Source organism: Sphaeramia orbicularis, chromosome 22 (assembly GCF_902148855.1).
Source record: "Sphaeramia orbicularis chromosome 22, fSphaOr1.1, whole genome shotgun sequence".
Lineage (NCBI taxonomy): Eukaryota > Metazoa > Chordata > Actinopteri > Kurtiformes > Apogonidae > Sphaeramia > Sphaeramia orbicularis.
In genome coordinates, this window is record NC_043978.1 from 30,304,978 (window position 1) to 30,521,185 (window position 216,208).

The 216,208-nt window shown below is 36.6% G+C and overlaps 2 protein-coding genes across 6 annotated transcripts; both read right to left on the reverse strand.

Annotated features, from left to right (window-relative positions):
* Positions 1–9,361: 9,361 nt before the first annotated feature.
* fermt2 (FERM domain containing kindlin 2) lies at positions 9,362–136,641 on the reverse strand. 4 transcript variants are annotated; one of them, XM_030127171.1, is made up of 17 exons: positions 136,498–136,641; positions 130,703–130,860; positions 86,788–87,021; positions 60,242–60,370; positions 52,177–52,209; positions 48,349–48,574; positions 48,055–48,157; positions 47,136–47,243; positions 38,659–38,793; positions 34,787–34,836; positions 32,637–32,761; positions 32,383–32,489; positions 30,862–31,080; positions 23,538–23,558; positions 15,151–15,275; positions 14,892–15,033; positions 9,362–13,026 (listed from the first exon to the last, which is right to left on the reverse strand). In XM_030127171.1, exons 2-17 carry the CDS (start codon positions 130,857–130,859, stop codon positions 12,853–12,855), a joined length of 2,088 nt encoding a protein of 695 aa, XP_029983031.1. In that variant the 5' UTR covers position 130,860; positions 136,498–136,641; the 3' UTR covers positions 9,362–12,852. The 4 variants fall into 4 exon arrangements, with proteins under 4 accessions (XP_029983031.1, XP_029983034.1, XP_029983032.1 ...); XM_030127174.1 differs by lacking the exon at positions 52,177–52,209; XM_030127172.1 differs by lacking the exon at positions 23,538–23,558.
* Positions 136,642–159,530: 22,889 nt separating this feature from the next.
* On the reverse strand, positions 159,531–195,380 carry ddhd1a (DDHD domain containing 1a). Of its 2 annotated transcripts, XM_030126382.1 has the most exons (14): positions 194,036–195,380; positions 189,915–190,091; positions 185,001–185,102; positions 179,998–180,126; positions 177,493–177,640; positions 171,110–171,219; positions 168,983–169,089; positions 168,640–168,902; positions 167,346–167,421; positions 166,308–166,457; positions 166,070–166,134; positions 165,804–165,976; positions 163,367–163,564; positions 159,531–160,679 (listed from the first exon to the last, which is right to left on the reverse strand). In XM_030126382.1, exons 1-14 carry the CDS (start codon positions 194,850–194,852, stop codon positions 160,492–160,494), a joined length of 2,703 nt encoding a protein of 900 aa, XP_029982242.1. In that variant the 5' UTR covers positions 194,853–195,380; the 3' UTR covers positions 159,531–160,491. The 2 variants fall into 2 exon arrangements, with proteins under 2 accessions (XP_029982242.1, XP_029982244.1); XM_030126384.1 differs by lacking the exon at positions 185,001–185,102.
* Between the last annotated feature and the right edge of the window lie 20,828 nt (positions 195,381–216,208).

Sequence of the window (216,208 nt, forward strand, 5' to 3'; positions counted from 1 at the left end):
CTGGTTAATAAAAGTCTTAACAAAATGTGGTATTTATGACCTGTCCCTGTGCAGTTCTGTGTTCTATTGTTACACTGTTGACTATGAAGCCTGCAAAAGAAGGAGGGGAGGGCTGGTGACTGTTTATTAAAAAGTCAAAAGAATCTATTTTGGGTCTATTTTGCTACCTTCTCCTCCTGTTCTTTTCTCTCTTTCCTTTTCTTACAGACGCTTTTATGTATGAAAGTCATAACTGCTGGCTTGGCTTGCAGATCTGCTCAGTCATGACACAGTTTGCATCTAAACTGCACTGCAATGTGGCGTCACCTGATCAACTAGACTGTTGATAACTTCAGTATGTAGTACTGTGCAAAAGTCCTGAGCCAAAATTAGGTTTGTTCGTTTAGTAAATTTCTAATGGACACATATATGCTTTTCATATATGTGTTAAGATCCAATGTGGGTAAATTTGAAGCGTTTACAGCAGTAAAAATTAAAGTTTCAGGGTAAAATTTGCTTCTACAAACCAAAGTGGAAATATTTAGTGTATTTACTGTTACCTCGGTAACTCATGCCAAGTACCCTTCCCATTTACAGCCTGATCACAGTCAAGGTGTACAAGTATATTTGCATCAGTTATTAATCAGTATTACAAAAAGATACCCCCAAAACCATTCCCAAAATGTTTCTTTGGCCATTTTATTACTAGATCACGCAATCCTCCAAATTTGAAGAAAATTGGATAAAAACTGATAAAATGGCGACCCAATGAGCGTGAAAACATGCACAATTTTATTGTTATACGAGAGCAAAATTATTGTACATAGTGTTTTGTAACACAATAAATAATTACTACTCAACTCCTGTGTCTTTTTTTTTTTAAACAAAATACACACATCACATTGCTTTTCATTTATTGATCATTTTTGTTGAACAGCTGTTTGATTATCAATTCTTATTTTCAGTATTAAGACAATCAACCATTTTTTAAAATGAAAACCTTTCTTTTACAGCCCTTTAATTGTAATAATAGAATGGGAACCTGTTATTTAAGTATTATTATGACTAAATATGCACAACTAGACAGATTTTGGTATGCTCCCTGGCTGCAGAAAATTTGGGAACAATGTGTCAAATGGATGTTTATGTCGAACCGCATGTTTTCAACGGAGTGTTGTTCACCAAAATTCATGTAGTGTCCATACACCAATATACCTCCATCAATAGTATCGCATATATGCCTGATAGATATATTGTTGTAACTTGTTCACAAAAGTTTATTTCCTCCTGTACCAGGAAGACATAGTTACAGATCTAACAGAGATGCGACCATGTGGTAAGCCAGATTTCCATTCTGATCTTGTAGAGTCCGTACACCATATCAAAATATGTGGGTCTAATTTTCATTGTTTCTGTCAATATATGGAATTTTTCATCACGCATGCTTTGGACACGACATCTATGCAATGATTGTCCTGAGTGCTGAAACATTTGTATATCTTTGTAGGCATTAAGTATGGAGGCTATTAGGCTGGAGTGTCTGTACACTGAATAATTTCTGATTTGACAGGGGTACAAGCCTGTGAAATTTTTAGTACACACCATAATACAAAAAAATTTTGGACTTCAGACAAACAAAACGGTCTGTCTGATTTTTTGATAGAGCATTATTATTTTTTATCTATATGTACACCCTTTCTGGTACCCTTGATTGTGATCAGGCCGTTTAGCATGTCTTAGTGTGATAATATTCATATTTATTGCATTAATTTTCTGACGTTTTATACCAGGTTTCATTCAATATTTCAAATGTTTATAAGTGTTTATGCCACTTCTCGTCATGGGGTCAGGGGTCACAGTAAAGTCAGTTTTTTTGTTTCTTTTAAGACTGTGGACACATTTCTTGTAATTTTTTTGTTGTTGTTGTTGTATCTGACAACAACAGAATGAGAAATAAATGAATAGACACATTATCTGCTGTCCTTAACCCATAAACACCCAAACATCCACAAGAAACCAAAAGTATCCACTGATCGAACCTGTTTAATATAATAATTGGTGTAAAATACAGTTTGTCATCTTTTCATGGTCATCAGATATGACCCATTTGGATGTTCAGAGGCTCCGTAGTTACCGTGGAAACACCGTCATCTTCAACAACATTGATTCACCAGTAAAACTATGGAGTTGGATCAATGACAGTGGACGGAGACACTTGTTTTTGCATTCAGTCATTGATACCTTTGCTGAAAAAGTAACTTTTTCTTCAGTTTTCTGTTTAAATATGATAACCTTTGAATTTACTCTGAGTTTTCATGAACATTTAAATTAAGTATAGGAAATTAAATATAGGGAAATACATGATTTAACGTTAAAAATGCAAAATACAGATAATGTTATAATAAATGATGATAAATCACTACAGTAAAGGTTAAATAGAGAGAAAAATTAATTTGGGAACTGCCACAACAGTACCACTGGGTCTTTAAGGGTTAAAGGTGGGCTGAGACTGTATTTATGACCCAAACAGTGTACATTGGTTTCTTCGGACTGGGGGATCTTGGATTCTTTGAGTCATAAAGGACCATATTTGGACCCGTAGAGCCCTGATACTAAACACTAAAGGCTGGGAAGGGATGATAAAACACAGGGCTGGTATTTCCTGTGAATGTGTTGTAATTTATGGTATTCATAGAGGTCGTCTGTCATCTTTATCTTGGTGAATGGCTGTAATTTGTACAAAATTCCACTGTAAATGAACCACCCTATTTGAGTAAACGCAGCAGTTCTGAGATAACGTCAACACCTATGTGACTTTGTGGGATTTGCAACACTTTTTGTTTCCACCACACATTTTTTCAGCCTATTTCCTGTTTGTGGACTATGAGGGCTGGGTGGTAAAAATAAATAAAAGTTTTAAAAGTTTTTCGAGTGGAAATTCAGTAGGCTTGTATCACGATGTAGCATCTCTATCGACTGAAAGAGCTAACTTAAATCTCTCAAATGAATAGATGGATGACAACTACAGTAGGGATATATTTGATCTTTCAACAGTTATATTAGTGCTGTCAAACAATTAAAATTTGTAATCGGATTAATCATGATTAAATATCATTCATTTTTAATCGATATTAATTGCGTTTCAATTTGCATGAGCAAATGTCAAGAAAAACAGTATAAAAAAACAAAAAAACAAACCATCTGCGTTTCTAGTGAGTCAGTCTCACTCACTGCTCTGTGTTTTACTCCCATTACACAGGTGGCGGGGGTGCACTGAGTATGCTCAGATGTCTATGGAAAGAACAAGGTCTATTCTATCAGCACCTTTTTTTTTTTTTTAATTATTTTTATTACAAGCAAGCAAAATAAATCATATTCAGAGCTCTCATCACAAACACGTTAGGGGTTAAAGGGTTAAGAAACAGCTAGAACTGCATGCTGGAGCTAGTTGCTTAAGTATGTTAACTTAAAGGGGTCATATTTTGCTAAACCCACTTTTATTAGTCTTTGGTACATTCATTTGTGTATTTGGACCCTAATAGTTCATAAAGTTTGAATTGAACCCTCCAGGTGCTGCAAAGCTATCTTTATATTCATTTGGGCAAAAATTGAGTGGTTTTCTACAACCTATTTTAATTCCTGCGTAGTTTGTTAGGTCTATAACTAGTAACGTCACAACATTTGCACATATAAGGTCAAGACTTCTGATAAACATTTCTCTGAGTACGACATAATTGTTTGTCAGCAGCAGCGGTTGTAGTCCATACTGAAAATATGTCCAAACTTCAAGCAGAGAACCTAAAATATTCAGTTATTAGTTGTATTAATGAACACAAGTGGCTGAACAGGACAGAAAGCACAGCCAACAACCTGGAGGGGGCGGGTTCATGTGCATTTAAAGGGCCAGCGCTCAAAATGACCTTTCTGGTGTCATTACTCAGAAATAGGGTTGAAGATGGACCTGTGGAGTTGAATTAATGAAGAATTCAGACCCAAGCATAGCATTTACAGTTTATGTAGACCACGGGGAAATGTTTCAAAATGCATAATTCCATTAAAAAAAAACAAAATATCACTCCTTTAAGTTGAAGTCTTTGCAATACAATATGTTAAGAGCTTGGACACAATATCAAAACTGGTATTTTAAACTCTACCAGTGATTAAAATATGTCCCAAGTTTTTAACTAATCAGATTATCCCTTTAAACACATGAAGATATCATATATAATATATGCCATACCATACCATACCATACCAACTTTATTTATAAAGCACTTTAAGAACTTTACAGCTGGCCAAAGGGCCGTACACAAAACATAAAACAAGGGATTAAATAAGTAAATAAGTAAAAACAGTGACAACACAAGGTGCAAAGCAGGCTAAGAACAACAAAATACAACCATCATAAAAACAGACAAATTAAAATCAATAAATACAGAAAAAAAAAAATCATATATATATATATATATATATATATAAATACACATCTAAAAAAGAAACATGTCACTCTTTGATTAAAAGCCAATGAGAAAAAGTGCATTTTTAGACATGATTCAAATACAGGCAGAGACTGAGCCTGTCTAACATCTAAGGGCAACTGGTTCCACAGCTTTAGGGCAACAACAGAAAAGGCATGGTCCCCACAAAGCCTCTTTTTTTGGTACTATAACATATCCACCTGAGACCCAGGAAAGTTTGGCTTTTCTTTACATAAAATAATTGCCTTTATTTTGAAACGGCACAATGCAACAGTTTTTTCAGATACATTTTTCTAAATTTTCATGGAATGTCCTTTGCAGTGGACAGTGATTTTTTTTTTTTTTTTTTTTTTTTTTCCCCAATAAAGCTGTGAAACTCTTGTTCTCTACAGAGGACAAAAATGCATTGCTGGTTCTCAGGAGGATATTAGAATAATAACCTACAGACCTTTACCCAAGCAGAAAACACACAGGTGTAGCTGGTACTGCCTCAGTTTCAGTCTGGATGCTGGTTCATTGGAATGGACTTGAACACAGTCATAGTTAATGATATCAGCAACACCTGTGTTTGCCTGGTTTTACAAGCCAAAATGTCAGCAGTGAAAAATGTCTGTTTTCTTCTGATTGTGATTAAACCTTTCATGCACATGGAGCGGAGAATGAACAGCCAGAATGAAAAGAACTTGGACTAATGTGTTCAGCTGCAGTCTGTGTGTATGACTGCCCAGGTCTGGAGTTAATCTGGTCTAATGTCATCTCACACCAGCTGAACATTTGCTTCCACTCACCTGTGTTTGTACCTGTGATCCTCATTCAACCTGAGTGTGGACTGTGTGCGTCCCTTCTCCACGCATCACTGTGGACATCAGGTGGTGGGAGCTTCTGTCCAGCTCAAAGGGCCAATAACAGCCCATGATCACAGCTGCTCAGCAGGTGACGGGCAGACGTGGACAGAGTTACTGCAGAGGAACGGGAAAAAAAGAGTGGAAATAGACAGACTGTCTGCAGGCGTCTCTGATCTAATCTCCTCCACAATCTGCCACCCTGTTTCTGCTGGGATGCCAGGTTGGGATGTCAGATTTAGACAAAGGTTAAGTATGGAAAGAACCAAACCTGAGATTTCAGAGGGAAGACAGGAAGTAGATGGTTCAGCACTGCCATCTGGTGGACACACATGAACATTACACACAGTCTGTGGTTCCAATACATAAGTATAACCCACTGAAGCAGTGGTTCCCAACCTGTTTTGGCTGGTGACCCCATTTTAACCCTTTCATGCATAGTAGTCACCACAGTGGACAGCTATTCAACAGCTGTTCTCTTGTATATTCATGGATTTTGTTGTTCTTTTCGCTGTTTTTTTTTTTTTTTTTTACACATATCTTTATTAAAGTTTTAAGACACTACATATGTTTTCTGACATGAATTGGTAACATTATGTAGATCTCACCTGAGCATAAACCCCCAGAATCACAAGCCCTCCCCATAGTTTTCACACAATTTATCAATAAATACATGTTACTGTGCGTCAAAAATTAAATGTGTGGTGTCCAGCTGAGTGGACATTTTTGCAACTTCAAAAAAACCAAAAATAGGTTCATAAGAATTTTTTTTTCATTATTATTGTTTTTATGTATTTTTGAAAATTTTAAATTATTTGTATTTATTTATTTATTTTTAATTTATTTTTCAGAAGAAAATTTTCAATTGCATTATTTTTTTTTCATGCCTAAAGAGGAATAAAAACACTCAGGAAAAAATTTTGAATAAGGTTCTCATAATTCATGCATGAAAGGGTTGACATCATAAATTTCTGGCGACCCCAGACATGCAAAACAGAGACATTATTCTTGCTAAAATTAATTTGTTTTTGATTTTATTCTTCTGTATGACAGTTTTAATTGTACAGCTGTTTTATGTCTTTAATCTGCTCTTGTATTTTCTTGTAATACCTTGCAAATAAACATTAATTTTAGACGACATTTAATCTATATAATGTATATTATTATGGACGGAGGCAGAAAAGCCAGGTGTAGATTACTGCACAAAGTGAGAATTTGATTTTCCTTGGTCAGGATATGTACAGTCAGTCCAGCTTGGATTTACAAGGCTGACAATTAATACTGAACAAACAAGAACTCAAACTATGAATTATGAAAGAGCTGCAGCATCTGAAACTGACCACAATGAACATTTGACAGATAAACAGTACCACAGTGCTTCAGTTTCAGCTTCACAGTTTGTCTTTTATGGATTGGGATTGTCTCTGTCAACTCACCATATATTTTTTATTAGTAAGTTTATTTTTATTTTTATCAATTACTAGAAATTCCAGGTGACCTCACATGTGGTCCCGACCCCAAGGTTGAAAAACACTGCACTAAATTAATGCAAAAAATAATAATAATAGAAAAAGCAACTAATTCTTCAAATACACTGGTTTACTTCAGTTCTTCTGTTATTTATTGAACCATAAAATAACTTTTGAGAACTGAATGCGTCATGCATATTTTACAAATATAAAACAGACTTCATTTTCTGCAGCACTGCTCTGTTTACTTTTAGAAAAGGGGTGTTTGGTAGTGACATTATATTAAGTTACAAACTTTGAACACATTTATATCAAAATAATGGTATGTATGTACTCAACTCAAGACTTTCAAGCAAAATTCCAAAAATATTAAGTTGGGGCCAAATCGGTCTCAGCACATGGATGATACTGAAACTGTTGGAAAAAATATATTTGTTAAATTTCATTTTCAAATAAATAAATAAAAATAAAATAAAATAAAATATATATAGAAATAAATTCAGTATAAGTTGACATTTAGAGGGTGATGGCTCATGGCAGTTATTTCTAATTGAAACTATGACGTTAAATCATACCGATTATGATCGTATGTGTAGTTGTGCCAAAAGTTTTGGCAGGGACTCCAATTTTATTATTGCAAGCTTTGTTGCTTCAGGTTTTTTTTTTTTTGTTTTTTTTTGTTTTGTTAGATTTTTTTCCAACACTGAACAACAATTAAAAGCATTTTCTAAGTTTCAAAGACTTTTTTTTTGGCAAATGCATCACATTTCTGTAGAACCAATTTATGTCAGTGTCAAAACCTTTGGCTGTAACTGTACATTTTGCTGACTGCTTGAATATTATTTGAGGGTTTACTAGAATAGGATCTAAAATAAACATCTCAAACATCTGACTGAAATAGTTTATAATGTGTTTTTTGTTTTGTTTTGTTTTGTTTTGTTTTAAATAGTAACATGCATCTGTTTAGTAGAATGTCTCATTTATCTGTATCTAAACCAAAATGTAACATATGTAATTTATATATTCTGTACGTCCCACAGTCTGGGTTCGAATCCTACCCAAAATGCTTTGCTACCTGTTATAACCATCCCTGGTCTCCTCTGTTTGCTGTCTCTCATTACCCCCCCCCCCCCCAAAAAAAAAAAAAAGAGGAGGCAAGGGGTACTGTTTTTGGTTTAGTTTGTTTGTTTACACTAGCAGCAAAACTACTGGTTGAATTCATACTAAACTGGGTTTATAGATTGCCACTGACCCAGAATAGATGTGGTTACATTTTGGGAAAAGTAGGTCAAAGTTCAAATTTTTTGAATTTTTAAAAAAAATTTTCTTCTCCCATTTACTAATAATGGGTGAAATGTACGGTCTATAAAATCATCAATTTTGTTTCAATTTCCTTGAAACTTGGCACATGTATAGAGGCAGTTGATATGGTGATATTAGTACACACATAGACATGATGACATCAGCTGGATTGATGCCAAAATAAGCTACAATATGTGTGAGGGGCGGAGTCTGTTGTGTCTGGCACCACTTGTTTCTTTTTGAAATCAATCTAATAAACCAGGGGTGTCAAACTCATTTTCTTTCAGGGGCCACATTCAGCCCAATTTGATTTCCAGTGGGCCAGACCAGTAAAATAATAGCATAATAGTCTATAAAGAATGACAACTCCATTTTTTTCAGTGCAAAAAATAACATTAAATGATGAAACTATTTCTATCCAAAACAAATAATATGTGAACAACCTGAAAAAAAAGAAATTTATGAAGAAAAATAAGCACAATTTTATCAATATTATGCCTCAACTTATGATTCATACATGTGCATGACATATCAGATCTACCAAGGCACACAATAGGCAGAATAATGTTAAAATTGCACCTATTTTTCTTTAGACATTTCAGGTTGTTCATATTTGTTCAGGTTATTGACATTTCATTGTTAAAGGATATCAGCATTTAATGTTCTTTGCAATAAGTTAAAGAGAAAAAATTTATGTTGCCATTATTTAGAAGCATAATGTCATATTTTTTTCACATTAAACCAAGAAGAAAATTTGGAGTCATTATTTCTAGGTTATTATGCTATTATTTTCAAGTTTGATAATATCTTCAGAGTTATTGTTGCATTTTGCACTTTGCAAATTTATCCCCCGGGCTGGATTGAACCCTTTGGCGGGCCGGTTTTGGCCTCCGTGCCGCATGTTTAACATCTGTGTAATAAACCATAAAACTGCTGTTATTTGTGCTCAGTGGTTTACCCTGACCTCTGAAATAAGGCCAAAAAACCTCACACCAGTTTAAATAAAAATTACTTTTATTTTTTTAAAATAAATGCATTTTTTTACAGTCAGAAAACAGGCCAGCAGGACATGCACTGCTGCTCCTGACACTGGAGGCAAACAAAAACGACATCAGAGAAAAAAAAAAAAAAACCCACAGAAGCTCACTATGGGCTTGGTTTTCTTTTACCTCAGTTCATTTTTGCGTTATTTGTCTCAAACTCCAGGGTCTTAATAACATGGGTCTCCTTCATTTGGACATTATTAAATGGCACACTGTGATAAAACCTGGCAAGTAAGTGAGATATTTTTAAAAGGCGCTTAGCAAATTAAATTTGCGGCAAAAACGCATATTAAGTATCAATGACGGTTGAAAATTAAGGCTAAAAATGTAACTGAGGGCCACATATCACAGAGGGGAAAGCAGGAAACAATGCAAAAAAAGAAAAAAAGCGCACAAGGAAAAGGCATATATTTGTATTTTAGAAAAAAAAATGTATTCAACAAACATCAAACCCTATAAACCTGGAGTTTGAGACTAGTGTTATCTTCATATATATTCATATATAATTTCATCTGAAAACTCAATAAGACCACAACATAAGCAGACACAATCCTGAATACTACACATGTTGACAGATGGCTTCCCCTCTCTTTTCTAAAAGGACACAGACAGAAAAGAAATACAAACCCTCAAAAAGCAGAAAAAAAACTGTACAATTCTATAAAACCTGTGTTTTTACATTAGTTACAAAAAATAATACTTCGTTTACTGATCCTTCATACTGAGGACTGAAGAAAAAAAAAACAAAAACATTTGCATATTCATTCTTCAAACTGTGACCTTTGCTGGTGTGTAATGATAAAATTGATAATTATAATAATACTATGTGGTGTGAGGAACAGAATAGCAATAAACTAAAAGGTGGAAGCCAATACAGTCAAGTATTGCTCCTGTTAATGTAGTGTACATGCACCGAGACGTCAGGGTGGATGATGCTCTGAAGTTCATTTAAGACCACGGAAAAGCCACAAACTGGCAAATTCCAGATATTAATGCATTCCGATATATTGTATTTTTTTTTTTAATTTCCAGGTCAGAAAATGAAAAGCCCTTGGAAACAGGCCAAACATTCATAGATAACAGCCACGCCCACTTCAGATTGACACATGAAGGTTCAATATGTTTGAGTGTTGAGTTGACATCAGCCAACTACGTTTCAACAGGACTTCAGTTTTGTTTTCAGCAAAAATCCACCACGAATACTTCACTACAGGGTTTTTTTATCCGAATGTGTCGCAATTTTTACCATATTTTCAAAAAAAACCTGCAACGAAGTGTGATTTTATGTGTGTTTTTCTCAATTTAATAGCTCCCTTTGTAGGCAAACAGTAGCTAATGTATAATGTGGATGCATGTTGTTTTTTTTTACCCAAAATTTGATACAACTCAAAAAAAAAAAACATTGTTGAAAGATGAGGAAATTTTGGTGCATCTATAAAAAGTGAATTAAATAAGTTAAATAAAAATACATTTAGTGAATAATCATGTGTCTGCATGTAGGCTTCACTTTAGAGTCTGCAGCCAAATATGAATTTATGCACTTAAATTCACTTTATCTTTGATAGATTTTCTAAAAATTTGATTAAAATATGCAACACATTTGGAGTGAAACTGACTCAGTTCCAAATACAACATGTACAATACAATACAACCTTTTTTCTTTTAATTTGCATTTAAATTTTTGCACAAAAACCCTGATTCAAGTCAAACATACCAAGCAAATAATTGTGTGTTTGGAAGCAGGGACTAATTTATGCATAGAACTTCACTTTTTCTTTTGTACATTTTGTAATATTTTTGTTAAAATATGCAATACATTTGGATGAAAACCCAGCTATTGTAAAAGCTCCAGAAAGTTTTTTGCAGAAAACCTGACCCCAGTCATCTAGTACTAAATTTAAGAACTGTTTTCAGCACAATATGAGGTTACTTTCCATCCAAATGTTTTTTATTTGCATATTTTTAGTGCACATAAAACTGTGTGGAAATAATTGTGTGTTTGTAGGGGACAATTTATGCACTTATCACTTTTACCTTAGCAGATTTAAAAAAAAAATCTGGTTAAAATAAGCAACGCATTTGGGTGGAAACCCTGTTATTGCAGAGCTCCTGAGTGTTTTTTTGCAGAAAATCTGACCTGTCATCTAGTACTACAGGTAATGACTGTTTTCAGCACAATATGAGGTTCCTTTCCATCCAAATGTTTTGTATTTGCATATTTTTGGTGCACGTAAAACTCTAATTGTGTGTTTTTTGTGTGTAGGGGCCAATTTATGCACTTATCAGTTATTCTTTTGTATATATTTGGAAAATTTGGTTAAAATAAACAACACATTTGGGTAGAAACCCTGCTATTGTAGAGCTCCTGAGAGTTTTTTTGCAGAAAATCTGACCCCAGTCATCTAGTACTAAAGTTAATAACTGTTTTCAGCACAAAATGAGGTTCCTTTCCATCCAAATGTTTTTTATTTGCATATTTGTGGTGTACATAAAACTCTAAATGTGTGTTTTTTGTGTGTAGGGGCCAATTTATGCACTTATCAGTTATTCTTTTACAGAGTTTTGGAAAATTTGGTTAAAATAAGCAACGCATTTGGATGGTAACTCCAAAATTTTTGCAAAAAAAAAAAAACAAAAAACAGTCTGAGTACTGTTACAATATTTAGCATAAATAAACAACTTCCAACACACAATCACATGCTAACGCAACATATTGAACCTTGATGTGATACCATGAGATCAATAGGTTCACCACACCCACTGACTTGAGTTTATTAACATGAACACACAAACTGACTTGTTAAAAAGGATATTTCTTCATTACGGACATGTAGGCGAGTCAGAAACCAGATTTGTCAAACCCACAGGACACTGGTGCCAGTGTTCTGAACTGTAGTGTTTTCAGAGTCAGACACAGCAGTCTTAAATACAAAGCAGTCTCTCATCATCACATCTGACAAAAACAACACAAAGAGAATTCAGTGAAGAGACTCGACACGCTACCTACGACGGTGGACAAGATCTGACGACACACACCAAAAAAAAGCACAAAAGGACATTCAACAACAGCTTATTCATAAACAGGACTGCGTAGCGTCGAAGTGCTTACATGTGACTTCAGCGACCCCTTCGTGGAGCGTAAAAGACGGACGTGGCGCTGCGTTCAAAGGCCGCTGGGGCATCTACAATTCAGTTTGATGAATATTTAAATAGTACTGCAGGTATGTGTGGCACTTCAATGACAATATTGATGAGTCCAGTTGTAGAAGACAGAGTCAGAGAAAGAAAGAGCGAAGAAAAAGAGAAGATTCTTTGGGATTCGACTGCTGTTCGGTTGGTTTTATTAAGGGCGGTCATGGACGTAAGTTGATGGCCGTCAGTCCAGGAGGAGAGGAGGCAGGTCCTGGTTCTAGTTCTGGTTTGTGTAAGGTGTCTGAGTTCATCTGGACTGCATCCACTACAATATTAGTGTTTAACAAATGTCAGCATCAATGCAAAAAAAACAAAACAAAACAAAACAAAAGAGAGGATATAAGAACGGTGTGAGCCATGGCAGAGGTGGTGCTGAGCCGAGCTTTTCAGCACAAATGCTTAAAAAGACTGAGAGAGATTAGAATAAAATAAACCCATATGCTGTGGTTCCCCTCCCCCTCCCCGTTTCCATCTCCATCATCCCCCTCCCCTCCTGGCCCCTGGCGCGCTGATGGTAGACCCCCGGTGGTCCAGGTAGAGGACCAGCTCAGACCCAGCCGCTGGTCAGCTTATAGAACATCTCCTCGTCTAGTGACTCGTTCTGGTCCTTGGCGCGCGTGGACAGGAAAATGTAGCCCCCGATGAACTCGTGGACCACCTTACAGTCCACCTCGGCGCACACGAAAGACAAACTGGGCTCGTCTGCGAACTCCACGGTCACCTGATAAACACAGCAGAGGACGGGAGGAGATGATGTCAAGAATCTAATGGTGATTCTTATAAGGTTCTGTAGACTGATAATGATGTACGACGCATGAGTCTGTTTATGCAGGTGTTATTAAACTTTATCAAGATGATTGGGGCAAAAAAAAGCCATAACTCAAAAATGGATGTGTGAAGATCCCACAACACTTCTGGACTGGACAACAGTTGGGAAAGAAATTTATGACATGAAAAGGCTGACCTTCTCATTCCGACTCACTGCTGATAAATGTAAAAAACATTGGAGAAAGTGGAATGTGCATGTTAATCTAAGAAATCCTTGAACCTGTATAATCTTATACTTACATATGCTTATTTTCACCTCTTTCTTTTTGCCTAATTTGTCCTGAACCTGTCTGTATTTTATTTGTCTAAAGATTAAACCTAGATGCTCTAATTGTTGTGGTCTGTCTTTTGGTTTTTTGTTTATTTTGTCTATCGTAAATATGGAGATAAAAATAAAGTATATATATATATATATATATATATATATATATATATATATATATTAAAAAAAACCTTTATCAAGATTAAACTAAAACTAAAATAAGTTTAAAAAAAAAACCCAGTATCATTACTGTGAGGAAGAGAACAGACGAAAATTAAAAAAAGAGATAAAAACGATGAATACCTCCACATAAACTAAAATAAAATAGAATTTCAGGCTTTGAACCAATATTTGATGTCTCATAATACCTGAAAAACAACCCCCCCCCCCCCCAAAAAAAAACAAACAAAAAAAACCCCCTCAAATAATCTCAAGTAATTACAACCAGCCAATTCCTCAAAACAAAAACCAAACTACAAGACTGTAGAAGAATAAAAACTAAGGACATTTTCAAAACTTTAATAATGTATGTGCATTTTAATGTATCATATTTGTTTATTTTACACTAGTTCTGCCTCTTTTGAATGAATGTGCTTAACTGGAGACTGAAAAGTTCTGGTGTATTTAGATTATATAACAATAACATGAATTCTATTCTTTTTCATAAGTTGATTTGGAGCAAATATCACATCGAGGCTGTGTTGTATTTCCAGAAGGTGGTGCTGTAGGCTACTCGTAGCTCTACTAAACAGAATAGAAGAAGCAGAGCATTGTTGTGGTGTTTACAGAGATGATTCTAGCTGCAGAAGGATGGAGCTCCACTTACATACAAACATCACCCTATAGCTAACACTAAGTGGAGGTCATGTGTTGTGAATGGAAGTGGAGGTGTGGACTTCTACTCTCCAGCTTCTGGTGCTAGATCCTCTCACTCTAACATGGTTGTGATTTCTTTAACAGATGAGACAGAGGAATTATTCAGTCTCCTCACCAGTCCACATGAACTGTTTTATTAGACACATTTTCAGATTATCTGTGGTGATGCAGCCAACAGCTGATCAGCCACTTGACTTTAATGTTTACTACATTAGAGTTTATTTGAGAATGTTATATTTATTTCCTCTATGACAATTTACTCAGCAAAAGCCACCTCAAGCAAGTGAACAATGTTTTTGGAGTTTTTTTTTTTTGTTTTTTTTTTTATTGGAACCTATTTCCATGAACATTTTCCAATGCAAAACTTCATATGTGCATTAAATGTATTAGTGAAAATGCACCAAATCAATGCTTAGACCTCTTCAACTCAGCCTATAACGTGACCTTCTGATAATAAAACACAGACTAGTTTATAAGGATGAAAGAAAAATGGAAGAGTGGAAATGCAGCTAATGCACACTTTCATTTGACACTTAATGGAAATGTACGACTACAAGAAGCAAAGACAGTAGACTATTCTAAGTATGAAACTGAATGTTGTTGTATAAAGGTTTTCTCACCATCTTGATCTCCCAGTTGACGTTCCACTGCTTCATGTTGCTGAAGCGCCAGGTTTTGATGGCGTCCCCGGTGCTGGCGTCCATCCGGATCAATCTGTTGTAAGTGATGCCGATCAGCTCCTCCCTCTTCCCGCCCTGAAACCTGCACAGAACCAGAACGATGCCCGGACAGGATGTGAGTCAGTGTCGGCACACAGCAGCGACACAGACGGAGAAGGTGAAGCATCGCTTTACCCTCGGTCACCGTGATGGGACTTACTTGGCGAGGAAGTGAGTGATTCCAAACTCGGGCAGGGACTGCCACGCCTGAATGAAGCGCATTTTGGCCTCAATGAGACTCATCTGGGCCACGTTCTGGTGGGCTTCGAGAATCCGAGCTGAAATCTGATAAACACACACAGGCGCTTTATAGATCCGTGGACTGAATCAGCATTTAGTATTTAGCATTTCAGTTACTGTGTTTACATGCATAAGAATATTCTGCTATTATTCTGAAGATGACAATATTCAGAATTTTATACAAGTCACATAAACGGCAGGTCCTGTTCACAGCTGCAGGTAAAACTGAATATACAGGACTGTGCAAAAGTCTCAGGCTAATACTAGGTTTGTAGGTTCAGTAAAGTTCTAATGACCGCACATATGCATTTTTCAGTCTCTGAAGATCCAATCTGATATGGGTGCTTCTATGAAACTGGGTTCATTTTGGTATCTGGCACTTTGAAAGCTTTTTAGACCCAATAATAAAAGACAAATTTAGACATAATTCCCCTCTGGATGAACCTAATGATGACCTCAAATAAATGCAATAAAAAAAAAAATACTCTTCCTCTGAGCCATCCCAAAATTAATGAATTTTTTTTAAAAATATTGGGGCCAAAAACAGGACCAAAATTGGGACATGAAAAGCTCCCTAGGTGTCAGTGCATTTGATCTGGAAAACATGGCATGAAATGGTCTTATAAAGTGCTAAAAATAAAGACACTGTGTTAAATTTGTCGATCCTAGTGGTTTTTCTAATCCAGACATGCAGGTTTTTCATGAATCTCAGTCTCATTTCAGGTTTTGTGTGTAACCCATCGTGTCCACTCACGTTACATGCAGAATCTGCCCATTTAAACACATATGAATCGTGAGTGATTTTGCAACAGCGGTCATTTTTGTGAAACACTCTGCCTTGCATAATTAGTTCAATTCCCAAAATGTACCTGTGAGAAAATAAAGAGATATTAAAAAAGAGTAGCGCATAATTTTCGTGTCCTTTTGGCCATGTTACATACAGATTTTTGTATTAAATATAATGTAAAATAATATAAAAATGTCTTTTATCTGAAAAATAGTTTCTCTTTTATCTCAGTACATATTTTGTTTTTAAATAGACCTAACGTGCTTCCAAACTTGCTTCATAACATTAGTCTACATTTGGTTTGAAATTTTAGCCCCCTGTCCTGTTTTTAGGGACCAGTTTCATAGAAGCGCCCATATACAGTCGCGGAAAAAATTATTAGACCACCCCTTATTTTTTTCAATTTCTTATTAATTTTAATGCCTGGTACAACTAAAGGTACATTTATTTGGACAAATATAATGATAACAACAAAAATAGCTCATAACAGTTTAATTTCAGAGCTGATATCTATCCATTTCCCATGTTTTCTTGATAATAACCAAAATCACTTCAGTTCTTACATCAATATCTATGAAATTGTACTGACAAAAACAGTACTTTTAGGCATTCCATGTTTTCTTTTCTGTCTGTTTTAGTCACATGATACACACAGGAGTTAGTACTTGATTGCATAACCATTGTTTTTGATGAGTTTTGATGGTCTAATAATTTTTTCCGTGACTGTATCGTACAGTAAAAACAAAAGTTGCAGTAATAAAACATATAAACTAATGTAGTAGTATTTAATGTGACCTTTAACCCTTCTGTTCAAACACTATGAGATTTATCGCATTAATTTTCTAATGTTTTATACCAGGTTTCATTCAGCACATGTCAGATGTTTCTAACAGTGTGTGCTGCTTTTTGTCATGGGGTCAGAGGTTACATTAAATATTGACTTTAACCTTTAGAGCCCAATTAGTTCAGTTATTTGTGTTTTTTTAAGGCTGTGCACATATTCCCTGTATGTTACTGCTGTATCGGAAAAAATGAGAATGAGAAATAAATATGTATGCTCATTACAACCCTGTAAAAATAACAAAATTAAAGGTGGTCTCAGACTTTTGCACAATAACGTATATTAGTAGATTATAGAGCTGGGTGATATGAACGTATTATCAGGATAGATGTCAAACAAAAATTAAAAGATGATTTCAGATCCTGAGTGAAAAGTGAAGATGAAAGGAATGAAACAATGCAAAAGATGCAACAGGACAAAAACAACAAAATGAAACTATGAAAACGTTATAAATAGGGATGCAAATTATCGATTAATCCATTAATCATTAGTTGGTTGACCATAGCGATCGATTAATGATTAATTAATAAGCGGCGATTTTCCTGAGAACCTGAATTTCTTTTTCAATAAGGTTAAGAATAAAAGCTAAATATTGTTTATGTACTTCATGAAAAAAACATGTCATATTCCTTAATGATTGATTTATTGAACCATTGGATACAGTCAGTGTTTCCTGTGGAGTTCATCTGTTGGTGTGGCGGTCTGTAATGGGGGGGGGTGCACGCGCCTGTGTTTCGTCAGTGGGGTGGGAGGGTTACTCGGCTGCATGCGTGTTTGTTGGTAACCGTGTGCCTGCGTGCATCTCTTTCCGTCCTACTTACAATACTACAGGGGTATGAGGTGGTGCAGTCCGTGCCCCCGCAGAAGTGAAAATGAAATTTTTCACTCATTTTTCTTTTCCCCACCTCCTGAAGCTTCACAAACCTGTGTCCCAGATCAGGAGCCAGGAGGATGTTTTCAACTTCTGTCTCACTGACCGTGGACTAGACCAGCCTCCAGGGAAAACGCTCCGATACCGACCCCACATTTGTGCCTGTATTTATTCGGGGGTGCACCGCTCCCACAAACAGACCAGCTGGTCTGTGTTTGGCTCCACCATGTCCATAAAGCCATTCTAACACGTCGGAAATGGGCAATTAACCGGCAATTAATAATTTAATCGAGCAAATTGTTATCAACAATTAATCAACTATCGATTAATTAACATCCTTAGTCATAAAACATCCAATAACATAAGAGACAAAACAACATGAAGCTGACATGACAAGACAAACAATAAACAATAAATGCAACAAAAACAGAAAAACAGAAAAAATGAAAATCAACAACAAAAAAAAGTAAATCACATCAAGAACGAACGACACAAAAATGCATCTGTAGTCTGATTTTTATGATTTTACACTAATTTTGTTAAATTTACTTATTTTGGAAGATGAAAACATTAACTAACTAACATGGTAAAGAAAAACAAACAAAAAAAAAGACGAAAAGAAACATTTATCACAATAAATAATTACGTTTTCTTTTATTGTCCATTTCAACAGCTTAGTAGGAATATTGTCTTTCAGAATAAACCAAGAATATTCGGTGCATGTAAACAAAGTCACTGACACATTCCTCCAAGTAAACAAGTGGATCCCATCACCACACTGAAACCAAACGCTGTACCACACACACACACACACACACACACACACTCAATGCAGGAACAAACTGAGGCTAACTCCTTAAAGCCGAGGAGGCAGACAGAGTAGGCCGGTAACCAGAGCTGTCACAACAAAGCCTCATTTACACCGCTACGACAAAGACACACAGACACACACCGGTTCCCTGAGGACACACACTGACGTTAATGAGCCCAGGGAAGCTGCAAACAGCGTCTGAACCTTCTGAACCTTTACCGCGATGGGCACCGGAGGTATCTTTGCCATCTTTGTCAGAACACCCACCGCCGGCTGTTTTCGGAAGCAACGTATGCAAAGGCTCTTTTTCAAAACACAGGCGGAAACTTCCCTGAAATAAGTAATCCATCAGCGCTTCACCTCCAACCACACTGTTAGAAGAAGTAAACTTTACACTTTACATTAACCCTTTCATGCATGAATTATGAGAACCTTAGTCAAGATTTTTTTTTTTCTTGAGTGTTTTTATTCTTCTTTAGGCATGGAAAAAAAAACAATGTGATTGACATTTTTTATGAACTATTTTCACGGACTTACAAAAATATCCACTCAGATGGACACCATGCGTTTCATTTTTGAAGCAAACAAACATGCATTTACTGATATACTGTGTGAAAACTATGAAATAAAAACATTTTTACACTGCAAATATCTTACAAATTTTTTTTCTCACTTCTAATCAGAATATCTTATCACACTTAAAATAAGACATAATCACCAAGAGTAACTTTTCGGTGAGATATAAGAACTGATTTTTAGATAATACATCTTGAAAATCTTATTTCAAGAAATCTTACCAAGATAATTTTCACTTGTTCCATTGGGAATTTTTTTTTGCTTAATTCCAGATTTTATTTAATTTTTTTTTTTTTTGCTTAATTCCAGATTTTTTTTTTTTTTTTTCTTAATTCAAGCAAAAAATCTGCCAATAGAACAAGTGAAAATTATCTTGGTAAGATTTCTTGAAATAAGATTTTCCAAGATCTATTGTCTCAAAATCAGTTCTTATATCTCACCAAAAAGTTAGTCCTCAGGTGATTATGTCTTATTTTAAGTGTGACGAGATATTTTGACTAGAAATGAGAAAAATACACTTGGTAAGATATTGATTTTTGTAGTGTAATGCTGCTAATCTGATGTTTTCTCACATTTTAACATACTATAATACAAATTATTACTCACTCAGATAATATGCAAAAAAAAATAAAAAATAAAAAAAATTTGTAAAAAAAAACAAAACAAAAAACCTGTTAATTACAGTCTAATAACGATTAGCTATCAAAAAAAAAAAAAAAATTGTAAAAAAACAAAACAAAAAACAAAAACAAAACCCTGTTAATTACAGTCTAATAACGATTAGCAATTGATTTACACTCAAACATGTTACTGCAGATCAGGTTTATCAAGTACAGGGAAGTTTCGGTAATGGTATGAATTGCAATTTATGGGATGGTACATATACATCCACTGTGTTAGGTGATATGCAAGTAAAACAACAAAATCCATGAATCTACAAGAGAACAGCTGTAGAATAGCTGTCCACTGCAGTGACCAGTATGCATGAAAGGGTTAAGGTACACATATTAACCCACTTCCTAGTATACATATTAGCAGCATATTGGCCATTTAGACATTTATTACGACTTATTCGGACACTTAATACACACATATTAACCCTTAAAGACACAGAACTAACTTTTCTCTACATTTAACCTTTCCTAAATTAATTATCACCATTTGTTGTAATATTATCCTCTACATTTGGCATTTTTTCAGTGAAAATCAGGTATTTTCCTTTATCTATTTACTTTGCAGATCGTGTAGACCAGGGGTGTCAAACATACGGTCCCCAGACCAAAACCAGTGTAAAAATGAAACTGAGGACATTAATATCCGAGGGTTTCAAACTGGTTTTACACCAGGAGCTGAATACAGACTATTGTGATGTCAAATAAATAATACCATAATAACCTAGAAATAATGACCACCCCAGCTGAATGATTTTCTTGGTTTACTGTGGAAAAAGTACAATTATTTTATGAAAATATCTATTATTTAGAAACTATCCTTTCATAATAAAACGTGAATATAAAAAACCTGGAATGTCTGAAGAAAAATAAGTGCAATTTTAACAATATTCTGCCTGTTATTAGTTTGTTTTGTGATCTATAAGTAGTGTTAATAATAAGCGGAGACATCATATTGTTGAAATTGCACTTATTTTTCTTAATAAATTTCAGGTTGTACATGGTTGATCAGATTGTTCATATTTTCATAATGTAATTTTACTTTTTTCACACTGAAACAAAGAGAAAATCTGATTATTATTTATAGGTTATTATGCCTTGGAGTATTTTACTGGGTATTTTACTGAATTAACTAAAATGAGTTTGACAGCTGGTATAGAACATAAACAATTGCAGCAAATATGAAGGAAAAGTCACATTTTTAACAAACTATTTCATTAAATCAATGTGAAAACAAGCATCTACAACCACTGTCATTTGTCAAACTACTTTACTAGAGAAAATACTCCAAGTGGGGAAAAAAAAGGCCAAATGGGTCATATCTGATATCACCGAAAAACTGAGAAATTATATTTTACTTTAGGGTCAAAACACAGTAATGTCCCGTCAGAGAGTGGACTTTAATTGGTTGCCATTCCAACATTTATTTCAATATAAAGTAGCTCCTTGTTTTGGATAATCCCTTATGGTCCAACTAAAGCAAAAATGAATTTAAAAGTAAAAATGTGGGTCATTTAGCTGCACTAATCTGTCAAATTGTCTCTAAAATGTCTGGTCAGAGAGATTTCAAATACCGTGTTTTGACCCTTTAATTGTTTACATGTACTGATAAGATAAGTGATTGAAAAGTTATTAATTTTTTAAAATCAGTAGATGTTTTTGGTCGCTGCTAACGGTTTAGGTCTTTAAGGGTTAACATTTATATATAATGACATCATTACAGGAGGTTATTAAGGGAGAGCTGTTAGTTATTTAGAACATATGATCATGCAGAATAAGGCATTAATAAGTGCTTTAGAATGCTAATAAAGAGCTAATATGCTACCAATATGTATGATATTGAGCATGTACTTAAAGGTTTATGTTTGTACCTTGATACTGTAGAAAGTCTTATTGTTTTTAATCAGGGGCTGAAGTTACACGTTAAGTTACGATGGTCTAATAATGGTTTCCCACGATTGTAGATTCAACAGTACTCTGGTTTTTCAGAATTCGTCAAACAGAAACTTTGGGAAACTCCAAACTTGTTTTAATTTGGAAACTCCCTGGTTGTGCTGTAATGTTAATATCCAAGAAACAATGATGGGTTTTTCATCTTCTTTGATTCAGTGCACTACTGTCACATAACATGGATTATTTCTGAAACTCAGAAGACATCTACAGTATAAGTGGGCGAAGAGTGTTACAGCGTGCATTACGACTCAGTTTTAGGATTCACACTGGTACATGCTAAGGTTATAATAGTTTTGGATTTTTCATTGTAGTTTAGTTTTATTTAGTTTTGACTTTTTTTCTCTAATACAGTTAGTTTTAATTAGTTTTTAGAGCAAGGTTGCTGTTTTTTATTAGTTTTATTTATTTATTTTTTTTTCTGAATGCTTAGTTTTAGTTTTTTCATATCTTTTATCTTCCTCACTGTCAAATTTAAATAAATCCCATACAGGACTCGGCTGCTTTCTCCCAACTTTAGTCTCCATGTTTCCAGGTAGAGTAGGGATGAGAAGACGAGTCTAAACTACAAATGACGAGAAGTGATGGACAGAAAAGTGTCGTCAGCTAAAATTGCTCTAGCAAAATAAATTGATTTCATATCAATCCGACATTGAAAAAGACAAAAACGAAGGGAATTTTATCTATAATTTTTATACGTTCTATTTAGCTTTGTAAGCATTCAATACAGTTTCAGTTAGTTACCATTTTGTCTTTTAATTATAGTTTTTATTTATTTCAGTTAACAAAAATGTTTTTCAGTTCTAGTTTTTGTCATATCGTTAGTTTTCGATAATAACCTTGGTGCATGCATGAGTGATCGAATCCCAATTCACCCTTTTAGGTATACATTACAAAAATCCACTTCTACTACACATCTACTAACTAGGTGTGTAAGAAAAAAATTGGTTCTGCAATATATTGCGATATTTCATTTCACACTATGGCATCGATATTAAAAAGTACTGTATTGATATTTTTAGGTTTGTTTTTTTGTTTTTCTTTTTTGTCGATATTTTATTTATTATTATTTAACACTGTTTTATTAAATAATGTTAGTTCCTTTGTTGGGATTGTACAAAAATAAAGTTCTGATGTTAGTTCTGAACTAATAGAATACAAACATTTGAACAGGATCTTAAACTGTAATGTCTGTAAAACATAATTTCAGTTTGAACACAGGAACATTTTGTGATATAGCATTAGATTCTGTTGTGATCAAATAAAAATGTGTTTAGTATTTGTACATATTTCTGGTGTAATTCAGTTCTTCCAGGAAATAATCTTTTTAAAAAAATGAAACAAATGAAAAATTGCCCTTTTAACAGAATCATGATATATCGTGATATATCGTATCGTGATCCTAGTATTGTGATTTGTATCGTATCACCAGATTTTTGCCAATACACAGCCCTACTTGTAACTGAATCATAAAAATCCATGATTTGACATCAGATCTGAACAGATGTAAGACAATACAGAGGAAAACAGTTTATGATGGATTACTTATTTACAGCAAGTTTCTAGTCTTTGCTTTTCACACTGTTAAGACAAACTGAATATAAGACTATGAGTCACTTCTTCCACAAACTACAAGGAGGATTCACTCTATTCTACGGTGTCTATCAAACACTAGGACAGGTTATACTGCTATTTACAGTTAGGTGAGACGACCCAGACATGAGAAGTGTTCAGAGTTTGCAACAATCATGCAGATATCTACAGTTTGACAGCACCCATGGGACACACAGCGTAACTTACCAAATCTCTGATATAGCCTGGCTGAAGAGGGGAGAGGAAGGAGGAGATGCAAACAAGGACAGAAAAGAAAGATAACAAAGAGAACAAGCAAATAAGATCAATTTTGGAGAAAGAAAGATCAAAATTAAAGCAGGAGGTTGAACTTGTAATAAATTAAATCAAAGGTGGCTGAATGGTGCAGGATGGAGGAAGTTCAGCAGCAGCAGTGGTGGTCAGATATGTTGTAATTTAGCCATTCGTCCACCAGATGGTGGTATATGCCAAGCACAACAAGCCTGGAGGTCATACTAGTGCCACATGTCCAAGCCCCAGGAGGTTTTTATAGCTCCTTGAAGGTTTGTTGTCTCTGATGTAAATGCTCACATTTGGACACAGACTGTACTCTTCTGAATTCCTGTGTGTAAACCCTCTGGGAAACTCAACAAGGAAGTCTCCTCGGACCGTTCTGGCAACAGGAAGTCCAGTTTGAGGGGCTGGGGAAGGGTCGCAGCTGACTGAAAGCAAACAGGCTTTTCCCAGAGAGTTTTCCCGCGCAGCATTCCCAGGCACGGCTCATTTCCTGACGTCCCACACCCACTACATGAACATGACGTGTGTGAATGAGCACATACACATACTGTATGTTCCTGTTTGATGCTGTGCCTGGGGATACGCACCTATGGAACTGGGTGTGTGACACAGACTGGAGCTGGACACACACACACACACACACACACACTGAGCTAATACTTATTAAAAAGTCCTGCCCTCGATAAAATCAGCTTCAACCATTTTGTTTGTTTACTGTACAAAAAGCTGTTAAACGTATAAAAAGATGTATTTCTGTTATTGGGGTTAACTTATGGAATAGCATAAATATAAATGTAAAAGATGTGCAATTCATCACTGGTTTTCAAAACGCTGGTTTGGAAAGATATATTAGAGGTATACAAGCAGGAATGATTTTTTCTGTTTTGACTGGTGGCCAAAAAGGGATTTAGATTTGAATGTATTTCTTTCTTTCTTTGTTTAAGGATGCCCAAATCCTCCCCCCTTCCAAAGCAGAGACTATTCTACCTGGGGTCCCTTCCCAATATAAAAATATTACAACTTATACATTTACAAAACACATAATAATAATAATAATAATAATAATAATAATAATAATGTATGTGAGGAATATAAAAGCTTTTAACTTCTACTTAAGCCTATTCAGTCGCAACATATTTCAGTCGGTTGACTATTTAACCTTTTGTTAAGTAATTTGTCACCATTTATTGTAATGTTATTCTCTGGATTTTGCATTTTTTCAGTTAATATCAGGTATTTTCCTATATTTAATTTTACCGATCATGTAGATGTTCATAAAAGCTCCGAGTGAAGTCAAAGATTATTAAATGAAATCAGACAAAAATGAAAAAAAAACTTGACTTTTTCAACTAAATTTATCACTAACTGAACATAAACCAAGTGTATCCATCCACTATTATTTATTAAACTCTATAGGTTTTACTGGTGAATCAATGTTGTAGAAGATGATGGTGTTTCCAAGGTAACTATACGGAGCCTCTGAACGTCCAAATGGGTCATAATCTGATGACCATGAAAAAATGACAAACTGCATTTTACATCAATCATTTACATGTACTGATAGAATTAATGGATCAACAGGTATTAAACATTTTAAATCAGTAGATGATTTTAGTTTCCAGTAGTTGTTTGGGTGTTTATGGGTTAAATTAGTCATTGTTTGTATTTGCTGTATTATGGATGATGACTGAATAAACATAAACCTGAAATCAGTCTTTGAGTCCTGAATCCTTCTAATATCTGAAAAAACTGCAATGCTACAACCAGATAAAAACGTGTTAATTCCTAAAAATTTAAAATAACAAATAAATAATACCCACTATAAACCTGAAAACCTCAATAAAAATAAAAGATAATTAAAACTGTAAAAGCCTGGTTTCTCCACAGCGCCTCAGGATAACCACCGTTAACAGTGTGTGCTCTAAACACTGGAAAACACACATCATGTGACCTGACCACTATACACACCACCTCAGCTGAACAGGGACAGAACCAGAGGCTCAGTTAAATGTTATTGACCCTAACTGAATTTAAAGGATTTCCTGAGTGGCCTAAAAAGGGCGACAAACACGAGGAAAGAGAAGTGAAACTGTTCTGCTCCTTGTGTAATTCAGGCTTAATTCAACCTTTCAGCAGAGTGTGTGGGACTCCAGTTTCAGACCACAGCAGTGACACCCAGAGATTAACCAGATACAGAATTTCATGTAAACACATGAAACGCTGCTTCAGCCGAACCGCAGCATACTCTATATGTGTTTCATACGCAGCATTAGACAGATGAAGAACGCTGATTTCTTTAACTGGTCCATTAAATGAATCTGCTACATGTGCTGAGTCACATGTTAGTAGACGCAGTTCCAACTTTATGGCTAAATATGGAAAATAAACAGGACCACTGGCACTTTGTGGAGCTTCTCCTATGTTGTTAACTGTTTATACCACAGGTGTCAAACATGCGGCCCGGGGTCCAAGTCCAGTTTGCCAAACGGTCCAATCCGGCCCGCGGGAGGAATTTGTGAAATGCAAAAATTACACTGAAGATATTAACAATCAGTGGTGTCAAAATCATTTTAATTCAGGCTCCACATACAGACACATACAGTCCAATTAGATTTCAATTTTGTCAGACCAGTAAAATACTATCATGATAACCTATAAATAATGACAACTCCAAATTTTCCCTTTATTTTTTTGGTGTAAAGAAGTAAAATTACATGAAAATGTTTACATTACCAAACTATACTTTTACAAAAAATGTGAATAACCCGAACAAATATGAACAAACATAAATGTCTTAAGAAAAGTAAATGCAATTTGACCAATATTCTGCCTGTTACTAAAGGTTTTGTGCGATTGTAATGCACATGTGTAAATGATAAAAAGAGGCAGAATATTGTTAAAATCGCACTTGTTTTTCTTAAGACAATATAAGTTGTTCATGTTATTCAGATTTTTAAGGAAACTTTGGAGATGTAAACCTGATCATAATATAATTTTACTTTTTTCACTGTTATTATTTTACTGGTCTGGCCCACTTGAGATCTAATTGGGCTGAATGTGGAACTGAACTAAAATGAGTTTGACACCCCTGGTTTATACTGACTGCAGAGTAGTGTTGTACAGTAACTAAGTAATAATACTGCACTACTGTACTCATGTATGTTTTGGGAGAATTTGTACTTTACTATCATTAAGTAGTAATTAAGTATATACAAGGTTCCTACAGATTTCTACAAGTTAAATTCAAGACCTTTTTAAGACCTTTTTAAGACTACTTAAAACAAAATTTAATGACCATTTCACAGCTATACTGGCAAAAATTCATGACTCCTAGAATTTAGGAAAACTTGTGTCCGCCAGGTTGAGAATAATCTTTTCTCCAACCAGGCATTACTACATTTGTACTTCCTCAGAGTTGCTGTCCCTTAAAGTTCCCAAAGTCAGCTTTCTCGGCTGATGGCTGCATGCGTGTTAGGTTGAATGTTCTGTGATTGTTTCTCACCACAGGCTGCAAAGTTAGTGATAATTGATTCCTAATTTCAATATAAATTGTCAGGTTGGAACGGATGGAACTGAGTCGACTAATGTTACCTTCTTTACAGCTTGGACACATTTACAGACAATACAGCCAACAAGTTTACGGCAACATAACTAAAGACCGACCATAACAAATGTAATACCACTTAAAGATTCTTTAAGGTACTACACGCAGATTTGCAAATTCAAGACTTTTAAGACTTTTAAGACCCCGTGGGAACCTTGTATATAAAGTATTTTTTATTTTGTTTATTTTTACTTCACTACATTTCCTAACTCAACTGCATACTTCTACTCCAACTATTTTTTAATGCACAGTATCTTTACAAAAAATAAAAAATAAAGGAAAGTTGGCGTTTTCACCACTAAGATTACTGGTGACTGCAACAAAGTCAGAAAGCTGATTTGTCATTGGGCCTAACTGCGTAATGAACAAATGCAAACGATGGTCCCTTCAACCTGTTCTTGATCTGATGAATTGAGTGAGAGCTGAATGAAGCTCTGCCATAAACAGGTTGGTTTTATATCAGTGGTTTAGACTTTGGATTCCTTGTTTACAAAGTGTAATGTAGGCTCCATGTTTTGAGGTGCCACGTAAGTATCATAGTTTTCTTTCTGTTTTTTTTCTGGACATTTCTAATCCCAGCAGTAGTCTACTCCTGTTTAGGTTTTGAAACCTTGTGTTTGAAGTGTGTGACGTAGGCATCATTTTCAATATTTTAACTTTTATTTTACCATATTTTAAAATCCTGGATAAACTTTATAATTTTCTTTGGTTGGTATTAACATTTACTTGCACTTGGGCTTTCATCACTTAAGTCCATTTAATTACAGATTACTTGATATACTTAAATACAGTAAATACTAGATACTTAAAGACTTTAATTTGAGTAGTATTTCAGCTGGTGACTTGAACTTCTACTAAAGTAATATTTTGGTAGAGTACCTGTACTTCTACACTAGTGTGACTTTCCAGTACTTTATACAACACTGCTATGGAGACTTTTCTGCACAAATCGGAGACAGAATTCACTTAATAAATCTCAGTTTTTCATCAATCTTTAGATGGTTTTGATATCACTGTTACAGTCAGTTCTGCTAATTCTTCCAACTGATCCCTGATATGATTTCTTTGTCATAAGTTAAAAAACAAATGGCAGCATAATAGAAAAAACATGCCATTTATAGACTTTAAGCCTGTGTTCTGTAGAGAAATGTTTCAGCACATTAATGCTGTTTAATCATTTTTACAGAGAAAACATCTGGCATCTTTCTAAACACAGGATACTGAGGCCATGTTTTTTTTTTGTTTTTTTTTCCTGCCATGACTCCTCATTTCCAGCAGCACAGATGCATCCTTTTTGTCTGAAAATTGGTGATAAAAACATCCAATAATCTCACAGGCATGATTCGCATAGACTGGTGTATTTACAATCAGTTCTGGACTCCCGTCCTTAGTCGTGTGGCTCATATTCTCAGTGTGGCTTGTCTTTAATTAGTTTATCTTCTCTCAGGTGTTTTCAAGGACCCTAAAAAGCCCTCTATAAATAAATATATTATCACTAGTCTTCTTCTCTATCTACTTCCAGTCATATGCGAGGCTTTAACTGAGTCATCACTTACTGTACCAACATCCCTCCTACCCCCTAGCAACATTCCACTTCTCTGCTACAACTTAAACAAAACCAGACTCACAGAGTAGGCTTTGGGGAAGTATCCCCCTCCCCTCTCCATCGCCACCGACTCTGGCAGCGTGTACTCAGCTGTTCTCGTGTACACACACACACAGCCTGTTGCTTACATGCAAATCAGCTGGACACAATGGAGAATTTTCCTAACGCTTACAAGAATTTTGCTGATTAAACATAACACCCGGTTCTCAGATATTATTTGACAGTGGCCTGCTACTGTTACTCAGCTGTGTAAAGTCACTGTGATATATTAACATGTCTCACCTATGCCACCGCAGAGCTTTCGCCTACAAGAACAAAAGCCCGAGTGGCGAGGTCAAGTACATGTTAAAGTCTGAGATGAAGGAGTCTACTGCGAACATGCCGGGTGGTTTGGACGTCTGCTGTCCTGGTTTCCCCTCGGATGAAAGGAGGGGTAGAGGAAAAGGGGGGAAGGAGAAGGCGGAGCAGATGAATGAGGGGGAGGAGAGGCAGAGAGAGGCTACATTCCAATGGAAGACAAGCCTGATGCCAGGAGGCGCCCATCGAACACACAACAACTGGCAAAAACTAACTTATAAAAGCAGGGAGTCATACCCTGATCTCCTTATCCAGTGGCCTGTTGCACCAGTTACCTGTAAGTTCTGTTAAACACACAGTATGTATCATTTCTGAGTCAGGGTGCTTGCACATTATCCAAATAAAACTTCCATAATTCCAAAACTGCAGTTCTTTTCCCCCCAAGACCTTGATTTTATGTGCTTTTATACTTGCGTGCCTGCTTTTTTGGTTGAGATTGCACCTGTTGTGTGTAGTAGAAAAGTTCATTTTAATAAACGTATGAACGAATGGATGAATGCACAATTCGCAGTAAATTATGGTTTACTGACAGATAAGTTTTTAAAACATATGAAAATCACAAAAGTGCATGGATATCACACAAACAAGTTTCACTAGAATTATTCCAGTACCAACCGGTTAGTGAAATCATATCAAGTCTTTTATATGTTTTCCTCATGTATTTCTTATCTTACAAGATAATAATGATAATAATAATAATAATGGATTAGATTTATATAGTGCTTTTCTATGAATGAGAAAAGGTCATGTGTCTCTGAGCATACTCTAAAATTCAACTATAAGAGAAACTTTTTTGCCATACTTTATTAAGACTTTCACACAAAATCCCAGACTTTTCAAGGTCTGGAAAGCAGCGTTTCAAAATTCCATACTTTTTAACCCTTTCAAGACCTGCACAAGCACCCTGATGAATGAACAGAAGTCTAGCGTTCCCATGTTTAGAGTCATGGACCTGTTTCTGTGCCGAGTAACATACAAACCCACGTCATAATATGTTTATTCTAAGTGGAGAGTAGTATTCTTTCTTTTTTTTTTTTTTAAACCATGCTCTTCTTCTGAACCTTGACCTAAAAATATGCTATAATAAATTTGGGAAGAGTCTGTAAATAGTGTAGAAATTAGGAGAATTCGTCATACATTTTTGTTGGTCTGGGTTCTGGAAAAACAACAAACTTCAGTTTTGGCCTTTGTTGATGCTCACAATCAGTAAAATCTGTATTTTATTCACTGTAACAGTCCTTTTAGTTGGCCTCCTGTCAGCAGTACCATTATCCTCTTGTGCTGTTTCTAACTATAAAATGCTTGCAGACACTACTTACTGGTGTCTAATGTCAGATAGTCAAGTTACCAGCTTTGCTAACAATATAGCACAGTGTAATGCTATATAGATGTTGGAGATTTAACAATGTAACCTATCACAGAGAACGTTATCCCACCTTTAACATGATAAGCCGTGCCAACCGCTATTTTATAGAGGACTTTACACCTACCAAGAACCAAGTGGAAAATTTAACTCGGAACTTATGTAGATGTTGGAATTACTTCAGCTGGTGCAACTCTAATAGCCATGTTTGAACTTACACATACCTGGTGCAACCCAGACCTGGTTTCTACTCACTTTACCTCCATATGTTTCTATGAATAGACTACATGGAGTGGCTGCATGTTTCCAGGCCTACACGTCTTACCTGCTTGTTCTTGTATTTCTTCAAATAGCGAGGGGACACCAGGCATTCTGGGTTGATATCGGTGGTGATGGGCTCGATGAACTGAGGGTCAGGGTTCATGTGCTGCATCTTCAGGAAAGACAGGATGTTCTGCACCTCCAGGTTGTACGAGCTGTCGGCCATGGTCTTCCCTTTGGAGGCCAGGCGACAGGCAGCCATCCAATGGGCATACTGCTTCTCCTGGACGAGGAAATCCAACACAGATCATTAGAATAGAAGAGAGGAGATCTTAACTGTCACTGTTAGCATCAGTTTAGCAGATCTGTTCTGTTCAGCAGCAGATTCTACAAGTGCAATAAGATAGACTGTATATAAAAACTAACACTTGAAATTAACCTGAAAATAGAAACTGAAAAATACTGAAAACATACCACAGAGTAGATGAAATATATGCAAAACATACATTATATATACAAAGATTTTAACCCATAAAGACCCAGTGCTACTTTTATGGCAGTTCCTAAATTATTTAACCTTTCCAAAGTGATTTATGACCATTTATTACCTCCGCCAAGGAGGATATGTTTTTGCCAGGGTTTGTTTATTTGTTTGTTTGTCTGTCTGTCTGTCTGTCTGTCTGTCTGTCTGTCTGTCTGTCTGTCTGTCTGTCTGTCCGTTAGTGTGCAACATAACTCAAAAAGTTATAGACAGATTTTGATGAAATTTTCAGGGTTTGTTGGAAATGGGATAAGGAAGAAATTATTAAAGTTTGGTGGTGATCAGGGGTGGGGGGGCCCAAGGGGGGGGGCGCAGACCACAAAATTTCATCAAAATCTGTCCATAACTTTTTGAGTTATGTTGCACACTAATGGACAGACAAATAGACAGACAGACAGACAGACAAACAAACAAACAAACAAACAAACAAACCCTGGCAAAAACATAACCTCCTTGGCATGGGGGGGCCCACGGGGGGGGCCACTGATCAGCCTTGGCGGAGGTCTGCGCTCTCCGAGTGCTTCTAGTTATAATATTATCTTCTGTATTTTCCTTTTTTTTCCAGTGAAAATTCGGTATTTTTACCTCCACCAAGGAGGTTATGTTTTCATCTGGGTTTGTCTGTAAGGATAGATAACTCAAGAAGATATAGAAGGATTTTGATGAAAATTTCAGGAAATGCTGATACTGGCACAAGGAACAAATGATTACGTTTTGATGGTGAATGGGGGGGAGGGGGGGGCTAATCTGCCTTGGCGGACGTCTGCTAATATTTAATTTACTGATCATGTTCATAAAAGCTCAGATTACAGTTTAGCGTTATTATATAAGAAATGGAGAAAAAAAAAGCAAAAAAAAGTGACTTTTCCAACAAATATATCAATAACTGGGTCTTTATGGTATTTACAATGACGAATATATACAAGGTAAAATAAAAGCAAGATGCATAAGTCAATATAAAAACAAACAAACTGGAAATGCACTGTTTGTTCAATGTGTTGACTGGATTATTTATCAGAAATGACGTAAAAACTTCAGTCTTACCGTGTCACATCGGAGCCAGATCTCATTCATACCATCAGCCACTGGGATTAGCAACTTGATGTTGAATTTCTGACCGGAGATGTTAACATCTGGCGTTACCTCACAACCTACACACCCGAGGCCACGGTGTGGAGAGGAAGAAGAGGTCAAAGGTGCATTCTTTACACACCACACTAAACATTCTCACAGTGAAAGAAAGTCAGTGAATCATATCTTGTTTACGTGTGTTTGCATGAAAATAGAAGGATTTGCACCTCTGAGGTTCATTTGGTGAGCAGGTGTCCCATGTGCCTCCTCTTTACTCTTGTAACAGGAAATTGTGATGTCCTTGAATGTGCACCAGTATTGCTTATAGCCCTTCAGCGTCAGTTTCTTGGGTCTGGGAAAATAAAGAATGGGAGTCACGGTAAACTGATGATGGAAAAAACACTTATTTTCATCATTAGACATCAAGAAGTATGGCTTAGAAGTGTGTACAAGTGCCGAGTCAGCGAGGTGAACAGGAAAAGAGCCAGGGCTGGACGTTAATGGAAAACCACCATAAAGGAAATTGATATCATAATCCCCCCCCCGATGGTTTATAGATTTTATGAGACAAGTACCCCAGGGGCCACCGACCATCAGCAGTGGCTTATATCCAAAATGAATATGGTGCAAAACACGCTTGGCCCCACTGTAATCAGGTTCCAGAACTAAAACTCAAAAGAGCAGCCTGCAAATGGGCTTTTGGCAAATGACCCGGTCGATTATGCTGATGCAAAACAGACAACAGCTCTTTCATTTAGCCAGAAAATGTTATTTCCTGTTTCCCTGATAGATTCAACATCTTTGAGACAAATGCAACCCTTGCACGCATTCTCAGTTGATACAGAGTGTCCGTAGAAATAAAGTTAAGGCTTTTAAAAACTTTTATGTCACAAGTTTTAAACAAGTTTAAGGCAAAGTTTTAAGGAGTTTTTAAAGAGTTTTAGGCAAATCTGCTTTATTTATTCAAACATTGTAGGTGTTTTATGTCGGAATAGGAGAATTAGGGTACTTAAGGTAGTCCACATTTTTCCAAGTGAAGTGAAATAAAGATATTAGAGATTTAGACACAAAACTGAAATAAAAAAAAAAACTACACAAAATCCAAAGTTAACCCTGGAAAGACGTGGATACAGTTATTTTTGTGGCTCTGTATGTGTTGAAGTTACACTTTCAAGCAACAAATTTTCAATTGGTGAGTATTTATGTTAATCTCTCAAAGTTATTCATAAAGAGAAACAAAAGAATACTCTAAAATTTGTAATTTATTTGGAGTGCCAGTGGAAGGTGTTATCACAACATACTGATTTCCGAGACATTCTTAGTCATTGAGGAGAATGAAGTCACGCAACACCCGACCTGGAGCAGTTAGTGCTTTTTGTTATTTTCTCTGTGGATCTCATCTTTCTTCCTGTTACATTTAATTCATATTATGGGTAAGTAAAGATTACACATAGAATAGAATAGACTTTATTGTCATTGCAAAATACCTTTGTACATTGCAACGAAATGTGGTTTTACATTCTGTAAGATGCTAAAGTAAGTTACGCACATCAATTAAACATTCACGAAGTATAAGTATAAAACAGTAAAGTAAGAAAGACAATGCAAGTGTAAAAAAACAATGCAAGTGTAAAAAAACAGTCAAGTAAAAAACGTCCGTATAAAATGTTTGATACTATTATATTTATAGGAATTATACTGGAATTGGTACAGTTCTCCATTGACATACTGTTTCCTGGGAGAGACACTTCCATTCAAACAATGTTTCCTCAGATTGTAACGAAAAAGTGAGTTTCATCTGGATTTCATGTCTCATCTGCCCTGCTTCTTTTGGATAATTCCTCTGTGGTTTTTCTACAAGTTTTTACATTTTTTTTCCTGTTAAAGCTTTTTGGAGGAGTTTTCCGTCAGCTGTAAAATGGGTCTAAGGGCGGAATGTGTTTTATTTTACATAGAATCTCTCATATGTGACATCAGGCTATGTACATAAAACTGAATCTGATTGAACTGGACTGTGGCCTAACACTCATTTGACCCTTTTTGTAAATGTGGACTGAATATTGAATAGACAAAGCAGTGTTGAAAACATACCAAATTCAGGGGAAGGTTTCAAATTTTATAACATCAGAAATACAAACTTTCAACAGAGGAGCTAAACTGACTTTGACAAAAACAAATACAACCTTTGCGGCTCAAACATACAAAGTTATACCTATTTTATCAGTTCCAAGGCCTAGAATTTATGACACTGAATAAAGACCTGCAGACGTGTTCGGTTTCTGACTGAACAAGGTAAAGTTTCACAATATAAAAAGAACACAGGTAAACAAATGGAGAATAACGCATGCACAACAGGCTGGTGTGAATGTGGACTTACTTGAAGACTTTGACATAGTCTGCTAATTCAGGAATAGATGTGATGTCACCCTGGGGGAATACAGAACCAAAATACTGTTAAATACATCAGCATAAAAAAAGATTCAAGAATGTTTATTGTCATTAAAAGCACAAATAACGATATTTACACAGTGAGGTTCAACTTAAATACTTAGATAAAATATACAACACACACAAACAAAATAGGACATTATTAACCCTTTCATGCATGAATTATGAGAACCTTAATCATGATTTTTCCCCCCGTTTTTATTCCTCTTTAGGCATGAAAAAAATGCAATTGACAGCTTTTTATGAACCTGTTTTTCACGGAGCTGCAAAAATGTCCACTCAAATGGATACGATGCATTTAATTTTTGACGCAAAGAAACATGTATTTACTGATATACAGTGAAAACTATGAAATATAAACACTTTTAATGCTGCTAATTTGATGTTTTCTCATATTTAAATATACTCTAATACTAGCTATTACTCACTTCATGGAGATAATATACAAAAAAAAACATTTTGTTAAAGAAAAAATGATAATTACAGTCTAATAACAATTGATTTACACTCAAACATGTTACTGCAGATCAGGTTTATCAAGAACAGCAAAGTTACATATGCGTAAGTGTCCACTGTGTTGGCTGATATGGAATTAAAACAGCAAAACCCATGAATATACAAGAGAACAGCTGTAGAATAGCTGTCCACTGTAGAGACCAGTATGCATGAAAGGGTTAAATCTAAACAAGAACCAAATGCTCAACTTTGTCACTGTCATCAGTCAGTCGTGTGTGCTAAAACAACACTTTTTATGCTGTATCTCAAAGCTCAGTTTCCTCTGATAAGCTGTATAAACTTCACACGTTCTTAAGGCGGGGCAGCTCCGACAATGAATGTGTATATTTTAAACCTAACCATATAAAACGCTGCTTTTGTTTAGTTAAGAGTCAAATTATGTAGCACTCACAGACCTTTGTCAGAAACAGGTTTCATGAATAAGTGTGAAATGTTGCACTTCCACTAAAATTCACTGTGATTTCCCCTCCCCTGGGTCAGTGTGCAGTGTCTATGGAGGTTAAATACAGCTGATGAAAGGAGGAGAAACCACCAAAACCACCAGAAAGTCAAAACAATACAACAGCCATATTAAACTGGTAAGATCTGGCACCAGATATCCACAAAGTCTGGACAGAAAAGACAAATTTGACATGTTTCAGAAACAAAAAAACTTCAGAATTTAGCATGGAGGTTCTTTACTGAGACTAAGAACAACATGCTGTTTGTTCATTTGAGGATGCCTACTAGCCTGTGATGGTAATTTTCCACTAGTTTATGACAGTCAGCCGCTTAAATATAAATCTAATAATTGCTCTTTTTTTTCCTTTCTTTGGGGGGGGGGGGGGTGTCTAAAATATCAGAGAAAACATGACAGAAAGAACTAGAATATGGATTACAGCTACACTCACAATATGGTGTTAAATTGATCATTAAAAACTTTGATGTAAGATGCTAATGCTAGCAGGCTTAGCATCCAGATGGTATAATTTCCCAGTAGTTTATGATAGTCAGCCACTTAAATATAAACCTAATAATTGCTGTTTTTTGTGGGAAAAGAGTTCCAAAATATCAGCGAGAACATGACAGAAAGGACTAGAATATAGATCTGACAGCTACACTCACAATATAGTGTTAAATTGATCAATAAAAACTTTGATGTAAGATGCTAGCAGGCTTAACATACAAATAGTGTTTTTCCCAGTAGTTTATGACAGTCAGCCACTTAAATATAAATCTAATAATTAGTGTTTTTAGTTGTGATGAAAGTTCCAAAATGTCAGAGAGAACATGACAGAAAGTACTACAATACATATTAGACAGCTACACTCACAATATAGTGTTAAAATGATCAATAAAAACTTCGATTTAAGATGCTAATGCTAGCAGGCTTTTAACATCCAGATGGTATTTTTCCATTGGTTTATGACAGTCAGCCACTTAAATATAAATCTAATAACTGCTGTTTTTTGTGGGAAAAGAGTTCCAAAATATCAGAGAGAACACGACAGAAAGACCTAGAATATGAATTTGACAGCTACACTCACAATATGGTGTTAAAAGGATCAATAAAAACTTTGATGTAAGATGCTAATGCTAGCAGGCTTAGCATCCAGATGGTATATCTCCCAGTAGTTTATGACAGTCAGCCGCCTAAATATAAATCTAATAATTGCTATTTTTTGTGGGGAAAAAAGTTCCAAAATATTAGAGAGAACATGACAGAAAACACTCCAATATGGATCTGACAGCTACACTCACAATATAGTGTTAAATTGATCAATAAAAACTTCGATGTAAGATGCTAATGCTAAGAGGCATAACATACAAATAGTATTTTTCCAGTAGTTTATGACAGTCAGCCACTTAAATATAAATCTATTAATTGCTTTTTTCAGGGGGACAAAGTTCCAAAATATCAGAGAGAAGATGACAGGAAGGACTAGAATGTGGGTTTGACTTTTACACTAACAATATAGTGTTAAATTGATCAATAAAAACTTCGATGTAAGATGCTAATGCTAACAGGTTTAACATACACTTAGCAAGTAAACGAAGAAAATCAGTCCAACATTAGTGATGTTTCTTTTAGTATTTGCTCAGCTTCAAACAGCGCTTAAAGATAAAATAGTTGCAAGTTAAAACATAAGGTTTTTTTTTTAGCATAAGATACACTTTATGTACCCACTCAAGGAAAATGATTTGACCACTAGCTCAAAATACAATAAGATATCAATAAATAATGAACTATTTACAAATAAATAGTTGAAGTAAGTTGAAGTAAGTGGTAATAAACACAGAATGTTAGATTTTACTGAACAAATTTCATTCAAATTCTACTACTCTGATATTTCCTTAGTATTATATGAGAAATTTGCTAATACTTCCTGTGGAATACCTCACATTGACATTGTTGAAAATGTCATAGTGTGGTTTAAAAGCTAGACAGGTGTAGCGTTGGAGAATAAAAAAAACAGTAATACATCTGACAGTTACAATGGATGCAGGGTGAAGGGCTTTCTCATCCGTTTCAGGCCACAAATACTTATTTCACCAACCGAAAGAATTAAAATAAAAATTAGTGACAGGTTGACTCCATATTCTACACTAACAAAACAGCAAAGCCTTTCCCAACGCTCCTATTAAGGATGTAAACATCTATGTGGGTAGAAGACTTCCTCCTCTAACACTGCAGAATCACAGGGGATGGATTATTATAGAATTATATTATAATTATTATCACTGCTGCTGTCTGGGAGCTGAAGAAACTCTTCATTCATTCCTTTAATGGCGAGACTGATTAGCATTAACTAACAATTTCATGGATAAAAGATATATGCAATTGGCATCCAGTTGAATATCAGTGTTAGAGAAGATATAAATATATTTTTCATGTGTCTGAGGTTTCTTAGTCAGGCAGGATTCTGTAGAAGTATAATCCAGGTTCAGTTAGTGCTTTTGACTGAACAGAAACAGTACAGCATTTCAGCGAAATAATGAATAAAATTACTGTCAGAAGTGGAAAAAACCCTAATTTTTGCCTCAGATAAAACTATGAATTAAGAAAAGAAATTCACAATGTTTCCTTTTCATTTCTGATTGTGCGTTTATTATGTTGATATCAAAAATGAAGCGTAATGTGGCCAATCAGGGGGTGTCAAGTCTGTACTATGATAAGGCTTCGCAATAAAAAATATCTGAAACAACAAAACAAATTCACACAAATAAGCTTAGAAAACAAACAAAAAACAAACAAAAAATTGAGTCGAGTACATGTAATGAAAAGCTTGAATATTTGTGTCGTACCAGTGTGTTGGACGTCTTTCCTCCTTCCAAAGTGATCTCCAGGTCTGACAGGGCTGCGTCCACCTCATCCACCTCTTTCTCACTGTTGTTCATGTGGTTGTCTGAGGACATGATGGACAGCTTGTTGATGTGGTACTGAAAAAAAAAAACAAATACAGAAAAACAAAGATGCATAAATGTGCTTTGAGAATTCTATAAAACATGATTAAATTCAGTCTTAAATAATGTGATGTACAACGGTTGATGGTGGCTTAACGCTTAGGAGTCAGAGCTTATTTTGGCTGTTTTTGAGTACTTTTGATTTTTCCTTTATACACTGTATAAAGAAATGTTTACTATACCCATGTTTGGTATCTTTTTTTTTTTTCAGAACAACTTCATCTATCTCATCTGACTGTTATTTTTTCACTTTAACCTACAACATAGAAGGACAAAAAAAAAATACAAAAAAGATAAAATCCGATTTGAAAAATTTATATAATTTATTGCATAAATAACACAAAGATGCTTAACGAACCTTTTCGAAGACTTTAAAAGTGAATAGTGGTTCCAAATATTAGGTATATAAAATCAAAATTGTAATAAATTAAAACTATACTCAAATATTTGACATAAAAGCATATCTTTATATATGTGTTTTCTCTTGTTTTCTCACCCCCCCACAAATACCCAAAATATTAAAGTCCAGGTACATAAAGGTTTATTTTCCTGCCAGTGCCCTTGACCTAAGGACTGATGAAGATCTAGAGTTAGTCCTTGAGTGTCTTCAATGGCAGTAAGTGACCTACACTACAAACAAAAAGTTAAGGATATTTAATTTTTTTTGTCTTTTTTTTTTGTTATTTTTGCCATTTGGAAATAAAACTGTCTGGTCATTAAAAAAATGTGTTTCAATTCAGTTCACACACAAAATAGTAAAAAGCGCTGTGCAATAATCCCAACTGAAAAAAAAAAAGGCCAAAAATTTAAAATATCCTTAACTTTTTATTTGTAGTGTATATGCTGATGCTAATGTTAACTAATGGGTACACGTGTATATTAGGTTAAAATACCGACTTTCCCTGACAGGGTTAATAAAGTAAGTTATTCTTTTAACCTTTTCCTCATCTTTTACCTAAGATATGCATATAAATACAGCAAAAGAGGAAAACATTTAACATCTGACTTTAACACACAAATGAGGTGTAAGAAAACAGAAGCAGTTTGTAGCAAATCCTGCAGCTCTGCCAAAGTTCTGCGTTTTCTCCTCACAGCGTTGTTGGAGGTACTAAACCTATAATTTCCCAGTTATGATTATGTTTCCATCCAGTGGAAAACAACCCGTCAAAGGCACTGACTTGACAAAAATCAAGAAAGCAGATGGAGATATACAGTACATTTCCAGCCATTGTCAGCTGCACTCACAGCTTTTTCAACAGTTTTACTGATTTCTATAAAGTTTCCTGCTCTGTGTGCTATCAGTGCATAAACCCTCCACCTTTGTCCAATAAAAAGGAATTAGTTTGTGATAATTGCCGTATAAATACCTATAACACTTGTTGGCATTTATTTTAGCAAGTGCTGCCAGTTTGTGCTGTTGAGTTTAACAGTGATGGAACAACGGGTGTGGGTTGTTTTTTGGGTTTTTTTTGCACATTTTAAATTTATGCATTAAAAGTGAAGAGTTAAAGTATTGCGAAGTTTTTACACTTGGAAGAGGTGGAAAATTTGAGGTATTGATAAAAGGTAAATTTGGGTAAATGCAATGGAAACAGATTGAATTAGAAAAGAATCCCACCACCACCACCAAACTTTAATCATTTGTTCCTTGTGCCAGTATCAACATTTCCTGAAAATTTCATCAAAATCCTTCCATAACTTTTTGAGTAATCTTACTAACAGACAAACAAACAAAAAATCTGCCCCCCACCCCCCCACCCCCACCCCCCTGATCGCCACCAAAATTCAATCATTTGTTCATTGTGCCAGTATCAACATTTCCTGCATTGCATTTACAGTTTATGTAGATCACAGGGAAATGTTTTAAAATGCATAATTCCATTTAAAAACAGCTAAATATCACTCCTTTAAAGAAACTCCTGTATTATACTTATTGCTTTTCTCAATGAACAGACTCCTACTAGTCCTCCTAAAATGAAAGCCTACATAAAACATGACTAATGACTATGAAAGAACTGTAGTTTCAGAACGTGGACAGAGTGAAGTGACTGTGGATGATGATTCACACTGAGAAAAGATGCAGTACCGTCTGGACAATATGTTCCCAGCACGTCTTTGAACTGAAACAGGCTATAAATGTGTTTTTACTGGGAACATATGTGAGACTGGGGCCAATAAGATGAGATACAGGGCGGCGTTCTGGTAACAATGGAAACACTAATTCATCAGCCATTCCTCAAAAACCTGAGTACGGTTTCTCCTTAAGTGTGAGTCAGACACTAAATACAACTTGTTGACAAATGGTATTTATAATGTCCACTCATCCCATCGCCCGTCCCCCTCTGATATATGAATGAACAGCTGTCGAGAGAGTGAGCGATACAGAGGCAGACACTGAGATGGAGATATGCAAAGGCTGAGCCAGCTAAAGTTACAGAATGTGGGACAAAGGGCTCTGCATGACACCAACAAACACTGCTGCTTATACTACATGGGTTTCAATCCAGTGGTTTTATGTGCACTTCCAATCTGCACATAAAGACAAATGGGTGAAATAAGATTGAGAAATTAAAAAAAAATAAGCTTTATGTTTTTATATTTGGGAGTGGTGGAAAAGATGGTGTGAATAAATAGAATGGAAACAGATTAAGCAAATAAACAATGAAACAGGTAGTGCCAGTCACAACAAACCCCGCCCCTCGCACATATTATAGCTTATTTTGGCATCGATCCACTCTTTCATCCATATTCACACAAAATTATATATGTGCCAAGTTTGAAGTAAACTGAGACAAAATTGATGTTTTTATAGAGATTTGAAATTTTGCCCATTATAAGTAAATGGGAAAAGAAAAACAACATTTCAACAACAAGCTATCGTTTAGATATTTTGCAGAGTGATGTCTAGAATTAATCTCTATATCTCAGCAACATTTTAAGTAAATTAAGTTAAAATTTACATTTTGTAGTGATTTGAAATTTTGTCCATTGTAAGTAAATAGGAAAAAAAAAAGATTTCAAAAATTCATAAAAAATTTGAACTTTGACCTACTTTTCCCAAAATCTAATCATATCTATTCATGGGTCACTGGCAATCTATAAACCCAATTTGGTATGAATTCAACCAATAGTTTTGCTGCTAAAGTGTTAACAAATAAACAAATCGAACCAAAAACAATATTATACTATATTAACACAAGGTATTAGAAAGAAAATCCCCAATTTACTTAAAAAAAATACATATATTTTTTTGTTTTTAAAAAATCTACTTTACAAGAAGGTCAAAAAAATAAAAATAAACTAAACTGAAATGACTATTTGCTCTGATTTCAGTCTATGATAACACAATTGTATACATGCTGTACAATGAAAGACTGTATGATTAAAATATTAACAAAAATTTATGAATTACTTTATTTCTAAACTGGAAAAAAGCTCAACTCACCGCTTTGGCAATATAGATGAAATATTACGTTAATGAGCTTCTTAATTATTCTTAATTCTAGATTGTTAATTAATGAAACCTCAACACAATGTCATAAAATAAAAATAAACATGCATCAAATCAGTTCCTGGAATAATTGGCTAGAATAGTAACACAAGCCTCTAAGCCATATGGTCAAATATCTTTCTAATAATAAACAACATATAACAGATAAGTGCTTGATAAGTGCACTACAACACACAGTCATTTTTAGCTTAATAAATGGGATATAACACTTTTTATAGATGTAATTTAATCATGTTAACAAAATGTACATCTGTTTTAGATATTTTTACCCGCAGAAGGTAAGACACTGTATGACAGATTAAGTATTTACTTGTGCCTTTATCCAAGTGATACATCTGCATTTCACCCTATGCTATATCAAAATAATTTGAATTATTTTACATCTCAGGACAGGCACTTGATAACTATTAACTACTGTTTAAATCATAGCATTTTCCATTACAATTGTGCTCATCAGTTTACATACCCTAACAAAATTTGTGAAATATTGTAAATTTTTCTCTATTGTTATGTTTTATTTAATAATTGTGTTTTTATTTTTTTATTTTTAATTTTACATGCTTTGTAGTTTTATTTGGATCCCATTTAAAATAAAATAAATTTGTTTTGCCTGATCACTCATATTTTCACCAAAGAATGATAGACATTTACAAATTTTGCCAGGGTATGTAATGTCTAGAATTTGATGTTAGAATATTTAACCACCATTAACATGCCCCTACTGCTGATCTCCATGAATGTAACAGGAGTCGACACAAACATGTAAATATTTTCTTGTGACAAATTTCGGAGAATTCGATGGAATTACAGTTTCATGTTCATACGGTCACGGAAAAAATTATTAGACTACCCTTGTTTTCTTCAATTTCTTGTTCATTTTAATACCTGGTACAAATAAAGGTACATTTGTTTGAACAAATATAATGATGACAACAAAAATAGCTCATAAGAGTTTAATTTCAGAGCTGATTTCTACCCATTTTCCATGTTTTCTTGATAATAACCAAAATCACTTCAGTTCTTACATCAATTGCTATGGCATTGTCCTGACAAAAACAGTGCTTTTAGACATTCCATGTTTTCTTTTCTGTCTGTTTTTGTCACATGATACACACGGGAGGTAGTCCTTGATTGCATAACCATTGTTTTTTTATGACTTTTGATGGTCTAATAATTTCTTCCACAACTCTAATACAATAATAAACTTTATTGCAGACACAGGTCCATAAACCACAAGCACACAACATACAGAATAAATAAAATAAAAAAGATAAAAAAAGAATAAAAAGGAGATTAAAAAAAATTAAGCACATTATAAAATATACAAACTATTGCACCAATACCATCTCAGTTTAGAGGTAAAACGATAGCAGCTTTTCAGGGGGCTAACTAGAGCTTCTATAATGTGGTTCTCTGATTCATCCAGGCGACACATAAAACTAAACATCAACTGTCTTAATAGTGCCTCACAAGCTGGCGCTCCTGTGGTCACAAACAGTTGACTGGCACTATGCCATCGAGGGACAGGAAGCAGCAACCTCAATGCATCATTATAGGCTACCTTGAGCCTCTGCAAACTTATTTTCTTATAACATATCCAATCCAGTGAAAGGTGCTATTGTAATGAAATAATCAGTATTATCACCACTTCTTCTGTGATGTTTTAGCTGATTAGTGTACAGGGTGTCCAATAAGTCTCCATACATAGGAGACATAACACATATGGTTCTAACATGTATTTCTTTATATTTCTTCTTTATAGTTCTTCAGCAGTGGAGGACACGCATTGAAATGTGTTCCTGACAAAATGGCAGTCATATAGAGCATATTATATAAATAAAAATGGTTTATGTCAAGAAACGTTTATTTTTCCTATGTATGGAGACTTATGGGACACCCTGTAGTTCACTATTCAAAACAGTAAATAATTATGTCTTATTTAACAAAATAAGATTACTATTATAAAATTACTTTTTACGGAAAAGTAGTCTTTTGATGGTCTAATAATTTTTTCCGCGACTGTAAATGTGCGTGAATGTCTCGGTTTGTGTGTTCGGTACAATCCCAGTATCTCTTTCATAGGCAGATTACCTCATTTCTATATATAAAATGAGGTAATCATGACTGTTCAGGTGATTGCATGCTAACACAAGCCAGCAACATGGATGTGGACAATCACTGCTCTTTATTTAGCACCTCGTCTCCACTCTCTTTAGCCAACTTCCTGAGTAAATCTCTGCCCACTAGTGAAACCCTAGACCGAAGGCTCTGAGCTCATACTACCCCACTGAAACATAGTACGGCAGTGCTAACAGACAGGTAGCAACAGAGTATCCCCTGGTTTAAACACCCCGCCTGGATTAGCATGGCTCTAATAGAACAGTAATCCACACCGGCTAAGTGTAACTCTAAACAGTCTGATGAAGCGCGGCCAACACCTCAGAGTGTCGGCGGGCTTTTACAGGAATGTAAGCAGGTCTAGGAGGTGGGGTCTTTTTGGGGTGGGTGGTCTGAGCGGAGGTACGGGCTCCCGTGGCCTCAGATGCTCTATAATTACCCCAGAGGTGAGGACAGGATGGCGTCCTCAGGTCTTGGCACCCACAGTTTATGACGGTCAGAAATAGCAGGGCCACCACCCCCTGGGTACGAGGGGCAACCCAGAGGAGCAACAGGGTCTCACATCTATACACTTAAAATCTTATATAGACTTACAATAATGGTATTTTTCCTTTAAAGCAGGGGTAGGCAATTCATTTTCTTATGGGGTCACGTGAGAAACTTTGATAGTAGTTAAGGGCCGGATCAATATACTTGCAGCTCCACTCAATATACAGTATATCTCTAAAAAAAAAACTGTAAATGAAATGATACAATGATGCAACGGAAATGTGGAGCTCAGAATACAACTATTTAACGAATATTCACAAAAATGTGCAAAACCAGCTTCATTAACTTTACACGAAAAACAATAAATGCATCCAGCTTTGTTTGTTTGCGTATCTCAGTTCCTTTTCTTTTTCTTTACCTCTGATTTCAGTAAATAAATACTTAAAAGTCCATGTCTTGTCAAAAATCTACATTCTGAATCAATCTGTCTGTTTTTTTGGCGTTAGCTGACACCTTCGGGGGCTAAAACTGACCAACAAACCAATCAGTGCACAAGCCTTATGCTAAGTATGGAAAGTACGTGCAAAAATGATAATTTAGCAGATCCTTCAAAATAAAAGCAGTGCCGTTGTATTGGTTGCATCTATTACAATCTATATCATAATAGTGGAAGGTGTCAGAGCATCTGTGTGTGTGTGTCTGCACAGTTCTGAGAAATTGAGATGTTTTAAACTGGCCAATTTGGCACCTACAGTTGAGGAATAGTCCCATCTCCACATTAAATATCTCAGCAAGTTGATATGACCAATATTTTAGGAGATACTAGTCATTTTGGAATACAATAGCCTTACAATCACGTTGGTTTGCCCATGACGGTTGACGGGAAGTGCACTACCACGCTGCATGATGGGAAATTAAGTTAAAAACAGGAATGACACATCTACTAACCTCAGTCCCTAGATATCAGTATTAATATGACCCGTGGTTCCCCATGGGTCAACATGCTAGTGATATATACTTACACTGACTTTAAATTTGCCATTGACCTCATGCTACTGGGCCGTACAATGCTCAGGTCTGCTTTAAGATGTTAGGATGGATTACATGAACTCGGATTATCAGAGCGACTGATCCATTATCTGAATTACCAGCAGTGGACCATGGTCAGCATGCACAGTAACTTTACTATATGAAATATCAGAATTTTATCATCTTTAGACTTTACTTGCAAATGTCTTAATATGTCGTTGGCTTTACAAAATTTTATGCCTCCATATTTTGGTGATTTTCCCGTAATAATTTAGCCACTAAATTTATATATTTCCTTAAATGTTTGCAATGTATTTGTCATTCTCTGATCAGAAAGAAATGGTTAAAATCACAAATTCTTCAACTTCCACTCAAACTCAAAAATCAGCCATTACACTTTAAACAACATTTTTGCATTTACTATCATAATTCTCTTTAATTTTTTGTTAAAAAAGATGAAATGTGTCATAACATCTCATGAGAAATGGAGCTCTGTAGTGCTACAGAAACAACCTGCCAAACAGATCAGATTGTCCATATGTAAAGGTGAGTACATGTTTGGTATAGACATAACGCACTGGGGAAAAAATCTAATTTTAAATCAAAAGCATAGTATCTATCAAAATAATTCCCATATTATTTGTTTTCGTGTATCCTTCAGTCCTAAACCATGGGAGGACATGACTCACATAGTACAATGTTTAACAATGTCTGAAAATCACAGTGACAAATCACTCTAAGTGATGTAAATGTATCCATGTCTTTCAAGTCAATTTGTAATAAATTATTCATATGAAACATTTCTGCTCTGATAATGACTCTTGTGCTCTAGAGTGACTCAGAAATAGAGCAATAAGATTTATACTGAGTCATACCAAGGATCCCAGTGGGAATGTGTGATAATGCTCCTATTATCTCATTCTGCAACAAAGTACAAAACCTCAGGTTGAGTATGCATACCACAGCAGAAGAGGCAGCCTCATGGCTCAGCTTTGGGCTAAAAGCCCAACCAATTCATTAGCTTACAGTTGAGGGGGGAAAAGTGCCTGTTGCCAAATGAGCAAGGGACTGCAGATCTTCATATTTCAGACACTGAAGCAACAAAGCAACGCTGAACCAGAAGAACACAGTTCAGGCACAACACAAACAGACAAACACACAGCTGACTTACCTGCAGGGCAGCAAACATCATCATTTCCTCCTCTGTGCACTCAATTTCCTCCAGCAGGATGGCCCACTTGGCCTGTTCATAGAGCTGGTTCACTCGGATGGCATCATACTGTGGAGAGTGAACACACAAACAGTGAACACACTCAGACACACACTCACTATAAAAAAACAAAGGACTGTACTACTGGCTCAGATACTTTCATTTAGCTGGAATGATACAAAGCACATGTGCTCAAAAATGCTGCAAATGAAGGTTTGTAAAGCTACGTTTCTAGAGAAGAAACATCCTCCAGGAACTACAACCCTTCAGAGGAACTCAATGAAAGAACAAGGGTCTAGATTTAGGTCTGGGGACTTTACCCTCAAAAAGTTGGTGCTTTCTGCCGGAAGAGATTTAGAATATAAGGAGTGAAAAATATGGATGGTGATTATGGCAGCAGAATGAATGAAACTAGCGTTTACATCCCAAAAGGAAATCATGATTTGCACACTCTTCAGTTATACTTTCAGTTTTCAGTTGCAGTTTGGCCAGGCTTAAACAATAAAAATACTTACGGTTAAAAAAGACCCTTTCACAACAACACAACAACAGCCTCTCTGTCACAAAGTGTTGAAGATAAATTTTTCCCATTTGCAAAAACATCCCTGCTCTGGGGGCAGTATGTTTTTTTTATCCTTCAGGAACTCTGGGAGTGGGGGCTTGCAACAAACTGCTGTTGTTGTTTAACACATCAGGGGACAGACTTATGTAATCTTCGTGGGTCTCCAAACCACAATGGAAACATAGCCAACCAAGAGCCTGACAGAACCCTGTAGTTCCTGGGACTAGAGTTCTGGGACTTAAAATTCCAGGTACTTTGGATGGAGGTTCTGCTTCAGACTCAGTTTCTGCTAATACAATGCTTTCCCATTGGACGTACCTTAGGGTTGAGGTCAAAGAAACTGTGGTATTTAAACCTCAGCAGCAGCACCTCATTCTCCTTTACATCCTGCTCCATCAGAGACCTGGATGAGTCCAGCCACCTGTGCAGACAAACAGAACTGGCCTTTTAGAAAAACAGAAACAATCTAATGAGATAATTTTATTGAAAGCAAACACAGTGTCTTGCAACAAACCAGCTACACACCCTAAAATATCCTACAATCAGCTGCAGCATTTCTTACTCTAAGCAGTTTAACCAAACCACTAAACCACTAAGCAAAGCTCGTCTCACCCCTGGTTGATTTTGGCTTTGTCCAGCAGGGACTGGGGCTTGTACAGTTTGACCAGGATGTCTGGTGAGGAGATTGGTTGGCTGACAGCGAGGATGCTGGGATTTCCTTCAGACAGGGGGCTGTCCCCAAACCAGGCGGAGGTTGGCGAGAGGGGGCTGCCGTCCCTGGAGTCGTAGGTGGGTGTCATAGTCTTACTGTACAATCCCGGACTGGAGTAGATGCTCCCTGGAAACACAAAGCCACAGTCAGTCCCTTGCAGGAAAACGTCTAACTCCAAAAAACAAAAACTACATTCTGTTCATTGCCTCACGTGGACTCCAATCTGATGAAGTCTCCTGTTTCTAGTCAAAGAGGTGCACAAAGGGTGAACACTTCTCAAAAAAGCGCACACACACTTGCAGCCTAGCCAGGCCAGCGAGCGGTCCACAATACCACATGACTGCCAGCCCGCACTTCGCAGATGAGTGCCTTCAACAGTATCGTCCTGCTGATGGCGGGATTGATGTGAATAAGCATGCAGATGATGCACAACACGATCATGGTCGCACGTTTACTTACAGTCGATAAACCTGCTGGAATGCACTACACACAGCAGACTAGTGCACAATACGCTACAGAATGGAGAGGAGGAGCAGAGGGATATATGAGATATGTGGACCAGAACCAAAACATATACCATTGGAATCTATGTTTTGTCTATTATAATGAAACTAAAACTTCAAAAAAAGCTGATTCAATATAGATTTTTATCTTTGACAACTGACAGACTGTTGCAGAGATTGGATATACAGTTGCAGGAAAAAATTATTAGACCACCCCTTGTTTTCTTCAATTTCTTGTTCATTTTAATGCCTCGTACAACTAAAGGTACTTTTGTTTGGAAAAATATAATGATAACAACAAAAATAGCTCATAAAAGTTTAATTTCAGTGCTGATATTGAGCAATTTTCCATGTTTTCTTGATAATAACCAAAATCCCTTCAGTTCTTACATTAATAGCTGTGACAAAAACAGTGCTTTTAGGCATTCCATGTTTTCTTTTCTGTCTGTTTTAGTCACATGATACACACAGGAGTTAGTACTTGATTGCACAACCATTGTTTTTGATGACTTTTGATGCTCTAATAATTTTTTTCCACGACTGTAGATTCAATATATGACTGGAAATTAAAAATCTCTAAATAAATAAAGTCCTCAGTGTATTCACAGTAAAATCTGCTGTATATGTGTATTTACACTTGAATTTCAGGCTTTAATTAGTCTGCATTTATGCTGCCAACATAAGCAAACTAGTACAGTGAAGATGTTTGCGCTTCCTGTTGGCTGGCCTTGTGTGTTTTTTGACCTCATACTCTCCCTCCCTCTCTCCCTCTGTAGAGCCAAGGTCAAGAAGCAACACTGACTAAACTTCTAAGTCCCCTCTGAAACCACGCACAGGGCCTGGTTTGTGTTTTGGAGTGTGCACATGTGTGTTTGTGTTTGTGAGCTGAGGTCATGAGAAATGGGTGCAAGCTGTGGCCAGTTCCTCGCGGGGGAGGGTGTTATTTAGCGGTTCTTTCAAGGTTTTTTTTTAACAAATGCTGAGTTCAAAAGGTCGGAGAGAGAACTTCGATCTCTCGTACGGTCTTTCGTAGAATCCAAAATACCCAGGGGAGTCCAAGTTTAAGGTGAGAGCTGGCAGCCCATTCACGACCCGACTAAACCTCCCTTCATCCTGTTTACGGACTCTCAAATACAGCCAAAGACAAACAGAGAACGGGAACATGCCTCGACTCCCAAATACTCCCATATGGGGGATTCTCAGAGGGCTTAGGTGGAGACAGAGTGGACCACCATGAGCTGCTAAGACTAAATATAAACCATGAGAGGGTTGTCAATAAATGAATGTGTCTCCTGTTGATATGATTTGTACACACAGCTTTGCGTAGGCTGCTCATTGAGGCATGTAGATGGAATGACGGACCAGTATGTATTTTCCTATGGTCTCAGCTATGTCAATAATAGCTGTGTTTCCATAGAATTCGAGCAAATCTGAATCAAACATACTGCAAAGAAGAAAACATTAAGTATTATCAACTGGTTAGGAGCACATAAACAAGACTATAGTCAGAAGGCGGTGGTGTATTTTACATTTGGTGGTTAATGTTAAAAAGTAGAAAGTTAAAGTAGAGCATGTAGTTGATACTTTGCCTCTAAAAATAGTCTGATTTTGACTGAGGAATAATTTGGTCTCTGGGTTGCTACTCGCTACTGCTACAGTTGCCACTTCTTCTCTAGAAGTGGTAACAGCTCAGTAATAAAAATATTCAATACATAAGAACATCTCATTAAAAAGTATTTCCATTTCCTATTAAGCCTTTAACTCTTCATCGGAGAAAGGAAAAACAACTTCAATAGAGTGCAAAAACTTTTATTACATTTTTGCAAGCATATGGACACTTCCTAAAGTAGATGTGATATCATTATTGTTCCATTGATATGCTGCTGCAGCTCAGCATGCGATGCATATGGATGAGGGTCAATATCAATGTTTTACCTCAAGTCAACTCTGTAGTACCCCAGGGTTTGAGCTTTTCAAACACTTGAATGCAATCGTTCCTTTAGTAAATATACTGACAGTCAATAGAAACTTTGAGGTAGAAACGTCTGCATATTTCTACTTGTAGGGGGGTTGTAATTATTCATTGTGAATTTACTGATGACTTAGTGCTCGGGTAGTTGAGATAATGATGAGTTGTCATGTTGTCACGGTTCATTGCACATGGGTTGGTCTCTTTGCAAAAGTGGACCAAATACACATTGAGCAATACTCAGTGGGTATCTGCACAATTTGAGGATTAGTTTTGAAGGCCTATATAAAGGCCCAAAAAAGGCAGCCATTGTTAGTCCAGTGAACGGCATCATGCCACGTCTATCACGTGAACAACGTTTCCGGGCACTAGGTACGGTGGAGGCCGGTTTGAGCTCCAGTGATATAGCCAGGCCTATGGGCTGTTCCCAACCCACAATCAGAAACCTGGTTGAACGCCACAACACCACAGGCTCTTTTGACGATAGACCACCCGCATTGAAGCAAACAGAGGCCATACCCGGTATTGATTGTTGTGACTTTGTGTTTGGCAGGTGCCATTTTCTTTTGTTAAGTTTTTTGTTTTGAAATTATTCTTGAAACTTTAGATTTTTGTTTCTGTATGCCAATATCCTAAACAAATGATTCACATGAAAAACTTCCAGTTTAGGGTTCCAAAATAAAAATTATGTTGAAAAATATGGTCTCAAAGTCTTCACTGACTGTGAGTGTACTTCGACCTCATACCAGTCAACCCATTACATTGCCTAAAAGTGCATACTGACGACAGCTTAAAACAAGTTTTTTTCTTTCAACTTTAAAGAGCCAAACTTAACAGAAACACAGCTAATATAAAACTAACACAACCTTCTGCATGCGACCTGTTTATTGATAACCATCTCATCTCATTTACAAGCTGCCATTTACTCAAACAAACCACTCATGAGCTAAAAGTGAACCACTATCCTGCACAGCAGCCAGCGGGCACAGTGAGCAGACCTGGACGAGCCGGATCAGTGAGCATTGAGCTGGACTCTAATGGAAGGCAAAGCCTCTATCATGTGACCACCCGAATCAGCTGACTCCCCCCTGGAGGAGCAGTCAGGTGACTAGGCTGGTAGACCTGAAGGCTACAGATGTCATGTGACATCAACACTCCAGTTGTGGGGGTGGGTGGGGTAGTATGGAGGAAAAGGGGGAGGCAGGGGTGAGGAAGCAGTGCTGAAGAGTCAGGGACAGAGGAAGAGGGAAGCTTACCTTTGACAGGTCCGATGTATATTACCTCAGAGGCTAGGATGAAAAGAGAAAAAGTAAGAAAGAAAGGAAGAAAGACAGGAAAGGAGAGCAGCTGAAGGACACAAACATCAAGTGGACAGGTTAAAGTCTATGAAGACAATGAAACAGAAGAGAAAAAGACAAAAGTAGGGAAATACAAGTACGAGGAGATCCTTGGCATTTCCACAGACGCTGCCAATCGCTAACCTCAGAGTGGATGACTCAGTTTAGCCTCTTTGCAGTGGGAGATCACCCTGGCATGACTAGTGAGGATATGTCCTTTCCATCCACCCATTCATAACCATCCAACACAGCACGACTGATTGAAAACCCAGTCAACGTGACCCGGCCCCGCACATATAAACTGCAGCACTAATTTAACAAACTGCCAATCCGAGGTCTGTTATAATTAGACAGAACAGGCGCGTTAGGGCACAGTGGACTCAGCGGACCGCCATCACGGCTGTGACCATAGCGGCTCTGTCTGAGTCACAACATCAGCTGAGGGTTGGTAGGAGAACTTTTCTTAAATTCGAAATGACATATTGTGTAGAGACCTTGACATAAGTATGCAGGCGGGAAAGGGAGTTTCCTGAACGGTGCATTTAGAGATGGAGGTTGAGGTTCAGTTTTGGAAAACGGTTGCCAAGTGGAAATGACTGGGCATATATCCTTTTGACCTTATCCAGCCTTCCTTCTGAGGTCGGTGCAATCATTGTATAGTTTATACTTGTTTAACAAGCTCCGTCAAGAGAGTGTTAAAACCTGGAAATGAGTTAGCATTTTGCACTTCCAGTTCCGTTATGTTAATGGGGTTTGGAAAGGGTTGTTGTTAAACGCTTGAAATAAGGTCTGTGGTTAATATAATCTCAAACTCCTCATGAAACAACTGCATGAGTTTTACATTTTTATGCATTTTCTGTAAAAACAATAAACCTGGGGGGCTATGCTATGGTGAAAAGCCTCGTTTACTCTGAGATGTCAACTCCTCCTGTATAGTAATGACCCATAATCTGTACAAAAACCTTTACATTGTGTTCAGTTGTCTGACATGAGTCACTGTATTTATTAATTTATGGCATTTATTCATTGTATACATTGTATTTTTATTGTATTAAGTATATTATTTCATAGTATTCAAAAGCCTGACCAGGGACAAAGACTGCAAATTAGCTGAAGCTAGACGTCTTATATGCATCACATTTTCCCTTTGGTGGCAATGCTGTATGTATCATCTCTGATAAATCAACATAAAGAAGAAGATAATGACCTAGTGATGAAACAACTATAAGCTACAGAGTTCATAGGTCATCTGAAATGGTCTGTAACTGGCAGAATGTATTACCATGTGGGAGCAGCATAAAAGTTGAAGAAAGTATTTAGATGGATGCATCAAGTGTATAAAGGAATGACTTTTGTCATGTCGGGTTACATATTGGTGTATAAATCATGGATAGTGCAAGATATATCATAAGAACACTTCAGAGGGACTTAAAGAGATATTCATGCTTTGTTCTGTGACATTAAATAAGCAGCTAAACACCTCATTTGCAAAGTCTTTAAAAAAAAAAAGATAATAAATACCAAAATGATGAAATGTTAAAGGTTATCAGACTGACTATCTGACTAAAAGCAGAGGTGTTTCTAGAAGAGGTAATTGCATGTAATCAAATTACAAGTTGGAAGCTTAGTGGTTCTGATGCTGTAGCACTCTGTTACAAGTATCTCACTTACAGAGACAATGACAGGCTCTATGTGAGCAAAAGGTAAAGGTTTTGCTTTTTTAAATGGAATTATGCATTTTAAAACATTTCCCTGTGGTCTACATGAACTGTAAATGCTATGCTTGGGTCCGAATTCTTCATTAATTCAACTCCACAGGTCCATCTTCAACCCTATTTCTGAGTAATGACACCAGAAAGGTCATTTTGAGCACTGGCCTTTTAAATGCAAATGAGCTACTTCACACCCCACCCCCTCCAGATTGTTGACTGTGAGGCTCTGTCCCATTCAACCAACAATTGAACTGGTCAAAGTTTGGACATATTTTCAGTATGGACAACAACCGCTGCTGCTGACAAACAATTATGTCATACACGGAGAAATGTTCGTCGGAAGTCTTGACCTTATATAGGTAACTAGTTATAGATGTAACAAATTAAGCTGGAAATAAAATGGGTTGTAGAAATCCACTCGATTTTTGCTGGAATGAATATAAAGATAGCTTTGCAGCACATGGAGGGTTCAAATTTAAACGTTTGGAACTATTAGGGTCCAAATACACAAATAAATGTACTGAAGACTAATAAAAGTGGGTTTAGCAAAATATGACCCATTTAAACAAATATGTGGTTTCTCCAGAGTTCATAATCATTTGTAATAAAAGATTCCGATAACCAAGATCCTGCTACTGGATAATTACTGCAGTGATTAATATATTTAAGTTCTTAATTCTCATTTCTTAATCAACTATCACTTTACTAGAGAGCATAAAGACTGGACTGTGTTTCAGTGGAGAAGGGTCATGTGGTCTGATGAGTCCAGACTGACCCTGTTCCAGAGTGATGACTGTGGGTGAAGTGAATACCCATCGTGCCTTGTGCCTGTGTTATGATCTGGGGTTGCTTCAGTTGGTCAAGTCTAAGTTCTGCAACGTTATGTGTCCAAAATACGACAGAAATAATTGTGATGTTGTATAAGCTTTTCAAAAGGATGCCTCAGTGAAGGTAGGCCAATAAAACAAGTGTTTTTTTTGCCCAGGCTTTTAGACATTTATGTTTTAATTCCATTTCTCATAATTAACCCATAAAGATCCAGTGCTACTTTTTCTCCAGATTTCACCTTTCTTAAGTGCTCTATCACCATCTATTACAATATTAACCTCTGAATATTACGTTTTTTTAAGTGAAAATCTGGTATTTTCCTACATTTTATTCACTGACCATATAAATGTTCATAAAAGCTCAGATTAAAGTTGAGGGTTATTATATCAAAAACAGAGAAAACTGAAGAAAAAGTGACTTTTACAGCAAAGATATAAATAAATGAACATAAACAAAGTGTCTCCATCCACTTTTATTGATCCAACTCCATGGGTTTTACTGGTGAATCAATGTTGTAGAAGATGATGGTGTTTCCACGGTCACTACAGACCCTCTGAACGTCCAAATGGGTCATATCTGATGACCACGAAAAGATGACAAACTGTATTTTACACCGATTATTTCCATGTATTGATAGAAGTAGTGGATCAACAGGTATTAAACAGTTTAGATCAGTAGATGGTTTGGGTCTTTAGGAGTTAAGTTCCCTTATTTCAGTGAAAACACAGGCCTCTCTGAGCTCCAGTGAACATCTCGTCGTAATCATGGAGTCCTCAGGAGCAGACGGCTGGGATTCTGATTGCATCGCTGCCTCTTTGTAAAGCCTTGTGATTCCTATCAGCAGACCCGGGTTGAGACGGCCAGCCCTTCCCCACGAGGGGCAGAACCATGCTTTACAACTGGGCCATGGAATCCACTCTGTGACTGGAGCATGTGATCTGATAGGGAGGACGGCAGGAAGTGGGTGTGTGTCCATATGCACACATAAGGGAAGGGAAGACACGCAGAGAGTGGTGACAGTAAACAGATTGTGTGCATTCCTTTTAATGCTCAGCACCGTCTAATAGTGTGACAACAGTCGCCCACTGGGAACAAAATGTATCAGTACCAGAGGAGAGGCCTCTGGAGCACACCCTCAAAGAAATGAGATGAGGCAACTCTGGGTGGGATCAGAATGCACCGCTTTCATAAACAAGAGCTGCCATTTCAACTTTTATTCACTTTCAATCCCTCTTTTCACGTGACATTATTACCCCGCCCCCCCCAAAAGGAAGGCAAGGGGCATTGTTGTTGGTTCGGTTTGTTTGTTTCTTTGTTTGTTAACACTCTAGCAGCAAAACTATTGGTTAAATTCATACTAAATTGGGTTTACAGATTGCCAGTGACCCAAAATAGATCTGATTACATTTTGGGAAAAGTAGGTCAAAGTTCAAATTTTGAATGAATTTTTTAAATCTCTTCTTTTCCCATTTACTTATAATGGGTTAAATTTCAAATATCTGTAGCAGCAAAACTATTAATTAAATTCATACCAAATTTGGTTTATAGATTGCCGGTGACTCAGAATAGATCTGATTACATTTTGGGAAAAGTAGGTCAAAGTTCAAATTTTTTATGAATTTTTAAAATCTTTTTTTCCCCATTTACTTATAATGGGGGAAATTTCAAATGTCTGTAGCAGCAAAACTATTGGTTGAATTCACACCAAATTTGGTTTATAGATTGCCAGTGACCCAAAATAGATCTGATTACAGTTTGGGAAAAGTAGGTCAAAGTTCAAATTTTTTATGAATTTTTTAAATCTTTATTTTCCCCCATTTACTTATAATGGGTGAAATTTCACATCTATAAAAACATCAATTTTGTCTCAATTTACTTTAAACTTGGCACATAGATTGATTTGATGACATCAGCACACGCAGACATGATGACATCAGCTGGATCAATGCCAAAATAAGCTATCATATGTGCGAGGGGCGGGGTTTGTTATGCCTGGCACCACTTGTTTTCAGCGTGCTTTTAATATGAAATGATCGATAACCAAAGTGGACATGTGGTAACATTATGATGAAAGACAAATAAAAAGAACAATGATCTAGATTTGACTATAGTTACGAGTGTCAGGAGATAATAAATGCTTGATTTTGTTTTACTTAAAGTACAGTTAAAATGCCATTTAATCATGCGGACACATTACACAGTCATTTTAACTGTAGTTCAAGTAAAATGAAATAGAGCACCGCTTCCACATGATTAAATAGCGTCAAGCAAAATATAGTTGATTAACTCTTAAATGGTATATTGTTGGGATCATTTACTTGTCAATTTTAGATGGAAAAAAAGTGCCATCATTGATTATTCAGTCGTGTTTGTTGTTCTCATCATTGTCAAATATAACGTTTTTAGCTTATTAGCATCTTCACTATATAGAATTTGCAGTTTTTATGTGGATTGTAGCTTCACTACGTATATATTTTTTTGAGTTTTTAGCTTGTTTGTAATTTTTCTCTGTACTATTTCTGGAGTTTTTGAGTATTTTTACCTTCTCTTTTAAATTTTTATGCAGTTTTGATCTTGTCTGTAGCTTCTCTCTAAAAATCTGTGGACACTTTTGCTTCTTTATAGCTTCTTTTAGCACAATTTGATGAGCTTTTCCACTTGTTTGTAGCTTTTCTCTGTAAATTTTGGCAGTTCTAAGCTTGTTTGTAGCTTCTCTTGGCACAGCTTGCAGAGGCTCCCACGTCTTTATTATCTTCTCTCAGGAATTTAGGACTTCACTGGCTTGTTTGTGACTTCTCTTATTAGATTTTGTGGAGTTTTTAGCGTGTTAGCAGCTTCTTTTAGAAGGCTTTTCACATTTTTAGTTCGGTTGTAGCTTCTCTTAGTACAATTTGCAGAGTTTTTAAGCTTGTTTTAGCTTCTCAATAGAACAGCGGTGTCAAACTCATTTTAGTTCAGGGGCCACATTCAGCTAAATTTGATCTGCAGTGGGCCGAACCAGTAAAATAATAACATAATAATATATAAATAATGTCAACTCCAAACTTTTCTCTACACCTGCAATCTCTTTACAGTGAAAAAACTAAAATTAAACAATGAAAATGTTTACATCTACAAACTGTCCTTTCAAACAATGTGAATTACTTGAACAAACTGAAAGAAAAGTGCAATTTTAAAAATATTCCGTCTCAGTTTATCATGTACACACGTTCATTAGAACGTACAGATCACAGTGGATCTACAAATACACACAACATTTAGTATCAGGCGGAATATTAAAATTGCGCTTATTGTTCTTAAAACATTTCAGGTTGTTCACATTTGTTCAGCTTATTCACATTTTTTGTGAAATTATAGAATGTTTTAGTGTAAATACATGAAAATATTTACATTTACAAAGAGAAAAATGTGGAGTTGTGAGTATTTATAGATTATTATGATGGAATTTTCTGACCCACTGGAGATTGAATTGGTCTGCATGTGGAACCTGAAGTAAAATGATTGTTAATTTCTTAATATCTATTTTTGCATTTCACGAATTCATCCCATCTCATAATTTAATGTTTTTTGCACTAAATCAAAGGGGGAAAAAAAGTGTTGTCATTATTTATAGCAGTGGTTCTCAAATGGGGGTATGTGAAGGCACTCCAGGAGGTATGTGAGATTTTAAAATATATTTAAAAAGTAGCATCCATGCAAAAATCCTTAAAAAAGTAATTATTAAATTAATTAAATATTTCAGGAAAATATATAAGTTCATAAAATGATTTTTTATTCGATAGACTGTTCAATTTCATCCTCCTAAAAACCCAGAGTCTCCCCCAAACCAGAATGGTTCGACCCAACCTGTCATACGCCACCTAGCATCACCTGTCAGTCACTGACAACTCAAACAATGGAGTCATGGTTGAAGCGTAATTCTTTTGAAAACACGGAGGGACAAGTGGCAAACAAGGCCAAACCAGAGCCGGCAAAATTCCACCTGCATCTTGAAGATTGTTATGTTTTTGAGAACAGATCTTTACTATGATCCCAAAGGAGGACACTTTATGTTGATAATTATTTTTATGTTTTATGTGCACAAATCTTTATTTATAATTAAATTAATTCTTTCTTTCTTTTTTTTTCAGTTATATCTTTTTATTTCCAAATAGTTCAAGAGGCAGTACTACAAATGGAGTTCCAAAGTTTAATAAATCAGACACTGATGGCACAGCACTCTGTTTTAAGTCATTTTTTTCAACCAAAAATGCTTTTTACGCTGGTTAGGGGGTACTTGGCTGAAAAAATATTTGACAGGGGGTACATCACTGAAAAAAGGTTGAGAACCACTGATTTACAGGTTATTATGATATTATTTTTGAGTTTGATGCTCTAACTTGCACTTTGCATATTCATCTCATGGTCCAGATTGGAACCGCTGGCGGGCCGGTTTTGGCCCCCAGGCCGCATGTTTGACACCTGTGCACTAGAATATAGAACTTTGTCCGTAGCTTCTGCAGCTTTTCCACTTGTCCCTGACATTTACGTCCTTCAAAATAAGAAAGCCTTCACTAAAATCTAGAGACAACCAGAGAGACTATTTAATATCCAAATGGAATTATTTAGAAACTCCCTTTTCCCCGCTGCACAGAGGCTCTATAAGAAACACTGTATACTGTAAACGTTGTAAGTTCGGATGAATTCGGATGGTTCAATAAGTTCAGAGAATTCGCGCAGACCTCTTTTTGCCCTCAGAGATTGCATATGTGCATTGTTGAGCCAAATTTAAGACGCTGGCGGACAGAAGAGCCTAAATGCATACAATGAGTCCCATTCATGCTGTCTCTTAGTGTTAGCAGTTTTGGTTAATGCCAACTCTGTGACAGCAGTACAGCCTGTTTTGTTCTTCTCCTCCCTGCTCACATGGTTGTAACTCTCCCATCGCTGACAGAAGGAGGGAGGAGGGCTCGGTCTAACTGCAGTCGTGTAGCCTGGTTTGGGTTTAAAATGGCAGCGTGACCAACTATGTGTGGAATCTCAACCATTCTTCGTCCTCCCTGCCAAGGAATTGGGAGACAGGGCTGGAGATCCCATGCAGGCCTCAAACTCACACATTCATATTTGGTCACTGTGAGCAGGGTGCAGCAATCTGGAGTTATCTTAGTGGTTTCAGACCATAAGTGTGATCAGACACAAAAAGAATTGAGGAACCTGCTATTCAACCTGCTGCTTGAGGGAAAGGTAATTATTGCTTTGCACAATGAAATGCAAAAATAAAACCAGATGCTACGTAATTACTTCAAAAAACCAAATACCTCACAATTACTTGAAAAAACAGACTTAGAACCTTAAAAAACTAAAGATGTAGTTATTGTATGGGATGATTCTCTGTCAACTCTTCAGATTCCTGCAGGTGTCACTAAGAAAACTTTGCATTAATACAAATAAGTCCTGCTGCTCACCTGATCCAGGTGTTAACAGTGGACCTTCCAGCTCCAGGTCATCCTCCTCTGTCTCTTCCAACTTTTTCTTCTTTTTCTTGGGATCACGGGGCTTACGGAGTAGAGACAGCTCCTCTGGGTGGCGGATGTCTGGAGGGGTTCACAGAGAGGGAAAGTTCATGTAATGTCTGCATAACCTTCCAAATACAGTGAAGCCAACAAAGACGGTTCAAGAAAGTACAAGGACGGAGGAGATGGGTAAGACCTGCAAACAGCTGTGCACATGAAGGGTGGAAAATTGCAAAGTGTTTTTCTCAGGGCCCCAACAAATCTTCAACTGTAATCTTCAACTGAGACAAAGCAGACACAGTCTATCTCCCTCTAAACCGCACCCCCCCCCCCCCCCCCCCCACCGCTGCCTCATGGGCTGTTTCACAAATAAATCCAGTGTTCAGCGGATGTTGGGGAATATGGGGATAGCAGTACGTTTACAAAAAACCAAATTCATTTTCCTTAAAGCCTTCAAAAGTCTGGATTCAAATAGTAAAAAATGGATATATGATGTCAAAGTCTCAACTATTACCACTATTGCTGCCATAACTATTACAAGTATTTAGGGATGTAACGATATGAAAATTTCATATCACGGTTATTGTGACCAAAATTATAACTGTCATCATTATTATCGTGGTATTATTGAAATTGTGCTCAAAATGTTCACAACGTACTGTTACACACACTGAAATAATTTAACCAAGTTGTATTAAAAATAATAATAATAATAATAATAATAATAATAATAATAATAATAATAATAATAATAAAATAATCGGCACAATGTACTTTCTGTTGACAGAAACATTCAAATATTAACCCTTAGGGGTCTGAGCCTATTTTGTTCGTTTTTCAGTCCTTTTGATTTTGCCTTTATATACTACATAAACAAATGTTTACTATACCCATGTTTGGGATCTGTTTTTCAGCACAACTTCATTTATATCATCTGCCTATTATCTTTTCACTTTAACCTACTATATAAACATAAAAGGCCAGAAAACACAAAAAAATACATAAAATCCAATTTGAAACATATATATACTTTATTGCATAAATAACACACAGATGCTTAACGAACCTTTTCAAAGACTTTAAAAGTGAATATCGGTTCCAAATATTAGGTATAGAAAATTAAAATTGTAATAAATTAAAACTATACTCAAATATTTGACATAAAAGCAGATCTTTCATTTTCTTTAGACATTTCAGGTTGTTCATATTTGTTCAGGTTATTCACATTTTATTGTTACAGGATAGTTTGTAAATGTAAAAAATTTCATAATTTAATGTTACTTTTTGCACTAAAACAAACATTTGAAGTTGTCATTATTTACAGACATAATGTAATGGGTTTTTTTCCACATCAAATTGAGAAGAAAATATGGACTCATTATTTTTTGTAGGTTATTATGCTGTTATTTTACTGGAGATCATATTGGTCTGTATGTGGAACCTGAACTAAAATTAGTTCGACCGCACTTTGCAAATTCATCCCACGGGCCGGATTGGAACCTTTGGCGGGCTTCATTTGGTCCCCGGGCCGCATGTTTGAGACCCCTGCTTTCTATAGTATATAAAGGCAAAATTAAAAGTACTCAAAAACGGCCAAAATAGGCTCAGACCCCTAAGAGTTAAGACGTCTGCTGGACCCCTCCCTGGTCAGGTGTTTTTGTCCAACCAGGAGGAGGTCTCAGGGCAGACCCAGAACCCACTGGAGGGATTATAACTCTCAGATGGCCTATGAATACCTCAGAATCCCCCAGAGGAACAGAAGAAGGTGGCCACGGAGAGGGAAGTCTGAATTTCACTTAGGTAGATGGATGGACGGAAAAAGTCGGTTTAATATAACTGATATATACAGTAAAGATACATCTTGCTAACTATAGATATAGCTTAACTGCATCTATGGTTAGCAACATATATAATTAATCAGCATCAATTTCAGACACTAGGGTCATGTGGTATGTAAAGAAGGAGAGAAAAGTAGTGGTTGAGCAAGGTAGTGAAGAAAATAGAGAATTAATACATTTTCTGGTTGTTTTACAGAGGTTATGTTCTAAATAATTGTTGGTATCACTAGAGGAACAGACCAAACAGGAATGAAGGGTGGATACAAAGCCCATTTCAAGAGAAGTTGGGATATTTTCCTTTTTTTTTTTTGGGACAATTTTAATGACTTTTATTTAAACCATTCATTTATGTGACAGTGTCGGCTAACAGAGCTAACCTAGCTTGTCCATCTGCAAAAGTTAAAGAGAAAAAACTTGCTAACATTAGCCAGTTAGCATGCAGTCACGGAAAAAATCATTAGACCATCAAAAATCATCAAAAACAATGGTTATGCAATCCAGTGCTAACTCCTGTGTGTATCGTGTGACTAAAACAGACAGAAAAGAAAATATGGAATGTCTAAAAGCACTGTTTTTTTCAGTACAATGTTACAGATATTGATGTAAGAACTGAAGTGACTGGTTATTATCAAGAAAACATGGAAAACGGATAGATATCAGCTCTGAAATTAAACTACTATGAGCTATTTTTGCTGTTTTCATTCTATTTTTCCAAACAAATGTACCTTCAGTTATACCAGGCATTAAAATGAACAAGAAACAGAAGAAAACAAGGGTGGTCTAATATATTTTTCCTCGACTATATGTGTTATTTGTTATCCTGATCACCTTCTCCAAGCCAATACAACATAAACTAAATGTGTTCCTTCATTATGAATCTCAGCAGATCGATACAGAACAGAACGTCGACAACTTTTAGAACTTCTTTTCCCCCGATATGTCAATTAAAGACAAACAACCGTCCACATTTCACAACAGAGATGCTCTGATTCCTTGTGGCAGAGATAGGATATTTTAGGATATATATATTAGGACAGGGGGCGACACGGTGGTGCAGTGGTTAGCACTCGTGCCTCACAGCAAGAAGGTCCTGGGTTCGATTCCAACACCAGTCGACGGGGGGTGGGACCTTTCTGTGTGGAGTTTGCATGTTCTCCCCGTGTCTGCGTGGGTTCTCTCCGGGTACTCCGGCTTCCTCCCACCATCCAAAGACATGCACCAATAGGTTAATTGGTTAATCTAAATTGCCCATAGGTGTGAATGTGAGAGTGATTGTTTGTCTCTATATGTTCAGCCCTGCGATGAACTGGCGAAATGTCCAGGGTGTACCCTGCCTTCGCCCCTATGTAGCTGGGATAGGCTCCAAGCGACCCCCGTGACCCTAGTGAGGATAAAGCGGGTTCAGAAAATGAATGAATGAATATTAGGATAGGATTTAGGATATTTTCAATGCAATAAAATGTGTAGTTTGTTATTTTGCTTTGCTTAATTTTATTTTTTAGTGTTTTCATCTTAATTATACTAAACAATTAAGCAAGAATTAAACACTAGACAATCTTAGGTGGACCATTCTGTTCCGTCACACATCATCTGTCTATTTCGAGATGGAGGCTCGTCTTGAACCCAGATCCTTTCACTCATGGTGTCAACGTTTCTCTACTCCGCATCGTTGGCCACTAGCATTACTGTGGCTAGGCTAACAGGTCTCTGCAAGTCTGTTTATAGTGATTCTTAAGAGCCTGTAAGTTCTACAAGTGTTTGGCTCATTCACTTTAACCTGCAGAACTTTGTGTAAAAGTGTTAAGATGCTGTTCTGATTGGTTCTGGGGGGGTGGGGTTCATACTTTGTGTGTCACAAAATCTTATATCATAAAATGGGAATTTCTTTCTTTTTCTTTTGTATTGTATTTCTGAGATGCACAATGAAAATAAATAGAAAATTGGTTTAAAAAAAAAAAAAAAGAAGATGCTGTTCTGATCACGTTTAGCTTTAGATGTCCATAAATCTGACTGTGTGTTGAGTTTAGTGTCAGATACATCTAGTTTATGTATCAGCAAGTTATGGACATTACTGAAACTGTTCCGTTTTATCATCTTAATCATTCACTTTATCGTCCTATGTGTTATTTAAATGTATGTTGCACTGTCAAAACCGTGACACGTGAATTTATGGGTTCTAACCGCTGCAATGTTAATTATTTCTTACAAAACACATGGAAATGCTTCAAATATTCACTGTTGATTATTACCAGAGCCAAAAAAAAACAAAAACATTTTGGACCAACTCAATAACACGATTTGATAAATATGACACATTGTTACACCTTAAAAAAATGTCCCAAGATTGACTATGTATTTAGATAGATGTCACCTATAGCTATTGGTAGATGCGCAACTTAGGTGGAACAACTGATTTATTGATTAATCAATTCAATAATATAGTCTTGTAATGTCAGAAAGTTTGAAACACTTTCTGAAGTTTACGTAAGAACTTTACATAATTTAAGGGCAACTACAGATTTCATGTCCATGGTTTAAAGACAGGGTTCCTATAGGTTTCTAAAAGTTAAACTGAAGACTTTTTAAGACTACTTAGAACAGAGTTTAATGCCCATTTCACAGCCATACCGGCAAAAATTTGTGACTCACCTATACACCATACACACTTTTTTTTTCCTGTTTGGTGTGCTATATATACTTGTGTATAAGCAGATTTGTCTATTATTAAGCTGTTTTTTTTCTTTGCTTCTTTTTTTTCATTTCTCTTTTTTTTTTTTTTTTTACCTATTTTGTTTTACGAGCACTTTGCTATTTTTTTTTTTATTACTATCATTAAGTATGTTATGCAGGACCAGGAGTGGGAGGGTGAGGGGGAGGGAAGAATGGGACATGCTTAGTGCCTCTGAAATTGAATATTCAAATGTTCAATGTAACTTAAATCTGCATCAAAAAATTATAAATATGTTAAAAAAAAAAAAAAAAAAAAAAAAAGATTAAATTTGGGAACTGCTACAAAAGTTAAAACATAAATAAACTAGAAGCACTCAGAGAGCGCAGACCTCCGCCAAGGCTGATCAGTGGGCCCCCCCATGGGCCCCCCCGCCCCCGAATACCACCAAAATTTAATCATTTCTTCCTTATCCCATTTCCAACAAACCCTGAAAATTTCATCCAAATCTGTCCATAACTTTTTGAGTTATGTTGCACACTAACGGACAGACAAACAAACAGACAGACAAACAAACAAACAAACCCTGGCAAAAACATAACCTCCTTGGCGGAGGTAATAAATATGTGACTACTAGAATTTAGGGAAATGTATTTATTTATTCCCATCATTTTGAGTCATTTCTTACCAGGGGCTACAAAGTTAGCAAAAATTGCTGCCTAATTTCACTATAAATTGTTGGGTTGAAAGAGGTGGAACTGAGTCAACTAACGTTACTTTCTTTGCAGCTTGGACATTTCCCAGACATATTTAAACACAATACAGCCAACACGTTTATAGCAACAGAACTTAAGACCTACCATATCAAATGTAATACTTTTTAAAGACTTTATGGTAATAAATGCAGATTTGTAAATTCACGACTTTTAAGATTCCGCGGGAACCCTGTATAGATACTGAGATACAATGAAGGAAACAAACAACCCCCATCTAATACTGTGTGTAAATGCGAGACCTGAATCAGACAGCACATTAAGTGTAATGACAAAAACAGAACAGCCTCTGTCTTCTCTTTTCCAACTCTCCCCTGGGTTTGGAGGCCAGGGAACCATCACTCAGCAGCAATGATGTTTTAAGATGGACCTGGGATGGTTCTGATGTGTGCGTGGAGGGGTGGGGATGAGACGGCCAGAATGTGTCAGGAACAGAATAGATGGAGCTAGTCTAGAACCACATCTGGATCCTCAGCTGGATCTGGTTTTCTCCAGGATTCCATATAAATTAAGGAGAGTGCTGTTATTTGAGAGCCTTATTTCATTATTATTTACCTTTTTCTAAGCGGAGCTGCTGTGAAATGCTCAATTTCTCCACGGCACAGAAATCATTCCTCTTATATATACTGTATATATATTTTTTAGAACGGCATGTTAAGGTTAGGACCGATCTGGATCCTCAGCTCACTTTGTTTCGTCCAAGATTCCATATAATTAAGGAGTGGGTTGACAGATTTGAGACCCTCATTGTATACTTTTACCTTCTACATTCAAGTAGATGCTAGAAAATGGTCATTTCATCATTCTTGCAAAAATAAATCTTATTTTTTTTTAAAGGATGGGAGGTTCAGGGTTGGAGTTAGGATCCATCTTGTGCTAGATTTTGTTTTTGCATCTAAATTAAGGAGTGGACTAATATTTGAGAACCTTATGTCATTTAATTAGGGACCAAGCCAAGAGGGCAGGTCCACTCGCATAGTGAGTGGACTTTCCGGAAGGCAATGCCCCTATTGTTTTTTGTTCGTTTTTTTTTTTTTTTTTTTTAATTTTCCCGACGCCACTTTGAACTGGATTTTGACCCCCTAAACATGCTCGAAAACTCACCAAATTTGGCACGTACGTCAGGTCTGGTGAAAAATTTGATAAAATGCAAAAATGAACCCCGTAGGTGCCAAAATGCGCTCTCTAGCGCCACCTATGTCAAAAAACACGGAAACCGCCATAGCGGCCAGCAGGAATGTCCAAGGGATATGAAACTAATGTCAAAATGTTCTTTACATCGAGCACTACAAATGTTCCAGTGGGCGTCGAGAGCTAACTCCAACAGGAAGTCGGCAAATTGTCTTTCAAAGTAAAATCCTCAAATTAAAACTAGTCTGAGGCCGTTTGTCATATTGGCTTCTAAATAGCACCAAAAGATGGAGTGAACGGACGGATGCAAAAGGGAGGGGGTTGGTGTCGGGACGGAGAGGTGTGAGTGGAGCAGAGGTGTCGACGCTCATGGGAGGCGGAATGCACGGGAGGTGGAACGTATGGGAGGTGGAACGCACAGGAGGCGGAATGCCCGGTGCGAGGTCCCGCCCAATGCTGCTTGCAGCTTTAATTCTCTTAGTTTTTGATTTTTTTTCTTAATTTAAGTGCGGTAAAATGTTCTCAAATGCCTTGGAGTAAATCTTCCTTCTTCTTCAAGGATTGGGAAGGTGCTACAGACAGATTGAAGGGGTTGCTGAGGGTGTTGAGGATAGCACGAGCCCACAGGGAGAGAAAACGTCTTGGCTTGGTGAGAAAGCTTGTTTGGTTTGTGTAACTAAAGCAAAAGCATTCCAGGAGTTTTAAGAACTACCAGATGGGAGCTGAGCCTCGCTCTCGGCCTCCTCCTCCTTCTTCTTTATTCTTGCTGTGTTGCAGCGCAATCCCTGTGCCCTTATACAGCCATGTGAGCTGCAGGCGTGATGCCGAGCTTTAGCCCCACTGAGCTGTACAACACAGAGCCAAAACACACAACACACACACACACACACACACACACACACACACACACACACACACACACAGTCATCTAAATCTGACTGTGTGCACTTTGGGAAGACAGTGAGCTGAGGTATGTGGCATTTTACTACAATGTCACTTTCATTGTTCATTCTTATGACCTCTCTGTCAACACTGGGAACCAGAGCTAGTACAGTTGTGACATATTCATCAAGTCTTATTTCAGTACTCTTGGATTTCATTTCAGCTTCGTTTGACCTGGATGAAGTGACTTATGCGATTGGTTTTTATACATTTTTTTTGTGGAGATAAATCATTCAAAAACATATGATATCAAGTGTGATTTACAAAAACACTGATTATCAAAAGCCCCATATAAGATATCATATATAAGTATAAATCATTGAAAAAGACATGTCATACATTGATCTACACTATTTTACATAAGAATTTATTCATATATTTTTACTCTCCAAAATGACATTTTTTTTTTTTTATCATTATTTTTTGGTATTTTTATTTTTTTTAAATCTCTGTTGCACTTTTAGATTTTCTCAATGAAAAGTGGTTCATAAATTAAATGTATCATTATTACCTATTTGCTCTGTTTATTTGTTAGTTAGTTGCAATCTGTCTGTTTTCTGTGATGCTTAAGAAATGAAAATCTGTAATGAAAATATAGTTGAAAAAGAGACATGTCATATAAAGTGTTATAGTAACAACAGTGCAAATCTGAATCAATCCGCGACTGTATTTTTCTTGGCAGTTTTTAATTTTTATTTCAGTTATTGCATTATTTTTGCTCATTTAACTCTTTCATGCATAATGGTCACTACAGTGGACAGTTATTCTACAGCTGTTCTCATGTATACTTTATTTCATGTATATTTTATATGTATATTATATTTTTTATATTTTGTTGTTTTAGTTCCATATCAGCCAACACAGTGGACGCTTATGCATCATCCCTAACACTGACATTCATACCATTACTATAACTTTGCTGCTCTTGATAAACCTGATCTGCACTAATATGTTTGAGTTTAAATCAATTTTTAATTGTTAGACTGTAATTAACAGTTTTTTAAATTATTTTTTTAAACACTTTTTTTTTGGCATATTATCTCCATGAAGTGAGTAACAACTAGTATTAGAATATGATAAAATGTGAGAAAAAAATCAGATTAGCTGCATTAAACATGTTTTTATTTCATAGTTTTCATAGCATTTTCTGATATTGGGTTTGAAATACTTGTTTCTTTGCTTCAAGAATATAATGCATGGTGTAGCATGGACATTTTTGTAAATCCATGAAAAAAAACAGCCCAACTGTATTGTTTTTTTCATGCCTAAGGAGGAATAAAAACATTAAAAAAAAAAAAAAAAAAAAAAAAAACTCAACTAAGATTGTCATAATTCATGCATGAAAGGGTTCATTTTATTCAGTCTATTTCATTAACTATAAAGAAAATGATCATGTTCCAATAAAAGCAACGTTTACGACATTATATATTATTATTATATATCGATTGTTGTGCTTGAAAAATAAAAGCTGTGAACATGGGTAGTATGTAAATGTATCCATGTCTGACCCTTAACAGCTGTTACTCACTAAGAACAGTTTAAGGTTTGATTAGAAAGAAACAGGAAGTGGTGACAATCATTCACCCAGTTCCAGACAGACATTATCGCTTATATTGCTAATTATTGATTAATTCCATATGTCAGCCAGGAAACCCCAAATGTATGTGAAATGCAAACTTAGCAGGACTACTATTCATCAACCTCAAACATGGCTTATCATCTGAAACATGGAAGTAGCTGAACATTAGTCTCTTAGAATGGAAGCTCACTGTAGTTTAGATAAAAAAAAAAGTTCTTTTAGGCTTATCCCATGTTTTACTGTGCTGACTTCTTGCTAGAATCATTACTACTTTTGCCTGTGGTTCTCTTTTTACAAACCCAGAATTATATCTGTGAATTATTATGGTTTCCTATCTCTCTCGGCACAGTATTCAGGGTTCATACACAGTTTTCAAGGTTAAATTCAAGCACTTTTAATGATCATTTTCTAATTTTGCCAGCACAGCACCTTATCGCTGGGGTGAAATACATATCTACAAAAATACATACTCATTTTACATATGTTTTTTCACTTTTTATCACAATGATGTACATTGTATTATGCTACAAACATCTAAAAATATGGTTGATATTCACAAAAAGTTTAGAAATTAAAAAGGGAAGCCACTCGGCATCCTTCAGACACACTCACACTGAACCAAAGATTGAGATAAAAATGTATGTGGAGTCAACCTGAGAGCACCCGCTAATTTTCTTTTTTGACATTATTATTCAAAATGTATGACCTCCCTTTAAGTAGCTTTGGCTTGGCATCTAACCTGGCAGAGTTAATATTAAAAAATAAATAAATAAATCACATCACAGAGCTATAACTGCAAGCACCTTAACCCTTTCATGCATACTGGTCACTACAGTGGACAGCTATTCTACAGCTCTTCTCTTGTATATTCATGGATTTTGTTGTTTTGTTTTTTTGCACATATCTTTATTAAAGTTTTAACACATTACATATGTTTTCTGACATGAATTGGTAACATTGTGTAGATCTCCCCTGAGCGTAAGAGTTACAGTTTTCACACAATTTATCAGTAAATACATGTTTCTTTGCTTCAAAAATTAAACGCATGGTGTCCAGCTGAGTGGATATTTTTGCAACTTCGTGAAAAATAGGTTCATAAGAATTTTTTTGTTGTTGTTATTATTACTATTTTTTTATGCATTTCTTTACTTTTTAAAATTTTATTTATTTTTCATACGAAAATTTTCAATCGCACTGCTTTTTTCATGCCTAAAGAGGAATAAAAACACAAACACAAATCTTGATTAAGGTTCTCATAATTGGTGCATGAAAGGGTTAAAGGATTAAACCCATAAAGACCCAGTGCTACTTATGTGGCAGTTCCAAAACTGCTTTTTCTCTACATTTGACTTTTCTTAAGTGACTTTTCACCATTTATTACAATATTATCTTTTATATTTAATGTTTTATCAGTGAAAATCATGTATTTTTTCTATATTTAATTCACTTATCATGTAGATGTTTGTCAAAACTCAGATTAAAGTTAAGGGATATTATTTCAGAAACAGAGAAAACTGAGGAAAAACTGACTTTTTTTTTTAGCAAATATATCCTTAACTGAACATAAACCCAGTGTGTCCATCCACTGTCATTGATCAAACTCCATGGGTTTTACTGGTGAATCAATGTTGTAGAAGATGACGGTGTTTCTATGTTCACTATGGAGCCTCTGAACGTCCAAATGGGTCATATCTGATGACCATGAAAAGATGATAAACTGCATTTTACACCAATTATTTACATACATTGATAGAATTAATGGATCAACAGGTATTAAACAGTTTACATCAGTAGATGGTTTTGGTCACTGGTGGATGTTTGGGTTTTATAGGTTAAACTAAAATTCAAGCACTTTTCAGACCTTGAAAACACAACATTGAAATTCAAGTATTTTTGAGGATTTCAAGCACCCGTGCAAACCCTGAGTATTAACAATTCTACTAGTGGTTTCCCTTCCATTATAAGCCTTAGGTGCAGCATCTAAGCCAATGAGTAACATCAGCCTTTTGGATGCTGTATATGCATGCAATTTTTTGTGCAAAGATATGGTAATGATGGTCAAAACGCAAGTGAAATTACACATTTATCATCAAAAATGCAAAATACTGTAGCTATGTGTGTTCAGACAGCATCTATGCCATCTATAAACCTAAGGAGAAATGGTGGTTATGTGTAATATTCTGCCTCAAACCTTTTTTCACAGCTCCCTTAGTATAAGTACAGGGAAGCTGATAAGAGAAACTACAGGAGTAAACAAAGATATTTGTGGAAAAACGATCTATACATAGAAGTTAGTGTATCATGGATGTAGGCTACCATGACAGATGTTGGCTTAGAAACAGAGGTAGGTAATATTGAATAATGTACAAAACAGACTCTGATGCAAACTTTACAAATTTAAACACAAGCAGATTTTACATAGAGAACACTTACAAATCAAAAGGAGGGGGTAAAAAGGACAATGTTTCTTCAAAAGTAAGATTTCAGAGTCAATGAAAAAGAAGAAATCTCTAAATAGGTGCTAAATAAATGACATAACATGCTTTTTTCATAGATATTATGGAGAAAAAAAAGGGAGATTACAGACATAAGGAGGACTAAAGAAATCCCAGTGGAAGTTCTGAATAGGCCTCCAATAGTAAACAGTGAATTTCTGCTGACATGCTCAGTGGAGTGTTAAATTGTACGTTTAGATTCAATAATTTAAAAATGATGGTTTAGAAGGAAAGGTTGCTCGTACCCACTCCGCATACTTGTGGCCCATGTCAGGAGGAGAAGGAGGAGGATGACGAGTGAGTGGGTGAGTGAGTGATCGCCTTAATGCAGTGGTTTTCAACCTTTTTTGGCTAGTGACCCCATTTTAACACCCCAAATTTCTGGCGACCCCAGACATTCAAAATGGAAACTTTTTTTTGCTAAAATTAATTTGTTTTTGATCATGTAATAGTTTGCTATACTATGTTGCAAATAAATGTTAATTTTAGATGACATTTAGTCTATATAATATATATTATTATGGACGGAGGCAGAAAAGCCAGGTATAGATTACTGCACAAAGTGAGAATTTGATTTTCCTTGGTCAGGATATGTACAGTCAGTCCAGCTTGGATTTACAAGGTTGACAATTAATACTGAACAAACAATAACTCAAAGTATGAATTATGAAAGAGCTGCAGCATCTGAAACTGACCACAATGAACATTTGAAAGATAAACAGTACCACAGTGCTTCAGTTTCAGCTTCACAGTTTGTCATGTCTTTTATGGATTGGGATTGTCTCTGTCAACTCACCATAGATTTTTTTATTGGTAAGTTGTTTTTTTTTTAATCATTCATTCGTTCATTCATTCATTCATTTATTCATTATCTGAACCCACTTTATCCTCACTAGGGTCACAGGGGTTGCTTGGAGCCTATCCCAGCTACTTACGGGTGAAGGCGGGGTACACTCTGGACATTTCACCAGTTCATCACAGGGCTGAACATATAGAGACAAACAATCACTCTTATGTTCACACCTATGGGCAATTTAGATTAACCAGTTAACCTATTAGTGCATGTGTTTGGATGGTGGGAGGAAGCCGGAGTACTCGGAGAGAACCCACGCAGACACGGGGAGAACATGCAAACTCCACACAGAAAGGTCCCACCCCCGTCGACTGGTGTTGGAATCGAACCCAGGACCTTCTTGCTGTGAGACACGAGTGCTAACCACTGCACCACCGTATCGCCTATTTAATCAATTACTAGAAATTTCAGGCGACCCCATTTGAATTCCAGGTGACCCCAAGGTTGAACAAGAAAAGCACTCAGAGCGCAGACCTCCGCCCAGACAGATCTGCCACCCCCCCCCCACCCCATCACCACCAAAATTTAATAATTTCTTCCTTGTGCCAGTATCAACATTTCCTGAAAATTTCATAACTTTTTGAGTTATCTTGCTAACAAACAAACAAACACGCACACAAACACACAAACACACAAAGCAAAGTGATCACAATACCTCCTGGCAGAGGTAAAAATACTGCCTTAATGCTTCCAGAGGCTTTGTGTATTTTTCACTGGCTAAAATGACACCTGAGACCACCAGACCTGTAGCAGCACCGGGGTCTCGGATAGGAAAGAGGGGCTGCCGGACTCGCAAGACCTGCTCCTCGGAACGTATGATTCACTGCAGCGAGGCCAACCACAGACGAATCACAAACCCCGTCACGTTCTAATTTTAATCTCTGAGGTTTACTGTACACAAAGATAAAGACCCTACATGGACAGACGACATTAAAACTGTGATTTCACCTTCTCTGCTACTCTCTCCGTGTGCATATTTCTTAATGTTTTAAGAGTGGCTCATTAAAATATCAATACTTTGCAATAAATCAAGATCGTGTTCCAGGGAATGACGGAATAAAATGAGGGAACAGAGACTACAAATATGCAGTTTGAGTCAGAAGGGAAAGAGTAAAACAGTAAAAACACACATAAAAATGAATGTTTAGCTCATGACAAGTGAAGTTAGTGATTCTTGGCATTCAAAGTTATGACTCAATACTATTACAAAGCAGAAAAATAGATCATTTTTACTATTTGTTACTTCAAGGCAACAAAAAATGGCAATGAGGGGTCTGTAATGACTTGTTAAGCTTCAGAGCATCTCCATTTCCTTCCAAAAAGAGGCTCAAAGGTGCTAAAAGGCCACTCAAAAAGATTATAATTCAGTTTAATTTAGGAGATGGAGTTGAGGCCAAAGCACCCCCCTCCTGTGTTAAGACAACAGTGGGCAACGGACCCGGACCAATCAAACCAACCGCAAAGCCTGATGGGTCATAAATCTAATGGAGTAAGATGACAAGGCAGTGGTTCAAGGTTTGTAGCCATCCCCTGATCCACCACTTACCGCCAGTCTGCCTGTACATATATCACTGCCTGAGCTGGTTTTTCCAGGCTCAGAATGACACGGAGGTGATTTCTGATTATGTGTAGTACGCCTTCAATGTGAGAGCAAGAGGTCAAATTAAATCTGATGGTGGCGGGTGCGTAGTGCATTCAGCGTAGCATCATTTTTGGTTGGTTGTTGTTCGGGAATTGTTTTTAATCATCTGATGTATGCAGATGATACAGTCTTAATTGCTCCATCTGCCAAGGGCGTCCAGCAGTTACTCAACACTCGCTCAGACCCATGCTCAGACCTGTTCATATTCAGTTCAGGCTGGGTGATACGGGAAAAAAAAAATCATATCACGATCATTTTTTTTCATATCAGATGATATCGATATGTATCATGATATAAATGAAATCATCTAAAAAATTTGAAAATTTATTCAATCTGTTGATTATATAGATAACTGTTAAGTTTCAAGTATTAGATTTTCATTATTTTGTGAATATTATTGATATTTATGAGTTTGAACATTTGTGAGTTTCTTCAAAGGCCCTGTCCATGCGTTACCACAAAAATACCAATTTTTAATTTTCACGTTACTTTTATTTCAGATATTTGAGTGAAACTTTCAGAAAGTAATGATCTTTTGATCCATTTTGGCTGATGCATACAATAGTTAAGAGTCACCCACGTGTTACTATGGCAACCTGTCCACATGTTACCAAATTCTCATGTCAATAAAACACAAGACTTTTCTATATTTTACTCCAAAATTTATTTTCAGCATAGTTGAACATAATATCTAAAAGGTTTTGTCTTACTTGATATCAATTTCTGTCGAGAACCGCATATTTTGAACGTTTGCGTAAAGCTTAAAAAACTGATGTCCATTTCAAGTCTATGTGTTACCGAGCAGTAATTTGCCATTTTTCACCTTCAAATTTTATCTCCCCAAATTTTGTTACACATAATGTTAAAGTGCTTATAAATACCTAGTCATATACGTATAATATATGCATATAAGTTACTCTGCTTACATGACAGAGACTGTTAAACACGCCCAGAAGCTACTCACTGCATCATTCAGGGTTAAATAACTTATTCTCAGCTAAAACATATAAACAGATTCAGTAATTATCCAATGGTAGGATCTTAATCTGCTTAGTTAAATGAAAGCAGGGACTTTTTGGCCAGGGTGTATCATCATCTCGTCCATTTTTCTGATTAAAAGTCGACTGATTATAACGTCTGACAAAAACCCCTGGTTTCACTATAGCTGTGCTACTGTGTCTCAGTTTTCCCACACACACACTTTCAAAGAGTATTTACTGAAACACACGCAGGCCTTAAGTGAAGCAACCTGACTCGGGTTAGCCTGAAGTAGGTCTGTGCTGAGAGAGGCGGTCTCATTTCAGGCCCCCAGGTCCACTGTCATGTGTTAGTCACTTGTGAAAACTACATATTCTGTGTTGGTTCACAGGAAGAATAAAAAGTCCCTCCTGCCAGTGGGAAATGGTGTGTATGTGTGTGTGTATGTGTGTGTATGTGCTGGAAATGAGTGTATGTGGGTTCTCAGTAACCCAGGTCATGGTAATCCTGAGTGGGCGACTGGTCATCTTTCCTTTTTGTCTAGACAGGACAAGCTCATGTGTTTTCACTGATCTGTCTTTACTAAACAATTGCTCTTTTCTCCTCAAACTGCAGTGACAATCTTTTGTAGAAGTACAACAAACAATATATCCGAGACCTTGTCAAAAATTCAAACCGCTCATATTCTTGGGTTCAGACAATTCTCAGAAGTGTTTACAGAGTTCAGAAATGTTATCCTGCAACTAAAAGTGGAAAATCCCTGCTTCACTATCGAGAAAGAAATGCAGCACAGGATGTAAGGGCTGCCAAATGGAATCAGAGGTCAAAACAGGAGTGAAACTTAGTCATTTCATGTCTTACAGTACAGCGACCTCTTCCCCACGTACTGTCCAGATGGACTGTGTCTGTGGCAGAATCTCAGACTGTACACAGCTGCCTCGGACATGGGAGAAGAACAGTGTGGAGAATTGCTTTTATACGTCTTACTGGTAGTGTTACGCTGATTTTGTATGCTTTGCCCGTGCATGTGACCCTTCAAGAAAGCATCGTCAAAGTTATAAAAACCAAGAAGTAGAACACATATACCACAAATTTGAAATACTAATTTTTAACACCTTCAGAGTTTAAAATCAACACTCAGTTGGTGTTTATATGGGAACCACGAATGAAGTGTTAAAATCAACACTATGGTAGTTAATATTTAACACTTTACTGCTCTTCATCGACTATTATAAAAGTTCCCAAATCAAAACACACCAAAGAGTTGAATGACTTTAGACCAGTGGCACTGACGTCCCTTGTCATGAAGAACTTTGAAAAGATTCTAAAAGATATCACTGTATCGTTGATAGATGGCAAACTTAATCCTTTACAGTTTGCTTACCAGCCACATAACGGAGTGGAGGATGCAAAACTGTACGTCTTGGACACTTTATACAAGCACCTGGAAAAACCAGGATCCCACGCAAGACTTTTATTTGCCGACTTTTCCTCAGCTTTTAACAAAATGCAGCCCCACATTTTAACAGAGGCTGGCATCTTACTTTTGTCTTCCAGACCAGCTGCTCAAGTTACTGTTGAATTTTCTACCAGAGAGGGTCCAGCAGGTTTTTGTTAATGGTCAAATGTTCAGGAGGACACTATCAAACACTGGCTTACCACAAGGTTGCGTACTGTCTCCACTTCTGTTTATTATGTACACTGACAGCTGTAGAACTTCTTTAGAGGACAGGTTTATTGTGAAGTTTTCCGATGACACCATCCTTTAATCCCTCCTTCAGGGGTCAGAGTCCGATCACGGTCCATCTTTATCAAAATTTGTCAGCTGGTGTGATGAAAATAATCTGGACTTGAATGTCTCAAAAACTACAGACATGATTATCGATTTCAGACACAACAACAATGACCACAAAGTGAGTGTGATCCATGGTGAAGAGGTTCAGACAGTGGAGTCATACAAATATCTTGGCACTATTACTGACTGTAAGCTCAGGTTTGATGCAACACTGAATCTGTGGTAAAGAGGGGCCAACCAAGAATCCATCTCATGAGGAGACTGAACTCTTTTAATGTCAGTGAGAAGATTTTAAGAAACTTTTATTGTTCATTTATTGAAAGCCTTTTAACTTTTTCTTTTATCTGTTGGTTCAATGTTTTAACTTTGAAGGACAAGAACAGTCCGCATGCTATTGTAAAAATATGCTCCAAGATCATTGGAGTCAAATTTAGAGACTTGTCTTCCCTCTGGGAGCTTCAGGTGGTGACAAAAGCTCAGTCCATCATCAGGGACCCTCACCATGTGTTGCATCTGAAGTTTGCCTTAATGCCTTCAGGCCGGCACTACCACACTCCTCAGAGGAGAACCAACAGATATTCTAATATCTTTTACTCCTTCAGCTATCACACTTTTAAACTCTGACAGAAGCCATTTTAGTCAATTTTGTATGATTTTGTTGTTGTTGTTTTTTAATATTAGTGGAACCAATAGGGTCTTTTAGTCTTTTAGTCTGCATTGGTATTTATTGATTATTTATTGTTGATTATTTGAATGCATTTATTCGTAGTTGCGTTCAATAGTCCTGTATTTGTGCACTGATTTATTTATGTTTGTCACATTGCACTTTGGATGTGGGCTGATGTCTGGGCTGATGACTGTGGTAAGCTGCAAATGAATTACCCGTAAGGCATAAATAAAGTTTTCTGAATCTGAATCTTCCTGTTCACCAATGGGGCCCCAGAATGACACTAGCTGGGTTTCCATTACAGTTTTCTGCAAAATAAAAGCGATATTTCTACAATTTTGACAAAGTATAATCACTACTTGTAGGTGTTTCCATTGACAAGTGCTTGGCTTCTGATGCATGATTCTAGTAAAGTCCCATCTACCCATCTCACAATATGTCATAGTTCTTGCGGAGATGGGGGGAGGGTTCCATGCGTACCACACCATTTCACTCTGCAGGTGCGCCTGTTCATCCCAAGGCAAAGTCCTTATTTATAATGGATGTCTGGGAGAGAATTGTACCAAATTCACCAACGAGTTCTGGATCCAGAATTTCCAAATGACCTGGGTAACATTTAATGAACTGTTATGTTATGGAACCTCTCATGGCACTGGACTCGTCATGCCTGTGACTAGTGAAAATGCACAAAATGTGTTTCCATTACACTTTTGTGTAATACTTCTATATCAAAATGTCTCCAAAACTGCCTCATGAGAGTGTAAAAACCTTTTTGCAATCTTTGACAGTTTTTGCGACATTTCTGTGTTTCCATTACCAGTTTTCTATTGCAAGATTCACCTTTTGTGCATTTCTGAGGGTAATGAAAACCCAGTTAATGAGGATTTTCTTGCCCAGTGTGAGACTTTATAAAAGGTGGTGCTGCTAAGCTAACAGCTAAGCTTATTAACGCTACATGAAGGAAGAGCTAAGTTACTGTGGGTAGAGGTGACACTATTCATTGAGCATCATCACACGTATAAATGTGAGGATTACTCTGCAGAGTGCTTTCAACATCACTGATCTAACATAGTGCTGCTACAACCCAACATCCTCCATAACACGCCCCCTTGACACCATCTCCATGACTTCAAACAATGAGACTGTGGAATCAGGTCTACCCACAGATAGGGGTGTTAGAAAATATCGATTCTGCACAATATTTCATTTCACAATACTGTATCGATACTAAAAAGTACTGTATTGATATTTGTAGGTATTTATTCAAATGCAGATATGGCTAAGGTTCATTTTGTTTTTTTGTTTTCTTTATTGTTTATATCCAATTTATTATTATTTGACAGTGTTTTATTAAACAATGGTTATTTGAAGCATCCTAAAAGCACTTTTTACTGTCTGAGAGGCAGATGTTAGTTCCTTTGCTGGGATTGCACTAAAATAATGTTATGATGTTAGTTATGAACTAAAAGAATATGAACATTTGAGCAGGATCTTAAACTGTAATGTCTGTAAAATACAATTTAAGTTTTAACACAGGAAGATTTTGTGATATAGCATCAGATCCTGTTGTGATCAAATAAAAATGTGTTTAGTATTTGTGCATATTTCTGGTGTAGTTCAATTCTTCCAGGAAAAAATCTTTTAAAAAACCCAAAAACCAATAAAAAAATTGCCTTTTTGATCGTATCATGATATATTGTGATGTATTGTATGTGATCCTAGTATTGTGATTTGTATCGTATCGCCAGATTCTTGCCAATACACACCCCTGCCCACAGACCTCTTTAACACTCCAGGAGTGTAAAAACAACACCCGAATCAACACTCATCAACTCAACTGTAGAAAAATTAACACAAAAACACATACAAGTTAGAAAAAGCCCACAGCTGTCCAACTATTATTAAGGAGGGTGAATCAAAAATGGATTGAGCAGGGATAAAAACAGTCAAATTCACATGACTAAAAGCAGGACTTGTCTTGGAACAGGAAACGGCTTCTGTGTGACCAACTGACTGGAGGCAACAAAGCACAAAAATCCATTTAAATAAATTACTGTGAGAAAAAGAACTGGAGCCAAAGACTGAGCTGATCATAGCCCAGAAACTCTCCACCATCTTCCTCTGGGTCCGTCTTCCAGTAGGCCTGCCCCTCCCTTACAGTTGGCAACACTGAAGGCCAGTTGGACAGGCCCAGTGTCCTCCTTTCCCCTCTGATGTTCTGACATCGCAAGCAGTCGGCTCAGCAGAAAAAGACGCCAAAGAAATTATGAAACTAAAAGTTGCCCAGGTAATAAAAAAAAAAAACGAAATGCTTCCAGGTCAGAGGAGTTCCAAGTCTGCAGAGTCAGCTGTTCTACTATTAGTCTGTTTAAAAGAAGCCACCATGAGTCACCCGTTGGTTTGTGGACTGCCGTTTTGAGGCTGTGAAGTTGTGTTTTGCCCGTTGCCATCCGGTGTTGCCAACAATCATCAACGGAAAGTAGCTGAAGTCTCTTAGAAAAGTCACTACATGATATCACACACTGATGTGGAAGTTAACTATATCAATCTATAACTATTTTTATAGAATTAATACACATTTCCAAGTCCTAAATTCATAAAAATCATTACCGGCTAAAATTTACTAAAGGGGTCAAATGAGTGGCCATTTTTGTCAAAAAAAAAAAGTTGTAAGAAATGCATAGAACTGTGTTGAAATAATGCTAAAACATTTGTGCACAGACTACTGATATTATTTGACAGTGGAAGCTATATTTTCATAAATATTGGATTTTGAATAGCACATGTATGTGAAAACTTTTGCTGGTGGACGGATGTGACATTACCCATGATGCTCTGGTCAGTACCAGTACTTTATTAGTAATGAACTTATAGACTTACTATTGCTAATTCTCCTCTTATTCATAAATGTTAGTATTGTGGATCTAAAACAATAACAGCTGACACAAAAACACAAAATGTGTCAGTGGATGGATGTGACATGGTTGTTACAGATCCCATCATACTGATGCTCAGCAGCCATGTCACCGTTTCCACAAATGATCCCTGTGCAAAAACTAGGATCAGAATTATTTATTGTATAATTTATCATCATACCATCATATCATCGTAAATAACAATATAGAATTGTTATTTCTTTATAAAAATCCTTATTATTAGAAAAATGTTGATTTAAAAAGTGACGTGTGACATTCTTAATGTATGTATTGGTGTAACATAAGCAGGATGGATCAGCACCATACTCCATATTGCAACCTGTAAAAATAAAACATGTGATATGTAGTATGTAATCTTGTAAGAAAAATTGGGGAATCTAAAAGAATAGAATATTTGTTTTTCAGGTAAATTCAGTTAAAATATAACTTGGCCATTTGTGACATGAAAATATAGCATTAATTGTGATGAAATTGGACATTTTTGACCTGAAAACATTGTTCATATGACCATCAACATGTTGCAACAGAACTGAAATCCTGTAAATTTGCATAAGTTGCATTTACCAACACAAAGTTCCTTTGGGGATTCACTTATATTGATTTCTTATGCACAAAGACAGAAATAAGACCTCTAAGCAAATTTTAGCCGTTACAGAAAAGAGCATATACTGAACTTTCTATACTCTTTATCAACCTTCACGTTTCTATTTAGTTTGATGCCACTGCTCTAATGGAATATGATGCAGAGAACCAGACATATTCACATATTCACTGGGAAACAAAATGGACATCAGTTCAAATCTGAGTCATCAATACTGAAAGAAAATGGCTAATTTGGAAACATGGTTGCCATTGTGCTGTTTTGATGCCAGAAGTGACCATATTATGGTGGAATTAGAGAAGCTCAAGTGGTGATGGATGACATTAGCGAAGACAGCGTTGCAGCTACTTCACCAAAAACACTATAACCACATTGCTAACTTGGAAATTTTGTGTTAAATGTTCCCTAGTGATTTCAGCTACCGACTGAGGATGGCAACAGATTAAGGCTGTCAGCAAGTATTCTAAACCGAATATAAATTTGAACTATTAACAACAACAGACATTTGATTATGAAGTTTAATATTCCATTGCGGCTGTTGGTTTTGCTAGATCCCACATGAGTCTGAGACGCTGCACTGAAAGGGATGTACGATGGATGGGAGTCACACAACATTACTTTGCATGGTTTAACTCATAAAGACCCAAACATCCATCACTGACCAAAAGCATCTACTGATGTTGATCCACTAATCCTACCAATACATCTAAAATGCAGTTTGTCATCTTTTCATGGTCATCAGATATGACTCATTTGGATGATCAGAGGCTCCGTAGTTACCATGGAAACACCGTCATTTTCTACAACATTGATTCACCAGTAAAACCCATGGAGTTTGATCAATGACAGTGGATGGAGACACTTGGTTTATGTTCAGGTAATGAAAGATTTGTTAAAAAAGTTTCTGATATAATAACCCCCGACTTGAATCTGAGTTTTTATGAACATCTACATGATCAGTGAATTAAATATAGGAAAATACAGAACTTTTACTGAAACAATGCAAAACACAGATGGTAATATTATAATACATGCTTATAAATCACTTCAGAAAGGTTAAATTTAGAGAGAAAAATCATACAGGAACTGCCACAAAAGTAGCAATGGGTCTTTATGGGTTAAACAGGGATGTCACACATGCCGCCCACGGGCCAAAACAGACCCTCTAAAAGGTTAAATCCTGCCCATAGAATGAATCTGCAAAGTGCAAAAATTACACAGAAGACAATAGTCACTTTTCCATTGGGCATCTGGGCAAAACTTTACCGATATTTACTAAATGTCGAAAAAACAGAAGTGTGTAATGTCGGTTTTTCCATTAAATCACAAATGCAATGATTTGTTTATTTATTATGGCAAGATGACACAAGAAGTCATTCCATAAACATAGCGATGAACATAAATACGGTGTTGATTTACAGATATATTCATTATTAGGGGTGTAAGAAAATATCGGCTCTGCAATATATTGTGATATTTCATTTCACAATACTGTATCGATACTAAAAAGTACTGTATCAATATTTTTAGGTATTTATTCAAATGCAGATATTGTGGAGGTTCCTTTTTCTTTTTCTTTTATTTATTATTATTTAATACTCTTTTATTAAAAAATGTTAGTTCCTTCGTTGGGATTGCACTAAAATAAAGTTATGGTTTTAGTTCTGAACCAAAAGAATATGAACATTTGAACAGGATCTTAAACTGTAATGTCTGTAAAACAGAATTTCAGTTTTGATACAGGAAAATTTTGTGATATAGCATTAGATCCTGTTGTGGTCACATAAAAATGTGTTTAGTATTTGTGCATATTTCAGGTGTAATTCAATTCTTCAAGGAAATAATCATTTAAAAAAACAAAAACAAAAAATTGCCTTTTTAACAGTATCATGACATATCGTGATATATCATATCATGATCCCAGTATTGTGATTTGTATTGTATCGCCAGATTCTTGCCGATACACACCACTATTCATTATTATTATTATATATTCCCCTCTATCTTGTACTAAATTAAAAAATGATTGGGTTTCCTGGTGTGTCCACACATACCGCGCCATGTTTCTTCTTCACTTGTTGTATCGTCCGTCAACATCCGTTTAATTCACCTGACTCTAGCTGCGAAAAAAGGTCTTTCCATTGCAGTATTGCATGATATACCAATTGCACAATGCCCGAAAAACACCTCTTGTCAGCGCAAAAACTTTTAATTGAAAAATTAGACTTTTGGTGAAATTGTTGTTTTTCCATTAGGTAAATTTTTATGCACAAGTTATATTTGCGCAATTTGAGGGTCAATGGAAAAGCAACCACTGACAATCAAGCGTGTCACTGAATATTGTCAAGTTAAATGCTTTATTTTTCTGTTGTAGTTGCCTGTTACTGAACATTCTGACCTCAGTAGATCCACTATGATCTGTAAGTTGTAACGCACATGTGAAAATGACAAACTGAGGTATAATATTGTTAAAATGACACTAATTTTCCTTAAGAAATTCCAGGTTGTTCAGGAATGGACATGTAACACAACATATCTATACATCTATCTGTAAATAAACATATTTATCACAGTGTTTATGAAAAAAAAAAAACATATTCAAATAGGTCAACCTACCAAATCTAATTTTTGGCCTATTTTGACAGCATTGTAACACATACAGTTTTGTTAACTGTGCTTCTACAGTTACACTTATGTCTAAAGGGACATTCTGGCATATGGTAAAGTCCCACAAAATGATTCTGTGCTGAAATTCTCCATCTATAAAAGAGATTTATTACAGACACATTCCTACCTAGATGTGGTCCAGACCTCTTCCCCTGCCACTGCTTTCAAAAACAATCTCTTTGTATATTTACATTCAATAAAATATGCTCTTTTCATTTCATCCAACTGCACTGTAGACCCCTTTATGAAAATCTCTACTCCTGCCAATTCAAAACAAGGCATGAGCTCTACCTGTACAGGCCAATAACAACAGAAAAGCTGCCACCAGAGCCCCGTAGGCTGCCTGTTCCACACAGTCCACTGACAAAGACACAACAGGTGCAGTTATGACCCTGTCTGATGGGAGGATTTATGTCGGTGGGGGTCCTAATGTGCAACCCCACTGGAGACAGTGACATAACGCCATCAGCAGGGGGGAGGTCTTGAGTCAGAGAGGCCAGGAAAAGTGGGTGTTAGCAAAGTCAGGGGTCACCAGGGTCCACAGTGTGACCTCTGACAGGACAGCATGGAGCCGCTGATGAAAGACGTGTCTGAGACCCCTGGACACTTCTCTGACCACAGGGGACGGTTAAATTTGGACATGACATGAGTAGAAGAGACGGTGTACGATTTATTCACACGTACATGAATTTGTACCTTAATGTTTGCCAGCGTTTTAAGCCCGAGCCAGATTGATAATCTCTGTTTACTAAACATTACTGCGAGACTGATGGAGCCCTGGTTCCAAGGACGCGACTCCTGAGGAAACAGTGGAATACCAGTCCGAAGACGTGACTCCGGCGTTCAGGGCTCAGAGTATGTTTAATAAACACAACAAAGTGATGGGAAGGTCATGATTAGTTATGTCTGATGTAGACCATTAGCACAACCTTTCCAAAAATAGTATGACACAGATAAGGTTTTGGTTCAGCAGGGTGGGCACGATCCATTTATAAAGGGAAATGGTCCAACATTGTGCATCCGAAAAGTTTTATTCCCATAATTCTTTGCCATTCAGTAACATCTATGGACTGTATAAAAGAAGCGGATATAGGCATTATTGGTTCCAGAATCCTGAACTGACCTACAGTCATAGCCAAGAGTTTAAATGAACTGAATTAATAAATAAAACATGTAAGTTACGATGCAAAAAAACCCCAACCAAAAACAGACTATCCAAGCTCTCTGATATCCCTGTCTAATTTTACAAACTAAGATGCATTTGCACCCCCCCTCCACTTTTTTAAGAATATTTGTAGGCATTTTTAGAAGTTTAAATGACTTCAACTGGTCAATGCCAATACTTAAGGTCAGGCCTGTTTGAGAAAAATGCAACACATATCTGACCGTCTGAAATTAGAGGTTAATATCGGGAAAATGTGTTTTTATTCAATAAACAGAAGCTCAGAAAGTTCTACTAAGCATGTGAGTAAGGCAGTGGTTCCCAACCTTTTTTGGCTCGTGACCCCATTTTCACATCACAAATTTCTGGTGACCCAGACATTCAAAACAGAGACTATTTTTCTTTTTTGCTAAAATAAATTTATTTTTGATTACATAACAGTTTGCTATACTATGTACTATATACTAAATAAATGTTTATTTTAGATGATATTTAGGCCATATAATGTATATAATACATGGACGGAGGCAGAAAAGCCAGGTGTAGATTACTTCACAAAGTGAGAATTTGATTTTCCTTGGTCAGGATATGTACAGTCAGTCCAGCTTGGATTTACAAGGCTGACAATTAATACTGAACGAACAAGAACTCAAACTATGAATTATGAAAGACCTGCAGCACCTGAAACTGACCACAATGAACATTTGAAAGATAAACAGATCCACAGTGCCTCAGTTTCAGCTTCAGAGTTTGTCATGTCTTTTATGGATTTTGATTGTCTCTGTCAACTTAATATATATTTTTCATCTGTACGTTTTTTGTTTTTTTTATGAATTACTAGAAATTTCAGGCGACCCCATTTGAATTCCAGGTGACCCCATGTCGGGTCCCGACCCCAAGGTTGAAAAACACTGGAGTAAGGTGTCACTGAAAGCCCAAATTTTAGACAAAGTTATAGTATTAGATGGTCTATATAAAGAAAAAAATGAGACCAGAATGACTCCTGAAAGTTGCATTACACTTTAGGACAGTGATTTTCAACCTTGGGGTTGGGACCCCACGTGGGGTCGCCTGGAATTCAAATGGGGTCACCTCAAATTTCTAATAATTGATAGAAATAAAAAATAATAATAACTTAATAATTTAAAATATATGGTGAGTTCACAGAGACAACCTCAATACATAAAAGACATAACAAACTGTGAAGCTGAAACTGAAGCACTGTGGTACTGTTTATCTTTCAAATGTTCATTGTGGTCAGTTTCAGATGCTGCAGCTCTTTCATAATTCATAGTTTGAGTTCTTGTTTGTTCAGTATTAATTGTCAGCCTTGTAAATCCAAGCTGGACTGACTGTACATATCCTGACCAAGGAAAATAAAATTCTCTCTTTGTGCAGTAATCTACACCTGGCTTTTCTGCCTCCGTCCAGAATAATATACATTATCTAGACTAAATGTGGTCTAAAATTAACGTTTATTTGCAACATAGTATAGCAAACTATTACATGATCAAAAACAAATTAATTTTAGTAAAAACAAAAAGTCTCTGTTTTGAATGTCTGGGGTCGCCAGAAATTTGTGATGCTAAAATGGGGTCAGGAGCCAAAAAAGGTTGGGAAGCACTGCCTTAGGATGTTCTTGCACTGGTGTTGGTTTCAAGTCGTGGCGCTGCCCTCTGCTCACACCTCATCTCACATTTGCTTTATGGTTATTTTCCACATCTCCACAGTCAACCTCCCTTTAGAGCAATGAGTGTTTTGTTCCACTTACTGAAAGTTTTGCAGATGTCGGAGACGGCCTTGAAGACGCGGTCAGAGAAGTTGACCTTGACCTTCATGTGCTTCATGTTGGGCAGCTGGAGGCGCAGGAGCTTGTGCTGCGGCGTGAACAGCAGCCTGGCGTCGGCCTGGATGCCGTACTTGTCCAACGTCCAGTGAGTTTTCAGCAGCCATGTCTTCTTCTTCTCCCACCACAGAGCGTGATCGGACCAGTCCTTCTTCACATCTGAGGAAAACAAGAACACAATGGAGTTCTACTGAGTTCTATTATGTATACACAGAACAATGTAATACACGTATAGAAGTACAACAGTTCCGTGCATATCACATACATACAGTTCATATACATATTTTGTTAGTGTAAAAGGATATCATGGGTATTTTGAACAAGAATATCTATATTTGTATATGCACAACAATTGAAGCAGAGTTTGGCCAAACTAAATAACAACCATTGCTACAAAACCTGTGAAAAACATTGACTTGAATCACAATTTGTCTCCCATATTATTAAGTGTAAATTAGTAAACCAACCAAACCAAACCTACAACAAACATTTCATCCATTTCCCATCGTGTACCAGAGGGCTTGTTTGTTCTAGTAATTTGACTAAGAGCTCAGAATTTTTGCATCTGACACTTGCATTTATTTTCACCGATGAAGAGGAAAATTAGTCCTAATCTTAAGTATGTTTTTCAATTGTAAAAGTAAACAGAAAGTATGTCAAGCTGTGATTTAAGAAAATACTCCACCTAATACTGAGTAGAACAGGGAATTACATCCAAATAAAATAATTAATAGAGGTTTTGCTTTCTAGAAATGGTGAAAAATTCCTGAATCACAAAATGGAGACTTTGACTCTGGAGAACTTTGTAGTTCAACAAAAATGCTAAATTAAACCTCTGCCTCTTGTAATACATCAACTCTAAATGTGTAAGTCCTGTCATATGTGGCATGTTACTTCAGTAAAGAAAGAGTATTGTCAAATCAAGCTTTACGTTTATTTTGGTTTATGTTAATATTGTCGGTAAACAATCAAATCACAAACTGTCGAATAACATTGGAAAAAAAAACAACTTTTTTTGTGCATATCACCACGCTCTACAAAATCCCATTCAATTCCAATTATGATTTCATTCACTCGGATATTTTAGTTACAGCATCAATTTTGTTTGCATATGAAAGCAAAAATCTGTAAATTATATGAGAAGCCCTCTAACCTGTTGGTTTATTAAAAATATTGATGTTTACATAAGAATATGACCTTAAAGCAGTGTCAAAAAATGATATACTTGAATTATACAGCTGCAGAAAAAATTATTAGACCACCCTTGTTTTCTTCAATTTCTTGTTCATTTTAATGCCTGGTACAACTAAAGGTACATTTGTTTGGACAAATACAATGATAACAACAAAAATGGCTCATAACACTTTAATTTCAGAGCTGATATCTATCCATTTCCCATGTTTTCTTGATAATAACCAAAATCACTTCAGTTCTTACATCAATATCTATGACACTGTGCTGACAAAAACAGTGCTTTTAGGCATTCCATGTTTTCTTTTCTGTCTGTTTTAGTCACGTGATACACACAGTAGTACTTGATTGCATAACCATTGTTTTTGATGACTTTTGATGGTCTAATAATTTTTTCCATGACTGTAGATAAGAAAGTATAAATACAAAAATCTGACAGTTCAGTTTGAAACAAGGCTCTTAAAGTTATTTTTAATATTATATAAAATTAGGCCAGATAAAGAAGTCAAAGGAGACCGTACCAGAGCTGCATAATATATCAACTGAGCATTGCCATCACAATGTACATGTGCGCAATAGTCACATCGCAAGTCCAGCAATGTAGGAGGCAAATTAACTTAACATGTTCTCATCTGAGTTCAACCTGGGTACCTGACACACACTACGTACAGTGATCCACCAATCACAATCATTCTTAATCAGTTTGCCGAAGCAGACCACGCCCCTGCACATGGAGTGAGTCGCTGGTAACAACATTGAAAAATGAGCAACAAACAAGAGTTCAAAATCACTAGAAATGAAGACTTGGTGGCAAAAAGAAAAGCAACTTCAGTTATCTGGAATTATTTCAGCTACAAGAAGGATGATACTGAAACATATGTTCTGTGTCGACAGTAGGGGTGTAAGAAAATATCGGTTCTGCAATACATCGCGATATTTCATGTTACAATACTGTATCGATATTTAAAACTACTGTATCAATATTTTTAGATAATTATTCAAATGCAGATATTGTGGAGGTTCATTTTTGATTTTTTGTTTTTCTTTTTTGTTTCTATTCTATTCTTTTATTAAATAATATTAGTTCCTTTGTTGGGATTGCACAAAAATAATGTTTTGGTGTTAGTTCTGAACTAATAGAATATGAACATTTGAGCAGGATCTGAAACTGTAATGTCTGTAAAACAGAATTTAAGTTTGAACACAGGAACATTTTGTGATATAGCATTAGATCCTGTTGTGATCAAATAAAAATGTGTTTAGTATTTTTGCATATTTCTGGCGTAATTCAATTCTTCAAGGAAATAATCATTTAAAAAAAAAAAGTGCTTTTTTAACAGTATCATGATATATCGCGATATATCATATCGCGATCCTAGTATTGCGATTTGTATCGTATCGCCAGATTCTTGCCGATACACAGCCCTAGTTGACAGTACCTTCCACCTGCTGCCACAGCGAGAGGAAACAACTAATTTGTTTGACCATTTACATCGGCACCACACAACTGTTATATCCTCCTGAGTGTTTTTTCATATCGCAATATATAATGTAGAGTTACAAAAAAAAAATAAAAAAATCGCAATATCAGTTTTTTTCCAATATCGTGCAGCCCTAGTCTGTATTTAAATAAAAAAAACAGAATCAGTTTGAGGACGGTAGTTTCTGCTGCTGCATCACTAACTGAAATCCTTCTTGTTTTGGCTGTCTCTACTGAACTTAAGTGGCTTAAAGTAAACATCAGGGGTGTATTAGAGTCCATTTGTATGTTTTAAACACAAAGAGATGGTATTCCTGTCTGTGTCCGTGCATCCACTGTATTGACCTGAACTACCCAAATCTGTCCCTTCAGGGCAGAGGGTCAAACGTGAGGTGAAAGGGGGGGGGGGGGGTTCAGTAAAGGTTTGCACAGGGCGGTGAAGTCAAAGTGAAGGGGAGGAGATGACAGTGTGTGAAAGACGTGGCTGTTTGTGTGACACTGTGGGGATATCATGTTCATATGTCCTTCTTTGTTCTGAAGTCGCACTGTGATCCCACTAAAGCAGACACAAGCCACCCAAAACCTCACATAGCTCCCAGGCTTTTGCTCCGTAGGGACTCGGCACAATGGGGACAGAGTAGTGGTCTCATGGTGTACGTGTCTGACTTCAAGGGGAAGGTGAAAACCTCAGGGATTTGAGGGAACTCAAAGCAGCTGTTTAGCATATCACCTAGCTCTGGTTTCTATACAGTGCAGAACGATACAGAACAGAAACACATCTTCATCTGCCCAGAATCACTTCAAAGCTCAAGCTAAAAGTGAAAAAGTCAACATCTCTACACTTACAGAAAGACAGAGTTCCTTCCAATTCAGGCCACATTTATCCCATTTAAGGAATACCTTCACAAAGTAGCTAAACATGCAAAGCGGGTCAGAAATGAAAAGCAGGCCAACCGGCTCAAGGATCTACTACTGCTGTTTTTTATGGAAGCCACATTATGTATACGTGCAGTACAGTTACATGAAGTCATATTAGCTGAATATAGAGGATGAGGTGGAGTTAACAGCCCTGTATTATACTTTAAGATGTTCCCCCGCACAAGTGATGTCATTACTCCGGCATTAGTCCAGGAAGGCACTTCGCAGTGCGGTGTCTCATTTCCTCCACCCACATAGTCCTTCATGGCCTTTCCAGCCTAACCTCGGTCTCACTCCAGGTCTGGACACTCTGCTCTGACTCACATAGTCCAGACACACTTTGGTTTGCTCACTCAGCATTTGATCAAAGCCTTCGATCTCAGATGCATCCAGGGTTTTCCCAAGGTTGTAAGACCGGAGATTCCTCTATGACAGCAGTGGCCAACCCTGGTCCTGGAGAGACACTATCCAGCATGTTTTAGATGTACCCCCCTTCCAACCCACCTGATTCAAATGATAAGTCTATCATCAAGCTCTGCAGAAGCCTGATAAGGGCCGTCAGGTGTGCTGGAAGAGGGAAACATCTAAAACATGAAGGATAGTGGCTCTCCAGGACCAGGGTTGGACACCCCTGCTCTGTAAGCATGAAGATTTCTTAAGCAATTTGTGATATCGCACCTACATGTCGACAGTTTTTGGTGACAAAGCCGAAACACAAACAGAAATGAACAGAAATATTCCAGTGTTCAAAAAACAGTTCCTCTTCATAGTCTGCCCATCTATCCATCCATCCATCCATCCATCCGACAACCCAAGACTTCCTTCTCCACATCCACCTCCTCTACTTCCTTTGCATGGATACTAGGTAGGGCTGTGCAATTAATCGAAATTCAATTACAATTTCGATTATTACACTCAACGATTACAAAAATTATGTAATCCAGAAAAAACAATTATTAATTTTGAGTTGTTTTAATTCACACGCACGCAAGCTACCATGAGCTGCTCCGCCCCGCCCCCTTTAAGCTACAGCTGCCAGCTAGCCGGCAGGTCCACCCCACCAGGACAGTTGTACTTAGCGGTCTTGAAAAATGGCAGGAGACAGCAGAAGCACTTGGTAAACAAAAAAGGCAAGTCAAATTCAATTGTATGGAATCACTTTGGGTTTGATGAAGAAGACGAAGAGCAAAAACACATCATGTGCAAAAAGTGTTTCGTAGTTGTGTCCACACCGACCGGTAACACAACAAACCTTTTTAACCATCTGAAGTTTAACCACTGCAACCTTTATGATAAGCTTATGAAAAACCAAAACACAAAAAAAAAAATAACTCCGTCTACAACTTCATCTGCAATGCGAAATTCAATCTCCAAATCTCTTTACGCTGCAACTCCCTACTCATCAACATCGGAGAGACATCAAAAGATAACAGAATCCACTGTCCATTACCTGGTCAAAGGTATGTGCTCCATTAACACCACTGACAACTGGGGCTTCAGACATATGGTGAATACACTGGACAAACGCTATGTTTTGCCTTCAAGACATTTTACAGGAGCTGCTACTACATTGAACATACTCGAATTTATAATTTGCACTTTACATGAGTTTTTTTTTTTTTTTTTTTAGTGCTCTAGTTCTATGGCAAGTCTATAGCAGTTTAATTACAGAGCACTATTTGTTTACAAAAGGAAACATACTTGAATTTACAGTATATTTATTTGCATTCAAAGATTTTTTTTGTTTCGTACAAAAGTGAACATACTTTGTTTTAGTGTTTAAAAGCTTTATATACGTTCAAAGAGTACATTTTACATTGTTTTGCAAGAAAAAAAATAAACAACTTTAAGGTTAACAAATAATCGTTTTTAATAATCGTGATTTCAATTATAGCTAAAATAATCGTGATCACTATTTTTTTCTATAATCGAGCAGGCCTAATACTAGGGATGTGAATCCCTACCGCTGAGGCTGATTCAATACGCATCTCGATGCACTGGCAGCGATACGATACATGAACGATACAGTGAAGCCCCCTGCCAATACGACGCAAAAGACTCACCTGTGTTCACGATGCGATGCGATTCATTAATGATTTGACTTTACACAGTGCGATTTGGTTTGATATGAGTCATGATGCGATACACAATATTTATTTACAAGCCCACATCTGTATGTTGCCCTCTCTCTTTCCCTGTGAAGGATGTTATTTGATACTTGATTGTTTTCTATAAAGCAAACCAATGAATCCAACTTAAAATGAAGATGCAATTCAATATGATACAGACAAACCCCCGAAACCCCTGACTAAGGAAGCAACCAGAAGGCCTGACCAGATCAGGGTTCCCACTCTTTCCCTGAAATTATTTTCTGGGACTTTTCCAGGACATTTTCAGAGATAAGTTATCACATCATACACTAATCCATTCCCCTGTCCCCTCATTCTTTGGAAGTGATCTTTTTCTACAGTTGTAACTTTTCATTTACTCAGATTGTTTCTATGTTTATTACCCAGACATTTGATGTGCAGTCTATGGCTATATTTTATCTATGAAAAATAATTATGACAAATGTATTATAGAATAATGCAAACACACCCACAGATTACAGCGTAGCACTTCTTTAGCCTGACAAACTGGAGTTACAATCTTCAACTGGACAATTCCCAACTCATCTTTCTCTTCTCTCTTACTTTCTCTCCTGCACTTCCTCTAAAAATATTTGTATGTTTTCAATAAACTGAAAAACTATTTCCTTGTTTCATCTCTGTTTAGGCACACAAGGTCACAAGGCAGGGGGAGGAGAAATAATTTTCCAGGATAACTTAACTGTTTACAGGACATTTGACCTTTTTTTCCCTCATTTTCCATACGCTTTCCATGATTGGAAAATTGGTCAATCATTTTCCAGGTTTTTCAGGGTGCGTGGGAACCCTGCAGATACCTGAACCACCGCAGCTGATTACTATGAAGGAGCTCTAGTCCACCTCTCGTGGGTCGCTGAACTCCTCAACCAATAAGAAGAGCCAGCCACCCTATGGAAGAAACTCATTTCTGCTTGTTCTTTCGGTCACTACCTCTTCATAAAGTATGCGTGTAGAACTTATTATATTAACAATATTAGACAAGTACTATTATGGTGGCATAAAATGAATAGACAAACACCAACTGTTAATTGCAAGACATGTACACTGCAAAAATCAAAATCTTACCAAGGGTATTTTTCTCATTTCTAGTCAAAATATCTCATCACACTTAAAATAAGACATAATCACCTAAAGAGTAACTTTTCAGTGAGATATAAGAACTTTTTTTTTAGACAATAGATCTGGAAAATCTTATTTCAAGAAATCTTGCCAAGATAACTTTTACTTGCTCTACTGGCAGACTTGTTTGCTTGAATTAAGCAAAAAAAAAATCTTGAATTAAGCAACAAAAAAAAAAAAATCTGCCTATGGAAGTTGATTATGTCTTATTTTCAGTGTGATGAGATATTTTGACTAGAAATGAGAAAAATACACTTGGCAAGATTTGAATTTAGTGTAATTCATTCATTTTCTGTATCTGCTTAAAGCTGCAGTAGCTGACAGTTGTGTTTTTTTTAGCATCCCTCGGCTAAAACTCTACAATTCCTTCTCAGCATGTTGCAATTCAAGTGGCTTGGGAGGACATGAGACATCTACTTCTGCCTGTGTTTTCAGGCTGTAGAAAATATACATTATGACATCCAGATTAAAGCAACAGGTTTTTTCAGACATGATTGATGGTTGTAGTTGCCAATCAATCAGTTTCAGATGCAACCTGGATGTGACTTTACTCTTCTACTTCATCGCTCAATGAAGAAGCTTAAAAAACCGGCTTCACTTTTCTTTTTCTTAACAAAATGAAACAGCATCATCAGCTAAAATTTGCTTAGAGGTCTTATTTCTGTCTTTGTGCATAAGAAATCAATATAAGTGAATCCCCAAAGGAACTTTGTGTTGGTAAATGCAAGTTCTGCAAATTTACAGGATTTCAGTTCTGTTGCAACATGTTGATGGTCATATGAACTATGTTTTCAGATCAAAAATGTCCAGTTTCATCACAATTAATGCTATATTTTCATGTCACAAATGGCCAAGTTATATTTTAACTGAATTTACCTGAAAAACAAATATTCTATTCTTTTAGATTCCCCAAAATTTCTTACAAGATTCTATCCTACATATCACGTTTTATTTTTACAGGTTCAATATGGAGTATGGTGCTGATCCATCCTGCTTATGTTACGCCAATACATACATTAAGAATGTCATACGCCACTTTTTAAATCAACAGTTTTCTAATAATAAGGATTTTTATAAAGAAATAACAATTCTATATTGTTATTTCCTCTTCAGTATGATGATAAACTATACAATAAATAATTCTGATCCTAGTTTTTGCACAGGGATCATTTGTGGAAACGGTGACATGGCTGCCGAGCATCAGTATGATGGGATCTGTAACAACCATGTCACATCCGTCCACTGACACATTTTGTGTTTTTGTGTCAGCTGTTATTGTTTTAGATCCACAATACTAACATTTATGAATAAGAGGATAATTAGCAATAGTAAGTATATAAGTTTATTACTAATAAAGTACTGGTACTGACCAGAGCATCATGGGTAATGTCACGTCCGTCCACCAGCAAAAGTTTTCACATACACGTGCTATTCCAAATCCAATATTTCTGAAAATATAACTTCCACTGTCAAATAATATCAGTAGTCTGTGCACAAATGTATGAGCATTATTTCAACACAGTTCTATGCATTTCTTACAACTTTTTTCTTTTGACAAAAATGGCCATTCATTTGACCCCCTAAGTAAATTTTAGCCATCATATAATCTATATTCATAGTCTTTAAAGGTAGACCAAGAGGAGTTGTAGAGTGTAGGTGTGAATGTTCAGAATCTGGTGTTTTTTCCCCCATGATTTCAGTTCCAGCAGCTTTAATCCTTAGCAGGACCACAGGACTGGAGGCTCTGTTCCAGCTGACATTGGCAAAGGTAGCATACACCGTCACAAAGACAGACATTTAATCATCAGCTAAAATGTCACGAGCATTTCAGACGTTATGCAACTGTCTGAACAGTAAGCCTCCTTTTACCAATGTCACTTTGTAGAGGAAAATGTGAATGATTACTTAAGAATATGGTGTTCATTCACTATGTCATAGAACTTGTTTTGCTTGTCTTCCAACTATTATCTAAAGATTTCAGTGTCCGCACAAAATTCAGAGACATTCCATTTGTTTTAAGTCAGCAGTCAATGTATGATGATTCCTCATGATGACATTGGATGGTTTCAGGTGTTGCATGGGGAAATCTTACTTTAAAATTAGGCAAAAGATGCATCAAAATCTGCTTAATGTTCCAAGCTAAACAAACACGGTACAACATACTACATTTGCAAAAAGGCCATTATTAAAACCTGGACAAATACAATAGAAACTGCTTGTAGTGATCACATCTATCCAGGGGAAACTGATCACGATGCATAGAAATAAATCCTCAATGTGTCAGCTGTCTGTAAATCTAATCCTCAGTTTTATAGGTGATAATGTGGTTTATTTACCTATGGAATCTCAGACTGTCCTCTCTCAGACTCATTGTCAGCTCTGTTACTCAGTGCACAAGGGCGTTACATGACCACGCATTATCGATCCACTTAATGAGGGTAGCTTAATTACAAGAGTGCATTTGTTTTCTGATGTTTTTCATTAACAGAAAATAATTTCAAAGTAGGCTGACAGGGTGGTGCAGTGGATAGCACTTGTGCCTCACAGCAAGAAGGTCCTGGGTTCAATTCCAACACCAGTCGATGGGGTTGGGACCTTTCTGTGTGGAGTTTGCATGTTCTCCCTGTGTTTACACGGGTTCTCTCTGGGTACTCCGCCTTCCTCCCACCATCCAAAGACATGCACTGATAGTTTAATTGGTTAATCTAAATTGCCCATAGGTGTGAGAGTGAATAGTCGCTTTTCCATTGGACATCTGCGCAAAACTTTACAGATATTTACTAAATGTCGAAAAAACTGAAGTGTGTAATGTCAGTTTTTCCATTAAATCACAAATGTGATGATTTGTTTATGTATTATCACGAGATGACACGAGAAGTCATTCCATAAACATGGCGATGAACGCAAATATGGTGTTGATTTACAGATATATTCATTATTATTATATATTACCCCTCTATCTCGTACTACATTAAAAAGCGTCGCTTTTCCATTGACCCTCAAATTGTGCAAATATAACTTGTGCATAAAAATTTACCTTATGGAAAAACGACAATTTCGTCAAAAGTCTCATTTTTTGATTAAAAGTTTTTGCACTGGCAAGAGGTGGTTATTCGAGCATAGTATAAATGGTATATCACACAAAACTGCAATGGAAAGACCTTTTTTCACAACTAGAGTCAGGTGAATTAAAAAAACGGATGTTGACATACGTTACAACAAGAGAAGAAGAAGAAGCATGTCACAGTATATGTGGACACACCAGGAAACCCAAACATTTTTTAATTTTATACAAGATGGAGGGGAATATATAATAATAATGAATATATCTGTAAATCAACACCATATTTACGTTCATCGCCATGTTTACAGAATGACTTCTCATGTCATCTTGTGATACTAAAGAAACAAATCATCACATTTGTGATTTAATGGAAAAACACGACATTACACACTTCTTTCAACATTTAGTAAATATCGGTAAAGTTTTGCGCAGATGTCCAATGGAAAAGCAACTATAGTTGCATCGACAAGCCTTCATACTCCCACAGTGACTAATGCTCATTATACTGACTGCTTTCATGAAGGAAAATGCTCTAGAGCTGAAATGATAAATCAACTCAAAGTGATCCAAAAAAAATCATTCAACCACAATTCTCCTGAATCACAGCATTGTTTCCTTCATTTCTCTGCTGTTAAACTTTGGTTCCACTGTTGTGTTTCACACGGACGCTTATTGTGACGCACAAAGAAGCTTCAATTCAGGAAAACTGCAATAGAAAATTTCCCTTCAATCAACTTGAGTCGATTAGTCGAATTGTGAATTTTTGTATTCGCTTCAAGCACCTAATCGATTAATCGGTTGCAGCTCTGAAATGCTCACAATGTGAAGGACAGGATGTTTGTCACTGAAGGTTCTCCTATGCTGCTGACCTCTACATGTGTCAGTCAAACCGCATGGTGTCATGGTAACCAAAACCTTGAGTGGCCTTGTGTTTTCATGCGCTGCTATTGTTTTCTGTGACCTTAACTTCACACGGGGGGCATCCATATGTATTAGTGACACCCTCCGTCTGACCCTGTCTCGAGGCTGAATGAATGGGATTAGCAGGCGAGTGGGTGAAACAGCAGACAGCCTGCATAGAACCAGGAAACAACACCGCTGTGATGTAAGTGAAGCAAAATGAGCTGAGGAAGAGCTTACACTGGCGATTAGGACCTGGAGGAGAGTGGCCACCAGCATCTAAATGCACATGCCATTGTGAAGGCATGGGACTGCGTGAATTGAACTGTGGAGGGGGGTGGGGGTGGGGGGTGGGGGGTTGTTTGCCCCTCAAGCGAATGGGATAAAACCCAACAGCTTGACAAACACTTGAGAGAAAACATTCCAAGCTTTCTTTCAGTGTGTGTTACTCCAGCAGCATGGGCTTTAGCTGTCATCGCTCCGTTCTGATGCCTCAGCTGTGCTACGACACAACTTCATTGCAACCATTGGACAAACCGCTCCCCTTCAGTTGTACAGTAGCTATTAAAGGCAGAAATAATGACAGGGAGTGAGTAAGTAGAGGAACATTGAAAATAGACCTGAATGTATTTTCATAACTCTGCTCACAGTTTTTCCTCTTACAACCTTGTAATTTCTGGTGTCTGAAAGCGAAGTAAGAACAGCTAGCATTAACATTTGGCACGCGGGGTTTCACCACAGACTTAATCCTATAGAAACGTCTACATCAGGGTTATTCAGCTAATACTGGAAGGGGTCCAGTCAATCGACCCTCGTCTGCAGCTCAGGTCTCAATAATTACAAACCTACAGCACAAATACGGCTCCAAGCTTTTTGCGAGACTAAAGCAAAGAGTTCAGTGGAAAGAGATATGAATAAAATGTTTTATAGTAGGTTTTTGTGTTCCTCTGGTAAAGGTAAAGATCACTAAAGTTAAGAACTCTAACTCAAAAATAGCCTTACATACATTAAATAAGTAAATATGAATAACAGATAGTGGTGACCAGTGAAAAACTAGACCTGAGCATGGATCACATGTGGCAGTTGCTTGTGTAAATTCACTGTAAAAATGTCTAAAGTTTTTATTTGATGCTTTGATTTTATTCAGCATGTGAACCATCGCAATTTACTCTAATAATGTTTGAGTTAATAATGTTAATGTCAGTTCCAAACAGCATCAGAAAGGTGTTTTACTACTTGCTCCAAGTTATTGTGTTCTCCAGTCATGGAAAAATTATTAGACCGCCTTTGTTTTCTTCAATTTCTTGTTCATTTTCAATCCAATCCACTTTTATTTATATAGCATATTTATACAACAAGAACGTTTCCAAAGTGCTGCACATCATACAAACAATAAAACAATTAAAAGAAATACTAAAAACAATAAGTACATAAAACTACAGCAATGCTCTAAATAACACAATAAAATCAAATAGTTAAAAAGTAATAAAATCAATAAAAGTAAATAAATAAATAAAAGACAGATGACCACACAACTCACGTGGACTTAAAAGCCAGAGAATAAAAGTGGGTCTTAAGACAAGACTTAAAACACTCCACTCCAATTTTAATGCCTGGTACTAATAAAGGTACATTTGTTTAGACAAATATAATGATAACAACATAAACAAGTCATGAGAGTTTAATTTCAGAGCTGATATCTTGACATTTTCTATGATTTTCTTAATAATAACCAAAATCACTTCAGTTCTTACATCCATATCTATGGCATTGTACTGACAAAAACAGTGCTTTTAGTCATTCCATGTTTTCTTTTCTGTCTGTTTTAGTCACATGATACACACAGGAGTTAGTACTTGATTGCATAACCATTGTTTTTGATGACTTTTGATGGTCTAATAATTTTTTCCACAACTGTATGAGTATTTGACTCTGGCACAGAACATCTTGTAAAAGGGTCTTGTCATTATCTTTTGGATTCGGCCATAAATGCATGACGTTATTAGTAGCCAGCTACATTAATGTGAATGTTATCATCTTTATGATACTTCCTTTATGATACGGGTTTAGAGCCCATACAATTAACTGTGTTGTGAATGAAATGTGTTGTGAAGAAATATTAATCATTCTTTTTGAATCAGTAAAATACAGCAAATAATTAGGGCTGGGTAAAAAAATTGATTTAATAGGTCTTAGATCGATCTCATTTTAATTTTGCGTAATCGATTAATAGTGGATGAGATCGATTTTTCAGAGCAGGACCGGGAGTACGCAGAACTGCAGGGCGGCTCTGTCTTGCGAACCCCTGGGGAAGACTTGGTCTCGTTCAGAACGGCTCTGGCGCGGAAAAGATGCGAAGGAAGGGTGGGGAAAACACCTCCGCTGGAGGTCCTGCTGGCTCAAACTCTCCGAAGAGAGTCGCGTAAGCCGGTTGTTCTTGGAATAATAACTTGGATCCATACTATCACCTATGGCTGAGTATGGAGTTAGAGGAAGAGTAAAGCAACAATGTCTGACTGCTACGCCCCCCCCCCCCCAGTGAGTAGAAGCCTCCAGCCATAAAACAGAATAAAGATGACGAAGAAGTCCGTTCTGAGCCACTGTAAAAACATGGCAATGTTTCTGTCCTGTTCATTATTTCACAGCAGATTCAGCTACTTCCTGCTGACATGTCATATTTATTTCCTTTCTAATATCAATATTGATACCAGTATTGATGTGTTGCATGATTGCAGTACTCAAATAATCAGGTTACATCTCCAAATTGTACTTTGGTATCACTAAATTACTCTGAATCAATCAATTAATACTGAATCGAATCGATACTGAATCGAATCTAATCATAATTAATCGATTCAGAACCTTATGAATCGAAATCAGAATCGATTATGGAAATTGACCATGATACCCAGCCCTACAATTAATATATAAATATAGCAAATCATAATGCTTCCTTACGTCTCATCTATCCTTATTATGACTGGTAGAAAAACAGAAGGACAGGCGGGTCATTTTCATTCAATATTCCAATAGGCTTTGCAGTTTGGATGGTCTGCAGTCCACCGGTTGTGTCCACTCCTCATGCATAACCACCATGCAGTCTGTGCAAAGCCTTGAATGTATCCTAGCTCATTCCCATCATCATGCTTTCCACAGCCATGTCCCCGCCCACTGCCAAAACCTTACTGGACATCGCCTTTCGTTTCTGCTTGTTTGTGTGATTACGTTTGATGTGCTGTGATTGGACGAACGTAGCTCGCATTGGGTTCATTGAGCAACAAGGTGGTAACTCAACCCGCAAAAAGGGTGGGAAGGAGGGCCAATGGCATCTCCCGGCTAAAAATACAGCCTGCCAAGCCTGACGTAATGCAGCAACCAGAGAAGCTGGGGCCTAAGTAATTGGGTGCATTAAATGTGGACCCACAGACCCTCAGTAGAGCAGTGTGTGTGTGTGTGTGTGTGTGTGTGTGTGTGTGTGTGTGTGTGTGTGTGTGTGTGTGTGTGTGCAAGGAAAGCAAGAAAGACAAGGGGAGGGGAGACAGAATGGGAAAACCATGTTTTATGACCTCTGCAGGACATGAAAGATGATACAGAGATGGTGTGTGTGTGTGCTGGTTTGAGGATTTGTTAAGGGGATGTGTTCTTATCCATCCATTAACTACATTAGCTGGGGATGTTTGTGTGTGTCTGTGCTTTAATAAGGGCAAATTAATCCATAAATTCTGTCAAACTGACATCTTTTCATTCACCACCATCACTGCCGCAGCTCCCGACCAACACCGACCACATCCTCTGCCTCGGCGCACAACACAACCAGAAACTTTACAGAGACGTGGATTAATGGCACAATATTTTAAGAGGCAATTAGACGAACAAAGAAAATGAATATGGCTTTCATTTTTTTTTTTGGGGGGGGGGAGGTATTGACGTGTCCATGTCCGTCTCCTCTCCTCCCTGTCCCTCCTCTTTCCTCGCCTCCTACTCTCGGAGTATCTGTGGTGTTTACATTAGGAGGCAGCTCTGTTTATGGAGGCCTGTCGGAGAGAGGGGGAGGGGACGGGACAAAAGAGGACAGGACGAGAAAATGAAATGACAGAGAAAGGGTATGAAGGGAGAGACGAGTGGGATGAGCAGAGGACAGACGAGGCGTGCAAAGGACAAGAATGAATGTAGAATTAAAGTGTAGCAAACTAATCACAGCGCAGCCTCTTATTTTAGCCTCATAAAAATGCCACGTGACATATTTCCATCTGTTGCTCAACAGCTGCTCATAAATTGAAATAACCTGTTTTTTCCTTATTACCTTATGTATAAATGTAACACTCGCATTCATGACCCTGCATTAAGAGTGATGTTGACATATATGTTACTAATAAAGCCGTATATTTTTAATCACATACAGAGATCTCCAACCTTATTTCCTGTGAGATTTAATCTGACAAAATAAAGAATACCCAAGAGCGACTCATGTTTCATTAGTGTTATTTTTGGACATAGCTGGTCCCAAACCAGCTGAATAAGCTTATTTTATGTGCATATTTAAAATTCTGACATCCAATCACATTTTGGATCCCAACATCCAGATGGCTACCACTCATCACATCCTGTGAAAAGTGAAAAGTTGCTGTGGATTTCAGCAAAGTGCGGTAATAAAATACTCATCACCTGAAATTAATGAGTGTCTTTCTACATTGCAGACAAAAACTTAATTTATTTCTGCAAAAGTAACAAAATTTCTGTCTGCTCACCAGTTCTGTCACAGTATTTTAAAGGTTATATAACAGGGATGCACTTAAATAATCCATTAGATGATAAGTCCAAAAGTAAGCATAGTTGACATGTTTTTTATTAAAAGCAATTCATTTTTATTGAAGTGGGGGTGGGGGTTTAACTACTTAAAGATATGGAAGTGATGTTTATGGCACCATTTCTGCGCAAGCACTGCATATGATAAGAGGAATCTGAAGTGTTTAACAAAATTATAGGGTAAACTTTTGGTTCACCCACTATTTGGTTGGTCAGTTTTTTTACTGCCCCGCCCCCCTGGTTCAGTTTGTTTGTTAACACTCTAGCAGCAAAACTATTGGTTGAATTCACACCAAATTGGGTTTATAGATTGCCAGTGACCCAGAATAGATGTGGTTACATATTAGGAAAATTAGGTCAAAGTTTACATTTTTTATGAATTATTTAAAACCATTTACTTATAATGGGTGAAATTTCAAATGTCTATAAAAACATCAATTTTGTTTCAATTCACTTCAAACTTGGCACATATATAGAGGCAACTGATATGCTGACATCAGCACTTGCATAGACATGATGACATCAGCTGGATCAATACCAAAATAAGCTACAATACATGCGAGGGGCGGGGTTTGTTGTGCCTGGAACCATTTGTTCATATTATTTTTGTGTGGGTGGAGGGCATGTGTTAACAATAATGTCAGCCAATAGACTGAACTAAGTCTAAAAAGTAATTAAAATAAAAACCTATCCCTTTTATATAAATGTCAAAACCTAAAACAGTTTAGTCTACACCTAAATGTACATACAAGTTCAATTCATATGAAACATACACATGCATCCATTTCTATTTATGTACATTTAACATACAGTCGTGGAAAAATTTTTTAAACCACCCTTGTTTTCTTCAATTTCTTGTTCATTTTAATGCCTGGTACAACTAAAGGTACATTTGTTTGGACAAATATAATGATAACAACAAAAATAGCTCATAAGAGTTGAATTTCAGAGCTGATATCTAGACATTTTCCATGTTTTCTTGATAATAACCAAAATCACTTCAGTTCTTACATCAATATCTATGGCACTGTACTGACAAAAACAGTGCTGTTAGGCCACAGGTGTCAAACATGTGGCCCGGGGGCCAAATCCGGCCCGCCAAAGGGTCCAGTCCGGCCCCTGGGATGAATTTGTGAAATGCAAAAATTACACTGAAGATATTAACAATCAAGGATGTTGGAATCATTTTAGGTCAATTCAATCTCAAGTGGGTCAGACCAGTAAAATACTACCATAATAACCTATAAATAATGAAAACTGCAAATTTTCGTCTTTGTTGCAGTGTGAAAAAAAGTAAAATTACACAAAAATATTTACATTTACAGACTAACCTTTTACAAAAAATGTGAATAACCTGAAATTTCCAAAGAGAAGTATGTGGAATTTTAACAATATTCTGCCTGTTACTAAATATTTGGTGTATTTGTAGATCCACTGTCATCTGTAAGTTGTGATGAATATGTATACATGATAAACTCAGGTATAATATTGTTAAAATTGCACTTATTTTTCTTCCGAATTTTCAGGTTCATATTTGTTAATGTTACGTTCAAGTACGGTTCGTAGATGTAAACATTTTCATTACAGAATTTCACTATTTTCACTCAAAAACATAGAAAAAAACTTTGGAGTTGACATTATTTATAAGTTCTTTTCCTATTATTTATATTATTTTACTGGTCCAGCCCACTTTAGATCAGATTAGGCCGAATGTGGCCCCTGAACTAACACGAGTTTGATGCACTGTTCGACACCCCAGTCAATATCTATGGCCTACTACTGCCAAAAACAGTGCTTTTAGGCATTCCATGTTTTCTTTTGTCTGTTTTAGCCACATGATACACACAGGAGTTAGTACCTGATTACATAACCATTGTTTTTGATGACTTTTGATGGTCTAATACTTTTTTCCGTGACTGTATATACATGTCCTTAATTTGCATATGGGTTGATTTGAATGGCAAATCGAAAGTTCAAGTACAGTTCAAGCTGATTTTTAGAATACTAACAGTGATGAATGAGGAAAAACTGTCACTACAGTTAAAAAATGAACAGCCCACATCCCTTAGTCAGGAACAGATGATACTAGAGAGTAGAGGAAAAAAAATCCTCACAGTTCCACGTGCACTCAGTGACTCATACTAACATGTTGTGATAGTCAGCTGACCCTCAGAGCAAAATCCAGGCTCGTGTGAAGCTTCACTGATGGAAATGATTTCAGAAAGTGCTCACACAGAGGTCACATTAACTTGGTGCACATTTGCAGAATTATCCTCCCTACCTGTCATCACCAGGCCGTCAGCTGTCACTGATAACCATTGATAACCATGACCATGAAATACCAGGCTTTGTCATTTTCAGCCATCAGCTGATAAATCCCCTTCAAGGCTGGTGAAGCTGGTCATGCCGTTTCCGTGGTGACTCGTGGCTGACGCCGTGGGGGATGTTGTGCAAGGCGATGACTTGTTTTCATACACAACAAAGACACAGACGAGCAGGTTCATCTGTCTTATCATGTGTCTAACAAACACACACACACCCAGACACACACATGCAGATGAACACGATCCTCTTCTGACATGAAAGTCCTTCTCTTTCTAAATATATTTGAGCTTTAAACCAGGGTTAAGGTCAGAATTAACAAGCAAAGATACAGGAAGCAACTGCTCTGCACCGTCCTCAAATTAGATTTAAATGGGCTTTAAACACACAATTGCTCATGCAGTGACGCTAGATAATATTGACTGTTGACTTGTTTACAACAGGTTGGATAGAAACAGGTGATGGCATGATCTGCACTGTAGACAAAAAGACAGTCACATACAGTTACAATGGAAGATTACAGTGATAAAGTGACGTGATGCTAAAGATACTATATGCATCATCACTGCACATCAGTGACAAAAATAAAATCCAAGGAGGAGACAAACTGGGCCGGTGAATAACAACGATCTACTGATAATAACCACAAAGAACTCACAGTACATTAGCAGTGAATGTGTTCCTCATACACACTTAAGAGCAAGTATTCCTTAATTTAAAAGAGTTTTGGCCTGTACTACAGAAACAGAAAAACAATGCACACATTTAACTAATGCGAAAGACAAAAATGGGACCATACCAGCCTGAGTCTATTACTTGCAAATTGGAATTGCACGCTGACAATTTCAGTAATTCAGAGAGCAGTCACGGGTTGTTTGGAACTCTAATCTTGCAAGGACAGCAAGTGTATTTAGGTGAATTTAAAAAGATTATTTCAAATCAATCAGGAACAAAATTGCTCGGTTAGTCCACTTTACAATAACTCGGTGAGCTGCTGGTGGCTGCAGATGTCCCATCATGCATTTAGGTCAGCTTGGCACTCATTCTGTATAGTGCACAGACTGAAAATTATAGACTTAGTGTGTAATTCAGTCAAGAGATTTGTGTTTCTTCTTGCTAGCACCTAAATAATGCAATAATATTCATCCAAAACCATGTAAATAATAATAATAATAGTAACTAGAAGCACTCGGAGAGCGCAGACCTCCGCCAAGGCTGATCAGTGGCCCCCCCCGTGGGGCCCCCCACCCCTGATCACCACCAAGATTTAATCTTTTCTTCCTTATCCCATTTCCAACAAACCCTGAAAATTTCATCAAAATCTGTCCATAACTTTTTGAGTTATGTTGCACACTAACGGACAGACAAACAGACAGACAGACAGACAAACAAACAAACCCTGGCAAAAACATGACCTCCTTGGCAGAGGTAATAATAGTAATAATAATAATAATAATAATAATAATAATACATCACACTTATATAGCGCTTTTTTGGACACTCAAAGATGCTAAAATAAGCATATTTTTTAGCAGAGTTGGATACTACACACCAAAATTTTAACATTTTTAACCTGAACGGTGCTATACAATATACAGATATTTCTACCGAATTACCTTAAATTTTAAGACATAAGCAAAAAACTGTGCAAGACATCATAGAAGAATAATTGAATGCTTTTAGTGTAAAAAGAACCATTAAACAAACACAGATACACTCGCTGCCTTACTTAACAATAATGCAGTGCACTTTCAAAACTGTTATTTATACTAGTGCTCTATTTAAAGTTAATGCGAGCAAAAAAGCAAAATGCCAAAGTAAGTCTCAGCAGTTCTTTAAAAGATGAATTTGCTCTCCACTCCTGTAGTCATAGTAATACAGCACAAAAAGTGAGTCCTCCTGAAACCCAGGGGAAATCCTGTAGAAGTATCTCCTACTGGCAGCACATCGTGTTTCCCGAACACACAATCAGTAAAGGTGAACTCATTGACTAATGTACTAAAGTCCCTCAAGTATTCATCAGCCAATCCCATTACACTGAAGTGTTTTCCATTGACAGGCTGGAGTTGAACGAGGTGAGCTGAGCTTATTTGAGTCTGCTGTTATACTCTCTCCTGCCAATAGTCAATCAAACACCAACAAGTACCCCCATGTACTGTAGAGCACACATTAAATATGCAACACAGCACTTTTGAGGCAAGAAGCAAGACTGCTAGTGGCAAGAAAACCTTTCACGTAGCCAAAAACAGCTAGAGAGCTGCCATTAAAGCTGTGATCAGTGATGGACAGGATGGTCACTTAAATGATTCCACTCAGGATTTCTGAGACCAACCAACCAGTATAAAAACCAACTAAAAAAGACAAAAGTTTGGATTTGGTAGATTCATGCATGATTGAGCTCATGTGAAGTTGGAGTCTGTACTTTGAGGTAATTGTTGAACACAGCTCTTTCACAGCAGATATTTTGGTGTTTTATAGGTGTCACTAAAAAAAAAAAAACTAACAGTAGCTGGGTTTCCTTTACCCTCAGAAATGCACAAAATGTAAATTGCGCAACAGAAAACTGGTAATGGAAACACAGAAATGCTGCAAAAACTGTCAAAGATCGCAAAAAAGTTTTTACGCTCTCATGAAGTGGTTTTTGAGAGGATTCAATATAGAAGTATTTACGGCTGAACGATATGAACAAAATTTCATATCTCGATATTCATGCCAGATATCTTGATATTGATACGATACGATATGACTACGGGTTCGGTGAAAACCAAACATTTTTCAGAAAAATACAAACATCATTATACAAAAGAATGAGGAAAGTGCAGTTTTATTTATAAGAACTCACTGCCAGCCATCAACATAAGATTTGTGGTTGGCTGGCCTTAGCGGTGCATTCAAGGGCAATCGTAAAAATGAAATTTGTTGTGACTTCCAGAGCTGTACATGCAGGGCGAGCGCAGGGGAAATCTATATCGTTTATATCGTTGCTTTTTCGATATTAATATCTTGAATGTTCATATCTAGATACAGATACGATAACAATATATCTTTCAGCCCTAGAAGTATTGCGCAAAAGTGTAATGGAAACATATTTTGCACATTTTCAGTGGTCACGGGCAGGACAAGTCTGGTGTCATGAGAGGTTCAATAACATGACAGTTCATTAAATGTTACCTGGGTCACTTGGAAATTTTGGATCCACAACTCATTGGCGAATTCTGTACAATTCTCTCCCAGAAATCCATTATGCGTGACTGCTGCCATAAATAAGGACTTTGCATTGGGATGATCAGACACACCTGCAGACTAAAATTGTGAGGTACGCAAAGACTGCCCCCCCACACACGCGACAACTACGACATATCGCAAACGGGTAGATGGAACTTTACTAGAATCCCACATTAGAAGCCAAACACTCTTCAATGGAAACACCTACAAGTAGCAATTATATTTTGTCGAAATTGTACAAATATCGCTTTTATTTTTCGGAAAACTGTAATGGAAACCCAGCTAGTGCCTGTATTCCACTTAGTTTCACCAGAAGGTTATTCCAGGGAACCAGCATGATGTAATGGAAGGCCTGAAATGGATCCACTATAATGAACTCAGCAATTTTAATTATGCCAGTTAAACATGTGGTTTTCTGCTTAAACAAGTCAAAATATCTGTTGTGAAAACAGCCTACTCCAATTCTAACCTGACGAATATCTGGGTGCCTTCATGATAACTGCATGTACACTGGTTTCTATGAGCAGACTGGTTGGTTTCTTTTAGGATTAGGGTTAAAAAATGTTTATGCTGACTTGTGAGTTCTTCAGTGTCAGTCTTCTGCTCCTCTACAGCACCACCACTACCTACTGTTAGCTTTGAGATCAGCTAATGTCCGCAAACTATATCCCAAACCCCCCCCCCCCCAAAAAAAAAAAAATTCCTACTTTTAACCTGTCAAATAATCCCTCAAGTTTATATTATTTGGATTAGTATAGGTCAATTCAGAGTTTCAATCTATGGTAAAATTTCAGGATTCACTGATTTTACAGAACAAAAGTGTTTGCATTTTGGGCATCACAATCTTTGCATTTTGGAGCCAGAAGTGACCATATTTGGACAAAGGGCTGGAACTATAGAAGAACAAGGGGATTTATTTGTGACCTAATCCTAAATGCTACCTTGCTGACATGGGAAAGCAGTAAACGCCAAAGACTTGAATAACAAAACCCCTTTAAGGTCATGTTAGGGTAACTTATAAACCACAAATACACTTGAGCATACAAGAAAAAAAAATGTTTTATTCAATAAACAGAAACTCCACATGTACGACCCAGGAGGTGAGCCAGCTGCTGAAATATCAATCAAATCCTCTGATGACAAATCCTTCTATCAGTCCAGAAATCTTATTAACAGAGCGATAGTTTACAAAAGGACCTTGAGTAACCTAATTAGAGGTCCTAATGAAGTAACTGAGACTAGAATGACCTCTAGGAAAAAACACTGACGTTGGACTGATAGCTTGGAGCATCCCTAGTCAAAGCAGAGGCCGACAAATACACTGAGTACATTTCCGACATGGACTGAACATGAAATGTAGTCACATCGAGCTTGTTAGAGTAAGACCAGCGTTGGCTTTGATGCATTAGGATAGGCCGCTGGGCTATTAGAGGAAACCTCCTTAGAGACACGTAGTTTGTATCCATTTGTGTCATAACACAAACACAGAAAAACAGAGTGGATACTCCCCTCCGCCCTGACACAGCTTTATACAATTAAGTGTTCAGGGACCCGGTGAAATAATGATATTACCCAGAATCTGTGGGACTAAGATCAATGGTGCAGAGACAGTATTCATCTGCCCCTCTATCTGTCTATGCATCCTACAGATATCCCCTCCGGATTGTAATAAACCTTGCTGTTGCCTCTTTGAGTCGGACAACAGGAAGCTGAGCGGCTCCAAAGCTTCAAGCAAAATCTCTTTACAGATACAGATTTCATGCTGCTATGTAGACTTTGCTTTTTCTTAAAATATATGCAGTACCTAGACCACTGGAGTACTCCATTTCATTAGGTTAAAGTCAAATATATAGTGATGAGTATAGAAAGGCCATTTATTTTGCAGTTTCTAGACCACAGGTGGCCCGGGGGCCAAAACCGGCCCGCCAAAGGGTCCATTCCGGCCCCTAAAATGAATTTGTGAAATGCAAAAATTATAATGAAGATATTAACAATCAAGGATGTGAAAATCATTTTAGGTCAATTCAATCTGAAGTGGATCAGACCAGGAAAATACAATCATAACAACCTGTAAATAATGAAAAAAGCAAATTGTCTTTTTTTTTTTTTGTGTAAAAAAAGTAAAATTACACAAAATTGTTTACATTTACAGGGTGGGGAAGCAAAATTTACAATATTTTGAGGCAGGGATTGAAAGACAGTGTATGACCAATTAGTTTATTGAAAGTCATGAGAATTTATTTGCCACAAGAAAATTTACATAATAGAAAATGTTTTTATTCTGTGTGTCCTCCTTCTTTCTCAATAACTGCCTTCACACGCTTCCTGAAACTTGCGCAAGTGTTCCTCAAATATTCGGGTGACAACTTCTCCCATTCTTCTTTAATAGTATCTTCCAGACTTTCTCGTAATAGTTTTGCTCATAGTCATTCTCTTCTTTCCATTATAAACAGTCTTTATGGACACTCCAACTATTTTTGAAATCTCCTTTGGTGTGACGAGTGCATTCAGCAAATCACACACTCTTTGACGTTTGCTTTCCTGATTACTCATATGGGCAAAAGTTTCTGAAAAGGTATGGATAATAGTGTTAGGTATGATTTTGACATCAATATACGTTTGGTTTCAAAACAATTGACGTATTGCCTGCTGAGAAAAAACAACTAAATGTTCATTGTAAATTTTGCTTCCCCACCCTGTACAGACTATTCTTTAACAAAAAATGTGAATAACCTGAACAAATAAGAACGATATGAAATTTCTTGAGAGGCGTATGTAGAATTGTACCAATATTCTCCCTCTTACTAGATGTTTTGTGTATTTGTAGATTCATTGTGATCTGTAAGCTGTGATGCACATGTATAAATGATAAACTGAGGCGTAATATTGTTAACATTGCACTTATTTTTCTTGAGAATTTTCAGGTTCATATTTGTTCATGTCATGTTTAAGTACAGTTCGTAGATGTAAACATTTTCATTACGGAATTTTATTTTTTTCACTTAAAAACAGAGAAAACTTTGGTGTTGACATTATTTATAAGTTCTTAACCTATTATTTATATTATTTTACAGGTCCGGCCCACTTTAGATCAGATTAGGCTAAATGTGGCCCCTGAACTAAAATGAGTTTGACACCCCTGTTCTAGACAAATTTACTTATTTTTACAGGATGAAATAACCGCCACTAGGTGTCACTCAATCAAAACGGTCACAAAAGTTGCGGTTTGATGATGCAAAGTGGGCGTAAAATCATAGGAGTCATTTTCTCCAACACTGCTGATGAAAATCTGATGTAGCTTCTACCTTAGTCATAGATTTTTCTTTTTATTTGCATGACGTTATGTCATTTCATTCTTTGTTCAATAACATAATTTAAAAAAGACTTCAAAGGTTCCAAATGAGTGTGTGTTAATATGTCTCACATGTTTTATCTTGTGCTTACAGTGTTTTTCCATAAAGCAAATGAAACCAAATGTTAGTGTGAAAAACTTTGAATGGTTGCAAAAAGAAAAATAACTAAGAGGCTAAGTATTCATTTCCATTAACAGGGTTGGAACAAATAAACTAGGCTTGTCAGAGGGTGGTGGTATAGGCTGCATTATGCATAACAGTAATACACAAGTAGAAGATGTCTTATGTTGATGTGATTTATTAACATTTTTTTCCTTATTTTTAAATGAATGAAGCAAAGGAATCATTTGTGCTACTCATCAGGTCATTGTATAGTTGCAACTAAGTGTCATGATTTGATTTATGCAAATATCCCATCAGATGGTGCAAACAACTGATCGGTCATGCAAATTAAATGTTTGATGATGATGATTTTGAAGCCCTTTTTTATTACATTACAGAGAAAATACAGTTGCTTAAGAGGAAGTAAAAGTTTGGATTTGATAAGTGTAATTATTTTATTTCTTTAATTAATTCTATCACTTTTTCTTTAAATTATCACTTGTTCACCTGTCCAATATGAGCTTAGTAACTTACCTTAGCTAACAGGTGACTTTGTGTTTATCTGGGATCTATCAGTGTATCTGTAGGAATATTTTCTTAGGTATTATTATTTTTTGGTCTTTTATAGAAATACAAGTAAATTCCATTGCATTGCTATCTGTTCTTTTACTGCAACTCAATAATAACATTTTAATATTCAAATTGTGGCTTTTCCATTCACATTTACTAATGCAACACTTTAAAACACAGGTGTCAAACATGCGGCCCGGGGGCCAAATCTGGCCCGCTAAAGGGTCCAGTCTGGTCCTTGGGATGAATTTGTGAAATGCAAAAATTACACTAAAATATTAACAATCCTTTTAGTTCAGGTTCCACATTCAGACCAATTCAATCTCAAGTGGGCAGGATTCAGTAAAATACTATCATAATAACATAGAAATAATGACAGCACCACATTTTTCTCTTTGTAAATATAAATATTTTCATGTATTTACACTAAAACAAAGATTAATTTCGCAAAAAATGTGAATAACCTGAAAAAACATGAACAACCTGAAATGTCTTAAGACAAGGAAGTACAATTTTAACAAGATTCTGCCCGTTTTTAAACGTTTTGTGTATTTGTAGATCCGCTGTGATCTGTAAGTTATAATGTACATGTGGAAATGATAAACTGAGGCTTAATATTGTTAAAATTACACTTATTTTTCAGTTTGTTCATGTTATTCCCATCTTTTGAAAGGATATTTTGTAGATGCAAACCTTTTCATCATGTAAATTTGCTTTTTTTGCTCTAAAACAGAGAAAAGTTTGGAGTTGACATTATTTATATATCATTATGTTATTATTTTATTGGTTCAGCCCACTTCAGATCAAATTTAGCTGAATGTGACCCCTGAACTAAAATGAGTTTGACACCCCTGCTTTAAAATGTGCATGAATATATTTAAGGAAATACTGCGATAAAATAAAAGTATCGATTTATTTGAATTGGAACACTGCTGAAAACATTGGATATAAAATACACAAGTAAATAAAACATATAGAACAGTTATTATTAGATATAGATACAGATACATTTATTAATCCCCATTCACTATATATTTTGATGTGAAGATATATACATATTTTAATGAGGAAATGTCACAACTTTATGCTTGAACACACATGAATAGAACAGGAAACAGAACTGGCTGGACTTAAAAACCATGTTGTTAAATCCTTATTTGGTTAAAAGTAATGCCTGGCTCTCCTGTTTCTTAGTAAAAAGGGAGAGTCCAGACGCAGAATGTGAGGCAGGGACCACTTGAAATGAATGAAATGTGGGCTAAGCCAAACAAAAAGTGCAGATCAGTTTACCCCATTCACCCACAGGTGTGTGGTGTTACAACAACAATGTGCTGCTCTAACATTTCCTTCCAGTGGGTCCAAACTGCTGTCTACAGGAAGGACAGAGGGACAAAAAAGCCTTGCAGACTGAGACTCCCAGAGGACTGATGAAAGTTTGTTCCCCTGCATGTTTCAGATGCCAAACATAACTACTTAAATCTTAATGAACTTACATGTGCTTTCATAGAAGTAGGTGAAAAGAAAGAAACGGCTAAGATATTTTTGACTTGCTCATCTCAGAGGTGGTTTTGTACAGAAGCTGCCATACTTCTGAAAAATATGCATCATGTGATAATTTGAGCATTAGGCAGCAGATACTGTTTCCACATGACCCTGTAATAAGGGAGTGTGTCCCATCCAATGGCTGGCAAAATCTAACATGGTTTCCGCACAGAGCTTTTCTTGTATGTTTAAATGAACAAACCCAGTAGCAGAGCACAGATTCAAGACGGTAAATGGGGTTATTTTCCTACATATTCCTTTTTAAAATTTAGTTTAGTTTAGTTTGAATATGCAACTAAACAAAATGATTGTACTTAGTCCTTATAAATGAAAAAGATAAGAAAACAAAACAAACTAACAAACATCTATACATATACATAGGGATGGGAATCGAGAACCGGTTCTTTTTGAGAACCGGATCCCAATAGCTCGATTCCTTGGAATTGTTTGCCTGCCTGCTTCACAATTCTGCTTATCGATTCCACCTTCGCGATGACGTCACGCGTACGCTGCATTGTTTTGGTCAGAACGTAGACAACATGGTGTTGAGGCAGAAACGGTCCAAAAATACGACACCAGGTCCAAACAGATGACACCAGGTCCACTGGAACACTGTTAAAGCTTCCATGTCTTCAAAAGGGTGGAATCCCTCCAATCTGCTCAAACATTTGTCCACAGTATGGGATTCATTTACAGGAATGTCACGTATTTGATACTCTCCTTAGCAACGCTTGTGAATGTAGCGGCAGAGTGAACATCGGGCCCAGTTCCGGTAACGGTGCGGGCAACAAACGTCGTACCCCCTCAAATACAAGTTTCCGAAGGTAGGGGAAAGGAAATGAGGTGCACAACAACGGGAGACGGGCAGAGTTGAACAGGTTCCAGGTAGTGGAAATGCGGTAATAGAGGAATTAGTGAAGCATCTTTAGTTTCACTTTCACTGCACACATATTTGAAAAGGAGTGGAAGGAAGTATAACTTCGTTTATTTATATAATATCGTTTAGCTTCCTATCAGCATAATATATGAAAAATCAAGTCTCTTGGATCAGTTCACCTCACTTATCTTCACATGCACATACACATATATACACACCTATATTGACATACCAGAAAAGTAAAATAAATAAATAAATACATACATACATACACACATACATATATCCTTGAAGGCAACAAAATGAATACACAATAAAGTAAACAAAAAGACAAAGTGAACAACAACAGCAGTCAAACCAAACATAAACTGACACACACCGAAAAAAAAAAAAAAAAAAAAAGAAAAAAACCTAATTCATTACTTTTTCCAATTTTTTTCTCTGGAATATGTGACCACCACCACCCCACACACATACATACATACACACACACACACACACACACACACACACACACACACACACACACACACACACACACATACTTATATTTACCACTTTGATTTAATAGAATATCAGAGATTTCCTTCTTGTAGATTTACAACTTCAATCTCTGATCTCAGATTTTTTTTTTTTATATATTACTGCTCATGGTCATAACTTTGGAAGTCTTATTTAGCATATATAAATTGTGGTATTTCTTCCACATGCCATAAGACTGCTGAACTCAACATAATATCCCCCTTCCTCCCTCACAAACCCACCCTCACCTACACAGGACTGATCCAATGTGCAATATAACTGTGAAATATTCACTACTTGAGAACCATAGTCTTTATACTCACACATTATTCATTTATTCTATTTCTATAGTTTTTTATAAACATATTTATTCTACCTTTCACATTCTACAGTTATATATATATATATATATATATATATATATATATATATATATATATATATATATATATATATATATATATATATATATATACCCTAACCCTATCTTGTAAATATTATCCTGTTTCTATAGTGCCTGTTTATAATTATTCCTTCTGCCTGCTGAGCCAACTGCATTGAAATTAAATTTTTGATGTAAAATCTGTAATGACAAATAAAGTCTAAGTCTAAGGCTGAATCCTAATTCACCCCTTGGCCTTCCCTCTTACCCCTACCCCTCTGTTTTGGACATACATGTGAAGGGGTAGTGTTGTCCCTATTCTCAATTAGACAGAGGGGAAGGGCTAAGGCGGACGGCTGTATAGCCCTCAAAACAGAGATTTTCCAGGACCACGCTATGAACGGAGGGGTACGAGAAATTTCCCATAATTCTGTTCAAATCATTGGCAAGATGGAGGTAAACAGCCAAAAAGTGCAGCAGTGTGATGAAAAACACACAAAAATGTATGTATTTTCTTCGTAAAACACTTAATCATTTGATCGATGTCAATGTGTTATAGATTGCATTTCTTCAGTTTATAGCTGACAGTCGCAAAAAGATGACCAAAGCCTATGGAACAGAGACGGTTACTGCTACTGACGGCATGGTGAGTACATTTGGAATCAAGGTTTTCACATCTGTTAATAGTGGCATCGATGACTGCTGATGATGTCACAGGTCGCAAAGCGTTGTCCCATTTCATAGGAGAATGTTTCAACCCCTAACCCTTGTAGCTCCGTTTCAAGTACAAGGGCCAAGGAGTTGGGTAAGTGGGAGGGCTAAGGGGTGAATTGGGATTGGGCCTAAGTATAAGTATGACAAAAACCTATACTGGTGTAATATTTCAAAAAATACAACCTGGTATACTCAATCTTGGGCTTTTCTAAAAGGGAGATGAAAAAACTTAATCTTTCAAACAAAGACAGTCTGTGAAATGACGATCTTAAACTTCTGATGCTGTTACTACTTTGACCCTGTGTAATTGCTGTGAAGACCTACAACCATCTGCTTAACAACCAACAGGAACACGCCATGAAATTATACAGGCTATTGCTTAAAACGACATTCCTGTTTATGTCACTAAAACTACTCATCAAGCTTTCTTTGTAAAATTGTCATCCCAGGCCCAACCACAGGCCCTCCTTCCACTCTCCTGTGGATATTTTTTCTGTTCACATATATACAACTATTGCAACATAGTGATCATTGGTGTAGCTTTATTGTTTACATCCACTGTGGTGGAGGCAGACGATAAATGCTGATCATGCTTATTTCTTGCGTCTTAGCCTGAGACTCAGTAGATTTTATCATCAAACAGTTTACACATATGTGGGGATGTAACGACATGAAAATTTCATTTCACAGTTATTGTGACCAAAATTATCATGGTTATCATTATTATCGCGGTATTATTGAAATTGTGCTCAAAATGTTCAAAAAGTACTTATAAACACACTGAAATAATTTAACCAAGTTTTATTAAAAAAATAATAATAATAAAACAAAAGAAAATAAAATAATCGGCACAATGTACCTTCTCTTGGCAGAAACATTCAAGTATTAACCCTTAGTGGTTTGAGCCTATTTTGGCCATTTTTCAGTACTTTTGATTTTGCCTTTATATACTATATAAACAAATGTTTACTATACCCATGTTTGGTACCTTTTTTTCCAGCACAACTTCATCTATCTCATCTGCCTATTATGTTTTCACTTTAACCTACTATATTAACACAAAAGGACAAAGAACCCCCCCAAAAAATATAAAATCCAATTTGAAAAATGTATATAATTTATTGCATAAATAACACAAAAATGCTTAACAAACCTTTTCAAAGACTTTAAAAGTGAATACTGGTTCCAAATATTAGGTATATAAAAACCAAATTGTAATAAATTAAAACTATACTCAAATATTTGACATAAAAGCATAGCTTTACATAGGCGTTTTTTCCCCTAAAAGTGCAGTAATTAAACACAGTTATCATGATAATTAGGATTTAAACGGTAATACTAACCGTCTGCAATTTTACCGCAATTTATCGTTATATCCCTACATGTATGTCATACATGTTTGTTACATCCCTGTCATACATATAAAATTGTTGAAATCTCATAGTCTGCAGGAGAATTTAGATACAAGTCGTGGTATATAAATTTTCTTCCATTTCACCGTTTCCGTTTGTCTTCAAATAAACGAGTAAAATCTGTTCAAATGGACCCTTTATAGGAGAAAAACTGATAGTGTGTGTAAATGTATGAGCCAGCAGTCTGTGATCACATGTGCAAATCTGAAAGCACAATCACTGCAGCATCTTACAAATGAAACAGGAAAGCTCTGGCCTGGGCAGGACCGCTACTTAGGCTAACTACTTCCTGTTTGAGAGATTAGAGAGCAGGAGGATCACACAGACTGCCAAGCCCATTCTCACTCTGAAAAACTAGACCAGGAGGATGCTCTGTTCATTCAATCAATGGGCACGTAGTGATATATGCGCTCTATGTGCCGGGATGATATGAGCTGAGGGAAAAAAAGTCATCGCCGTGTTGATGTACGACACAAAATATGCAAGAGCTGATCACATGTTCAGGAAACGTCATTATCTCCGCTCTTCATCTCTGTAGGGTCTGAACTGCCTTCTTTTCCCCATCCGCCCACTTCTTCAAAAAAAGTGCCACGGACACTGGGAGAGCAGGAAGGCGGGAATGTGAGGAAGGCAGGAGGGAGAAGGCGCATAAAAAAAGCCCAGAGGAAGTTGAGCATCCTGTCTTAAATTGTGTCTGTTTCCTAATGAAACATGCGTTCCATTGTCAAACGGAGGCCATCTCGGTCAGGTCTCCACAGCCTGAAGCACAGAGACTGAACTGTGGGAGCAACAGAAAACATGGAAACCTTCAGCTTTACACTAATTATAATGAAGAGCTGAGGTCGTTCAGGTCGGGAGTAACTACACGACTGACGGATCTTCCATATGTCCACAACGTCATTTGAGGGAATCGTGGAGAAGTTGTTTCACTTAAGTTCCCAAACTTAACTCCAAAAACTATAGAGTTCTGCCGACTGGATAAAGGACGTCAAAACATCATGTGACTCTCTCTTCCCTAATGTGACATACATGTGTAAATAATAGCAGCAACTTGGTGGATGAAGACTTGCTTATAAAACACAATGGATGAACCAGACGACTGAGAAGTTGATAAAGTATGACCCTGCGAACAAAAGTGTTTCCTCTAGATTTTTTCCTGTAGTTATTTTGGTTGGTGCGTGTACATACTACAAGCAAAGGAATCAAGTAATTCATTTTTAATTATACACTGACAAAATGTACTACCAAAATGGCAGCTGTGATTTGTTTTTTTGTCAGTTTTAAAAAATAATGGAAACAAATTGAGCAACACATCATGTCAGCAGTGATAATGAGCACAGTTAATGAAATTCTTTTTTTTAATTCATGGCATAATCTTTTTTTTTTTGGTAAGAGAGTGGCATGGTGGTGCAGGGGTTAGCATGGTCACCTCAGCAAGGAGGTCTAGGGTTTGATCCCATTTCTGGCCTTTCTGCCAAATCCACACCCTTTCTGTGAGGAGTGTACATGTTCTCCCCGTGGCCGTTTTTCAATATCAAATTTGCCGAGTCGGCTACAGTCCTGTGAACTCGGCAAGTACGGTCTTGGTAAGAACAGTCCCACAGAACGGACTTCCTAAGAACGTAAGTCCTTCTGTAATTGGAACATTGTGTACTTGTGAACTTTCCTCGCTGACTCTGTTGTATTCCTGCCATCGACTCCCTAACACATTTCCCTCAATCCACCAGAATGTCACTCTATTTTATTTCAGTACATTTGTACAATTTTTACATGTTATTTATATTTTTTTATACATTTTGTATATTTTTCAAAACTGGATAAAATTTCATTCAATCCCATACCATGATAATAAAGATATATCTCTCACTATTCTGCCTCTCGTGCGTATTCAACATTGTATCACATCATCTAGTGACAGTCATCTATTCAATAAAACATTTCTGAATTAAGTTATCACAGAAGCCGCCGTTGCATTGAGAGTAGCACAAAGTGCATCTTGGGATATTTCCCAACCAAATCTACACAAGTCACCAACCAGTGCATCCTTGGTTTAAGCTAGCAGACAAGAACAACATCTGGGTATTCCATGTGTTCTTGGTTTGTGTGAACTTTGAAATGAAACAGTACTTGGGCCCTGACTGATGACGCTACATGAGATTGCGAGGACAGAAGAACAGACAAGAACGCATATTTAGAAACTACTCATGTCTGTATGGGTTCTCTCTGGACTCCTCCCACCATTCAAGGCATGCACCTTAATAAGTTAAAGGTGCGGGAGACTTTCGAGACCAATTTTTCATCAGATCTGTAAAACCTCAGTCATATCCTAAGTATCATGAATCTGTCAGTCTTTCTGTGATCACTCACCTGAATCTCTTTCATTACGGTGAACAATTTCGAAGTGCCACCCACCATAAACAAACCATGTGTTTACAAAAGAGCCAGTAGGTAACTCAGGCATCTTCGGAATTTTGTCACGACGTGGATTGTGGGAAATGCCGGTTTGTGCAGCTGCTATAGACACGACGCGGAAACGGCAGGACCTCCCTTCCCTCTATGCATATTCCTCCAGCCGTTTCCGCGTTTCAGACGTTTCCGCATCGTGTTTCATCCATATAATCTCATATGCTCGCGTTGCCGTTGCCGCTGTCAGGCAGCAGTGCGAGCCTTCACTTCACACAATTCACGTCACGACAAAATTCCGAAGGTGCCTGAGTTACCTCCCGACTCTATTTGTAAATACATGGTTTGTTTATAGTAGATGGCACTTGGAAATTCTTCACCATAATGCAAGAGATTCAGGTGAGTAATCACAGACAGACTTACAGATTCCTGATACTTAGGCTATGACTGAGGTTTGACAAATCTGATGAAAAATTGGTCATGAAAGTCTCCCGCACCTTTAACCAGTGAATTTACATCATCTGTTGGTGTCAATGTGAGGGTGAATGGTTGTTTTTCTGTTTATGTCAGCCCTGTGATGAAAACGGTGGCATGTTCAGAGTCTACCCCACCTTTGCCTATCCATAGTCGGGTTAGCTCCGGCAACCCTGTGACCGTCTTGAGAAGTAAGCGGTTCTGAAAATGAACTACTTAATCTCATTTTTGCACTTTTGTTAAAATTTCTGAGTCATTCAGCTACAAACAAGAGTGACAAGGACAAACATATTGAACAGCTGTCTTTTCTAACTGGAATCTAATCGTAATGTCCAAGCTACAAGCTACACGTAATCCTATTCTGCTTAAGGATCAAAACACGGTATTTGAAATCTTTCTGAAGGGACATTTTAGAGACAATTTGACAGATTAGTGTTGCTAAATGACCCACATTTTTACTTTAAAATTAATTTTTGCTTTAGTTGGACCATAAGGGATTATCCAAAACAAGGAGCTGCTTTATACTGAAATAAATGTTGGAATCCAATCAATTAAAGGTCACTCTTTGATGGGATATTACTGTGTTTTGACCCTTAAGTGGAAAACTAACACAAGCAGTTTATAGGTAGTAAATGGTAATAAAAGTGATATTGTTGTACAATTATCACAGCATATATTCAGTATGATCAAAAACATTCTTCTCGTTCTTCCTTCCAGCTTAAAGTTTTTTAATTAGTTGAAACAACACTCAAAAACTCAAATAAATTCTCCTGCGACCCATTCTTTGGGGATGATGCTCAATAGGACTTTCCAAAGAAAAAAGAAATATCACAACTCAAATCTAAGCTCGTAACTGTGATTTTTTTCTGTCATATTATCTTTTGGCCAGATCATCCACCCTTCAATAACTACACACACTCGCCCAGATATAATTGTAAAACAACACTGAAATGATTGGAAGATAACATTCAGTTCAGCTGCATTATGACTATGTAGGTCATCCCAAATCCAAAACGCACATTTTGTCAGACATGCAGGGAAAGATCTCTGCGGCCGGCCAGTGGTGATCCAGCCAAAAAAACTGCAGGCCAATCACTGGAAACATCAACTATCAAGAGTCACCACACACAGCAGTTTGCTCAAGTGCTATTTATGGAACAGTGAATAGCTGTGAACCTGGGTCAGAAATCATGATGGATTCCAGATTTCGACGAAGTGAACAATGTGTTCTTTCATGTTTCCAATTGATTACAGAGAATGACTTCGTGGCCGAGGGAGTGAGAAGACTGAACCACTTAGTCTTTACTCCCAGAGCTTCAAAACGTGAGAGAAAAGGATGAAACTATTTTCCACTAAATATATTTAGATGACGAGGGAGTGAGAAAAGGGGGATGAAAACAGAGGGGAGTTTGACAGAGAGGGCGAGGAGGATGAAGACGGCAGCAGAGAATCCAGCGATGACGGCAGCCACCAGAGAACAGCATGCCAAACCCTGGAAGTCATTTCCTGCTTCATCGAAGACTTTTATGGAATTTTAGCAGCGTGGCTAACGTCACGACGAGAAGCAAAGACACCTCCCTCCCCCTCTGACTAATCTCTGTCGTTCCCTCCCATTTTCTTCTCATCCAGCCCCTCTCCTCGGCTGTCTTGGTGAGGCTGAGCAGAACCAATACGACCAGCACTCCCACAGTAAATTCAACACTCTCCCCTAGTATTTACATTTGCTAGTGTATGTGCAGTCTTAAACACGCTCCGTCAGTGGACTTATCAGTAACTCTGCTAGTCTTAGACCTTGACATGTGGTCCAGAAGCACGAGGTAGACTTATCAGTGAAAAAAGCTGGCCTTTCCACCTTTGCAACATGTACAGGTTTCAACACTGCAATTTCAGACTTACTTTACACGACAAGAAAAGAAATGACATGAAATAAACCTGGATTCTCAGAGGAATTTGTGTTTTTCTGATTTTACATGTAGCCGAACTTCTGTCAGTCTGCATTCTCTAAAATACTGTGGACCACATTTTTGGAATAATCTACGACCTGATCTTCAACCAATATCTTCTTTATCATTATTTTAAAAAGCATATGAAAAGGTCACTAATTTACAAAAAAATGTAAGGCTGTATATCATTTGATTTGTATTTCTACTATTTTTCTTTTCAGTTATATCATATTATTATTTTTTTTTTTTTTCCTGTGTGTTGTTTATTTCCGGGGAGGTATTTACATAAGCCTTTTTTAGCTTCTATCCCAGTCTTTTTCAACCTTGAGGTCGGGACCCCATGTGGGGTCACCTGGAATTCAAATGGGGTCGCCTGAAATTTATAGTAATTGATTAAAAAAAATAATAAAAAATTACTGATAAAAAATATATGGTGAGTTGACAGAGAATCACAATCCATAACAGACATGACAAACTGAAGCTGAAACTGCAGCACTATGGTTCTGTTTATTTGTCAAATGTTCATCGTGGTCAGTTTCAGATGCTGCAGCTCTTTCATAATTCACAGTTTCAATTGTTGTTTGTTCAGTATTAATTAATTGTCCTCCTTGTAAATCACAGCTGGACTGACTGTACATATTCTGACCAAGGAAAATAAAATTCTCCCTTTGTGCAGTAATCTATACCTGGATTTACTGCCTCCATCCATAATAATATACATTATATAGACTAAATGTCATCTAAAATTAACATTGTACATAGTATGGCAAACAAAAACAAATTAATTTTAACCCAAAAAAAAGTCTCCGTTTTGAATGTCTGGGGTTGCCAAAAATTTTTGATGTTAAAATGGGGTCACAAGCCAAAAAAGGTTGGAAACCACTGTTCTATCCTTTTCTGCACAATGGTGTTACTTGCATGAAAATTGTTTTTTAAATTGTTCTCTTGCTGTGTATGATGTGTAATTAATATAAAATAAAAAATAACTCTAATGTACAACTAAAGATCCTAATTCCAGCATTTTCTTGCACAAGAGGCTTCAAAACAGTTATTGTAAGCTCTCCAAAGTACACTAAATGCTCTCTTCTCAGGCCAGATCTCATTCAACATGCAGTCACTGATAGGTGCATCTCAACAGTTAACTTTACTTGCATCCCATGATTCAAATGCATCATGATTCTCAATGCATCTCAATATATTGCATCCTCAATTTTCTATATTCCATCCAGCGTCCTTTTCAGTGATTCCCACCGAGTAGGATTTTATTTGTTTTAGGGTTGTTGTTAGCATCAGGGGTGTAAGAAAATATCGTTATCGCAATATATCGTGATACTGACATTCAACTGTACTGTATCAATATTTTTAAGTATTTATTCAAATGCAGACATGGCAGAGGTTCATTTTTGGTTTTCAAGCTCTTTTATTTCTATATTCACATGGGTGTTTTGTTCTGTTGTTTGTATACTACAAAGGTAGCATTGTGATATTGCAGGTCATAAATGTAGCTTTTTGAAATTGATAATGCTGTTTTGTTAAATAATGGATAATTCAAGCTTCCTAAAAGCACTTTTTACTGTCTGAAAGAGGCAAATGTTTGTATTTTTTTAATTGGGAATGCACAAAAATAATGTTATGATGTTGGATGATTCAAGGACTGAACACTGTGTATTCTTTTTGCAATAGAATAATAACATAAAAGCAGGATCTTAAACTGTAACGTCTGTAAAATATTATTTATTTATTTATTTATTTATTTATTTGTGTGGGGTTTTTTTACTGGTAAATCAGCATCTTCAAACTTTATTTATCCAAATGCTGCAATATAGGTTTTTCCAGGAAATAATCTTTTTCAAAAATATATCGCCTTGTTAACAGTATCGTGATATATCATATTGTAATCCTACTATTGTGATTTGTATTGCATCGCCAGATTATTGCCAATACACACCCCTAGTTAGCATTACTGCTCCTTGGCTAGCAACTTCATTTAAGCTCATTTCTAGTCATTCTTTGGCGTCGCTTTAACCTGCAGGAGTTTGTGTACTGGATTTTGCTGCCCATGTAAAATCATGATACCCTACTTAAAAGGACTTTAGATCAAGCAAGTTAGCAGGTAATAGACTTATTGTTAGGCATGTATTTGCATATCAAGTTGTTGATACTTCAGTGTATTATATTATTTGTTATCTACCTAAACTATAACAACACAAGTTCAGTGTGTCACTAAAGACAGGACCTCTGTCAATTTGCAAACTGAAAACTTCAGACATTGACTTTTATGCTCTGAAAAGGTCCCGTAGAGTAGTAGAGGAGGTCATTTTTTGGATGTCAACACTCTACGATGCTACAGGTAGTTATCCCCACAAAAGCATTGAAATTTAGTTTTAATTTTCTCTGTAATTTAACTGTAAGATAACAACTAGTAAAGAATAGTACAGAAGATTTGAAGTAATGACCGTACAATAAATAATTTGAAGACTAAAAACAACATAACTCTCACCAAAACAGCAACGGATACAAGACTAAAGAAATGATATTATCTACAGCTGTATTAAATTTACAGAGGAAACGCTGTGCTAGTTGAGTATTCTGATAAATCACATTAGAGCTTATTGGTTCAATGTTTGGTTTGTCATTTTGTTGCAGTATATCAATACAAATTGTATCCAAACCCAAGAGTAACATCAGTGTAGCTTTATAAAACAACAGTAACTTTAAAACTCAAATATTTTTCAGACCTGCCAAAGTCATATTGTAGACTTTCTGAGGTCTACAGCTATGATTATTGGATTTATAGAAAAATGAGCTGTGTGTAAAGTAGCAGCATACATTTGTGTGAAACACTGATAGCACAAGCACTTACTGTCAGCCACAGTTTGCTAAAAGCTCTGCAACCTGGGAACAGAACCTTTAAATCCAATAAAATTCCCGCTAGCAGCCGTTATTTTTACAGTATTTGTTTACCTTTCTAAATGGCACATTATTAGTTTTTAGAAAGGGAGGGCAGCACTTTCACTTCTGGAAAAAAAAAAAAAAACAACAACAAAGTCAGAGAAAGCAGCCATGATGGAAAGCAATGGATGGATGAAAGGATTACTGGAGGAGGCCGTCTATCGGCTGCTTTAAATACTGCTCTGCTTGAAGGCTGAGGCAGGACTCGCTGCTGTGATCAATAGCTAAGTGCCTTCCTGGCATTTTTCTATTTAATCCATTATCGAAGGCCATCTCAGCCTGTGATGATCCTGCAGCTCACAGGAAGAGTTGAATGATGGGAGCAGGATACATGTGGATGGGACACACCCACCGACCCACTGGACCACCCTCACGTGTCCAAACACATGCACAAATACTACTGATGAGAACGCTGGCCGGCGTAGGAGGCAGCTGACGTCAACACGATACGTACTGGATGTCAAAAGCAGCGACAAATGTGCTCAGGGAAAAAAAAAAAATACTGTCAGCCTTGTTGAAAGCCATTACTGAATCACAAGAGGTCCTTCAGTTAGAGTGAGACAGCGAAGACGAAGGACAGAGACATGTTTGTCATTGCAGCAGGATGTCCTTTCAATGTGAGGCTGAGGCGCTGCTTGCCAAGACTCTGCGCTATCTACGTGTCCCCTGTCACAGTCCTGTGCACACTGTATGTGCATGTACGTCTGCACATGTGCACGGTCTATGTATAACCACTGCATCTCTGCGTTCAGCAGATCCAACAGTTGGTATGCAACAGTGCTTAAGATGTTCACAGAGGCCTGAGCGGCGCTGTCACCAGTGACAGTTCAGCGGTAGCAGGTTACTGGCATGGCCTGTAGAGAGTTTTGAATCCTGAAGTTTGCATTTTACCAATTTGGACCAGAGGGCGGGGCTGGGTTCGCCAAGCTAGCACTACTGCTCACCACTGAAAACATCAACCACACTGCTGACTAGAAAATGTTATGTTCAAGGCCACAAAGTATTTTCAGCTACTTGCTATATGATAACACACAGTTGTGTTTGGTAATAATATGAAATTTAACCATTGTGCAAGAATATCCTTTCATAATTTTGTTAGTATACGGCCTTAACTACAGCTACACTAGAAATGCAAGTCAAGAAAAATGTTTTAGTCAATAAACAGAAGGTCTGGAAATGTGACTGTCAATGTGACTGCTGACTAGAAAATGTTATGTTGAAGGCCACAAAGTATTTTCAGCTACTTGCTATACGATAACACACAGTTGTGTTTGGTAATAATATGAAATTTAACCATTGTGTAAGAATATTCTTTCATAATTTTGTTAGTACACGGACTAAACTACAGCTACAGTACAAATGCAAGTCAAGAAAAATGTTTAAGTCAATAAACAGAAGGTCTAGAAATGTGATTGTCAATCAAAACGCACACAGCACACACTAAAAGCGAAGCAATAATTTGCAAAAGAGTACAAATAAAGTGAACTAGAATGCCTCCTGGGAAAAAAATGTATCTACTTATTATTCTACAAGTTGAATGGAAGTGAACTGGAGCCTGCATTTAGTGGCTGAGAGTGGAATTACACTGTGAGATACATGTGCACTGACACAAACAGGAATCATTATGCATCGTCCAACAGATGTTACAATAATACATTAATAACAAAACTCTATTTTTCCACAACATTCTTAATGACAGAAAAATATCTTTCGCGTGTCATTTATTTTAACTCAATTTTAACTGAACAGCATGGTCCATACATTAAAACATGATCTCTTTAAGGAAATATTACACTGGCTGTACAAAATAACGTGTGTGTGAGTGTGTCCTGCGGTGTCTAGCCATGTGGAAAACCCATGTTGTGGGCTGGTTAATCATTACAATGGAAAACAACCTGTTGACTCAGGAAAGGAGAGAGATGGCAATCGAATGAAACATCCCCACATTCAAGCAAAGACCCAGGAGTACAAACATGCACACAAATACTGACAGAGCATTAGTTTATCATCACTATATAACTAAAATAACTGAAATAATGGTTGTAGAAATATGATAATAACAAGATAACTCTGAGTAATAAACAGGCTACAGTTGCTGAACTTAAAAAAAGACTCAGAAGCCAAGTTAACTACATCCCAAGGAAATGAAGACTGGAGTAAAACATCACACATTAATGAGGGTCGCTGACTGCCGACTGTAATCACTACAGCAAAAGTATGTGACAGAAATGAGATACAACTGATGCAACTGCACTACAGCCTTCACTAGGACCAGCCTCAGTCCAAACCTACATTACCAACATTAACTAGGCATGGGAGACCTGCCAATGCCTTCAACATGCGTGAAAATGCAGAAACTGTGTGCAGAATATGTAAATCTGACAGTGTATATAGTGCACACATCTGAATACGTCAATGTTATTTATATACAGATTCAATACGAATTCTTACATTTCATTACTGACAATGGACACATATGAACAGGCAAAGAAACAATATGTTGTGTATATCCCAATTTGAGGATGGAGAACTCATGATTAGATTTTTTTATGACATTAATTTAACTAAATGTTCCATCAAGTGCAGATCAGGTTTTCCAGAATGTAATATATACAATTCTGATGACAGAAAAGACAACGAAATGCATGTGAAAGCTACATTCACTAATGCTATACAATAGTAACAAAAACTCTATTCATACACTTGTTAAGTCTGGCGTCATTCACCATTTCCGGGTCAACAACAGCAGAGCTAGTATGAGGTTTTTTTTTACTAGTCTATAACTTCTTTCTTTAGTGAGACACCAGTTAGGGTTCAGAAGGGGCTACATTCATGTATTTAACTCAAACATTTTCCTCACACAGAGTGAAAAACCTTATCAAAGCTATGTTGTACATTTTTTGAAAAAGATCTGGAGACAGTTAACATGCTATAACATAGTTAACAATTAGCTAGTGCTAAACTTAGTTTTTTTTTTCCCCCATTCATTTGCCAGTTTTAACCATTTCCTCTGATCTTTATGACCACAAAAACAGTAGTAGAAGTAGAAGGACAGACAGATGTGTTTTATGGACCTAAGGACTGTAACATATTCAATACACAGTAATGAACAATGGTCAAGTTCAGAGGAAAGACAACCAAGGACTGCTAGCATAGCACACAGCTATTAGCAAAGAATGTGTTTGAAATGTGTGTCTGTATTTCATCCAACATTTACAGTATTTCTTTTATTTGATACAGAGTGTTTGTTCTGGCACAAATTATTCACAAGTACCCAAATTAAATGTACAACCTTTAAGTAACTTATATTTAATGTTCAAAAATCTTTGTGAATGCTAGCTAACATTAGTTTATATCTTAGGGAGTTTTTGATGACAATGTTATTATGACAGTAGCTTTCAAATGCATATTGCAGACCTTTCTGATCATTTCTACTATTACCAAAATTTACAAATATTTCCTTCCACATGTTGAAATGGCATAGGGTGGCATACAATGTGGTGACAGGCTTAGCACTAGTAGCCAAGGCGGTCAGGACTTAGCAAAGGTTGGACTACATTTGGCCAGTTTTGATTTCTGTGAAACATTATGTCATTGTGTTGCGTCGTTGATGCATCAAAATGTTCCAGACTCCCTCAAACTTCACGATAGTGGACTCCACCACTCAAGCAGACCTCAACAAAATGCTAGAACTCAAACAGGAAAAGGCCAGGCCTCAGTAGGATCTGGCGTGGGAGGACCATTGAATTCACGTCCCACACAGCACCAGCACTGCACTCGCCTTGATGCTGCTCAGCACAGACGACCACAGAGAACAAAGACCTCAATTATGTAGAGCGCTAACAGGAGAGCTAAAAACGAGACCATGGGCAGGGAATAAAACCTTGGAGCGCTGGAGGAATGCTGAGCATTCAAGCACCCATCGACACACAACGCAGTGTCGCTCCCAAATCGCGCTGCCACCAACACTGACCTTTCTGCTGCCGCTGTGAAACAGGCCTGTGTTCAAGTGTGTGGAACAGAGGACTCTTTTGCTTACTGCACCCAGACTTGTCAAGTGTGTAAGTGCATGTACAGAACAGTGTGCAATGAAGTGGGGGAGGAAACCTGTGTATGGTTTCTTTATTCTTTGAGTTACTGACCCATATACACGGCCAAAAACTCAAAGAACGCTTATCCTGAAACACACTCCAACCTCAGTTTTCAAATATTTTATCCCTTGCAAAATGCATAGTTTTAACTTCACTACCACGACAAAATACTGCTGCTCTTAACTTTAGCCTGAATTCAGAGATAGTTTTGTGTCTGATGTTTACTTAGTGACAATCTCACATCTTAGAAAGGCAACTATTAAAAAAATAAGTATTTGTTGCCCAAGACGTAGCAAAGTAGGCCATCAACATGCACACAAATATCTGCCAAGGAAGGACAATACAGAGTCAGGGGTCAAAAGAACTGTTTTTTCCACTGGTGTCATCTAGAACCAGTCTATTACTGGTTTTATCCCTATATTAGGGTCACAATAAAGACTAAAGCATCTGAGGTTTTGAGAATGAAGTCATAATATTTTAAGCTAAACCAAAAAACTATAGCCAAAGAACTATATGAGAAAATGTTATATTTTGGAGGAAAAAGTACTAATATTAGTGAAGTTATCCAAATTCCATGCATAAACCAGTCTTACACTGACAAGACATGTTATACAGATTAACCTTAAAGACTATGTTTGTGGAATTTTTCACAACATTTAATCTTTCCTAAATGGTTTACCACCATTTGTTATAACATTAGCCTTGACATTTTGTTTATTTTCAGTGATTTTTTCAGTATTTTCCAGTATTAATTTACTGATCATATAGATGAGGGAAAAAAAAGACTTTTTTACAAACTATATCATTAACTGAACATAAACACAAGCATCTACATCCACTTGTTGCGGAAGTTGACAGTGTTTCCATGTTTAGTATGGAACCTTTAAATGTCAAAATGGATTATATTTAATGACAATAAAAATCTGATAAACTACATTTTCCCTGAATTATTTACATGTATTGATAGTATTAGTGGTTCAGAAGTTATTAACCATTTTACATCAGTGACGCTTTTAGTTACTGGCGTCTGTCTCAGCTTTTGAGTGTTAAGTTACGACTTCACTCTTGTAGTACTTTTGTGACCTTTTCTCCAAATATTACTACTTCTTTCTCTGAATATCCCATTGTCCCTTTAGTGCAGCCCTAACACACTGTGGTATATTACAGTTGTAAACCATCTGAGATGTGCAGACTCATGACGGCTCATTGTTGAAATAAGTCTATTAACTCTCAACTCAACTCAACTCTCCAGTGCTTTTATTACACTTCAGATAAGCCGCTTCAAAAAGCTGCAATAAATCAGCTGCCATTCACACGGACAGCGCACATACCTAGTTTCTCCACGAGCTTGAGCATGACCCCTCCGATGTGGATTTCCCCAGTGACCCTCAGTGACACGTCCCTGTGGAGGTCGGTCACATGCATCTTCAGTTCCCACGTCCCATCGGCGTAACAGCCGTCGGGCATCCGGATCCCATCCAGCGCCATCCTGTCAAACACACCCACAGTTATTAAGGAGAAATGGTCCGGTTAACGTCTAGTGTCGGTGAGATTAAAAGAAGCTTCAATGGCCCTGTGGAATGAATGAAAAAGCAAAACATATACATGCGTCAAGGGTTTGGACTAGGACTACACTTTTTATATAATTTTAACGCAACACATGAAACCCTCAACATTGGGGTGGACATGACTGGACTTTGTTTACATTGTGGCAGCTACCACTTTTATTATTTGCATCTATACACTTGAGAAACACAATATGAAGTTTAATGACTTTGTATCTATTTTTAATATCAGATCCTCATGTGTCTTCAGTAAATTTGCATAGAAACGTTAGCTGATTCCAGTCATAAGCTGACAGTAGCTAATGCTGCTGCTGTAGAGGAGCAGAACAGAGGCATTGAAGAATATATAAGTAAGCACAACGAAAAAGGATTTAATCCAAGTCGTCTAAAAAGAAATCGGTCAAGGAGATGTTATCAAAGAGGGTAAAGCAGCATCAACAACAAGCTCCCAACACAAAACAAAGCATAAATAAATCATACGTATTTAATCATTAAGTTAAGGATTTGACATTATATTACTTAATGTTACTTGCAGCTTTTTCATTATGGCCAAAAATCTGAATTTAAGAGCCAGAGCCACTAGAAATAAGCATTTTTCCTACTGTTATAAGAAGCTGAGCACTTTTAATGATGGAGAAACAGAAAAACTGAGATTTCTGTACCAGTCTGAAGAGAAAAGATAGCATTTTGTTTTCCGATGATACCTTTATTAACTACGAGGATCATCTGCAGTATTAAGATCATAAGAAAGTCAGAATGGGTCAAAACACAGTAATATCCCATCTGAGAGTGAACTTTAATTGATCGCCATTCCAACATTTATCTCAATATAAAGTAGCTCCTTGTTTTGGATAATCCATTATGGTCCAACTAAAGCAAAAATGAATTTAAAAGTAAAAATGTGGGTCATTTACCAACACTAATCTGTCAAATTGTCTCTAAAATGTCCCGTCAGAGAGATTTTGAATACTGTGTTTTGACCCATATTTGTAATAATAATAATATAGTATCATTTCAGCACTGAAAATGCACCACAACATCCAGTTTAGAGAAATCCTATGCAGTCGTTGTGAGGTAGTCTGCAACTTTTACAGCCATCAGTGACTGAAAATGGACAGGAAGCCACTAAAGTCAAGCAGAAAATCTATAGAAAGGACCAATGTTTGTGTTGAAAAAAATTCCACTGAGGGTGTGCAGAAGATCAAACCATTTAACTTCCACTTTTTTTTGCATTAAGAGCCATGTTAAAACTAAAACTCAACATAACTGCCTTTGGGTATTCCAAACAGCCTAAAAGCATCTACTGATCTAATAACTTCTGATCCAATAATCCCATCACTACATGTAAATAACTGAGGTAAAATGCAGTTTCTCAGCTTTTTGTGGTGATCAGATATGATCATTTGGATGCATAGTGAACATAGAAACACCATCAGCTTCTACAACACTGATTCACCAGTAAAACCATGTAGTTTAACATATAGATGCTTGCTTTTATGTTCAATATATTCTACTTTAGCTTCAGTTTGGTCTGTTTTGATTTAATAACCTGAGCTTTTATGAACAATTATATAATCAGTGACTTAAATGTTAAAACTAAAACTCAACATAAGTGACTCTGGATTATTCCAAACAACCTAAAAGTATCGACTGATCTAATAACTTCTGATCCAATAATCCCATCACTACATGTAAATAACAGGTAAAATGCAGTTTCTCAGCTTTTTGTGGTGATCAGATATGATCATTTGGATGCATAGTGAACATAGAAACACCACCAGCTTCTACAACACTGATTCACCAGTAAAACCATGTAGTTTAACATATAGATGCTTGTTTTTATGATCAATATATTTTACTTTAGCATCAGATTTAATAACCTGAGCTTTTATGAACAATTATATGATCTGTGAACAGCCAAACAGCCTAAAAGCATCTACTGATCTAATAACTTCTGATCCACTAATCCCATCACTACATGTAAATAACAGGTAAAATGCAGTTTCTCAGCTTTTTGTGGTGATCAGTAGGCCTGTAAACATATACCGAACCGTTTCAGTACACACCTGTTCGGTTTGGTACACAGCTGTACCGAAGCGGCACAGTATGTTGAGAAAAAGAAAAAGGAATGAAAGACATTGTAAGATGCGGAACTCTTAATCCGCGCAAATTCCACACGGACATACTGAAGGATGCACACATTGATCCGAAATACCAAATAGCAGCTGTTATAAGGTAAAAAAAAACAACAACAACAACAAATATGATGTGAACCTGGAAGGAAGAGACTGGAGACCCTCCGCCATCATTACAATCCTGCTTGGGATCAGTTCAGGTCCCAGTGAAAGACAACAACGAGGAAAGCGATGTTAATAAGACGGACGTTGTTTACCGCCTATGAACTACTGTAGTTCTACAACACTGACACCTGCTCTGTCTGTCTGTCTGTCACACACACACGCTGTATAACAGAGGAACAGAACCCAGAGTTGGACGTTGACAGAATATAAAGTTTCACTTTTGTTTCACGCCAGCGTTAGTTACGTTAGTTGTGGACCCCCCCACCCCCCCTGCTCTGACCAACAAAAAAAAAAACCAAAACAAAAACATCCCCCCGACAAATCACGCGCACGTACACAAAGTGGCCTCAACAGTTTGTTCTCTGTCCTAAAATAAATGATTTGGTTAATTTTTTGTTGTCAAAGTTGCTCTTCAGTTATTTTAAAGAGAAAACCAGTTTACCCTGTTGTTAATGTTGAACGTCATGTGGAATTTTTTTTGGTATTTTTATGCACAATGTGAACTGACAGAACTGTGATTTGATTTTTGTTGTTTGTTCAGAACTACCTGTTAGGGAAAAGTGCAATACTAATGTTTAAAATACATTTAGTAATATTAATACTTCATTTTATTTCCTATTTGATTTAGAGCAGCAGAATTATATTCCTGTTTTTCTATGTTCTGTTGTGTCCAAAAATTGGGAGAAAATTTTTCAAAAATTCATAAATGTATTAAAGACATTTTGAGGGATTTTCTTTCTTCCCGTACTGAACCGAAAAAAAACAAAAAAAAAAAACAATCCATGGCTTTGAAAACCGAAAAACGTACCGAATCGAAAATTTTGTGTACCGATACAGGCCTAGTGATCAGATATGATCATTTAGATGCATAGTGAACATAGACACACCATCAGCTTCTACAACAATGATTCACCAGTAAAACCAATGTAGTTTAACAGATGCTTGTTTTTATGTTCAGTATATTCTACTTTAGCTTCAGTTTGGTCTGTTTTGATTTAACACCCTGAGCTTTTATGAACAATTATGATCAGTGACTTACATGTTAAAACTAAAACTCAACATAACTGACTTTGGATATTCCAAACAGCCTAAAAGCATCTACTGATCTAATAACTTCTGATCCAATAACCCCATCACTACATGTAAATAACAGGTAAAATGCAGTTTCTCAGCTTTTTGTGGTGATCAGATATGATCATTTGGATGCATAGTGAACATGGAAACACCATCAGCTTCTACAACAGTGATTCACCAGTAAAACCATGTAGTTTAACATATAGATCAGTGTTTTATGTTCAACATATTTTACTTTAGCTTCAGTTTGGTCTGTTTTGATTTAACACCCTGAGCTTTTATGAACAATTATATGATCTGTGAACAGCCAAACAGCCTAAAAGCATCTACTGATCTAATAACTTCTGATCCACTAATCCCATCACTACATGTAAATAACAGGTAAAAGGCAGTTTCTCAGCTTTTTGTGGTGATCAGATATGAATGCATAGTGAACATAGAAACACCATCAGCTTCTACAACAGTGATTCACCAGTAAAACCATGTAGTTTAACATATAGATCACCGTTTTAGGTTCAATATATTTTACTTTAGCTTTAGTTTGGTCTGTTTTGATTTAACACCCTGAGCTTTTATGAACAATTATGATCAGTGACTTACATGTTAAAACTAAAACTCAACATAACTGACTTTGGATATTCCAAACAGCCTAAAAGCATCGACTGATCTAATAACTTTTGATCCAATAACCCCATCACTACATGTAAATAACAGGTAAAATGCAGTTTCTCAGCTTTTTGTAGTGATTAGATATGATCATTTGGATGCATAGTGAACATGGAAACACCATCAGCTTCTACAACACTGATTCACCAGTAAAACCATGTAGTTTAACATACAGATGCTTGTTTTTATGTTCAATATATTTTACTTTAGCTTCAGGTTGATCTGTTTTGATTTAATAAGCTGAGCTTTTCTGAACAATTATATGATCTGTGAACAGCCAAACAGCCTAAAAGCATCGACTGATCTAATAACTTCTGATCAACTAATCCCATCACTACACGTAAATAACTGAGGTAAAATGCAGTTTCTCAGCTTTTTGTGGTGATCAGATATGATCATTTGGATGCACAGTGAACATAGAAACACCATCAGCTTCTACAACACTGATTCACCAGTAAAACCATGTAGTTTAACATACAGATGCTTGTTTTTATGTTCAATATATTTTACTTTAGCTTCAGTTTGGTCTGTTTTGATTCAATAACCTGAGCTTTTATGAACAATTATGATCAGTGACTTACATGTTAAAACTAAAACTCAACATAACTGACTTTGGATATTCCAAACAGCCTAAAAGCATCGACTGATCTAATAACTTCTGATCCACTAATCCCATCACTACATGTAAATAACAGGTAAAAGGCAGTTTCTCAGCTTTTTGTGGTGATCAGATATGAATGCATAGTGAACATAGAAACACCATCAGCTTCTACAACAGTGATTCACCAGTAAAACCATGTAGTTTAACATATAGATCAGTGTTTTATATTCAACATATTTTACTTTAGCTTCAGTTTGGCCTGTTTTGATTCAATAACCTGAGCTTTTATAAACAATTATGATCAGTGACTTCCATTCAAAGAAAACAGCTGATTTTCTGTGACAAATGCACTTAACAGAACTAGTTCTTTAATGTTTGTTTGTTTGTTGTTGTTTTTTTTGGGTGCATAAGGACTAGATGTATTGTCATATGTCCTTGTTGCACATCCATGTTCACTTTTTGGACCAAGGCGCACCCTGTTGTGTAAAAAAAAAAAAAAAAAAACTTCTTTTCCAGGCTGTGTCAGGGTTTGCATGGGGTGTCCAGTCAGATATCGGAGCTGCGGTGTGATCGGTGCTCGGCGCAGGGACAAAGGCTCCAGCCTGTCCGCAGATGGGCTCCAGTGTGCGCCTTCACCTGTTTAACATAACGGTGAAGGCTGTGGGACAAATAGGTTCATTATGTAAGCAGCTGCATGGAGCAGCAGCCACACGGACAAACTGCACTGAAAACTGGGGAAAACAACCCAAAGTGCACGGATAACACAAAAAACCCAAAGCGTAAACTCATCCAAATAAAGTTGCGTGTTTTTTCTCTCTCTCTCTCTCTCTCTCTCCGCTAACCCAACCTGGTGCGTGTTCCTATTCCACACCGAACACAGATCTGAGCTGAGGACACGGACACACAAAGTGTCTACTCACCTTCACAACGACCACAAAAACAGCAAAACAGGCGAATACTCCGAACCGAACAACTTCCCCCGATTTAGATCATGTAGAGAGGCTCCGACAAGGACTAGAGCCGACAGAAAGCCCAGGTCAGCGGTCTGAAGGACCCACACAGTCCTGCACGGCACAGCTAATGGAGGACAGACACACCACCACTCCCTCCCTCTTTCCACGATCACGTCACAGATCCAGTCCCACTTTTCCTTTCAGACCGGGAGCTTTTCTGCTCTCCTACTGCCCCCCCCCCTTCCCTGATAGGAAAGGGTTAAAGCTGCTTTTTCACCTCAGATGTTCCTCCTGTTCTGGTGTGGAACCCCTGGCCTCTGGAGCAGAATGGCAACTATTTAGCTCACATTTATGACTTCTGACTTAGAATTTTGACTTATCTCAGAATTTCAACTTTTATCTCATAATTATGACTTTTAATCTCATAATTATGATTTTTATCTCATAATTATGACTTTGTATCTCATAATTATGACTTTTTATCTAATAATTTAAACTTTTATATCATATTTATGACTTTTTATCTTATAATTTAAACTTTTATATCATATTTATGACTTTTTATCTTATAATTATGACTTATCTTGTAATTTCAACTTTTATATCATAATTATTACTTTTTATCTCATAATTAGGATTTTTATCTCACAAATATGACTTTTTTTAATCTCATAATTGGGATTCTTATGTCATAATTATGACATTTATCTCATAATTATGACTTTTTATCTCATAATTTCAACTTTTATATCAAAACTACGATTTTTTATCTCATAATTATGACTTTTTATCTAATAATTTAAACTTTTATATAATAATTATGACTTTAATCTCATAATTTCGACTTTTGTATCATAATTATGACTTTTTATCTCATAATTATGATTTTTATCTCATAATTATGACTTTCAATCTCATAGTTGTGACTTTTTATCTCATAATTATGACTTTTTATCTCACAATTTCGACGTTTATATCAAAATTATGATTTTTATCTTGTAGTTGTGACTTTTTATCTCATAATTATGAATTTTATCTCATAATTATTACTTTTTACCTCATAATTATGACTCTTGTCTCATAATGTTGATTTTTATCTCACAATTATAACTTTTAATCACATGATTATGACTTTTATCTCATAATTTCAACTTTTATATCAAAATTACGATTTTAATTTCATGATTATGACTTTTTATCTCATAATTATGATATTTATCTCATAATCATGACTTTTTATCTCATAATTTCAACTTTTATATGAAAATTATGATTTTTATTTCATGATTATGACCTTTTATCTCATAATTATGATTTTTATCTCATAATTTAAACTTTTATATCACAATTATGACTTTTTATCTCATGATTATTATTTTATCTCACAAATATGACTTTTTATCTCATAATTATGATTTTTATCTCATAATTATGACATTTATCTCGGAATTATGGCTTTTTATCTCATAATTTCAACTTTTATATCAAAATTACGATTTTTATCTCATAATTATGACTTTTTTATCTCACAGTTATGACTTTTAATCTCATAATTATGACTTTTATCTCATAATTATGATGTTTTATCTCATAATTTCAACTTGCATATCAAAATTATGATTTTTATCTCATAATTATGAATTTTTATCTCATAATTATGACTTGTATTGTATAAATATGACTTTTTATCGCATAATTTAAACTTTTATATCATAATAATGACTTTTTAAAATCTCATAATTATGCCTTTTTATCTCATAGTTATAACTTTTAATCTCATAATTCTGACTTTTATCTCATAATTTCCACTTCTATATCATAATTATGACTTTTTTTTATCTCATAATTATGATTTTTATCTCATAATTGTAACTTTTAATCAATAATTATGATTTTTATCTCATAATTTCAACTTCTATTTCATTATTATAACTTTTTAAAAATCTCATTATAGTGATTTTTATCTAACAATTATAACTTTTAATCTAATAATTATGACTTTCATCTCATAATTTCAACTTTTATATCAAAATTATGATTTTAATTTCAGGATTATGACTTTTTATCTCATAATTATGATTTTTTATCTCATAATTATGACATTTATCTCATAATCATGGCTTTTTATCTCATAATTTCACCTTTTATATCAAAATTATGATTTTTATTTCATGATTATGACCTTTTATCTCATAATTAGGATTTTTATCTCATAATTATGAAATTTATCTCATAATCATGACTTTTTATCTCATAATTTCAACTTTTATATAAAAATTATGATTTTTATCTCATAAGTATGACTTTTTTAATCTCAGAATTATGACTTTTATATCAGAATTATGACTTTTTTTTTAATCTCATAATTATGACTTTTTATCTCATAATTTCCACTTTTATATCATACTTATGACTTTTTATCTCATAATTATGATTTTTATCTCATAGGTTATGACTTTTTAATATTATAATTTCAGCTTTTATATCATAATTAGGATTTTTGTTTCATATTTATGACTTTTTAATTTAATTTCATTTTAATTTAATTTCAACTTTTATATTCTACTTAGGATTTTTATCTCATCATTATGACTTTTTATGTCATCATTATGACTTTTTATATCATAATTATGATTTTTATCTCATAATTATGACTTTATAGCTCATAATTGTTACTTTTTATCTCATAATTATGACTCTTGTCTCATAATTATCACATTTTATGTCAAAACTATGGCTTTTTTTAATCTCATAATTATGACTTTTTGCCTCATAGTTTTGACTTTTATCTCATACTTACAACTTTTTAATTCACAATTTTGACTTTTATCTCATAACTATGGCTTTTATCTCATAATTTTTACTTTCAAATTATAATTATGATTTTTATGTCTAATTATGACTTTTTATATCATAACTTTGAATTTCTTCTCATAATTATGACTTTTTCCCTCATGATTTCGACTTTTATCTCATAATTATGACGTTTTATTCATATTTTTGACTCTGTCTCATAATTATGACCTTTTACCTCATAATTTCGACTTTTACCTCAAAATTATGACTTTTTATCTCGCAATTTTTCATTTAACAAAAGGGCAGTGCTTTGACTTAAATATTAATATAGATACCTGTACAAAGTGTGTAGATTATTTATTTATGTATTTATTTATTTAAAATTACTACGAGACAAACACTCCTGTAGCTCCATGAGGTGAGGATGCAGATGATAGAATCAACAAAATCAAGGCCACTGGGACCTATTGGATGTTTTTTTATATATAAAACTGCAGGAGTATAAAACCTGAGAGTCTGTCACAGGATTAACAGACAGACGGTTCAGATGTGAAGCTGCCTTTTTTGGCCATAGAGCTGAGCCTTGAGCACCATTCAGGGATCTTTGGGTCTTTAGCCTGTAGCCAACAGTCATTTTAGGCTCACTACCAGAAAATCTCACTTGTAATTACTTCTTACCAACAACATGAAGTATGTGTCTGGTTTTTATGACGGATGAGTGCAGAAAAGGAAATGAAATATCATAAATATAGTAAAATACTACTTTCATTTTCTGTAATACTGTAGCTTTACCTGTTGGAGTCATTGTATGTCTCAGTACGTCAAAGTACAAAATCAAAACCGAAATACAAAGCGTTTTATGATTCTTTTGCTAAAAAATCAAAGTGTTGCATTGTTTTGACAGATGAGTCTCATTGATTCTTTGAATAAAAACCTTGCTGAGCATATTTTTCAATCCAAATAACCAAGAAAATACCTGTAACACCATCTAAATAAGAGCTTATATTCCTATTTATATTGAGCTCAATGAGTCACAAACTAAAACAGAGGTTTACATAATGTCCCAGCAGAGGAATAGGATTCTTTTCCTTATTTTTAGAGTGAGACCATTTGCATAACTTCTCCATTACAAAAATTAAGTCTGTTTTAAATAAATGCATTTTTGTCGCTTGGAATGAGCACAACTTAGACTTAGACAGATTATTTGTCATTCCAGATTTTACATCAAAAATGAAATTTAGATGGAGCTGGCTCAGCAGGCAGAAGCAATGAATACAAACAGGCACTATGTAACCAGGACATTACATACAAGATGGAATAAATATGTATATAAAAAGTGTAGAATGTAGAAGATAGAATAAATATGTATATAAAAACTGTAGAATGTAGAAGATAGAATAAATATGTATATAAAACCTGTAGAATGTAGAAGATAGAATAAATATCTTTATAAAAACTGTAGAATATAGAAGATAGAATAAATATGTATATAAAAACTGTAGAATATAGAAGATAGAATAAATATGCATGTAAAAAAAAACTATGTGTGAGTATAAAAAATGGTTCTCTGATTTAAAAAAATAAAAATAAAAATTAATAAAAAAAAATAAGTTAAAAAAAAGTAATAATAATAATAATAATAATAATAATAATAATAATAATAATAAAAATTGCCTCCATTTTTGACTTTTTTTTATGTTAACATCCATTATGGGATTTTAGTGACTCAGCAGCAAAATGTGTTTTTGTTTTTGTTTTTGTTTTTTACACAAAATACTATATAATTTGTTACATTTGAGAATATCTGGCTTTTTCTAGGACTGTTTTTGCATAACTAGTCCATGAAGCTGCAGTGGGATAGAAAGCATAGACATTGTATATATATATATATATATATATATATATATATATATATATATATATATATATATATATATATATATATATATATATATATACACACACATATATATATATATATATATATATATATATATATATATATATATATATATAGTATACACAGTTAACCTTTAATGTAATGTTTTTATTTGTACTGAGTGTTCATTAATATGCACTGTCCTCATATCCAATCCAATCCAACTTTATTTATAAAATGCTTTAAAAGAACCACAGTGGACCAAAGTGCTGTACAGAAGACTAAAAGCACAATAAAAATTAATAAAAGCCCTAAAAAAACATTAAAAAATTTAATAAAAATAGATAAGTAAAACAAGTTAAAATATAAAAACAGAACCAAAATGTCAAAATTGCACGAGTGTCAAATAATCATCAAATAAACAAACAAATAAAATACATTTAGGAAACCAGTTGCCTCTGTCTCCAAACATTACTACGAGGGAAAGAATCTTCGGTACGTCTGCATTGCATGTTGTGATTTCTCTTGCCTGAGTCCAGACACTTAATAGTTCATTTTGCAGTTAAATAATCAGTATTTGTGCAGAAGCATGAGCCAAGACCCTGAAGACAGTCCAGATAATATCGTCTGCAAACTGTTGATCTCGTCTTCAGAGCTGGAGATGAATAATAGAACTTTATTCAGTATCAATCAAACAGTCACACAAATAGTGGAAAAAGACAGGAATGAAAAACTGCCGTGTCCTTTCTTTTCCACACATCGGCTCTCCAAGTGGTCGTCAGTAAAAAACCCTATGAATCATCTGTGTTTTGGCTCCAGCAGAGGAATCCAGGCCTTCAGACTGTACGCTCGGCATCAAAGCCATTTATAACCGCTGTGTGTGTGTGTTTCTGCGAGTGAGCGGCTCCCTCCGACCCCCTCGTCAGTGTCTGGCGGCCGACCCGTTGCCTTTTATAGGCTGTGTTTTAATTGCAGAGTAAACATTTGAGTCAGATGCAGAGCAGCAGAGTCAGATAGTGAGCTGATGTGGACGAGGAGACCAAGGAGGTGGACGTCAGAGGAGCCTTTCAGAACGCCGAAACAATGACTCACCTTAGAAAAATACCCCTTGGTTTTTGGCAGAATTTGGACCATAGTTAGTGTGTGTGTGTAGCATTGTAGATTACACTGTCCATAAACTAGCAGGTTGTTTATTAAATCCAGTATCTGCTATCTACTAGTTTAGACATTTAGCCAGTTTAGAGAGAATTAGCAGGAAAAAAAAAGATCTGAGAACAAAGACCATATAAGGAAATGTCATTTTAAGCATCAAAACAAACAAACTACTTTACATTATGTGTGTTTTAGTAGATGTCATTTGGTCTCAACATTAACACTAGCTAACATAGTCGGCTAACATCAGTCGACATTATTTTCCACAAAGGAAAAAGGCTGGTGATGTTAGTCGATTTTCATTTCTGATTTATAAAAGTGTTTGTTTACAGACCTTAAGCAGTTGCTTTTCTAAGGGTGTCTAATGTAGCTGCTGTAGAGGAGCAGAAGAGTAGCATTAGATGTCTTTCCATAAATGTATTTAATGTATATTTTGAAATGAAGCCTCGGAAAATGTTTGTTGAAAAAACTTCCAAAATTTCCACAATTTTTTTTTTTTTTTTCCCCACTCATTTGATTTTGTTTTTGCCTCTTTCTGTTTTGGCAACAGAGTAAACGCGCAAAAAGGAAATGGCTACGGTGGCCCTGAAGGGCAAACCACAACAACAAATCGCAAAGTACACATGAAAAAGAAGATAGATAGATAGATAGATAGATAGATAGATAGATAGATAGATAGATAGATAGATAGATAGATAGATAGATAGATAGATAGATAGATAGATAGATAGATAGATAGATAGATAGATAGATAGATAGATAGATAGATAGATAGATAGATAGATACTTTATTCCTCCCATAGGGAAATTTACAAGAAAAGCACATAAGAAAAAAAAAAAAACACAAGAAAAAGACAGGCACAAAAGAAACACAAAAAAAGAAAAAGAAAATCATGCAAACAAGATAAAGGTCCTACTGCATACGTATGTCCTGCATCAGATAATCCCTCATAATTTCTTCGGTGGAAGCCATATTTAATATAAACTTCCTGTTTTCCCACCTGTCAGAGACAGTCCAATCAGCATCCAGATCCTGGCAGGTACCTACTTTTTCTGATTGGACCTTTTTCATGTTCAGTGTTTTTGTAATAATAGTTTGTGTGTTTCTACTTAAATATTGCTTCTGTTCTTCCAAAATACAGCTGGGACACATCATTACTGTATATATTCAGATGTATACCTTTAACCCATAGAGACCCAGTGCTACTTTTATGGTAACTCCTAAATAAATTTTTCCTCTATATTTCACCCTTTTTTTTTTTTTTTTTTTTTTTTAAAGTAATTTATCATCAATTAATATAACAATATCCTTTGAATTTTGCATTTTTTCATTGAAAATCACCTATTTTCCTAAATTTAACCCTTTCATGCATTAATTATGAGAAGCTAAATCAAGATTTGTTTTTCTTTGATGTTTTTAATTCCTCTTTAGGCATGAAAAAACAAACAAACAATGTGATTGAATTTTTTTATGAACCTATTTTTCATGGCGTTACAAAAATATCCACTCAGCTGGACACCATGCGTTGAATTTTAGAAGCAAAGAAACATGTATTTACTGATATACTGCATAAAAACTATGAAATAAATACATTAATACTGCTAATCTGATGTTTTCTCACATTTTAACATACCTGCATGGAGGTAATTTGCCAAAAAAAAACCCAACCTTTTTGTTAAAAAAAAAAGAAAAAAAAGTTAATTACAGTCTAATAATAATTAGAATTTTTTTTACACTCAAACATGTTTCTGCAGATCAGGTTTATCTAGAACAGCAAATTTACAGTAATGGTGTGAATTACAATGTATGGGATGATGCGTAAGTGTCCACTGTGTTGGCTGATATGGAAATAAACCAACAAAATCCGTAAATATACAAGAGAACAACACCTTTGAACAGCTGTTCACTGTGGTGACCACTATGCGTGAAAGGGTTAATTCACTGATCATGTAGATGTTCATTAAAGCTCTCATTAAAGTTGGGGGTTATTGTATCAGAAACAGAGAAAACTGAAGAAAAAGGGATTTTTTTCAGCTAAAATATCATTGACTGAACATAAACCCAGTGTCTATCATCCACTGACATTAATCAAACTCCATGGATTTTACTGCTGAATCATTGTTGTAGAAGATGACAGTGTTGCCACGGTAACTACGGAGCTTCTGAACATCCAAATGGGTCAAATGTGATGACCATGAAAAGATGACAAACTGTATTTTACACCAATTATTTACATGTATTGATAGGATTAGTGGATCAACAGGTATTAAACACTTTAGATCTGTAGGTGATTTCAGTTGATCGTGGATATTTGGGTCTTTATGGGTTAAAAATGGATGAAAATGTGTTTCTTTATTTTGTGTCTTATTTGGATCCTTCTCATGTAGCTGCATTAGCCTTTAAGTGACTAGAATTGACAAGCCAACTATGTTTATTGTGTATTTCTCTATTAAATATGCAGATCAAATTAGTTTTTTCTTAATCAGGCACAGACTGTGGAAAAAAAAGTTAAGTTTTGTTCTGATTTCATTCATTTATTTCATTGCTGGAGTTCAATATTACCCTGACTTTTTATTTATTTATTTATTTAGAACATTCAAAGAAACAAAATAAAACAAAGCAAAGCAAAAATAAGACAAAAACAAATTAACATTTAAATGAACAGAGGGAGTAGGATGAAGTACAAACTTATTTAATCCTACCCCTCAAGTGTTTTTACACCTTTACCACTAACTTAATACATGAATTAAATAATACATTTTTCCTAATTTAAACATTCAACCACAACTAATACATAATACAGTCACACAACAGAATGATCATAGTATTACAATCATTTTAACTGAGGATATATTTTGTCTTTGTACATAAGTAACTAATTACACATTTATTGGAGCATTAGCAGCTAGTTCAATGACCTAAAGGCAATGAACAAGAAAAACAGAGGTGGTTCTGGGTAACAGATGGTGGAATGACTGTTTGTTTATTCATTACTAATCGATGACTGACCTCTTCTGGCCAAATGTGGAACAGCAGGTCTCTAATTTATTATTCATGACTCTCACCTCTGCTCGAACAGCTCCCATCTGTGAGCCCCTGCCTCTGCAGATGTTCCAAAAGTGCATTAAAGCCCCAGGACCTCATGTTCAACCCACACACAAACAATAGAGTCCATTCACGATCTGTAAATCTGGTTTGTTGTCTTCATCGGGGGGAAGGGGTGGGGGGCGACTTGGAAAGAATGTGATGTTACCCCAGATGAACACACAGAGTTATTGTCGTCCAAAATCAGTCTGAGGAGGACAAATAAGACCCCATCCCCTTCTTATGTAATTACAATCTGCATTTAATTTAAGATTTTCCTCTTGAAATTGAGGCTGTATGGGGCTAGCAAGCAGATTATGTGGATTTTTTATAGAGCTGTCCTAAAGAGCCTCATCAAATATGGCATCACAGCCTGGTATGGCAACTTACCAGTCCAACTGAAGAACAGACTGGCCAATATGTACAAAACAGCAATGAAGATTAGAGGTATGAGAGAATGTGTTTATGTTTATGTTTATGCATTTGGCAGACGCTTTTTACCTTCGCCAAGGAGGTTATGTTTTTGCCAGGGTTTGTTTGTCTGTTTGTTTGTCTGTCTGTTAGTGTGCAACATAACTCAAAAAGTTATGGACAGATTTTGATGAAATTTTCAGGGTTTGTTGGAAATGGGATAAGGAAGAAATGATTAACTTTTGGGGGTGATCGGGGGTGGGGGGGGGCCCACGGGGGGGCCCACTGATCAGCCTTGACGGAGGTCTGCGCTCTCCGAGTGCTTCTAGTTTCCAAAGCGACTTATAGGCAAGGCCGCCTTGATGCACGGGCTAACCGGGGCTGTAGCCCAGGGGCCTACTGACTTAAAGGGCCTATCATTTTTACGTACTCCATAAGCATAAAAACTAACATCGATTTGTAATTTGTCAGTTTTCCTGTCTATCTTTTTATACGTACTGTACGCACGTCTGAAGCTGCATATTGATCCCAATTGGTAAGCCCCAGCCCGTGCAGGTGGAGTTAACAGCCACAGAGGGGGAGAAGGAGGGGGAGACACAGAAGCATCAGGGGGGGGGGGGGGGGGGGGGGGAGGAGAGCCAGATGAACCTTTCAGCAGTGACCCGGGTCGTTGGGGAAACAACTTTGACCAGCAACAGGTACGCGCATACTGGGTGAAAATGGGACCAGAGACCAGCCAAACTCCAGACACAGTGTGCATCAGAGCGTGTATACAAGCATCAGAGACGGGATTGTTCTAGAACTCATTTCAGCCGCAAACTAAATAACGGAGAGTGTGTTAGTAGAGAATGGCTGTTATTCACCATCAGCAGGCAGTGTGTTTTGTTTTGCATGCAAGATATTTGGTGAGAAAAATGAAAAGTCGGTATTTGCTAATGGGGGATATTCAGATTGGAAACATGCAGGTGATCGCACAGCAGAACACGAAACTGGTGACACCCACAGAAAGGCCATGATCACTTATATCAATCAAGCAGCTGGCCGTGTGACAGTGGACTCAGAACTAAAAAAAACAGTTTGATGAGTGTGAGTATTGGACACAGGTTCTACAGAGGGTTGTTGCTGTTGTGAAGTATTTAGCTGAGCATGGGCTAACTTTCAAGAGTGATAGCCACAGGTTTGGAGACACCAACAATGGAAATGATTTGGGCAGTATGGAACTGATCAGCCAGTTTGATCCTTTTTTAAAGGTTCATTTTGAAAAATATGGAAACGCTAGCAGAGGAACTCCATCCAACCTTTCTCTAAATGTGTGTGAGGAATTCATACAGCTGATGGCACAGAAGGTGCTGGATGAAAATATCAGTCGAGTGAAAGTTGCAAAGTATTTTGCTTTCAGTGTGGACCCCACACCAGATATTCCACATCTGGACCCGCTGACTTTCATTCTGTGCTATGTATCGCCAGAGGGCTGTATAGAAGAGCGCTTTGTAAAGTTCCTCCCCATTGAAAGCCATACAGGAGAAGCACTTTATCTCCATGTCACTGTCCATGGTGCTGTGTGTGTTTGTGTGAGCTGGGGGAGGGGGGTTGAGTTTATGCCTATGTGCAGGTGCATGGGTTCTCAGGCTTTATAGTTTGATCTGTTGCTGCTGTTAAATAATTGTTTTTCCTGACAGTTGATGGTTGGTGACAATAATTTTTATCATGAAGTCAAACTTCCATCCATCTTGGTTACAATCTACTCGCTGTTGTAGATTACCAAGATATTATATTTTATAATGAGGCTTGGTAATTTTGAAGGATGGGACAGGGGGGCCTACAACACCTCCCTCAGCCCCGGGGCCTACCATTAGGTTAAGGTGGCCCTGCTTATAGGGGAAAACCAATCAAATCACTCAATCAATCAAATTTTATTTATATAACGCCAGATCACAAAAAGTTATCTCATGACACTTTATATATAGAGTTGGTCAAAACCAGACTCTAAGCCAATTTACAGAAACCCAACAGAATCCTCCAGGAGCAAACACTTGTGACTGGTGACAGTGGTGAGGAAAAACTTCCCTTTAACAGCAGAAACCTGGAGCAGACCCAGACTCCTGGAGGATGTCCGTCTGCCTGGACCAGTTGGGGTTAAAGAGAGAGAGTAAAGAAAGAGAGAAAGAGAGAGCGATAGAGACTGGGGGAGAAGGGGGGAGTAGAGGGAGACACATGGAGGCAGTTGAGGATGAGTGAGTGGTGATGATGAGGGCAGGGGAGAGGCAGGACCACCGCAGCAGGTCCAGAGATAATCCTGGGAGGATCTGTGATAGTCCTGGGTAAAACCTTATTAGAATATTTAAAATGGAATGTCTGAAAAGTGCTAGGATAGGAGGTGCTCTCGGAAGAGCTGGGTCTTCAGGAGCTTCTTGAAGATAGGCAGGGATGCCTCTGTTCTTGTAGCACTTGGTAGAGCGTTCCACCAACGTGGAACGACCCATGAAAAGAGCCTGGATTGTCTTGTACAAGGTCTGGGGACCACCAGACAACGTTCCCCAGATGAGCGGAGTGGTCGTGGGGCAACATAAGCTTTTATCAGTGCACCTAAGTAGACAGGAGCAGACCCACTGAGAATTTTGTAGGCTAGGAATAAAGATTTGAATTTGATGCGGGCAGCTATGGGTAGCCAGTGTAACTCAGTGAGTAAGGGGGTGACATGTGCCTGTATCAGTCCTTAGATCAGGGGTGTTCAGGGGCCACATTCAGCTAAATTTGATCTGCAGTGGGCTGGACCAGTAAAATAATAACATAATAATATATAAATGTCAACTCCAAACTTTTCTCTATGTTTAAGAGCGACAAAAGTTAATTTACATTATGAAAAGGTTTATATCTACAAACTATCCTTTCAAACAATGTGACTAACATGAACAAAGTGAAAAAACAAGTGTAATTTTAACAACATTCTGCCTCAGTTTATCATTTACACATGTACATTATAATATCAACTAGAAGCACTCGGAGAGCGCAGACCTCCGCCAAGGCTGATCAGTGCCCCCCCCCCCCCCCCCCCCCCCCGTGGGCCCCCCCACGCCAAGGAGGTTATGTTTTTGCCAGGGTTTGTTTGTCTGTCTGTCTGTCTGTCTGTCTGTCCGTTAGTGTGCAACATAACTCAAAAAGTTATGGACAGATTTTGATGAAATTTTCTGGTCTGCGCCCCCCCCCCCCCCCCCCCCCGTGGGCCCCCCCACCCCCGATCACCACCAAAATTTAATCATTTCTTCCTTATCCCATTTCCAACAAACCCTGAAAATTTCATCAAAATCTGTTCATAACTTTTTGAGTTGTGTTGCACACTAACGGACAGACAAACAAACAAACAGACAAACAAACAAACCCTGGCAAAAACATAACCTCCTTGGCGGAGGTAAAAATACACAAAACATCGAGTAACAGGCAGAAAATCTTGTTAAAATTGTACTTACTTCTCTTAAGACATTTCAGGTTATAGTCGTTCAGGTTATTTACATTTTTTGTTTTAGTGTAAATACATGAAAATATTTACATTTACAAAGAAAAAAATTTGGAGTAGTCGTTATTTCTATGTTTTTATGATAGTATTTTACTAGTTTGACCCACTTGAGATTGAATTGGTCTGAATGTGGAACCTGAACTTTTGCATTTCACCAATTCATCCCAAGGGCCGGACTGGACCCTTTGGCCCCCAGGCCGCATGTTTGACTCCTGTGCCTTAGATAACACTGGGTTACAAAAAAATGTTTTTTGCAAGTTGTCTAAGTTTTTTCAACTGAATTAGGAGCATTTTGCACCACTAAATTAAAAAATGACATCTGTTTTTCTCAATAGGTCAATTTTTTTTTTTTGCTAATTTGATTTTGAAAAATTTGATCTTCTCACAAAATTAATTACATTTTTGTGACTTTATCAGTTGATTTTTTATATAGTTCTCACCCAAAATAGATTTTAAGAGAAAAAAAAAATCATTTGATCACTTGATTCCTGTTAGGTACAATGGTGTATTCACCGCAGATGTAGCAGAATACGTCAGGCTTATTTTTGCAAGATCTTCTAGTTGAAGCCATTTCATTCACCTGTAATATTAAAAAAAACATTAATCATAAATTGGCAAAAGTAAAATCCTCAGAACTCGTTTATTGCAAAAAAAACGTGAAAGAATTTTGTATCATATGATGTGAAAATGCCCATAAATGTAAGCAAAAATGTTAAAAAGCCAATATGCAGCATAGTTCAGAAAGTTGACCTGATTGAGCAAAATTAATGTGATTTTTGGATTCAGCACACCAAAATGATCCTAAATCAGCTCAAAAAACTTAAACAATAAATTTGTTGTTGACCAGTGTAATCTGTATAACCAGTCGGTCATGAAACAAGCAACAAAAATCTCTTCAGACCAGACTCATCCATTGTCCTTCAAATACGAACTTCTTCCATCAGTGAGAAGATTTCGTATGCCAAAGTGCAAAACTCATGTAATTCAATACTAAAATAAAGAAAAAATGTGGAATTCACATTAATTTCGTCAAATTCAAGTATTTTTTGAGCACTTTTAATGAAGATTTTCACATTTTTCAGGTTTAGTCACCTTACCTGTGGGGTAAAATACATATCTACAGGAATACATATACTCATGATTTTTTGTTTCATTTTTTTTATCACAATGATGCACATTGTATTATGCTATAACCATCTAAAATTATGTTTCATTATTGCAAAAAGTTTAGAAATTAAAGGAGAACATGAAGTTTTATCCAAAAAAATGGAAACCACTTGCACCAAGCAAAAGATTATGATAAAAATGTACCTGGAGTCGACCTGAGAGCACCCACTAATTTTCTGTTTTGACATTAAGTTTTATTTTTCAAAATGCACCACCATTCTGTAAATAGCTTTGGCTTGGCATGTAACCTGGAAGAGTTAATATTAAAAAATAAATAAATCAGTTATAATTGCAAGCACTTAAAGAAATTGAGGCCCTTTTCATACCTTGAAAACACAATATTGAAATTCAAGCATTTTCAAGGATTTCAAGCACCTGTATGAACCCTTTTTTTACTGGTCTGAACCACTTCAGATCAAATTGTGCTGAATGTGGCCTCTGAACCAAGGTTATGATAGTTTTGGATTTTCATTATAGTTTAGTTTTATTTAGTTTTGACTTTTTTTTTTCTCTAATTCAGTTAGTTTTAATTCATTTTTAAAGTAGGTTTACTAGTTTTCATTATTTTCTAAATGCTTAGTTTTAGTTTAGTTTTTTTCATATCTTTTATCTTCTACACTGTCGAATTCACATAAATCCCAGACAGGACTCTACTGCTGTCTCCCAACTTTAGTCTCCATGTTTCCAGGTAGAGTGGGGATGAGAAGACGACTGGAAACGACAAGAGACGAGAAGTGACGGACCGTTAAATATCATATGGTGCCAGCAGCTAAAATTGCTGGAGGGAAATAAATCGATTTCATATCAATCTCACATTGACAAAGACGAAAACGAAGGGAATTTTACCCATAATTTTTTATCCATTTTAATTAGTTTTGTAAACACACAATACAGTTTCAGTTAGTTATGTTTTTTTTCTTTTAATTATAGTTTTTATTTATTTCAGTTAACGAAAATGTTTTTACAATTCTAGTTTTCGTCATTTCGTTAGTTTTCGTTAACGATAATAACCTTGGTCTAAATACATGAAAACATTCACATTTACAAAGAGAAAAATTGGAGTTGTGAGTATTTATAGGCTATTATGAGATTGAATTGGTCTGAATGTGGAACCTGAACTAAAATGATTGTTAATATCGTTTTTGCATTTCACAAATTCATCCCAGGGGCCAGACTGGACCCTTTGGTGGGGCAGATTTGGCCCCTGGGCCACATGTTTGACACCTGTGCTGTATGGGGTCAGATTATGCTGATTTTATATAGAGCTGTCTTAGAGAGCCTCATCACATATGGCATCACAGCCTGGTATGGCAACTTACCAGTCCAACTGAAGAACAGACTGGCCAATATGTACAAAACAGCAATGAAGATTAGAGGTACGAGAGAATATCAGTCCTTAGATAATCTGTATAACCAGTCGCTCATGAAACAAGCAACAAAAATCTCTTCAGACCCGACTCATCCGTTGTCCTCCAAACACGAACTTCTTCCATTAGGAAGAAGATTCTTTTTTGACATGAAGTTTTATTTTTCCACATGTACTGTATCACCTCTCTGAAGGTAGCTTTGGCTCGGCATCTAACCTGGCAACGTTAAAATTAAAAATAAATAAATCAGTTATAATTGCAAGCATTTAAATAAATACAAGCACTTTTCAGACCTTGAAAACAATATTGCATTTTCAAGGATTTCAAGCACCCATATGAACCCTGTTTACTGGTCCGGCCCACTTCAGACCAAATTCTGCTGAATGTGGCCTCTGAACTAAAATGAGTTTGTCATCTTTGATTGATAATATCTTTAGTATACAGGGTGGGGAAGCAAAATTTACAATATTTTGAGGCAGGGATTGAAAGACAGTGTATGACCAATTAGTTTATTGAAAGTCATGAGAATTTATTTGCCACAAGAAAATTGACATAATAGAAAATGTTTTTATTCTATGTGTCCTCCTTCTTTCTCAATAACTGCCTTCACACGCTTCCTGAAACTTGCGCAAGTGTTCCTCAAATATTCGGGTGACAACTTCTCCCATTCTTCTTTAATAGTATCTTCCAGACTTTCTGGTAATAGTTTTGCTCATAGTCATTCTCTTCTTTACATTATAAACAGTCTTTATGGACACTCCAACTATTTTTGAAATCTCCTTTGGTGTGACGAGTGCATTCAGCAAAAAATCACACACTCTTTGACGTTTGCTTTCCTGATTACTCATATGGGCAAAAGTTTCTGAAAAGGTATGGATAATAGTGTTAGGTATGATTATGACATCAATATATGTTTGGTTTCAAAACAATTGACGTAGTGCCTGCTGAGAAAAAACAACTAAATGTTCATTGTAAATTTTGCTTCCCCACCCTGTATATTATAACGTACAAATCACAGTGGATCTACAGATACACAAAATATTTAGTAACAGGTGGAATATTTTTAAAATTGTACTTCTTTGAAGACACTTCAGGTTGTTCATATTTGTTCAGGTTATTCAGAGTTGTTGCGAAATTATACTTTGTTTTAGTCTAAATCAAGGTTCTAATAGTTTCGGATTTTTCATTATAGTTTAATTTTATTTCGTTTTGCCTTTTTTTTTTTTCTCTAATTCAGTTAGTTTTAATTCGTTTTTAGAGCAGGTTTGCTAGTTTTTATTAGTTTTCGTTTTTTTTTCTAAGTGCTTAGTTTTAGTTTAGTTTTTTTCACATCTTTTATCTTCTACGCCATCAAATTCACATAAATCCCAGACAGGACTCTGCTGCTTTCTCCTAACTTTAGTTTCCATGTTTCCAGGTAGAGTGGGGATGAGAAACCACAAGAAGCGAAAAGTGGCAGACCGTTAAATATCATATGGTGCCAGCAGCTAAAAGTGCTGGAGGGAAATAAATCGATTTCATATCAATCCAACATTGATAAAGATGAAAACGAAGGGAATTTTATCCATAATTTTTATCCATTTTAGTCAGTTTTGTAAACACACGATACAGTTTCAGATGTTTTTTTTCTTTTAATTCTAGTTTTTATTTCAGTTGACGAAAATGTTTTTACAATTCTAGTTTTCGTCATTTCGTTAGTTTTCATTAACAATAATAACCTTGCTCTGAACTAAAATGAGTTTGTCATCTTTGATTGATAATATCTTTAGTATCATTTTTGCATTTCACAGATTCATCCCTCGGGTCGGATCGGACCCTTTAGCAGGGTCGGTTTTGGTGATTCTAAGACAGAATGAAACAGAGCGGGCTTTGTTTCCAAAAAGAAATGCTTTAATAAAAGGAAATAAATACAGTGCTTTGGATGGCAGTTAGAATCCATTACAGGCATGGGTTATTGCACAGCTCTAGGGACAGACACAAACACTTTCCCACATATTCATCATTCAAAGTTAGAATAACAGTGGTACAAATTCAACTCATTTCACTCAGTACATCCACATATAATGATAGAAGTCCTCCTCCCCCTGTGACTGATTACATATGGCTACAAGCCCTTTATTACCTCTGAGCGTTTTATAACAGCACGCCTGTGACAGCACTCCATACTGTTTGATTTTTAGCTATTTTTTCTTTTATTATTCTTATTCTTATTCTTATTATTGTGTAATGGCTTCAAACTGGCGTCGACAAGATCTGTTGAATCTACAAAACATGTAACAGTAGACGTTTCCCTGATGCTTGTGGTGCCTCGAACAAGATAAAGGTACTGTCATCATTCAAAACGCTGTGCATTAAATGCTCGTGTAGTCAAAATTACAATATATCTCCAGTTGTTTAGCAAGTTTTTCAGCAAGCAGAAGAGGACACAGTTGAAAACCTGTGCTTTTTAATTGCTCTTGTGGAAATTGTGCAAATTTGTACATACATTTTTTGGAAACACTCAGCCAAATCGCAAACACTTGGTAGGAACTTACTCCACACTTCTACTGCACGTAGATGCTGAGTTCGACCACAAAATGTGATGCAAAGGCAAAAAGTTGGATTCTTATTGTACATCAAACATCTGAGGTCTACAAGGTGAATCGCATGCCTGCCTCTCCGTAACGTATAATATATAAACTATTTTCTGCATCTGTCACTGCTTTGCAACATGCACTCGTCAGAATTAAGAAACAAAAATCAACAGCGGGCCCTTTGTTAAGTTATTTCTGTGCAATTTATAGCATGAAGAGGATGTGCATAATCCACCAGGTCAAATGTAACTGGGTCCGTCATCGATGCATATGATTGGGACAAGGTTTAAGTCCATGAAACTTACTAATATTATGTCTCATATTTGTACCGACTTCAGCTTTTCAAAAACCACTGTGTAACTTTTCTGTCAAATGTCAAAATGTCATGTAGTACAACCAAATTTTCTGCCTTATTTACCAGTGTTTTGTAGCCGAGCAGAAAATTGCAAATAAAATATTTTTACTCTAACACTGTCATACAAACCCATAATGTCTCTTTTATAAAATATTATCTTGTGCAATAACAATAGCACTAATATTGAAAGTGATTTTGAGTCATTTTAGGGAAATATTACACTGCAAAAATCTAAATCTTACCAAGTGTATTTTTCTCATTTCTTGTCAAAACATCTCATCACACTTAAAATAAAACATAATCACCTAAAGAGTAACTTTTCAGTGAGATTCAAGAACTTATTTTTCGACAATAGATCTGGAAAATCTTATTTCAAGAATCTTACCAAGATAATTTTCACTTGTTCCACTGGCAGATTTTTTTTGCTTAATTCAAGATGTTTTTGCTTAATTCAAGATTTTTTTTTGCTCAGTTCAAGATTTTTTTTTTGCTTAATTCAAGATTTTTTTTTTTTTTTTTTTACTTAATTCAAGATTTTTTGCTTAATTCAAATTTTTTTTGCTTAATTCAAAATTTTTTTTGCTTGATTCAAGAATTTTTTTGCTCAATTCAAGATTTTTTTTTTTTTGCTTAATTGAAGCAAAAAAAAAAATCTGCCACTGGAAAAAGTGAAAATTATCTTGGTAAAATTTCAAGAAATAAGATTTTCAAGACCTATTGTCTAAAAATAAACTTAATTCAAGATGTTTTGCTTAATTCAAGATTTATTTTCTTGCTTAATTCAAGATTTTTTTTTTTCCCTTAATTCAACTTTTTTTTTTTTGCTTACTTCAACATTTTTTTCTTTCTTAATTCAAGATTTTTTTTTTGCATAATTCAAGATTTTTTTTTCTTAATTCAAGCAACAAAAAAAAATCTGCCAATGGAACAAGTGAAAATTATCCTGGTAAGATTTCTTGAAATAAGATTTTCAAGATCTATTGCCTAAACACAAGTTGTTATATCTCACTGAAAAGTTACTCTTTAGGTGATTTTGTCTTATTTTAAGTGTGATGACATATTTTGACTAGAAATGAGAAAAATACACTTGGTCGGATTTTGATTTTTGCAGTGTAGTAAGCTGAGACACTTTGAGGAGAAAAAAACTAAGACTAAAGTCACAAATTTACAAGACATTCTCTGAGATTGTAATCATACATTTGCAAAAACTCACAAAATGCCCATAAAAATGTGGAAAATTTGCACATTTTTTGTTCTTTCCTGCAGTTTCACAAAACATCCAAGGTTGTTGCTTCAAAATATCAGAGAACATTATTTTTTTCCCGTATAAATCTGCAACTTTAATCTAAAACATTGTTTTTTTCCCTTATTACTCTTATCAAAATATGACCCTCCTTTACTGACATGTACTTTTGTGTGCACCTGATACACAGTTGTAAGTACTGGTAAGAATATTCAACCTAAAGCATCACATTCCTGTGGTCGAAATATTCTTCCTGACTGCTGAATATCAGTAATTTCATAGAAAAATAAGTTTATATTTAGAAAAAAACACGTGCTACTATTGAGCACTAGTCACAAAAACTCCAAAGGAATGCAGTTCTTTAGCTAATCCACTTGTTTTAAGTGAAATCATGGTCGCACGACATGACATTAAAACATGAAATCCCTTAATTATTCTTATTTTTTTTGTTTTTTAAAGCCTTATACAATCCAAGACCCTTCAGTCCCTGTTTTCCGTTCTATTTCCAGACTGTCTGTCCCCTCTGTGGTCATTCTTAAAAGGCTGGTTTCAGTCGGTAGGTGGATGAACACACACATTAAACACCAGTAAATGGATTCCATTCAGCGGTGGACCACAGCCCTTGATTGTACGCAACAGTAAAGCAGCAGGAACTAACAAAGCGACGAAAGGATAAGAAGAACCCTCTGCGGTAACTAAGGTAACAAGTAAAGGAAGTTTGACACCGACAATAATCAAGTTTGTCACAAAGAATTAGGAGATTTTAGTTCCATTCCATCATCTGTTGAGAATGTGCTATATTTAACTTTATAAAACCATCAACAATCAGGAGTGGTTTTCTACTCAGTGAAGAACACGAAGCAGTTTGTTAGACGTGTGTTGGCACTCTCTGTAACGTCATCTTGTTCCAGCCTCCATTTAATATTTATAAAAACACAGAACAGAGCAATGACGCTAGTTAAACTCTGCATAAAGTGGAAATGTCATGAAAATAGACTCCGTGGAGGAATGTTCCTTATATACGCTTTGACAAACCTAAGGCAAGATCCTCGACAGCCAGGCGTTTTTAAAACAACAACAACAAAAACAAACTCTGTTTCCAGGTCAACAAGGTTAACATTGTTTTTGTGGGATGGAATTACAAGTATTGTCCATCAGGTAATCTATACAGAGGAGTGTTAAAGCCACAAAGAGGATAAGCAAATCAGACGTTTGAAAATACAGTGATATTTCAAGAAAAACTCAGAATATTATTAGAAAAAGTCTGGGATATTTTGGTGAAAAAAAGTCAAAATAGTAGAAAAAAGAATGATGTTGCTATAGAAAAAGTCATACGACGACAAAAAAAGCAAAAATAAATAAGAAAAAATTGAAATATTATGAAAATAGCTGTAATATTGTAAAAAAAAAATAAAATAAAAAATTGTAAAGCCATTAAAGAAATAATATTTTTAGGAAAAAGTTGAAATTATGAAAAAAGGTATAATGATACAAGAAAAAATATTATTTGTGCCTAAAAGAGTTGCAGACTTGATAAATACAAACATAATTCTCATTATATTTTGACTTTTTTAGTGAAATATCATGTTTTTATGGTTATAATATTATGATCTTTTCTTCCATATTATCGCTGTCGGGCGGAAACCTTGTAAATCCATTTTGGTCTTTTTTTGTCATAAAATGATTCTATTGGTCAGTCTTCACGTTGGACTGACGGGTTTAGAAATATTTAACCAATAAAAAGTGTTGAAAACAGCTTGTGACTACATCTAATAATGGCGACGTTTTTATATGTATGTTCTTATCGTTTTTGTTTGTTTTTAGTGCTGACTTTCATTGTGTTTATGTATATTTTTAGTGTGGATGTGATTTCCATTCTGTGTAACTTCTGCTGCTGTCTTGGCCAGGACACACTTAAAAAAGAGATTTTTGAGCTCAATGAGCTTTTTTCCTGGTTAAATGAAGGTTACAATAATAATAATAATAATAATAATAATCATAATTTATTTCGAATATACATTGTTTTTTCCAGTTTCTTCAAAAATAACTGTTTTGGATGAAAAAGGTTTCTATCCAACAGCAACAATAGATTTCTTCCAAATATTATGACTCTTCTTTTGAAATTTTTTCATCGTCAGTGTGGCATGAATACTCCTTCATACAATCACAGCCGTGTAATGAGTGGAAGTGAGTTTTAAGACTGGCGAGCGCCCTGTGTTCAGATATTCAAAGAAAGGCTCATACGTCCATCGATCGAAAGGGTAACGTGATCATTAGTCAAGAAAAAAGGCGAACAAGTTTATCAATGCACCACAAACGCCTCAAATTAAAGAAGTTACTAATGCCAGGTTACTTCAGGAAATACACGTGAATCTGCTTTAGCGTCGATAAAAGCCCAACAGAATAGATACAAAATGTTATTTGGCCACAAATTTGAATCCCATTCCTTAAGATGAGATTCAGGTAAGAGCCTGAAAATCGCTAGGAAAAATACTCGTTTCTTTTTTAAAGAAAAATAGTTCCACTAAATTAAACTGGACATCAATATAAAGATGTAAGCAGTGAAAACTCCCTCTGGAACTCATCCTTCATGCAGAAGAATGGGAATGAATTAGAATGTGATTCATCTGAACTGCACACTGCTTATCTACTGACATCATTTTTCACTAAAATATATAAACTGTGTTCACTTTAGGAGGGTAATGTGTCTGTGAACTGATGGAACCGTCACATGGACGCTGTGGAGACGTTCTAGAGCAGGGGTGTCAAACTCATTTTAGTTCAGGGGCCATATCCCCCCAATCTGATCTACAGTGGGCCGGACCAGTAAAATAATAACACAGTAATATATAAATAATGTCAACTCCAAACATTTCAATGTTTTACAGTGAAAATAGTAAAATTACATTATGGAAACATTTACATCTATAAACTGTCCTTTTAAAAATGCGAATAACACGAACAACCAAGAAAAAAAACTGAAAATTATTAAGAAAAATAAGAGCAATTTTAACTGTATTTTGCCTCTAGTTATCATTTGTAAATGTGCATTACAACTTACAGATCACAACGGATCTGCAAAATACACAAAATATTTTAGTAACTGGCAGAATATTAGTAAAACTGATCTTACTTCTCTCAACACATTTCTAGTTTTTCATATTTTTTGTGAAAGGCTAGTTTTGTAAATGTACACATTTTCATATAACTTTTTTTTTTTTTTTACACTAAAACAGAGGAAAAATTTGACATCGTCATTATTTGTAGGTTTTTATGATAGTATTTTACTGATCAGACCCACTTGAGACTAAAGTAGGGCTTTACTTGGCCCCTAAAGTAAAAGGATTGATTGTTAATATCTTCAGTGGAATTTCTGCATTTCACTAATTCATCCTACGGGCCGGACTGGACCCTTTGGTGGGCCGGATTTGGCCCCCGGGCGGCGTGTTTGACACCTGTGTTCTAGAGGGTGTTACTGTGTTAGGATGAGACATGAAACTGCTGCTACTGAAACAAAACCGCAATGTTTAGTCGTGAAAACCGAAACACAAAGGACGATTTTATTCTAGTCTCGTATAAAAAGTAGATCTTTGCTTATGTTTTAACTGGTGCATAAGTTTTTTTTTTTTTCAGTCAAACCTAAGTCATTCAGAGAGAAAAAACAATCTAAAGCACATTTGTCGTCTTTTTTTTATACTTTCAAAAATACTATTAAAGGGATACGCCCCTAAGGTTGTGTCTGGACGAACTAAACACAGGTATTTTACATGTGGTTTGGCTAATTTTCAAAGGCATTGCATTTGCTTGTGAGCATTAAGTTTTCATGTGTAGTAACTTAAGGTTTAGATTTTCAACGTAACATTTTCTGATCGCTGTAGATTTTCCTCCGTCGTGTCAAAGCAAAATAAAAACGCAGAAGAGACGTGGGAACCGGACGCCTCGGTGACCGGGTTCAGGTAAGTGTGTCCACAAGGCTCCGGTCTGAGGCTGAAGGACTGAATGAACAACGTACACACACCTCGACAGGAAGCAGCAGCTGTTGTGTGACTTAAGTTGAAGGATCACGTTCTCCTCCTCCTCCTCTGTGATTTCAACTCTTATTCAATTTTTTTTTTTTATGTCTGTGGACTCGCTGCACCTCCTCAGAAGTCCCTGGTCCGAAACTGTCAATCTGGGAAGAGCAACTGTGTACTGGGAGGTACACACACACAGACAAACAAACTAAAGGACAAAAACGCACATGTTGGAATGAAACTTGCTTCATCAGTCATCATTTCCAAATTCTAAAAGAACTGAACTCCAAGGAATCATAGGAAAAATATTAGTCGTCTAACTGAGAATGTTTACGAGCGGGAGGAAATAAAAGTGTCCCATCGAAAACACGCCTGGTTAGACATGATTCCTGTGTGTGTTGATGCTTTATTCTGGCTCCTGGTTGTCCTCTGCTGGCTCCGACAGTGGTTTTTTCTCCTTGTAGATGAAGGTCAACAGAAAGAGAGCGATGTCGTGTGAGCACCAATATCCTGTGTGTGAGGTCACCGCAGACCAGTAGCGACTCTCCACCAGACCCTCCCGCAGCTCGAAGTCAATGCGACGCTCCAGCTCCACTGTGACACACAACAACAAACACTGTCAACAGTAACACCACACAAGCATATTTTACAGGGGTCATATTTTGCTAAACCCATTTTTATTAGTCTTTGGTACATTTATTTGTACATTTGGACCTTAACAGTTCAAAAAGTTTGAATTTTAACCCTACAGGTGCTGCAAAGCTATCTTTATGTTCATTTTGGCAAAGATCAAGTGGATTTCTACAACCCGTTTAAATTCCTGCTTAATTTGTTGCGTCTTTAACTAGTTATGTTATGACATTTGCACTAGTGCTGCCACAAACAGCAAATTTTCAAACAATTAATCTTCTGAACCTGGACCTTCAGTGTGCACTGGGGCGGTTTGCAGCCAAGTGTGAAGTGAGTGGGATGAGGATCAGCACCTCCAAATCTGAGGCCAAGGTTCTCCACCGGAAAAAAGGTGGTTTGCCCTCTCCTGGTCGGTGGGGAACCCTCGCCCCAAGTGGAGGAGTTCAAGTATCATGGGGTCTTGTTCACGAGTGAGGGAAGGATGGAGTGTGAGATTGACAGACGGATCGGTCTGCCGTGGTGAAGAAGGAGCTGAGCCGAAAGGCGAAGTCTACGTTCCTATCCTCACCTATGGTCATGAGCTTTGGGTCGTGACCGAAAGGACAAGATCCCGGATACAAGCAGTCAAAATGAGTGTCCTCCGTAGGGTGGCTGGGCGCACCCTTAGGGATAGGGTGAGGAGCTCAGTCACCAGGGAGGAGCTCAGAGTAGAGCCGCTGCTCCTTCACATCGAGAGGAGCCAACTGAGGTGGCTCGGGCATCTGTTTTGGATGCCTCCTGGACACCTCCCTGGGGAGGTGTTCCAGGCATGTCCCACTGGGAGGAGACCTCGGGCACGCTGGAGAGACTATGTCTCTCGGCTGGCCTGGGAACGCCTCAGGTTCCCCCCAGAAGAGCTGGAGGAGGTGTCTGGGGAGAGGGAAGTCTGGGCATCCCTGCTTAGACTGTTACCCCCGCGACCCGGCCCCGGATAAAGCGGAAGAAAATGAATGAATGAATAATCTTCTGACAAATTTTTCAATAAATCGACTAATCTAAATGACCACAAAAAAAAAGAACTGGGAGAGGGAGGGAGGGAGGGAGGGAGGGAGGAAATGAACGGGTGCAGGTATGGATTCCCCAGGTGCTGCAGCCAAAAATAAATAGAGGGTCAATAGTAAAACGATTCACTGACTAAAAAAATTGGTGGTGTCTAATTTTCACAGTTGATTAATTGTGGCAGCACTAATTTGCACATACAAGGTCAAAACTCCAGATGAAAATTTCTCAGAGTACGGAGACACTGGACAGAGCAGCACAGTCAACAACCTGGAGGGGGTGGGATGTGAAGTGTCTCATGTGCATTTAAAGGGCCAGTGCTCAAAACCACCTTTCTGGTGTCATTACTCAGAAATAGGGTTGAAGATGGACCTGTGGAGTTGAATTAACGAAGAATTCAGACCCAAGCATAGCATTTACAGTTTATGGAGACCACAGGGAAATGTTTTAAAATGCATAATTCCATTTAAAAAACAAAACATGACCCCTTTGAAGTAGAGGTGGACTGTTTTTAGGTTTTTTTTCAGGATAGATAGCAGTTCTTATGTTGTGTTCAGACTGAGTGCAATAATGCAATATCTACTTATGTTAGGTGTATGAATAACATCTGTGGGTCTTCATGAATATTTATCCTTAAAGTCACTAAGCGTTAATACTAAAGCTGCTCAGTTAAAGTACAAGCAAATTCATACTTTCACACATTCACATTTCACATTAATTTTTTGTTTCTTTTCAACAATTAAAGCTTCATCATTGAGCTCCAGGAAGCATGATGGGAAAGTTGTCAAGTCGTAGTAGTCAACTTTCTGGCTGTTAGCCAAAATGTTAAGTATGTTATGTCATACAGAGCTATTTATGTTTTCTCATGTTGTGTTTTATTGAGTGTTATATTAGTGTAGTTCATTAGTGAAACACAAAGAGGTGTGTATGTTCACTGTTGAAACTAGAAGAGGGTGAGAGCATAAAGCTGAAAAATTTTCAGAATTTTCACTCAGACTGAAATACTTTGAGTTTGTGCAGATGTGTGTTTGCACCTATTTGTGCTACACAGCAAAAATCTGCATATTTGCACTGTATTCGTATGTATGTAATGTAACTGCACAGCATGAACAATTCATTGTGCCACAAGGTGATGACTTCAGATTGAGAAAAAAGCCAAAGAAGCATGTTTTTAATTAACTTAACTTGTATAAGATACTGGATTAAAAGAAAATACCAATGATGTTAAAAACACTGAATGTTGTTCAGAGTAAATAGTCAGGTCCATAATCCTACGTAAACATTCAAAATCTTTTCTCCATCTTTTTTACTTTAAATGTTTTTTTCTCTACTAAAACTCTAAAACCAAATTCTGTTTCTGTGTTTTTCTTCATTTTAAACTGTTTTTACAGTATTAAAATGTAATAGATTGTAAATGATTGCTAGATATTGAAAGGTCTAAGTGTGGGCAAAAGGACTTATTCAAAGTATATCTACAGACCTTTTTATGGTCAAAATAAGAAAAAAAGAGTCCAGGCGGACCATTTTAGGCTTAGGGGTAAAAGGGTTAAAGGTTTCTCATTAACAGAATGATGCATGTCTTGACTTCGTGTAGGACAGATGTGTGGACTAACAGGAAGTGTCGACAGTTGGAGAGGTGGGCCGGGCCATGCTGGACAGGCCGTATGCTGATTGGCTCTCGGTGCGTTTCTGCTCCTCCTCCTCCGTCGTAGACCCTCCATCCAACCCTAAGGACACTGAAGGCTGGCTGTTGGAGCGAGAGAACCGTGAGAAGAGGATTCCTCCGATGCCCTTCCCTATGCTCGCTGCCCCTGTAGTGAAGGAAGGGAAAGACAAAAGACATTAAGAAGATTTATATTTGACATGTTTTTATTTTATATATTTATTTGATTACTCATGAGTACCAGGGAAGGTGAGAACAAAGGCAATGCGCATGTTTGTTCTCTGTTCCACCACAAGATGGCACTATTACCTCAATACTCAGATCAGAAGAACATCTCTACTGAGATGGACAGAAATGTATTTTACTCATAGAAAAAGTACTTAAAGCAGAGGTAAAGTCTGTTTGTTGTTAGAACTTGTGGCAAAACTAATTAAAGTGATCTCTCTGAATGGAAACATGGATAAATAAAAACATTTGACCAGAAGGCATGGGGGCCTTTTAAAACATGTTTCAGGCCTTATGAACATTTGAAAACATCCCAATTTACCAATCCACACTCCATGCATCATTGTTATGGCAAGCTAATACAGATATTCAAAAGCTCACTGGTAGTGACTGGAGATTATTTTTTTGTTTATTTTCTTTCTTTTTTTTTTTTTTTTTGTATTTTCTTTCATATTACTCTACATCAGGGGTGTCAAACTCATTTTAGTTCAGGGGCCACATACAGCCTAATATGATATATAGTGGGCCAGACCAGTAAAATAATAGGATAAAAACTTATAAATAATATCAACTCCAAAGTTTTCTCATGTTTTTGTGTGAAAAAAGCAACATTTCATAATGAAAATGTTTACATTTATGAAGTGTACTTCAACATAACAAAAATATATGAACCTGAAAATTCTTAAGATAAATAAGTGCAATTTTAACAGTATTACGCCTTAGTTTATCATTTATACATGTGCATCACAACTTACAGATCACAGTGGATCTACAAATACACAGAACATTTAGGAACAGGCAGAATATTGGTACAATTCCACATACTTCTCTTAAGACATTTCAGGCTGTTCTTATTTGTTCAGGTTATTCACATTTTTTGTAAAAGGCTAGTCTGTAAATGTCAATATTTTTTTTTTCTAATTTTACTTTGTTTACACTGAAACAAAGAGAAAAAAAAAAAAGCTTTTTTCATTATTTATAGGTAATTATGATAGTATTTTACTGGTCTTACCCACTTCAGATTGAACTGACCTAAAATGATTTTAACATCCTCAACTGTTAGTATCTTCAGTATAATTTTTGCATTTCACAAATGTATCCCACGGGCCAAATTGGACACTTTAGTGTGTCGGTTTTGGCCCCCGGGCCACATGTTTGACACCTGTGCTCTACATGCATCTATTCATACAACTTGTCTGTAAGAACTGAACACCAGTGCAGTAAGTCCTGAAAAACAAATAAAAAAACAAAAAACCCCAAACATTTTAAATAAAATATTAATGTTTTGCTGTTGATGATTAAGAGAACACTTCAAAATTTAAATCAGAAAATATTTCTATGTCAAATAAATCCTCACGGTTTCACAAAATACCATTACTGAATCTCATTTGGTTTATAGTAAACATAGAGGTAACATGACTACGGTCCATAAGCTTGTTCCTAGATCATTTATTATTTATAAAGCTGTAAATGCAATGGTGTGAACTGGACCATCTCTGGCTGGTGGTGTTATCTGTGACTGTTTGTCAGATCTCCAGTTGTTGGTTTTACAGTGTATATATTTCTCAGTATTAATGACTAAATCTCACCTGTTAACACTAAGCACAGTGTTATTGTTAGATGTTCTAGTGAAATCTTAACAGTTAAATGTTTTCTCTGCTTATAAGAGGTGACAACAGCTCCTCTAAGTACTGGAACTAATCTGTGAATAAACATGATTTACCTTTTCATCAACATTTAAAAAATCAACTGTAGTACAAACAGCAACTCAGTGTCACTGTCATTCTGTAAATTATTCTCAGCTACTGAGTTAGAACACCGGTTGCTATGGAAATGATACATAACACCACCTCATCTTATTGTATTAGTGTAAAGTGACAGGTTTTCAGTTCAGTGAGTCTGACGTGAACTGGGCCTTAACATTCATCCAGTAAAGCTTCTTTCCTCCTTCTTTCCTCATTTTAAACAAATAAATAATTCACATGTCCACCATTACGTACTATAAGACTATCATATCCTGTGTATATCAATGTTCTTATTTTATATATTGGTTGATATATCGGTTATCAGCCAATATATTGGATATCGGAATTTTTTAGCCCACAATATTGGTATCGACATTGGCTCCAAAAATCCCACGTCTGAAAAGAGTAGAGTCTCACCTAGAATGCTGGCCTTGCCCAGGCTGGTGATGGACTCTCCGTAGTGTCTGCGAGGCAGCACAGGAGAAGTACTGGGGCTGGGGATGCTCTCAGTGTCAGACGTTGGGTCTTTGACAGGGTTCAGGTAAGTCGGCCGGATCTCATCGTAGGGGGTGGGATTAGTGGCACTGCACCTGAGGGAGAAGACACACCACAGATACTGATATGAGAATGCAATGAAAAGCATGAAGTATTTTCAAGGAGCGGTGTAAGTTTCATGATCTCACCAGTGGATCTGAACAGGTGCTATATTGCTGTAGTGTTTGAGGATGAGAGGCTCCAGTCTGTAAGCCTGAGGGGAACAGCACAATATAAGTATTTCAGCTGTTAAACCTGTACAAAGCATATATCTGTGCAAATATCCAGTGTAAAAGTCCAGCAAAACCCCCCGCTCCACACAGTATAAATGTCCTGTCTTCACCCTAAATGATGTGTATGGGGTGATGAAACTTAGGGGAGACTGACCACAGGGTCTGTGGGATGGAAGACATTGAAGAGCCTGCTGCAGATGGAGGTAGGCAGTATGTGGTCCTGGTGACAGCTGGAACCAGGACGGATGCCCCTCAGTGCCAAGAACACAGCCAGAGGAGAACCCATACAGAAAAAGTTTTCCACCTGAAAGGCAAAAAGAACAAAAAAATGTCTTAAATGGAAAAGTTTTTGATTGACAGAGTGAAAAGTAATGCACAGAGTTTTGGAAACCCCATGCATGTGCGATATACTCCATTAAAAACCATTCCTAAGTCACTGAACTCTGCCAAGTATTGTTCCACTCTCAAAATCCAAATGCTCCCTTCTGCACATGCTCTGTCCCATTGAGGTCAAAACCGAATGTTTTAGCAAGATAATGAAACACATCCGGGGCATGACATGTTGAAACTGTAAAGAATTTAGTTTTGTTAGTTTTTCTTGTTAACAATATACAAACAAATGAAAAGTAGGCAGATCTTACTAATACCCCCGCCCGGTCAACAACACTTTGCCCCTCCTGCTCACTGATACCCTGCCCAGTCAGGGATTCATTTTGAACTTGAAATTAAAGATAATTACAGCCTAAGTTAAATTAAATAACTGTCCACATTATTCTGTCCAAGTCTCAAGTTGAAAAAAAAAAAAAAATTAATCGGGTGAAAATTGAGAAGTCAGTTGGACAAAAATATCGGATGGACGAAATTCCTGGTGTTTTTTTAATTATTTTTTTACCCTCACCCGCCCCAGAGGGGGGTATATAACAACTTGCATTTGATTGTGTCTGTCTGATGCAGCCACACTTTTGATGAAGAAACATAAAAAAGATTTTTCCGCAAACATTTCATGATAATATTTGAGACTAGGAAAAGTTTTAAGGGCGTTACTACAGCAAATAAATGCTCAATCATTTGATAACATATAATGGAACCAAGAAACATATCCTTGAAGATAATTCCATAAATGAATATCCTAATGCTTATTAATGTGTTATGTACTCTAGATGTGTAGATGCTTAAAAACTGAACACATTACTTTAAATTTGAGTGCTGGTGGTGCTGATGGTCTGGAGGCCTCCAGTGTGATGAGCTGATTTTCCAACTCTCGCATCCTGTTGTGAAACAGAAAGAGGCACAGTGTAGATAAACATATAAAACCAACAGATGAGAAATACATTCTAATATACTTTAATCTTCTTTCAAAACCTCATTATCAAATCTTATTACCGTTTGTAAAATACTTGACTACTTTATTCTGATTGGTTGATTACAGTATTCTATGGTATTATTTCCAAATAACTGATTGTTTCATTGAATAACAGAGTGCAATTATGGACACAGTTCTGGTCAAAGACTCACATCAATAAATCAGTAACAATAACTGATTGTTTAATGACATAAGTTACTATCCACAGCAAAAGGAAAAAAGAATGTTTATCTATTAGTATGTATTTTATCCTGTCAATGTGAAAGCTAAGAATACATATTCTTCTATATTGTAATACATTTATCAGACCATCATTTGACATTAAAAACACTTCCTTACAGTTTTGTCAATCAGTTATCGAAAATTTGACTCAGTACCTTTTCCCTCTCATCTGTATTCACACTGTGAAAACCACATTGGTCAGTGTCTTATGGAAACCCTACAGAGGTGCAGTTTAAGAGTTAAACTGTGGAACAGATTGAGTGCAGAACTAAAACAAATTTCCAGTATGATTGTGTTTAAAAAGAGGTATAAAGAAATGATTTCCAGAGGTACACTGATAAATAAACTCCACAAGGTGTTTGTTTGTTATTTGGATATCAATTTTGCAGGGTATGATGAATGAGTGACTAAATGTACATGTTTCAAAATTGCTGATAAAATTGGGACAGTGTTGTTTTCAGTAAGTATAGAAAGGTTTGAAGGGGTAGGATTAGATAAGTTTATACTTCTTCCTACTCCTTTTCGCTCATGTAAATTTTGAGGCTTAAGACGTTGCAGTTTTAAGTCATCATTTTGTTTTGTTCTCATTCTCTTACATGATTGAAATAAAGATATCAATCAATCAATCAATCAATCAATCAATCAATCAACATGTGTTAAAAAATAGAAGAACACACCATTTGATAGTGAATATGGATGTGAGAATGGTGGAAAAAAAAAAAAAAAAAAAATATATATATATATATATATATATATATATATCACGCTAAGACAGCAGATGGTAAATCACGAAAAAAACGTTATTAGGTCAAAAGTAAATATCCAGGTCCCTGTTTTATATTATTCTGCTGATCAAACTCACAGCACTCATCCCCTCTAGCGGTTTGTTTTGCTGTTGTACCTGTTCCGTGTGAATCTCAGCTGCTCTAACAGATGCCTCTCCTCGTAGGACATCCACTGCAGGTCGAGCTCCTCCTCCACAGCGCGGTGCTCCTGCAGACAGAAGCGCACCGGGTCCCATCCTGTGATGATGTCGTAAGTAATGACGCAACCGAGGGAATGAGACACGATGGACACCTTCCCCCCTCTCTCCTCAAAGTCAGGGTTTCGGGAGCAGAAGAGTGAGTAGAGTCTGTTTAGCTCCTGCGTTAGGCCCTTGGTAATCTAGAAATACACAGGAAATGTTAAAGAATGAGCTTTTGACAAAGATAGGTGTAAGAGTTTGGTGTAAGTGTGAGACTCACCTCGTCACGATAAAGGGGGCTGTTGTAGTACATGATATCCATGGCACTGCTGTTGAGGAGGTCTCTCAGTCCTCTCACTTTGTCTGGTGTAATGGAGTCTACAGTATCTACACAAGCACAGAACACAATAACACATTACAGTGATGTCCCTTTTTATTCCCTTCAATCAACCTAGCTCATAGTGATGCAATACAGCAGTGGATAAAAAGGTTTCGGACACCCCATGAATTTGTGATATATTGTGATATAAGTCATTGAACTCTGCCAAGTATTGTTCCATTCTCCGCACCCACATCCTCTCTTCTACACATGTGATGTTCCATTAAGACCAGATGTACTTTCAGCCAAATAATGAAACACATCCAGTGCATGAGATGTTGAAAGTCAAGATTATGAAGCATTTCGTTTTGTTATTTTGTTCTTGTTAACAACAAACAAAAAAATCTGCCATATTTCTTGTCTGTCTGATGCATCCATACCTTTTAAAACACAAATATCCACAAATATTTCATGATATTTGAGTTTGTGTAAAATTTTAATCCTCCAAAGACCCAGCTATGGGTTTTCTGTTTATGTTTGTGGACAAGAGTTTCACAGATTTATACAAAAAACAAAAATAATTGTGCACCGCAAAGGACATTCCAAAAAAAAAAAATAAAAAATGCATCTGAAAAAACTCTTGCATTATGATATTCCAAAATAGGAAAGTATTTAATTAAAAAAAGCCAAACTTCAGATCCCTCCAGACCCAGTAACAATAATGTTAGGTGTGGAACCAACAGGAGTGGACCTTAGGACTAAACAGAGTGTTGTTTTGAGGTTTGTGACACTACTGGCCAGACGCCTTATTCTGTTAAACTGGAAGAACAAAAATCCTCCAACTCATCAGACTCTGTTGAAAGAAATTGTGCAACGCTTATGTTTGGAGAAAATAAAATTTTTACTAAAAGATAATGTAAAGTTATTTTATTCAATTTGGCAGCCCTTAAATTGATTACTTTAATATTAAGGAAGTAGGGAGACCCCCCCCCCCCCCTTTTTTTTTTTTTAGTGTGTGTGTGTGTGTGTGTACATGTGAGTGCAGGTGTAGTGTTTTGACTTTTTTGTATTGTCATTGCTCAAATTTCAATAAAAAGAGTTTAAATAAATAAATAAATATACATACATACATACATACATATACACACACACACATATATATATATATATATATATATATATATATATATATATATATATATATATATATATATATATATATATATATATATATATATGTATATATATACATATAAACAAAACAAAACTTGTACTTTCCAAGGTCTCAGGAGGTTAGAATGTCCGGAAACTTTTTTCCACTGCTATGGTAACCATCAACCGACTTCATAGTGATGCAGTTAATTACCGTACACATATACATTCACACAATGATGGAAACATTTTTGGTATTTAAAAATCAATAACAGGCAGCTGAATATGAAATTAAATAGACAGAGTTTACTTTTGTTTTGATATGTGCACCATTACTGGAAAGGACAGAGTTTATTTTAATGTGAAATACTGCTGCAAAATGGACAGTCTATCCTTGATATGTAGAGAAATTTTGTGTTTTATGCATAGTCAGAATTTAGTCTGATATGTGAGGATTTTTGAGTTACTTATGGGATCTGACAGAGGAATTTAGGGTAGGTGAAGGATGGAGTAAGAGGGTGGGAGATACTAAATTAAACTTCTTCCCGCTCCTTTTCAAATGGTTTACTTTCTTTTTTATATAATTCTTTTATTGTTTGATTTTTTTGCAAATATTCGAAATAAATAAACAAACAAACAAACAATATGATGCATACACTTCTATCTATTGTGAGTCGCCCTCCTTTGAATAACACAGTTAATTCCAGTACTGTCAGGTGTTCTGCTCCACAGGAGGCTTCTGTCCTCCCTGAGCTCACTTTTCCCAGAGCACAGCACAACAGAAGTGAGAACGCACTGCTGACTTAACTGGGTTATGTCTGAAGTACACAAGTACAAAAAAACACAAATATTTATGATCTCCCTTACTTATAGAATTCTTTTTTTAGTATCCCTTTCTGTAGTTGTGTGCACACTAAGTAGAAGACAAACACACACCTCCATCCAGGGCCAGTTTGGAACGCCACTCCACAGGCAGGAACTCCACATGCTCGTCGTTGTGCTTTGGAAAGTGCTTCTCCTCCATCTTTCTCACCCCTTCCCTCAGCCTGATAAGAATTTAAAACAGAAGACGCATTAATGAATCGCTGCACCCAAATACTGGCTGATCTTTTTGCCCTTCAGTACAGCTGATTAGTTAGTTTATACTTATATGTCCAAATATCACAACATGCAAAAAACAAAATGTTGCAAAAGTTTTATCTAGATAAGAATAGTGTTTCATAATGTCCTGTTGTGACTCAAAGAGCAGTTTTCTCTACTTATGTCTCCCTCCCCTACAGGCAGACTATGAAGCCTGTGTGTCTCTTTCTCTTCTAGCCTTAAATGACTGACAGGAAGAGAAGAAGGACACCCATTTTACTGCTCACTGATGCAGCAGCTTCAATCATGCAGCAGACACACAATGGCTGCACTGCTGCTATTTCCTATATGGGGCAGCATTAGTTCACAGGATACACTAAATATACAAAGAGGGAGAGGGTGGTGCAGCTAAATAGAGGCTGAGAGAGGCTTTTAGGTGGGCGCTCCATGATTGGGGTTTTTGACAGGGTTGTCTGCACGATCTTGAATGGTCTGAGCGCTGAGTGCAGCATTAAAACACTCCCCTAGTTTTCAGACTGGCATTCATTAGGACATTTACTCCTTTATAGTGCTAGGTCTAGAACAACATTATGTATTAAAATGTTATTTTAGGAGGAAAATATGCTCTCATCAAACAAATTAAGCTAGATAGAATATAAAAGTGATTTCTGAGTTTAGGCTGCCTTTCCCAAAACAGAGTTTTGACAGAGTATCACTCTACCTCACATGACCTCAAATGTAATGGGGAAAAACAGGACCAGTGGCCCACAAGCATGTTTAATCAAAAATCAATGAGAACTTGAATTTGTGAGCTTGTCAGGTTCTGTTCTGTTAGAGTCCTGTGGTCTTGATGCAAGAGATTAATCTCCCATTAGAAGTGGGTGGTGCTTTCACTGGAGGATAACTCCACAAATTCAATTAAAGTCCATATATGACTTCCTATCAGTGCTCAATAGTAACTATATTGATATCTCTAACCATTTCCACGTTACAAACCATCAAAATACGGCCCATTATAACTAAAGGAAAATCTTTAATATTTAAAAAAAATGTATCAAAAATTTAAAAATGTACATTTCTCTAAACTGAACATACTTTGTAGAAGTCCAGTAGTTTCATTGGAGAATATGTATGAAGCAATTGCTATCAAAGCTGATGAAGGCAACACTGTTCACAGCTAAAAGAGCTAATAAAGCAGCTAGAGTCATGCACTAAATTTTAACTAGAAGTCGACCGATATGAGTTTTTCTAAGGCTGATGCAGATTTCTAAAAATTTGGTCAGCCAAAGGCCGATATCTACAGCTGATTTTTGGGCTGATTTTTTTTTTCCTAAAGCACATTGACGGTAAAATACAATTGGAACAATCAGATAATTAAGATTTTTATGCAGCAATATAAATGAAATTATTAATACACATACACATAGTACTCTTAACATTTATTGAACTTCAAGTGCTACCCACACAGGTGCCTGGTCAAATATCTTATAACATTTTTACTACTGATCAGGTATCAGCTTTCAAAAAAGAATTAAGGCCGATGGCTGATATTGAAAAAAATCAAATATCGGCCCGATATACCAGTCTACCTCTAATTTTAAGTGTCCATTAAAATGTAGTGTGCTGGCCAACATTGGCCTCAAGTTTGAGGTAACACCATCCCAGCCAACCCCATTGGCTGTTGTAGTTCTATTTAGAAAGTACTGACATTATTATCCAGATTTATTCTCCTATATATCACACATTTCAAAATTATGAGGCTACCCCTGATCAGTCTGTCAGCAGTGAGGGGTCAAGATCACACGATGCGTACAGTTAGTGGATGGAGGAACTGTGACGTCACTCGTTGGTTTCTAAACGGCTGTTTTACAACCCAGTGGGTTGCAATTTGACCACCGCCATGTAGGCTTTTTGGAGTCCGAAGTGACTGTAGAAGGAAAAAAAAGGACACATCTACAGGATCTTGAGGTGTCAACAGTAAGACAATGCTAAGGGCTATTTTTCAGTCTCGGTAAAACTGTAAATTTCAGTAAGCAGTGCATAACAAAGTCATTTTACAGTCTTTATATGGACCCTATTAACCGTACCTGCAGTTGTCCATCAGAAAAAATGTGTTATTATATGAACAAAAGCTGTCAGCTCTCAATGGGTGAGCAAACAGCTACACAGACCTGTCAATCAAATCCTGACATGGAAAATATCAAAGAAGAAAAAAAAACTTAAGATGGACCACCAGACCACATATTAGAAATTCTAAAGAAAATGGATAACAATCGAAAATGTTGCGGAAAAAACTCATTTAAAAGTGTTCCCATCATTAACAGTGACTCTAACAGGGATCAGGGACTCCACTAATCATCAATATTCCATCACTGATTTAGATTCTTGTTCCTGATCTGGATTAGTCAAGAGAAACTGTAAAAGCTACGGCAGTCAATGATGAAGCGGCTAGACGAGGGTTGATCTTTCTTTTTGGCTGAGGGAGGCGTCCAAGTCTGTAATCCAGAGGGAACAGCGAGTACAGCTTAAAGTGCTCTGCAGCTCGACTTGGTCTACTTTATTACTTAACTGGCCGAAGCCTTGGACAGAGGCCTGGCTCTACCTGTGTGACACACAGACACACATGGCTCTGGTCTGCACAGCATGTAGTACAGCCTGGAAGGGTCATGGAGCTGGGCCAATGAGCGCAGACAGTCAATTACACTGTGTCTTCAGAGAAACGCTTTATGCCCAGCCCAAATATTGATCCGCTCTAGAACTCTAAGCAAAGGGAAATATAGTAATTTGCTTTGTCAGGTTTCTTTAGAAAGTTTTATAAATTGTGCTTAGTCATTGTTGTCTCCTCCCTCGACACCTGTAAACTCCTTATTAAGACATATAGGCTTACAAGACAAAAAGACCTCAGCAAGCCAGTAAAAGAGTTTATTCAGCTAAATTATTGCAAATTTTCTTATACTCTAAACCAAGCATTAGCTACCAAACCTTTGAGAAATAATCACTGGAGTAAATGGGATTTAACTTAACTTGTTCTATTTAAATAATGGAAAAGATTAAATTGGCACAGATTTTGCTGGTATAACTGGTTTGTTTACATCCATCTGAACATTTAGATGCAATGTGTCAAATGTTGTATAATCTTGCAAATTGCATATTTTTTTGGTCTCCTCTCAAATTCACTGTGATTAGAGATGCCGTATTTCATGAATGTGTGGTGTAATTGGTGTGGTAAAAAAAAAAGGCTTCACAAAAAGAATTAATTTTGTATATGTACTCTGAAGTAACTAAGCCTGCTGTTCTGCTTCAGATTATACACAACAAACAAAAAGTTAAGTATATTTTCTTTCTTTTTTGTCTTTTTTTGTCATTTTTGCCATTTATAAATAAAACTAGGCTGTCTGGTCATTAAAAAAAATGTTTCAATTCACACACAAAAAAGTAAAAAGTGCTGTGCGAGAATCCCGACTGAAAAAAATAGCCCCAAAAATTAAAAATATCCTTAACTTTTTGTTTGTAGTGTATGTTATTATTTTATAAATCTAATAAGTAACTCTGAGCTTCACAAGCAAACAATGACATTAAAGCCATGTGCCATGTGTTTTTGTTAGTGTGTGTTCTTCAGAAACTGGGGCCTATTGTAGTTTTCTGTTTTTAAGATGTTTTTTTAGCTCCTCTTTCATGGTAGAACTGTCAGAGGGTTTGACTTAGAAGATACCCAACAGTACAGTGATGTGAAAAACCCAAATATTAAACTACATCAGGAACTGTAGTGCACTGACAGAGGTGGATAGTGGCTCCTCACACACTTTATAACACATTAATTAAACACTTAGTGGCACCAGTAGAAGAATTTTGGATTTAACATTAAATATAATCAGTCAAATGTAGCCTATGTATTGTCTACCAGGGAACATTTTACTGCACAAAGATACCTTAACTTTTCAGTGTCGTGATGTTTCTGGATTCGTATTATTGCTGCATTCATGTGTCTGTTGTATTTTACTGTGAAATACATTTACGATTTAGCTCATTTGAACACCTTTACATACTGGTGACTAGTTTAATCTACCGAATGCTTCATATTTTGTGCAGCTATGTCAACTTTCAACCAGCCATTATGTCACTTAAAGGGGTCATATTTTGCTAAACCCACTTTTACTAGTCTTTGGTACATTTGTGTATTTGGACCCTAATAGTTCATAAAGTTTGAATTTGAACCCTCCAGGTGCTGCAAAGCTATCTTTATATTCATTTTGGCAAAAAAATCGAGTGGATTTCTACAACCCGTTTCTATTCCTGCTTAATTTCTGATGTTTTATAACAAGTTAGATCACAATATTTGCACTTATAAGGTCAAGACTGCCGATGAACATTTCTCAGAGTACGCCATAATTATTTATCGGCAGCAGCGGTTGTAGTCCATACTGAAAACATGTCCAAACTTTGAGCCGATGACCAAAAATACACAGTTGTTGGTTATATTAACAAACACAAGTGGCTGAATGGGACAGAGCGCAAGGTCAACAACTTGGAGGGGGCGGGGGTGTGAAGTGGCTCATGTGCATTTAAAGGGCCAGCGCTCAAAACAACCTTTCTGGTGTCATTACTCAGAAATATTGTTGATGATGGACCTGTGGAGTTGAATTAATGAAGAATACAGACCCAAGCATAGCATTTACAGCTTACGTAGACCACTGGGAAATGTTTTAACATGCATAATTCCATTTAAAAAAGCAAAATATCACTCCTTTAAGCATTCCTACAAATGGCACAAATATAAACGGTTTTCAGTTAATGTCCACTGCGAAATAAAGCATCTGCTCGACCATTTATCATTCTTAACATGAACTAAAGCTCTATGGCCAAAACAGGCTGTAACAGAATAGATATCATGTAGTTTGACTTGAATACTGAAACACTCTGCAGAAATGTTATCTAGCATGCCTGTTTTGCAGTTTGTTTGTATCTGCTGAATATATTTTGCCGTTTTCTTGTGGATTCTCAGGTTCATAGTGTTCTTCTATCTTTCACAGCCACTACACAATAGGCACATAAAGTATGAAGCATGAAAACAGCAGGGAAACACAAGGTGACAAAGATGTAGAGAGGAGGGGACAAGGACAGAATTAAAAAGCTGCAGGTGCAGAAAAATCCTTAAAATAACACGGATGGCTTGTAGAAAATAGAAGAATAACCAAGGGAAAATAGCAGGGATGAATTTAGACTGCACTATGCATGCTGCGTATAGTTTGTATTTAAAAAAAAGCTTTAAAAACAGCACTGGTTTGTAGTGAGTGTGGATAGTAGTTTCACATCGCCTAAATGCAGCACATATTTGGAATCAGTGCAACCTGTCAGGCCGGTCTACATCTGAAACTCCTAATCAGTAAGCAAACAACAAAAGGAAAAAGAAAAAACAAAAGCACAGAAGAAAAACACTGATCGGATGTCTACGTCTGTGGTGCATAAGATGGTCACGCAAACCTAAAAGAAAGAAGAAGTGAGCAGCCCTCACAGACGTCCAGCAAAGCACAGAACGACACTGAGAAGCGTGAGAGGCAGAAGATTTGGAGAAGAGAAACGGAACAGAGTGCAAACATACTTCACAGTAATTTAGGACATTTCTCAGCATGTATTCACGTGACCTGGAATTGGTTGGTGGGTAAAGTCCCTATGAAATTCTTGTGAAATGAAGCCAAAACATTTTAACTCTTAGTGGCATAAAACACTATGCATATCCATCTGATACCCAGAAATGCATTTTTGTCCTCTGTAGGGGGCAAGAGTCTCACAGCTTTACTTTACTAAGGACAAATACCTGTGCAGAGACCCCACAGTCTTGAAATATAATCAAATAACCTATCGCAGAATGTGAAAAAACAGCCTCTTCCTCTTTTAACAATTTGCTCATGCCCATTCCACTGTGTTTCACCAAAATTGGTGCTTTAGTTTTGCATAATCCTGCCAAAATGCAGCTCCGTACACACACGTAAAATTAGACATGCACCAAACCACTGTTTTTAGTTCATATTTGATACCTTTGCCTTCAATACCACAACTTTGGGACTGTTGTGATATGATCAGCATTTGGCTTTACTAGATATTTAGTTATATAAAAGCTGTGAAATACACAAACATTCATTCAGCTCTCAGTATCGACACCTGATAGTTATACTAAAAGGGTTGGTCCCAGCTTAGGAAAACATAACCTCCCTGGTGATAATATTAGTGTATGGACTCACATTCCAGTGTTTTTAATAATGCGCCCCTGATCCATTTTCTGCCCAATCCCATGGACCACAAAGACAATGTGTGTGGTCTGAGGGGGTCTGTCTTCAGGTGAGGCTTCTTCAACGAATCCTCTATGGAGCCGTGTTCCACTGCTGGAAGCTGGAGGATAACACAGAACAGACGTGGATCGTTAGGTGTAGACCAGCAAATTTTACAGGGAAAACAATCCCCCCCCCCATTTCTTTGTTTATTCGGAGAAGCAGATCATACAAAAGTTCCCCTTCGGGTACAATTCAATGTCCACTCCTCAAATGTGAACGTAGAGTGAGTTGCTAATTCAAGTTGTTAGTAGAATAAAGAACAAATCTGACAAATGGGCAGGAGGGCAATAACATTTTTTAGCTGTGTCTTTAACAGTATTTTTGTAAAGATACTAGTTCAGGAAGGAAACGGTCCTGGAGCTGAACCAGAAGACTGGATCAACTGTTGAACATGACTAATACAGTCTGTCAGTTGCTGCCCTCAGTGTCTTTTTTAATACATCCATTCATCTCTACTAGAAGGCTTGTCCATCTGTCTGTCCATCTGTCCCAGCTGTTTAAAAAAAATCAATTTCTCAGCTATTTTACATGAGATTAAGTTGAAAGTTGGCGGGCAGATAGTTATAATTAAGATGCTGATGCAAGATTAATGAATTCATCATATGCATGTGCTGTGTGTAATTACACCCCAGAATTCTAGTTAATCTTAAATCTGGGTTAAAATTTAATCATTTTAACCCTATTTTCTGTGATAGATTATCCCTTATATATGAATTTTACAGTATATTGATATGTACTGAATAAGCCTGTTTCTACAGTTAGATGGAGGCTATAAATATGTGAGCCATGCCGTCCAAAGAGGCTAGTAGGTGAGACAGACTCCTGCTGTGACTGTAGCAGCACCTGCATTTAGCGTATGTCTTTATTTAGAATCTAGAGTCCAGTCAAGTCATGTGTGAGTTGCAAGGTGATAGCAGCCAATGGAATTTGCTGCTGTCTGGATAGCACTAAGGAGATTTCCGCTCACTGAGCATTTATGTGTCAGGGGGGATTGAGATAACCACTGCCAACTCCTCCCCTTATAATCTGCGTGCGGGAGATGAAAATGTTGCGTCGAGCTGAGAGATTGCAGATCAGATTACATTCATCCATACAGATCAAACATCAGACCCGGGGTTACACTGCAGTTGCTATCTTTTCAGTTACACTTGGGCTATTTGATCAAACCTAGTCTTGATTATACCAGATGGATACTGCATGATTTTCTGGGCTAATCCAGTTAAGAGACTCGACTGTACCCTGCTACAGTATGTGAAAACAACTGTTGAATAACAGCAAATGGATACATGCTGTGAGGGCAGCAAGAGGTATATTGTGAATCAAAGGTATGGCCTGATGGGGAAGCAGAAAATACACGTTTGACCTCAAAAGAACTACAGCCATAGAAACAAAGGCCCTTTGTCAGCCATAAAGTAAAACTAAACAATAAATACAACTGCATTAGAACCCAAGGTCACAGGCCCAGGTTAAGCACAGCCTGGAACTAAGAACATGTCTCTGTCAAATGGAACATCCACAGTCCTCTTAAAAATGTATTAACATGTTACAGACAAAACGTGAGGCCTACATCAGCAGATACCGCTCCATACAAGGAATATATGGATATAAAGTATTTGAATATGCAATGTATGGTGTGTGGGTTACTTAACAAAATGTCTTATAGATAAATAAAATATAAAGCCCAACATAAATATACTGCTCCAAGGAGCTCCTTGACAAGTGTGTGCCTTCTTATGTAATGTGGAGGTTATTTGGTTGAGTTACAGTATTTTATCTAAAAATAACACTATGGTATCAAACAGTTACATAACTCAAAAACTAAAGTGCAGGATCAAAAATGTGCAAGAGTGCTATTCATTATGAGATTAGAATAAAGAATAATTTGACAACATGTTTGTTTCTCAAAAATTCTGACTCCTTAGGTTTAGTCTCTATAACTAATTGTATAGTCAGTATAGCATGAATGAAGACATGATTGAACCCCAACTAATAGTATTTTATAAAGTCGCAGAAAAAATGATTAGACCACCCTTGTTTTCTTCTATTTCTAGCTCATTTTAATGCCTGGTACAACTACAGGTACATTTGTTTGGACAAATATAATGATAACAACAAAAACATTTCATAAGAGTTTAATTTCAGAGCTGATATCTAGCAATTTTCCGTGTTTTCTTGATAATAACCAAAATCACTTAAGTTCTAACATCAATATCTATGACATTGTACTTCCAAAAACAGTGCTTTTAGTCATTCCATGTTTTCTTTTCTGTCTGTTTTAGTCACATGATACACACAGGAGTTTGCACTTGATTGCATAACCATTGTTTTTGATGACTTTTGATGGTCAAATAATCTTTTCTACGACTGTAGACATGGACTTTCAATCATATGTATCTGTTTCTTGTGATTACAAACCTTTGGAGAAACCCAGTTTCTGAGTGACAGTCCGTGCAATTTTGGATGTGGTGGCATCACTGTAGAGGTAGACCTCTTCTACGCTGTGCCAATCCACATGGGTCCGGCTCAGCTTCAGACTGTGGATAGCTGTGGGGGGAGGGGCAGCGAGAGAGGAGTGAGTGAATGAATGGACAGAAGAGAAAGATGGAAAGGGAAGTTTGTAAAAGAGAGGGCAGGGTCAGGAAAAGGCAATGGGGAAATGTTCACCAATACAAAGGGTTGGAAATACAAATTCCAGGGTACAGAGGGAGAGAGATTAAACACATCAGAACTACACCACATTATAGACATCTTGAAGGCAAAACAAATAAGCCGATAGCTGGGAATAGATTGATTTAAACAGCTCAATCAAATGCAGTCTGGAGCATTGATCTGCAGTAGGTAAGAAAAAAATACATCAAACTATCACACAGTATGAATCCCACCACCAGTATTTCAGCTCTTGCTTGTCCGTCCTGCTTCTGTACCAACATTGAGATTAACATAAGATATTTACAACCTTGTGATGTAATTTAAAAAATACATTTATTTTTACATTTGAGGCAGGTTTTTGGGTTCTAATGCAGTGACAGGACCAAGTAAGAGCAGAGCTATGGCTAGAGAGGAGATGCTGTTTATTACAGGAGCTGAGAACGATAAATGAAACTGGTTGACTTGAGAGAGTTCGTGTCATCAATGCAGTGTGTCCTTAGATGTCTTTTGTAATCAAGTTCATCAGGATGAGATTGGTGGAAGAGTTTGGCGTTGGTCCAGTGCACAGTCATGGTTCTTTGTACTGCTCTGAACCACTCTGGGGATTAAACCTCCTACAAGGTGAGGCATTTGAAGCAATGCATCTGGTTGAGTTTATGTAATTGCTGGCTTGAAACTGGTAACAACACGGTTAGAGACAATGCAAAATCAAACGGTAAGGTGATGTAAATATTAACTGTACTATGGTGCTTTACTGAACATGGCTTTCATGGTCATTGGAGAGAAGAAATGAGCCTGGACTCAATTCACACAGTGCAGAAGTTCAGGTATCTTTCTGATTCACCAAAAAATTTTTATATAAAATCATGGAATATTAGAACCTATGGGCCAGATTTGCTTAACAGAGCAGATAACTGTGAGAATTTAACCCAAAAAATGCAGATGAGTGGCAAGTTCTACAGCTGAGCAACTAATAAATGCAACATTAACTTCGATAGAGATTAGTGAGTCTTCCAATTTGCAATGCAAATTAGCACAGGTTGAAATGACACATGAGGGCCTGGTGAAGGTGTCTCTATGCACCATTAAGAAAATTTAAATAGATGGCCTTGCCTAAAAAAATAAACAGGAAAAGCCACATTTAGGAGTTAAAATAGCACTGAATTCAGACTTTGACAATCCACAACACTTCTAATAGTGTTCAAACATGACCAGTAGCCTCCATTTATTCTATGTGGTTGGTAGGTTATCGTTTTCTTTTTTTTCAATAATATGACATAAACTAGTCATGAAACATGAAAAAATCTCAATGCTGGCCCATTACAGGGTTCAGAGTCATAGCTTTAGTTGTGTTTTAGCCACATGCTAAACACAGAAAGTGGAAAATGTACCCTTTTAAATGAACTCTAATAAATGCATTTCAGTGTCATATTCCTTTTCTTATAATCTAAACTCTAAAGAAAAGTTTCATGAAAATAAGTGGAAACAGATGGCTAAGCTGAATGTATTTCATGTTACATTGTTGTCTGCACGTGAAGGACAGCATTGAGCATTACAACAATGCTGTTTGACTTGAAGAGACTCCCGGCCATGTAGGAAAATTATCTGTCTCTACACACTTCCTATTTGAGACCTCAACACCAGGGGCAATTCCGGTGCAAATGTGGCCTGTGAAATCTGGCTACAGAAGACACTGTAAACTGAAAGGAACAAGAGGTTTAAAAAAACAAAAAAGGTTGTAAGAGGATTTTGTGCAGCAAGCACTGCGTGATCTCTTCTAGTTGGAGATAGCAGGTTATCTTTTGATGTGCTCCGGCAAATTTAGAATGATGTGCCTTGACAGTTGATGTTTTAATCCGCTGGCATAAGGAATTCAACTTTCTATCATACACTTACTGTTCACAGCACCTTTATCTTTTCACAGGCATGTGAAGTACAAAACGGGTAAAGGTGCGCTATTTAGCATAAAACTGACAACTGCAAAACATAGTAAATCATGTTGTGTGGGTTTTTTTGTGATCTGAAAGGTGCCCACACATTTCGAAAGTAATCTTTCAAGAGTGTGATTTTAGAAGATGTTGACAGCAAAAAGAGGGCTTGCACTGAGAATAATGTTAGTAAATCTGGCCGTATTTTTCTGGTCTCTCATTAGGTAGTTAACACGGGCCTCTGTAGCCCAGATGGGTCATCTCTTCATTGACCGTTGACAGAGAAGCTTAGTGTTGCCTGCACCTCCACTGACCTTTTCCCACTCTGAGGACAACCAGTGTGAAAATGGAAAAGGCTGATCGAAAAGCAAAGAATAAGCAGGGTCTGGGAGAAAAGTTTGTCACACAGAATTTGCCGTTGGGAGTTGAGGTCACTAATCAAATTTGAAGATATTTTAGGACATCTTTTGCTCCAGCCAGATAAAACAAATATTCTAACATAGACTACAAAACCTGGGATAACAGTTGTGTTTATTCAGATTCTTCTCTCATACATTTCCATTTATCTTTGCAGATCCTCAAATGAACCCCGCAAAAGGAACATGCCTAAACTCTACAACAACACTGAACACATCTACACCACCGTATTGCGGCAAAGAGGGAACAATAAAGCACCTTTCACATCCAGTCTGGCTGCATCTCAAACAGTATAAAGTGGCCCCTTCTCCTCATCTAACTCATGCACTTAAAACCACAATGAAGGACACACGGTTATACACATTATTGATTCATACATGGGTGTAGCCACTTCAGACTGCTGAGTTTGATTTGAAGCCAAATGCACTGTAAAACAGGAGGCATGTAAGACCTTAGCAATATGTCCTGCTGAAACATTACAGTCAGATGGAGTGATGTTAAAGGGTTATATAAGGACACTTCCTGTTTTACAATGAAAAAGTCTGAATTGTGAAAGGAGGGAACAAAGAGGGGATTAAAAGTGTGGAAAGAAGTTGGAAAGTAACCGAGAAAGGTTAGAGAGTTTATTGGGTGAGTTCTCTACTGCCATGGAGAATTACTAGAGGAAACAAGATAAAGGAAAAGGATGAGTGTCATGAATAGTAGGATAGGACAGGGCTGGATATGCTGTTTAGTGACAGAGAAACATGGAAACTCTGAGTGGGTTGACTGGGGAAACGGAGAGAAATCATAGAAGTGAGAGGGAAGGGATGGGCAGATGAAAAAGAAAGGTCTCTGCATGTTAACATAAGCACACTGGTTTGGTTTGGAGCCCTGATATTTGTTTTTAATTACATGATTGCGACTAAATCCTATGCTTGGCTGAGACAGAGAATATTCCCTTGCAAAATCCTAAAGCTCTATTCCACATTTCATAGTCTGCCCCACGCTATCAGAGCTACATTATCATTATCAGTATCCTCACCACTTGAGTGAGATGGAATTTGCACTCAACATCCTGGAAACTCACTTGCAGCATTGATTTTTTTCAATGAACGTGAAACTCTCTTGCGGCCACATGTTGCAAAAGAGTGCAACTTTATAATACCAAACCCTTTAGAAAAAAAATATCAAATCCAAAAGACAATATCTTGACATTTTTAAGACTTCTGAAAGATTAATTTGAGATTTTTTTTTTTTTTTTTTTTTTTTTTTTACACCAATCAAGGTCTTAGCCTAGATTAAAAAAAAACAAAAACAGACCACTACAAATTTTTAATACAAGACTTTTTACCCCAATCTCAATTATTTGAATTTCTTTTAAACTTTTTAAGGGAATTCATTTTCAAATATAGAGCAGCTGATATTCATTCCAAGTACAAAAATCATTACTCAAACATGATTTAATATTTTGTGAAAACAAGCATCTCTTACATTTGTAATAGTGATGCAAGTCAAAGAAAAATAACATATTACGTAACATGTACATTTTATTGAATCTGAAAATGAGTCTAAGCAGTAGAGTTTTAAGATTTTTTTAAGGTCACGTGATCTGGTAGGAATCTTCAGATGAAGAAAATCTATGATGTGAACTTGGAGCTGACATGAAGAGACCCATATGTATGTTATAAATTAGCACAGCATAAGAATCCAAGTGTGCTGTGATACTATCTAGCAGCACAATATTGGTCCTGTGAAATGAGGACCCAGAACCCTCACTGTCTAGCATTTTCATGAGGGTCAATACACCCAGAACTAGGACAGTGATGGACATCTAAGAGGGCGACTGTACACAATATGTTGGAGTCTATAGTAAAGGACCACAATGGCGCCTCTGTTCAGCTCATCACTTGTGCTCGGCTCTCAACAGACAGCTTTGTTCATAGGCCTGAGAGCAGGAACTGGTGACAGTGGTTCATTAATGACACAGTCATACTGCTAGAAGGGAAAAAGAGTGCAGCAAGAGAGGCATGAGATAGAAGAGGGAATGGGTTGGATGGAGAGAAATGGGTGGCTCTTTTGAGGACCAGCTCGTTCATTCTAAATCCACTACTTTCAGGAGCCTTACGTAAACCATCTGTCTACTCATTATCCAAGAGAGGAGACAAAAAACACTCAAAAAGCAACAGCAGTAGAACCAAACTGATAGGAAGATGTTCTAGCAACTAGGTCCAGTTATGGCTGCAATGGAGATCTGGGACTGCAGCCAAATGAATAACAAACCATTGCTAACTGAGCCTAGGGCTAGGTCTAATTACTAGTTTTCAAAAATCTGAACCACAAAAGAAAGGAAAATCATGTTCCATCAAGCTCTAATATCTACAAGGAGGGAAAGTAACTAGCAAGCTAGCAAGAGTAATACAGCAGAAATAAAAAGACTTTTACCTTGGCAGCGTTTGCGCTTGTGACATGTAGTTCTAGCACTCGTCTGATATCCACTCCATTTGAACAGAAAAGGTAGGTAGAAAGGGGGCAAATGGGAGAGAACTGACAACCAACAGAGAGTAAGTAATGGCTGTTACCCTGGTGTCAGTCTTACAGGCTACCTCTGTCATCGCACTGCTAAAGGACAGTCTATCAAGCAGTGCTGCTTTCAGAAATATTATCTGGTGGCTGCAAGTCGATATGAACTGAGATGGATTGTGCCTTAATAAAAGATTGAAGAAGGCAGTCTACAAGCCTGAAGTTCAAACTGCAGCACTGCTTGATAAATGCCTATGGATGATGGAGGTAGCATCATAATTACATAATTCCATGGTCCTTAATATGAAGCCCAGACTAAACATGTTATTAAGTGAACCTCTGTTACTTTAAAGTCTTAAAGATTTTTTGTCAAAATGAAATACCATGGTACTCCTGAAAGATGCAACAGCTATTAGAAGGATTAAAAACATTTGGTAAAAATAATTCAATGGAATAAGTGACCAAAATAAGGAAAACTAAAAAGATGACATTTCAACAAAACATTTGGGCTTGTGTCCAACAGTCTGCATTTCCAAAATACTAAAGTGACCCTATTTTTGCACTGTCTGTGTCCATTTTTTTTTTTTTTTTCAAGATTAGCACTGACAGTGCTAAACATCCTTGGCACAAAACACCCTCAGCATGCAGCTGTTTTTCCTCTGCATTCATGCTTTGAGTTGAAACTACTTCAACTTCTGGAACACGATGTACTAATCAATGTCACTTTTCCATCACCAACCAATCAAATTCAAGGGGGTGTGGGAGTTGCGATATCAACACTGTCAACATTGAAGGAGGAGAAACTGTCCTGGCTTTACTGAAAACCCAAGTTATTTATGATCCAACACTAAAGTCACACATCTGTTGGGACCTTATGCGAGTGTCTTTCGTCACAGTTGTATTTCACACTAGTTTCTTGCACTGTAATGTAATATAACTTAAATTTGCTGAAATAAGGCTGCTCCACAATAAACCCAGAGAGAAGCTAATGGGAATGGCTAATAAGACGGTAAACCCCTGATAACATCAAGGGGAATTTTTAAGTAGGCCCCATTTTACAAAAAAAAGGACCACAGATTTAGAGATGAGCCTATTTCCACCTGAAAAAAGATCCACAGTTACATATCATAACCAAAACACTTCAGTCATTGTAACCTGCAGATATCTAGTAATGAGGTAATGAAGTGATTTGTAAGGTTTGGACGACTGTCAATGTAAACTAGCATCAGAAGTGTTCTGGTCATGCACAGAAAACAGCTGCCTGTGGGTCGTACTCTTATTACTCTGGGAATATTTCAATATTTCCACTATTTATTTGCTTTTTTTTTTAATATGTTATTTGTTGGTGCCACTGGGGTTGAAGAAATAATGACATAATGCAACATTATACTGAAAAATCCATACACTGTATTTTATATTAAATCATCGGATCCTGTTTAAGTGGGAGTCCTGCTCTGACATTTACAGTGCGTTCAAGGCGTTTGTTAGTCAAATCAGCGAAGTCCACAAGTCTCAAATCTGTCTATATCATTCAGTCGTTGATAACACAGACTGCCAATCTGACTTGCAAATGTCAGCAGTGTCTCCCTCAGCAGAGGTGAACGCTGAGAGGCCGAGACCTGCTGAGTGCACATGTTAATTTCCTGTATAAGCAAAATCCATTTGGGAATCCCAACACTGATGGATTTATCCACAAATGGGTGTTTTCTAAGGATTGATCTAAGGATTTCTTTAAAGTCATCAGTGTGGTAGCTTGATGTTTATGGTTAAATGACTATAGAAGAACATGTATTGGTTGTTGGACTATTATTACTCATTTTCAGAGGAGCCCTGCCTGTTGTGAGGTTTTTAATCAATGTGCAGCTGTACATGAGTGAACTGCACATAAATAACTTTTTGGGTCATGCCTTCTTCAAATACCCTAAATACTGTGCTACAATCCCGCCAGACCTGGACACACCCTATGGTTCAACTACAGTATAGCCTTCCTGCTCTGTACTCAGGCTAATGATACAATCTGGCACATACAGTAGGTGACATGTAGCATAAAAACACATATCAAATCTGATTTCATAGGGTCTTTAAGTGGATTAATAATTCATCTGTAACCCACTGCATTTAGAAGTTAAGATAAGTTAAGATTACAATGAGAAATGTAATGGAGAAAAGTAAATCTATCTGTATTATAAATCCATCAAATGTAATGCCCTTTGGACATATTTCAGTTTCAATGGTCCTTCTCTGACATCTGAAGTCAAGCGTTCACCTTTTATGACACTACAGAAAACATATCGTGTTCTACCTCCACATGAGGATGCCCACATTTTTATGTTATGCCTGCAGAATATTCTGTTATGTCTCCTGTGCCTTCTCCTTCGCTAACCTTTAATCTCAGTTCAGAAGGCACAAGGAGAACAAGGTGAGGAGAAAGAAACAGATAAGGGAATGTATACACTGCAGCACTGAAGAGTCAGCTCGCTTTATAATCCACTTATCACTCTTATTGCTGTTCAAAGAAACCTGGTTATAGCCGTTATTAGTTTGAAGATAAAATACCTACTAGGCTTATTGTATGAAAGGCCCACAAGATGAATTAACACAATCTAGGCTATCATTTACTTTACTGTATCTCCCTGCTTTATAAAATATGAGTGTAAAACAACATGGGAGCAAAAGCAAGAGGAATGTTTCCATTTCCACGCATTGATGAAAATTGTATATATATGTATATATATATATATATATATATATATATATATATATATATATATATATATATATATATATATATATATATAAATATAAATGGCATAAGGCTGAGGTTTTCATTGTGGACAACTACCAACCTATATCTACAGATGATAATTATGCAGCAAATTATGAAAAGCACAAAGGCCATGAAGCCTTACAAGTTCTGTGAACCACTGCAACATTTCATAGATATTTCTGCAGATATTCTGAGTATGTCCACTCTATCCTCGTGTGAATTTTTTACATGCCTGTGTGCAGACAGTACAGTTCATTTACTCTCAGTGTGTTGCATGTACACAAACGCTTGCAGACAAGGCATGATGTTCTGCTTTTTCTCAGAACTTGTAAATATTTCAGTTTAAGATACATTCCAGAAACTAACTGCATGACCAACTAGGGTCACCATGAAGGTAGGATGGTGTTTTTAGATGTTAGATATGATCCAGTGCATTAGAAAGCAGGATATCAAAATTATGAGGGAAGTTACGCCTAGTTTGTGATCATAATCACAGTACATGGCATGGTGTCAAATGTTATGAAATTAAAAAGAGGTGTGTCTTATTTGTCCAGTGTAATAATAATAAAAATTACATTTGATTCGGAGCCACTGAGTCTCCTGTTTCATTTAATATTACTACTGTTATGAAAAAAATAAGCAATTTTCTTTAGACATTATTTCCATGTCATGTGACCCAACGACTCCAAACCCAGGCCAAATTGTAGTAATTAAACCGGACAAATGAAACGTGTCTTTTACATAGACTGTTTTGGAGTTAATGTTACAGTTTAGTTAGGTAACTGGCCACTGTGTATTCATGTTCTTTGTCAGAATTACAATGAGATGACCTTCATTTTTAAAGAATAATTTCGTTAGAGGCATCATTTTAAGCAGCCATTAGACAAACTGGACTGAGAGTGTGTCTTCCAGAAAACAGGTTTATTAAAACTGAACCCAGCACTGATATGGGAAAAATTAAAATGGCATCTTGTTTGAACTGGACTGATTTTTTTTTTTCTTCAATAGCTTTTATGTCATGAATTTGTAACTCCAAATCCATTGTAAATTAATAGTATTCCACAGGACAAATAAAACACCTCTTCTTTTTCCAATATATGACTACAAGATTGTGTCTAATAAGTAAAACTTAAAGTGTTAAATTGTTTTGCTTCTGTATATTAGATATTTAAGACATGCAAAAGCTGCATGGGTTAAACACATTTGCAAAACCTATTCAAGGTCAAAAGTGAATAGTTATAGCATAATGATTTGCATACATCCATTCAAAGTTACAGTATGTACAGATAATTACTTATGACTTGACTCCAGTGACTGATTTATGAGGCTTCTGATTTATCACACATATCTTCAGTACCTCAGTGATGCTTTTATACACGTTAGACAGATTTCCTCTTAGTTTTTACAATGCATTTGCCACATTTTATCACCCCTTGCTATCTTTTTTTTCCTCTCCATTTCTCTCTATTTATCTGCCACATTCACACACCCACACATTCATCAACAGTGAAGGTCCTGTGGTTCTGGCTGCCTTAAGGAGACTGCTGAATCAAAGGGGCTCTTTCTTATTCCCTTTCACAGCTAAAGCCTGTTACGTTTGGTCTGAGCCAGCCCTAAAAACAGGACGGGCCACAACGTACGAGCTGCACCTGCTTTATTCTTGGGTGATACGACAAAACCTCCACACACGAATGGAAACACCTGCCATAATTGTTTCTCATCTCAGTGCAGTAATATTAGTAAACCTTATTTATATACAATTTTTTAAGTATTTAAATACAGTATAGCTTATAGGAGCATTTCATGTCTGCAAAATTCTAATATAACATTGTGTCTGTAATCTTTCACAAGAAAATGACATGAATGATAACAACAAAAAATGGTTTGGGTTGAGAAATTTACCAGGTAAGCTAAAAAGGCAAAACCCCAAACCATATCCTGTTTGATGCCATTTTTATTTCCTCTTATGTTAACTACCACAACACCAGACCTACAACATTGCACTGCACATTTCTAAAGCTTATCAATCACGTCATTATTTTATCCCCGTGTTCCTCCCCGGCTCTCACCGTCTTTACTGTCAACGGTCCTGACCACCAAATCTGTCTCAAACGTGTCCTGCATCTGTTGTCCTCGAAAATGGTTCAGGTGCTCCTGCTCAATGAGGTCACTTTCCTCTTCCTCTAAAGGGAGCCACGTTCCATCGATGAACCATTGGCCTCTCATCACTGGAATATGGTCCTGTTCTATAAGCAAAAAAAAGGCACTAATTTAGCAACAGATACATAATAATAACGACGGCAATACTTTATTTGGACCAGAGTTTACCAAGTAATTAGAACATGTCAACAGCTTATTGTTAGATATTCAACAATTCAGCTGTTTTGCTTTGTTTGTCAATGAATCATTACTTATGGTCTTTCCTTAAATAGTGACATGAGCCTAAATATAAGACCATTGGATGAGTGCATGTGTGAGAGTAGTGTTGGATGAATCACAGGCAAAACAAGACAGCACTTTCATTATGGAATTAGTCATGTGTTCAACTTTTGGATACAGGATACTGTTGAATATCCCTCTGGATTAATAAAGTCTCTCTCTCTCTCTCTCTCTCTCTCTCTCTCTCTCTCTCTCTATCTATCTATCTGGTAAAGGTAAAATTCTTCCGATTTTGTATAATATGAAAAAGTTGACATTTACAGACAGCTGAGAAAAGTTACTAAGCAAACACCAGCTGCACTCACAAATGCCTGTCAGTCACCAGAGAGTAAATTTTAGGTCAATAAGTTCTGACAGTTCATCCTTTCTCATTTCTATGGATCTCATTTCTCAATCATTTAGTCTCATATTTCAGTTTCTCTTGTCATCTTGTCAGGACACAGGTGGCAATAAATGATAAATAAAACTGCAAACTGTCCAACAACTGTCAATAAACGCGAGTCATTTCTTGTATATTGATTTAAATCATATAACCTAGATAGCCGACTTCATGAATGTTTTTTGTGTTAATGACTGTGCTCACCTTGGGTTAAACTGTGAAACACAGAACATACTTTGGTTCAACTCTGCATATCATTCAAAACATAGGTCCATTAATTGTCCTGCCATAATTCTAATGTTAATACTAACAGCCAAACTGAAAGTTGCAGAGTTAGAATACTTACAAACAACATTTTGACTCATTTGGCTGAGATATTAACACATATAATCCTACAGTGACTGTAATTAAACAGTAACACTTTGTGTAAGTAATCCAGAATAAAAAAAGGTTTTGAAAATAGCAGGATCATACTACTTAATGTATTAAAGCTGCAGAATTGTGTGTTGTTTAACTGGCAGGCACTGTAACATATTAACATTAAAATATTTACAATATAAGACTATGCAGATATTGAAATCTATCTAATTTTTTTTAACAATTCTGGTCTAAACAACATTAAACATTGAACATAAGCTGCTTAAATGTTGTTACAAACATTCCTCCAAATAAAGTCTTAGCCTACTTAATAATGTAACTTTGGGCTGAACAACAGTGTATTATTAAATGAAATGAGAGTTACATTTGTAGAAATGCACTCAATGAAAATGTCTTTTAGATAGCATAACCTGATTTCACAGAACTAAAGTCCCAGAAGAGCAAGTCCCAGTGGTACATGGATACAGGCCAGTTTTGATTACAGTCCTGACTGACATAATTAACTTCTCTATGTGTGAGTAAGGGCATAGGGGCAGATAAGAATCCAGGCACACTTCATGAGAGACAGACCATGTGATTAACTCGTGCACAAAATAAAAACAAGCTAGCTGGTTTCTATTTACGGTGACTACAAAACCACAGAGCTGAGGATGAGATAGAGAGACAAGAATAATGAGAGTGGGCCTCACAGTAGACACCATTAGTTCATTTTTTAAGGTGGTTCACATCTGGTTAGAGAAGATAAGAGTATGCACTTCACATAACATGCTCCATTGTACCTTTTTAACCTTGTTTATTAACTCTGTCATTACTAATATACAGCAATTGCTGATACTTGTTAACCCAATTTTCACATGTTCTACTTTGCCTTTCTACGTCTCTTTTTCTCTGCCTTGTACTCTTTTCATGTCTTCTATTTATCTAAAAATGCAGTACATTGTTCTTATTAAACAACAACATCATATTGTGTTGAAAAAGCACAGCAGGTCTGGGAGGCATACAAAGGCCCTAAACCTACAGCATTCAGGAACGTTCAGAAGAATGACTGCTTCTCTAAATGTCACTTGGCATTAACCTTCAAAAGAACCAGTTTACATGTGAACCCTTTCATGGGGGTCAGTTTTCCGAGCCTCGACACTGACTGGATTCATTTGTTCCCTGGCTTTTCCTGGAAAGATCCATGAATTAGTTAGTGCAAATCAGCTGAGCCCTGTAGAATGACTTCCTGGCTGTTTTGAGGTTTTTTAAAGACCATGCTAGGTAATAATACAGCCAGCAAAAAGACAACTGTACAAGAGTCAGCAAATTACTATATTAAGAGAATAACCAGCTGCAAGGCTTCATCTATTAAAGGGAACTGTGTCATATCATACAATAACCGAGACATAACCTATGCCCTAATGTGAAAGTCTACTTCTGCCATGGGTATTAAAAAAAAGGTCCTGTTTGCTCAAAATAATGGGGAAGTTTCTAACAAAAGGTGTTGGCATCTCAAAATACTGACAAATCTTCTCATAATGTGTTAAATTACTCAGTAATTTTGTAATTTATTCCACTTTTTGTCACAAAGAAAAATCTTTATTATAAAAAATAACTACAGTTTTAAAGTCTTCTGGCTCTTCATCACACCATCTATGAATTAACACAAATTCAGTCACACCAATGACACAATGAATATATTACACCTGATAAACATCAGTCGCGGCTATTGGTGAAATGTCACCTTACCAGCTGATATTATTTAAAAAGGCCAATACTGATGTTCAAATGTTTTATCTGTGAATATAGTATCTGCTCAAATTAATGACTTCATGTCTCAAAGTAATAACTTATGAATATACTTTTACTATACAAAATAAGTGACTATGAGCTTTTTTCTGCTCCAAAATATATCAACCATTAAAAATCCACTGTCTGTCAGTCTACCTGAGGGTAGATAGTTGCAGAGACAGAATATATGAAAGTTATAACTTTGTCAGTAATTCAAAAATAATCTGTTATGGCACAGTAATGGCTGTGAAGCAATATATAAACAAGATTGAATTCTATTCTAATTCAGTCCTTTCTCCTGGGTATTGCTGTCTGCTCTCTGCATTCCATGTACATGTTGGTTGACCGTCACTAGACTGAAATGTAATCTATAGTCTGAACTATATCAAATCATAATTAACTAACATAATTCCAGTGCCATATGTGAACATTTAAGCAGCTGAAGACAACATATGTTGAAACGCTTCAGTATGATGGTCACGTGATGCGTGAATGGTTGGTACCTGATCATGTAAACAGACTGGTCTGTCTCAGCAATTGGCTGGATGAAAAGCACTAAGCCCAATAATTTCATAGGATGAAAAAGATTCCACATTCTAAATTCTCTGCAGAATATTTCTAAGTTTTTCCTTATTTGTTGAACTACTTTGGAAACTTGGCTGGCATATGGACCCTATTTTAGTGGCTTATTGATTTTAACAATGATTATAATAAATATAGCTTTTGTTCCATTTTATAGTAGGTGGCATCCAGCATTAAGGAGTGGAAGAGAGTATACGTGACCTTAATATTAATCCCAGAATGAACTAAACAAATGAGGAACTCCAATGTTTTTAGCCCTATAGCAGAGGATGTGGGTGTATTCATTTGATTATGATCAACTTCAAAGCTTGATTTACCTAAATACCAAACAATTAACATTTGACCTCTCCTTATTTACATGATATTTCCTTCAACACACTGACAGAAAAAGGATTCATTACAAAGGACTATCCAGAGACACAGAAGATGTTGTGATTCAGTCTGTCTGCTTGTGGATGACTGTGGGTCATCAGTTTGTGTATACCAGCCATTACACTGCAGAATCTGGGGTATATAACCTACATCAGTGAGATTAGTGGCTATTGGTAGGAGACCTCTTCGCTCTAAGAGACTCCATAAGGTCATCAACAACACATGTGATTTTACAGACATTATGACAGAGGTTATTTTAGTGATACTTACGTTTCCAGTAAACAGGGTAGCATTCCCTCTCTTTAATATCCACTTCATACAGCCCTCCCCGCACACACACAGGCTCTACGTTGATTTCAATGCTGTCAAGGTCCCTCTCCTCTGTGGACACGGTGGATGTGTCCAGTGACCCCCGGCCCTCGTGCACGCTGCTGGTCCTGGTCTCCACCGGTACCGGTATAGCTCCATTCAGCCCTCTGCTCTCCACGCCATTATTAGCGCAGTCTCCCTCCACATCGCTGACCTGGGACCCCCCCACCGCCGATGCACCGGGGTTCAGCTCACAATATTTACGATACATGAGTTCAATATGTAGAGAGTCATGTCCAACAAAGGGCTTCCAAGTTTTCTTGTCCTCCTTGTAGAACCACCGCACCTCCTCGGGGCCGAGCTCCGTGACCACCTCGTTAAAGCGGTGTCTGGAGCTGTTGGACCTCGACCTCTTCCTCCTCCCGAACAGCGGACCCATGTTGATCCCATCATTGTCGCTATACTCCAGAGAGCCACTATCGAGGTAGGCAGCCGGGGAATTCAAGTCCAGCAGAAGCCGGTCCTGGCTGTTGTGGTGCTTGGAGTGGAGAAGCGGCAGGTGTCCGTCCAGCCCCGACTGGACAGAGGACATGCCCGCCTGCACCGCTTCGTCCATGGGACTCATCGCGTGATAGCACGGAAACACATCGCTTCCTAAATCCCACTCCTGGTTGTTATTGGTGGTGTTGAGGTTGACATGAGAAGCTTTAACGCTACTGTCGCTGCTCAAAGATGAGCTTAATGTGGATGTTTTGGTTGAAATGTTAAAACTGCTCATAACTACCTGAGCCAACCAGACTCACTACCTCATCGTGTGTCACTTCACCTAAATATACCAAACTACTTTAATATCACAAACGTCATTCTATTCAGTATTAAAAACTCCACAAAATTAAAGAACTCCAGACAACCTTCATTTCTCTATGTACTGACGTTGACGCTACACCAGCCTTTTAGCTTGCTAGCTAGCAACTGGATGTAGAGCTAGCTACAGCTAGCTAAAGAAGCCGGTAAGAGAACCGACTCCACGGCTAGCTCATTAGCATCTCCGCAACGTTACGCTACCACCGGAAAACCTGTTCACCTTTTTCCTACTCTTTAGACTAAATTAAAACTGAGCAAAATTAACCTCAACTTTCCTGTGACGGAGTCGCTTTAGTCCAGCTTGAGAGAAGAAAGTTGTCCCGTCACATTAGTTTTTAGTGTTCCGTGCTCCCTGTGCAGTTACGGATCCATTCGTTGTCCAAACAAATCTTGCACACACACAGTAGACTGGAGTGCGCGTGTGGACGGTTGACAGCTGACGCATAGATCACAGGACTCAGTCGTGACCGCGCACGTAGAAAGTACGCGAACATGACGTAAAGCGTTCAGGTTGTGAAACGCAGTCTGCCTGCGACGCACAAGATGGAGACAAACACCAATATATGGCAGAAAAGGATATTCATGAATGACTCAAGTGTTCAACAGAGGAAAATAATCAAGAATTATATCAAAATAAACCCATAAAGACCCAGTGCTGCTGTTGTGCCAGTTCCCCATTTAATTTTCCTCTCTGTTTAGTTAACCATTTTTTAAGCTTTCTGAGCAGCTATACTCAACTTTCCAAACAAACATTTAGTGTCCTTATTTGTGTCCAGTGAGTAATATATAACCAAAGAGCAACTCATCCCAGCTGAAAATTGTCTGCACCTTTAAGATTTACCTAATCTCTGAATGAATTACATTCCAAAAATTTGCAACGATTTTATTTCAAGACCATTCAAGATGAGAACTTTGGGGATATCGTTAAATATACATTATCTGATATGTTGTTTATGTATATATTTCTTTCTTAGAGTTATTTATTATTTATTTATTTGCCAGCACAATTAAGAAATAGATATGGAAAAGATTATATGTGTATTTGTATGCGTGCAAGTGTACTTGTATGTTGTGGGTATATGTATGTACGTATGTATGTGTATATAGATGAATGAGTGTGTGTGAGAATAGATATATAAATATAAAAAAGTAATGTAACAGGAAGAGGGGTGTGCATATATGTATATACAGGGTGGGGAAGCAAAATTTACAATGAACATTTAGTTGTTTATTCTCAGCAGGCACTATGTCAGTTGTGTTGAAACCAAACATATATTGATGTCATAATCATACCTAACACTATTATCCATACCTTTTCAGAAACTTTTGCCCATATGAGTAATCAGGAAAGCAAATGTCAAAGAGTGTGTGATTTGCTGAATGCACTCGTCACACCAAAGGAGATTTCAAAAATAGTTGGAGTGTCCATAAAGACTGTTTATAATGTAAAGAAGAGAATGACTATGAGCAAAACTATTACGAGAAAGTCTGGAAGATACTATTAAAGAAGAATGGGAGAAGTTGTCACCTGAATATTTGAGGAACACTTGCGCAAGTTTCAGGAAGCATGTGAAGGCAGTTATTGAGAAAAAAGGAGGACACATAGAATAAAAACATTTTCTATTATGTAAATTTTCTTGTGGCAAATAAATTCTCATGACTTTCAATAAACTAATTGGTCATACACTGTCTTTCAATCCCTGCCTCAAAATATTGTAAATTTTGCTTCCCCACCCTGTACATATATATATATATATACACACACACACACACACACATATATATGTATATATATATATATACACACATATATATGTATATATATATATACACACACACACACACACACACACACATATATATATATATATGTATATATATATATATATATATATATATATATATATATATATATATATATATATAAATTTTTAAATAATATTTTATGGAGAGGGCGTGTGATTAAATAAATTGCACCTCTTCCTACCCCTTTTTGGGCATGTCAATGGTGTGCTGTTCTTCTGTCTAACATTGTTATGATTGTTGATATTTGTATTATTATTATGTTTGCTTGTTCGCATTTATGTAAAATTTCATTGCATGTTCAGAATAAATCACTCAATCAATGTATTTTTGTGTATATATTATATATAATGTGTTGGCTTCCTGGAGGTGATATTAGCCAAATCTGCTGTTATAACATTTGTCAACCTAAACCACAAAGAATTCATCTGTATATATAAACAGTGTCCTAGCCAAAACACCAAGGAGTGTACACATTGTGCAGTGAAATACTGACTGAGATCCGTGGTGTCATGTCCAACTTTTGTCAACACAAGAACTAGAGCCAAGCAAAGAGGTGAAATGTAAAATGGTAGAGACGTAGCTCTATGTCAGACAGGCCTCCTCTCTGTCTGATTTTAAAACCCTTCTTAAAATCCATCTTTTCTCCATGGCTTTTGAAACCATGTGAGATGTTTGAATGTATTATTTTCATTCTATTGTTTTATTTGATATTGGTTTATTATTCTTATTTTTCTTTGTTTTTTCAATTGTACAACTTTTTATGTTTTTTAATCTATTCTTGTATTTCATTCTTTTATTTAGGTTTTATTTATTCTTCTGTACAGCACTGTTTTTTTTTGTACAGTTGTTCTATGTCTTTTAACCTCTTCTTGTATTTTATTCTTTTATTTTGGTTTTTATTTATTCATCTGTACAGCACTTTGGTCCACTGTGGTTGTTTTAAAGTGCTTTCCAAATAAAGTTGGATTGGATTAAATTGGATATGTAATTTACAAAATGAATGAAATTGAGAAAGAATGAAAATGGCTCCTATTCTTTTAATATTCATATGGTTTGTAGGTTGAGAGACTGGCTGTAGCAGCTCAGGACACAACAGTATTTTCCTACAATATTAGCTAGGTAGGTCTTGGCAAACAGGTGATTCCCTCTAAAAATGGCACACTTGCTGATGATAATTCTCTATTTATTCAGTCTATGTTTCTTTACTGAGAGATTGAGATGATAAAGGTTGTGGTGACAAACTCTTTAGTGGGTATAACCATGTTTCATGCCATTTTATTTTCTATTTTTGATTGGAAGAAAGAACACTAATCACACTTTCAAAAAAAAGCATAAGCTCGTAGGTATTTATCATGATATAACCTTATTCTCCACTTGGGGGCACCAGACACCATCTCATGTGACTACATCCAAGTTGGTCTGCTACCTTTAGGACAGCATTCAGTTGATAAAAACACTCTTGGAGATAAACCACTTGAAGTTTTATGCAGACAAAAATAAGTAATTGTACAAGAAACACATTTCTTACCTCATGGCAAATTTTGTGTTAAAACCTGTTTTCATAATAAAATTTATTGCACAGGTGATGAACATTTTACATGCAGTTATTCTCTGAAATAAAAACCAAACTGAAGTTGTAAAGCATCTGCAATGTTATTTAAAATCAACCCACAACTTACTGGTGTCAGTGAACTCCAAAATCTATTTTTTGGTCTGTCTGTTCTGCTGCATAACACTGTGTTGACATCTTTGTGTGCGTGTATGTGTGTCTGTGGGTGAGCGATATAAGTGTGTGTTTGTGTCTGTGTGCATGTGTGTGTGTGTTTGTGTCAGTTTGTTTGTTTATGCAAATGCATGTGTTTGCATAATGTGTGTTTTGTGTAGCGCTATTTCTGTGTGTCCTTCTGGTCCAGGTGATCCTGGGACCATGGTGTGGTCTGCGGGAAGAGAGAGAGGGATGGGTGAGAGAGAGAGAGGCCCAGACCCAGGCAGCTGTATTTGGAATAAACAGACATTACCCTGCTGTGTTCTAATTTACTGCAAAGTGGGAATTAAACTTTAAACTTGTCCCGCCCTCAGCAGTCTAATACTTGATGCTTCTGGCAATCAACAACCACTTGCACAATGTGCGTTATTAAAGTGTTACTCCACCCAAAATCTGTCTTTTTAGTATCAAATTCTCACCCCCTGTAGGTTTGAAAGGTGGTTGTAAAAAATGTTTTCTTTCACAAAGACACAGCCTCCAGATGAGCTTTGCATGTTTTTTTGTTTTGTTTTGTTTTGTTTTTTTAGGGCAATGTGGAAGCAATGTGGGTTTGTAGCTGTAACATAAGTTTGGACTAAAGAAGATTTGGAGCAAAGTAAGAGGAGTATAAATAAGCTTTTTATTGTAGTAAGACATTTTTCTCTGACATCACACCCAAATTGCCTACTGTTATTGTACTGTTATCAAAAGGATAATGTGATACTATTGTATTCAAGTATTATAGGTGGAGGATATCTGACCAATTACTATAATTTAACCACATCCTCACTGATGAGTAACTGAAAAGATGGATAATACAAATAATAGGGGTATTTGGTCACATTTCAAGATAAAAAAAAAAAAAAAAATCATAAAAGCAAAGAACTAATAGCTAACATGAGTTGTCTAATAGACGACAAAAATATACGAGAGCTAACATTAGCGTTCAACGACGTCCTAGATAACATTACTGTCTGATATTGTATATGACGGGAAAGGTGTAAATTAATTCTGAAATATGCTTCTTGTGTTAAGATATGTCAGAATCTATTTACAGAGTGTCTATCACAAAAACCTAAGATTCACATTATACTGATATTATCTAATGCAAATGTTAGCTAAGGAGTGGATAAATGGGGAGGAGCCCTATTGTCAGAAGGCCTGTTAGTCTCGTTAGTCAGAAAAGGGTTACATTTATCAACTAAATCCGAAGTAATTTTCTGACTAAATGGCCTTCTGACACTAAGGTGGGTACTAAATGTTAATGTTAGCTGTCCAACAGAACATCAGATACATGTTCTGGTTTAACGTCCCATCAGATTTTTATAACATTAACTTCATCATCTTTTCAATTTCTTAACAATCAGAAATAGTAATACAACATTTTTGTCTGATTCTCTACATTTTCAGCCTACAACTTGAACACAGGGTATATTACTATTTTTTTCATGTTCTTCCCAGAATGTAATGTAAAAAAAATGTCTGCCATGTGAATATGGTTTAATAACAAAACAATAGAATAGTACGAAGAGGTTTTGTTTGCATATTAAAATCTGTTAATGAAATCAATTAGTGGCTGTATGGTCAGTGTTTTGCAATCCCGTAAACTTAACATGAATGTGCTAGAAGTGGTATTTTCCAGATGATAGTCATTAAAAACCACTTTAATATTACGTAATTATCTGAGAGCAGGATTAATTGCATAGTGCAGTAATATCTAATGTGTATGACCAGAGTAATTACTGGGTTAAATATGCAATGAGGTCTTGCCAAGACCTTTTTCTCATTGCAGGTCCACACTACAGGATGACATGTGGCTTTGTACGTATAAGATTTAGTCAGACTCCTTATTTCTAGCAGTGGGACTCTTAACAGGTTGCCCCCCCCCACACACACACACTCTGCTGCTCTGATGTTTTGCAACCACCGGGCCCACCACCTGGATGAGTGGATGACAAACAAACTACACATTTTCCTTCCAGTAACTGACCAAATAGATATTTATAACCAGCTGGTCACCTCCCCCGACCACCCCCACCCACCCACCCCCACCCCCCCTCTCTCCTGAGCCACGGCTGTGAGAGCTCCCTTTAAAGACCAGTTGTGTCACTCCTGGCTTTGTTCTTAAACAAAGAGAGCTGCCCCTCATCTGCCCGTAATTGGGCCGACTCTTGGAATGTGCTTGATGTCTCCGCGTGGGCCACTGCCGCTTCAACAGACAAGTGAGGGTTGCTGGGACATGGGAGATGAACAAGGACAGATCCATAAACCCAACTCTGAACTTGTCCTAATTCTGTTTTTTCGGTTTTCTTCACTCTCTCTGTCTTTATTTTTCCCTAGTTCACTTAGTCAAGGGATTGTAACTTTGGAACAAAAGAGTTATCCTTGTGTCTTATCTTTCATTTGTTGTAAAGACTGTTAAAAGGCTACACACACACACACACACACACACACACACACACACCTACACACACTCATAGAATTGGAGTTGCATCAAGTAACTAGTATTTTCCTCTACTGCATTAGTTCCCAGAGACTAGTGTGTGTGGGGAGGGGTCGTGACCCACAGGTGGGAGGAGGGAGGAGGTTGGGGTTGCCAAAAAACAAATGGCAAGAGTGGAAGAAAAATTACAACCTGTGAACTTACAAATGTATTTAGTTAGTTTCATTCTCATCATTATTTAAAGCATGTACACTTCGTGGCCAAATGCTCCAAATACTTCATGGAACGGCCTTTAGCTTTGATTACAGCACACATTCACTGTGGCATCAGTTCAACTTTATTATGCAATAGCCTCTTTTACACAGCACTTCTGTTACGGGAATATTTTGACTTTATTCTGGAACGACGTCTGTGTAAATCAAATGGTGGGATCATTTGGTCCCAGCTTTATCGCGGCTCTGTAACGCCTCTGGAGGTAGTAAGAGAGCCGTGATAAAGGTGGAATCATGACAATGGAATGCTATGTAAAAGGAACACCTACTGTTCCGCAACCAAGGTGTGACGTTTTGATGATGTATTGCGTGTGCGACCTCCGTGCCGTGGGGGATTTAAAAATGAGCGCGGGTCATGTACAGTAAACAAACTTAGCAATGCAACCAGAAAATCGTCGAACTGGTGTGCGAGCTGTTATCACTTCGGGAGGACTCTATCCATGCTAACATTTGTGGAGACAGGCCAACTCTGGAGAGCATTTCAGATATTTTTATTGTGAAGCTTTATCACATTCATATACAGGGTGTCCCATAAGTCACCATACATAGGAGACATAATACATATGGTTCTAACATGTATTTCTTTATATTTCTTCTTTATAGTTCTTCAGCAGTGGAGGACACGCATTGAAATGTGTTCCCGACAAAATGGCAGTCATATAGAGCATATTATATAAATAAAAATGGTTTATGTCAAGAAACGTTTATTTTTCCGATGTATGGAGACTTATGGGACACCCTGTAGTTTGAGATCCCCTGATTGGTACATTATGCTTCATTTTTTGATATCGACATAACAAACACACATTCAGAAATAAGAAGAAAACAGCACTGATAAAGTGAGAAAAGAGGAAGGAAAGAAGAAAAAACAAACACACAATTAAAGATAGATCAGTGTATCTGCTACGCTGTGGACTACTGCTTATATAGTGGATCTTAACTGTCCAGCCCTTCCATATATGACATCACTGGTTTTAAAATTTTTTCAAATTCTCCCAGTTTGTCATTAAATATATATCTAATCCTCTGTAAGTGAAGGGTATCCATCATTGTCGTTATCCAGGCTTTAAATATTGGTGTCTCTTTTGACTTCCACAACAGGAGAATGAGCTTCTTTGCACAGAAAAGGCCAGAGGACAGGAGGTGGCGCTGTACCTTCTATGTATTTTCATTCAAGTTATACGTCACACTATACGCCCCTTTGATTCCGGAATGCAGGTCCAGTGTGTAAAAGTCCAGCCTGTCTCACCTCTGTCACTCCTTTGGCTTAGCTGTGGAAATTGGTCAATGGTGGAAAAAAAGGTGGGATCACTATCTCTTCTTTCTTCCAGCATCTCTGTGTAAAAATGACTAATGTCACGACATTTATTCCCAGTATTTTTGGGTACTTTGGTAACCTGACCAACTGAAGGAACCTTACAGCATAACACAGACTTGTACTGTAGACACTAGGCATGATGGGTAATCATTTCTCATCCTGATGCATCCATCACTCTGGAACAGGGTCAGTCTGGACTCAGCAGACCACATGATGGTTTTCCATTGAAACACAGTCCAATCTTTATGCTCTCTATCAAACTGATGCTTGTTTTTAGACATGGGAAGTTTCTCACTGCATCAGTTGGGGCTAAATAACTTTTTACAGTCGAAACATATTAATCACTGCAGTAAATATGCAATGGTTGGCTCTTCCCTATTTGCTTAGTTAAATCCAGGTGGGTGCTTTTTTTGGCCAGGCTGTGTATGTTGTTTCACAGAGAAGAAATTAAAACAGTGGGTTAGCCTGTTACCTCCATTTAAATGTATTTATGTAGACTCATAAAGTATTTAAAGTGTACTTAAAATAAAGATGAAATTTATCAAACACATGTCTCTTTAAAGGTGGGCCATTTGCCTGTAATTTAGTGTTTAAATAGTCATAAACATTTTTTTATGTGCAAAATATCTTTCCTAACCAGTTACATATAAGGGCTTACATGAATTGGTCACAATGGTGTGTCATTTTTACACTGTGGGTTCTAAGGAAATAAGTTTTGGGAAAGTTTTGTAACAGTACATGTTACAGATACGTCCATGTCACCAAAGATGATTTTATCATAGAACCAACAAAACTGACAGATTAGGAGCTGTTATTAACCAGAAAATGGGTAGATGGTAATTAACAAATTAGTCAGGAGCCACATTTATATAAAATGAAAATATTCAAGCTAGCATCACTTTTCTTTAATATATTAGTGAAATTTACTGTACACTGTAAAAAAAAAAAAAAAATCCCGTTGTTTTTACGGAAAAAAACTGGCAGCTGTGGTTAGCAGAACAATACTGTAAAAAACACATCAAACTGTAAACATATTCACAGAGTAACATGTAGACTTAACATTTTAAACATATATATTTAACACTGGATTTAAATGTTAAATGGACTGCATTTATATAGCATGTTTTATCCATCTTCATGGTGCTCAAAAGCTTTTTATTATTATTTAGCTTTTTATTGCTTTTTTATTTTAAGAAAAAAGCATATAGGATGTTATTTCAATATTGAGGTTTTGCAATTTAAAGAGCGCCACATTGTTTTGAAATTTACAGTTTTATTTTCTCAAAACAATAGAAATACATAATTTCTACATACAAATCTGGTTTTATTAACACACTCTTCCTGTAAAAACTACAGCTATATTTGATTTAATCTTTAACACAAAAATATTTTCAAATAATCAACTTTGCATTGTATTTTCATTGACAGATTTTTAATGTTGCAATTTTACAACTTTCTGGTCTTACCTCTGCTGTCATTTTTTACAGTGTAACTATCAAGGTATTCCTGACTTCTGTCTTCTGTAGCCTGGTATGCTGCTAGCAGGGGTGTATGTAAAACTGTGAATTGAATTTAGCAAATTGTAAGATGAATTTCAGTCTCTAAATGTCATGAAAATGTAAACATTAATTAATCATCTTGTAGGCAATGAAACAGAGCAGCAGGTAAAGAAACAGTTAGATGGGATGAGGTCCTAAATATGATCCATTACAGTTTATTGAGTGAAAGATCCATAGGAAGAGTTTAAAATGAATTGTTATTAACATTATTATAATTTATTGTGGCCATACACTATCCCTATTCACTGGTTTTTGCATTAGACATTTTGCAGTGTACACTGGGGGGTTTCAGACTAAATTGTTGCGAGGAACAGCTCTAGACAAAGGTCAAACAGCCTTTAGTTTAAGCAAATTATCTTGTTTTAAGTTAAAAATTGTGAAAGATTCCAAAGTGATAAGCAAGTTTTGGTTGACAAAGTTTCTTAAAGAATGTAAAGTATATAAGTATTGGCACTGATAGACAATAATGGGTTATAAAACTAGAGAAAAAGCTAAGTTGTGGCTATAACATGCTGCAAACACAGTTATTTTGCAACAGATAAAATATTTGAGCATAAATGTAGAGATATTCTTAAATTAAATACATGTGCAAGTGGTCTCTGTTGCAATAAGGAAAACTAAAACTACACTATTAGTTCAAATATCTTATTAAGACATACACTACAAACAAAAACTTAAGGATGTTTTTAATTTTTGGGCTGTTTTTTTCAGTTGGAATTCTTCCACAGCGCTTTTTACTTTTTTGCATGTGAATTGAAACGCATTTTTTTTATTGACCAGACATAGTTTTATTTACAAATGGCAAAAATGACCAAAAAAAGACAAAAAAAAAGAAAGAAATATCCTTAACTTTTTGTTTGTTGTGTAGATATATAAAACACTGAACTTTTGCCTGACAAGATTATTTTTCTTTTGGCAAAAATATACTTATGGCTTTTTTTTTTTTTTTTTTTTTTGCAGTGTGCCTACATTTATTCAACATCCAGAATATCACCATCAAAATAAAGCAGTGCCATACGTGGGAAATTAAACAGTCTGACTTCAGTGGGTCTGTTTGGTCTCGCTGGGCTGCACCATCTCTCTATAAGGTGGGGTTTCTGCTGGACGCGCTACAAGGCAAATGTGCGGTACATGTCACCAGCAGTTACTGAGGTGATGTTGACCATGGACAGATGGTTGAGAGGGGATTGGAGGGTGTTTACTGCATTGTTACTAAAGGGAAGCAATTTAGAGAGTTCAAATTCCACTTGCAAGGAAAGGAAAAAATGTTGAAACAGTAGTTGGCAGACTACCAAAAGCCTGAGCCCCTAATTGTTTTCATTAATAGCAAATAATCTCAAAGTACTTACTCTGTATTCTGGGAAACATTATGGTGTTATATTCAAGACGTGCACATCTGGGAAGTCTCTGAGGATTAGTTTAGAAATTTGTCTGTAGCAATCATATGAACCACGGGTTAAAAGTTTGAGGACTTTTAGCCACGGATACGGTCTGTGGAGGTGCTGTGGACCTTTTGGTGTTTAAGCAACCCTGTCCCCACTATCCGAGTCTTTTGGTTTTGGTCATGACTCATTTACTCCTGAATCCTTCACCTTTCACCCCAAGCTCCACTCTCCATGTCACTAGCTAGCTGCCCTGAATAAGTAAATACATGATGTAATGTGTGGTTTTCTCTTCCATCCTACTAACCCCGCCCCCCTCCACCCACATTCAGAGGTGATTCAACTGGAACACAGGAGTTAGGTGGGGATATCTGGGCGTTGGTCTAGAGGAGGAGGAGCTGCTAACACTGAGAGCAAATGGAAGAGATTTAGAGTGGAAAAGCTGGTTTTGGGCAAATATGATAGAAAAAAGGTGGGGGAGCAAGAAAAACAAGCAATGAAATTTATGGAAGCAAGGAAGCATCTTGATTCTAAACAAAAAAAAATAATGACTTGTAAATAATGACAAGTACTCCGAGTTCTAATTTTTAACTCTAAAATGTTGAACAGAACCAATAGCCTGCAAAAATGAGTGATTTGATGTTTGTTTTTTGTTTTTTTTTTTACATGTGTTTTTATTGAGTATCCTTCAAATTTATAAACCAAAGCACTATAAAAAACAGGAATGATACACATTTTTTTATAAACATAAATGAACAGATGAACAAAATAACACATAGGGCATTTCAAATATCAAAAATTAAAACACAAAAATACTGATGAAAATGAAAATGTGCATACTTATAAAGATAGCCATACACAATTAAATAAATGAATAAAAAACAAATGAAGAAATGAAGAAAAAATAATAAGATAAAAAAAATTATAATAAATACACTCATGCATACATACAGTAATTTGACTTTTTCATCATAGGATCAAATTAGAAAAAGGTCCATGATGTGTATGTATTTTACATAAACGACCAAAGGCATTGTAAAATACAAATAATCTAGGACAGAGGTGTCAAACATAAACTTAACATGATGAATTTTCAAAGTGAAACAATTACACAACATATTACAAACATACTGACAGTCAAAGATGTCAAATTCATTTTAGTTTCCAACTCCAAATTCCAAGCTCAAAAATTTTGCCAATATTTTGCCTGTTACTAAATGTTTTGTACCTTTGTAGATCTACTGCAATCTGTAATACACATGTATAAATAAACTGAGGCATAATATTGTTAACCTTATAACGCCAGATGTATCATATTTGATACTTGAGTTCTGAAGCCCGCTACATGATCAGTGGGATATTTTTTTTTCTTGAAAAACCTGATGTATACAATTAGATACATGCAATACACATATAATCCACCAGGGGGGAGGAATTCATTCACCAGAGGCCTTTCCAGTGAAAACTACAAGATTGTCATTAATGAGGAAGGAGGAACTTTGGCAGTTTTGAAAAGGAATTACCAATTTGTTAGACGTGTTTGTGTTATATTATGTTTTTGTATTATAATATTAATATTTGAGCATTGAGACCTGATGTATCAAATATGATACAAAATTGAAACTCATGCATGGAAATTGATATTTAAAAAAAAAATCTTTACTTGGTTATTCAGAAGGACCAATAATGCCAGTTTCAAAAAACTGGAATTTTCTGTCAATGATTTAATGGTTCAGGCTTTACAGGGTTAAACGTGGTCTTATTTTTCAGTTTTTCACATTATTCTCAATGTAATTGTGAACATTTTTATAATTTAATTGGACTTTTATACACTAGAACAAAAAGAGAAACATCTGGAGTTGCCATTATTTATAGCTTATTATGCTATTATTTAACTGGTCTGGCCCACTTGAGATCAAATAGAGCTGTATGTGACCCCTGAAATAAAATGAGCTTCACACCCCTGATTTAGAGCATATATCTAAAATGTCCTATAATGATGAACAACATAACATTTTCAATTTTTAACAGAAGAACATAAGCTTAAACAAAACAAGCTGATTCTCACAAACACTAATTTTAAATTTTATCACCAAAATATACGTACATTAATAGAAATAATAATTATTTAGGTCATACCACATGATATGAGCATATGGTAACCATGTATCATCCAATAATAAGGTTCTGTTTTCCAGAGGTCCAACAGTGTTTACAAAGCTGACTACTGTTTCCATGTGTTACATAATTAAAAACCTCCTCTTGTTGAATATATTTCTACATAGAAATCCCAAATGGGTTGCTTCCTGATGGGCACACCACATGATATTCATTAAATGGATGTCATTATTCAAAGTTTATTTATATATTAAAATGGAAATACAAATACTAATTATTCACAATTTTTTGCATGAATACACAACACTTTGGAAAATTGTGCAATTATGGCAGAATTATTTTGACTAGGTTTAGAGTAAATCCAAGCAACAGTCATGGCCTGTTGACAAATGAATCATTTCTGGTCCCTGAAACACATAAAAGAGCTTTAAGTTTAATACAGGAGTGGATCAAAATGAGGCATCATATTTAATATAACCACTTATACTTATTAAACAGAAGGGATAACAATTAAAAACTGCGTCTATTACGAGCATGCATCAAATACAGGCATGACCCATTATTTGAGGAAATGTGATGAACAATCACTTAAAGGGGTCATATTTTGCTAAACCCACTTTTATTAATTTTTAGTTCATTTATTTGTGAATTTGGACCCTAATAGGTCATAAAGTTTGAATTTGAACCCTCCAGGTGCTGCAAAGATATCTTTATATACATTTCGGCAAAAATTGAGTGGATTTCTACAACCTGTTTCAATTCCTTCTTAATTTGTTATGTTTACAACTAGTTACGTCACGACATTTGCACATATAAGGTCAAGACTTCCGGTGAACATTTCTCCGAGTACGACATAATTGTTTGTCAGCAGTAGCAGTTGTAGTAAAAACTGAAAATATGTCTGAAATTCAAACCGATCACCTAAAATGTTCACTTGTTGGTTGAATGGGACAGAGCAGCACAACCAACAACCCGGAAGGGGGTGGGGTCATGTGCATTTAAAGGGCCAGCGCTCAAAACAACTTATCTGGTGTCATTACTCAGAAATAGGGTTGAAGATGGACCTGTGGAGTTGAATTAATGAAGAATTCAGACCCAAGGATAGCATTTACAGTTTATGTAGACCACAGGGAAATGTTTTAAAATGCAGAATTCCATTTAAAAAAGTAAAATATCACTCCTTTAACAAACAAGCTCAAATAACACAACCTTCAACAACCAATATGTGTAAACAGAATTAAAGGAAAGTAATCCCAGAGTTACTGATACCAAGAGCAGTTGTCAGTTGTAGTTGTGAGGTGGGGGCGAATGCAGCTTACAAACAGGGCAGGAACTGAAGCAGAGTCGTCACAGCTGTGGTTGAAGTGTCTGGGTCTCCACTGTCCCCGCTTCCTGTAGCCGAGGCCAGGCCACCAGCGGCTCCACAACCCCCCCCCCCCCCACACACACACACACACCTCGCCTGTCTGGGCTCCAGGTTCCAGGTTGGTGATTGGGGCTGTTGACTCCTGTACACGGCTGCCGCTGCTGGGCCCTGCTGCCCATAATGAGCTCCTCCAGGGCTACCATTGTCATTCAGACTCCCCTCTACTATCCATGAGTGTGATACCCCTCCATACTGGAGCCTGGCCTGGGATGGGATGGGCTACAGAACTGCTTTCACCCAGTTTGTTTTGGAGAGAAAACGTTAGGTTCTTGAAAAGACAGAGGAACACCTACAGACACCTATTCCATAACAATGTCTTGAGTCTGTGCTGCTGCCAGTTGTATTCTTTGAACTGAAATTCAAGTAATAAAAATGGACCAAAGATCTCCAGTTGAGTTGTATAGAAAGATTGAATTCCACACCATGGGACCTTAAATGTATGAAAATATGTATATGATAGTTGTAGCAAGGGACAGTTTCTTTTTGGATCGCATTTGAAAAGTCCTAACAAATACTTGCAAGTGTTAATAAATGAATGACATTTTTATAACAACACATCACATAAATACATAAATTCATCTGTAATGTGTTCAAAACCTTCTTCATTCCTACCTCAAATTCAACACATGGTATGATGGAGAGGACAGTGGCCTGGATGCATGCAGTCAGTCAAAAAACCCTTAGTATGTGGGATGGTGTTTATATTATGGTTAAAGAAAGAGTGCAACATAATTGTCTATGACTTTCCTGATTACTATTCTGTTTATATCTGTGAATTATATTCTCTTTCATCTATATATGTGTATTTGTTTTTATTAGTTGGTTTTAGTATTTTGAGAACCAGGTTGGGTTGGTATGGGGGTCGCCATTGGCTCTGGGGGGGTTATACTTTGTGTGTCACATAATCTTGTATCATAAAATGTGAATTTCTTTCTTTTTTTGTATTGTATTTCTGAGATGCACAATGAATATAAATAAAAAATCGATTAAAAAAAATCAACACATAGCAGTACAACACAAACTACATCAACCTATATCAATAAAACATGTATATATGTTTATATCAATAATATAATAATTATCATATATATATAATTCTACATCATAGTCCTCTACATATGTGCAAAAATAAACCAATATAAATTAAATATTCAATCTGCTTTAGTTTATAATTACATACAACCTTCTTTAAAATGTATAACTATCTCAGTTATGTTTTTTTTTATACAACCAACAAACTATATTAGTTTATATCAATACAATATATAAAATATATAATTTAAACATGTACTCCACTACATATTAACCAAGCCTACCATTTACCAACCAACTACCATTTACTGAGACTGACCTCATGTAATCGCGTTGTATGTAACACCAGTTCTTATGGCATTTGTTGTGCTATAAGTACACATTTTCGACCTTTCACGTGTTATTCAGCTGCATTTGATCACGTGTCAATATGCACCAAGATGTCCAGTTTATATAACTGTAACCGCTAACCCTAACCCTCCGATCATGGTATTTGAAGCAGCACGAACATACACACGCAAAGCTTATAATGCGTACAGATAACACACCAATTCAGGCATGTATATTTATGCGATTTCATGATATCACTTTCAGCCCTGCGATGAACCGGCGAAATATTCAGGGTGTACCCCGCCTTCGCCCGTACGTAGCTGGGATAGGCTCCAAGTGACCCCCGTGACCCCAGTTAGGATAAAGCGGGTTCAGATAATGAATGAATGAATGATGTCACTTTGTATTTAATACAATATGCCACCAACACCAACATGTCAGTCACCTTTCCAACTTTTCACCTCATTAAAAAAGTACAACAACAGATGAAAATCACTACAAGTATGGCCATGTTAAGTGCTGCAGTGGGATCTGCAGCTGCTCTGGCTATCTTGTGGAGATTCACAGTGACATCATTCACACAACTTGTTGCTGTTTTGTCTCTAATTATGTATTTGCACAGTTTCAAGCTGTTTCATCGCACTATTTCTCACCAGTGCGATGCAAAAATGCAATGTGGTAATACAGAAAATCCACACACAAATTTCCCCACATGAATTATGTGATTTATCTGTGTCGCTGTGTTACATTTTTCTCACTTTAGGCAATATTTTTGAATAACTGTGGAACAGTTTGAGGCTCTGTTGGGGATACTCGCCACACACATCAAGAGAAAATCCACCCACTACCGCTAACCAATCAACCCTGACCAATAACTGACAGTATGCTTGAGGTGGACTTTTTCCTTTACTATTTCTTTTTCCAAATGGTAGATAATTAGTTGGGCTTCATTTGTCTCAACAGCTTTTGACTGACCATAATGATATTGTTGTCTTTGTGGTGCTTGAGTAATGCTATGCCTCAGAGATACTTGACTTGGGGCCAGAGGCACTAACGTTAATAGCGCACAACAGCCTTTTTGTGTTTCCTGGTGATAGTAGATTGTAGATTCACTGCTGTAACAGGGCTGGTATACAATCATTAACAAAGCATTTCATTGGTCACACACGGTCCGTCTGAACATGTTTTCCTTTTGCATTAATGCTCTGCAGCAGTGTGCAAAGTTTTATAAGAAACCCTGAAATCAGTTGGAAATTTCACCTTACTTTGCATTTTTTTCTGGCAAAAATCAATGCTTAGCGTTAAATTAAGTTAAGTTTTGTGGCTGAATGTAATTTATCTTTTGGATTACCAAATAACACATATGTAATCAATGGTACAGGGAGGTTCTTCATCTACACACACGGTAAACACACCACTAACCTACAACCACTATGGCTGCGCTGAAAGATTTGTTTTGGTCAACTTCAACAGAACAAAAAGAACACGCTTATGTATTTTATTTTATTGTAATTTTGTTTTTTTTTTCTCTTCTGCCCAATTTACTCAGTTCTGGTTGTAGTTATTGTTACCATTATAATTACCACCATGGTTGTTACTGTTTGTATTGCTGATATTTTCTTGATAGGGTCTTCACCACTTTCTTCTTTCTTGTTCTCCCCTCTTCACCCCCCTTCACCCCCCCCTCCATGTCAGGTCCGGCATCGAAATGTGGTTCAACAAAACTCATAATAAAGACAGTAGAATATCAAGGGGCGCCTCATATACTTAATGAAGTTTCCCTTAGCAAAGCAAATTTGTTCAGTTCCCAAAGGCAGCCAGACTACCATTCTGCTGTTAGGATGCTGGACAAGACAAGTTAAAAGAAGAAGAAGAAAAAAAAAAGAACATGCTGCACCTTTTTTATAAGGTGGACCAGTCTGCCTGCCTGGTTTGTGTCTGCAGACAGAACTCTTTCACATGAGTGAAATAACTAGAGTGAGTCAGAGCACTTCTTGAAGTCTATCTATAGACATCATAACTTATCAGGAACAGGAAATCACTAACTGTACATGTAAGTTTTGATGTGCTCTCTTTAGCACGTCATAATAGACTACTCCGCTGCTTAGCATGCCAGCAAGAAGAAGAAAGAGTACTGTATGTGTCCAAACATACTGAGAATTCCATTTTAAGACACAAGAGCGATGCATAAGGCATGAAAGAGTTCAGAAAACAGGACAGCATGAAAATGACAAACTGTGTAAATTATTACTTGTGGTTGACGTTAAACATTTTGCATTTCGAGGCGGACGTTTAGGTATCAGTCACTTTCACCTCTATGTAAAAGTAAACTTTCTGGTAAAACAGACAGCTGTGGAGTGGAAAGTGCCAGGAAGATTAATGAGGTGTGTCTTTCCTCTCTTTCACACTATCCTTCCCTTTATCCCTGTGTTTGTCTGTGCAGGCTGTGGGTCTATGTGTGTGGGGTGCATGTAGGGTGGCTCTATGGGGGAACATGCTGAAATAAATAAGACCTAGTGCTACCTTGTTTAGACAAACACTTTCCTCCAGCTCATTTTCCTCCAACACTAGCCTCTTTAATCTACACTCTATCATCTTTTCCTCTGGGCCATTCAGCTTGGCTTGGGCTGTTTGAAACCGCCTACAATACAGGGAGTACGTACTGTTTTGGCCTGAATGTATAATGCAAAAACAAAATAAAGCAAATAAAAAAATATGTGTATGGCAAATATGTTGTCATAATGAATTGGAGAAAAATGTCAGTATGAATTAGATCTGTCAACATATCCTACTACATCACACAAAACACCATTTAATCTGGGAAGTTGGAGTTTCCAAGTTCACCCATCCCAATACCAGCCTCATTTCTGTGTGACTGTGTGACTAGGATAGCTTCTTCTGCAGAAAAAAAAATACTTGTGGCTGCTTTGGAGTTCTACTGCTTCATTTTTTCAACATTGTGTAATACTATCTTAGTGGCGGATGTAGAAAAATTTGCATAGGGTGGCAAAAGGGTGGTAAGAGGTCTTTGCAGGTCAGCATGGGATGACGATATGATGGAATCTTCATATGTATGCAAACAGATTTTAAAAAGATCACCAAGAATACTTTTGCACTTATTTACTGTGTTATATCCTGTATCAACACACTACCCATGTACTCTAAATGCAGGAACAGGAACAACACCAGTGTTCAAACTAGTCCCTCATTAGCAAACCTGTAATATGCAGTGGAATACAAGCCCTCCTATAGATACGGCACACTACATTCTGCTCTAGGTATATCAACAAATGACTATGAATGCAAAAACAGACTTCAACACAAACTTTACTAAAGCACTCAAACTTGCATAAATCTTACATACTGAACTATTGCATAAGGCGTGCTGCACTGTATACGACTATATAAGGTAGCATGGAGTGTACAGTATGTATGCAGTATGTAGTGTCCAGTGTGCAATTCCAAACACAATCCTGTTTTATTGCCACGTGTCATCATCTTTTGCATTTGCACTACTTTAAGACCAGTGGCGGCTGCTCGTCTATCAGAGAGGGGAAGCTTATTGTCGGCTTACATCAAAAAAAAAAAAGTCAAGTTATTTAAACATAAATTCGGCCCTCCGTTCCTTTTTAAGAAAATGGTCAGTGACCTTATCGTACTAAGTAAACCAGAAAACGTTGAAATTATATTAAACTGAAACAAGGAAGTACAATGAGTGTGTTTTATTTACAGTGCAAGAAATGAACGAGTAACTTCGTAGTGGTTTCTTTCTGATTTCACAGCAGAATGCGCAACGGTATTAAACTGAACTGTGTCAGTGAAGGAGGAGATCTCAAACTAGCTGTCAATCAAACGGGATTCAGCCTTTTGAATGATCTTCCAATCAGCATGTGGAAGCCTGGTGTCCAGCCCAGCCGAGCTCCGCCCACAGCTCCATTCACCCCCAGAGACGCCAAGCATCCGGGGGCGGGACAACATCGTGGCATTTATCCAATTACCGTCCAGTTTTGAGGCAATGAAAAAAACTGTTCCACTCAGTCCCATTGAAGTGCATGGACGCTGAGTGTCTACGGGCAAATGCACTGAACATAGATCATATGAGAAAACAGCGCAACAGGAATGTATGAGAAGTGAACAACATCGAGTCAGTTGATTTGTGATAAAGCTGATTCTGAACGAACTTGTCTTTGAGATGAACGTGTTCTAACACATTTGTAGTCAATGAAATGTCAACACAACAGTACATATTTGACCATTTAATTTTTGTAATTTTAGGGGAAGCCGAGCTTCCCTTGCAGTCTGAGAAATCGTCTCTGTTTAAGACCACTATTTTAAATCCTTTCTTGCAGTCCAACGGTACTGTCTAATACATCGTCCATGAGTAAATTTGCTCTTTTAGATCTGTCATTTACAAGGTGAGTACTGTGCCCTCAGGACCTCCGTGGCCTCAAAGGGAGACCTACATGTGTTGGGGCGATCCTCAGTGTTTTCAGATGATGTTTCACACTGTCAGGGTTGACTTATCTGAGTGGGGAAAAGTTCCCAGGGAATAGGCACGTCCCACAGACAGGTTTGGAATGTTTTTACAGAATGGCCTGGGGGACCTTCAAAAATGGTTTTGCTCCAGACTCCAAAACTGCTGCTGTGGTAACCAAGGCAAATCATTTTCTGCTCAATAGTATATTAGACTCGTAGTAATGACCAAATGAACTGTTGCTGTAATAACGCCTTTACATCTTTGTATCTGTGTAATCTGTTAATATAAAAATTGCATTGCAGAAGGCTATTGCTGCTGACATACTGGTCCAATGAAGTCAAGCACTTCACAAGTCATAAATTTACCTCAGTATTGTACAATCATTACAGTATTTTACATGCTCTGTCCTTTGACCCATGGAAAACTGCTTCCAAAAGCACCTTTTAATGGGGAAAACACAATGAGAAACCTCAAAACCTTGTGGTACTCAACTCATTTTGGTACTGCCCTAGATTTGCCTCTATTCAATTTTCACTTTTGTGCTTTTCCCGTGTATATATAATTGAAGTGACTGGATCATGAAAATGATTCTAAAAATGTATGCACTTATGGTAAAATGGTGTGCGTTCCATAAAAAATCTGCTAAATCCTGCATGTTTGGTTATTTGAGCTTCGTTAAAACATCCATGCACATGTTGAACGGGCTATAAGATGTGGTCGGGTGCCCCATCCAAGGGAGAAAAAGCGAGCATTGTATTCCAAGTTTGGACCAATTTCTAGTTGTCAGAAATATCCATTCCCCTTCTTTCAATCTCTTTGTGTCCTCCCCCCTTCTCCTTCTTTTCTTTTCTAGGAGAGCAGCTGAGAGATGGGACCGCAAGTCCCCTCAGAGGCTTGGTCCTCCATCAGTATCCTTAATGGATGTCAGATGTGTGTGAGAGGAGGCCATAGCGTGAGTGTGTTTCATGTTAGTTCTCAGCATGATGAGCAGGGAAGCAGCTGGAGATGAACAGAAACCGCCCTGGCCCCCCTTACAATACCTCCATTTTTTATTCCTGCTTCTGTCCTTCCAAGTAATGCTCTCCTGCTTTTCCCAGTGTAATATATTGGTATTAATAAAGGCAAACAAAGGCAAACATTCTGTAATGGGAGAGGAGCGGAAGATATTTGGGTTTCCAGGAGAACCAGACAGCACCCTCTTTACTTCTTCTCACTATAAATCTCGTGGCAGTTTCAATGGTTGGATGGCCATGCTCTGTGTTAGCGTTTCCCTGAGTTGATTACAAAGGAGTTCAAGGCGAACTGCTCTGTTATTGCTTACAGCCATGGTACCTAATAGTATGCTACAGTGGAGCACTTCAAT

What these genes read in the sequence shown, in the direction of transcription:
- fermt2 (XM_030127171.1), bottom strand. Translation starts at nt 130,859, where the DNA reads ATGGCGCTGGATGGGATCCGGATGCCCGACGGCTGTTACGCCGATGGG. An exon ending in ATCACTCACTTCCTCGCCAA is followed by an intron (nt 15,034 to 15,150) that starts GTAAGTCCCATC and finishes GGTTCTGTGCAG; the next exon opens with GTTTCAGGGCGGGAAGAGGG. An exon ending in TCAACTGGGAGATCAAGATG is followed by an intron (nt 13,027 to 14,891) that starts GTGAGAAAACCT and finishes TGTGTTTATCAG; the next exon opens with GTGACCGTGGAGTTCGCAGA.
- ddhd1a (XM_030126382.1), bottom strand. Translation starts at nt 194,852, where the DNA reads ATGAGCAGTTTTAACATTTCAACCAAAACATCCACATTAAGCTCATCT. An exon ending in CAAGCGCAAACGCTGCCAAG is followed by an intron (nt 180,127 to 185,000) that starts GTAAAAGTCTTT and finishes CTCCCCCCACAG; the next exon opens with CTATCCACAGTCTGAAGCTG. An exon ending in TCCAACTGTCGACACTTCCT is followed by an intron (nt 160,680 to 163,366) that starts GTTAGTCCACAC and finishes TGTGTGTCACAG; the next exon opens with TGGAGCTGGAGCGTCGCATT.